This window comes from Carettochelys insculpta, chromosome 3 (genome assembly GCF_033958435.1).
Source record: "Carettochelys insculpta isolate YL-2023 chromosome 3, ASM3395843v1, whole genome shotgun sequence".
NCBI classification, from domain to species: Eukaryota; Metazoa; Chordata; order Testudines; family Carettochelyidae; genus Carettochelys; species Carettochelys insculpta.
In genome coordinates, this window is record NC_134139.1 from 153,353,100 (window position 1) to 153,641,457 (window position 288,358).

Consider the following 288,358-nt stretch of genomic DNA (forward strand, 5'->3'; position numbering starts at 1 on the left):
GCCCTGGATAGAAACCTGGGCCAAATATGCTGCTGAGGAAGCTTGTTCTCTGGTAGGATGAGCTCTGATCAAGCACAGGGGTCCTCTGCCAGCTTACAGCATTCCTTAATGCAGGCCACTATCCAGGAGGATATCTGCTGAGAAGAGACCAGGAGGCCCTTCATCCTGTCTGACACCACCACACACAACTGCTGACACTTCCTAAAAGGTTCAGTCCAGGTCCTGATGTATCCAGGGAGTTCATGGCAGGGGGAGGTGTCCTCCACTCAAAGGAGCTCATGTAGCTCCCACTAATAGGGGCAGCTTGGCTATGGTGCCGCTGACTGGAGGTCTTTGTCCTGGTCCCAGGTATACCCCTGCTGCAGCTCCTTCGTTTTAGCCTAGACCTGCTCCATGGTCCAGATGGAGTGTCCTTGGGCTTCAAGGGCTGTTGCGACCTGGCTGTAGCTTGGGGCATTCCTCCTTTTGGCAGCTGGGTCAAGCAGCATGGTTTCTTCAGCCCAGAGGCTGAACAGGTCCCAGACTTCAGGGTCCGTCCAGGACGGGGCACACCTTCTCCTGGCCAAGGGTGTGTCCTGGGGCTCTTCTCCCTGATCTCTGTAGGGGTGGGGACATCTCTGGTGGAGCAGAAGGCCATCACTTGCCTGTGCCAGCCACAGGGGGTGGCTGTCAGTAGGCTGCAGGCACATGTGCTGGCTGGGCTGCTCGCACACTTCCTATTTCCTGGTATGGGGTTTCAGGGCTCCTGTACCTTTAAGGCTGGTTGGAGGAGCAGAGCACAGAGCTCTGCTTGCAGTAGACAGAGCATATCCTGGCACCAGGTGGCCAGCACTATGGAAGACTCCTCTGTCAACAGAAGCCCCCCCACTTCTCCCCACCAGAGCGTCTACACTATTTTTTTGTCAACAGAATGGTTATGCCTTGAACGGGAGTGACAGAACTCTGCCAAGGACAGTTTCTCGACAGAATGCATTTGTAGCGTGGACACTTCTTGTATTTCATCAGCAAACCCCCCAGTTTTGTTGATAAAACTCTGTAGTGTAGACACAAGCTAAGTGTTTAGAATGGAAATAGAAAAAGGATTCGGGGGTAGGATACAGCAAGACACAGGGGTCTTGTTAACCCTACAGAGTTTGTTTGTTTGAACCATTTAAAGACACACTCGGGGAGGGCAGCATGTCCAGCAGAGTCAACACTCATGGAGGAAGTCGATTTTGAGGGAGGAATTAGAAGGAGATAGGGTGGGGACACAGTACACTGGGTAGGTCAGACTGAAAGATGACTGTAAAGTTCAGATGCAGCTAGAAGTGAAGGAGGAAGAGCAATGTGGTGAGCAATAAGAAATGAATAGGGAGATAGGCAGGAGGTAAACTCTAGGGCTTCAGAGGCAGGGACCGGAATTTTAAATATGATACAGAGAGTAAGGGCAGAGCAGTGAAAATATATCTGGCTGGAGTCACTGTTTTTCCCGTGTAGATGATGCGACAGTGCCAATACACTGCCTTCCACTTTACCTAAGGTCATGTATTCACTGCAAAATTAATTCAAGTTATAATTCAACTATTGTTGTCTGATCCGACTCCCAACCACCTGCAAAATCTAAAGCTTGTTTGTGATGGTGCTTTAAAGTCAACCTAGAGTGCTCCTAAGGAGTATAAAATGAAGCATGGGTGCTGCTGATGTTTGAAATACTGTGTGGACGCCTCAGATGTTCAGTTGAGCATTAATGTCTACACAGCTCAAGTGTCCAGGATGCACCTAGACTCCAAATTTAGTGTGCTGCTGAGCAACCATTCCAGCTCCTTGTAGAATAAGGGCCATTCCAGGAAAGTTACTGGACCAGGAGACTGGTTCTTTGTCTATTTCTGGATATGGTAGTATCCAGAAATAGCCGCCCGCCTCTAAGAAACACGTCCATTGTCTCTGAACAGTTTTGGAGATAATGGGCACACTATTCCAGCATCCTTGTGCACCTCATCGCAGGAGTACAGGGATACCTTGAACCAGCACTTTATTTCAGCATGTGGTGCCATTTAGCTAATGTCACATACCGAAATAGCCTATTTCAAGGTTAGGATGCTGTGTAGACATATCCTAACAGTCCTCTAATGTCATCCCAAAATTCCCTCTGCAGCCTTTCTTGCATCTACCTACCTGCTCCCTTGTTCCAAACTGAAAGTTATCCCCAGCATCAACAGCCTGCTGTAGCATGGGGACCCCATCTTGGCAGACAACTCTCTCTGTATCTGTAATATTCACACAGCACTGCTTCAGCACTTTTTCAGATCAGAGGACATCAGGGACACCGAACTCCCAGTGTGTGTCTAGCTGGCCTGAGGTTAACACCGGAGTTCTTATAAAGATGTGGTATGAGTCCTGCAAGCTGTATGATTTAGGTCCAGGACCAGAAATCAACAGATGTGTGATTCTATCATCAATTAGGTAGCCGCGGTTGGATTCAGCAGACTAGAGCTTAATGAAGATAAAACTCCTGAAGAACCTATACTGCCAGGCAAAGGACCAGTCTTCTGGTCCAGTAACTTTCCTAGAATGGCCCTGATTCTAAAATGAGCAAACTGGAATGGTTGCTCAGCAGCACCCTAAATTTGGAGCCCAGATACATCCTGGACATTTTAAGGTCCCTGAGCCATGGACATGGGTAACCAAGGAGTTGGAGGAAAAACTGGAGCTGAGGCAGCATTACCTTCACCAGTTTTAACTGGGATGGAAATATTTCACACTTCTGGATACAGCTGGACTCATCCTGATTATGAAGGAGATGGAGGAACAAACTGTGGCAGACACAGCAGAGAAACCAGCATCATCTAAGCCTCATAAGAGAAACGAAACACCACTGTTGTTATGGTTAGGCATACATGAAAACACAAAGGGGTATCATTGCTTATTGATGAACAAGCTGCATTACTGTAGTGGGAGATGTTTTTGCTGGGAGGTGAGCTTTTATTACCACTTGTAGGTTCACATGAGGGTGGAAGAACCATTTCACCCCTACCACTCCTCTCTTGCCACCAAGATATCCAGAAATGGATTCCATGCAGAAGGAAAGTTTTACACATTCAAACAGTGATTGACAGTGGCCCACAGTGCTGCAGGTGAGCAATGCAGGGAACAATGTATTAATACAAACTGAACAAATGCAGAGCTGGACGGGACAAGCTTAGGTGTGCCAGGTACATAGTGCTATGCTTACTGGCACTAACATTTTATGACTTTCAGGAGCAATTTTTTTTTAAATGACACTGACCTAAAATATAAATCCACTACATGGCTTAAGGCAATAATATGTTCAGGGTACATGTAAAACCTTTCAGGAGTAGCTACCAAAATCTGCAAAAATTGTCTCAACTCTCACACCTCATCTATATGCCACCTGTGTGATCTCCTTAACAAAGCACCCTGTCACTTTCTGAGGACGAGAAACCATGCTGAACAGCCCTCCAATGTGTCACCTTCTCTGTATCTGCCACCTGTTCCCAAACTGAGAATTCCACTAATGACATTAGGTATGGGTACTAAGAAAGATCCATGCCTTTCTGCAGCACGGGCACGAACACAAAATCAGAAGTGATGTGTGACAGTGAGTTGCTGGGCTAATACCAATTCCACTTATGAGGCCAGAAATTAAAAAACAACTGTTCCCACAATATCCCATCATAGAGTATCTCACACTAGTGCAGTGATAAGAACCAACTACCACACTAGGTCCCTGCACCGATCCAAGTTTCTATTGGCAGATGAGGATATCCACCAATAGATACTGGTATCTGCTGAATGGCAAGGCAGCAAAAGGAGAAGAATGTGGGTCTACTCTATGGCAGCACCTCCTCTTAGTCATGTGGCTATAGTACCCCAAGCCCTGTCCTCCGGAAAAGCTGTACAACTCCAGACAAGAAACACATTTGTGTGGAAGGGATGGGAGTGACACAGATGCACAGCTGGGGGAAGACGCTGGCTTGGGGCACTGGCCCCACATTCTTTTCCTTTCACCGCTGTGGATTCAGTGGATACCGATTTAAATCATCACAGAATCACAGGGCTGGAAGGGACCTCAGCGGGTCATCTAGTCCAGCCCACTGCTTCAAGCAGTATCAACCCCCACTAAGTTATCCTAGCCAGGACCTTGTCAAGCAGGGACTTAAAAACGAGGCGGTATGGAGAATCCATCACCTCCCTAGGCAATGCATTCCAATGCTTCACCACCCTCCTGGTGAAGTAGTTTTTCCTAATATCTAACCTACACCTCTCCCTCTTCAACTCCAGACCATTACTCCTTGTTCTGCCATCTGACACCACTGAGAACAGTTTCTCACCCTCCTCTTTAGCGCTCCCCTTCAGGAAGTTGAAGGCTGCTATTAAATCACCTCTAAGTCTTCTCTTCTGAAAACTAAACAAGCCCAAATCCCTCAGCCTATCCTCATAGGTCTTGTGCTGTAGCCCCTTCATTATTTCTGTTACCCTCCACTGAACCTTCTCCAGCAAGTCCACATGCTTTTTATACTGGGGGGGCCCAAAACTGGGCACAATATTCAAGATGTGGCCTCACCAGTGCTGAATAGAGGGGAACAACTACTTCTCTGGATCTGCTCAAAATGCTCCTCCTAATGCACCCTAGTATGCCGTTAGCCTTCTTGGCTACAAGAAAAGACTATTTACTCATACCCAGCCTTTCATCCACCATAACCCCTAGATCCTTTTCCATCATACTGCTGCTGAGCCAGTTGGTCCCCAGCCTATAACAATGCTTCGGATTCTTGTGGCTCAGGTGCAGAACACTACATTTCTCTTTGTTGAACCACACCAGATTTCTTTCGGCCCAGTCCTCCAATTTATCCAGGTCACTCTGGATTCTCTCTCTACCTTCTAGTATCTACCTCTCCCCCTAGTTTTGCGTCATCCGCAAACTTGCTGAGGGTGCATTCCAGTCCCTCATCCAGGTCATTAATAAAGACGTTGAATAACACCAGCCCCAGAACCGAGCCTTGCGGCACTCCATATGAAACTGACCAGCATCCACATATTGAGCCATTGACCACTACCCTTTGGGCCCAACCATCAAGCCAGCTTTCTATCTATGTTATAGTCCAGGGATCCAATCCATATTTCCTTTACTTATGGACAAGAATGTTGTGGGAGACTGTATCAAAAGCTTTGCTGAAGTCAAGGTACATAACATCCACTGACTTCCCCATGTCCACAGAGCTTACCACCTCATCATAGAAGCTCATCAGATTGGTCAGGCAGGACTTACCCCTGATGAATCCATGTTGGCTATGTTTGATCACTTTCTCCTCTTCCAAGTGCTCCAAAATGGATTCCTTGAGGATTCCCTTCATTATTTTCCCAGGGATTGAGGTAAGGCTGACTGGTCTATAGTTCCCTGGATTGTCCTTCTTTCCTTTTTTAAAGATGGGCACTATGTTTGCCTTTTTCCAGTCATCTGGTATCTCCCCCATCTCCAAGAGTCTTCAAAGATAATGGCCAAAGGTCCAGCAATGACCTCTGCCAATTCATTCAGTACCCCTGGGTGCATTAAATCCAGACCCATGGATTTGTGTATATCTAGTTTTTCTAGATAGCTCAGAACTTGTTCCTTCCCCACAGATGGCTGCCCTTCACCTTCCCATACTGCATTGTCTAGGACCATCATGTGGAAGCTGAGTTTGTCCATGAAGACTGGGGCAAAAAAAGCATTGAGTACTTCTGCTTTTCCTACATCATCTGCCACTAGGTTACCTCCCTCATCCAGTAACGGCCCAACACCTTCTCTGATAACCTGTTTATTGATAGCATGCCTGTAGAAACACTTCTTGTTACTCTTCACATCCCTTGCCAGCTGCAGTTCTAATTGTGCTTTTGCTTTCCTGATTACTCCCCGGCATTCTCCAGCTGTATGTTTATACTCCTCCTTAGCCAATGGTCCACACTTCCATTTCTTGTATGCATACTTTTTGAGCTTAAGCTGACTAAGGATTTCCCCCTTAAGCCAAGCTGGTTGTCTGCCATGTTTGCATTTCCTACTACGCAGCAGGATGGTTTGTTCCTGTGCCTTCAGTAAGACTTCTTTAAAATACTGCCCGTTCTCTTGAACTCTTTTCCCCTTCATCTTCATTTACCAAGGGATCCTCCTCATCCATTCTCTCAGGGATGAGAAGTCTGCTCTTCTGAAGTCAAGGGTCTCTATGTTACTGCTCACCTTTCTTCCTTTTGTCCAGATCCTGAAATCTACGATCTCAATGTCACTGCAGCCCAGGTTTCCTCCTACTTCTATTTCTTCTACTAGTTCCTCCCTGTTTGTGAGCAGCAGGTCAAGTTGCGCATGGCCCCGGTCGGTTCCTTCAGCACTTGTGCCAAGAAGTTATCCCCAACGTTCTCCAAATACTTCCTGGATTGTCTGTGTGCTGATGTACTCGTCTCCCAACAAATGTCCAGATGATTGAAGTCTTCCCTGAGAACCAGGGCCTGTGATCTGGAAGCTTCACTTAGCTGCATGAAAAAAGCCTCATTTATCTCATCTCCCTGATCTGGTGGTCTATTGCAGACACCAACTACAACATCACCTCTGCTCCTTCCGCCTCTAAGCCTAACCCAAAGACACTCAACTGGATTTTCTCCTTCCTCATACTGGAGCTCTGAGCAACCATACTGCTCCCTCACATACAACGCAACTCCTCCTTTTCTCCGTCTGTCCTTCCTAAACAGTTTATACCCTTCCATGACCATACTCCAGTTATGCAAATTGTCTCACCAAGTCTCCATTATTCCAACCACCTCATACTTCTTTGACTGTGCCAGGGTCTCTTATTCTTCCTGTTTTTTCCCTAGGCTTCTGGCATTAGTGTACCAGCATCTTAGAGAAGGGTCCAATTGGCCCACTTTCTCCTCTTCACCCATGAAACCCACTTGATTGTTCCCTCCTCCTTCCCCACTTACCTCAGGGCTTGTGTCACCTTCCCCGATGAACCTGCAGAGAGAAATCTGTCGCCACACAGAGCTCTGAACTGCACTCCAGTGCTGCAGCCTGACATCCTCATCCACTTGGGTTCCAAAAGCTCAGTTTGATTACAGAATTTGTCACTCAGGGACATTTATGTGGCATACAGGAACACGATATTGAAGATGGCTAGTCTTGAAGGTGTGGCAGAGGCAGAGAAAGGCAGAGTACATCACAAATCCAAAGAGAAACAGCAAAACTTTCCTTGTATATTTCATTCCTAACATCAGAATCCCTGACTCTGTATTACATTATGCACTTTAGGAACTAATCCCTGCACAACGTTCTGGTCATGTGATGTTTGTGTATAACCTGATCTCTACATTTCAGGTTAATTTTGTCCATTGTTCCTAGTACCTGGAACCTAGTTCCTGATTCTTAGCAAGACAGACTCCAGCTTAATGCTTATGCCCCAATTTACAATTCACTCAAAAGTATATCCACTAAGAAATGAGATCCCACTTTAGGCCCTAGGTAGTCTGCCAGTAGGGCTACAGAAATTCAAGTATGGTTTGAGTTACCCTTCACAGAACTAGGATAGGTCCATCAATAGCTAGATAGCTCAGATGAAATAACTCAAGTTAAGACCATCTGAGACAAATTCCTATTTTAGCTCCTCTCACACTGTTTATTCAGGTGGTTACAAAGAACATAAAGAGGGCTGCACAGGTTGAACTCCTCTAGTCCAGCAACCTTGGGACATGACCAGTGCCACATATGAGAGTTTACCAAATCACAGACACAGGACACAGAGTCAGGACTTGTGTCTGTAAACAAATTTGATAGGACCACAGGAAACTTGGCTACACCCATGTTAAGTGGTTGTCTGGTTAACTAAAATCATGCTGGATTATGGATGTTGTTGGATGAGAAATTTCCAGATTAGACAAATTCAGTCTAGCGCTGTATCCAGTCATCTGACAGTGACCAATGCCAGATGCTTCAGAGGGAGCACAGCAGAGCAATTATTGCACGATTCATCCTGATATCTAGCAGATCTAACAGTAAAGAGGGTTAGGGACACTCAACCCATGGGATTACATATCTGACCATTTTAGCTAGGAGCCATTGATAGATCTAGCCTCTATGAATTTATCTAATTCCTTTCTGAACCCACATATGCTTCTGGCCTTCACCGTATCCCCTGGGAATCAGTTCCACAGGTTGACTATGCATAGTGTGAAAATCTAATTTATTTTGTTTCAATTTAATGTCTCTGTGTGAGGCCTAGTTTTTGTATAAGGTAAGGGGTAAACAACACTTCCTTATTCACTTTCTCCTTATCGTTCCTGATTTTACAGACCTCTGTCATATCCCTCCTGAGTTCTTTCTTTCCAAAGTTGGACAGTTCCATTTTGTTAAATCTCTTCCCATGTGTAAGCTGTTCCATTCCCTTAAAAACCTCTAGAGATGGAGAATACATTTCCCTTGGTACCTCATTCCAGTTCTTCATCCTCTTCCTAGTCAAATAAATGCACATTTGGCATGCAATTGCTAATTGACTGATTGCACTAGTCTAGAGGCACTAGCATCCCACCTGAGAGAAGTCTGTTTCCTAACTCCCCAAACACATACGCTAAACACATCTTACTTCCACAGGCCTTTGCAAGGGCCTTGGTCTTCTACCTTGCACACACACCACAAATAGAATTTTAACAATCACTTGTTATTAGTTTTCCAAAGATATATTACATGACACATCAGATATAGTTTATCAATGAATTAGTTAGTCCATGAAGCTAGTTGAAGCTCATCAGATACCAGTGAGTCTGTTGCCTTCTTGCATTGGGATGCTGTTAGGATCACAATTCATAGTGAAAATGCTACAGAATAGTGCAAAGCAGCTTCCACGTACCTTGTCAGTAAAAATAACCATACAATAATTATTTTGCAAAAATCTTGCAACATATTAAAATTATGAAAAATAAGACAAAGTAGGTAAAAGAGTAGAAAAAGTTGTATTACTAGACAGTCTGCTGGAGAACAAAATGTGTAAATTTCTGCTATTCGGCAGTAACAAAGAACAAACAGCAAAAGCTGTTAAGTGTCAACTGAAAAAAGTACTAACGGATTAGAACACAATTCCACTCAATAGTTTTATGCAAAATAGATCTGTCAAACAAACCTGATTTCATTGTTTGGTAACACTGCAGGTTTGATTCATAAAAATAACTGGTAGATGTAATCCATTTAAGACTTCTGTGAGGCATTTGAATTTGTTCTGCACAATATTCCGCTTAAAACATTAGCACTATGCAGTATCAAATTATACATTAAGGCTACGTCTACACTAGCACACTACGTTGAAGTAGCCTATTTCAAATTAAGAACATCGAAATAGGGCTTTGACACGTATCGTCTACACATCCTCCAGGGCTGGTTCAACGTCAAAGTAGCGACGGGGAATGTTGAAAGGAGCCGCCCCAGAAGGAAGTGCGGCGCGTCCACACACACACACACACGCACGCACACAAGCACTCCCCATTGGAATAAGGGGCCAGGAAAGCTCGTGGACGGGGTCACAAACTGGAGTAGCCCTTCTGGGGAAACAGCAAGCTGCTCCTTTAAAAGGAACCCTCCCAGACACACACGGCCTGCACAGCACGAGGTCTGCACAGTGCTAGCCACACTCTCGCAGACCAACGCACAATAGCTATGGACTCCCAACAGCAGCAGCTGGAAGCCCTCCAGGGAGTCACCCAGGGAGCAAGCACCCTGCTAGGTGCTGCACAGGAGGCCACCCAGCAGCTCCTGGCAGAGGAGCTCTCCCAGGGGGCAGAGGGGGATGCCCCTAACTACCGGGCTCCCTGCTTCCTCCCCCACTGGGTGCTTGGCCACCCCTGGAGCTACCCCACCAGCTGCGAGTGGTGGGAGCAGCTGGTCATGGGGGAGTGGGACGACGACCAGGGGGTGCGGAACTTCCGCATGTGCTGTCAGACCTTCCTAGAGCTCTGCCAGTGGCTCACCCCCGCACTGAGGCACCAGGACACACGGATGCAGCGTGTCCTCCCCGTTGAGAGGAGGGAAGCTGGACACTCCAGACAGCTACCGCTCTGTGGGAGACCAGTTCGGAGTGGGAAAGGCCACGGTCGGGGCCATCGCCATGGAGGTAAGGAGGCCTGGGCATGCATCCACGGGGGCAGGGAGGGAGATGGGGGCCTGGGTGTGGGGCTGGGGAGGGAGAGGCTGGGTGGGGGGGGTACCTGGGGAGGGGAGGGGCCTGGGGCACCCTGCACACCCTCACAGGCATGCAGCAGGGGAAGATACATCAGCCGCAGGGACTACCACTCTGTGGTCCTGCAGACCATGGTGAACAGCCAGGGCAGCTTCCAGGATGTCTACATGGGCTGGCTCGGCTGCACACACGACACCCATGTCTTCCAGAACTCAGGCCTGTGTCACTGGCTGGAGGCAGGAACCTACAACCCCCAGAGAGCTGGGGGCCTTGAGTACTGGCAGGTATGCCCAAGATGCCTCCACCAGCTGGTCTTCAGCCCCAGTGGGCTCTGGTCCTGGGGGGCTGGCAGGCAGTGCAGCAGGCGGCGAGGCTTGGGGGGAAGCATGGGGAGCAGCAGGCTGCAGGATCGACCCAGCTATGTCCCGGAATATGCCCATGAATTCCTGCCACGCCACCCAGCGCCAGGTGGACTCCTCCCGGTCAAACTGGAGTCTCTCCTCAGCCACCTCCGTCTGCTGCTGGAAAGCCTCCAGGAGCTGGGGGTCCACAGGGGCCATCCCCGGGGTCCGGCGGTGGCATGACCATCCCGCTAACCGTGGCGGTGTCCCTGGGCGCTGGCGGTGGCTGACCTCCAGCGGGCTCTCAGGACCACAGAGGGTGCCTAGCTGCCTGGGGCCTCAGATGGTGGAACTACAGAGATGGAGGGGAAGGCTGTTACTACTGTGCCGTGGCCCATTCCCCCATCCACCTGCCCCCGGGGTTAGAGCACAGTGCTGTCCATTGGTGCTGATTGGCACTGATGGCCATGCCGCCATCCTGGGACCATGCTGTGGCTGGGCAGTTGCAGGTCGGGGTCCGCTGGGGATGTGTGAGGCTCCTGGTCGTGCCTGGTGCCCCCATCCTGTGGCCCAGGGGTGCGTACCCTGTGGGGTACGTACCTGACCATCCATTGCTGCGGTTAGGGGAACCCCAGTGGGTGGACGCCCGGCTGGTGCTCTGGGAAGGGAGGTCTATGAGGACCCCCACTCCTCACTGCTGGACCCCTTCTCTGCCATCCCAAGAGGGGTCTCCTCAGGTGGGCCACGGGGCTGGCCTCCAGGCCGGACTCCACCTCCAAGGCCTAATAGGGCTCATCAGCCATGGTGTCAAGGGAAGGCAGTGTCCCAGGGGCTCAGGATGGCCCCGAGTTCCCTGTAATAGGGTAAAGTGACAGGGGCAGCCCCAGACTGGCTGGCCGAGTCCTGGGCCTGGGCGTAACCCTGCTGCAACTCCTTCCCCTTGCTCCGGACGCCATCCAGAGTGCGGGCAGGGTGACCCTTGGCGGCCAGACCCTTGGCCAGTCGGATGAACACTTCCACGTTCCGCCACTTGCTCCCCATCACGTGGAGCACCTCCTCCTCACCCCAGAGCCCCAGCAGGTCTCAGCGCTTGGCCTCTGACCAGGAGGGGCCCTGCCTCTTTTTGGCCCCCTATTTAGCTGCCGGGGTGCCTGGGTCCCCTCGGGGGGAGCCCTGGGGGCACTCTGGGGGCTGGCTGGATGCCATAGTGCTGGGTAGTTCGGTCGGGGTCTATAGATGGTGTGCAGGGCTAGCACGTGTGTGTGCTGCTGCCTGCACACACACAGCTTCCTGCCACAGGAAATCTGGGTCTGTGGTGCTTTAAGGGCTGCTGTGCGCAGGAACCACAGAGCCTGGACAGAGTGTCTCAACCCCTCCGCTGATTGCCGCCATGGAGGACCCCGCTATTTCGAAGTAGCGGGACACAGCTTGTCTACACACACCCTGCTTCAATGCTGAACATCGAAGTAGGGCACTAGTTCCATCTTCAGATAGGAATAACGATTTTGACGTCTCACCGCCTAACGTCGATTTCAATATCAAAATAGCGCACGGCACATGTAGATGCAACGCATATTTCGACGTTGTGCCGGCTACTTCGAAGTAGCCAGCTAGTGTGGACACACCCTAAATGAATTAAGAACCGGTTACCTGACAGATCTCAAAAAGTACTTTGTCAAGGAGGCCTAGCAGATTGTGAGCATTTCTAGTGGGGCTCCCTAAGAACTGGAACTAAGTCTTTTGCTAGTTAACATTTTCACAATGATCTGCAAAGTAAATATAAAATTGCTGATAAAATTTGCAGATAACATTCTGTCAGTGCATCAAATAATGAGGATAGGGCAGTAGTCTACAAGGATCTGAATTTAATGGTAAGCGCTGCCTACTCAAACAAAATGGCTGAGTCTACACTGCAAAAGTAAGTTCGAAGTTGCTTACTTTGAAGTAAGCAACTTCGAAGCAGAGCATCCATGTGCACACGCACACACCTACCCACCCTACTTCAAAGTAGGGCACTACTCCATTTCCTGGAATGGAGTAAGGACTTTGAAGTTAAGCACCCTACTTCAAAGTTAATTTTGAAGTGAAAATGTGCGTACAGACTCTGCTGGCTACTTTGATGTAGTGCCTAACTTCGAAGTTAAATTCCTAGTATGGACACACCCAACGAGTTTTAATACTGCTAAATGTAAAATCATACACCTAGGAACAAAGTATGCAGGTCATACATGCAGATTAGGATGCTAGATGCTTGAAAGGAACTGTGAAAGGGAGTTAGGATTCTGAACGGACAGGCAACAGAACATGAGTTCATGGTACAATTCTGTGGCAAATAGGACTAACATGATCCTTAGATACGAACAAGGGAGTAGGAAGCAGAGCAGCTAGGAGGTCCACATTTTAAGAAGGATGAAGAATTGGAGGCGGTGCTGAAATGATTATTCAAGGGCTGAGGAAAAAATGCCTTCCAGTGAGTTCAGAGGTGACCTGATTATAGTAACAAAGTAGGAACGTTAATAGGGAGAAGATACAATAAAAGCTCGATTATCCAGCTGACCGGGTCAGGGAGGCGCATGCTGCACCTTCCCAAGGGTTGAGGCAGGGCTGCCACACTGCAAACTCTGCCAACGCAGCCAGTTTCACTCAGCTGGCCAATGGCCTCCACACCACAACAGCTGGTCCCAGCAGGGCAGCTGCCCCAAGTGCCAGTCAACAAAACGCGCCAGTTACCTAAATTCCAGATAACACTGCTTTTACTGTATTTGGTATTAACAGGCTGTTTAATTTAGAAGACAAAGGCATTACAAGAATAAAACGGCTGATGCTGATGCCACAGGAATTCTTATCAAAATAAGGCAAAAGTTTAACAGTGAGGGTGATTAGCCACTGGAACAAACTACCAAGATTTGTCAATTCTTGATGTCATCAGATCAAAAACAGTCATCTCCCTGCAAGACACACTTTAGGCAAGCAAGTACGTTTTACTGAAACCCAAGTTACTTGGCTCAGTAGCAGAGAAACTGGGTGAAAATTAACAACCTGTGACATAAAGTAGGTCAGACTAGATTATCGAACAGTCCCTTCTGGCTTTTAAATTTATGAATCTGTAAAAATAAACCTATTTTTTCCCCCAAACAGGACTAAACCAGTATTTTGGAGGTCACTTTTTTTTGGCCAATAAAAATACACATACATAATTATATAAGCTACAGGATGTAACATGGTAGGAGATACATGTACACACACCTATATGTGATTTGTGAAACATACTGATCTTTCAGCACGTCAGATACTATAAACCTTAAAAATTAGTCCACTTAACAGTTGTGGTTTTAAATACTGTTTACTGGAATTAGTGCACTTGGTTACTTTACAGCAATGCTGTTGTATGTTTGAACTTAATTTGCGATTGGCAAATTGGCTCAGACTAAATTACATAAAGATGGTTGAGCAAAAATTAATACAGCACTATACACAGTACAGAAAAACCACAGTAAATCACAATCTGTAGAGGCAAAGAGATGGTTGGTTGGTGCCACCGCTGTAAGTGGTAGAGTGCTGACAGTGTTCATTCCTGAACTATCATTCCAACATTCCTTTTTACAGGGTGAGAGGCAAGAACACTTTTTTGGAGGGAAAAGGTTTTCCCCATGATTAATTTCACTATGTTCTATTTTTCATATTTTAATTTTACCTAATTACTTACAGAATTTCGTTGCTCAGGTTACATGATTTATTAACTAAAGAGAAGTCTCAGCTAGTTATTACTTCTGATAGCTGTGACAACCAGCAGTTATGAATTAAAATCATTTTTCAGTAGATCCTTGTTTAATTCACTACCAAAAGCATCTACAAGTACCACTCATGCATTACAAAAACCACCTGTAATAACAGTACCTCTTATTAATCACATAGCCCAGCATTTCCCACAGTGTGGTCCACATCCCAGTACCAGTCCTTGGAAAAAAAATACTGGCCCTTAGAAAAATCTACACATTATTGCTATGTACTATTCTTATTGTTAATAAACAGTGAAAATGTATTCTTTTTTTAAATATACATTTATACATTTTTGGGCCAAAAAAGGTACTAAAAAACCAGGTCTCAACTATATAAAGTTTGGGAAACCCTAACATAGCCTAATAATGTCAGGCATTCTTTAGCGATCATCTAGCCTTGCTAACCACATACACCTGTGCTCACTTTTCATTAGTTCGCATGGGGCTTTCCCCCCACATATTTGATTTCCAAAGAATTGGGAGGCACCAGCAATAAATGAAGTACAGCTGAATATTCAGTCATGAAATTCCTGCATACAGATCACTCATAGGTTAAGAGCCAATGCTTTGGGACTAAATACTCAAACACACTCTTTGCTACTATTGTAACTATTCCAGAATAAATGATATGCTACTCCGGGGAGAATTATGTGCATTTGTGGATGCCCAGAATTCCTGTCTTGCATAATTTTGTATTTTCCTAAATAAAACCATGTCTTCTCGTAAGTGCTGTACATGTTGCTCTGGTGGGCCAAAGGTGGAATTGCAGCACTTAAGCAACATGTTTTTTATGTTTGAAAACAAAATTCTATGCCCAGGGCTTTAGAATTTCCCCTCAAATAAAAGTTCATCGCAGCCCCCACATGCAGAGCCATGTTAGGATAGAATAGGGCACAAAGGGCGGCTGGGGAGTCACAGATAAGGATTCAGAATGACAAGTGAGGGAGACAGTTTCATGGGCTCTGGAACTAGTAGGCTGACAACACTGAGCCTGGGGACAGGGGCTGAAGCAGAACAGAGGCAAAGATGTGCTTGGTTGAATAAGAGGCTGGTGTCTGCCAGGGTCTGCATAAGGGAGGTATCCCAACTTTGTAACAATGCCCAGCCCCCCAAAAACTCTTCTTCCATATCTACAGGTTCACTGTTATGCTCCTTTCCTCTCTCTTAGCTCCTGTTACCCTTTACTCACCAAACCTTTGCACCGCTTCTGAAGGAAATACAGTTCTGAATTGTAACTTAAAAGCGCCCTATTAATACGCTTGATGAATCTATCAAAAAAAAATCCAAATTTTTGTCCTTGTTACAGACTTATCTGCCCACAGATATTTTGAAGTAGATTGCCAAAATAACTGGACACTGACATAATTATATAATGTTATTTTGACAAAGCAGGCAGACTTTTCAAACACTGGGTGCAGATTTTTTACTCTTTTGGCACAGAATTCCCCCCCCCCCAACTACATGCAAATGAATTTAATATACAAGAAAGAGGACTAAAATGGTAAATATTAACTGACAATATTTATTTGCAGAAAACATCACTCAGGATATTCCTTAAACGCATGTCGCAAAAAAGCAGCTCCATTGAAGAATTAAAGGAACAATTAAGTGAAGTTTCTCTATCTATAGTAAATACTTTATAAACACACAAACATATTACTGGTAATATAGATACATTTGTACATTAAAAATCTATACAACGTCCTTTTCTCTCCCAGTCTCCATAACGAGTAGGTTCAGGGCCTCTGGGTCCACCCTTTTCCTTTGTGGTAGGATTGATGTCATCTGGAAATTCTAAAACAATATGAAAACTTAAAAGTCTAGACAGCCATCTGACTTGGATGGTTTAAATCAGTGGTAAGCAACCTGTGGCCCTCCCCCTCCCCCTCCCCCTGCCTCTCACACAGTAGGGGCCCCACACCTACCTACTCCTCCCTCCCCCGTCCAGCACTTCTGCAGTGCCATGAAGTGGTTGATTTATGCCCCATTCCCACTCCTCCACCTTCCTCTCAGAGTTTGAACACCAGGAATCAGCTTATTTGCAGTGTTCAAACTCTGGGAGGGTGAGGGAGAAGCAAGGATGGGGCACAAATCCTTCAATTCACAGCACTCCAGAAGTGCTGTCAGGGAAGAGGAGCAGCAGCAGGGACAGGACACGCTTAGAAGAGGAGGCAGTGAAAAGCCTGTGCAGGGATTTGATACTGAGAAGTGTAAATGTTTCTTTTTAAATTATTTTAAATTGATGAGAGTTCTATCAATATATGAATAATTAAAGCACTTCTACTTGTTTTGAAATATTCAGCACCCTGTGTATTAATTTAATTGTATTCTTGGGGTTACTAATTTCAATCTCATGGCCCTCTGAGACAAAGGAGGGCCACTCATGTGGCCCACTCACTAGCCCTGGTTGGGGAAGGCAACAAATCCTGCATCTTGGAAGGGAGTAGACTAGATTAGCCTTGTGGTCCCTTCCATCCCTATAGTTCTGTAATTTTATGATTAAACCACCAATAAAGTTGGCAGATACAGTGCAATGATAAAGATTCACAGTATTACATCTTTGCATCCACTTACAACAAAAAGACAGACTTTGATTTACAATATACACATACATAAGGGTGTCACATTATCAATTTTCAGGGAGCTTCAGGTTAAAAATATTGGCCAGAATTAGCCAACAGATATTTACAATTAGGAACTGAATACCATAATTTAGGCACCTTAATAAATGTGACCTGACATTCAAAAATACTGAACATCCACAACTGCCACTGAATTCAAAATGAGAATTTACTTAATTGAATAGGAACTGCATGTGCTTGGCACCTTTGAAACTCAGTGTGCTTTTCACTTTTGCTTCAGTCCCTAATTTTGAGTCCCTAAATGAAGTTTTGTCCATGATTCATTCTGTCTATATTTCTTTTGTTTTTTGGGCATGGGAATAGGAAGCCATCTCAGTTTACATAAAAATAACTAAGCTGTCATAGAAGTAATAATTTCTAGCAGAAATTGTAAGCTGATTGCTTTCACTTTTATGAGGAAAACACCAGGTATTTATGACAACACACAGAAGCACAAATCCCTAAAGCAGACAAGCTAAAAAATTAGAAATAAAATTTAATTCAAATATATGTAAATATGGCTCACCATGTTGCCTTGTTCAGCATCTATATGGATTTTTAAACATCAAAATTTACGTACGATTCTGGCTTGGGTAGCAGAAGCACAAATACTTCATCTCTATTGAAGAGGAAGCTACAAAACTTATCAAGACATTTAAAGCAGCAGAAGAATATTGCTGCTCCTTAGTGATAGTTACACAATAGCAGCGAATAGTGAATGATTATTTTAAGTCCTCATTTGCTATCTGGTCAGCAGTCCCTACAGAACTGTTGGCCTTCTGATGATGACTGCAGTAAGCCCAGGCACAGTCTTTTTCTGACTTGGTCCTAAATACAGAACCCCAAGCATGAACACAATAAAAAGTATGAATCTGTTAAATTACTATCAATGGTGGTACTTACTACTTCTGGGTGTAAAAGAATTCAAGACAGAATCAGAATTAAGCATGTCTCTCTATTTGTTTAATCTCCACATCTGCATACATTCTGGTGGTAATGACAGACCAATACTGTTCAGAGCCTAAGGCATTCTTCTTATTTTAAATAATTTACATAGCCTATAATGTGTATGGTGTTTACAGACATAAAAAAAAGCTGTTTACTAGCCCATTTAAAAATAAATTAGGTAGTGCAATTATAAAACAAATTCTAAAAAACAACAAAAGACAAACTGATCATGGCATAATGGGTGGATGTTGCTACGGATGACATATGGTGTGTGAGTTTAAATTAACTACTTTGGCTAAGAGGTATGGCTCCTGGAAATGCCTGTGTACTTGCACAGTTTGTACTTAATTTTTTCTCATGATTTACAATGGCACTCAAGGCCCCAATCCTGCAAATTTCCACATGGAATGTCACTGAAGTGCAAGAGGCTTTACAGGACCAATGCCTAAAGTAGCAGTTCGTATATTAAAAGCGGATGATACCCTGATGCTATTTATTATTGCTACACACAACTTAGTCCCAGAATTTAAGACCAGGAGGCATCACCAGATTTCTTTTTCCCACCTCACTATAAAACAGCTATGAACATACACAGCATGTTTTAGAGTTTTCCTACATAAGGGCTGCTCCCAAGAATTGCTGAGCATCCATAGCTAGCATAAAATTTGAAGGCACTCAACATCTCTATGGATTGGGCTCTTACTACTATTCGCCGCCCCTTTTTCTCCCCCCCGAAACCCATGACTTACTTTCCAGTGGTTCTCTCTCTTTATTAGATTCCTCTGGGTCATCAAGACGACCTACAGGTAATTTTGATTTCTTGGGGAATTTTTGTACAGGTTCAGAGTTTCCTTCCACATTAGAACTAGCTGTCCTCAAAGAGCTGCACAGTGGAGCTGGCCCTATTAAACAAATACATTTAATAAAATTACATGTTAATGTGCAACAGCTTATGCTGAATAACTACAAGAAACAGACACTCAGACAACTCCACCTACTAGCGAATGAATGCTTCAGTCACAGAAAAGATATAAAAACAACAAGAAGTCCTGTGGCCCCTTATAGATTAACAGATACTTTGGAGCATAAGCTTTTGTAAGCAAAGATTCACTTGTCGGATTTATTTACTATTCAATATGCAGAGTCCGAAACCATCACTGCATAGTCTAAATTTTAGACCCGAGAGGGAAATACTGACCCCTCTCCATATTGGTTTGCAAACCAGTTAAGGTTCTAAAACAATTGAAGAATCCTGTCTTAGTTCAGATGAATACTACACTAGTGCATATGAATGTGTACATTTTTCTCCCTCCAAGAGTGGGCTTCAACTTCCTCTCACAGTCCTGTTGAGGATATCTAGGGGGTTAGACTACTCCCTGCAGCCAGTAGGAGTCCGAGTCCAGAGCTGAGTGGCATATACTGAGACACTGCAGAGTCCCGTGCTACAGTACCAAAGCAGTTCCATCCAAAACCTCCACTGAGGAAACGGACAACAGACTGGAGATCTGAATTCAGTCTCAATGACGGAACCAAAACGAACATGCACAAGTAAAAGAAAAGCTCTGTTTTAATTTGCCAGCCCCACCAACGGTAAACACGCAATTGTCGGAGAACATCTGGCACTAGCCCCACTTCACAACCACAGCCAAGGCACGGGTGAAAACCCGATGTTCGCCAAAGCCCAGCGCTAGAAGCAAAGACTTCAACCCACGCGCAGGAAGCACCATGTGGGCCGCCAGACGGAGCTGTCACTTAGAACACTCCTACAGCGCGTTATGGTTTGGCAACCCTTAGGGAGCCCTCACAAAGGCAGCACGTGGGTGGGAAGGTTTGTCTGCCGGGCAACGCCTCCCGCCGGGATCGCAGCCCGCGCTGCGCAAGAGGACAAATCCTTGGAACTCCTCGCGGCCCCACTTCCCGCTACTACGCCCGCTGGCGCCATCCACACTATTGCACGCCACAGCACACGCCCCGCGTGACGGGCACCTGCAAGAAAGGCCGCGAGCCCGGGGCTGCGGGGAGAGGGGTCGCCTCACGCACACCACTGCCACTGTAGGGGCCGGGGTCAGACCACTCACGGGCCGCCGTCTGCTCTCGGCGCAGACCAGCCCCGCCGGAGCCGCCCGTGCTCGGCTCGCAGCAGCAGGCGCAGCTGGAGGGACCCCGGCACCAAGCCCGCGCCACAGAGCTAGGGCCCGGCCACGCTCCTCCCTCAGCGTCCCGATATGCCCAAACCGAACCGGCACCGCTTACTCGCCGCCCTGACCAGCAGCCGCAGCGCCATTCTACCGAGCTCGCGGCACGGGGGCGGGCAGTCGGGCATGCGCCTGCGCGACAGACAGCCGCCTTCCCCCTATCCGGGCGGAGAGGGAAGCCGCGCTGGGCGGGACAGCTGTGTAGCCGCCGCTGCCCGGCAGCCGCGTGTCCGGGACTCCAGCTGGGCCCGGCTATGCCCCGCCCCGCAGGTGGGAGCGCGCAGCACGCGGCTCAGACAAACAGGGGGGCGGGGCCCTTTCCGCGGTCGCGTGACGCACGCGGCCGGCCGAGGGCAGGAGGAAGATCCCGCAGCGGAAGGGACACGGGCTGCAGCTTCTCCAGTGCTTCAGGTACCCCAGTGACAGCAGCTTCCGGCACACTGGCAAAGATCCCCCCGCCGCCCCCATTAAGTGCCTTCTCTGAGAATGTTGGGAAAACACGTTGTGAGCCGTAAGGCAGGTTTGTCGCCTGGGGCCGGGCGGGAGTAGTAGGGGTAGCCCCCCTCGTACAGAAGCACTGGTACAGGCTGCTTCCCTCCCGCAAAGGCGCTGTCCAGTCTTCACCGAATCGGCGTTACTCTTTCACCAGCCCTGAAACTGGAACGGCTGCTGTGGATCAGGGGAAATGGAATGACTATAATAAAGCATAATTAACTCAGGGTGAGAAAGTGTCTGCACAACATGACCAGCGTTTTTGTGCTGGTACTTGCAATTCCAGCCTTGGAATTGGCTGGAGGAGGGCGGCGGCGGGGAACTGGTTGAGTACCGGGCTCCTGTTTTTCCTTCTTCTTTTAATTGCTTCAGTTTTCTAAGGAAACAATATTAGTTAACTAAACTTTTGTAGGTACACAAGAACAAAGATTTTTGGGCAAGAAAAGGAAAAAAATCACGTAGGAAGTATTACCAAACTCTAACAATTCTTGTTAATACACTCATTTTTGCAGCCCATAATGACAGTACTGCAGGATAAATTACGGAACAATTTCTTTCATCTAAAAATTGGGGTAGGCACGAAAAGCCAGATTGGTGTAATCTGTGAACAGATAATTTACTCCTTGAGTTTGAGTTGTGGCTATAACACTAAAACCAGGAATTTAATGCAGTTCTGGGATGTGTAAGGTAGTCATCTCAGAGTCCTGTGAAATCTGCAAATCTGCAACCATTTGATATTTTCAGAAGCCACCGCAGAATCCAAGAATTTTAGTATAGAATTTGCCAATTGCTATGGCTAAATTTTCCTGTCTCCAAACAAGCTCCCTATAATTGTCTAGGAGGTTGTGTTGCAAAAGATGCAGATCCCTTAATTTTGGGGTTTTAGTTGATTTTTCCTGAGAATTTATCAGTATTTAACTAGAAAACTGGTGAAAATTGGTGGAAAAACATTTTCATGGGTAATATTGTGATTTTGGGGAGAAGTATTCAGTAGATTAATGCTTTGATTAATAGAATTCAGTGTGGTTTGCTATAAAATTAAAAACATGCTACCTCTGCTTTTAAGAAAACATATTTTAATCCCCAAAGTAAAACTTTTAATTTGAATAGTTTACTGTTGTGGACTTATTACTTTTAGCTTTTACTTACATTTTTGTACCACTCTATTTGTAGTGCATACTCAAACTTTATCCCTGTTTGTTTTTTAAAAACTTTTGAATACTTCATTATGTTCCAAATCACATGCTGAAACAGTTGCATTTTCTTAAAATTTTAGCATCAGGTCTTTAAGCCATTATTTGCTATCAGCGTGACGTGTATGTGGTGGGTGCGATATTCAGATATGCATGGACTTTGGAGTTGCGTGTATAGATGCCTGTTTGTTTGTGGTGTGCGTCCTTTAGACCAGGGGTCAGCAACCCTTGGAACATGCACTAAGAGTGGCATGTGTGCTGATTTTCATATGTATGCAAGGCGGGAGGCTCAGTCACACCCCTCCTTCCCCATACAGCTGGAAGTTTGCTCAAAGCCATGTTATCCGAATGGCTATTTTAAATTCCGTTATTGAATGTCCAGGGACATTAAAGTTTTCCCTTACAGGTTTGTGTTTGTTCCCATTCCTGATGTCAGCTTTATGTCGATTCATCCTTTGCAAAGAGACTGTTGCAAAGAGACTGGAAAAAATAACCCAAATTACACGTACTACATGATGGGGTCAAATTTAGCTACGACAGATCAGGAAAGGGATCTTGGAGTTATAGTGGATAGTTCTCTGAAGACATCCACGCAGTGTGCAGCGGCAGTTAGTAAGGCAAATAGGATGTTAGGAATTATTAAAAAAGGGATCGATAATAAGACAAAAGATATCATACTTCCCCTATATAAAACTATGGTACGCCCACATCTCGAGTACTGCGTGCAGATGTGGTCTCCTCACCTCAAAAAAGATATATTGGCATTAGAAAAGGTTCAGAAAAGGGCGACTAAGATGATTAGGGGCTTGGAAAGGGTCCCATATGGGGAGAGGCTAGAGAGACTGGGACTTTTCAGTTTGGAAAAAAGGCGATTGAGGGGCGATATGATAGAGGTATATAAAATCATGAATGGTGTGGAGAAAGTGAATATAGAAAAATTATTTACCTTTTCCCATAATACAAGAACTAGGGGACACCAAATGAAATTGATGGGTAGTAGGTTCAAAACTAATAAAAGGAAATTTTTCTTCACACAGCGCAGTCAACCTGTGGAACTCCTTGCCCGAGGAGGCTGTGAAGGCCAGGACTCTATTAGGGTTTAAAAAAGAGCTTGATAAATTTTTGCAGGTCAGGTCCATAAATGGCTATTAGCCAGGGATAAAGTATGGTGCCCTAGCCTTCATAACAAGGGCAGGAGATGGATGGCAGGAGATAAATCACTTGTCTTCTGTTCTCCTTCTCTGGGGCACCTGGCATTGGCCACCGTTGGCAGATGGGATGCTGGGCTTGATGGACCTTTGGTCTGACCCAGTATGGCCATTCTTATGTTCTTATGTTCATTTTTCCAATATACACAGGAGAAGGTCACTGCAGGCACATGATGGTATATGTCACATTAGTGGCTGTGCAGGTGTATGAGCCTCTGATGTTGTGGCTGATATGATTATGTCCTGGGATGGTGGTGTTTGTATAGGACAGTTTTGTCAGTGGGGTTTGTTGCAGGGATAGGTTCCTGGCTAGCATTTCTGTGGTATGGTGTGTGGCTGCTAGTGAGTATTTTCTTGAGGTTGAATGGCTGTAAGAGAAGACTGGCCTGTCACCCAAGGCCTGTGAGAGTGAGGGATCATGCTCTAGTACAGGTTGCAGATAGTCAGTGATGCACTGGAGGGATTTAAACTGGGGACTGTAGGTACTAACAAACACTGTTCTGTTATTTTCCTTGTTGGGCCTATCATGAAGTAGGTGACTTCTGGGTACTCATCTGGCTCTGTGAATATGTCTTTACTTCCCCGTGTGGTTAACTAAGTTTTAAGAATGCTTGATGAAGATCTTGTAGGTTTTAGTCCCTGTCCGTGAGATTGGAGCATATATGGTTGTATCTTAGGGCCTGGCTGCAGACACAGGATTGTATGATGCATCTTGGATGGAAGTAAAAAAGCAGCCAAGTAGCACTTTAAAGACTAACAAAATAATTTATTAGGTAAGCTTTTGACGAAAGCTACCTAATAAATTATTTTGTTAGTCTTTAAAGTGCTACTTGACTGCTTTTTTGTTTTGATAGCATATAGACGAGCATGGCTCCCTCTCTGTTACTATGCAACTTGGATGGAAGTGTGAGGATAAGAATAGCAGTCAGTGGGTTTCTAATAGAGTGGTGTTTATGTGACAATCATCGATTTTTACCATAGTGTACAGAAATGGCTTTGGTATGGTGTGTGACTGCTGCTGAGTATTTTCTTGAGGTTGGGTGGGTGTCTGTAGGAGAGGACTGACCTGTCACCCAAGGCCTGTGGGAGTGAGGGATTATATTCCATTATAGGTTGTAGGTTGTAAGAATGCAGATCTTGTTTTTGTTTCTGTTAGTGGGATTGGAGCAGATATGGTTGTATCTAGGTCCCTGAACTAGTATTGTAGTTTACTGATGACCAAAATATTTGGTGTCTTGCTGACAAAAGTACCTCTAAACACAATTTAAACATTTGTTAGAACATAAAATAAATTTTTAGAGTAATGTGAATGTAAAATACTATTTACAACTCATAAACAGCCATTTTCACAGTTGAATGTAATAATTGTTGCATTCTTCTGCCAGCATAAGGGTTTCCCTTATGCAGTTCAATAATACAACATTCTTTGAAGTGATTAAATGGCTGCATTGCTGTCTGGTATAAAGGTGATCTTTTGAAGCTTATAAACAACAGAAGAAAATTATTTTACAAAAGTTACAAGAACAAACCCTATCAAAATGCAATTGTAATTATTAATTATAAACCATTATTGACATATCTGTGTGAAAACACAATATATATATATATATATACAGCCTCCCAATATTTTGGTAATTAGCAGAAGATTTCAGTTTCTTTAATTTTCTAGTAGAGTCATTTGTTCATTTTATTAACACCAGATGCAATAACACAATATTAAAAATAAACATGCATTACTTATACAACCAATTAATGTTTTCAAAAAATTCTCTTTGTTACAATTAGTGAATGCACATATCACCTCCTTTCCACATTTAGTGCATTACTGGTTTAAACAGGTAAAAGGGTAGGGTGGAGGAATTGAACTCAATGCTATTCAGCACCAATAAAAAGTCAACAGATCTTTAACAATCCTGTATATCAAAAACATTTTATCTGCTTCACTAAACAGGTAAAGTTTATAATTTTCTTCCATTTCAAGATACCTTGATTTATATTTACAATACTTTGTAATCCATAAAAGATTTTAAGAATATTTAAAAATTATCTAAATTCATAAAAGTATTGCAGAAATTTATTACATTTACTTATTTTACGCACATACAAGGAAGTCCATGTAAAAGGTTCATTTGAAGAAGTGAATTGACAGGACAACAGCAATTGTTTAATTTGCAAAACCCCAAATTATTAGAAGGCAGATGTCATTTACACATTCAAAAATCCCTAGTTGCCGCTTATTTCTGAACATTAAAGTTCCAGTAATATAAGTGAATATGTAAACCAACATGTTTTTGAGATCATCAGTAGAAAATATATGTCCACAGGTATAACATGTTTAATAATGATGATTTTGTAGAAAATTGTTAGGATGTAGTGATATCTTAACACACGACTCAGTTTGCTCATGAAAATAAGATCTTTACCAGGATTTCACATATAGCTGTCTTAAAAGTATGATAGTTTAGCAGCTTATTATTTTTTTTCCAGTTAGACTTGTACAACACTAAACTATAACAATCAGATGCATAATACTTCATACGAATTTTTAAATTCCAATTTATTTTGGCATCCAAAAGCCCCTATTAAAATGTAGTCAGATAGCTTTGACTTTTGTAGTCTAAGAACCAATATTAAACCAACCAAATGTACATACAACAATTTCATCTTCACTCAGTTAGGTACCCAAAAATTAAGAAAAAGTAATAGAAAAGTAAAAAGAATCAAATAAAAAAATATTGCACAGCCACATTACCTAGAAAGTAAAGTTGATGTTAAAAAAGCTCTAAACATGGATGATATAAATTATCTTCCATATAAAAGTATAAATATCTCTTAAAATACAGCTGCAGCTATACTTCAATACCACGCATTATTTGATTTATCTGTTAATGAGGTAATAGTGAAGTCTCTTACAATGCTTTTTTTTCTACTGGAAATATTTTAGGGCAGCAACCAAAAAAAACTTTTCTAAAAATATTTCTGAATCAAGAACAGCAATGTGTGCAGCTCTCCCTATGAGAGAATCGGCTGTATTGGGCAATGCATTAATAACATTGTAACGAACCAAATTACATTCCTTGTTTTGAAGAACTGGCAGAAGCAGGTTCTGGATCATTTCTGCATAAATTGGTCCTGTAAAAACAAACCAAAAAACTTGTATTACATGCACCACCCAGAGCGAGCAAATGTTGTGTGTCCCTGAATATGAAAATATGGACACATTCTAGAAAAGAGAGAGCTATTTTATATTGTCTCCCAACTAAGAGAGCATTCAAAGCCTAATTTCCATAGACATTTTTAAAAAAAGATAATCTTATAACCATAAAAAAAGATAATCAGTTATAACCCACTGTTCACATTTCACAGCAAAATTGTGTTTAGCAGTACTAATTTTTGACCAATCCAAAGTCAAAAATCTATTTACTTTACACCAAAGTCTATTTACTTTTCAGATGGATAATGCTATAGTATAAATGTGCCATAAGAGCTCATCATGAAGTATAATAGTAAATGATCCTTCCTAAGAGGGGAAAATAACTTTCTTTTCAATACTAGTATGGAATTGGGCATCTGCTAAATAAAATCTACCTTAAAAAATTAGACACTGGGCTGCTCCCAAAGTCAACAGCAGGGTTTCTGGTCAAGGTTCTACAATATCACTGGTTAAGTTTGAAATAAAAAGTGTGAGAAATCTTACACAGAAAATTGAATTATATGAAAATAACTTTATCTTGACATTTATTATAAAGCCATCTGTGGTCTAAAACACACAGAGACTTCACAGGCTACTCATTTATTACCTGATTGTTTATCTTTCAAAGCTGTTTTACACATCTCTATGCGAGCAGAATGATAGGGAACATAACGATCCTGCAGGGATCCAACTAACACTATGTTTTTGAAGAAATGAAGACCTGTAAGAAGGGGGAGGAAAATGGTAAATATTGGTCTTTTCTGCACTTACTGGTAGATCAGTGCTCTGGAGATCGACCTCCAGGAAGTCGATCTAGCAGATCTAGTAGGGATGCACTAAATTGACCACTGCTAGCATTCACATCAGTCCTAGTTCTCCTGTTGACACCCCACAGTATGGATGCTGTGGTAAGTCAAACTAAGTTATGTGTACTCCAGCTACACTATACATTTAGCTGGAGTTGCGTAACTTAGTGTGACTTTACCCCCTAGTGTAGACCTTTCTGTAAACAATATGAATCATTTGAAATCTGCTACAAGATTAAATAAACATTTTCAAACAGAAACCTGACATTGATTTATCAGTAGAGCTTATAAAAATAGAAAGGAGATTAACTTCATTTGAGTAGAGTTAAAATTATATGCAATCAAGTTGTCTATGTCTACACTACAGAGATCTTTCGAAAGAAGCCCTTCCAGAAGAGCTCTTCCAAAAGAACTTCTTTCAAAAGAGCACGTCCACACACAAAAAAGCGAATCAAAAGAGTGATCTGTTCTTTCGAAAGAGAGCATCCACACAGCCCCTGTTTTTTTTGAAAGAATGGGCCAGGGATCGAAAAATCAGGCTCTATGAAGGCTGCTCTTTGGAAAACAACAAAAAAAAAAAGGGGGGGCTGTGGAGCATCTATACACGTTTTCTTTCGAAAGAACCTTTTGGAAGGGAGCTCTCTTCCTGAAATGAGAAAGGAAGAGCACTTTTGAAAGGAGCGCCGCATTGTTTTGACTTACTTTGGAAATAATTCTTTTTGTACGTAAATGCTCCATGGGATCTATTGAAAGAATCCCCTTGTTTCAAAAAATCTTTTGAAAGAACTTGCTAGTGTAGACGCAGCCATTATGTTTCAACCTTCCAAGAACAGTGAATTTTTTTTCAAACAGCCATAACTTATAGTCCAAGTACCTTTCAAAAAACTGAAATAAGTGACTTGAAAGGAAACAACTACAGCAAGGGTTGAGTTTTGAAAGACTATGCTCTTCCCACTCATGATAACAGGAGATATTTGAGGCCCACAGACTGAAAAGGACACATTGTAGCTTTTGGCTTCTGAAAAGAGGCCTCCACACTGGACTTCCAAAAAAGTTCTCAAATTTTTCTGCACTTTCTGATGGAATTCAGAGATCTGCAGCCATATGGCTCTATGAGCCTTCATCCCTAAGGGAGAAGATCCCTCCCCGATCACTCAGATGAAAAGACTTTAATATCTAGACAAGTTCACACTATCATGAACAGTCTTCCATATAGTTGTGACAATCACCAGTTTCAATGGCGTACATCTAGGACAACAGGTGTTTTTTTTTTTTTCCCCCGAAGCTGCCCTGCAAGGCAGTTGGGTTTGCTTCAAACCTAATGCCAGTGCTCAACTCAAGAACTCACCCTAGATTTTTGCTTTGAAGATTTTCCTTTCAAATACTCTGTGCTAGATTCTGCGAGATTTACTAGACTATCTCTAGATGCGCTGAGGAGGGATTATTTATTTCACCAAGTTGGGTAATATGGGCATGGGGTTGCCTGTTATCCCAGTTTGGGCTTGATCTCTGAGGATCCTAAAGGCAAACCAGAAGATTGGCTGCTAAAACTCTAGTGGTGTACTGGGACTAAGGCAGGTTCCCTGCACACCCTGACTCCATGCTGTCCCAGAAGCACCCCCTCCTGCCAGAGCCTTACAGCAGGGTACGTGTGTATGTAGGGGGTCTCAATGACTGCAGCTCCCATTAGCCAGGAACTGCAGCCGATAGGAACTATGGGGATGGTGGCAGTGCACAGAGCCACTTTGTCCCCACTGAGGGGCCACACGGATGTGCTGTTTGCATCTGGGAGTGGTGCAGGGCCAGGCCAGGCATGGAGCGTGACTTAGTCCTGTTGTGGTGTTGGCTCAGACTTGGAGCTAGCTGAGTAAGTGCCCATGGCCAGAGCCCATACTGCAACCCCCTTCTGCATCCTGTCTCAGCTCAGGGGCCCCTCCTAAAGCCCACACTACACACCCCTTCTGCATCCCAATTGTATGCACCAGCTCTGAGCCCTCTCTTGCACCCAAACTCCCTCCTAGAGCCTGAATCCCTACTGCAGCCCTATTGCAGAGCCTGCAGCCTCTCCTGCATCCAACCCCTGAACCCTGGACACCGAAAGTCCCTCCCAGAGCCTGCACCCCTCACCCCTTCCTGCACCCAACCCCCTGCCCTAGTCGTGTACATCCTGTGAATCCATACTCCCTCCCAGAACCCTCAGCCCCTCATGTACCCTAACCACCTGCCCCAGGCTCAGCCTGAGTCCCCTCCCACACTCCAACTCCCTGCCCCAGTGCAAGTGAGTGAGGGTGGGGAAGCACTAGCAACAGAAGGAGCGTGGGATACAGTGAGCGTGGATGGGGCCTCCAGGAAGGGGCAGGGCAAAGGTGTTTGGATTGGTGTGATTAGACAATTTGGAACCTTATTTCAGTGATGATTAAAATAGGTTTAAAGCAGTCCTCTTCTGTATGGAGATAATATGAAACTACTGAACTTCCTTTATTACCTCACAGGGATCAAGGAAACCAATATTCTCTTTAATGGAGGGATATAAACTTTTCCTTGGTCAGGAGCCACACAACAGTGAGAAGCAGAACAAAAACCCACACCTCACTCACCTGGCTCCTAGCAAGGGAAAAAAAAAATCACTGACCTAGCTGCCAATGCTCCAGCCTGAGGGTTGGGATGGAGGGTAGTGAGGCTCGGAGCGGCCAGTGCTCATGCTACAGCCCTAGAGTGTAGGGAGGGCAAGGCTTGCCATGGGCTGGAGCCAAGTAAAGCCAGGGGGCTGGATCTGGCTCAGTCTGTACGTTTCCCATCTGTGCTTAAAGAAGAACAAAGTGCCATGGCACCAAACAAGTGTCTGTTGAGTAAAATGCACTGCAGCTTAAAGCTGGACACAAAATACCTTAAATCAAATGCACCAGAAGCACGCACAGACATGCCCAAGGAATATATCTGAACCCAAAAGAGCAGAGGTATCCCAGAGAAACATCCCAAAGTGCTCAAAAAGGGGGTGGAGTGGGGAAATATGCAGAGGCAGAAAAATCCTAAAACTATAAAACTTGCTACAGAGTATGAGATCTTGGATGCAGCAGTTCAAGATAGGTTCCAAGCAGGAAAGGCTTTGCTTAAAGCCTGGAAATCCCAGCATGCCCCAGAACTGACAATAACTCCACAGCTGTGGCCACACTTGGCCAAAACTTCAAAATGGCCATGCTAATGACCAAACTGAAGAATACTAATGAGGCCCCAAATTGAATATTCAGCACCTCATTAGCATCTGCACGCTTCCGGCCGTGGCGCTTCAAAAGCACTGCTTTTGCGCGGCTACACGGGGGTCCTTTTTGAAAGGACCCCGCACGTTTTGAAATCCCCTTATTCATCTCAGGTGACAGGAACTCCTCGCCATGCGCTGGATCCATGGTGAAGAATTCCTCTCAGCTGAGATGAATAAGGGGATTTTGAAATGTGCGGGGTCCTTTCAAAAAGGACCCCTGTGTAGCTGTGCCGAGCTGTGCATATTTGAAAGCAGCGCTTTCGAAGTGCTGCGGCTGGAAGTGTGCAGATGCTAACGAGGTGCTGAATATTCAATTCGGCACCACATTAGTATTCTTCAATTTGGCCATTAGTATGGCCATTTTGAAGTTTTGGCCAAGTATGGCCACAGCCCTCAAGTGGGAAAAGAACAAAGGGAGGAGGAAACCCCCTCCCCCAACAAAATAATGAAACAGGAAAAAAGTGTTTATTTACATCCAAAGGATGAAAGCATGCTCAGTGCACTCTCAGGATGAATTTGACTGAGAAGGAACTGCAGGAGGTTCACCTGTGCAGCTGTTCCTTGGTATGGAACACAAGGGACTTGTCTACACTTGCCCCCACCTTCAAAGGGGGCATGGTAATCAGTGTGATGGGAGATTACTAATGAAGTGCTGCAGTGAATATGCAGCATATCATTAAGAAAATTCTCCACGACGACAACTTTGAAGTGTCAAACTTTGAAGTGCCAGCTTGCGTGTAGCCGAGGGCACTTTGAAGTGCCTCCACTACTTCCAAGTGCCTTTACTCCTCAAAATTTCACACCTACATGCATGCCAGCACTTGAAGTTTGAGGCTTCATAGTTGCCCTGGGGGAGAATTAGCCTGATGAAATGCTGCATATTCACCACAGCATTTCATTAGTAGTCTCCCATCACCCTGATTAACATGCCCCCTTCGAAGATGGCGGCAAGTGTAGACCCAGCCAAGGACAGATAAAACACATATCAGAACTAAATGGGCATTCCTACCATAAATCTCCAGTCAAAGGCACGTGCACACGTGAACTGGACAGAGTACTAGAGGGACGTTACCCAAAGAATGAGAGCGGTGACTGAAGAGGTGTAGCCCCTGCAGGGGTCTGCCTTAATAACCTTCATCAAAAATAAAGTTAGTTAAAGATTTCAGCATTTTTAATGAGATGGATGAGCCTGAGACCCATCAGCCAATAGTGCTGAACCCCGCTTACAAAATTTCATGCCCGGTGAGGGGGCCTACTCCCACTTTGCTCACCCCTGTATCAGAGAAGTGAAAATCCTGCATAGATCGTATCTTTAGAGCAACATTAAGCACTTCTATAAGCAGAGAAGAAGAAATGGTTCCTGCACTGATTCCCAGGAAGGACAGCTGCCAGGAACAGAACCTTCCCTCTCAGACCCAGGACAAAGGTGCTGGGGATGGTGGAGAGGAACCCCTCCCTGCCAGCCCTAGAACAGAGTTGTTATCTGGGCTGCAGCTTCCTTCCTGAAATGTGGGTAGTAAAGGAGTCTCTGTCTTAAGCATTTCTGGAGGTCCCCAAAACTTAACCTTCTCTCTTTAGCTCCCTTTTAATTGAGAGGAAGGGCAGCTGCCAGTCGGGTCAGAGCCTCATTTGACATTCCTATTCAGACTCTCCAAATAACATGTCCTAGGTCTTCTATCAGAAATAAAAAAGAATACCTGATATTTCTAATGCAAATGACAATCAGAAAATAATGCTGTGAAATCATACTTCCCAAAGAAGCAGCAAAGAGCACAAATGTTTGTTTTAAATAAATTCACATATCTGAAGGTCATTATGATTATCTTGGCTGACCACCTGCACATCACGGGCTGCATAATCTTGCCCAATAATTGCCGAATCCAGCCCGTAATTTCCTTTCAAGCTATAATAGGTCATTTAGAAAGACATCCACTCTAGATTTAAAAACTTCAAGTAAGGGGAATTCTCTGCACTCCTAAGCAAGTTTTTCCAATGGTTTGCTCCTTACAGTTCATCTTTAAATGCTAATACATTGTGCCTTAGCAGCAGCATAGTTATTTTGTGATAGTCACTTTCTCAATGAAAAAATAGCTGAATTTACTAAAAAAACATAGATCTGATCAAATTTCTACCTCAGCCACTACTTTTCTTTTTGTTTCTTGCTCTTGCACACCCATTTCCTGAGCATCCCTCTTCTTGGAAAAAACGGTAACTGTCCTTCACAACTATTGTTTTTTAGGATGTGTTGCTTATGTCCATTCCACGTTAGGTGTGTGTGCTCACCACAAGCACCAGTGCCACAAGTTTTTCCCTCAGTAGTATCCACAGGGGACCAGTTTTGTTGCCCTCTGGAGTGGCATGCCTATGTTCAAGTATAAGGAGTGCTGGTGGACCTTCACCCTCTCAGACCTTTCTTGCCATAATGCCAACAGAGGGGCAGGAGGGCAAGTCATGGAATGGACACCAGCTCCACATCTTGAAGAACGAGTTATGGAGGTCGGTAACTGTTTTTGTCTTGTAATGCTTGCTCATATCTGTTCCATGTTTCGTGACTCACAAGCCTTATCTCCAGAGGCAAATAGGATATATTGATTGCAAAGTCAGTGTCTTTGCTGGGTGATGGGTCATAAAGGTGTCTATCACATTGGAACACCGTACATGTCCTGGATATGGACTTGTACCAGGAAGACCAGTGACAACACTTGAATTCTGGTACAATGGGATGGGGAAAAGTTGGAGGTACAAACTGCACTATGTACATATGCAGGTGGCAATCCAAGATCAAAGACTAAGGTGACACTGGAAGGCCTTTCATCCTCACAGCAGGCATGACAAAGAGTTGAGTTGATCTGCAACAGGGCTTAGAATGCTCAAAGTAGAAAGCTATAGCAGGAGCAGCAACCTCTAGCACGTGTGCCAAGAGTTGCATGCAAGCCGATTTTCATCAGCATGCGAGGTGGGAACTCAGACCTTCCCCTCCTCCCCCATGCAGTCGGGAGCTTGCTCAGAGCCATTGTCACCTGTGAATTAACAAAAGACCAGCTAATGCTAACAACCACCTAAATGGTAAAGCTCTGTATCTTAATTCATTTATTAATGAAGCCATTGTAAGTAGGACCATTAGGCTGTGTCTACACTAGCTCCCTACTTCGAAGGGAGCGTGGTAAGTAAGGTGTCGGGACATTATTAATGAAGTGCCGTGGTGCATATGCAGCAGTATATTAAGCTAATTCTCTCCTGCGGCAACTTCAAAGTGTTAAACTTCGAAGTGCCGGCTTGCGTACAGCTGCAGCTAACCTGCTGGTACTTTGAAGTGCCCCGGCAACTTCAAAGTCCCTTTACTCTTCAAAATTTTGAGGAATAAAGGGACTTTGAAGTTGCGCAGGCACTTTGAAGTACCAGCGGGTTAGCCTTGGCTACACATGAGCCGGCACTTTGAAGTTTAACACTTTGAAGTTGCCATGGAGGAGAATTAGCTTAATAAAGTGCTGCATATGCAGGGCAGGACTTCATTAATAATCTCCCGACACCTTACTTACCACACTCCCTTTGAAGTAGGGAGCTCATGTAGACAAGCCCTTAGGACTTTAAAAAGTATCAGTGTCACTAGGACACAGAGGTCAAAAGGTCAAATTTCGGCACTCTGCCTCGGAAAGGTTGCTGACCCCTGGTCTAGGGTATGCAGATTCCTCTCCTTGTTGACCATGTGAGGCTTTGAACAGAACATCATGAGGAAGATGTCCTGGTTAACATGGAATTGTGATACCACATTTGGCAGGAAAGCAGGAGGTAAATGCAAGTGATTATCCTTGTTAATGTATTGTGGATGGGGGCTCTGATGTAATGGCTCTAATCTTGGAGAAGTGATAGCAACAGGAAAAAGTAACCTTCCACAGTAAGTGCAGAGGAGAAGAGGAGGCTACAGATACCTTGACAGGACATTGTGAGCACCGGCAAAAACATGTCTAGCCATCTGGAAGTTCTTCAGTGCGAATGGAACCTCGTGGTGCTGGGAACCCCCTGCCAATACCTGGAGTCTAGAAGGGCTAGTAGGTCTCTAGGAAGGCTCGACAGCGCAGCTGGTGATGCAGGTGTCTGGCTGAACTCCACAGAAGGTTCGCTGCCACAGACAAGCTAAGTTTCTCTCTGGATTTCTCCTTGTATGGGATATTGGGGAGTGACCAATGTGCCTCCTCTGCTTCTTAGCAGGCAATGGAGACAAGGACTGATGCTAGGAGATCAGTGCTGGTGGCAAACTTCACACTGATGCTGCTGTGCTCAAAGCACAGAGTCTGATCAGTCCAGATGGTGCCAGAGCCAGTGCTGTACAGATACCACTGAAGGAAAAGCTTCTGGCGCTGGTGCGTGTGCAAGCACACACATCTAACCTGCAGTGGACGTGAGCAAGCACTCAAAGATGAAGTTATCTTCAGGGAGGGAAACAGTTGGGCAGGACATCCTCCTTCCTATGTGGTTTCTTTCATTTGCTCCCTACCAAGTCCCTGGGGACAACTGCCAGGGGAAATTATGACATCACATGTGATTACCTTCACGGAGAAGCACCTCCAATTCTCTCTCTACAGCAGTGGACACCGAACAATAGATAGGAGTCTCTGACAAGTGATCCTGACTGGTTTGGCCAGGTGGTTATCAAGTGCCGGCACTTCAGATTCTCCACCGCCCCAACCCCTGCACTACCATGCTGCTCCTGCCCTCTGCCTTGGAGCTGCCCTTCCTCCTCAGAGCCCCCTGCTTGCTGTGCAGGGTGGTGGGAAGCACAGAAGAGGGTCTCTTGTATCACTTCTCAACCCTTCCCATACCCTACCTCCACAGAGAGGAGGACACAACAGGGCTCAAGATGGAGAGAGCTTGTTGGCAGCTGCTCCTATATCTGAACACATTCAGCAAACTTAAAAAGGCATTGAGAATCTGTCGCTCACACGCTGTGTATCTCTGTCATTCACAAAAACACACACTTTTGCACTCATTTCCCAACCCAACCCAAGCTTGTGGTGTTACTTCGTTGAAAGTGTGTTATCTTAGGTTTTTGACTCATCTATAATTTGTATTTCTCCCTTATGCTTAAATTTAATTCTTTGGAGTAGTGAGTTCAAAAATGCCTAACCTGTCACGGCTGGAGTAATTATGTCTGGTACCTTTAATATATATCGATATATGTCTATGTATCTAGATATATAGAGATATATGTTTTTAGTTTCTGCTGGTAGTGCTCACCTGCACATTACCTCAGTCCTGCTGCATATAACAAAATTTCATTGTAATTTTTTCCATCCATGTGCAGAACACTGACTGGGAGTCTCCTAGAATTGAGGTCAATCTTCTGGAGCCTCCTACAGCCAAATAGGGAGACTGGCCTCTACCAGTCTGGCAGTGCAGTGGGATTAAGGCAAACTCCCCCTGCCCAGTTTCTGCACTACTCCTGGAAGCTGCTGGCACACCCCTGAAGCACCTAGGGAGGTGGGACAGTGGATCGCCACATGCTGCCCTTGCTGCAGACACCACTCCTGCTGCTCGCATTGGCTGGGAACGGGGAACCATGGCTACTAGGAGGTATGGGGGCGGTGCCTGTGTATGGGATGGGTGCAGTGTGCAGAGCCACCTGGCCCTGATCGCCAGGAGTTGCTGCTGGACATGCTGGCCACCTTTGGAATGGCACAAGGCCAGGACAAGCCTTCCTTAGTCCCTCTGCACCACCATATGGTGGCCACCTTAGGTAAGCAATGCCCAGGCAGAACCTGCATCCTGAACCCACCCCCACGTTTTGATCCCCTGCCCCAGCCCGGAGCTCCTCCTGCACACAAACTCCCTCCCAAAGCTTGCACCTTGAACTCCTTCCTCATCCCAACCCCTGGCCCCAGGCTCAGCCAGGAGCCCCTCCCATACTCTGAACTCCTGAGTCCAAGACCAGAGCTTGCAGCGCCCTGAACTCCGACCCCCAGCCTAATGAAAGTTAGTGAGGACTGGGCGAAGAGTAAGCAGGGCGGGGCCTCGGAGAAGGAGGTGGGGCAAGGGTATTTGGGATTGAGGTAGGTCCTGGATTCCACTTAAAAATTCAGAAAGTAATCTTGTGCTTAAAAAGGTTGGAGACCTGCTTTACAAAGTACTACCCTCACCACAAGCTCCTCACTTCAGTGCATGCCTGCCTGGCATACACATTCAACATTGTCTACCTGATATCCCATTGTACCTGTGAACCTCTATTCATATTCTGTATCAGAATGCTTAACGGTGACTGGACTCAACTATTAACATCCCGGACATCATCTAAACTTATTCTTAATGATTAATTTAATGCATATCACAAATAAATGGAGTGGGGGAAAAGTACATGTATGATAAAATAGGGATAACTAGCAGGCTAGTGAAAGTTTTTAATTAAAATATTGAGATACAAGTTCTAAGTTTCTATTATGTCAGTCACCTCCCTGACAAAGTAACTACGTAATCAGTGACACTTAAAAATATTACAACAGAAGTTTAGTGTTTTAAACTATATGTACATTATCAAATAGCTATAGAAATGAAGAGACTTAACCCCCGCTTTTGGTCCTACACAACTGTATAATGCACTCAGTCTTGCTCTCTCTGAAATCACTGACTTGATTGATGCAAGATCAGGCCCAAATAGCAGGTTGGCTAGTTTGTTCATTAATTAGAAAATTCCACAATGATCTACCTATCATACTACAAGCACAGTGTCTGGTTATACGTAGTATAGACAAATAATGGACTATAGAGCTGACAGAATGGTAAAACATGCAATAATTTCTAAGAAAAAAATATTTTCTATTTTTTCTTTGTATTGGCATCCAGCATTCAACTGTCTACAAGATTAACAATATGAAGAAAGCTTACCTGCTTTTTTACTAAGTTTGTACAAGAAGGTTTGTCGTGGATCTGAATGATCTCGACATGTCAACTGCAATAAAGAACCCGATTTTTTCCACTTCTGCATAAACCAGAGGCCTGTATGGTTACATACAGCATAAGTAACTACATTCAGCAGTAAAATAAGAATCACTAAATGGCAATTAGATGTGTAAAATCAAAGTCCATATATTACGTTCCCTGATATTTTATTTTTGTTTGCATTATCAAGCCCACAATCCTTCTATAGTTCTCTCAGCCATCATTTACTATATATGTATTTAATAAAAAATGAATACCGTCCGTAGCTGAAACAAAGTTAATATCGTTTGGGCTAGGGAAAAAATTCTTTCACCCCCTCACCTCCCCTCCAAAAAATAAAACAAGGCTTGTCTTTAAATATTAACCATGAGATAACATACATACTCTCAAAATTTTTAAATAATATTTCTAATGTTTTGATGCTGACATATATAACCTATCCAAAATATAAAAGAGATTCAGATGTCACATCTCACGACAACAAATAACTGTTTAAAAACACAGAGGTCAAGATTCATGGAAGACAGATAGAAAAGAAAGGGAAGGCATTGTGTGGCCTGGGGAAAGGAATGAAAAAGAAATCTCATTACTACACCTTCCTGGGTGTTGGTCAGCACCTCTTTTGCCCAGTTTATGAGTAAAGCCATCTGGTTAAAAATGACTTTTTAGAAATTCTTACAAGCCCCCATTATTGCTATGAAATGGAAGACAAAAAAACTACAGGCTGAACCTCTCTAATCCAGAACTCTCTTGTTCAGCAACATCTGTAATCCAGCATTACTTTAGTTAGCCAGATGATCACTTAACATGATGTGGCCAAGTCTCCCGTGGCCACAAAGTTTGTTTACAGCCACCAGTCTTGGCTCTCAGTATTTTGTGCTGTTATTTAGCTGTAATTTACCCCTAAACGTCTTCGAAGAGCCCAGTAAACAGTGGAAGCATTGGTAATGTGCTAGACAATATTGACCTCTATTGTCTGGCAAACTCTGTCTTTCGGCACCAGACAGGTCCTGAGGGTGCTGAATGAGAGAGGTTCAACCTGTACCGTGCATTCTGAAGTGGTAAATATATAGCTAATACCCCAAGTTTTAATACTAGACATAGTCAGGGTTAAAATGCTGTAGGACATAATTATTTGAATTTTCTGGAATATCAACTCAAAGTTTTATAACCCATTAAACATACAAGAAACAAGGAGAGTTATTGTAGGAAAACAGTTATTTGGAGAAGTGCTGAACCACAAGTGATCCAACTCTTCAGAGAGTAAAAACATTTTCTGTGTGATACCTAGAAAACTCTAAGCTTATTACTAAGATGACTAAAGCCAACCACTCACTGCTGACTATGAAAATACTCAAATATTCACATCTCTGATAATCTGAAATAATGAACATTCAAAAAGCAAATAGGTCGTTCATGCTTAGTATGTAATTTTCTTTCCCTCACACAACATGCATTGAGAGCTATATGCTATAATTGCCATGTTTCAAAAGCCCACTGAATTTCCCTGATACCTTCACAATCCCCACAAATTAGATTTAAGCAAAATAATTCAGGACAACTTTAATCTTCTTTTCGATTCAGGAAACTGACACACAGAGATAAAATATTTTCCTTATTTATTTGGTCTCTAGGGTGTTCAAAACACAAGAATGGCAATAGTGGGTGAGATCAATTGAACATGTAGCCTAGTATCCTGTCTTCTGACTGTGGCCAATACCAGACACCTGAAAGGGAATGAGCAGAACAGGGAGATCATCAAGAGATTCATCCCTTTGTCCAGTCCCAGCATCTGACAGTCAGAGGCTTAGGGACACAGAGAGCATGGGGTTGCATACCTGAGCCTCTTCAATAACAGCTATTGATGGATCAAGTCTCTATGGATTCTTTTTTGAACCCTGTTATATTTTTGACCTTCACAACATGCCAAGGCAACAATTTCCACAAATTTTGTGGGGTGTTGTGTGAAGTGCTTCCTTTCGTTTTATAGTTGCTGCCTGTTCGTTTCATAGGGTGACCTCTCCATCGGTCCTTATGTTATGTACAAGGGTAAACAACACTTCCTCATTGATTTTCTACCCCATGCTTGATTTTATTGCTTTTGTCACATCCCCTCTTATTCATTTCTTTTCTAAGATGAACAGACCTAATCTTTTTAGTCTTTTCTCATATGAAAACTGGTCATAGGCTTAATCATTTTTTGCTGCCTTTCTCTGGGTCTTTTCCATTTCTAATTTACGGTTTTTGAGGCAGGAACCAAACTTACAAGTAGTTTGTTGAGTGCATTTCATATTCAATATTTGAACATGTTGGTTAATTTTTATGACAATGAGGATCACAGGTTGTTTTTGTACGGTGAATGGATGCATCTACCTGTTTACAGTATTTGTTTTTGTTGAAGATTTGTTGAAATATATCATAGCTATCTATTTATCAAATTAATCTTAGAAAGTTATAACTTGAAAAATACTTCAACATAAAAATGGTTCAAACAGATGGGTGTGCTCTTACAATTGTGGTCTTTTTTTCCAATAATGTTTTAAATTTGCTTCCTTCTCCCTTTGTTCTTAAAAGGAGAGTGTGAGAATGTCTGATTTTTCCTAATCCAAAAGAATATACAAAACTGTAGGCCCTGGAAGTGCGTTCTATTAACATTTCAAAGGCAAGAAATGCCTACTCATTTTCTCTTGAAAAAATTTATCCTGAATTCATACCACTGAAAATAACATTGAAACTTTTACCTGTATTAACAAGAGCACTGCTGTTGTAGAGAGTACCGAGATGTGGTCCAGAGAGAGATAGGAAGGTGTGAAGTTTGTTGAGGTAATATTTAAACCGAGGTCTTGTAAGCACTGAACGGATTATTAAATTGCCCAATGAATGTCCAATAAAACTATTTAAAAAGAAAAGCAGCATAAAGTGACAGTTTATGGAAGTACTTTTTATTTAATTTTTCCTGAGTGAAATTTTATGCCTTTATAAATGTTTTAAGGAGTAAACAAATAAATAAATGGAAAATCCATTATTCTGTCCCCACAGACATTATAACATCAAGTTAAAAAACAAAACAAAAACAAAATTACTAAAAGAGTCAATATTTTCAAACTGCCCAAGTTGGTTAGAGAGAAGTCTTCTGTAAGCACCTTAGAATTTATCATATGAAAAACCTATTTCAGTTACAACATCCACCATTTTTTTAAGTTTATTGTTATAGACATTTTCAGCACAGCAAGGAGTAAACCATGCCATGACAATTGTTTACTGTTGGTTGATTTGGCTTACTATGCAAATTGAGGGACATGTGCAACTGCCTCTTGACAACTCAATGACTATTAACTCTTTCTGCCAACTTATCTTTTCCTGTTTAAAAAAAGCCTGTCAATTCAATGCAAAATACTACATTAACACAGCACTAAGGTTATTTGGTAGCATGTCATCCTTTTTCAAAACAAAGTTGAACAAATTTCTGAAAACCAAGCAATGCATAGTTAGGGATATCCATGTAACCTTAACTTGGTCCCCTATCAGCAACGTCCCAATATGGCCTGTTAATATATATACTTTTACTCTGCTAATCCTAGATTTGCCAAAATATATAAGCTCTTAAATTCCTTTTAAAAGGATTAAAATTAACAGTACTGAAAAAGAAATGGGAAAAATAAAGTTGTCTGTGTCATCCTTCCTCTACCTTCTTGAAGCAATGCCTTAATATGCACATACTCACCCTAGCCCTGGGTGCTATGAGGTTCAGCTGGCATATACTCACACACTTAGCCAATTCTCCAGAGAGAACAAATAATACAATTTAAGAACTGCCTCACAGCCTTTTATAATTCCCTTACATTTACTGACAAGGTACCGTCTCACCCTATGCTGTCTTTTAACCATTGCTGAAACACTAGAATACTTTCATTTTCCACATCAACGCTGATGACATCTGATGTAATAAAAGCCCTATGACCTGATGACTTGCATAATTCTGAATTTAAATGATGCATACTGCATCCTGAAGGCACACAACAAGCTCATTCCTTTTCTTGCAAAACAGGAGAGGGTACAAAACACAGAGCGCATATCATCATCACAGCTGGGTCACAGGCTTCAAAGTAATCTGCATGTGGCATCAGATCACAAGCACATCTTTACTAATTACTGCCTCCAGCATTTTGATTGCACCTCGAGTGTATGCAAAAATTTCCTATGGACTACTGTCAGCTCCAAAGGATCAAAGAGAAGATGACATGGACTGCCCTTTGCCCCCCCGCCCCCCGCCCTTTTTAGGTCCTTTAGTAGTGTTAGTATCCTCTAGGTGGAGTGAATGGGTAGTAAAAGAAGGTGAAGAACCTGTGTGTTTCAACCGTGTGTTGGCAGAGGAGAGGTTTGTGCATTAACAGGTATATTGGGGCTTTGCTGAGAAAAAACAGAGTTAAGAGTGCACAGGCAACCTTAACTGTACTCTTCCTGGTTTTCAGAAGTTTTGAGTTTTTCTCAATTCAGATTACCAAACAAACTTAACTCTGCATTAACATGTTTGTTTTGTTTTTGCCTTTTAATCCATAGTTATAGTAAGTGCTACAGATTTCAACCAAGATCATGGCCCACTTGTGCCAGATACTGATCTAGAGAGTCACAGGCCATGTTTACACTAACCAAAAACTTCGAAATGGCCATGCAAATGGTGAGCTGCGTCAATTTCGAAGTGCTGCGGCTGCCCACATGCTAATGAGGCGCTGAATATGTATTTCAGCGCTTCATTAGTAAACTTCGAAATGGCCATGCAAATGGCCATTTCGAAGTTTTTGGCTAGTGTAGACATAGCCACAGAAATGTAAAGTTGGAAGGGACCTTGAGAAGACATAAATCATAGACTCGCATAGAATCATGGGGCTGGACGGGTCCTCAAGAGGTCATCGAGTCCAGCCTCTTAGCACTGTGGCAAGACTAAGTAAACCCAGATCATACCAGACAGGTATTTGTCCAATCTGTTTTTTTTAAAACTTCCCGTGATGGGGATTTCATGACCTTCAATGAAAACATATTCCAGAGCTTAAATATAGTTTGGAAGATTTCCTAAGGTCCATGGAATTCACAAAGTGGGGAAAGCATAGGACTGGGCTTACCAATAATTGGTAGGGTACAGAACTCCTCCGGCCCCAGGGCCAGGGCGGCAAGGGTACAGATGTGTTGCTCCAAAAGCAGAAAAAATTAAATTCCTTGTTAATGTCTAACCTAAATCTTGCCTGCTGCAAATTAATACCCTTACTTCTTATCTTTCCTTAAGTGGACATGGAGAATGGTTGATCACCATTCTCTTTAGAATAGTCCTTAATTTATCTGTAGACCTTGGTCCTCTCTCAGCCTTCTTTTCTCATGACTAAAAATACCCATTTTTTAAAAAAACCTTTCCTCATAAGCCAAGATTTTGATTTTTATTACTTTCCCATGGGATCTCTCCTCTTTGTCTACATCTTTTCTGAAGTGTGGAGCCCAGACTTGGATACGGACTTCAGCTAAGGCCTCACTAGTGCCAAGTTGAGTAGGACAGCTACCTCCCATGTATTACATATGTCACTCTTCTTACTGCACCCCAGAATGATACTATCCTTTTTTGACACTGCATCACTTTGTTAACCCAGTCAATTTCTGATCCACTGTGATCCTCAGTTCCTGCAGAAATTCTTCTACCTCAGCAAAAAAGCATTAAAGTTACATGGTTGAAAAGAGCCGGGGAGGGACATCACAAACTCCATGCCTTCCGCGAGGCCTGTACCAATCTTACTGCCTCAGTCACGGACTATTAGAGTATATTAACTAACCTGGAGCTACACCTTTCCATTAATTCACTATTCTGTTTTACATATCTCTAAACAGTTCACTGTAGACATCCAACATTTCAAAATCAATTGGTTTAATATTGCCTTGCTCTATTTGTCTGTGTTTAGAGAAAAAAAGCACATACATTAGTTGATTACTAAACTGTCTTCATTCAATATGCTTTTGTTCCTCATGAGTAGTGTTAATAACATATACAACCTTCCATTTTATTGATCACCATTCAAACTCCATCCCAGATTGGTAATAAAGTTTGCTGCCAAGCTATTGTTTTTGGCAACTTGTGTGTGAATGAAATCAAATCAAAGGGTGGTTAATTAATAGAGTAAATGGCCTAGGGTGGTTGTAGAATCTCCATCATTGTAGATAGTTAATAACAGGGACGGTACAGATGGTGCTTGGTGCTGCTGTGGGGGAAGAGAACCAGACTTGATGACCTCTTGAGGTCTCTTCCAGTTTTAGTGTTCTATGAGTCTGTGAAATGTCAGCCCAAACACGGACAATGTACGTCTATATTAAAAAAATACAACAACTGGCATCCTTGAAAGCAGTGGCAGGAGATAAGTGAAGAATTAAATGACAATGGACAATAAGTTAGCCTCTCACACTTCAGGTATATTCCATCAGTTTGAGAAGCTATACTGGTATTTTAATCTGGTAGTACAGTGTGGCCATACTAAAGTTGTACTACTATGGTTCATGATGCATCAGATCTCTATAGGAACAAGCAACAGCCTTCAGAGATGCCTATCCAGCTTTCTTCACAAGGATGAAATTATACAAGACTAAAGTTAAGAACAGTAAATTTGTCTAACTTGAGCATAGGAGTGCTGGGAGTCCTTATGTAAGTCAGTGCCAAGCATACTGCACTACAGAAGCATTATTTCTGGTAAGGTTTTGTAATGTAGATTTTGACCTACTAATACTACATCATTCAACACAGCATTGCCTTCCAAAAGGTACCCTTTTAAAATATTGTGTCAGTGGATAGCACTTCACTGTTCCTGCCCTCAAGACATTTGATGTCAGATATATTAACTGAACAATAATGGAATTGTAAAAATGTAGGGCTGGAAAGGACTTTTAGCAATTATGAAACTAAAGTCTGCTATTCTCTCTCATATAATTGATTGTGCAAATCTCTCTTTGTAGGTATTGCAAGCCATGCCTTGTGCTTCTGGAAACAATTCTAAAATAATTTACTAAGTGCATAAGGATTGGGCAGTAAGTTCAGTTCTAAAGGGCCTGTTACTGTAAGTGTCCGGAGCTGTTATTTCTTTTATCTAAACCATCTCAAACTCCAAGGCTGTTTCTGCATTATATGGCCTGAAATATGCTAATAAGGCACGGATGCAAATTCCCCATGCCTCATTAGCATAGGGTCGCATGATTTGGAGTCTGGAAGACACTCTTCTGGACTCCAAAACAACATGTAGAAGTGCGGCCCTTGCGGGGGGGGGGGGGGGGTCTTCTGGAAGGAAGTCCTCCTTCCGAAGGCCCCATCTTCCCCAAAATTTTGGTGAAGAAGGGGCCTCCGGAAGGAGGACTTCCTTCTGGAAGACCACCCCCCCGGGCCCGCGCTTCTACACGTTGTTTTGGAGTACGGAAGAGCGTCTTCTGGACTCCAAATTATGTGACCTTATGCTAATGAGGCACGGGGGACTTGCATCCGTGCCTTATTAGCATATTTCGGGCCGTTTATTAGCACGCCACTTTCTCTGCAAGTGTGTAGAAACAGCATGTGTAGAAACGACCCAAGAGAAGTGAGGAAGAATGAAGGTTAGGTGTCAATTTGCACTAGCACTGTATTCAGAGAACTCTAATTACTGGGTTAATATATATTTTTCCTTTCTTTCCCATTCAGTTGTTTCCAGAAACATTCATAGCCAGACATTAACAGGAAGAAGCACGCTAGAGAATGAAAATTGAATAATTAACTAAACACAAATTGAAGCAGAGCTATCTTGAAATGAGCATGTAGTTGGAGTCTATCTGTTCAGGTACTCAAATAGTTCTAAAGTACAAAATAGTCCTGGTTAAATAAGTGAATTAAATACTGAAAGACAGCTAACTTCAGAGGCAGGTACATGACAAGTCATGGAGTTGTTTGCTAGCTTGGTAGATAAGCAACTTAAGGTATTTCTGGTGTTGGAACTCTTATCTGCTCACAATAGACCTGGATACCAAGTTTTAATCACTTGCACTCTTTCTGAACAGATTTTCCTAAAAGAATGAACAGGTACATAAGCATCTGAAAGGTTTTGGGTGCTTCTAAACAGTTACTCAAGGTTCTTCTGATGCATGGTGTTATACAGTACAGTCTGCCCAAGGGTGCTATAGGTTTTGTGAAAACAAATGAAAAAATAGTTTGACACAGAAGAAACTGACATCTGATCCAGAAAGTGGATGGAGACAGATCACTTCCTGTTTGTGAAATGCAGAAGATGCGAAAGAGGAATGGCATGTTCATGGACTGCAAATGGGCTGTCTACTGAGAGATCAAAACTGCTAACTTCTAGAGGATGAAGGCATCCTAGAGAACCTGGAAATGAAATTTTTTGGCTGTAAGCAAGACATTCCTGATGTACAATACCTGAAGGAAGTCGTCTTCACCTAATGGCAGAATTAAACCCCTCTAGAAATTGGGCTGCTCTGGTTTCCTTCAGTCTCCTCAAAAGTCGTATTGCTGAGCGGAAAGGATCTTTGAAAAGGCCAGAGGAGCAGCATTTCCCAAAGCATGGAGTGAGGACTGATTGAGCTGTTTTCTCTCAGGTTTCATTAAAAAATATTAGTGCGCTGTTACTATTGTGAAGTACTTGAAAACGTGCCCCAAATGTAACCAAGGAAGCAATGTCTTACTGAGTTTTTGGAGAGCCAAAAACAATAGTTCAGAGGTCTGCATGATGAGCTTAAAATAAAGAGCATGACTTCTTTCAAGTGCAAACCATGACACTTTAAATATAGACCTGGCAACTGGTGCCTCCAGGAGTATTGTGTGTTAAGAAGGATTCGTGGCGTGGCATGGCATGCATCTAGGTCAGTAGTCACCAACCAATCGATTGCTATTGACTGCTCAATCCTAGAGCCTCAGCCAGTTGATCATGAGCTCTGGGCCATTAAAGTACAGCAGCACAGCAGTGCTGAGACAGACTGTGTCTGCTGTGGCCCCATGCTGCTCCCAGAAGTGGGTGGCTGCTGGCTTGTCTGTATGCTCCCCTTGCAGGAAGGAAGACAGTGTGTCTCTGCAAGCTGCCTTCTCCCACAGCTCCCAGTGCTAGGGAGGCAGAATGTTTGCAGAGAGATGCTTTCCTGCTCCGCCAAGGAGAACACAGAGATGAGCCTACAGCCAGCCGCTTCTGGGAGGGACACGGGGGTATGGCAGGCAGGCAGCCTGTCTGAGCCCTGCTGTGCTGCCAGCTAAAGTAACTACTTCCTAGCAGGGGGCTGCACTTTGCACTCCCTTCTGCATCCTTGTCCCAGCCCTGATTCACCTTCCCAGTGCCAGCACCCCACACCTCTCATACTGCACCTCAATTATCAGCCCCAGCCTGAAGCCCCCATAATCCATCCTGCTCCCCTGCCCTATCTCTGCCCTCCACCCCAGAGCCAAACCTGTACTCCTTTCTCCTCTCCTTTCTGCACCCATATACTCTGCCTCACATGGAGTCTCCTCCTGCACCCAAACAACCTCCCAGAACTTGCGTCCCTCACACCTCTCCTGAACTCAAAACCCTCGGCCCTGAGTCTGCACCCTCTTCCCCCATCTCAGTGAAAGTGGGTGAGGGTAGGTACAACAAAGACAGCTACCTGTTCTGTAACTGGTGTTCTTTGAGATGTGTTGCTCATGTCCCTTCCAAGTCCATACCCAGTTTCCAGAAGCTTTTTTGCCCTAACCAGTAGCCATAGAGTTGGTGCGGTGCCCCCTGGAGTGGCACCTGCATGGCAACCAATACATACACCGCCCAACCCGCCCCCTCACTCAGTTCCTTCTTGTCGGCTGTTCTGACAGTGGGGAAGGTGGGAGGGTTTTGGAATGGACATGAGCAACACGTCTCGAAGAACACCAGTTACAGAACAGGTAACTGTCTTTTCTTCTTCAAGCTGGATTGAGGGTTGTGCCCAACAGGTAGTGGTCAGTGGCTCAATATCTGGATGGTGACTGGTTTCAAGCGGAGTGCTGCAAGGCTTGGTCCTGGGGTCAGTGCTGTTCGACATCTTTATTAATGACCTGGATGAGGGACTGGATTGCACCCTCAGCCAGTTTGCAGATGACACAAAACTAGGCGGAGAGGTAGATACATTGGAGGGTAGAGAGAGAATCCAGAGTGACCTGGATAAATTGGAGGACTGGGCCAAAAGAAATCTGATGCAGTTCAATAAGGAGAAGTGTAGAGTCCTGCACCTGGAGCGGAAGAATCCCAAGCATTGTTACAGGCTAGGAACCGACTGGCTCAGCAGCAGTACAATGGAAAGGGACCTAGGGGTTATGATGGATGAAAGGCTGGATATGAGTAAACAGTGTGCTCTTGTAGCCAAGAAGGCTAACAGCATACCAGGGTGCATTAGGAGAAGCACTGCGAGCAGATCTAGAGAAGTGGTTGTTCCCCTCTGTTCGGCACTGGTGAGGCCACATCTGGAATATTGTGTCCAGTTTTGGGCCCCCTAGTATAAAAAGGATGTGGATTTGCTGGAGCAGGTTCAGCAGAGGGTAACAAAAATGATTTAAGAGGCTGGCGCACAAGACCTATGAGGATAGGCTGAGGGATTTGGGTTTGTTTAACTTACAGAAGAGAAGACTTAGGGGTGATTTAATAGCAGACTTCAACTTCCTGAAGGGGAGCTCTAAAGAGGAGGGTGAGAAACTGTTCTCAGTGGTGTCAGATGGCAGAACAAGGAGTAATGGTCTGAAGTTGAAGAGGGAGAGGTGTACGTTAGATATTAGGAAAAACTACTTCACCAGGAGGGTGGTGAACCATTGGAATGCATTACCTAGAGACATGGTGGATTCTCCATCCCTTGAGGTTTTTAAGTCCCGGCTGGACAAGGTCCTGGATGTGATGACTTAGTGGGAGTTGATCCTGTTTGAATCCTCCTGAGGTCCCTTCCAGCCCCATGATTCTGTGATTGCTGATGTGCATTCCAATTTGGGTGAATGCAAGCCAATGTCTAGGAGGTGGGGTCGTAGCCCCGGAAAGAGGGCAGGACAGCCCTGTCCATCGCAGTGTCTTCTCATGCGTGCTGCGTCAACATGTAATGGGCTATAAACATGTGTATGGAGGACCAGGGGCCGCCCTGCAGATGTCCTGGATAGGAACCTAGGCCAAATATGCTGCTGAGGAAGCTTGTGCTCTGGTAGAGTGAGCTCTGATCGCTGGAGGGGAGGACCCCCATCCACTTACAGCATTCCTTAATGCAGGCCATTGGGAGGCCCTTCACCCTGTCTGCCACCATCACAAATTGCTGCTGGGACTTCCTAAAGGGTTTGGCCCTGTCCATATCGAAGGCCAGCACCCTTCAAACCTTTAAACTATGTAAACTCTGCTCCCTAGGGGAGGCATGAGGTTTCAGGTAAAAGACCAGTAGGGAAATGTCCTGGTTAATATGAAAGGGGGAGATCAATTTCAGCAGGAACTCTGGATGGGATCTCAACCTGACCTTGCTCTTATTTAATACTGTGTAGAGCAGGTCCACCATCAGAGCCCCTAGTTCTGACGCTCTCCTGGCCAAAGTAATCGCCACCAAGAATGCTGTTTTGTAACTAAGAAATAGGAGGGAACAGGAAGGAAGGGGTTCAATAGGGGCCCTCCCATGAGTCTTGACAAGACCAGACTGAGGTCCCACACCCGTAGAGGGGGTCACACCTGTGGTCTGACCTTTTCCATGCCCTTCATAAACCTTTTTACCACAGGGTCTGAGAAGACCGAAGACAGACCTGGCTCAGGGTGAAAAGACAAGATAGCCACTAAGTGCACCTTGAGAGAAGACAGCAATAACAACAAGTAGTTCAGAATAACGGGTATGAGAGTCTATACCAGGGATAATCACTTTTGAGCTGCCCAGATAGAAAATCTCTTCCATTTGGCTACATATGTTGTCCTTGTCGAGGGCTTCCTGCTGTTCAACAGCATGTCTCCCACAGGTTCTGAGCACAAGAGCTCCGCTGCTTTCAGCCATGGGGCTTCCAAGCTGTGAGGTGTAGCACTTGAAGGTTGGGATGCGGCAGTCTCCCCTCCTCCTGCATCACCAGGTCCTGGCATAATGGGAGTGCCACTGGGTTGCAGACAGACAGCTCCAGGAAGGTTAAGTACCAGTGCTGCCGAGCCAGCGCTAGGGCCACAAGGATAACTGATGCCCAGTCTGACCGAATTTTGAGTAGGGTCCAGTGGATGAGTGGAACTGGAGGGAAGACGTAAAGCAGAGGGCCTCACCAATGAATGCTGAACGCATCTGCCCAGGAGCCCAGGCTCTGAGTCTGGTACAAGTAGAATGTCTGGCACTTCGCACTGAGATGGGAGGCGAGTAAGTCTACTTGGGGTGCCCCCACTTCTGGATAATTAAATACAGCATGTCCGGGTGTAACAACCACTTGTGATCCATAAATGACCTGCTGAGATAGTTCACTATGGAGTTGTGGACCCCCAGTAGGTAACCCATGTCTTTCCCTGTGATTTGCCGCATCGACAACAAGGGAGTCAGGGAGAGGGTGGGTGAATAGGTGTTCATTGCCCTGTGCAGGAACAAAGTGCTGACGCTCGTTCCTTCTGGCTGTGGGTAGGGCGGAGGCCGGGGTCTGCCTCACTGTCTTTGCCGTACAGGCAATTGTTTTAATAACGGGCAGCGCTACCCTTGTGGGCCCCAATGCCGAAAGGATATCTGTCACTGGGTCTGTTTCATCCCTGACTTCCTCTGTTTGTATGCCCAGGCCCTGGGCTACCCTGTGTAGCAACTGCTGATTCACTCTACCATCCTCCATGACTGGGGACATAGAGGACCCAGCCAAGGCCTCGTCTGGGGAGGACGAGGATGATGCACCCATCCCTTTCAGGCCTACCGGCAAGAGCAATAAGCCTGATTCCCCTGTTTGAGTTCCCTGGCGCTGGGGGGCTGCGGTGCCATACTTGGCACCTGGGGTAGAGTGCCCAAGAATAAGGCAGACTGTCTTAGGGGCACATCGGGGTAACTTGACAACTGGGACAGCATCAAGCCCGCCACTGCCATAGGTCCTGGTGCCTGCATGGACAGTGCTCAGAGTTGGATTGGTGCCATCTGTCAAAGTGCTGATGTCAGTGCCAAGCTTACCAAAGGCCCTCCAATGCAGTCAGCCTGTGACTATTCCAGCAGAGGTGCTCCCAGTGATGCCAAAGGCATTGCCCGTGGCACCCAGGGAGTGCTGGGTGCCTAGGTGGGAGTCCCACAGCCTGCCCCTGTGTATCATGGCTGCCCATGGGGTCCAAAAAGGCCACGTGGGTGTGCCTTGGGAGGATGCCTGCCAATCCTCTTCCGCAGGGTGACAACTCAGGTGCCTGCGCCTGCTGAGGTGTGACGTCCTCATGCTCCTGCTCTGAGCTGAGCTAGAGTAATATGAGTTGGACTCTGAAACTGATTCTGACAAAAATGACCAGGGCGGTGCCATGGGACCTGGGGCTTACATAGACTCCTGTTGACCTTGTGCTGTGTGGTAGGGCATGCTAAACAGGGTCATCGTAGGTGGTCTGCCTTGTGGAAGTTGGTCCGGTACCAGGAACGAATACAGTGCCATAAAGAATGGCTCGTGCCTGGTGCTCTGTGCTGGTGCTTGTGTCTGGGGTGGTCCCTCTGGTGGAGATAAGGACTCCCAGTGTGGCATTGGCCCCAGCACCATGATCTGTAACAGGCCCTGCACTGCACTGAATGCTTCCGGGGGTTGAGGGCAACCTTGAAGAGAGCAGACTCCTGTCTCACACCGGCATTGATGCCCGCATTTCATGACCCAATTCATGATGCGACTAGCAGACGCCTTGGAAGGTTCTCGGTGTTTTACCCTCTCTGGGGACTAGTCCCGTTCATACCTCCTTTTCTTGAAAGGCACCGGGGACTGACTTCTGTGTCGCGTTGTAATGCTAGGTGCCAACATCTGGTCCCAACATCTGGAGCTTTGTGACGGCACCAAAGCACTCTGCACTGAAGATGCACCGCTCTGAGCTCCCACAGGGGAAATGTCCAGGTGCAAGGCTGCTTGGATTAGTAGGACTTTTAAAAGTTGCATTCTGTCCTTCAGAGTCCTAGGCTTGATGGCCTTACACATGGAGCAACGTTCATGAAGGTGTGCCTCACCGAGGCAACTTAAACAAGTCCTGTGCAGGTCACTCCTGGGCATTCGTTTGCCACATTTTGAACAGGCCTTGAAACCTAGATAGCCAGGCATGCCCTGGTGCTGAAGTGCTGAGAGGGGTTAAAGTCCCACCCAAGCTCTCTGACAACTAAGGGATAACTATTTATAGATGTTAAAGACTTTCTAAACTATTTATAACTATTTACACTAACAAATACTAACTAATTTACAGGTAATGGCTACCAGCCCATCGAGAGAAGACAGACCTCCAGCAACCACAGCGAGGCAAGAAGGAACTGAGCGGGGGGGAAGGGCAGGCAATGCATATATTGGTCGCCATGCAGGCACCACTCTAGGGGGTACCGCAGTGACCCCATGGCTACTGGCTAGGGCAAAAAAACTTCCGGCAACTGGGCATATGCCAGCACGCATCCAACTTGGAATGAACATGAGCAATCTCTAAAAGAAGAAGTGAAGGAGAGAGGGGGAAATGGAGTGAGTGGAGCTTTGAGGACGGGCAACTCCTTAGGAAAGGGGCAAGGTAGATCCCAGGTTGCCCAGAAATTTAAAAGGTGATCTTGGGTATAAAAGCATTGGAGACAATTGATTTAGGAAATAAGAACCTCATGACAAATTTCTTTCTTGATGTTCTCAGGTTACTGAAGGCAACAATTCAAGTGGGCCCAGAATATGTTACAGTTAGTCCATGATGCCCATAAAGCAACAGCATGCAGTCCTGCCTAAATCTCCATCATAAGACATTAGACTACTTTAAATAGTTCCAGGACTGCGGAGCCCGTCACACTTATTCCCACAGTGTGAATCCAAAAGTCAATATAATACATTCTGACAACTTCATTCTGAGAGAGAAATTCTTCTTTTAAGATGTTGCAGACTATTAAACTTTTAAACAGTCAGTAGCCTGAAGCCATAATTTTATTTATAGCTTTACTATTGTGTATTAAAACATCTTTTGTTTTCATTTTCCGGCCCATGTTATCATCTAACTGTCTTACCTTCATTTTGACATATTCTCCCCAACACCTTGTTTGTATCTCAATAACAAGTATTTGCATGACAATTTAGGGCAACTAACTATATACTTTCTAGTATTCATTAAGTATGTTATAGAAATAAAATAATATATAGTTATTACCTGATTTTTGAAATTGTTAGGTTGTAAATTTGAATATATTGTATTATTTCATCTAAAAGGCGATCAGTCATAGAATCAAAATCAGCAAAGGTATCGTTCTGTAGAAAAATAAACAATAACATATGTTCAAAATGCTGTCTGCATTCAGTATAAATTTTTATTCATCAAATATATAACTTAACCCAACCATAAAAACATGCATATTATTTTTGATATCAGAATACAACATTGCACAATGCCATGGGGTGAGTTTTTTGAAAGCCAGGAATAAACTGCTATTTGTACATCATTTTATGAAAAGTACTTTTCACTAAAAACATCAAGAGAAATATAAACAGTACAGTTGGTCTAACAGCTATCACATATGCACATTTTTCATCAGGTGGTCAGAGTAAAAACAAACCACATATCCCAGATTAAACTGTGCTGTATATGAAATAACATGAGGCAATTTACTGAATGCAACATTAGAATTTACTGTATGCACCTTTCTCTTTACAAAGCATGAAACGATGGAACTTATTTCAGTCTAGGGCTTCTTTTCTACTCTTATTAATAACAATAAGTTAGAGTGGCTGCTGACTGAGATAAAATTGTTTCACCTTACATTCATTAATGACTCGCTATCTGAAGTACATCTAGAATATGTAATTGGATAAAAAATCATGTAAAAATGTCAGCTATTCTTTTTTCAAGTTAATGTAATTTGCAAATTTTTCTAAAAACCAAAGATATTTAAGATTGTTAATTGCTACTGATTAATCATCAAAATGCCAATACTGCAATGCAATAACCAAAATTTTAAAAAACAAAACACCCTGACTGTTTGTGGCTCTTTGTGGTTCTTAAATTCTGTTCCATGAAACATTAGCTTTTCTTGGATGGAGAAAAATTAAAGTCTAATCTTAACTGGTAGTTCTGACGAGAAGAGGGGATTCCAGATTATATTGCTGCGCCTATCAATGCTCTGTAGAATTGTTATTAATTAATATAATATGTATTAATTACAATATAAGTTTATTAGAAAATTAAACCTCAGATTCTGCAAAGGTACTTATATGGACCATTTTGACCACTGAGTCACCAAGATTACATATATAGATACTTCTGCAGGATCAGGGTTTAACTTTATAATGATATACTAATAATGGTAACTAAATAAACATTTTTTTTTAAAAAATCATACAATTTAATTTGTTGTTGGAAAATCCTATTATTGTCTACAAATACCTGGTTCCTCTCAGACATAAGAAAATCTATTCGTCCTCCAGGTAGTCCAAGCTCAATGTAAGTCTTCACTAATCTTAAATCTGCACTATTACCTTAAATCAAAACAAAAAGGTTAAAATGCTATTATGTTGCTATTTGAAAGATAAACATACATTCTTTTAGAAAAAAGACAGATAATGGATAGGCAGACAATCACAGCATTCACACTACCCAGCAAAGTAAGGAAAACTTTATATTTTGCCATTTCAAAATTAAAACTATTTAAAGCTTTTGATACTATAGCAGCAAAACCAACCATAATGCTACAATTACAATCTACAGAAAGGACACAAATCTCTCAGCCATTTTGGAAAACCTAAGACTTACACAGATAAGTTTTGGTGACAATGTACACAATGTTTTTCATTCACTGGATGTTAAGACAGAAAGAACAACAGTATACTAACTAATTTTTATGAAGTTCAGTGAAATGAACTGAGACCCGGGGAGCATCAGAGAATCTGAGAGATGGGTGTAGGAGTAAAGGACTGGTGAAAAGTAGCACTACAGAAAAATTAGTAAAGTAGAAAGGGGGAAAAAGATTATAGAAAAGGACTCTTTGGTAACTGCTGTTGTTCAAGATGTGACATAGATGTCCATTCCACCCTTGGTGTCTGCGTGCCCACTCACTGGAAACGTTTAACTTCAGTATTACCCTTTGGGTGAGAAGAGCCTCTGCCGCTGTGTGCCAGTGCATCCATGTAAAAAGGTCAGAGCTGTCCACAACCCTGCCACTTTCTTTTTGCTTGGCACAGTTCCATTAGCAAGGTCATAGCACATTAATATACAAGAGACTACCCAAGAAGAAATTCTCTGATCGGAGCTTGATTGTCCTTGTATTCTGTCTTCATATTCTGTCTGTTTGGAGGGCTTACAGAAATGCCTGGTTCCTCTGACATACAGAGTATGCAAGCATCTCTCTACCTTGCTCAAATATGGCTGCAGATGGAATACAGGTAAATAAACTGATGTGGAAAGAGGACACCAATTTTTGGACACATCTTAGATAAGGATGCAGGTAAACCATGTCCTTGAAGAAGTTCCCAAAAGGAAGCCCAGACATTAAGGCATAAAGCTGTTTTATTCTTTTGGCCAACATGATGGGAATCAAAAATGCCACTTTCATTGGTAGATGAAGCAAAGACCAAGTAGCCAAAGACTTAGAGGAAACCTGTAAGTCTTGCCAACACTAAATATACATTTCTGGGAAAATGGGATCTTGCAGTTGATGATACAATTTGAACAGTCCTTTAAAAAACCTCATGGACATGTCATCAGAATGAACAAACAAACAAAACCACCAGCTGTCCATTTTATGATAGAAAGTTGATGTAGCTGCCAGAGGTACCTTGATAGGCAACTAACGGCTTAACCTTGGTGGTTTCTGGTAATAAGTAATTTAGTATGTGTTAAATGGAAAAGTGGGAAGGTGATACTTTGTAATGGAGAGACCTGTTGGAAAGACATACCCATTTAGAAAGGTAAGTAATCCTAGTAAAAGGCTTTCTACTATTTAGCAGGCTCTCTTGAACTTTTCAGTAAAGCTGTTCTCAAATATCTAGTTATACAGCATATATACAATTAATGGAGAGCCTGCAGTCTTGTCTGAGTACATGACCATGATTTTGAGAGTGATGGTGCAACTGACAACACTGGCTTATAAGAAGTTAATGGAGCGCCAAGGTGGCTGCAGAGAAAGTGGCTAGTAAGAGAGGAGCTGCGAGGAACAGCCAATCAGTGCTTGGCAGTCCCATTTTAAAAGAGCTGCACGGCAGGGCTGGTTCATTTAGTTGGTGTCTGGAGCTGGAGGGGAGAGGACTAGCTACCTTGCAGGAGGAAGAACTCCAGCACACTGGACCACACAGTACTGGCCAGGATGGGGAGTGAGGAAAGCAGGAAGAGAGAGAGAGAGAGAGTGCACACACAAGCTCCTGACAAACTGCCAAGACTGACATGCGGAGGCCCTGAGATAAGAGCAGAGATGGTGCTGTGGTTGTGGGGAAGTGACCCAGGGAAATAGACTGGGAGGCTGGAAGGGACACAGCAGCCTTTTACAGGACTTTTGGGCTGGGGCCCAGAGTAGTTGGGTGTGCCTGGGTCCTGCCCTCATACCCACTTGTCACTGAGAATGTGACTGTACACTTGGACTGTGGTACATTCCCCCAGAAGGGGGCAAATACACAGGGTTGCACAGCTGGAGGGCTGTGTCTTAAGTAGTGATCTTGGAGATGAATGGGAGTAAAGCAGCTATGTGCAAGCTAGGCTAGAGAGTGGGCCTCCTGAGTAGTCCTACTTCATCTCAGTGGGCCATGAGACTGTCATAATAATAGGGTAGGATAGTTTGCTAACTGCACTTGTGTACTTAGAATTTACATGATGTGCTGATTGAACCTTTAGCAGCATCTTGTTTGAATGCAAAGGAAATGTAGGCTCTCAGTCAATACTATGTGCAATCATCATGCACCTCACTTCACATGCTCTTGCTTCATGTGCATACCACTTTAGAAATACCAGTAGGGAAAAACTTACACAGACACAAACCAGTGGCATCTGGCAATCCTTTGCACAGGCGATGGTCAATAAAATGTCTCATGAGCCACACACACAACCCCAATGAGCCACAGGTCTTGTGATCAACAGTAATGTGTGAAATTGCCTCCAAGGAAACAGTCTTCCCTAGAGAGGATGAGCACGAACCCATCTGAAACAGGGCACAATGTAGGCTTGCAAAGGAGATGTAGAAGTGCAAGGAACCCCAAAGGGGTTTAAAATAGCCTATGACAAAGAGCTGGACCCTAGTGACCTCCTCGCCACATTCCCAGTAGCTCCCACTCTGGAGTCATGATGGAATGTGTAGAAGGAAAACACAGGTGGGGACCAGTGGGTCCTATTCTGAGACTGTGAGATATAAGAAGCCACATCCAAGTCAGATGAAGAGGATTCCCCTTCCTCCAACCATGGCGGAAGAGCTTCAGTCAGAGAACTTGGTGATCGGTGGAGAGTCACAATCATTGCTAGCTTCCCCTTAGAAAGGTATTGATGATCTGTCTGTGAAATAAGTAAATGACAGAGTAATGCGCACTGTGCCACTGGTACTGGTGCTGGATGCTTCAATATTCTTAAAGGATGTGACTCCTGAGCAACCAGTGATACCAGTACTGAAAGGTAAAGTAAATTCCTTGCTGTTGCAAAGGCCTCCGGGGTAATTGGTACGGAGATTGTATCTGGCTGGTGTGATGCTGCTGAAATTGACATTTTTAGCACTGGATTTGACAGCATCTTCTCCAGAACCATAGCCAGCTGTGATGAATTAGATACTGATTTGGGGAAGGAGTACTTAGATTTCAGTTGCACTCTACTTTACTGCCAGTCACCCCTCTTTCCTTGCTTGGAGACTACAGATCTTCCCCTGATCAGATATTCTTTATACTTCTTCCCAGGCATAAGAGAAAGAGTGCCAGGACTCTAACAGGGTGGAGGCATACGTTTAAGTGAAGCTAAGCACTAGGCACTGAGTCAGACCAAGGGAGCTCTAAGGATGATCTGAGGGCTACACTCCTGTCACTAGTCTCCAGACTTAAGTGAGCCTGTTTTGCAACTGCATCATGTTATTTGTTCATTTTCAATGTGTGATCCTCCCAGATCCTTTTATGCAGTACTGCAGCCTAGCCCATTATTCCACATCTAATATTTGTTTCACTTTTGCTTCTTAAGCATAGTGCTCTGTACTCATCTTCCTTGAATTTCACCTTGCTGTTTTCAGACTTCTTCAATTTATCATGTATTGATAAATGCTTCTGAATTTCCAGTGTTCGAAAACACTTGCAACAAATACTTCCTAGCTTGCAGACGACACCTGATTTTACAAGGACACTCTTCAATCTATTAATGAAAATGCTGAGGAGAACCATCTCCATGATAGATTTGTGCAGGACTGCACTAGTGACATCCCTCCAGTTTGACAGCAAACCATTTATAAGCTCTCTTTAAATAACATTTTTCAACCAATTATTGGCTATTGGAATATAAGACTAACATCCCTGGAGTGCTAAAAGTGCAACATGAAGATCCAATAAAAATGGTTTAATGGGCCCTCCTGAAGATCTGCAGCTCTGCTCTAGTGCCAAATTACACATCTGGGAAGAGAGTGCTCTTTTTTGGTATCAGAGTTCACCGTATAATAAAATTATTATAGGATTACAAGAAAAGGTACTCTGATGCCCCAAGTAAATGATCAAATGGATTATGTAAGTCAGTTCCAGATGGGAAGGAAGTTGGCTAAAAATCTCCAAAACAAGTTTTTCTAATAATTTCTTAAACCAAGAGACGAGGAGGGTTTTATATGAGGTACAACAGGAAAGAAGGGCATGGTTTTGGGAACATTTTATTATGGATTGGTTAATTGCTCTATAATCCTTGGCATTACATGAAGTTAGAAAATCTGAATGGGGGGAAGAGCGTTTCCCAGCCTAGTGCACATACAAACTTAGATATTGTATAAACTATGAACGTATCCTTGACAGAGACATGGCTAGAAGTTACTTGGATATTTGTTTTTAAACATGGAAATCTTGACAGCTGAACAGGAAGGATGATTACAGAATATGGCAACTGCTATATCTGATCAGAACAGTGCTCTAAATACTATCTTCTTTATTTACGTTGCCAGTACCAGATCCATCACAGGAGGGCACAAAAAACCCATAGTGGGTAACTATGGAATAACCTATCCACAGGTGAAGTTTTTCCCTAACTCGCCCCAGGTAGTAGTCAGCTTATGTCCTGAAGCATGTGAACATGTTAAGTCTAAATAGTTATTGCTCTCTAATGATGCATGTTCTCGTTACCAGAATAAGTGTCTAATCATTTTTGAATCCTACTAAGCTCATGGCCTCAAAGATTATCTTGTATCAATAACTTTCAATGATAAATAGCTGGATAAATACACTTTACTTCTCTGTGACAATGTACCTAAACAGTTTGAAACAACAACAAAAACCAACAACAACAAAAACCAAAAACTCTGTAACTGTTGTTCTGAGATGTGTTGCTCATGTCCATTCCATGTTAGGTGTGCACTGCCTGTGCACCATTAACAGAGAGTAACACTGCCAGTCCTACTTCCTCTCAGTTCTGTCTTGCTGGCTAACCCCAATTTAGGGGCAGGAGGGTGGCTTGCAAAATTGGACATGATCAACTCATCGTGAAAAGAGATGGCTATAGAAAGGTTGGTGATCATTTTCCTTCTACAAGTGCTTACTCATATCCATTGCACACTAGGTGACTCACAAGCCAACCAAGGAGGTGGGGTTGGAGTTCATGGATAGGTGCTATACTCTCCCACACCTAGCATCATCTTGAACCTACTGCATGATGGGTTACTGGGAGAAGACACCATTAACAGTTTGAGTTTAATCTTCCTGTTCTTTGTCTCAGACCTGAGGGTCAGACAAATGTTGCACTTCTGGGGGAGATGGGACTACAACTGCCACACTTACAGGGGCTACTGCTTGCAGGTCCAGCCTCTCACCAAGAGAGGCAGCATTTGAAACTTGGTGAGCTGGGCATGCCCTGATAGGAAAAAAAAGGTTCTGAAAGGGAAAAACAAAAGGAGGAAAATAATCCTCTCAGTAATTAATGCTGTGACTTTTACTAATTCATTCTAACAAATAACAATAGGTAAAATAGCTGAGGCACTCTCAAGGTAGTTGTGTCCATCTCAGACCAACATGGCAGAAGAGGAACTGGGGGTGATTTGCCTGCGCACTGCTACTCAGGGTATCTGTCATCAGAGATCTGCCAGTCAGGAGCATTCTGTCGACATCTCTATACACCTCCTTCCACAAGGAACAAGGGATGTCTCAACAGAGAGGTATTTTCCAACATTTGGCCCCATGAGGATGGGCCAAATGTCAGAAAAGCCTTTTCCCAGCAGAACTCTCAGCAAAAGATATGGAAATGCATTGTATAATTTGGATATCCTTTGCCGACAGTTCTCTGCTATCTAGACATAGCCCCAGTGTCTGTGACAAGAAGGTACAGAGTACACATGCAGGCTAAACATGCACATCTAATGGAAAAATCTCTAATGAAACATCCAAGAGGTCTATATACACTTGAACTGGAGCTCTCTGGGATACTGCTCGAAGAACATCACGTTCTTAATTCACTTTGATGAATCTATTTTTTTAACATGGTTTAACTCAGAGTTCCAAGAAAATAAAAATAAAAATAAAGAAATAAAAAAAACCCAAAGCTTGATCTATATTCAGTAACAACCACCACAGCCTACCATCTAGACCATGAACACAGACTACAAGATGTATTCCGTCTTCTGAACCTTCATCCTCTTCTGTGCTGAAATAAGGTACCGATGAAGCCAATCTGAGAACATCACTATACATAAATCCAGGGAGTTTAAGTTGTTTTAATTCCTCTTTAGCCTGGAGGAAACTGGAACAAAACAATACTTATAATAATTGTTATATACCTTATCAAAATCCAACAAATGTAGGGTCTACAAGAAGGTAATTTTCTGCTGTTCTTTACTTAAATATTTCACTTATTGATTTAATATAAAACATAAAAACATTTATCCCAGATTAGGTACCCATGACAAATTACTTAAAAAATGTAATCCAACATAATACAAACAGTGCCAAGCTAACAAAACAAGCTAGTACCAACATCCAAGTTTTCCACCTCAGCTCTCATGAAATCCTACTTTCCCCAGAGTCTCCATCCACAAATACAAGCTCTCCATCCTGCACACACATTTGCAAACTGGGCTAGTTTGAGGCATTTCATAAGGGTTCACATGATTCTGAAGTTATTCCTGCCAATTTCAAAAAGAGCATTAATCTTTAAAAGATGTATTAATATAAACACAACTAGGTTTAATTCTTTCTTAAAGCCTGACCTGAAGCCGACCAAAATCAAAGTAAAAACATATTATTATTAACTTTACTGGAATTTGGATTAAGCAGGCTCTTAGGCCTACTCTGCACTACATGCCCTGCTCCTCTGTTGAGCTAAGATGCACAATTTCAGCTATGCAAATAGTGTAGGTGAAGTCAACGTACTCAGATCTACTTACCATGGGGCATCTCCCATGCAGGAAGGTTAGCAGCTGATGCTCTCCTGTTGATTCCACCTACTCTTATCATCCTCATGGAGTACTGGAGTTGACAGGAGAGCACTCAGATATCAATTTATTGCCTCTAAGCAGATGCAATAAATTGATTGCCCATGAATCGACTGCTGCAGTGTTGACCCACCGTGCAGTGGAGACAAGCCCTTAAACCTGTTTGCACAAAAGGAGTTAGGTGTTGTGATGTGCAGCATCACAGCAACAGTTACATACTTTTGCAGAGGCAGGTGTTATTAAACCAAGGGAGTCTCACCTTGACTTGGAGCATCTCCACACAAATGGCGCAGTGCACCACTGTAAGTGCTGTAGTGTAGATGCCGATGAAGTCTAGGCTGTATAGAGAGAGCTATTTATGCTAGTGATTCGCACCTGGGAACTGTCTTCGGAGTTAGACATCTACAATTCTTTTAGCAAGAATAGAGTGGGGTCATGGGGCAGACACATTCCCTCAACTTTTAGCCCGGTGGTTAGGGTATGCACCAGGGATATGAGAGATACCTGATTCTATTCGCCCTGCTATCTTAAGGATGAAAGACATTTGAATAGAATCTGCCATTTTGCTAATGCGTGCTCAAACATATTCTCATGCGGCGCTCACTTCATCTCTTTTGTTGAAACTATTGCACAGAGAAAATAGTGAATGACTATCATTCAAGCACACCGATAGTATCTTGGATGACTGTTCTAACTACCAAACTACAAAGTCATTCTCAGGTTTGTGCCCATGCAAGAGAGAGAGCCAAGGTGGGTGAAGTAGTATCTTTTATTGGACCAGACTCTTATGGTAAAAGAGAAAAAATCAGAAATCCTCTGCGCTGGAAAACATACTCAGAGGTCACAGCTAATACAAGATGAAAATACAAGTGGTTAACACACATGTCATGGGACCATACAAGATGAAGTGGCTAGTTACACTTCTCCAGTAATGGCTGGAAAGGAGACACTGGGTGAGGAATTTTTGTGGATTATAGATTATAATAAGATGTAAATCTGGTGTCACCATTCAATCCATGATCTTTGAAAGAGAAAGAGCAAGAGTAAGAGCACACAAGCACAAGAATGGCTCCATAGCTTGGAGGTTAGTGCACCTGTCCAAGATGTAGGAGACACAGGAACCAACTCTTCCTCATGGGGTATCATAACCACTTTGCTAAAAGTTACAAGGGAATTACTGATCCTTCTATAACCTTTGCTATTTTGTTTCGGGGCGGGGGGGAACAATTCACCACACAGCTTCTGAGGACACTCATTGGATTGGCTCCTGACTCTTGACTTAAGAGGCCAAGCATGGTTTGAGAACAGCTCTGGTTATTAGGGAAGAAACAGATAAGCAGGTGCCTATAAGGAAGGAGCAGAGCACCTACTCAGAAGCAGAAACAGAGAGTTACCGAGGAAATTTCTATTATAATTATTTAGGTGCTGAATTATTTTAGGCACCTACAGAGTTAGGTGGTAGGTGAATGGGGATTTTGTACTTTCTAGTTAACTTAAATCTGATATTTGAGTGCAGGGAAAAGAGGGATAGGGAATGGTGGGAAAGCCTAAACCCTTTCGTGCATCCAGGCCTCAATGTCTAGCTCAGATGAGCATGGGAGACAATGCTTGGAACTGCCTACCAACAGCCACTTTGCTCAAACTGAGAAGCTGTCACTGATGTGCTCCAAAAGGACCCATATTCCACCTTCATTAGTAGAGTCAGAGTGTCAGGAAATGAGTGGATCCTAAAATCAGTTTACTATAGAAACCAAGCCTGTTCTAAGTGCCCTTGTCTATGCCTATTTATATTTGATTACTGTACATATAGTACTTCATATAGTGCCAGAGTTTATGAATTATTGTACCTCTATAGCTCTAGAAATGTACATGGTGAGAGTATTTTAATGCTCCCACTCTTTACCAGCAGTGTAAACACATCATAGCTTTTGCAGGCCAAATACATTGCACCCACCAGTCTTCCGGCATTCCTCCCTCCCCTACCCCCGAAGTCCCCACAAGCAAGTTGTATGCCACCTTCCCATGCCCATCCATTTCAGGAACTCTGCTTGTACCAACACCTGCTCCCTCATTCCAAGGGCTCTGTATGTGGCCCCCATACTACTGACTCCTATTCTCTCTGCCTCCCACTTCCCACACTCGCAGGGTCTCTGTGTTCCTCTTCATTCCCCCATCCCATCCATCTCCAACTCCCCCCACAACCTCTGTGGCACCTGCTCCCCTTTACCGTGTCTTGTCCTCCCTTCATCTCCATCTCTCCTTTCAAGCTCCTGCTTTCCTTTCCCCAGTGCTACCCTCCCAGTCTGGGTCTTTGTTTCCATACCCACCCAATCCTCCATTTTAGGCCTTTGCTTTCCTCATCACCACTATTGTCCTGTCCCCAGTCAATCTTGCAAAAATTCCTGCTTTGTCCCTTAGCCACTCTCTCATATTCAGGGTCTCTGGGTTATTTTCCCCCTTCATCTCCAGGTCTCTCCTGCCAACTCTCCCATTTTTCTCCATTCCCAATTCTACCGCCACTGTCCCAGGTCTCAGACTTTGTCATGTCCCTGTTTTTCCTTCCACCATTCTCTATCCCCTGGTCCCGCCTGCTTCCCCCACTGGATCCCCATTTCTCCTATAACCTGTCCCCACTTTCCCCCTATAAGCCGTCTCTGTAAAGCTCTTTTTGTGTTACAATCCAAGTGCAAGGGAGTGAGAGGAAAGCCTGGCAATGCAGGGGTTAAACAGAGCCTGTTTGCTCAATTAGCCCCACCCCATTTCACCTGCCCAGGAGGCAGGATAAAAGGAAGGAAGCTAGCCCAATTCAGGGCTGACCAGCCAAGAGGAAGGAGCTAGCTCTGATGCTCACAGGGTGTGAGCCAGAGCTGCCCCTGGGTCAGCCTCCAGAGGACACAGCCTCCAAACTCTCCCCCAGGCTAAAAGGGGGAGATTCCCAGAGAATCTTCCCCCTAAGGAGGGGAAAACTAGACTCTTGGGGCCATGTCCCAAACTAACACTACAGCCTCCACTGAGTAGGTTGAAGTCCAACACCTTGGGCCCTGAGGTGCCACAGGGACGTAGGGCACCCTGCCATTAGTGGGACCCACCTACAACAGGATATGAACAATGTCCTCCAACGGCAAGTTAAGCTGCAATCTCCGACGTGTCTAGGTACTAAAGGGGTCTGAGCAGAGATTCTTCTTTGCCTGTAGCAGCAGAGCAGCCTGCAGACTCTGATTTTAACCCTGAATCTGCTATCTCTGGTGTTCCAATTAGCTGCAAAAATTAATACGATTGTGCCTATGAATGCTTGGAACAGTACTTGTAATTTTGAAATCAGTGGGATGTGTTCCAAAGTTACTGTGTTATAGACAAAAAGATGACTGAAAATTGCCACTGAGCTGAGCATTGCATCTCACTTTCCTTGGCCAACTGTGCCGAGCAGTAAGCTTTGTTGTCTTAGACAATTTTTTTTTCTCACAAAGTGCCTTTTCCTTTATATGCTATGCTAAGTTTTCATTTTATATAACAACATTTTTCTTTTCTCTAAGCACCTGAAATATTTCTACTCCATAAAAAGTGTTTTTACTATAAACTTATTCAATAGATAAATCTCGGATTTCCAATATTGCTTGAACTTGTTAAACAACATGAGATGAGTAGTTGTGATATCAAGAATTCTGTGTTAACAAACTTTCTAACAAGCCTCTAAAGCCTTAAAAAATTATCTGTCTGCAGCAGAAAATAAATATATGATTCAGCAACCTGAAAGAAATCTTGATCAAAGATCATGTTTCTTTTGCATCTGAATAACATTTTACATTTTTTAACATTTAAAGAGATTTTGTTTAAAAAATAATCACTTACGCTAGCATTTGAGGTTTGGGGGAGCTTTCATACCACGAAAGAGAAGAAGCAGAACTGCAGAATGTGCTGTCTGGCTGTTTTGTAATTGCACCAGTTTTGCTTTTCGAAGAACATATAACACTGCAAGGAGAGTCGCTCAGCACAGAGGGAAAAGATAAACAACCAGGAGTACAGATAGGAGCAATATTTATTCCATCCTTTAGGTGCTCACTGTTGATCCTTTCAGATCTCAAAGCTTTATCTTCTATTAAAACTTGATCCTGCTCAAAGGCAGCATTTGTATCTCCATCTAAAATATTACCATCATCTGTTTCCTCATAATACCCATTTTCAACCATTTCTTGATCCTGTTCCTCCTCTTCTTCCTCATCCTCCTGTTGTGAAGAACCAACAGTTTGTTTTTCAAATGTTTCCTTTTGAGGGCTTACAGGATTGCTGTTGTCAGTAGGGCAAATTTCAGAAATATCTGTACTACTTCTGGAGCCAAAGTAGTTTTCTACAAGACCTTGTTTCACCATATCAGTACTGCTGGTTGATGAGAGATTATTCACATCTACGTGAGTCTCACTTTCAACAGTTGGCAATTCTTCAATTGTCTGTTTTAATTCTAAAGGCTTATTAAGTTTTCCATCATTTGTTTTCTCTATATTACATTCAGCATTACTAGATACTGAACCTGAAACAATACATGGTTCTCCCAAATAAATAACTTCTGAATGTAATTCAGTTGCTCCTTCTGTAGTGTTCTGATGCCTAACAAGGCTTTGAGAGTCTTTAAAAACTGTGTCAAAGTTGGCATGTGAGCTGTAACCTTTCATCTCAGTAGCTACGTCTTCATCTGAAGCAACAACATGTAAAGGATCTTTTATGTTGGAAAGTGAGGAATTTAAAGATACAGTTTCATTGTTTGAATGCCCTGAAAATACAACACACTGTTGCTGTGACATGATATTTGATTTTTTACTGTCACCACATGTTGGCAAATCAACTGTTAACAGATCTAATACAGTTTTGCTGTCACTTAATTGGCATTCAGGCACAAGAGATGTCTTTGAATTTTCATCAGGTGAAAGCTCATCATCATCTGATGGCAGAGAGTTTATGGATGTCAGGGATGATCGTATTTCACTCAGTGCACTTGTACTCTCTGTACAATAGCTTTCTATTGCAGTTTTTATGTGATCTGGTTTTAATAAAAGCTGAGGAAATAGTCTCTCACTGTTGTGAGCACTTTGCCCTTGAATGGTTTCAAAAACCACATCAGGGTTGGAGTGTGTTGCAAAAGAGCTTGGTTCACTTTCCACACCTGAATCTGAAAACCTAGAAGAGGCATACATTACACTAACATCTGGTAACTTAATTGTGTCTCCACATACAACAACACGAGTTTCTTTTGTAGAAAAAGTAGAGTGATTGCTTTTTAATCTTGTCAAGGCATCCCCAGTATGTTGGAAGTTTGTTTCTTGCACATATTCCTTTTCAAGCACCAGTACCTGTTCCCCCAAGTTAGCTTTACTTCCAGACTCTGCAGTCTGAAAGTTGGGCACCTGCAAATTCTCTCCAGGCACTCCATCTTGCATAAACTCTGCCCATGACCCTACACGAACAGTCACCTTCTCCCCTTCATAAGGATTCTTGTTACTTGGTTTGACCTCAATTGTCCTCACTCCTGACGAAGCTGGCTGAGAGCCATGGCAACCTTCAACTGTGCTTGTAGGTGTCAAGATGCTACCCACTTGTGTAACTCCAGTACCTGCCTGGGAGATATCAAGTCTGCCAAAAATGGCTGAATTTGCACAATCTGAGATCACAGGGCTACCTTGGCTTTGCTGAACAAGGTCAGGTTGGGCAGATTTTTGTTCAGTTCTAGATGGCAAATTTCTAAGTTCTTTTTGACTGATTTGCCTGGTGCAAGTCCTTGTTTCACAAGGAGAGCCATCTATTGCAGGATCCAGTCCTTTCTGATGAGACGAAAGCCTGCCTTCATCACATTTAGAGACATCCTCTGGTGCTATACTTTTCAAACATTTGTATCCTACCAAGACTACAGAGTCTTTAGAGTTCTGTTTTACAATTTTTTTGGGGTTTTCAGTTTTCACTGTTTTCATTAGTTTAGTAACCTTAACTTTGGACTTATTTGCATCTTCATTTTTCCCTTTCAAAGACTTTGATAGCTGTTTTTCACTTTCTGAATGCCAGATGTTGGAGGCAGCTGTAGGTCTAATTTTCAAGTCTGGGCTAGAAAAACTGGCCATAAAACCTTCTTCAGCATCAAATTTATCCAGCTTATTGAACTCTGACTTCTGAAGATGTTCTGCTGCCAACCAGGGTACATCCAAGTCTTTTACCAAAAAGAAAAAAGAAAAGGCGAGAAAAGTATAGGTGAGGACAAGACTATGCAAGTTACTAAAGTGATACAACTTTCTTTATTAAATATAAAAATGTTGCAGACATTCAAAATACAAACGATAAGAACACTTGAAAGGAACATTTCTCTATAGCTAGAAAATATACACAAAAATAAACCTAATTATTCTACAGTTTTACTCATTCTTCAGTGGAAAAACATACAAACTTGTATTTACCTTCAGTAATGGAATCTAAATACCTATCTTCAAAGATAATAGGTAATGAGTTCAGATCTCCATCTAGTTCACTGCATTCGATAGGAAGAGGTGGAAGAGAACTGCAGAAGGAAGTGTTTTTGATAGCTGTACACATCTGTAGATGACTCTGAGCACTGAAAAATATTGCTTTGCATTAAAAGAATTATAGAAAAGGATGGTAACTCTACAATGTAAACTGATATTGTTAATACTTGACAAGAATACACTAAACCTAAATTCTGATGAAATTAGTTATACAAGCGCATGCATGGCATTTTTGTAATATGAATACATTAAAAATAGCAGTTGTGACATATTCTGTGCACTTCAGCAGCTACTTCTGTGTCTTTAGCAGCAAGTTTTGGAAAAGCAGTAAGAAAAGACTCAATATATTCTATTTCAAATGACTTACTGTAGTTCTTGATATGCAAGAGCAGCTTGCCTTGGGTGCTCCAGACAAAAGAATGCTTCAGAAAATCTTCGTACCTGAAAGATTCCAACAATTAAAACTAACAAAAGAAGCAACTCTCTTTAGAGGGACAAAGCAATTTTAAAAAATCAATAATGATGATGTGCCACAATGTCAGTGTCTTGAATGAATAAATAGGAACCTTGTCACGAAATGTTCAGGCACCAAATTTTATAAAACAACAGTGCCAAACAATACTGTCTTAATTTTTGCTTTTTTAGAATTAGCAGTTATAGGATTAGGACAGATAGTCATTTTGAATGGGAAGCATGGTCTTGAAAACATAGGGGCGATACAACATACCCCCATTGCCTATCTGGATACACAGCAAGGACATGAACAAAAAAAAATTACAATAACAAAACTGAATAAAAGACACATAAGCAAGTTCAAAAATATATGATGGGGATCCTCAAGAGTGGAAGCACAACAAATGCTATTCAGTACATGAGAATGCAGCAGGCCAAAAGCGTACAAGGGTGTGTAAACTGACCCTCTGCCCCAGACTTCCAAGTGAAAAATAAACAGTCCATTTATCTAATTAAAACTTATTTTATATTTTAGACTGCCTTTATCTTTGCTCCTGCAACATACAGTGCCAAAACTATGGTGCCAGCAATGATTACTCATTAAGATTTAGTTGTTAAACTATATAAATAAAATAAAGCAAGTACAATATTTAATTATTTTACAGCACAAAGGAGCTTATAGTTAGCTATTGTCAAGATACAAGAATGAAACATAAGCTATTAATTCAAAGATAGAAAAATGGGTGCCATGAAATATACAATAGTCTATTACATGTAAAAATTACAATAGTGAAATGTTAATATTCCACACAAGTACACAATAGTTAGAAAATAAAAAATTAAAGTACTTATTGCAAAATTTCATCTGTCACATTGCACATATCATGTATTAAGATACGCCCATTTAGCCTAACCAGTAATTTCAAGTATTACACAAATTTAACATGGGTAAATTGACATTGTTATGAGAACTTTTACTTCTGCATTGCCTCACCCCTGTGTTCAAACATGAAATTTTAATACTGCATTACAATAGATTCTAACTAGTTTGGCTGGTTTAAAGGAGATTGACAGAAAGGTGTTGTGGTGTAGAACTGGCGTATCAATTCAAAACCTACTGAGGGCTGTACAAATGAAAATTGACAGCTTTCAGGTCCACCTTTCTATTGGAAAGTTGTGATTATTTATTATTATATATTAAGGTTTAGGTATACTTTATAATACTTTTTCAGGTCTTGTTTCAATATAATACAATAATTTTAATTGAGAATTTAATATTTCATAAAATTATAAAACAAAAAATTCGTATTAACCGTTCATAAAATTTGATATGTAAAACTGTTATTTGCTCATATATTATAATTTTCAATTTAAATATAAATTTAAGGTATTTCTAAATTACTTTTATATGATACATAACTTGTTGAAATAAAAACAAGTATAAATAGTGGTTAATCAAATAGAATCAGCTTCTGCGTAAATTTGAAATACTTTGTATGTTTGAGATTTTGCACAAACAATTATATGTGTGATTGCAAAAATGGACATATATTTATTGATATAAAATTAATATAATACATGTAGTGATTTTATTTGGGAATAAATAAAAATACTAAATCACATTTTTTTTTACTATTCAGCATTGAGAAGTAAATACAACAATAGCATAAAAATAAAATATAATGGTGTGAAAATTACAAATTAAAACGTACTGTACAAACACACAAAAACACACGCTGCGCATCATACCCAAACATCAACCCAGCTCAACAAGTCCACCACTCCACTTCACACGCAGGTATCCCCCACACCTACCCCACCCTCAAACCATGCATCTGGGAGGAGGCAAAGTCTGGTTGTCTGTGTTAACACACATGATTTGCTCAGCCATGGGGTGGACTCAGCACTCCATGGTTTGTCCTTATCCTGATCAATGAATGAAGGCACTGGCAACAAGATGGGTGGTGGAGTAGAGGGGGACACATGGCAGGAGTCTGAAGGGGGACATGAGGGAGAGATGGTGATGAAGGACTAAGCACTGGCTGGGGACATGGCTGCGGGGAGGGTGATGGATGAGAACGAAGGGCTGAGTACTGACTGTGGGCAGAGCACTGGGGGCTGCAGGGAAATGGCTGGTGGCAGTGGGTGGGGACAAAGGGCTGGGCACAGGCTGATGGAACTGGAGGGGAGCTGTGGGGGGACATGGTTGGTGGGCAGAGCGATGGGTGAGGACAAAGGGCTGGGCACTGGCTAGGAAAAGTGGAGGGTATCTATGGGGGGACATGGATAGAGGAGGTGGGCTGTGGGGATGGGTGAGGATGAAGGACTGGGTGCTGGCCAGACAGGTGGTAGATGAGCACCCAGATGAGCCTGAGATGCCTCTCCTGGCAGGGCTCCCTGCGAGTCGGCCCTGATACCTGGCTGGAAACGAGGTCTTGGTAGACGGACAGAATCGGCAAGCAGTGGCAGGTGCATGGCACTCGTGGGCTGGAGGCTGGGCTCAATGCCGGTCCAGAATGCCCCTGCCTGGCCCACTCAGGTACCCCAATCACTGCCCAGGCACAGGAGGCTGCGCTGCTATCCCCAGCCACAGGGCTTGCCCCATCTGGCTGCCCAAGAAGCCACAGATGGCCTGGGTACACAGTGCTCTTCACTGTGCTGAAGTGCCAGAATGCCCCATGCCCACTCCCTGCTGGGGCTCTGGCTCTGCCCTGTGTGGTGATGGGCCAGGAATGGTAGGTCATGGTCCCTTCTGTGCTGCCTTCCCAGTGCTGGGCACTGTTGTGCCGAACAGCTGGTATCTGCTGTGAAGCATTGTGCTGTGTTACTGCTGCATGTAGGTCATCCGACCAGGTCACAGTGCAACACTGTGCAGCCTCTACCCACCACTTGCCAGGCAGGCCGCAAAAAAGCTCTGATCAGGCTGCATGTTTGACATAGAACAGCAGAGTTTCAAGCAACTCTGTAGGCTACTATCTTCAGCAGAACATCTGTTTTATTTACTGGAGATATACCTATTTCATAGAGCTGGAAGGAATGTTGGGAGGTCATTAAGTCCAATCCCCTGCCCTCACAGCAGGACTTATCCATATCCCTGACAGACTTTTTTTTTTTAAATCTATTTGCCTCAGATGCCTAAATGCCTCCCCCTGCCAGGACTGGGCTCACAAGCCTGGGTTTAGAAGGCCAATGCACAAACCACTAAGCTATCTGTCCTCCTGAAAAAGTTAACCTGCTTCAGAACCTTGAAAGGGCCCCTCAAGGATTGAGCTCACAACCCTGGGTTTACAAGGCCAATGCTCTAACCACGTAGATGCCCCTCTCCTCTTAAATAATAATTATAAGAAAGGTTAAATCACTTGGCCATCTAACTGTACTTGTACCTAGTCTGTTTAACACTGTGTTCTTAGTACTTACTCTTGCCCATCCTCTCCCATTCCCTCTTAGTACTGGACACACTCACGACCTATTCTTTTATAAATGATATTATTCAGATTATTCATAATTAAAGCACAATTGATTTTAGTCCTAATCCAGTGATTAGAAATGGAAATAGAGAACTGAGTGTTGTCATCTGGGTTACAGATACAGAGCTTATAGCTTTATCCCATTCTTGGGAGAAAGGTAATCAGCAGAAAGGCACAATAATAATAATACTGCTTGTTTCCATAGTGCAACAAAAATTAACTAATCATAATACCCTTCCTAATTATTTAGTGGCTAGGAAAGTTAGCATATAGATGATGTTTTCCTAACAATAGACATCTGATGTAGCAGCATGTGCTTTCTCATCTGATTGGAGAGCATTTCTTATTACTAAAATGTTTAAAACAAATACCTACCTCCCAAATAAATAATTTAATTAGAAGTGTACATTAAAACACCCATTTGGCAAATGAGGGAATTCACAATTATATAAAACAAAGATGCCTCATTCAAAACTGAAAGTTTACTTGCTAAGGTAGCAAAAAGGTAAGTGACTCAGAAAATACTCAGCAAATAGAAAATAGAATTTAAGGCAGTTGATGGTTGTGGTTGGACTACCTGCTGCCTTATGCTAACCAACTTAAAAAGCAGCGTTAGAAGGTCCTAACCCTCAAAAGGAATCCCGGATGACACTTGCAAACTTAAATTGATAACTCTGCTAGACACACACACAAACAAAAAATGGACTGAATAAATACCCTGGTTACATCTACATGGCAGGTTGCTGCTGGCAGGGTCATGCAAATGAGGCACATGACTATGCAAATGAGCACCATCTGCATTGTCAAGTGTCCTCATTTGCATAGTCACATGAGATCGCTGTCCTGGCAGAGACTTCTGTCATCACAAAATGAGCCATGTAGACAGGATTCTGTCGACAAAAACCCTCGTCAGCAGCCCCTTATTCCTCATTTTTTCCAGGTGGGTTTCATTCAACAGAACCCCGTCTAAACAACTTGTTTTGTAATGACAGAAGCCTCTGCTGGGACAGTGATCTCATGTGACTATGAAAATGATGCACACTGCTATGCAAATCAGCAGTCATTTGCATTTGTCAAGTGCCCCCATTTGTATGACACTGCCAGCAGTATCATGCTGTGTAGCTGTAGCCCTTGAATTCATGGCTTATTATAACAATTTTACCAACAATATCCTCCGACCCCTGTTTTGTCCCCCTGAAAATACAGATAAGTTACATGAACACTCCATGTTGAATGGTCTCTTACAATATCTACTATGGCTGAACAATCTATCACACCTTGTATTTAGCTGTGGCACTCACAATACATTTACCAGACTTGAAGAAAAGCTTTGTACAAATTGAATACATCATCTCTTTCACTAACAGAAATTGGTCCAATAAAAACACCATCACACCCACCTTATCTCTCTAACATTCTGGGACCAACAGAACAACAACTTAATAAACAACAGTTTATTAAGTGAATTTTAACACTTATGAAAGAAGTTGGATTAACAGTTCTAAATACTTGTTTGCATAAAATGGAATAGTTATAATCTGGACAGTTGTTGGCAAGTTTGACCAGCTACTGCGCACTTGGAGGGATCAATACCACGGATGCAATGGTAGTTCAGTTTCCATGTCTCATTGATGCATGACTTTTATGCAGAAACTACAGTAAAAGGAGTATCAACTAGTACCAACTATCCAAGAGCAAATGGATAGATTAACAACTCATCCCATCTATGACACCTATCAAACAGCAGATGACAATGATTTTCTATTATAACTAACATGGGATGACTACATAACAGACACTTAGCTATGAACAGCTTTGTATCCTGTTGCAGTCCTCTCTCATGAAGGCCCTCACGACTGTCATAGTCCTCCATTAAGAAATAAAAAAGAAGGATCTTTTTAAAAAAATTATATTATTTTGGACAACCTACTGTTGCCCAGAGATGTGCTGGCAGGCTATGTGAGATTCTTAGTTTCATTATATTACTCCATCTGTGAGCCGATGCCCAGGTGCCAGCTAAAGGTCCAGTGGGGCAAAGGGGATGATGCCACACCAGCAGCTACGCTAAGCAGCCAGGGCAGGCTGGGTTCTTTGGTTTGTGTTTAGTTCGGGTACAGCAGCAAGAGGAAAATTACACTTAGAGAGGCTTTAACAGTTACTTTTCATTTATACAAAGATAGAAACAATTTAACTAAGACAAATTATTAAAGTACAAGTTAGTACTCGCAGTTTTTAAAGGGGAAACAACACAATTTAACTTAAGAAAAGGTTTAGACAAACTAGCTAGCTTAAACTAACACAAGTAACGTGTACACAAGAAAGGCAAGTTGCAGGTGTGATTTTCACCCATGCCTCTTAGACCTGGTGGAACCAGAGTCTTTCCCTCAATTCCTATAGGAAAGAAGTGTAATACAGGTGTAATTCTTACCCCTGCCTCCTAGATCCAGTGTGACCCAGAATCTTTCTCTCAATCCCTCGGAAAGAAGTAGATACGAACCAGGCGTCCCCAGTCTCGGGAGTTAATTCCAGACCTGGCCAGCAGGTGTAGGTGATTGAAACTTAAAGGGGGGGTGGTCTGCCAAGCCCCTTTATACCCCTTTTGTCACATACGCTTCTTCCTGGTCTAAAGTGGCCAATTGGGAGGAATATGTTTTGGACCCCAGGTTTCCCAGGGAAGGTGCAAGGCTCAATTTGCACCTGTGAATAGTGGACAACTGGGCACCTTGGGAGGTGATGGGCGGGGTTCCCCATCCTTCCTAGGGAAGTGATCAAGGCGTGTCAATTACCGAGATCAGCCAGAAGGGTGGCCATTAGCTAGCCCATTCACTGTCTGGTTTTTGTGTATAGTAGAGAGGCTGGGCGAGACAGCACACCTGCGTTCCCAGGACATCAAAGGCTACCTGTCTCCCCTGCTTATTTCTCTCTCTGTCTCTCCCAGTGGTGGGGAGAGGAAGAAAAGGCCAAGTGGGGAGTTCATGTCTGGCTACATTCCACCCCCTTGACACGCCTTATTACGTCCCAGGAAGCAAGGTGGTGGTGATGCCAGCACCTCTTGCCCTCCTTGGAGGAAGCTAAAATCGCCCTATTAGCAGGGTCTGATTAGGTAATTTTGGATCAAAGGATTGATTAGGATCACTTGCCATGAGCTACTGTGCCTGTGCTGGAAAGAGGGTGAGGTTCCACAGGATATGCGTGACGCTAACATTGTAACGTTGTATAAGAACAAAGGAGACGGAAGCAACTGCAACAACTACCGTGGAATCTCACTCCTAAGCGTCACTGGTAAACTGTTCGCTCACGTCATCCTTGGCAGACTCCAGAAGATTGCTGAGAGGGTGTACCCTGAATCGCAGTGCGGATTCCGCACAGAGAGGTCTACCGTTGATATGGTCTTCTCTATAAGGCAGCTGCAGGAGAAGTGCAGGGAGCAGAGAAAGCCACTCTACATAGCCTTCATCGACTTGACCAAGGCTTTTGACTTGGTCAGCAGCGATGGTCTGTTCAAACTGCTCCACAAGATAGGCTGTCCTCCACGGTTACTGAAGATGATCCAGTCGTTCCATGAAAACATGAGAGGAACCATCCAATATGACAGCGCATTATCGGATGCTTTCAGAATCAGGAGCGGCGTCAAACAAGGATGCGTGCTTGCTCCGACATTGTTCAGGATCTTCGCACTGCTCCTGAAGCATGCCTTTGGATCTTCAACAGAGGGCATCTTGCTGCACACAAGATCCGATGGGAAACTGTTTAACCTTGCAAGGCTGAAAGCGAAGTCTAAGGTGCGAGAAGTCCTCATCAGAGACATGCTGTTCGCAGATGATGCTGCTGTAGCGTCTCACACAGGAGACCAGCTTCAAAAACTGCTGGATCGGTTCTCCAAAGCATGCAAGGACTTTGGGCTTACCATCAGCCTAAAGACGACGAACGTACTCGGTCAGGATGTTGCTGAATCCCCATCAATCAGCATTGACAACTATACGTTAGAGGTTGTCCACGAGTTCGTTTACCTAGGGTCCACCATCACTGACACCCTGTCGTTGGACACTGAGCTAAATAGGAGGATCGGAAAAGCGGCCACAACTCTGTCCAGACTCAGCAAGAGAGTGTGGAATAACAACAAGCTGTACACTCACACCAAAATGCAAGTCTACAGAGCCTGCATCCTCAGCACCCTCCTTTATGGCAGTGAGACTTGGACCCTGTATGCCCGCCAGGAAAAGAGGCTGAACGTCTTCCACTTGCGCTGCCTCAGGCGCATCCTTGGAATATCATGGAAGGACAGAGTGACCAACACCGCCGTCCTCGAGCAAGCTGGAATCCCAACCATGCACATCCTCTTCAGGCAGCGTCGACTCTGCTGGCTCAGCCACGTCCACAGGATGAACGATGGAAGGATTCCAAAAGACATCCTGTATGGTGAGCTAGCCTCTGGCAAAAGACCTCCCGGACGCCCCCAGTTGCGTTACAAAGATGTCTGCAAGAGAGACCTCAGAGAGGTAGATATCGAGCTGGACAACTGGGAAGATCTAGCAGACGACCGCAGCAGATGGAGGCAGGGGTTACACAATGGCCTTCAGAAGGGCAAGTTGAAGATCAGACAGCTAGCAGAGGAGAAGTGAGTGCACAGAAAGCACAATAAGGACTTGCCAGACACCCACTACATCTGCAAGAGAAGCAGCAAGCACTGTCACTCTCGTGTGGGCCTTTATAGTCACAACAGACGCTGTAAATGAAGTCCTCAATTGAAACTTTAAAGGGCGTGATCCATAGTCTATGCAGACTGAAGGATGCCTACTACTACTACTTGCCAATGCCATATGCCGGATTTGTGCAGAGGAGACAGCTGTGTACACAAAACGCCTAACAATACATAGAAGTATACAGCAAGCAATTACAATGAGTAAAATGGTTAATATAGTATTTACAATAGGGTGAAGGAATGGAGTTAATGAAAGTCCTAAGTGTTGGGCTAGCCAATCTAGCCATAAGATTTTCCCATCCTCAGTTACAGCATGTAGTACCTTAATAGCGCCCTTTATAGCGAGTACATCTTGTTTAATTTGTTCTGATTTATTTACATAAAAACAGCAAGACTGGTTAATTACTGCACATACTCCCCCTTGTTGGGCTAAAACTGCATCTAAGGCTATTCTGTTTTGTAGGGCATAACGGGCTACTGATTGTATTTGCTCATTAAGCAAGCCTAGGGCATCTGCAGTGTGGTTCAGAGCCTGCTCTATTTGCCCAGATACATTCACTAGTGCCTTTTCCAGCTCAGCTACTCCAAGCCAGGGCAGGAATGCACGGGTGAACTGGTGGAAACCTGTAGGGCGTTCTATAAGGGGGTTTGCAGTAAATCTTCTTGGCATTCGGTGCAAGAAACTACCAAGGTTAGCGACACCTGGAGCCATAATGTGGGGGTGTACAGTAAGTCCCGCAGGGGCAGCGTGTCCTAGTGAGCAGCGCCCTATCCAGTTTAGTGGCAGATACTTGTAGGCTTGTTGCCCACAGATGAAAAAACATTCCTGGCTTTTTCTTTAGGATAGGGGAATAGGGTCCCTTATACCAGCCTGTTCCAGCGGGTCCTTTCTTTGGAATATGGTGGGTAGCACAGTGGCTGTCATTAGCAGTTGTGCAATGCAAGGCAAACAGCAGGTCCTGTAGGACTTGGTCTGCAGCAAAAAGGTCTGCTCTGGCGCACTGGTTTGAGAGTAGGGTATTACTGGTTACCAGTGTGGGGTTGTATATTTGTCCAGTGGTGGGAATTATGAATAGGGAATGATTGTACTAGGCTTTTCCCTCAGGGTATTGACTGAAGTTTAGGGGAATAACAGTGACATCCCTCTGCAATAATGTGCCAGCGTGGGAGATGTTATATCCCCAGCACCTTAAGGGTTTTTGGGGGGGTTGTACTAGGATAGATATTCCAGATTTTTAATTTCTCATGAAAATTTACGATGTGGGTGCACTGCTGATCCCTTAACCACCCAAGGTGGGGTCCTGTGCCATTTTTATTCTCAAAGCAGATGAGGTACACTTCCCTGGAGGTTCCTGTTATATATTCCAAAGGTTGACCCCACAGTATAGGTCTCCATTGTCCATGCCACCCCCAAGTTCCCTTCCAAGAGTCATTTAAAAGGTTGTGATCGCTGGGGTTGCTGTCATCAAACCAGGCTGGTCCCCACTGGAAAAAGTTGCTTTTGTTCCACCAGTCATTTAAGTTTAAAGGAACAAATTCAACTCCAAGTCCTGTGGAGGAATTTAGCAGGGTGCACATCCAGCAGTTTGTAGCACCGGCAGCAGAGGCAATGGTCTGGATGGCGTTTTTGAGTGGGTGCTCAGGTGCAGCTGAGATCACGGTGATCAGGAGGAACATTGCAGCTAATTCGGGTGTCATGCCATTGTGTGCGTGGGATCGGCTCAGGCGGATAAGTGAAGAGCCCTTAAGGTGTATTTGCAAGTCCTGTGTGGGTTGTTATCTTGTTAACTCCTTTCCTGAAAGAAAGCACAAAGTCAGCAGGTCTTGGATACAATCCAAGCCTCAGAAATGGTTAGTGGCAGCTTGTGGGGGTTTGCAATAATCCAAACTCCCTTTCCTTTGTAAGACTGGAGTACACAAGTGTGTGTACCCAGGCTGGGGTGCTTAACTACCACAGTATCCCCAGGGGCATATTTGGAGCTTGCTAGTGGTGCTGCTGGAGTCAGAGAGGCTTTTCTTGTAGGGAAGAATCCCTTGCTAATTGGGCTACCTGTAGGGGTCTGCCAGGAAAGAGACAGTAGTCTTATCATTTACTGTTACTAGGATCCGGGGGTCATTGCTTTGATTCTCTCTCCCTGCCAGTCTGAGCTCATTTGTAGAGAGAGAGATTTGTTCCCCTGCTAGTTAACTTTCCTGGTTAATTTCAACTAGCGGCTGCAGCTCTTGTAATTGCTGCAGAAGCTGCGAGTAAGGGGTATCGGAGCTGGGGGGTGCACTAGGAGTAATCGCCTCCCTCCCTTGCTTAGCCGCTTTTAAGGCAGCCAGGAGCTTTAGCTTCCCGGTAGGCATTCCGTGCAGCAAATCTCAGAGGTATCCTAGATCTAAACACTGTTTCCACAGTTTAGTTCTTAATTCCTTTTCCTCTGGGGTTATCTCATGCCTAGGCTTAAAGCCTTTTTGCTGTCTTCTATCATTTCCCTTTAAATTTCTTATCTTAACTTTGGCCTGTGGTGCCTCAGTTTCCCCAAACTCTCGGAGGTCTCTTAGCAGAAATTCAAATAGCTCCTGATAGGAATAGTTATGCTCCTGAGCATGATTTCTGGTGGCTAACATTATTGCCCTATGAGGTCCAGGAGCCCCTTTAAGCACTGGTCTTAAATCCTCAGTTTTTACCCTTTGTTCCCATGGGCTCTCCTCCTCATCCCCATTCTCTGGACTAACTCGGCTGAGCAGAGCTGTTATGGACACAGTCTGCAGGTCTCCTTTAAGTTCATCCCCATTTGTCCACGGGGTGACAGTGGGTTCACCTCGATCAGTGCGGTGGATTCCCCTAGCCCATCTACAGGCAAAGGTCCAAATAGACTTCGGACCCTCCTGACTCCTGGGGGTAAGGAATACTCCTCCACCCAGATTTACCCGCCCACATTCCCGGGAGGACAGCTGTGTATGGCCTGCTCCTGTATCCCATATTCTGCCTAGCCATTCTATCACTCCTTCCCCAGGCTTTTTGGCAAACTCATCTTGGATCTTTCTCGATTCTGCAGGCTCATAGCTGCAGGTAGTGATTTGGGTGGGTCGTGGCTCTGCCTTTTTGCTAGACTCATCCTCTCCCTGCTCAGTGAGATCTTTTTGGTAGGTGATGGTGGGTCTCATGTGTATGGGGGGTTTTCCTAACTCAGGGGAGGAATAGGTGGAATATACCTCATCATCAGATGAATCCCAGATGTCCCCATCCCAATCCTCTGGATCTAGCCAGAGAGCAGCCTCTACTTTAGCTTGATTAATTGTTCTGGGCTTGCTCTCTAATTTTGCCCTCCGCTCCACTCCTTCCTTCTTTATTAACGGAGTGAGGCGCTGTTCTAATTGGTGCAAATTATTACTTAGCAGGCGCTGTCGGGTGTCTAGGTTCTGGCAGCGCTGCTCTAACTCATCTCTTTCCGTTTTTACTCTCCCTAATTCTGCTTTCAGATTAGCATGGCTGTTACATGCTGCTTATAGGGCACTTTTAAATAGCCAGATGCAAGCTCCTTTTCCCTTTTTCTGCTTTATTCTACAAGCAGTTCTCCAACTACAGAACTGTGACCAAAGTTCCTCAGGATTTTCCCATTCCCTTTCTAACATTTTTTTATCCCATTTTGGGTCAGCCCAACCTTCTTGGGCAAAGCTCTTTTCTACCTTGCTGAAATCAGTGACTGGCTTCATGCTGCTGTATTGGAACTGAGAGCACAAACCCTGCTCGCTGCGCCAATTCTGTGAGCCGATGCCCAGGTGCCAGCTAAAGGTCCGGTGGGGCAAAGGAGGTGATGACACACCAGCAGCTACGCTAAGCAGCCAGGGCAGGCTGGGTTCTTTGGTTTGTGTTTAGTTCGGGTACAGCAGCAAGAGGAAAATTACACTTAGAGAGGCTTTAACAGTTACTTTTTATTTATACAAAGATAGAAACAATTTAACTAAGACAAATTATTAAAGTAAAAGTTAGTACTCGCAGTTTTTAAAGGGGAAACAACACAATTTAACTTAAGAAAAGGTTTAGACAAACTAGCTAGCTTAAACTAACACAAGTAACGTGTACATAAGAAAGGCAAGTTGCAGGTGCGATTTTCACCCATGCCTCTTAGACCTGGTGGAACCAGAGTCTTTCCCTCAATTCCTATAGGAAAGAAGTGTAATACAGGTGTAATTCTTACCCCTGCCTCCTAGATCCAGTGTGACCCAGAATCTTTCTTTCAGTCCCTCGGGAAGAAGTAGATACGAACCAGGCGTCCCCAGTCTCGGGAGTTAATTCCAGACCTGGCCAGCAGGTGTAGGTGATTGAAACTTAAAGGGGGGGTGGTCTGCCAAGCCCCTTTATACGCCTTTTGTCAAGTACGCTTCTTCCTGGTCTCAAGCGGCCAATGGGAAGGAATATGTTTTGGACCCCAGGTTTCCCAGGGAAGGTGCAAGGCTCAATTTGCACCTGTGAATTGTGGACAATTGGGCACCTTTGGAGGTGATGGGCGGGGTTCCCTGTCCTTCCTGGGGAAGTGATCAAGGCGTGTCAATTACCGAGATCAGCCAGAAGGGTGGCCATTAGCTAGCCCATTCACTGTCTGGTTTTTGTGTATAGTAGAGAGGCTGGGCGAGACAGCACACCTGGGTTCCCAGGATATCAAAGGCTACCTGTCTCCCCTGCTTATTTCTCTCTGTCTCTCCCAGTGAGGGGGAGAGGAAGAAAAGGCCAAGTGGGGGATTCATGTCTGGCTACACCATCCTAACTTGAGGCTGTGCATCTGGGTTTTCACCTCTGGGAAGTATATTCCTGTAGCTACATTTGAAGTTTGATTTTCTGCCCCAAAAGTAACTTTGAGCAATGCTTACTCTCAAAAGTGATACCAAGATCAAAAGTAGCTTGAAAGCAGCCATTCCTGAAATTCAAGACAGAGAAACCAAACCAGGCCCATGTAATAACAAATGACTTTATTAATATACAATATAAGTTTCCTTTAAACACATAATATACAAAACAGATACAAAATAAATATAAAGATGAAAAAGCTACTGTAAAACCATACAGTGCCATCACAAATATGGAGGGAACCTCTACAGAAACTCTGCGGGACATTACAGTGGAGTGGAAGTTGGCAAGGGGATAGGGGGAAAAATGTTTTTGTTCATGTGTATAATGTAGCCAGTTAACAGGATTTTTAGCATACACTGATGAAGTTGACTGAAACTATATAACATAAATGCATCAGTATTTCATTTTCAAAGAGCTAGAAAGATCAAAAACTTTAAAATCTGAGTGTGTTTAAAAACAATATATCTTATACTACAGAAACAAATAGTCACCTCAAATATTTTGTCATGAATACGGATGGATATTGTTTACTGAATAGTAATAAGCAGAAAAGGTTCCTACCTACTTCTGCTATCTGGGATTCTACACTACAACTTTGTTTATAACCTTGAAAATTGAAGAGAGAAAGGAGAAAATATCTTTATCAGAGATTCTGATCATAGTTTTACTTACTCTTGAATGTATTTTACTCTCAATCAGCACCATCTCTGTTTTGCCTAAAATAAGTCCAATGCAGATGCTTTTTCACTCATCCCATGGGTTGTTCCTGAATTGTCTCTTTTCTCCAAAGATTCCCGGTAACAATCTTTTATCTTCAAGGAGTTATAAATGTTATCGTTCCCTGAGTTGCATGTGTCAATTTATGGCTGGCAAGGAATTCTTACACGTAACAGCATAGTACAATAAGTAGACCAGATAGGTCAGACTCCTAAAGAAAAATATATTATTCTGAACAAATGCTACATCTCTGGAGCCTGAAGCATATTTTCTAAGCTATGTTTGTTGCTCAGAAAAGCAACTGATCGCTTCTTTTCAATAAACCTGTCTTTTAATTAGTTTTAAAATCGCATTTCATCCATTAGTAACAATAACGGATCTAACTCACAATAAGTGCAGCACAACGTTCTAATCTTCTGATTTTAAGAAATATAGCAAGAAAAAGTAGAATTTGTACTTTCATAGAAGGCTTACCAGTTTACAGATGAAAAGGTCATCAATAAAACTTAAAAAGATATGAATTTGTTCTATGTAATGCTCAAATGTGAAGTCCAACACTTACCCTCAGTGTGTGATGTTCTTGTGCGAGTAATGCTGTGACTTCCTCCTGCAAAGTAATGATCTCTAGAAATTGTCCCCACAGAGCCATGAGAAGAGAGCAAAGCTGTGCAAGATTCATATTGATAAGTTCTGCCAGTTCATCAGGGTTTTCCATTTTCTGAATTCAGGAAAAACATTCTTACTAAATCTATAAATGCTTGTGTATAGATGATACCTGACCACATACATAAAATTACTGAAATAAACTCAGTTTCATGTGGTAAAATATTTACCCTTACAACAATATTATGAGAAAGGAGTCTTAAACTAAAGCATTTTTGTCCAAGCATAAAAAAATGATTTCATTTAAAGTTATAACACTAACAGAACACTTTTTGTGTGATCCTGGATATTGTCCTTTTAGAATTAGGCCACATCATCTTAAATTACAGTAAGAATTTGACTCATGTCAACTGTAATTTTGATCTTAATAGTCAATTATTATATACATTTTAACACTATTCTAAACTGACCTCAAAAATACACCACCATCCATTAAATTAGGGATATCAATTAATCATTTAATTCATGACATTAACTCAAAAATTGCAATTAAAATAAATTGTGATAGGCATTTTATTTACATGGTTAAACAACAAGCTATTTTGGATGATTTTTCTACACTTTCAAATAGACTGATTTCAGTTCAACAGAATACAGAGTGTATTCTGCTCACTTCATATTATTTTTAATACAAATATTTACACTGTAAAAATAATAAACAGAAAATAATATTTTTGAATTCACCTCATTCAAGTACTGTAGTACAATCTACCTGGAAAGTAACACTTATAAATGGTCAGGGGGAGGGCTGTTACATAAGTGCTTTCAAAAACAAAACAGTGCAAAACTTTAGAGACTTCAAGTCAACTCACTACCATGTTTTGTTCAGCCAATCATTAAGATAAACAAAAAAGCAGTCCAGTAGCACTTCAAAGACTAACAAAATAATTTATTAGGTGATGAGCTTTTGTGGGACAGACCCACTTCTCCAGATCATAGCCATACCAGAACAGACTCAATATTTAAGGCACAGAGAACCAAAAATAGTAATCAAGGTTGACAAATCAGAAAAATATTATCAAGGTGAGCAAATCAGAGAGCAGAGGGGCAGAAGGTGGGGGGAGTCAAGAATTAGATAAAGCCAAGTATGCATAAGAGCTGCTATAATGACCTAGAATATTCCCATCCCAGTTCAAACCACGTGTTAATATATCAAATTTGAATATAAGAGAGTTCAGCAGTCTCTCTTTCCAAACTCTTGTGAAAATTACTCTTCAGTAAAATGCAAACTTTCAGGTCATTAACAGAATGTGCCTGTGATTCTGTGAATAACCTGGTTAGGTCCAGTGATGTTATCTCCAGAATAGATATGTGGACAAAGTTGGTAATGGGCCTTGTTGCAAGGAAAAGTTCCAGGACTGGTGTTCCTGTGGTATAGACTGTGGTTGTTCGTGAGAATCCTCGTAAGTTTGGGAGGTTGTCTGTAGGACAGAACAGACCTGTCACCTAGGGCCTTCTGGAGTGTGGCATCCTGATTAAGGATAGGTTGTAGATCTTTAATAATGCATTGCTGTGGTTTGATTTGGGGGCTGTAGGTAATGACTAGTGGTGTTCTGTTACTGGCTTTTTTGGGCCTATCTTGGAGCAGCTGGTCTCTGAGTATTCGTCAGAGATACCATCAGTTGACCTAACCAGGTTATTCACAGAATCATGTGCACATTCTCATGTTCCTCAACTAATCTCATATATACCATCATGTGCCAACAATGCTCAGATGCTTTGTATATTGGACAGACTTCAAACTCTCTTAGACAAAGAATTAATGGGCATAAACAGACATAAAACACCGCTGATTCACAAACCTGACAGGCAGCACTTTAACGGAGTGGGCCATTCTGTTAATGACCTGAAAGTTTGTGTTTTATTCAAGACGAATTTTCACAAGAGTTTGGAAAGAGAGGCTGTCGAACTCTCTTTTATATTCAAATTCGACACATTAACACGTGGTTTGAACAGGGATTGGAATTTTCTAGGTCATTATAGGGGCTCTTATGCATCCTTGGCTTAATCTAATTCTTGACTCCTCCCCACCTTCTGCCCCTCTGCTCTCTGATTTGCTCACCTTGATAATATTTTTCTGATTTGTCAACCTTGATTATTATTTTTGGTTCTCTGTGCCTTAAACATAGAGTCTGTTCTGGTATGGCTATGATATGAAGAAGTCAGTCTGTCCCTCGAAAGCTCATCACCTAATAAGTTATTTTGTTAGTCTTTAAAGTGGTACTGGATTGCTTTTTGTTTTCATAGTATATAGACTAGCATGGCTATCTCTCTGTTACTATTTAAGATAAACAAGTTTATTTACATTTATTGGAGATAATGCAGTATACTTCTTATTTACAATGTCATCAGAAAGTGAGAACAGGCATTTACATGGGATTTTTGTAGCTGACATGGCAAGTTGCTTATGTGCTAGATACACTAAACATTTGTATGTTCCCTTCACGCTTTGGCAACCATTCCAAGGGACATGCTTCCATTCTAATGGTGCTCATTAAAAATTGTGCCATGTACTAGGCCTTGTGTACACTTACCAGAAGATTGGCACTGCAGGGATCAAACCCCCAGGCATTGGTTTAGCATGGCTAGTAAGGACCACAGATCATGCTCTCATTGACTCCGGTATTCCACTGACATGAGAAAGGTAGGGGAAGTCGACGGGAGAATTGCTCCCATTGACGCCTCTTCCCCCAACTCTCCCCACAGTAGAGAGGCTGAAATAACTGGATCCAAGGCACAACGACTCCAGTTACGCTGTTCACATAGCTGGATTTACATATTTTAGTTCATTATTGCCCCCTAGCATAGACCTGGCCTTAGTAAAATGACGACCTGAGTGGACCTGAAAGAAGTAGCTAAAATTGATTTATCAGCAGTTGATGACAATGGCTGTCTACACAGAAGGTTGAGGGGACCATTTCTCCCATTGACCTTCCTTAATCCTCACCGCTCGTGAGGAGTGTCAGGGTCGATTCTGACCCTGGAAAACACTGTTTTGCGCATGCGCAAAACAAACCCATGGAATATCGACTCTGAGTGAGTTGATATTCTGCAGTACTGTGGCTTTAGGCTGGGAGGCTGGAGTAAAAATAATAGGTTGTGGGGTAACAGACAGAAGACATCAGAACCTGGGGAGGAGGTACACTTAGAAGAAAAATGTGTTGAAAGCAAATCTTTTTTATTTTCTCAGATTATAGGCAGAGAAGGATTAGAAAAAGGGCATTTTAGAAGAGAGTAGAACATAATGAAGCTGATAGGGGTTGGTAGTGAAGAGTCCATCTGGAGGAGAAATAGTATTAATTAGGATTGACTCAATAATCTTTTGTATCCAAACATCCTTAGTAACCTGTCATAGTCCAAAAGTGGGATACAGCATCTCTTGAACTGAGCAACAAACAATCCAGAAAATAGTTATCAAAACCAGTAATGTTCTCTGTACTAATCTACAAATTTCAAATAGAAAAGACTTTGTTATTAGTTTATTTTATAATTATTATGAATAAAAGATAAAAAGTACCTTTACTTCTTCACACAGTTCTGTAAGACGTGCTTCCACATCTGTGTTCTCTGAAAAGATTAGGGTACATAAAATTATATTTTGCCAAATTCAGATCCATATTTTTTAACTTGTAAACCAAATCAACTTCCCTCAGAAAACCATTTAACAAAAAAATACTCAAAGAAAACATTATGCCATACAGGCTACGTCTACACTAGCCAAAAACTTCGAAATGGCCATTCAAATGGCCATTTTGAAGTTTACTAATGAAGAGCTGAAATACATATTCAGCACCTCATTAGCATGCGGGCAGCCACGGCACTTCAAAATTGACGCGGCTCACTGCCACACGGCTCGTCCAGATGGGGCTCCTTTTCGAAAGGAACCCGGCAACTTCGAAGTCCCCCTATTCCTATGAGTCGCGTCAATTTCGAAGTGCTGCGGCTGCCTGCATGCCAGTGAGGTGCTGAATATGTATTTCAGCGTTTCATTAGTAAACTTCGAAATGGCCATTTGCCTGGCCATTTAGAAGTTTTTGGCTAGTGTAGACACAGCCTTAAAGTCCCACTGAAGTGAGCAGGATTGCTCATCACATGCACAATAAACACGTGTAAGTGTTTTCTGTAACTGTCCTACAGTTATCAACAGTCATTTTTAGGACTTTATAAGCAGTTCATTTTTCTCAAGCAAAGGCAACTTTTGAAGAAAAATGTTTTAATATCAATAGAGAATTTCGGAATAATAAAAACATCAAAATTCTTTTAAGAAGTCACTATAGACTCTTTTGCATGTATATAGGTGCTTATATTTTGCAGTAGATCTAATATGCATATATTTTGCATACATATTTATATACTTGATAGAGTAAAAATAAATATTTTGCATAAAATTTTCTAAACATTTAAGTGACATATGACTAAGTCTAACTAGGAAAGGGGCTCACAAGCATTTACAATTTTTATTCTTTAAAACTATTCTTTTAAATACCTGACAAACCAAATACGTATCAATCAGAAGTATTTCCTCTATACATTTGGAATGGCAGTATTTTTCTTTTGAAAAAGTTTAGTGCAATCTGATCATGCACAGGACTGAAACTGGGGCACGACGAACTTACGTTGAAAGAAGGGGTGGCAACTGAATGCCAAGAACATTTACAAAATGAGTACATCTCTCTCACCTACACAAAAATAACCCACTTGTAAAAGAAGAATTCTCTCAGATGACGTATCTTGTCAAATAAATTGACTAGGCATTGAAAGTTACCACTCTTTTAATCTTAATTCAAATTATTCAGGGAATATACATTTGCCCAAAAATAATTACTCTTTATCATCTCCAGTTGTCAATATTATGAAATTACATATGATGACAGCTTGAGATTAGATCAAAATATTTGGTAATAATGAATTTAGAGTGGAAATTAACAGGACTGTTTGCAGAATAAGGCTTCGATCTTACAGTGATTTATGTATGAGCATCACATCATGAACACTCAATAGTCTCAATGATTTCTATTAACAGGACATAAATATTTCCTTAACTGTCCTTGATATCATAAGTATTTAAAAAAATGAAATACCAGATAACTCTTCCAGACAAATCTGTATACAAAACACGAATGTAGGGAACATTCTGCCATTTAGGGAACATTTATGCCAACCTGCATAAATAAGGATATAAAAACATACCCCTGGATTTTTTTTTTGGTGTTTTGTATGGTTAATTCAATTTTTTAAAAATTGCAATATCACAAAAATGAATCATTGCAAAACTTCCTGTTATAAAAATATATGATTATAGTTAATATTTACATATTTACAGAATGATGCCAGCATTTACTTTAATATTAATGGATTTCTTACAATGTTAGGGTTAAAATATATTTTTTTAACAATCATACTTGTTTTTAAAAAAAAAAAAAAGCTTGAAAGTAACATCTAATGAGCTAATACGTAACCAAAAGCCTATTTTATATTTTGAAAAAACAAACTTTCAATCTGTAGTAATGCAAGTTGTCAGAAACTAGTTAAAAACAGCAATTAACAATTACATACTCCTATAATCTACATAGCTGATAAAGATAATTATCCCTCCCACAACTTACATAAAAAATTGTTATCTGAGATACATTTTTAGTTTATGGGATCATGCAAATTCAGTTACTTGATAAAAAAAATATATACGGCTTATTCAACCACCATGACACTAAGGCCGTTTCTACACAGGCCACTTTCTTTGAAAGTGGCATGGTAATACACAGCCTGAAATATGCTAATGAGGTGCGGATGCAAATTCCCCACACCTCATTAGCATACAGTCACCTGATTTGGAGTCCAGATGACCGTTCTTCCAGACTCCAAAACGCCGTTTAGAAGCACAGCCCCCGGGGTTCTTTCGGAAGGAAGTCCTTCTTCTGGAGGCCCCTACTTCCCAAACATTTTCAGAAAGAAGGGGTGTCCAGAAGGACTTCCTTCCAGAAGCTCCCCCAGGGCCGCGCTTCTATACGGCATTTTGGAGTCCAGAAGAAGGGTCTTCTGGACTCCAAATCACGTGACCGTATGCTAATGGGGCGTGGGGAATTTGCATCTTCGCCTCATTAGCATATTTTGGGCCTTGTATTACCATGCTACTTTCGAAGAAAGTGGCCTGTGCAGTAACAGCCTAAAGGTTTATCATGCATGGCAGCTATAACTCAAAATCGATTTTTCATCTTAGTTATAAAACTTTGAGGAACAAGATGAAAGATGAAACTGCAATTTTGCCACTATAATTAACTGACCAGAACTAACTTTTAAAAAGTAACATATTCTGTATCAGTAATGTTCATCCAGCAATGTTTTTATATGATTTTGCTGGATTAGTAAAAAATTCCAGACAAAATACAGTTACACCTGGGTCTGCACTAGGCCTACTAAAAGTCTCTGCAATGCCATGCAAGAGACTCGTAACTGACTGATGGACCAGCCCCTCTCCACCCCCCTATATCTCTGAGCTGGAATGCAATATAATATTGTACTCCCCAGGTCAATTACTGAACAATGCTGACAATCTCAAAAGACAGAACTGTCCTAGAATGGGAAGGGACAGTTGCAATTTCAGCCTCGTGAACTGGTTGGTTTAGAAACAGAGAAACCAAGTCTGAGGACTTCAGCAGAAACATCAGAGTCCTCAAGAAGAAAATACATTAATCTTTACCATTTAGAAAGTTGTACCAATTAATGAAGCTAACCAGAATTCATGGTTTCTTCAGTTGTCTGGTTTCAAATCAGGTGAAGCCATTTAACTATGCAGTTATGTATGTTTTATTAAACAGAAAGAAATCAAACTGCAGACCTATACTGGTAACTCAGTCCACTGATACAGAGCTAGTTTTCACTGGAGTGCCATGTATTCAACCCTGATACAAGGTCCTTGTTTTTTTGTTTTTGTTTGTGTGTTTCTTCTGGTTTCTGCTTAAATCTGAAACAAAAATGCTCTGCACTAATAATAAAAATCTAAGGGATTATACCACCTGCTTTAAAAACATACCTAGATAGGCGTCTCTCTGGGTTCGTAGATATTTTCTTCTGAGAAGGCGTTCATAAAGGACCTGCATGCTGGCCTTGGCTAGTTATAAGGATTGCACACATATGACTAGTTACTACACTCCTTTTTTCAATCTGTGCTTATTTGCCTTAAAGTTAGTAAGAATGTTTATTGCTAGCCTAGCAATTAGTGCAATTAGATCAGAGCATTAAAGCATCTCATTTTAGTATGGTTTCTAGATTAGGTGTTACTCATGATGTACATCAAGGCTATTTTTGAAATTTTCCAATGACGTTTTTTGTTTTTCAAAAACAAATACTGATCAAATGTTCACAAATTATTTATAAAATCCAACATTATTTTGTGCATGCTGTTGCAAAGTCAATTTACATTTAAAAATAGAGATAAATATTTTAAATGAATAAAATGTACATCATGGAATTAAGTGAATAAAAGAATCAAAATTAAAGCAAGATAAACACATTTTATTTAAAATAAAGGATAACAATACTTATTATGAGATTTAAAAAGGATTTGGGACTTCCCCCCCCCAAAGCCAATTTGAATCTCATGTATAAATATATACTTCACCACATAAAAAAATCAAGATAAAGAGTAATAACAAATAAGAAAAATAAAACATGTATTACAGAATGTGAAAATCTAATGTACAGGGTTTGATTTTGTTTTTATATTTACAGAAGTAAAATTGTCTTGTTCTTAACTATCAGTATTGGTTATTTTCAAGATCAAAAAGTGAGTAATGTTAGCAATATTAGTATCTGTACAAACATCTTCAGTCATTTTAGTCATATAAACAGTCCAGATCAATGTATATGCAATATAAGAGAAATAAAAGAAATCACAGATAAGGAAAAAAAGGGTATTAGCATACTAAACTTTAAAGATTGAAAAAAATTTAAATGATAGAAATGACATTAATAAATGTATATTATATATATGAGTCTTAATTTTCAAAGTACTAAATATATTATTTTTGATTATTTATATTCAGACTTGGCGTATCTCAAGGCAAATTAAGATTCTGAAAGCAGGTATAAGCCCAATTCACTTAAAACTTTAATGGTCTGACTTCAATGGGCTTTAGTCTAAAGCTGTATTATTCAGATGCTGGTTTCTATTTTATTATTAATATATATATATTTATTTTATAAAATGTAGTAAGGGAATTGAAGGAAAAAGAAGTGATTAATTCAGAAATTCAATCTAGAGCGTTCAATTAAGTAACTTTAGAGTTCTAAGTATTTCTTTACAGTAAGAGTAAATCCAATAGATATCATCTGGCACATAAGGCATTTCCTTGCCAAAAGGTGAGTCATTCACATAAAAAGGGTGTTCTCTGCCACAGGAGGATTCAAGTAATTGGCACACATTACACTCAGCACTGCTCCAGTCCTTGATTAATTGAAAGCCTACTTTATAATGTAAATGGTACTTTAACGTGCATAAGTTTATTAGGAAAAATGGATACTCTCAAATACAGTACAGGTTGAACCTCTCTCGTCCAGCACTCTCAGGAACTGACCCATGCCGAAAAAGAGAATTTGCTGGACCACATGAGGTCAGTATTGTCTAGGGCAATACCAACCCTTCCACTGTTTGCTGGGTTCTTTCGTAACAGCACAAAACTCTGAAAGCCAGGACTGGTGGTTGTAAGCAAACTTTATGGGACTACGGGAAACTTAGCTACACCCCTTATAAGTGGTCGGCCAGATAACTAAAATCATGCCAGATTACAGATATTGCCGGATTAAAGAGTTCCAGATTAGCGAAGTTCAACCTGTAGAACCCGGAGTTATGAACACCTGGAAAATTGAGGCTGTTTGTAATTCTGAAATGAATCGATTTTCCAGGTGTTTTTAATTCTAGGTTTCACAGATTGAGCCTCTCTAACCTGGAACTCTTTCATCTTCCAACAAATTTAAGTTTATAACTGAACATTGACTTCATTAAGCTTTGAAAGTTTACTATACAGAAGAAAAATGCTTCCCCCCTCCCTGATTGTGTATTTCCACTTCCAAATGAGTTGTGTAGTTAACGCTGGTGCTCAAAACTGTAAGGTCCTCTTGTATTTATGGGATATTCCTCACATTAATAAATTGTTTTCTTTCATTTTTTGCCAACAGTTTTCATGTCTCAACATCTTGCATGGTAAATTCCTACTGATTATTATAATGTAAAAAGACAAAACTAATTAGCAGAAATAGAAATGGTGAACCCTATCCAATAACACTCTCATGGATACCACAATTCCAGGTCTGTCAAAAGGGAGGAGTGTGACAGAGGCAATTGCCCCATTGCCTGGTGAGTCTAAGGCTATGTCTACACTATGAGATAAATTCAAATTTATGAGAATCAATTTTATAATGACATTTTTTAAAATTCAATTTTGAGCGTCCTCACTTCCTACAGGCTCCCAAAAAATTCGACATATTGCTTCTACACTGAAATCACCAAACATCAAGTGTTGCAGCAGTGTATTGTGGGAACCTGTCCCACAGTTCCCTCAGCCCTGCATTCTGAGCCAGGAGACAGGTGCAGCAGCCCTGGTCAGTTTCCCACCTCTCACTAATACAGCAAACCCTCCATTTAATGGACTCATGGGAGGAAGGGCTGCCTGTTCTTCCCCCCACTCCCCACAGGTTCCCCTGGCTGAGACTCACCCTAACTTTGCCCCAAAAAACAACCACTCCAAACAACTCCCCCCCAAAAGGCCAAAACACTCCCCACCAAAAAAAAAAATCTCTCCAAAAAACAAACAAACAAAAAAACACCCTCTGCCACTCACTGGCTCCAGTGGAAGAGCTGCTGGAGCCCGTTGGCTGAGGACTGCTGGTCGCAGGTGGCCAAGGTTGTGTGGCTCGAACCACACAGCCACAGAGTGCCTGGCCCCATGCCACAGGAGTGCAGCAGCCCTGGTCAGTTTCCCAGCTCCCACTAGCATCTGGGAGCCAGGTGCAGCACACACAGCTTTGTGGGATACATAGGGGACACTTGTCGCAGCTAATAAATTTGATTTTAAGACGTGGCACTTCCACACTGGCCTTCAATTGAACTTCTGAATTAGAGCTTGATGCTATACCTGTCATGTAACAACAATATTGTAATCTTGATATTAGTGCTCCCAAAATCGAGCTAATGGTATTTACAGTGCAGAAAGTCATGTGGAAATATTGAGCTAGCTGCCTTAAATTCAAATTTATGTCATAGTGTAGACAAAGCCTAATTGAGAGGCCCGGGGCTCCCAGCCACCACCATGGCTACTGAGACAGCAGCGGTAGCCAGAGCCATAGCTCCCTTTGAATTGCTGCTGGATTGCCGCACTGGGTGCTCCATGAGGCTCTGGGTGCTGCGGGGTGGAAGCAGTCCCACAGTCAGGGCAGCACAGAGGGCTATCTGCTCTGGCCCTTCCCTTTACAGGGATCACAGAGCTACCACTTCCCCCTCCACCTTGCCTCAGAACCTGCAGTGACTGTCAGCACCACTGCAAAATTCCTGTCCCCCCCACTTTATTTTTAAAGCCCCCAAAATTTAATGTTCCACACAAACATGTTGGAGGTAGATTCTGGTGGCCCTTGAGAATACCATTATCCCTCTGCACATGTCATCTCTTTGCTTCCACAACTCAAAATATACATTAGCTTAGTACTAATCTTGCATGTTAGAGTATGTCTATATTTAAAATGCTACAGCACAGACATTTCCTACACTGATAGGAGGGGATCACCCATCTGCATAGGTAATCTCTCTCCCCAAGAGGGACCGAGCTCTGTCTACTCTGGGGCTAAGGTTAGTATTGCTAAGTCTCTCCAGAATATGGATTTTTCATAACCCCCAGGGACAATGCTATAGTAAACTCTTTATTGAAGAAGGTCTTGTAGATGGCCTACCATTAGCACTTCCTTTTTAAGCAATATTTGCATAGTTCCATTTGCTGAAAGTGGCTGATTCAAACTTTAGTCAGTCTCTTCAAAGTCAAAATTTATGAAGTCCCCTTGCATTCTTTCTTATGACAAAAATATGTTCTCTAACTACACAACTTTAAACATGATAAGAAAATGTCTGCTCTCAAAACTAAGCTTAATCTTATTGACTGTTCAGTACATAGATTTAATCAATAGTGCAATCAGTTTTGTCAAAGTTTCAGATTATTAATTTTATTATGTGACCTTAAAAGCATCAAGCCTTTAACAGCCAAGAACTTAACTTAAGAGATCATTTCTTGAGTTCTTATTTTCAATTATTCCCCATTATGGAGTTGGCAAATCCAAATTTCTAGAGTTGTTTTAGAATCAAACTTTAAACTAATTTATATATCCAATCACATTTCCTTACAGCATGCACACAGGTATAATACAATATTTAGACTGAGATGAGCTTTTGTTTCTAAACATTTTTCGCAGTAATGTATTGATTTTAAAAAAGTCACAAGAAACTAATTTAAGATAATGTAAAGCCAATATATTAATTTTATTAATTTGATGGCAATGTTTTTCATTATTTTATACCATGACTAAAAGACTCATTTCAACTCCTATAGTAAAATAGTCGATGCAGAACACGTACAATGTATAAGATTAATTATATTTCAATCTAGAAGAAGGGAGAGAAAACAGGCCATTTTAAGGAGCATAGCAAGAAGACAGAGAATAGTTTTACGATAGAAAATAAAAGTGATTTACTCTCTTATGTTCAACATACCCAGTTCTATTCGGTGAGAGGAGGGGAGCTCCTTTGCTACCATGCTGAAGTAGCTGTGTAATCCTTTAAATGCAAGCAGCAAAGCAGCACAAAGTGTGTAGTGGAGATTGTAGGCATGATTCAGGAAGGGTTCCGCAATCACAAAACTGCAACCCTAAAAAAGGATTACTACAGTAAACTCTTTCATATTTGGCATTCTATTATCCAGAACTCTCCAATAACTGGCATTTCAACCATACATAAATGTTAGTTACATTTTCCGTAAGCACAGTACAGGTAGAGTGAATACAAACAAATACAGTATAAGTTTACCATGTGCAATACTACTGTTGTTGGTAAATACTCTGTATATATTTTTGTTTGTTTCTTAATATCTCATCTTAATTTTTGTTAGTGTGATGCATTGATAGGTATATCTGTCTGTTATCCAGAATACTTGAATATCTGGCAACCTACCAGTTCCGTAGCTGCCAGATATGAAAGAGTTTACTGCATATACATTAATTAAATATAATAACATTGAACTAGCAGAATAACTTAACATCCTCCATCCCAAATTCATCTAAAATAAACTCATTCATGGGCCTGCAATTTCCACTGGAGTGCAGTCTCACAAATAAAGATAAACACACTAAATATTTTAAGTTTTCCATAAAAGGAAAAATGAAACATCACAGCCTTTTGGTAAAGTTCTTCCCTTCATGTCATGATATGTCCCTTCAATGAAGTGTGCCTTCACTGCCATTAATTCAAACAGAATTATTACCAAATAAAATAGAAAAAATGTATACAAAATGGTCAATATTCTTACATCTGCTGATAATTGTTTCGTGTAGTTATTGCCAAAGACCACACTTTCAAGAGTAGGAATCACGGTGTCCCTATTTTGTGCTGGTGTGTTCCTGTTTAACCAAGTACTCTTCACTGGACGAGGAAAGCTGCCAGAACCAGTTAAAAATAGAGAAAAACATCCACTTGATTATAAATACAAAAATGAGTTGAATAATTAACACAAAATAGCTGTACTTTTAATGGAAGGCAGAGGGAATCAAAGGCTGCACCTACACTAGCAAGTTATTTCGAAAGATTTTTTGAAAGAAGGGGGCTCTTTCGAAAAATCCAGCAGAACATCTACACACAAAAAGCATTCTTTTGAAAGTAAATTGAAAGAATGTGGCGCTCCTTTCGAAATCACTCTTCTTTTCCCATTTCAGGAAGAGCACCTCCTTTTCAAAGCTTCTTTCAAAAGAATATGTGCAGATGCTCCAGGGGGCCTTTTTTTCCAAAAGAAAACTTGTTCAAGGGCCTGCAATTTCCACTGGAGTCCAATCTCACACGGGGCCTGATTTTGTTATCCCTGGCCTGTTCCTTCGAAAGAGTGGGTACTGTGTTGACACTGTTTTGAAAGAGCAGATCACTCTTTTGAGCTGCATTTTTGCGTGTGGACACACTCTTCTGAAAGAAGTGTTTTCAGAAGAGATCTTCCAGAAGGGCTTCTTTTGAAAGATCTCTGTAGTGTAAACGTAGCCAAGATGTACAGGTAATTACTGGTTTTGAGTTGAGTTATAAAGTTAAATTGCTCCATTCACTCACTATTATAAGAGTCAAAGCTATGAGTTAAAAATTGCACATACAGCACAGCAGCAAATTCAGCTTTTGCTAGTACTGTATACAGGTGCCATGAAGGAATATTATACCTGTTCTCTGAAAACTTGTATATGCAAACAAAACAGATTTCAACAGCAAACATGAAATTCACGCATCACAGGTAATGGGTGCTGCAGCTTAAAGAATAAATTCAAATCCTGTAATATTGTTTTGCAACCTGACATTTACACATGCAATTTCAGCCTTGACTCTCATGAGGAAGAATTCAAGCAAACAATATTTGAAGATTTTGGAGGAATTAAAAAAACACTTTAAAGAAAAATCTGAGTTTAAGTAACAAAATGAATAATATTAATGTAATGCTGTTTCTTTTTCCACCCACCACACTCACTGTTGATGTGTTCTGTAAACATAAAAATTAGTGACCTCCTCCATCCCACACGCTTACCCGAGGAACAGTTCAAGGGGACTTGGGAAGGTGTTTGGAGACCGAGTCCAGTGACTCCTACAAATTTAGGACACTAATCGAAGTAGGACAAGTCAAAAGGAAGGCCAAATGTTAATGTAACTGTGACAATAGCAAGAACCACAACGAAAAAGGTCAGGGACTAGGTCCAGGGCAGCCATGATAGCAACTGCGAGTACACTAACAACCGCTGTTGCAGACACTGCCTTGTTTACCGGTCTTTAACCACAGTCAGCAGCTCATATTTTTGGCTTCTGCTTTTGAACCAAATATGCTTCTTCCAGTAATCCAGCACTAGTAAATGAGCCACCACTTTCTCCTACTAGCCTGCGGCATAAACTGCTGTATTGCAAGAGAAAGTACATAAATCAGCTGCTAAGATCAAAGACATTGACAGAATATATCTACTTAAAGAACTGCATAAAAATGAACATGAAGAGCGTTTCTCAGTCAGTCATAGACTGAGTATCATAGCTGACTTGTATTGTAAAAATAATGAAGCAGACATATTCAGTCTCGCAGTCAGAATGTATACTTTAAAAAGGAGATGTGGAAAAGGAGGATAATCATATTGTTAAGATGTTGTTCTCAGATTTTCATAGTCTGGATTCAGTTCCAGAGCTCAGATTCTCTGCGAGAGTTTGGGTTTCTCACTGAGGCTATACCTGCACTGCACACCCTGGGTTCCAGGTACCCGAGTATTTGTAGGTACCTGCCAGAATGAAAACCAAGCTACACCCACAGAGTGGCTTATAGTTACACAAGTTAGTGACGGTCTCTGGCCATGGAAAAGTAGCAGGGGATGAGTTCCGCAGCTCCCTGATAAAGGGAAAGGCAATGGGGAAACACTCTCATACTGTGGAAGAATACTGCATTGCTAAAAACAGTAGCACACATAGGAGACACGCTACTTGAGAATGTAGAGAGTCACACAGGGTACATACTCTAAGGGTTCTGGTGTGTGTTAACTAACATAAGCACTAACTCACTGTCTACATTGCTGTTTACAACCATTCTAGGACATGTGGCATATATATGCTGCACACTGCTCTCAGGAGTGTGCAGTACAGATGTACCCTTAACATTTCTTTCTTCACTTCTAATCTTTGTAATGGCAGGAAAGCAGTATTTTCTTTTGAAACAAACAAGACAAAGGATGAGAGATCATCTTTTAAAATGTGTTTGTACAGCACCAAGCACAGTAAAAACCTGCTCTCACTTTGGACATCTACGTACTAAAATATTACAAAAAATAAATAATCAAATAAAACAATGCAGTAGGTTCTCTTACTGCAAAAATGGTAAAAAATGATCACATGAGACCAATTTTTGTAGTGGAGTCACATTAATGCAGATGTAGAATACAAATATAGACTAAAGAGCATGACAGTGCTTATTTGTTTGGGGGAAGGAAGAGGAACAGATGATTGTTTTGTTAATTCAATATTATTAGTTTAATTTATCCATTTGCATAAATATCGATATTACTTTTTTTTAAAAAAAGGTTTGTTTGTGGGTTTTTCCGTAACAGCAGACATCTTAACTTAACAATTTTAATGGTCCCATTAGTTAAACCAGTGTTTCCCAAATGGTTTTCCATGGAACCCCGAGGTTCCGCAAAGTAAAAAGAACAGTTCAGTGAGAAAATTCCATTGCCATAGCTCAGGGTGCACAAAGTGGGGCGCACACCCCCCTCAGGGGGTGAAAAGGTTCAAAAGCAGTAGGCGCAGCATGATTGTCCTTCCCCAAACAGCTGCGTCACTTCCCAAAGCCTAGCTGCATTCAAAGCCAGCCATCTGCCCCTAAAATCAGGTATCTTCCTCCTTCCTCTCATCTGTTAAATAAGAAGTGGGGAAAGCGGGGGGAGTTTGGGAAAGAAAGAAGCAAGGAGGGAGAGAAAAATAAACCAAGTATCTCCTGGGTCAAGGGATGGAGGAGGGGTGTGCTGCTCTGTTTCTCTCCCTCTCCAACACAAAGCCAAACCCGGGGGTTGTTTTCTCTGGACACCTCTCATCTGTGAGGCTGCTACTCCCTTTTCTCAATCCTTTGCAAAGGAGCAAGTTGCTCACGCAGGCTGCCTACTCCTCTCCTGCAATTGGAGTTGGGGAAGAAAATGAGGGAGCAGCCAGATCCTCAAAACTTCCCAGCAGCCTGGCTTGCACCAAAGAAACTGGCTTCTTGCAAGGTCAGAAGCCAGAAACTGTACAGTAAACCCTCGATTTAACTGACCCCAATTTAATGTACTTAGAAAATGACACTATCTGCCAGCACCCCTCCCCCCTCGCATTAAATGCCAGTGACTTACCAAAGCTGCTGGAGCTGCCACTGCTGCAGCCACAACATGCTCATCCCACTAGGAGTGGGTCGTGTGTGCAGGCAGATGGCATGCACTGACATATTGCAGATTTGGATTTAACAGACTTTCCACATTAACGGACACCCCTTCCACCCTATTAGTCTGTTACATTGAGAGATTACTGTACTGCAAAGTAGCAAGTGTCTGGATCCATTCACATGCCTTCCCAGCACAGCCATGTTCCCTTTCTGCAGGCATGTGGAATAGCTTCCTTTTCTTTTATCATTAGGGTTTTTTTGACTCTCTCCAACTCCATTTGTTTTTGCAAAGCAGGAGCTGATTCTGAGCCTTGCAAACAGCAGGACCCACTCTCCTGCAATATTCTCAAGTCTGAAATGAGACACTGCAAGTGGCACATCTAGGAACCAGGTCTGCTTAGCTCAGTGGTTTGAGCATGGGCCTGCTAAACCCAGAGGTGTGAGCTCAGTCCTTGAGGAGGCCCATTTAGTGGTCTGAAGGCAAACAGATATTTAAAAAAGGGGAAGAATCTGTCAGGGATGGTGCTTGGTCCTGCCAAGACAGCAGGTGACTGCACTTGCTGACCTCCCAAGGTCCTTTCCAGCTCTATGAGATGGGTACCTCTGAATGTTATATAACTTCATTGGAGAGACTGAAACAATTTTTATAGTGGGGGTGCTCAGAGCAGTCTCCCAGGGAGACTGAAGCAATTTTTATAGTGGGGGTGCTCAGAGCTTTTGAACCAAACTGGAAACCCTGGCACACCTAGGTCCAGCACCTATAACCACTCCTGCGTTTTTACTTCTTTAACCTGGCTCTGAGCCAACTGTCCACAAGCAAAAGGCTGTATGTCCAATAGTGATCAAAACCTAGAACTTCAATTTGTCCAAAGTGCTGCACCAACACAGATTAATTACAAAGGGGAATATACAAAGTTAGGGCTTTGACTAGAATGCATTAACTCTAGGCTGGTATTGCTAGTTCTCCTGATTTTATTGCACGTCTTGTGTTATTTGGTGTTTTTCTTAAAGGCCCAGTTCCTGAAGTCAGGAGATTTCAACTTTTTTTCTTTCAAGTACGTTTCTAGAATTCACAGTTACAGAGGAAAAACCCTGAAAATGTGAACTGAGTGCATGCTAAAAGCTTGGAAGGCAGCAATTAAAAAAAAATCATTTTACTAGTCTCAGAGGGGTATCTGCAAAAACAGTGAGGAGTCCCATGGCGCCATAAAGCAAAGGTGCACATTACTTATGCTGCCTCCCCCACCTCTTCTGCCTCCACCACATAGCCTTGGCTGCCACCAAGGAAGTGCTGTGCATCACCACCTGGGGACCACCACTAGCTTCCAGATCAGTTGGGGTGCCCCTGCAGGGACAAAAAGTGGGGCCCATTGCAAAAGGTTTGCTCACCCCTGCAACACCTGACTCCTCTGAAGCTTCCTCCCCTGCCAGTGCAGAAACAGTAGAATTAAATTTAATTGGTTTAACGGCTAACAGAGTGACGGGAGGGATCCAGGCATGAAACCAACTGAATTTAGTCTGATTATTTTAGCAGCAGCAGAGCAGGGAGCTGCAGAAAGCCACACACTTGCTCCACTACCTCAGCAGCCACACCTCTGCCAGCAGAACACCCTCACACCACTCTTCCTTCTGTTGGGCACATGTGGGTGCCTGGTGTAGGCTCCCCAGCGAGCGCTACAGATGGGTTAGTCCCGGGGCCAGTTTGGGGCTGATGAAGGTTAATTCTGTGGATGGGGGACAGGTCTGGGGCTGAGAGGAGTTAAGCCTGAGGATAGGGGTGTGGATTTGCAGGATAGTGGGTTAAACTTGGGATAAGGGGGCAGATTTGGGGGCTGAGGGCAGTGGAGCATGGGAATGGGTTTCCACAAAATTCTTCTGAGTTTAAAAGGGTTCCGTGGCCAAATAAAATTGGGAAACACTGAGTTAGATGACTGAAATGTACTTTTTGTAAGGGCATGTGAATAAGAAAAAAAAACCCTCTTAAAATGCACATTTCAGTTCAACAGATACTCAGAAAAGCAGGCATGTCAAAATCACAGCCTACTAAGTGGCGCACAAACAAAAAACTGATAGTATTCAGAGCCACCAAAGAAAATGTAATTCTATTGGAAAGTCAGAATTATTTATTATTATAGATTATGTTTTAGGCATATTTTATAACAATTTTAGGTCTTGTTTGAATATAATACAATAATTTTGATTGAGAATTTAATACTAGATATGAATTTTGTTCTATAATTTTATTAATATTCATATAATTTGAGGAAAGACACACCTAGCAGTGAGGAAAGAGACAGAAAACACTGATGATAAAAAGACGATCGGAGAGAAACCCCAAATCAGAAAAGCCAAAATATCTCGAAGAAAGAAGGGACAGATGGTTTTGCAGTGCACAAGCAAATCCAAGCATCAGGACACCTTCTCTCTATGGCTACTTCTGCATTCTCTGTGCTGTCCACTTCATCATCTCTAAAAATGAGGCTAACCTGCCATACAGGAAAGTCCTGAGTTACCAACATGAATAAATGGACTGAATGATGCTTTGGCTATTTTACGTATTTACCTCTCACCTATGTGCAGGGTGGGTACACAGTGAAACCCCTCCCTAGTAGGGATTCCCCCTTTCCCCACCCCCATTCAGTGAGCCATAGAAGATTTCACAATTCAACATTTTTTTCCCACATAGAGGAAGCATGGAGAGGTACCCCTTGAGGCTTGCACTGCCCACCCTCCACGCAATAGCGCCCTAACACCTTGGGGCTTGCACTGCCCCCCTCCATGCACTAGGCCTCGAGGGCCCTTGAGGCTTTCACTGCACCCCACCCCCTGTACTCCCACCCATATAACTCTGCTTTGACCTCCTCTGCCCTCTGCTCCACCCCCTGCAACTACCACAGGCAGGCACCCCTCTCCACCTCAGCCCACATGGGTTACAAGGTGGGCTACTTAGAGCAGTCATACATCCTCCTCTGGCATGCATGAGCAGCAGGGGGCAGACAAGTGGGCAGTGCTGGGGCAAGAGAAGAGAGACCTGTCCCTCTCCTCCCCCCCAGAAGTGCCCCAGAGCCCCCAGGCTGCAGGGGGAGGGTTTGGCCCCAGGATGCTGCCAGGAAGAGAATGAAAGACAAAAGAAACAAAACCAGCACCACACACACTCCTCCTTTTCACCTTTTCAAGGGGCTGGGGGGCCATGGGCAGGGCTCAGTCAGGAGGAGAAAACAAACACACACAACTGCTTTTCATTGACTATCCCGCCCACTGTAAGCTCTGCTGCCTGCCTGGAGAAAACCTGCTGGGGGTGGGGGAGGGACAGGCTGTTCTTCCAGAGCTTGCATCAAAACCTGCTCTTTTCTGATCACAGCATGGAAAAAAAAAGCAGAGAAACCTGCACATCAAGGCCAAGTCAGGTGGGCAGGCGGTGAGGACCAGAAACGCACTTGACCCAAAAGACAGCAGCCTGAGGAAACCGCTGGCCAGTCCCATCGAGCCCCTGAGCTCTTAGAAAACACATGGCTTCCACAAGCCCCGAGGGAGAAAGAGCACTCATTTCTAAACCTCTCCCCATCCCAGGAGGCAGAGCAAGCCTCTGCTTGTTTTGCAGCTTGGCTGAACGGGTATTCTTCTTTACAGCTTCTTTCCTGGTGATTTTTCCTGTCCGAACTGCCTCGCCCCTCGGCTGCCTTTCTCCTTTTTTCCCCTTCTCTCCTTTTTCTGTTTGCAGCTCTAAGAGCACGGAGCAGAGCACATAATAAGCACCGACTAGGACTTGCTTTTCCCCTGTAGAACCAGATGACCAACCCTCTCCTTTTTCTACCAACTTCTCAAACGCAGCAGCTCGCTCTCAGGGGGTTAGCCTTTCCCATCTCCACAGTCTCAGGGCTCCTTCCCTCCAAAATCACAAGTGACAGCCAAGTCCCTGAGAGCTCCACAGCATCTCTGGCACAAACAGGCCAGCCAAACAAGGGGCTTACAGCCTCTGGCACCAGGAAGGAGGGGATGGGCCAGTGGCTGCAGGGGGTGGAATACGTGTTTATCCCATCCTCTGCCTCCTTGGGCTGCCCACCTCCAGCCCATGAATATTAAAACCCCAGGGAGTCTGCTTCTCCGTGCATGAGCGGCAGGGGATCTTTGGGCTGTCCGTGAGTGCCTGTGTGGGCCGTACTTAGATGTTTCATTACCAGCTAGTTGGGGGCTGCAAAAAAAAGCAATAGGGCCACATGCTGCCCCATAAAAGGGTGTTTGACATGTCTACAATAGAGCATACCAGTAAATGCAGGATCACTTCAAACCCTGCGAGAATGAAACTGTACAAGCCCACATGCTCCTGTATTCATTACCACATAATCTCTTCGGCTGCGTCTACACAAGATAAATTTGAATTTATTAATATTGATTTTGTAACTCTGGAATTTATAAATTCAGTTTTGACTATCCTCACCTCCCCACGTGCTCCTCACAAAGTCGACTTATTGCTGCCACACTCAATCAGCAAACATCGATTGTTGCAGTAGTGCATTGTGGGAACCTATCCCACAGTTCCTCATCCCCTAGCATTCTGGGTATGTTCACTGATCTCTGACATCATCTGCCCACATTGCATTTTCCACATTTCCCTCCCATGTTAAGCAAATGTCCATTTTCCCCCGTGGAAGGGAGGAAAATTAGGGCATTCACAGAGATGGCAACGTGAACAGAAATCTCTTATGTAACTGAATTCTCAACTAGCCATCCACTGACTGTCCCCCCACCCCTGACTGAACCCGATCCCTGAAAACAATACAGGGATCCTGAAAAGCTTGAAGAAAGAGATTATAGTAAAGTTTCTGAAAAACGAGAGTTGCAGAGAGAAGGGTATCTGGCTTTCCAGTGCACTATAAGGCTCCTGTGCACAAGATGTGTTCTCAACTGGCCATCTACTGACTGTCCCACCTGCCATGAATGTATCCGATTCCTGAACATAACACAGGGACAGACTGTATTCTCAACTGTCCCTCCACCCACTCTTCCCTGAGTGAAGGGGTGCAAAGTTAGAAGAAAGAAGATAGAAAAGTCTAGGAAAAAAGATTTTTGTCTTCCCCCTTCACTACACAGACATTGCCAACACGGGAGATGTCAGTGAAACCTCATACACTGAACTTATAACAGAAGCAGGAATCTCAACCGGCCCTCCACCCTGTGTTTTTGGGGATCAAAGCATGAAGAAAGAAACGAAATATTAGGAAAAAGATTTTATAACAAAAATATCAAAGCAGCAGGTGTCTGTAACGGGCAGCAAGCCCCCAAAAATATGTTTGGCGGGAAGGGTGCTGGGGTCTGCAGCTACAGAGCTGGTTGAAATGTTGAAGTAGTTCCCCCAAACATCTCAGCTGCTGGGGAAGACTTCTCCCCAGTGGCAGCAACCCCCTAAGTATCTTAGCCACTGGGGGAGCCTCCTCACAGCGACAGCAATCCCCCAATATCTTAGCGGCTCAGGGAGACTTCCACCTGGCAGCAGAAAGGCCCTGAAAATATTTTTGGTGTTGCGGGGGGGCAGTTGAAGTTGTGTCACCTGAATATCTTAGCCGATAGGAGAGTCTTCCCCCCCAGCAGCAGCAAGCCCCTGAAAATCTTTCCCACCCTTGGAGCCCTAACTCTGTGCAAGCCAGGACATGGTGCTGCTTGGCAGCATGGGCAGCACTGAACAGCAGGCACATGCTTTTATTAGGTCAGGGGCTACCCAAGTGATGTGGTTGAGTGCAGGACAGACCCTGACTGTGTGGTGCCTGTGGGAGAGGGAGGGAGGTTCACGCACAAATGTAAGCCACTGACAAGAAGTTTCTCAGCCTCTTATGCAAGCACGATCCCCACAACAGCCTTGCTGCCATGTGGGGCAGTGGGGCAGTGGGGCAGCAGCTGGCACCAGACAGCACAGAAAGAAATACCAAGCATAGAGACAGAACCAAGAACTCCGTCCTGGGGCTATTTATAATGGGTAGATGCGCTCACTGTGCTAATAGCAAAGAAAGAAAAACATTTCTCAGGCTCTCATATAAACATTAGCCCATAGCCACAGGCTTCCTGGTCCGGATTTGCAATTCACAGTCTTCCTGTTACCTCATTCCTGCACACGTGCAGAGCAGCGGCCAGAGTGGAGTACTGAGAAGCATTGTGGGTTACATACAGGACACCTCTAGAGGCTAATAAATTTGATTTTAAGATGCAATTCCACACTGGCCTTTAATCGAACTTCTAAATTCAGCTTGACACTATACCCATCAGGTACCGACAATATTGTGATATCAATATTTGTGCTCCCTCAGTTGGGCTAAGGGTATTTATAGTGAAGACAGTCACGTAGTAATATCAACCTAACTACCCTTAATTCAAATTTATCTCATAGTGTAAATGCAGCCTTCCTGAAAAAAAAAATAATAATGACACAGGGGACCAGGGAACGGGACGTGTTGTTACTTTGCCAAATTCTGTCTACGAACCAACATCCTTCACTCAGGACAAAATGAAGTATCACATGCATTCGAGTATGTTTGAGCTCACAGAAGGTTTAGCCCTTTTGTTTCTTGCATATCCTTTGTACAGAACAGTTAAGGTGATGTCATCAACATGTTTCAGAGATAACAAACTATTCAAATGATAAACGGCAGTTCACCTCTCAAATAGTTTTCAGGCTGTCTGCACACTCAGAAAGACATTACCATACTGTTTATACTGTATTTACATTATACAGCTTTTCCTTATATCTATGAAGGACAGGGATGCAATAAAAATATGAAAGCAGATTCTAGAGCACAAAATGTAAGTGATAGGAAAATGTACTGTCTCAACGAGCCACTGAGAATCAGCTAAATTCAACCCATGGACAAATAAAATAAATCAAAATCACCTCACCCTAACTGCAGATTGTATGAACACTAGCACAACTTGGCATTGCTCGCTTTCTATGTCTTTTCTTTTGGGTGTCTTCAATTACCGCAGTTACCTGTGTTTTACTATCTGCACCCCTTTTATTATAGTACTAACCAGAACCAAAAAATAAAATAAGCAAAAAAATCAACAAAGCAGATTCTTATCTAAAACATCATAAAGCACAATACTTCTTGCACATAAACATTAAGTACTATATCCATTCTCACCAAAACTCCAAAGTAAGTTACAATAAGAAGAACCCAATATATTAATTGCATTGTATTAAGGAGCTATTACCTTATCAATGGCTGGTGTAGAGCAACCAAAGAAGCATGGACTGTAACAGATATGACAGAGAGGTGGAAGTAATCAAACATAACATTGACGTAGTGATGAAGGCCTTTGTGTAAGTTAAAGTGCAACTTTAAAGTTCGGCTACTAATTAGTTGCAGTGTGCTCAGGTCATCTGGCCTTGAAGAAAAAAAGCGTAATTACTGAAACAATGTTTTAAGTCATTCAATAACAAAATCCCAAATACAAGAAACAACTACCCATTATTTAAACAACACAAGGCCATAGCGATATTGGTCTTCAATAATTTATTAAATAATATAGTACTGTTTTATATTATATCATGAATAACTATAATTAGATCTCTAAAAGAGAACTGCAGTATGAATAGGTAAACAAGAAATCTCTCCTAACTCACTAATTTAAGTCTGCAGGCTGTCTCAAGAGATTAACTGGATTTTTGCTCACACACATACATATATAATACATGAATAGCTGATTTAATATAAATATAACATTTCAGATTTTAAAAATATTTTGTGTAATAGAAATATTTTGTATTTCTGATGTTCTAATATTAATCTTTCCTTTGGAAAGAAAGAGTTAACAAGCACTTCATTTCTTTAATAAAATATGCATTACATTTAAACTTACGAATAATCTGTGTCTGTGAAGTGCAGATCTAAGGATAGCAGGAAATTCATTTCATTGAGGGATTCTTCAATCTGAAAAGGAGTTATAAAATATGACAATTATGTTCAGTATTTTGCAAACTATGCCAAGAATTCTGAAATATATGAATAGTTAAATATACTCGAATGGCAGATTACCTTCCGTTCATCCAAGAGCATTTTAATTTTGAAGATCATAACATCATTCACAGAAACTTCCTCATTTTTGTAAAGAATTTGAAATGTTTTACTACAGATTACATTGTCATGGACTGAAGCTGGAAAGGCAAGATCAGCACCTAAAAATCAAACAAACATCAACAAACATAGAAGTTTTAGCAGGATCCTCTGCACATAATGAAAACACTCTGTTGTTATATTTTGAAATCTATTATTTCAGATATGATACAATGAAGTGACCCAATAAAACCATGAAGGAAGGACAGGGAGCTACAGCAATCAGATTAGAGTTACTGAGCAAAAGTGTATCACAGTGCAGTCACGGTTTTTTAAAAAAAAATACTTTATATAGAAACATTTAAATGTATATACTGTAATATGCCAATTTATTTGTTGTCTCACTTGAGGGTTTTAAAAAGAGAGTAAGATCGTTACCTGGTCTGTAACTGGTGTTCTTTGAGATGTGTTGCTCACGTCCATTCCAATTTGGGTGCGTGCCAGTACATGCCCCGTTGCCGGAAGCTTTTTGACCTAGCCAGTAGCCCTAGGGTCGCCCATATAGGCACTGCCCGCCCCAGCTCAGTTCCTTCTTGCCAGCTACTCCGACAGAGGGGAAGGCAGGAGGCTTTTGGAATGGACATGAGCAACACATCTTGAAGAACACCAGCTACAGAACAGGTAACTGTCTTTTTTGATTCGAGTGATTGCTCATGTGCACTCCAATTTGGGTGAACACAAGCCAATGTCTAGGAGGTGGGCTCAGAGCCCTGCCCACCGCAGCCCTGCCCACCGTAGGGTCTTCCCGTGCGTAATGTGCTGAGAACATGTGAATGGAGGACCAAGTGGCCGCCCTACAGATGTCCTGGATAGGGACCCTGGCCAAGTATGCCACAGAGGATGCCTGTGCCCTGGTGGAGTGAGCGCTGATTGGGGGAGGGGGAACCCCTGCCAGTTTGTAGCACTCTCTGATACAGACCACTATCCAGGAGAAGATCGTCTGAGAGGAGACTGGGTGCCCCTTCATCCTGTCTGCTACTGCAACAAACAACTGTTGAGACTTCTTGAAGGGTTTGGTCCTGTCCACATAGAAGGCCAGCGTCCTCCGGACAACAGAAGTGTGTAAGCTCTGCCCTAGGGGAGGCATGAGGCTTTGGGTAGAACACTGGTAAGGTGATGTCTTGGTTAATGCGGAAAGGGGAGACCACCTTAGGCAGAAACGTTGGGTAGGGTCTCAGCCTGACCTTATGTTTGTGGAACACCGTATAAAGTGGGTCCACTGTCAGGGCCCTGAGCTCCGACACCCATCTGGCTGAGGTAATGGCCACCAGGAATGCTGCCTTGCAACTAAGGGCTAACATGGAACAGGTGGTGGGGGTTGAAATGGGGGAGCCATAAGCTTAGACAACACCAAATTAAGATCTCATGTTGGCAGGGGGGCCCGAACCTGCAGTTTGGTCCTTTCCATCCTTTTCATGAACCTTTTCACCACAGGGTCTGAGAAGACCGATGACATCCCAGGCCCCGGGTGAAACGCAAAAATAGCTGCCAACTGCACTTTCAGGGAGGATAGTGACAGCCCTGTCTGGCTTAAGGCCAGCAAGTCATCTAGGACACGAGGTATTGGGGCCTCCCCTGGGGATAATCCCCTTTGAGTGGCCCATATAGTAAACCTCTTCCATTTGGCTACATATATTACCCTCGTGGAGGGCTTCCTGCTGTTTAACAATACTTCCCTGACAGGTTCGGAGCAGGCCAGCTCAACTGGTCTCAGTCATGGAGCCTCCATGCTGTGAGATGTAGTGCCTGGAGATAGGGGTGTCGCAGTCTCTCCTCCTCCTGAGTCATCAGATCTGGGTGTAGCAGAAGCACCTCCAGGTCGTGAACAGACATCTCCAAAAGGGTCGATTACCAGTGCTGTAGAGCCCAAGCTGGGGCCACCAGGATAACTGATGCTCAGTCCGACCAAATTTTCAGCAGTGTTCGGTGGATGAGCAGTAGCAGTGGGAAAGTGTAAAGCAAGAGTCCCGACCAATGAATGCTGAAGGCATCTGCCCAAGAACCCAAGCTTTGGTTCTCGTAAGAGCAGACCGTCCTGCACTTTGCACTGAGATGGGTGGTGAAGAGGTCTACCTGGGGATGTACCCACCTCTGGAAAACTGAACTCAGTACTTCCGTGTGTAGTGACCACTTGTAGTCTATGAAGGACCTGCTGAGACGGTCCACGAGGGAGTTGTGAGCCCCAGGCAGGTAGAATGCCCTCAGGAGAATCTGGTGTTGGATGCACAAGTCCTAGAGCACGAGGGCCTCGAGACACAGGGGCGACAAGTGTGCACCCCCTTGTTTGTTTATATAGTACCTTGTCGTAGTATTGTCTGTGCTGACTGCAACACACTGCTCCTTCAGTTTGCTCTGAAACACCCCACATACCAGCCAAACCGCTCTGGGCTCCCACACATTTATGTGGAGCTGAGCGTCGGACTTGCTCCACAGGGCCTGAGTCTGGTGACCCCCCAAGTGTGCCCCTCCAGCCCAGGTCCGAGGCATCTGTGACCAGGGAGAGTGAGGGTTGTGAGGGATTGAAGGGCACTCCCATGCAGACCGACCAGGCCTCTAGCCACCAGAACAATGCCATCAACACTCTTGGGAGGACTGTCACTAACTTGTCTATGTTGTCCCTGACAGGTCTGTATACTGAGGCAAGCCACAGCTGGAAGGGGCGCATTCACAACCTGGCATGCTGGACTACGAACGTGCATGCTGCCGTGTGGCCCAACAGGAGGCATTCACTGGCCATTGTGATTGGGAACCTGATTAGACCTTGGATGCAAGACGCCATGGCTTGGACCCTGCTCTGGGGCAGGAAGGCCCTGGCTTGCTCTGCATCTAATCAGGCACCCACAAACTCCATGACCTGAGTTGGGGCTAGAACAGACTTTGCCGTGTTCACTAGGAGGCCTAGTGTGTCGAATTGTCTCTCTTATTAGCTGCACCTGTCACGCCACCTGTCGCTGTGACCAACCTCGGATCAGCCAGTTGTCCAGGTAGGGGAAGAGATGCATGCCCTGCCTGCGTAGGAAGGCCGCCGCTACTGACATACATTTGGTAAAGACTCTCGGGGCCGATGATAGGCCGGACGGAAGGACTGTGAACTAGTAATGGTCCTTCCCTAGCACAAACCGGAGGAACCTCCTGTGAGATGGATAGATTGCCATGTGGAAATGCATGTCCTGTAAGTCGAGAGCAGCAAACCAGTCCCCTTGTTCCAGCATTGGGATAATTATGCCCAGGGATATTATACAAAACTTTTATCTTTTTCACAAATTTGTTCAGGTTTCACAGGTCCAAGATTGGCTGTAATCCCCCTTTTGCTTTCAGAATTAGGAAATAAAGGGAATAAAACCCCTGCCCCGGAATTCTTGGGGAACTTCCTCTATACCCCCCTTTTGAAGGAGGGCCTCTACCTCCTGCCTGAGAACCGTCTCGTGAGGGGGTCCCTGAAGAGGGACAGGGAGGTGGGGTATGAAGGGGGGTAGAAAGATAGCATATTCCTTTTCTACCGTGAGGAAGACCCACTATTCCGACGTTATGCTGCACCATGCACAGCAGATTTGGGATAGGTGGGATGAAAATAAATCCTGAGCTGGAACTGTGGGAGTGGCCAGTGTGTCGCTCCCGACCGCCCCATCAAAACTGCTGTTTAGACCCCAGTGGGGTTTTTTGGTGGCTCTGATCCTGTATCTGGAAGTCCTGACATCTCCTACTATGGCGGCCCCTTCTCCTGTTCCCATCCCGTTGTTGTTGTGGGAACTGTCTGAACTGGGGTCTCGGGGTAAAGTGTCTCCTCTGGATCGCTGGTGTATATAGGCCCAGCAAGCATAGGGTAGTCCGTGAGTCCATCATGCTATGAAGCCTCTTATCAGTCTTTTCTGAAAATAGGGAGAGGCCCTCACAGGTGAGGTCCTGTATGGACTGCTGCACTTCCCGCGAGAGTCCGGAGACCTGAAGCCATGTCCCCCTTCTCATGGCTATACCCGAGGCCATGACCCTGGTGGCTGCATCTGCTGTACTAACGCAGACTGTAGTGCCACTCTAGATATGAGTCTCTGTTCCTCCACCAGGGCCATAAAGTCTGACTTGGTCTCTGGTGGGAGCAGCTCAGCGAAATGGTCCATGGTGCTGGCCGTATTATACGCATATCTGCTAACCATGGCTTGCTGGTTAGCAATTCTCAACTGGAGGCCACCTATAGAATAAACTTTTCTACCATACAGGTCTAAGAGTTTGGCCTCTTTGTTTTTAGGGGAGGGCCCCTGGGCTCTCTGCCTCTCCCTGTTGTTCAGAGCACCCACAACCAGGGAGTCAGGGGGCGGGTGGGTGAACAGATGTTCATTGCTCTGGGCTGGGACAAAATACCGGCTCTTGTTCTTTTTAGCCATGGGTAAGGCTGTGGCTGGGGTCTGCCACACTGTCTTTGCTGTGTTGGCAATTGTCTTCATAATGGGCAGTGCCACCCTGGTAGATCCAGATGTTGAGAGAATGTTTGTAACAGGGTCTATTTCATCCCTGACCTCTTCTGCCTGCACCCCCAGACTCTGGACTGCCCTTCTCAATAACTGCTGGTACGCTCCTCCATCCTCCATTACCAGGGATGCCAAGGATCCAGCCAATGCCTCATCTGGGGAGGACAAGGGCATCGTGCCCTCCAAGCCCATCGGTGCGAGGGGTTCAGGTACCCCCATTTGAGTTCCCGGCACCGTGGTTCGTGGTGCCGTGCTTGGTACCTGGGGTGAAGGGCCCCCTAGTAGCATATGGTAAGGTGCCGTAACGATGGGGCCACTCGGCACCTGGGACGGCACCGGTTCTGCCAGTGCCGGTGCCCGCTGCACCACAGGTCCTGGTACCTGCAGTGGCGGTGCCCACATTTGAGTCAGTGTCGACTGCACTGGTGCCCGTGTCAGCGGTAGCGTCAGTGCCAGTGCCGACGACTCTGCCTGCTCTCTCAGGGGCACTCCCAGTGAAGAAGTTGGTGCCGATCTCAGCACCTGGGGAGCGCCGGGCGCGCTAGCTGGGAATCCCACAGCACGCCCCTGTCCCTCATGGATCATCCACGGGGTCCAGAAAGGCCATTCTGGGGCACCTCAGGGGTCACTTGCCACTCCCCTCCGAGGGGCGTCGGGGCTGGTGTCAATGTCCACTGCGTTGGGATGATCTTGTACTCCCGCTCCCAAATGAGCTGGAGTAAAAAGAGTACGACTCCGACGCCAACGACCACAACAATGCCGAAGCTCCCGCGGTGCCTATCAGCTCCTGCGTACCCTGCACTGTCTGATGAGGGGAACCGAGGAAGGCGACCATTTGTGGTGGCCTCACCGGCGTTAGGAACTGTGCTGGGACCGCTATAAACTGTTCAGATGCCTGTATCTGGGGCGATGAAGGCTCTCGGTGTGGCATCTGCAGCGGCATCGTGATCTGCAGGAGGCCTTGCACTGGGCTAAAGGTCTTTGGCGTCGAGGGCAGTCTGGGACAGCACGGACTCCCGCCTTGCGCTGGAGTTGACACCCGCACTTCATGACCTCAGTCACGCTGTAATCTGGTGGACTTGCCGTCACCCGATGCTTGCCATCTCCTCCTCCTCTCCTGGGATCAACCTCAGTCATGCCTCCTCTTGCAAGGCACGGGGAACTGGCTCTTATGGCACCGAGTCCTGCTCTTGTCACCAGGAGCTTTCCAACAGCACCAACGGTGCCAAAGCTCTCTGCACAGACGATGAGGTGCTCTCAGCTCCCGCCGGGGAAATGTCCAGGTGCAGGGCTGTCTCCATTAGTAATACCTTCAGCCATTGAGCTCTGTCTTTCAAAGTGCCAGGCTTGAAGGCCTTGAAAATAGAGCAGCCTTCCCAGAGGTGGGCCTCACCAAGGCAGCTAAGGCAAGCCCTATGCGGGTCGCTTTTGGGCATTCTTTTGCCACATTTTGAGCTTGTTTTAAACCCTGGGGAGCCAGGCATCCCCTGGCACCGAGGCACAGAGGGGGGATAAATTCCCACCTCAGCTCACTAAGTGCTAAGTGGAACTATTTACAGATGAAAGACAACGATCTAAACTATTTACAGCTGTTCTCACTATCAACTAATTTAACAACACCACCTACCAGCGAACATTCAACAATAAGGGAGCTCCAGCAACCAACAGCATGGTGAGAAGGAACTAAGCAGGGGGCGGGTCAGGCGGTACATATATGAGCGGCCATACAGGTGCCACTCCAGGGTGCGCTGCCCTAGGGCTACCAGCTAGGGCAAAAAGCTTCCGGCAACTGGGCGTGCACCAGCACACACACAAATTGGAATACACATGAACAATCACTCAAAGAAGAAATTTCAGTTACATGATTGCTAAACCTATAATATATTATTTCTTCTTCATTCCCATATGAGACCAAATGATCCCATATTTTTTATTATTATTTTTGGAGATCAGACAAATGTACACTTACATTTTCCATCATATAAAAATATGCACTACTGATCAAAAATGTGATGGATTGAGGTACTAAACTTTTTTTGCCTAATTATATCTCACTACCTTATCTGGTATATTAATCATGGGAAACAAATTGCAATTTCCTGCATCTTCAAAGCAATAATACTTAGTACTTTTCATCTCTATATTGCATTACAAATTTTATGTAATTAGTCCTCAATTTGAATTTGGCACCAGGAAGCCCTTTGCTGTTGGGTCATGCTTCTATGAGAGGCTGAGAAACTTCTTTCTTTCTTTGCTATCAGTGCTGTGAGTGCGCAGCTACCCATTAAAAACACTACAACATGGAACTCATGGTTCTATCTCTAACTCTCCTACCTAAGCACTTTGGGTTTTTTTCCTGTGCTAGCACCAGCCCTTGCCCTGCCACAAGACATGGCAGTTAAGCTGTTGGGGGTGGGGGGGGCGTATAAGAGGGGCCAAGAAATGTCTTTTCTGTGGTTTACATTTGTGGAGCCCCCCCACCCCTAATCTCCCACAGGTGCCATGCAGTTGGGGTCTTTCCAGCACCCAACCATATCACATGGGTAGCCCCTGAGCCAATAAAAGGATGTTCAGCATGGACCAAGCTGCGAGGTAGCATCATGTCCTGACTCGCGTGCGGTGAGGGCACCAAGGGTGGGAAAGATTTTTGGGTGCTGTCTGTCACCCGAGGGAAGTCTCCCCCAGCAGCTAAGGTTTGCAGGGGCTTGCTGCTGCCAGGGGAACCATTTCAACTGGCCCTCATGCCACAGACCTCCTACCCCCTGCCCAAAAAAATTTTCAGAGATCATGTCACTTAGCCCGTCATCCTCCAACCACCCAACCCCCTGCTTTGGAATGAGCCCCCCTGGGGCTGCCAATTGTCTGGTGCCCTCCCACCTGAGCACCGCCATTTGTTGAAATTTGGCAAGCCCCATCCCCTGTGTTGTACAACTCTGTGTAGTGTAGTGGGAAGCCCAAAATCTTTTTCCTAAGCTTTTCTATCCTCTTTCTTCAAGCTTTGGCTCCCTTAACACAGAGAATGGGTGGAGGGCCACTTGAGAAGAGACAGACTGCTGGGTGATCCCAGAGCACAGAAGCTGGGTAATGCACTGGGAAGCCAAAATCCCTGCCTCACAATATCCCATTTTTCAAGACCTTCACAATCCTATTCCTTCTTCAAGCTTTGCATTGTTCTTGTATTATTTTCAGCGATTATGTGTAATCAAGGGAGGGGAGACAGTTGTTGGAGGGCCAGTTGAGAAGATGCAGATACCTGCTGCTTTTTTGAAAATCTTTGATAATTCAGTTGCAGCTACAGTTATAAAAACAATTCAGTTATAGAAGCAAGAGATTTCAGTTAATTTGGTGATCTTTGTTGATGCCCTACTTTTCCTTCCTTCCTCTTGGAAAAATGTCTGTTTGCTTTCCATGGGAGGGAAATGAGGGCAAAGCAATGTGGGAAGATGACATCACATACCCACAATCACTTGCGGGGCACTTTTTCCCATGCTGCACCACTAAAAATACCCAGAATGCTATGGGGATGAGGGAACTGTGGGATAGGTTCCCATAATCACAAGATTTTAGTTTTGCCTTTTGCAACCCATCTGAAACTAGAAGCGCACAGAAGTATCAGTTTCTTGGAGTGTTTGTATCTTCAAGTAAGATCAGAACTAAAGGTCGCCACCAAATGAAATTAATGGGTAGCAGGTTTAAAACTATCAAAAGGACATTTTTCTTCATTGAGTACATAGTAGGCCTCTGGTACTCCCTGTCAGAGGATATTGTGAAGACCAAGACTTTAACAGGGTTCAAAAAAGAATTAGATAAATTCACAGAAGTCAGTTCCATCAATGGCTATTAGCCAAGATGGGTAGGAATGGTGTCTCTAGCCTCTTTGTCAGACCCTGGAAATGTATGACAGGAGAGGGATTATTTGATGATTACCTGTTCTGTTCACTCTCTCTGGAGCATGTGGCATCGGCTACTGCTAGAAGACAGGATACTGGGCTAGATGGACCTTTGTTTTGAACCAGTATGGCCATTCTTCATAATCAGGTTAGATTTATGATTATTCTGAGCTCTATTCAACTGAAATTTAAGTCCTCTGTGTTCTGCCCTGCAAGATTTCTGCATGCCTTTTGGACTAAACAGGTATTCTGGCTGCACCCTATCTCTCTCAATAGAGAAATACAATTGACAATGATTTCACAATGACATTATCAGCTTTACACAGCTTCCCAAATCTTGCTTCTTTCACAAACTGCATATACTAGTATGGAGTGATAGTGAGAATACACTGAGCTTGCAAGAGCTTGGTGGTGAGAAGAAATACATTCTCTCAAGGTGGACCAGCAGACAGCAAAGAAGAAGTTTTAAGGTCCATGCATGGACCAACACAACACTACAGTACCATATGCACTCACTCCCTTGTGGCCCAAGGTTGCTTTCCAGTCCCAGTCTCTGTGGCTGTCCTACCTCAGTAGGGCCCCTTTAAAAACCCACAGTTGAAAAAGTAATTCAAAGTCCCCACAAGGGGTCTCATTTGGTCATTCAGTATGCAAGCCCAGTTCAGGCTGCCTCCCTCAGTGATCCACCAGACTCTTCCTGAACAAAATACAAACTCATTCAGTCTTCACCCATTGCAGCTGGGCATAGTCTTCTCCCTCTCTGAAGTTCTGTCCGCTTCATATTACTTCCTGTTTGGTGCTTATCTTTCTCCAGAGGCCTTTTCAGATGAGCCATTGCAGTCTCTGCACTGCTCCCTGGGCAAAACAAATCCTGGGCCTCCCTGCCTGAAGTGGTTTCTCCTTAACTTCCATCACTCAGTATGAGATTTCCAGCCTTTGGCAATTTCAGTTACTCTTTCAATCATGCTCCCATGCCAAAGTTTCCTAGCCAATGACAGCTGAGAGACTGTGCTGGGGGCAGAGGTAGTGCACAGAGCCACCCACCCAGGAGTGCATATAACAGAGATGCACATGGCCCAGGTAGCCAACAGCTTTGAGTGGCAGGCAGGGATGGCAGGCAGAGAGCTTGCCGAGGGTCCTGTTACGCTGTGAGATGTTAGCAGCCCAGAGCACCACGATGGCCAGATCCAGCCCATGGGCCATATTTTGAATGCCTTGGTCTACTACGTCGTCTTCGCACATCTTTGCACAATTAAAATAGTTCCTCTCCCCATTTCTCACCATCAATCAATCAATCAAACTCAAAGAGCAGTGACTATGCGACCTAGTACCTCTGAACAGTACTTAATAAGGTAGAGGAATAGGCAGCAACTCCTGGCAGCACCGGCGGACAAAAAAACAAAACAAAACAAAACAAAACTACTCCTAGGCATATTTTTTAAACAACTTAGACACTTCAGACTATTCTCTCAACAATCTTAGATACCCACAAGGCATTTAATTCCTCTGGGTTATGCATCTTCAGGGTAGGAGAGACTGTAAGGCTGGAGAATCACTGAACAAAATCAGTGAAGTAGAGAATTCGTTCATTCTTGCATCACAATAGCAAACAGCCCATCTCTAATCTGATTAATCTTCTCAACAAAACAACAAAGCAATCTCCCTATTACAGAAGGGACTCAGAATAGCCATTGAACTAGAAATGTCTGGATTTACTAGACTGGAATAGCAGGCACTTACAAATGTCAGAATAATTTCAAGGGACACAAATATGTCTCTTCTCTAGTTTTGTTCAACCCCTTATGTAAGAACTAGTCTTAGATTGTAATCTCTAAAATGGAAGAAACATGTATTTACATGTTTGTACATACACTACACAATTAGACTCAGGCTTGACTTGAGGTCCTTAGGAACTTTTGTAATATTATCTCAAAAAAAATATGAATCAAAAGAATGTTAAGGTGGCAAACATCAAGAAATATTGGGAAAATACCAGGATTATGGTTGTCTGTGCAAATTTAATTCATCCCCATTATACCATTATGGACTAGGTTTATCAGAATACTATTTTTATTTTATTTAAATTCTGTTGGATAATATCAGTTTATTTTTATTTTTTTAAATTTATCATTTTAAATTTTCACAGTGGCAGAAAAATTTGGTGGGACCAGACAATAAATAGTTAACAAAAGCACTTCAAATTTTAGACATTAAGATTCAAAAAATTAAAATTTCAAAAACATTAAAAAACAACATCTTATGTTAAATCAGACTCTGAGAAGTTTTCAAGTAGATTTTTTCAGAATTTGCCTAGCTGCAATTTTTGATTATTATTGATGGAAATAATGGATGTGGGTGGTGAAACTGACATACAGCCACATTTACCAGTAACAAACTAACCCCTCTATGCCTAATTATGACACAGTGCTTACTTACATTATTATTATTACTGACACATGACCCCTGCCCCATTTAGTGAATAGAGAGTTATTCAGCATTTCTTTTTACCCTTCTAATTAGAGTGACTACATTGCCTTATAGCAAATACGGTACACCGGACTCCAGAAATGGGGGCAGGGCTGCTGTCCCATGTCGGGGCTCCTTGGTGATGGCACTAGGAAGGCACCAGGGATGAAAGGGGTAAAGGATGGGGGGGCTCCAGAACCTCCTGGTGTGGGGGTGTTCCAAAGCTTCCAGACAGCAGGGGCCAGCGAACAAAGCAGGAGCTGCCTCCCTGAGGCGTGGGAGTCTAGGGAATGAGGCAGCTGTCCCATTGTGGAGTTCGCTGGCAGCAGGGGCTGCCACCATGGGGTGCCAGAGAATGGGGCAGTTGTCCCACAGAAGAGCTCCCCTGTAGCAGGAGCTGCTGCCACAAAGTGCAGACCTCCAGGGAACAGGGAAGCCATCCAGTGGAGGAGCTCCCTGGCAGGAGAGGTTGCCACCCAAAGAAACAGGGTGCCAGGGAACACGAGCCCCACAAATTACGTGACAATTTGCCTATTTTCTTAAAAAAGTCAGGATGCCTGTGGGACAGTTTAAACAAGGACTGTCCTGGTAAAAAGGGGATAGATGATCACCCTACTCCTAATTCAACATGCAACCCGAACCCTTCTTGGCTAGGAACATTAATCACACCTTGCACCAGATACAAAACTATTACATTTCCTTATGGGCATTTCTAAGAAGGGTTGGGTCACTATATCATAATATCAAAGTGCTTCTGAAACACTGAATCAATTCATCTTCACAGAACCCCACAAAAGTAGCTGGCATTCCACACCCCCCATCCCGTTTTACAGCTAGGAAACAGAAGCATAGAGAGATTAAAGCTAAAATTGTCACGCAGCTACTTATTTTGGGTGCCCATCTTGTGACACCTATAGGTAGATTTTTCAAATACTTAGCATTTTTACAGCACTTTAAATGTCCAATGTAGAGCACCCATTAACTCTGGCTGCAGCTGTGAGTGCTTCTGGAAAACAGGCCCCCCTATTCCAGGGTGGGTGCCCAGAAAAGAAGGAACACAAACAGTGGCTAACTGTAAAAACTGTGGTTGAAGTGACTTGCACTGCAGCACACAGAAACTCTGCCGCAGTAGAGATAGAATCCAGTTCACAGGGGCAGTACTGAGCTGTCTTACCCAAGAGATCATCCTCTCATCCTCAAATTCCCTGCCATGTTCACCACCTATCTTTCAACTTCTGCAACAAATAAAACAGGGACACTACAGTTCACAGCCTCCTTCACTACATTACTGTGATTCATCCGCACAGCAGGTCCCTTCTATGCACAAAGTGAGGCAGGGAGCCTGTAGGAAGAACTGTACGATCATGTAAATAAAAACTAACTGATGTGTAGAAGGCAGACAAATTAAGATTCCACAAGCAACCTTAATTATGGCATTCTCTAACTTTTCAGAGCACAACTGTAGGGTGCGAGAAGACATTGTAACGGTTGAGACTGCAGTCCGACCCCTCTGTGAATCCTCAGGAGAATCTAAACAGATCAGTCTGTGCAAGGTGAAAAGCTGCAAAATAACTGCCATGGGAACTAGTGCATACAAGGCTTGCTTGCCAAGACTTCAAGGCTACGCTGGCAGTAGGCCACAAGAGATAGTGATAAGAAATGCATAGGCAATTTTAGGCAATCTTATGTTAATGAGTTCAGCTTTATCAGCTAGTGTTAGGAGGCCTGTTACAGAGCCTCTCCCCAAGTGAAGCTCCGACGCGTCAGGTTTCCCCCCACTGGTGACTGTGGCGTTTCCGGGGCTCCCATCGCGGGTGTCACGCGCTTTCAATAAACCAAATATAGCACTCGCCTTTGGAATGCAGCCTCGTTTCTGGGGAACCCGAGCCTGCTTGGTTACAACAACCTTCCACCCTTAACATTCTTTTTATCTAGGCTTTATATATATTATGGATATAGTCTCCTAATATTAAAAAACACAAACAGCAAAACAGTAATTCCCTCATGTATCAGAGGGGTAGCCGTGTTAATCTGTATCCACAAAAACAAAAAGCCCGTGGCACCTCAATGTCTAACAGATTTTTTGGAGTGTAAGCTTTTGTGGGCAAAGACCCACTTCATCAGATGCATGGAATTCATGACAAACTCCAGCTTGAGTACTCAGCACTGTCCAAGCCTTTAGATATATACAGCAGAGACCTCTACCACTTAAGCTAAAAGAGTAACTGGTAGCACAAGGAGGTTGTGAGCATAAGTTCCTAAAAAGAGCTAAGAAATACACTTGGGTTTCATGGCTGTTTGCTGACAGTAGAAGAATGTAGACACTCAGAATGTAGACACTAACTCGGCTACCCCTCTGATGCTAGATGCTCAGAACTCCTGAATGCAATTCTGCATTTTGAAGGAGTTTTTGGCATATATAGATCCTTCTTCTGTTTCAACCTGTCTCTGTGTCCCTTTCTGTCCCATCCATCCTCTATCCCCTTGCTCCAGGTCTTACAACTCCTCAATGCTCTCAATTCCAATTATGCTGCTTCACCTGCCTGTTACTTGACACGACTAGGGGGAACACAATGAATATGTAATCTACACATCTGATTCTAGCACTGAACAGGAGGAAAATCAAGTACAGCAATGGAGTCAGAAGTAACAAAGAGTAGGAGAATAAGAAAAAAGGAAGTGCAAATACCAATGACACTAATAGCACTGGACATAGCATGACTGCAGCTAATTGGGTGAGGAATCTGGATAAAGCCAAGCAGAAGTAACTATGGTATTGGCACACCAAGGCAAGGACCCCAAGCTATAAAATGGACGAGTTAAAATGACTGGTGCAGGAAGTGGAACCAGATTATATAGGGATAACACAAACACAGTGGAATGGTAATCATGAGTGGAGCACAGGTGTTGAAGTTTATGTGTTGTTCAGCAAAGACAGAAATAAAGGAAAAGTGGTGAAGGAGCATGCATATTAATGATGAGTTAAACTGTGAATAAATTAGAGGTAATGGAATGGATAACACAGAATCTTGTGCAATTATGGGACACTTTAATTTGCCAGCTAGATATTGGAAGTCAAGAGCTACTACTAATGGTAGGGCCCAGATATTCCTTGATGTGACAGATTAATGATTTTTTTCATCAAATAGTCATGGTATCTGCGATATCTACCTTTGGGAAGAAGACAGTCAAGTCTGCTGATTGGTTTGAAGCCCACACTGAAGTGCTGACACCCCTGATTGAGAAGAAGAGACAGGCACTGGCTGCATACAGGTCCTCTCCCAGTGAGGTGAACCTGCAGGCGCTCCGGTCTGCTCGGAGTCAAGTGCAGCAGGTTGCTTGGCGATGTGCCAACGATTACTGGCTCCAACTCTGCTCCAAGATTCAGCAGGCCGCGGGCACTGGTAACACGCGAGGAATGTACGAAGGGATCAAGCAGGGCATTGGTCCATCACAAAGAAAGACTGCCCCACTTAAGTCGGCCACAGGCGAGGTCTCGAAGGACAGAACCAAGCAGATGGAACACTGGGTGGAACAGTACTCACAGCTGTACGCCAGAGAGACCGTATTTACAGAGAGAGCCCTGAATGCCATCGAGCCTCTGCCCACCATGACTGAACTCGATGCTGAGCCCACCTTGGAGGAACTCAGCGACGCACTAAAAGCACTCTCTTCTGGAAAAGCCCCAGGGAAAGATGGTATTCCCTCAGAAATCCTCAAATGCGCCAACGGTACCCTAGTCTCAGAGCTGCATGGAATACTTTACCAATGCTGGAGAGAAGGCAGAGTACCACAAGATATGAGGGATGCTAACATCGTTACTGTCTACAAGAAGAAGGGTGACAAAAGCGATTGTAACAACTATCGTGGCATCTCCCTTCTCAGTACCGTGGGGAAGCTATTTGCATGTGTTGTTCTGAAGAAGCTCAATGTTCTTGTGGAGAGAGTCTACCCTGAGTCTCAGTGTGGGTTCAGAGCTGAACGGTTCACCATAGACAAGGTTTTCTCTGTTAGGCAACTACAAGAAAAGTGCAAGGAGCAGAACAAACCTCTGTATATTGCCTTCATTGACCTGACCAAGGCATTTGACCTCATCAGGAGTAAAGGTCTGTTCGCGATTCTGGCTAAGATCGGCTGTCCCCCAACTCTGCTCAGCATTATTAGGGCCTTCCATGAAGACATGAAGGGGACCATCGTGTACGACGGATCCACATCTGAACCCTTTGAGATTCTTAGTGGAGTGAAGCAGGGGTGTGTGCCGGCTCCAACACTGTTCGGCATCTTCTTTGCAGTTTTGCTCAAATATGCCTTCCGAACTGCTACAGAGGGCATCTCTCTCTGCACGAGAACGGACGGCAACCTCTTCAAACTGTTGAGGCTTAGAGCGAAGACCAGGGTGCTTACGAAGCGTCTAAGGGAGTTCCTTTTTGCTGACGATGCAGCTATTGCTGCTCACACTCAGCAGGAACTACAGTCACTCATAACTCGCTTTGCGGATGCATGCATGGAATTTGGCCTCACAATCAGCTTAAAGAAGACCCAGGTGATGGGCCAAAACATGGGTAACGAGCCATCTATCAACGTGCTAGACTACGAACTGGAAGTCGTCCATGAGTTTGTGTAGGCTCAACGATCTCAGACAACTTGTCACTTGAAAGCGAGATCAACAAGCGCATTGGAAAAGCCGCCACAACGTTCTCCAGGCTGACGAAGAGAGTATGGGCTAACAATAAGCTCACTGTACACACCAAGGTGCAGGTCTACACAGCCTGTGTTTTGAGCACACTGCTGTACGCCAGTGAAACATGGACTGTGCGCACAAAACAAGAGCAGCGGCTCAACACATTCCACATGCGCTGCCTTAGGTGCATACTTGTATCTCATGGCAGGACAAGGTCCCCAGTAGCGCAATGCTTGAGAGGGCAGGCACCGCCTCCATGTTCACCCTTCTCAAACAGAGGCGTATGCACTGGCTGGGCCATGTCTCACGCATGACGGATGGCCGAATACTGAAGGACCTCCTCTTCGGCGAACTGGCGTCTGGAAAGAGGTCGAAACAGCGACCTAAATTGCGCTACAAGGACAGGTGCAAGTGTGACCTCAGTGCTCTCTCTATCAGTGTGAACACCTGGCATTCGCTCGCCTCAGACAGGCATGCCTGGAAACAGGGAGTGAAGGAAGCTCTTGTTATGTATGAAACTACCTTGGTGAAGGAAGCGGAAGACAGGAGAGCCCTCAGGAAGATCCGTGCCCATGATACCAGAGCGACATCTGCCTACTGCTGCTCACAGTGTGGAAGGGACTGCCACTCCCAGATTGGATTGCACAGCCACAAGACGCTGTTCGAATCAGTCCAACTGGGGCGCAAACCCATGATCCCTCGGGATCAAAGGACGCCTACTACTACTACTAGTCACGGAACCAACAAGAGGTGGTGCCACTTTAGATTAAGTACTGGTAAGTATCATGGACATCATAGAAAAACTAGCTGGAGAGGACAGTCCTGGGTCAAGTGATCAGAAGCCAAATTGTTTTAAACTAAACTGAAGGGTTACAAAAATAGGTCTCTAACTAGGGTCCCTGATGTCAAAAGGGCAAAACTTCATTTTTAAAGAGAACATAGGGAAATGGACTGGCCTGAAGAACTCGAAGATCTGAATCTGGAGGAGGCGTGGAATAGCTTTAACTCAAAATTGTAGAAGCTATCTGAAGCCTGCAGTGCAAGCTAGGAGAAAAAACTGTAGAAAACAACTGCAGACCAACCTGGATGAGCAAGTATTTTAAGCAGATTATTAAGAAAAAACTGAAAGCTTGCAAGGAATGGCAGATGGAAAGGATCAAGATAGAAAGCTAACTCTTGGTGGTAGAAAGTGCAGAGAAAGTGAGAACTGACAAAAGCCAGAGTTGGACCCTCACGAAGGAAACTAAAACCAACAGTAAAAAGTTCTATATCCATATAAATAAAGAGAAAAAGCAAAATAAGAAGGACTACAAGGCACTAAGGATGGGGTGAAGATTAAAGATAACCCAGAAGTGGCTCAATAACTAAGCAAATACTTTGTCAGTTTGCAAGAGGAGGTAATAAGGAACTTAGAGGGAGAGGCAGGGCAACTTGGATTGCCCTTAAGCTCAGAGAGTGAATTTGGGCATAAAAGGCTGGAAACCTGACCTAGAAGAAAATATAAAATCTCAGTAGTGACTCTGTGGGTTATGCGTGTAATCAACGGAACGTGAGCTCCCAGAATGATGCTGTGGCCAAATGAGCTTATGCAATCCTTGACTGCTAAAAAAGATCACATAGGACTATGGAGATTAGATAACCTTTGTCTTTGGCATTGTCGATGCTATTACTACTGTAACATTGTGTCCAAAATTCATGAAGGATGTTAGCAAATTGGAGATGGTTCAGATAAGAGCTATGAGAACAGCTCTAAAAGATTAGAGAACCTGTCTTAACGTGACCAATTCAAGGAGCTCAGTCTATTTAGTTCACCAAAGAGACTTTTATACTCTTGTCAAATCACCCATTAAGAACCTATTAGGGCAACAGGAATTTGATATGAGGGCTTTTCAATTTAGTAGAGAAAAGTATAATGTCACATGATGACTGGAAGTTGGAATTAAACAAATTCAGGTAGAAATAAGATGGAAATTTTTAACAGTGGGAGTGATTAATCACTGGAACGATTAACCAAGGATCGTGTGGATTCTCCATCACTGGAAAATTTTTAATCAAGATTAGATTTATTTTTATAAAAGGTAGGTATCAATTAAACCAAAGCTACTGAACTGAAAAACAATTTAAAAAGAGATAGAGAATAAGACAGAGTATAATAACACAGAGTATAAGAAGATAGAATATCTTATTACATCCGGATAAATCCATGGTACGGCCACATCTTGAGTACTACATACAGATCTGGTTGCCTTATCTCAAAAAAGGTACATTGGCATTGGAAAAGGTTCAGAAAAGGGCAATAAGCATAATTATGGCATTGGAACTGGCGCCATATGAAGGAAGATTAAAAAGACTGGGACTTTTCAGCTTAGAAAAGAAGACTGAAGTGGAATATAACAGAAGTGCACAGTAGTCCTGCAGAACTCCTTGCCAGAAGATGATGTAAAGACCAGGACTTTAACAGGGTTCAAAAAAGAACTAGATAAATTCATGGGGCTTAAGTCCATCAATGGCTATTAACCAAAATAGGTAGGAATGGTGTCCCTAGCTGGTCTTCATTAGGGGCTGGAAATAGATGACAGCAGAGGTATCACTTGATGATTACCTGTTCTATTCATTCTCTCTGGGGCATCTGGAATTGGTCACTGTCGGAAGACAGGATACTGGGCTAGATGGATCTTTGGTCTGACACAGCATGGCTGTTCTTACATAATCTTCAGGATGGTTTTATACAGGAGGTCAGACAGGATGACAACAATAACCCTCTCTCAGTTTAAAAATCTAAGAATACTGAACATTTTTAATTATAAACAGTATTAGTAGCTACACCTATGAATGTTGCCTCATATTCCCTAATGTGAAACCAATTCATAGTTGCTTATAACTTTGCCAAACTTTAATATTTTGGGCTGAAATTTTACATGCTGATTATTTGCCTCACGTGAACTATTTTGGGAAATTTGAGCAACAACCGTTCACCCATTTGCAAGAAAGAAGTTAAAGAATATACATTATTTTGCCAATCTTAATTTCAGGCAACATCTTCTGAGAAAATTCAGCACCTGCAAGCTGGGAAAAGAGATCTAAAATTTGGCCAGTTTCAACTGAGGCGGAGGAGCTTTTCTATGTGCATATGTCAGAAATCTGTCTTTTGCCATTTCTGTGAAAATCCACCAAGATTATAAGTATATGGAAAAAAAAATAGCACGAGCTTCAAAATAATCTTCCCTGAAGAGTCCAGAAGTGTAAGGTTCAACTGGACCTTCCCTGAAACTGGATCTGTAGGAGACAAGGCCAGGCTGTATCAGAGCACTGGAACTGAAAAAAGGAAGCCTGTCTCCTGTAAGCTCTCAGTGGTCCCCTGGCTTACACCCACACAAGCATGAAGGAGGACTGCTGCCTGTTTCAGCAGACAAGAGATGGGGAAAGAGATGGGGGAAAGAAGGGGTGAAAGGCATTAGATTGGCCCAGGGAGCCTCTGTCTGAGTGGGTGGAGAGACTGGGACTAAAAGTTCTTGGGGGAAGTGGGAGTGAGGCTGGGGAGAAGACTTGAATCAGGCAGGCAAAGAAGCTGTCCTGGCAGCACAGTGGCAGGGGAAAAAGGTTGAGACTTGCTGAGAAAGGAGATTGGGGCAACACAGATTGGACAAGGAGATGGAGAAGGAAGAGAGAGACACTGAGACTGGGTTCTGGGAGGAAGACTTTAACAAATAGTTATGTAGAGGGTATTGTTAAAAGTGGTATCAGCAGGGTCACTTTGGTTCAACTTTCCCACTTCAGAGCTATGTTACGCTCTTGACGCTCAAGATTTACCCCAGGGGCCATAAATTCCTTTACATCAAAACTATTTAATATATATAGCATTACATAATGACAATGATAACTATTCAAACAATTGACTCGACATTCTAATCACATAATTATGTCAGAACATTTGCCCTTTCAAGTGTGAGCTCTCAAAGTTACTTAGTTACTTTCGGTAGTCACGGTGTTTGAGGTCTCCCTGTAAGTCCACAATAAATGTAATCACTTTACTGGCAAAAAAGATGTCTTTCTACCTGGCAACCCAGATTTTGTGCTGAGTTTGAAACTCAATATGAAATCTGAAAGTCAAGCTGCTTTATTTGTTTCTTCTGTATCATTTCCAATAATAGAATGTGCGGCCAGCTTTAATGAATAGTTCTGTGAAGATGAAGATGGCAGATAATTTACATAGGTCAACAAAAAGGAGACTCTATTCTCAGCTACTCGTACAGATTTTTTAAAAGTTGTGGAATGTGAAGCATTGCTGGCAGTTAGTGTATAATAATTTAAAGGAAGTCAGACTCTGTGTCCAAAAATTCTGGAAGTGTCCTCTTAATTAACGTAGTCAAACTAGACTACAATAATTATAAAAATTCTTGTACTTACCTGTCACACGTAACAAGCTAGCTTCTAATTTATGTGGAACTCTTGGAGTAATTTTCATAGATGCACGAATCTGGTAAAAACTGAAGAAAGAGACCAAAAAAAAATCAAACTATGAAATAAACAGTTTCTCTCATATATTTATCCATACACAAATCTAGGGACACAAAACACCTAAATATAAAATACAAATCCTCTTTTCATGACCTTCTTTTAAGTTTTATGCTTTTACAAGTGAGAGCTGGGAAGGAAGACAATTCCGAAGATTAAAATGTTAACTTACAATTGTAACTTTCTACTGCTATCCACACGATTATCTACATTAACTGTTAGAACAGGTGGAAAACTCAAATACGCTCTGAAGCCTAAGTAATAAAATGAATTTCCATCTTTATTTCATCTTCTGGGTCTCTCGTCCCTATTTTATTTGTGCTACTTTCCCATTCCAGTCCCTTACTGATATCAATTTGTTTTGGGGTCAAAAATCCTCCAGAAAACATATCTTCAATATTGCTTTTAATCTACTGAACTTCTGCTTATCCCATCACTGTGACACAGACATTTAAAATGTACTACATGATCTCTGTTCTCTTTACTCCCTATTTTCATCATCCTGGAAAGGCAAGACTGAAGGGTAACTTTTACATTTAGACAGGTTCTAATCTCTTTAGGATAAGGAGACTGTGTCTATCTCTGTTTGTGCAGCTCATAACTTGGGAACTGCCACACTGCATTCACCCCAGTACTCTGTCTGGGCTAGTACCACAACTCTAGGACCAGGTGCTTCTCAGGAAGGTGTAAGAAACTCTACAGAGGACAAGTAAGATGCAATATACTGCGGCAGACCACAGGCTGCACGCAGCAAGAGCCTGATGGAGGGCAAGTATGTTGGGAGCCGCATAAAAACTTTTTGTGCTCCCCACCTATGCTCGTAGAGTGTGCACACCTGCAGCCCAGGCCAATGGCTGGGGCTCATTACGAGTCAGCCTGCAACTGGGGCTAATCAGGCACTTGCTGCCAGTAAGGCCTCCTGGCTCAGCATAAAAGGCTCCCCTCGAGGCAGAAGGGAGAAGGATTTGAGAGATGCACACGAAAGAGAGACCAGAGGTTCAGAAAATCAAGTTAGTGCAGTAAGGTACAGGAGCAATCTGCCAAAGGGAAGTGGTGGGGAGCAGTGGCCCAGGAAAAAGGCCGTTTGTTTGGGATGGGGGTAAAGACCCATCAGCTGCCTCTCACTTAGGGTCACCGGGCTGATGCCCAGGGTCTGGGCTCTTGGGACCAGCCTGTGACGAGAATGGCTCAGTAAGTGGAGACCCTGGCCTCTGGAAAGACCCAAGCCAGCAAAAGGGCCACCATGGGTCTCTGAGCCACACCAGAATCCACCAGGAAGTGCAGGACCCTGAGGGGGGCTGTCAAGGGACTTGTCACAATACCCATAGCAGAAGCATCTTTGTAAAATCTCAGAGAAAGAAAATCTGGTCCCTTCTAATTTTAAAAAAAACTCTCATCTAATGTAATTGAAAATTTCTGGTCACACATCACTGTCAAATCCATTTTTTAATCCCATTAAGATCAGTCTCATTAATATTTTATGGAACTGAGTTCCACCAGTTAATCATTCATTATATAAATAATTTACATGTATCATTTTTAATTTAGCTTTCTTCAATGTCACAGATGGTCCCCTCCCCACTTTCTTATATTACGATAAAGTATAGTTAGAAGTGAATAGTTTATCATTTATAGTCCATTTCATTATTGTATACATCAGTCATGCTTCTCTTATTCGTCTCTTCTCTAAATGAAGCTATAACAATCATGCCAATCTCCTGTGACTTACTTTAGTCACCTATCCTCCTCTATTTCTGCTACATCTCTTTTGAAATACCATGGCCAAAACTCAACACAACAGGGCTCCAGTTGCTGATCAAGCCTTCAGGTATTACCATAAGTAACATAAAAAAGAACTACGTCACTAAAATCAATTTTAAATTTGAACTGTTATGCAAAACTAAGTTTAAAAAAAACCCTTTTGCTTGGCCAAAATTGTGTGACAAAAAGAGTGAGATGTTCAAAGACATGATTAATTACTGATTGTTGATAATGTGCTCCCTATTTGTACAAGAGATAAAAGGGAAATCATCCCTGCCCTGAAGAGTTTGCACAATCTAGTGAATATATTACATCTTTGGTACTTTTCCTCCCTGGGAAGAGAGGTGGAAGGCTTTAAGCAGGCAGCCAGGCGGGCTAAAATCCCCTTCTCAGAGTGGCAAGCGGGGATGGTAGGGAGAAAGGTTTTAGACCCACTAGCTGCCCACTGCTGCAGGCAGCTAGAAGTGCTAAAACCACTTGCCCCCTCCCCCAGGCTTAGGTCCCTGTGGTCTCGGCTCAGCCCCAACCTGTACATGGGGCTCCCAGCCCCTGGCGCACTACAGCCCTGCACAAGGCTCAGGCTATGGCCCCTGGCATGGCACACAGGGCTCAGAGTCCAGGGTCCAGCCTCCTGCCCACAACCGCCATGGACCCTTCTCTAACCTCCGTGACCCCAGCTCCAACCCGCATATGCCCCAGCTCAACTCCATCCTACCGCTCCCCGCTGCAGCCCTAACCCACCCCAGGCTTAACCACACTATCCCTGGCCCTCCCCAACTTACCTGAAAATCCATGCAACCCTCACATGTCCCAGGGGACTACTGTAGCGTAAGAGGTTTTTAATGCATAAAACATTTTCGTTCTAAACCCAATATAGAAATCCTGTAGCTGTTCAGCTAAGGGCAAAATATGTAAACATTCAATTAAAATATCCTCCCCTGATTTTTTGAAGTCCACACACACACATACACACACAATTTACCAGAACTGTGAATCAGTACACTGGTTTACTGATTGGCAGATATGGTACTGGGAATATTAAGGATCTAGCTGCAAACAAAGAGCTATAATGAGAAGTTAGTCCAGTTACTGAGATAAATGCATAGCCTATAAACTCTGTGGCTATGTCTATACTAGCCAAAAACTTTGAAATGGCCATGCAAATGGCCATTTCGAAGTTTACTAATGAAGTGCTGAAATACATATTCAGCGCCTCGTTAGCATCCGGGTGACTGCGGCACTTCGAAATTGACGCGGCTCGTCCAGACGGGGCTCCTTTTTGAAAGGACCCCAGCTACTTCAAAGTCCCCTTATTCCCATCTGCTCATAGAAATAAGGGGACTTTGAAGTAGCCAGGGCCCTTTCGAAAAGGAGCCCCCTCTGGACGAGCTGCACGGCGGCAAGCCGCGTCAATTTCGAAGTGCCGCGGTCGCCTGCATGTTAATGAGGCGCTGAATATGTATTTCAGCGCGTCATTAGTAAACTTTGAAATGGCCATTTGCATGGCCATTTCGAAGTTTTTGGCTAGTGTAGACACAGCCTAAAAGAAATGTTACATTATTTACCACACTCAAGACAACTACTTCCACCTCACTTACAAAGAACTTTGATGTCTTTCTCTCTCACACATATACCCTCTCTTTGCTCCAGCCAAGCTTCGCTCTTGATGCTACACTTTGCTTCTTTCCCTCATTTCTGTTTTTCCTGACTCTATGCCTTCACTGTGTAAGCTTGGTTCAGCTTCTCAATTAATTTATGCCAAGCTCTCTTAATGTCTACTTTCAAAAGAATTGCTAGCAACTGCTCATTCCATGAAACATTTCAAATATGAGGTGCTGTTTAAATATTGTTACACTTTCTTGTGCTTTGAGATAACAATATTGAAAGGCAAGTACTACTTATTGGAGCCACGAACAGAGCTGCTAACAGGGAGTTAGCCTGGGAAGCATCCGAGAAGAGCTAAGGTGAGCAAGGCATTAGGGAATTTGTGCTGTGAGCTGGTGAGGTGAGTATCCATGTGCCTGACTGTCTCTGACCATTTTGCTGAACTACTGCTAGTTGAAGCAACTGTTTGATCATGTGTTTGTCAGTCTGAATAGTGTGATTATTTGAAAAGTGTAAGTTGGGAGTGCTTTGTTCCAGGTGGTCCTTGAGTGATTGACTGGTTTGCAGTTCAGGCTGCAGTTGATTGGCTTGCAGTTGAGGCTTCGAGCCTGGTTACGTGCTTCAGCCTTACAATACCAGCAGCCAGAGCGAGCAGAGGGAGTTGGACTGGAGTTCGCCTTGCGGGAGCCTCAGCAAGGTTGTGGGTTCTTTGCATGTGGATTTCAGTGCTCTTTAGAGTATCACTCTTAAGCCAGAATTTTTTTGTCTCAAGACATAAATTCCCATAGGAGTCCCTGAAGTCAGAGAACAAGAAATGTGCCTAACGTACATACTTTATTGCCAAGCGCAGAGCTCATGCACAGTCCATGGCTGTAACACAAATTCAGTTTCCTTCCAGTTCAATGAGATGTGTATTTCCATATATTATTATTATTATTATTTATTATTATTATTATAATTACTACAGCTTGTCTCTCAGAGCCACCGAATTACTATCCACGCTCCCACATACAATCCCATCCAAAACTCAAGCTACAGGGCAGCTAGCTCCCCCTGAAGTTTACACTGATGTGGCTACTTGCTGTTTTTAGTGCACTAGCTCAATCAGAACTAGCATAGTCTGACTCAAGCAGTCTTTATACCCTTCTGGATTAGTATATACATACACTAAGTCAGGGGTTTGCAACTTGCAGCTCCAGAAACACATGCAGCTCTTTAAGGACGTCTTTGTTGTGCCCAGTGCTATAATTGCAAAGTTTTGTTTTTTTTTAAAAAAACAACACCTCCTGATTATTTTTGATAAACCATGAACATCTAAAAGCCTAACAATGAACAACTCATATCTAAATAGCAAACTATATGTGATCTCGAAATGTTGGATAATTCCCCCTTTAATATGTACAGTGCATTGAGGGACATGATACTGTATCTATATGTTCATCAAATTGCTAATAAAGTCTTGATTATGAAAAGGAAAAGGAAGCTTGTTGTATTCCTGCCGTGAAGGGCAACACACATTTTAATAAACACAACTGAAATTGAATATGAAGTAAAATTGGCATCATTAAAGTGGGGTTCCAATGGCTTTGAAACAGTGGAAAATAGGAGATAAAAAAGAGAATTTCAAACTGAATGGACCCAATCCTTCGCCTTTATATTGAGTTTGGCTGGGCTCTCTTTGTGTCTCATTTGCAATGAGAAATTTGCAACAACAAAAATATGCAACCTCGAGAGGCAGTTTCTCAAAAAACACTACTTCTGCTGAACAGTACCCAGCTGGCGATGCCAAAAAAGAAAAAAAAATGCAGAGGAACTGCTACTCAAAGCAAAGCAAAGTAAGAACCTGTTCACTAAATGGGTGAAATCACGAAGTAGCTTAACAGTGGCTACTTTTGTGGCAACTCAAGAGATGGTGAAATGAGGAAAGCCGTTCATGGATGGCAAATATATAAAAGAGTGCTTTAACAAAGTACCAAAGCATGGACAGTGATTTCAAAAACAAAAACAGAACTATTCAGAAAATTAGAGATTTGCTGTTGTCTGCAAAGACAGTAAGGAAGAAAACTCTAAAAATGGCCACAGATATCACCAGCTAGCAAATTAAGGACCTTAAGAAAGCCCCAGGCTTCTCTCTTCTTTATGATGAGTCCAATGTTGATGACATTGTGCAAATTGCTCTTCTTGGAAGGTATGTGAATTCTGAAGGACCCCAAGAGGATCTTATTAACTTGCTGCAGCTTTCCAAACAAGGGCAGAAGGTATTTTTCCAGCTGTCAACTGCCTAAAAATGAAAGAAATAAACTCCAGCAACACCATCGCAGTAACAACTGATGGGGCACTGATGTGCAAACGTTTCCATGTGAGAGCACAGATGTGATGACCCTGGTAATACAGATCACGAACAAAATAATGGCAAAGGGCTTGAAACACCGGCTATTGTGCACACTACTTGAGCTCAACTGTCAATATACTGACCTCCAGTACAAGGTACAGTGGCTTTCCAAGGAAAACATGATTGCAAGTTTTGCAGCGTGTCTGGAAGAAGTGAAGGTGCTCATGTTGTGAATATGCAGAGCTGACAGATCCTATGTGACTGCAGAAATTTAAATAAATTAACAGAAAGCTACAAGGGAAGGGAAACACAGCTCTCCTGCTTTCAGAAGAAGGGCTATCATTTGAGAGAAAACTAACTTGTTTGCGAGAGACATTGAGAAAGGTTCGCTAGTTCATTTCCCATCACTGAAGGAATTCAAATACGCAACAGTATGACCTTAATACTGCAAACCTAAAAAATATGATACTGAAAACACAAGAGGCCTCTGCAGGGCTATTTTAGAAATTTAGAAAGGAAAAGGCAAGTTTATCATCCGAGTTGAGACCACTTGTAGGTGATACCTCTGCACTCAACCTTTCACCATTTACAGGAGTGGACCAAGCAGAACTGGAACTGTCTGACACTGGTTGATTTGCAGGACAAGGACATATGGACTTTTAAATTTAGAGGCTAGATAACTGAACTTGAAGAACTAGAAAGGCAGACATCTACCATGGCATTTCAACCCCGATGGACCGTAATGTTTCATCTTAAAAAACAATACCAAATTGCGTCTCAAGTTTCAAATTCTTTATCAGATGCCTTAGTAACATGAAGACACATACATCTGGTATCTTGTCCATCTTTGGATCTACTTATATATGCAAGCAAGTGTTTTCTAATTATTATTATGGCCAATTTTCATCTTGAGAGACGGTGGATAGCAGCAGCGGTGAGGCTCTATGGGCAGCGTTTGAGTCTGAAGCTTCTCTCGTGGGTTATCCGTCCAATATTGGATTTGCGCGGTTGATTGCAATAACCACATCTCAGTCTATTTCTGAAGTCTTGAGTCTGAGAGTTTCCTTCTACGACAAAGTTCTTTTGTGTGGCTTGCACATATACTATCGAAGGATGATGTGCCCTGTCATAGCAATTGTCTCCAGGTGTTTCAATCTGATGATGTAGACTCCCGGGATTTTGGATCAATGTTGAATTTTTTCATGGCATTTTTGCATGTATCCTTGAATGTTAGCTTTGGTCTTCCTCTTGTTCTTAATGCACATGACAGTTCACCGAAGAGGATTTCTTTGGGAAGATGTTAGTCACCCATTTTTCTCACATGATGAAGCCATCATAGTCTTCTGCTGTTGAGGATTGCTATGAGGCTGGGTACGCCAGATCTTGACAGGACATCTGCATTTGAAACTATCTTGCCAGTTGAAATTCATAATTCTACAGAGGCAGCAAAGATGGAAGCTGTTCAATTTTTTTCTCCTGGTTCGAGTAGGTTCGATACCTCAGAACCATATAGCAGGATAATCAGTACACATGCCTGATAAATTAGTAACTTTGTCTTCACTGTCATCTTGGGATTGTTCCATGCTTGTTTCATAAGTCTGCCAAAAACAGCAACTGCCTTCCCGATTCTGATGTTCAGTGCTTTGTCCATGGATAGGTTTGTGTGACAGCAGATCCAAGGCAACAGTACTGTTGAACCACACCTAATGGGCTGTTATCCAGAATGACATTGGGTGGCTGAAGTGTACGTTGAGTGAATACAACAGTTTTCTTCATGCTTATGTCAAGGGAAAACAGCTTGCAGGTTCTGGATACAGAATCCATCAGTGACTGTAAAATGTCTTCATTATGAGCTACGAGAGATGTATCCTCTGTGAAGAGGAGTTCAAATGAAGACTTTCTTGACCTTAGTTTTGGCCTTGAGTCTTGCCAGGTTGTACAGAGAGCCATCTAATCTTGTGTAGAGAAATACATCACAGTGTGAGTTTTGAAATGTTCAATTTAGTAGAACTGAGAAGAATATGCTGAAGAGGGTAGGGCAAGCACACCTTTGACTCCAGTGTTCATTGCAAACAGTTCTGATGTAGATTCATCATATTGCACTGTTGCTTTCATGTTTTCCTGAAAGGATGTCACAAGCTTGAGTAAGGTCGGTGGGTAGCCAATCTTGGTTAATACTCTGTATAGTCCTGATCTAATAACTGTATCGAATGCCTTTGTTAAGTCCACAAATGCTATGAATAACGGCTTTCCTTTTTCTCTGCATTTTTCCTATAGTTATCAAAATGAGACAATCATGTCCATTACTGACCTGCCAGCCCTGAAGCCACACCGTGTTTCTGGATAGACTCAATCTGCGAATTTTTGCAGGCATTTGAGAATGACATGGGCAAATACTTTGCCTGTGATGCTCAGTAATGAGATGCCTCTGTAGTTGCTGCAGTCACCCTTGTCACCTTTGTTTTTATAGAGAGTGATGATGTTTGTATCCTTGATGTCATGAGGGACATCTGCTCTCTAACATTTTAGGAGTAAATCATAGGGGAAGGGGAAGAGCACAGCCTTGTTTGCCTTCAGGACTTCAGCTGGAATTCTGTAATTTCTTGGTGCTTTTCCACTGGAGAGAGCATCAAGAGCTTGAGAAAGTTCCTCCTCCGTAGCCTCTGCATGTAGCTCGGACATTTCTGGAAGAGCTGGGATGAAATTGTCAAGCTCAGGTTGCATCGTACACTCATGGGAATAAAGACTTGAGTAGAGTTCCACCCTTCTGGACATCTGCAGCTTTTTGTCTGTGAGCACCTGTCCATTTAAATGCTTCAGTGGGGCAACTTTGGTAATGTTTGATCCGAGTGCTGTCTTCAATCCATCATATGTGGTTTTCAGGTCACTCAAATCAGATGCCTTTTGAATATTAGAACATAGATCTGCCCAATATTTGTTCACACACCACCTGGATTCTCTCAGAGGAACAGATCTTGCACGTCGAAGTTGATCTCTTGTGCTTTGAGATGGGTTCTGTATGTTATTTAGATATAATTTTCTTCACAAAAAGGCCTAAGAATGTCAGCATTTTTATTGATCCAGTCTTCGTTAGAGAATTTATATGTTCCAAAGGCAGATTTGGCACATTTGTATATTGCATCTCTCAGCATGGACTATGTTTCATCAATGGTTTGCTGGTCAGGTTTGTGTTCCATTTTGTGAGTGAGATGATCTGCAAAGACAGAGCATTTCAGCATATCTCTGGTATTGAGGATATTGATTTTTGGCTTATTGCATTCCTTTGTCATATAGAGTTTCTTTGGAATGATTTTCACTCTGATGATGATCAAGGAGTGATCAGTGTCACAATCTGTGCTGTTGATACGTGTGTGTAATTTTGACGGTGTTGAGATGTTTCCTGCATACCAGTACAAGGTCAAGTTGATGCCAGTGACTGGATCTGGGGTGGTGCCATGAAACCCTGTGACACTCTTTCAACTTAAAGAATGTATTAGCGATGCAGAGCTGATACTGAGAACTGAATTCAAGAAGCCTTTGACCATTTTCGTTCATTTTCCCAACATTGTGATGACCGAGGCAGATAGGCCAGGACTGATGGTCACGTCCAACTCTTGCATTGAAGTCACCAAGGATGTACATTTGTTCGCCAGTTGGAAAGGAGCCAATAACTTTCTGAAGATTATAATAAAAGGAGCCCTTGTCTTCAACACATGAAAGCACTGATGATAGCGACATATCCTGACTTGGTGCAGAGCTTCAGGGATATTATGGCTACGTCTACACGTGCACGCTACATCGAAATAACTTATTTCGATGTAGTGACATCGAAATAGGCTATTTCGATGAATAACGTCTACACGTCCTCCAGGGCTGGCAACGTCGATGTTCAACTTCAACGCTGGGCAGCACCACATCGAAATAGGAGCTGCGAGGGAATGTCTACACACCAAAGTAGTACACATCGAAATAAGGGTGCCAGGAACAGCTGCAGACAGGGTCACAGGGCGGACTCAACAGCAAGCCGCTCCCTTAAAGGGCCCCTCCCAGACACACTTGCACTAAACAACACAAGATCCACAGAGCCGACAACTGGTTGCAGACCCTGTGCATGCAGCATGGATCCCCAGCTGCCGCAGCAGCAGCCAGAAGCCCTGGCCTAAGGGCTGCTGCACACGGTGACCACAGAGCCCCACAGGGGCTGGAGAGAGAGTGTCTCTCAACCCCTCAGCTAATGGCCGCCATGGTGGACCCCCCTATTTTGATGTTGCGGGACGCGGATCGTCTACATGTGCCCTACTTCGACGTTCAACTTCGAAGTAGGGCGCTATTCCCATCCCCTCATGGGGTTAGCGACTTCGATGTCTCGCCGCCTAACGTCGATTTCAACTTCGAAATAGCGCCCAACACGTGTAGCCGTGACGGGCGCTATTTCGAAGCTGGCGCCGCTACTTCAAAGTAGCGTGCACGTGTAGACGCGGCCAATGTGTTCTGATTCAGCTGTGGGCGTATTGATGGATTTCAAGCAGATTGTTCCAAACAGCAAATCCAACTCTGCAGAGGCAGTGTTCCTTTGCACTTAAAGCCCTTGCAGAAGAAAGGGTAGTTGGTTTCTTTCACTGACCTAGCATGTGCCAGCCTGGTTTCCTGGAGAGCAGCGATGTCAATGTTCTGTTTGTGTAGCTGTTTACTGTTTTGCATATTGAGTCAGTGTTTGTAAGGTCATGGGCAGATTCACGTCCTGGATACGTGGTCTGCACATTCCAGCTACCGAGCTGGAGGCAAGTTGATTTAACATTTCGTTTTTTGGTGAGTATGTCATTTACATCTAATTTTCGATGTCTGGGCTATCCCCATGCGCCCAGGGAAGGCAGATGTGGCGGGTCAGCACCTTGGGCTGCCCAGCTTGAAGAGGGCAGTAGCTGACCAGTGGGGCATGATGACTCCTCCCACTAATGAACATGACTGTGGCATCTGCCTCCTCTTTTCTAGTTGAGGAGGGTTTATAACACATAACTGCCACTTTCCATGTTGTTTCCATGCTATCAGCAAGGATGGAATGTTCTCTCCATCTGGCACACTCTTTACATGCTGCATTGCCTGGGTTAGTGTTTGGAGCAAGTGCATTGCCCAAGCGGCGCTGTCCCCGTCTAGGTCACTCACTTGACTCCAAAAGGAAGGCAGAACATTTGGAACTGAAGTGACTGCCAGGAGATGCCAGAAAGAAGGTTTGATGAATCCTCCCTGCTAACTGCCTTAGGGTCTCCACTCTGGATTTTCTGTCTGGGTTTACTCCCAAAGCCTTTGGATCTCCTGAACCTACCCACAAGGCAGTGGGGAATTTTCTCACAGTTGTCTTCCCTGGGGTGACGTAAGGAATCACGCTCCCTTGGATGCCGATGACCAAATCATGGTTCATATGCCATTTGGATTAACCAAAATAACCAGGGACCCAAGTATTCCAGACCCTTGTCTCATGAAGAATGAAGGTAGGGGGGAAGCCGCTCAGTTCACCCACCTGATGTCATGCTACATTAGTGCTTTTTATAAAATTCATATTAGAAAACAAACTGAGAAGCAATTGAACAATGAAAGTCTACAGTCCTGCTTGAAAATGAAAATGACAGCCTACTCTCCAAACACTGAATGACTCTCCAAAGAAATTCAGCAGCAGAAATCAGAGTGAAATAGTGGTAAGCTGTAAACTAGCAGTATTCATAGCATGCTAAAAATAATTAAATATCCCATTTCATTTATATGAATTCGCATTAATAGCGTATTTGTTTGAAAAGACATAATTGTTGTCTCTATATACTTCCGTATTTGACAGGCAGAAGCATTTGACAACTAGTGTCCTCCAGAGAAAGAGGTTTGGAAGTAAAAGTCAGGAAGATAGTGGTACAAACACACACATGTACTGTGTGAGGAAACAGAATATGTAAAAAGTTTGTGAACGTCCTGCAGTAAACATGTACCACATTACTAATCACTGTGTTCACTGCTCTTAAAATAGGTTATAAAAAGTATGCCTGATGTTATTTATTAAGGACAGTCTCATATTCACACAATGCAGTTCTTGAATTGTTGAGCTTTTTTACCAAATTAAAGAAGAAAAAATGGGCTTTTCTTGCTGTTTTGGTTGCTGACTCTGGTACTAAGTATTCTGGGAGGGAGAGGGAGAAGCTACATGAAGAAGTTTGGGCATGATCTGATTTCTGGGGGCGGGGATGATTACCTACAGTAAACTCACTGCATCTACTGAGTTTAAATATTAAAGTGAAAGTAGAAGTATGACTTGATTACTAACTGCAAGTACCTACACAGGGAACAAATATTTGACAATAGGTTCTACAGTCTAAGAGAGAGGTATAACACAACCTAACTGCTGAAAGTTGAAGCTAGACAAAAATTTAAATCTTATTACCAGTCTGAATTTAAATGAGTATGTAAACCATGTTAAGTCATCACAAAAAATTTAGTAACAATAAATATAAAAGCTGAACTATTTGTATCTCATCTAAAAAGTATAACATATATGCCTAGCAGTCATTCTCAAATGATAACTGTCATGAACAAAGCAGGGAAGGGGTAACCTCTTCTTGAGGTAATGCGAGCCCAGGTGAGCCAAAGGGAATGGAGTGACTTTTTTTGCACTGAGAACTACTACAGTTTAAGGGGTCTTTTGTTTGCTGGGGAGGCAGAGGAAAGAAGGCTGTCTCCAAGACAACTGAAATGAATCCCATAAATATCCTGGCGGTCTCAAAATCAGCCACAGAGATGTAAGTAAAAGGGAAATGTGTAGTTAGATGTGATCAGGTTATGGTTATTTTGAATTTGTTTGAACTGGCTATCTCTGTTTTCTAGTGTTTTCTAGTTGCCTTGTTTTCCTGCTCTGCAGGTTGTTTGATTTTTTTTTTTTGACTTGATGTTTTCCCCCTGTAACTGTTAAGGTGAATCTCAGGGAAATATTTTCTCTGAGTGCAACTCCAGGATTTATTTTCTCTTGCTTTGTGAATAAATTACTGTTTTTAAGCAATTAACCTGATACCTGTATCCTGACAAGGGTTTGTAAATGTGTATGTCTTGGGCTAAAAGGCCAGCTACTAAACTACAGTTTTCTGTTCTAAGCTTTCTCCGGAGGGAGGGTTAAGAGCTTGGGGATACCCCCACAGGAAGATATTCCCAGGTGTGCCTTCCTGGGATAAGGTTTTTTTTTGTTTTATCTGGGTGATGGCATCATACCCTCCAGGGTCCTGAGGATCTGTGACCTTGAGAAGTTTTTAAGTAAAGCCTGTACATAGGCAAAGTATTTTAAGCTATTGCAGGCCCCCATTTTCTGCACTTGGAGTGCCAGAGTGAAGACAGAGCCCTGACACCAATTGTGAGCAGGACTAAAACTCACAGTGAATTAGTACAATTGGGGTTCAAATGACTATCACTTTGAGCTATTCCAAGTCTATGATGTCAGCTAGGGAGAGGTTGTGGAAATCTAATTCAATACAGTGCACACCCATTTCATTTTCTTTGAAATCTGTGAATCAACTCATATATTTGATTTCAAAACTTTGGCTTGCAAAATATCCATGAATGCATCACTGCATTACAGTGTACAGAGCAACAGTGCAAAATAAAATTAGAGGGTCTTTTCAATTATCTGTTACTCTATGGGAGTTTCCAGTCAAAAAACTTCTATCCCACTTTAATAGCAACAGGCTCAACCACCTTCTTATATATTTAGAGTGGAGGTGTAATGATGTGGTGTTCCTCTATAATATAGTCATAGAAACAAGTATCTTTCCTCTGTTTTAGCCACCATCACAGGATAATGTCTGTTTTGTTTGAGGACTTCTTTCTGGTATTGGTATTTGGAAACTAGGTCAGGAACCATATTTATCTTGGCTGGTATGGAGCTACGAGGAAAAATAATTGTTGATTTTCCTTTGATTTACCAGGAATCTTTTTACTAGATGAGATTCTGGTGGAATGGAACACAGGAACAATGCCCTTGTATTTGAAAGCATTCCTTCCCTTCAGTTCATGGTACTGTGAGTAGGAAACTAGTATATTCTCATGGGGTAGAGGAAAAGGAGAACTATGCAATTATGAAGCATAAAACAACAGGGAAGAAACTGTTCTGCTAAGAGAGACAAAAGCCTCTCCAAACAAGCCTAAGTTGGAAATAATTATTTATTAAATCTGGCAGAAAATAAAAATCTATAGTAAAATAAATGTGTTTAAATCCTTGAGGAATACCTTGAATGAGAAAACAAGTCAACTTTTGGCTGGATTTCTATAGCTACTGAAAACAGCCCAAAAAAGCTCCTCAGTTACTAGAAGCAAAAAAGAACTAAGAGCTGATGTAAGTTGGTTCCACTAATGCAGCAAGGTTGAAATTAGAGCTAAACAGAGAAAAGATACGAATCCACATCCTGGAGCTCCCAGGTGACTGCCCTTAGTCATAAAGCTACAAACTCACTCTCACTTTTTCTTTGTTTGGCCCAATGAATCTTCAACTATTTATATAAAATGGAACAGCTCCACAGAAGAGAGTAACCATCTCCAGAACAGCAGATAACCTGGCTGATCCACTGTGAAGATCAAAACTGGATTTTTCACATCCCACAGAACAGCCCCAACCACTGAGGTCATGGAATAAAGTGGTAGGGGCAGATGTACTGACAGATGGAAATTCATAGGATGTCTACACTACAGTGAAACACTCAAACCAAAGAATCTCAGACCCCATGTCAACTGATGCAGGCTCGTAGGAAGACTGTACTTGTAATGTAGGTGTTCACCCTGGAGCCTCTTCCCTTGTGACATCTCAGAGCCAAGGCTCCAGCTCAAGCCGAAATATCTACACTGCAGTTATTAGCCCCACCACTCAAGCCCCACGAACGCAAGTCAGATGACTCAGGGGGCACACAGTCATGTCACTAGAGCCGCATCTACACATGCCGGCTACTTCGAAGTAGCCGCGCCAACTTCAAAATAGCGCCCGCCACGTCTACACGGGGCGAATGCTATTTCGAAGTTGACGTTGACGTAAGGCGGCGAGACATCGAAGTCACTATCCCCATCAGGGGATGGGAATAGCACCCTACTTCGATGTTGAACGTCGAAGTAGGGCACGTGTACCTGATCCGCGTCCCGCAACATCGAAAGAGCGGGGTCCGCCATGGCGGCCATCAGCTGAGGGGTTGAGAAATGCTCTCTCCAGCCCCTGAGCTCTATGGTTGCCACGTGCAGCGGCCCCTTAAAGCTCCACGCCCCCTGAATTCCTATGCAGGAAGCTGAGAGCGTGTGCAGGCAGCAGCAGTAACACGCGGCTAGCCTGCATGCCTCCCTCCAGCCCCAAGACACCCCCCCGCTGCGATGGCCGCCCACCAGCCCCCCAAGCGCCCCCAGGGCACCCCCCCCAAGGGGACCCAGGGCTCCCAGCCTGGCAAAAGGCAGCGGGGCCCCTCCTGGACGGAGGCCGAGATCCGGGACCTGCTGGGGCTCTGGAGTGAGGAGGAGGTGCTCCAGGTAATGGGGAGCAAGAGGCGGAACGCGGATGCGTTCGCTTGGCTGGCCGAGGGCCTGGCCGCCCGGGGTCACCCTGCCCGCACTCCTGACCACGTCAGGAGTAAGGTTAAGGAGCTGCGGCAAGGTTAGGCCCGGGCCCGGGATGCAGCCAGCCAATCTGGGGCCCCCCCCGCCACTTGCCCCTTCTATAGGGAGCTCAGGGAAATCCTGGGCCCCCGGTACACCTCCTCCCCGCCGGCCACTCTTGACACCTCGGCCAACGAGCCCTAGCAGGCCCCAGAGATGGAGTCTGCCCCGGAGGCAAGCCCCGCAACCCAGGGGCCCCTCCAGGAGCCCACCCCTGGGACACCGGAGGAGGGGGAATCCTCCTCCAGCAACGGGGGGCTCCACATAATCCTGCCATCCCGGAGCTCCAGCAGGGCATCTGTCCAGAGGGTGTCCCCCGACCGTGGGAGCGGACCATCAGGTATGTACCCCCCCGGTGCACACCCCCGGGGTTGAGGGGCGGGGACAACAGACATGACCAGGGCCCTCCACATGCCCAGATGACCATGGCCCCAAGGACAGCAGTGGCATGTCCCTCAGAAGAGTGCATCAGCCCCTGCCCCCCAGCATGACAGTGCCATGCCCCAGCCCTGGGGATGGGGGGAGTGGAACCTAGGGTCGCCCGGGGGGCGGGGCCGATCAGCAGCAGCAGCATCTCCCGGGGACGGGGATGGGAAACCAGGAGCAGAGGGGTGGGGGGACAAGGGCCACGGCTCGGGGGACACACTAACGGCTGTCTCCACTCTTCTCCCCCCCGTGTTCCGCAGCTGCACCATCGGAGGGCCCGGAGAGCGCCGGCGAGGTGTCAGTGGTCCCGGAGAGCCCACTGGGGCTATCGCTGCAGGCCAGCCCCTCGGTGGAGCACCAACCAGTCCCAGGGCGGGGCCAACGGCGGAGCCAATACCAGCAGAGGACAGCAACGGACCCCCCAGCTGCTCGCGACCCTCCGGCGGCAGCTGGAGGTGTCGGAGCAGAGCCTGCGGGTGGACGAGAGGCGGCTGGAATTGCAGGAGCGGGCGCTGGCCTGGTGCCAGGAGGCATGGGGGGCCTTTATGCGCACTTTTGAGCGCATAGCGGACTACCTGGCTCCCCATGCTGCGCTGCCCACCGCTCTGCCTGCCCTGCCCGCCGCTACACCTGCTGCTCCAACCGCCATCCCGGTGCCGTCCGCCGAGGGGGACCTGGGGCCTGCTGACGCCCGCCGGCCACACCTGCCGGTTCACCCGGCCCCCAGCCAGCCAGCCTCGGCCACGGCTGAGGCCGAGGCGAGGGTCGCGCCCGCCAACCCCGGGCGCTGGACTGTAGGGGGTGTGGGGCGCTGGACGTGGCCCCCCCCCTTTGTACATATCCCCCATCATATAATGTTTGTGTATATAGTTTGTGTTAGACCCCTCTTCTTTTATGGTACTTGCCCCCCCACGTAAATAGTTTCCCCCTTTTGTTCTTACACTGTGCATAAACATATATATATAGATATATATATATGTTAGTATTTTCATATAAGAGAATGCACTGTTTTGTTTTGGTTTCAAAAACAACAGGTCTATTTTTATTTGCAAGAAAAGTGGAGGCGGGTGTGCTCTTGGGTGCTCTGTGGTGTGGGCATGGGAGCAGGGAGTGTTGTGGAGGATGGGGGGGTGCAGTGGGTGGCCTGCCAGTGTTCACCCTGCAGCCTGGTCGAAATGGGCCCGCAGGGCCTCCTGGACCCGGATCCCCTCAGGGTCCACCTGGTGACTGGGGGCAGTGGGTGGCTGCATGTCAGCCCTGCCAGCCTCCACAGCCCAGCCCTGAAAGAATGCCTCCCCCTTGCTCTCGACCAGGTTGTGGAGCGCACTGCACGCGCCCACAATCTGGGGGATGTTGGTGGGGTCTGCATCCAGGTGGGTGAGGAGACACCTCCAGCACCCTTTGAGGTGGCCAAAAGTGCGCTCAACCACCTGGCGTGCATGGTTCAGGTGCGTGTTGAAGCGCTCCTGGCTGGCTGAGAGATGGCCCATGTAAGGGTGCATGAGCCAGGGCCGTACAGGGTATGCCGCGTCTGCGATGACGCAGAGGGGCATGGTGGTGTCCCCCACAGGGATCTCCCACTGGGGGATGTAGGTCCCCGCCTCCAGACGGCAGCACAGGCCCAAATTCCTGAACACCCAGGCGTCGTGGGTGCTGACAGGCCAGCCCACATAAATGTCCAGGAAGCGGCCCCGGCTGTTCACCAAGGCCTGGAGGACCACCGAATAGAAGCCCTTTCTGTTCAGGAAGCATCCTCCGCTGTGCTCTGGGGCACGGATGGGGATATGGGTCCCATCCAGAGCCCCGAAGCAATTTGGGAAGCCCAGGGTGGCAAACCCCGCGATGGGGGCATCCGGGTCCCCAAGCCTCAATAGCCTGTGGAGGAGCAGGGCGTTGATGGCGCGGACGACCTGCAGGGGAAGGACATGGGAGAGCACCAGTGAGGGGTGTGCAGGGTGTGTGTGGCCCTCCCCCCCCAGGCCTGCCCCTCCCCCCCAGGGCTCCCTCCACCCCCAGGGCTCCCCCCTCCCTCCGTGGGTCCTCTTACCTCCATGAGGACAGCCCCAACAGCGGCCTTGCCCATGCCAAACTGCTGCCCCATGGATCAGTAGCTGTCTGGAGTGGCCAGCTTCCAGACAGCGATGCCGACCCGTTTCTCCACAGTGAGGGCATGCCGCATGAAGGTGTCCTGGTGCCTCAGTGCCAGGGGAGAGCCACTGGCAGAGCTCCAGGAATGTCTGCCAGCTCATACGAAAGTTGTGGAGCCAGCAGTCGTTGTCTCACTCGCCGAGCACCAGCCACTCCCACCAGTCGGTGCTCGTGGGGTAGCTCCACAGCCGGGGGCGTGTGCAGCGGGCGGGGGCGGAGGACAGCAGGGTCTGAGGCTGCTTCCTCATCCCCTGGGGGCAGGTCCTCTTTTGTGACTAAAAGGTGATCAGCTGCCTCCTGCATAGCATTGAACAGGGCGAGCACTGCTCCTGCAGGGGTGGCTGTGTGGACCTCTGGCTGCTGCTGTTGCTGCTGCTGGGGGTCCATACTGCTTCGCCGAGGTGTGCGTGCCTATGGCTCTGCAGACCGTGTGCTGTGCAGGCTGAGTGTGTCTGGGAGGGGCCCTTTAAGGGAGCGGCTAGCTGTTGCTCCAGAAGTGCTAGTCCGCCCTGTGACCCGGTCTGCAGCTGTTCCTGGCACCCTTATTTCGATGTGTGCCACTTTGGCGTGTAGACGCTCCCCTGCAGCGCCTACTTCGATGTGGTGCTGCCCAACGTCGACGTTGAACGCCGACGGCACCAGCCCTGGAGGACGTGTAGATGCTATTCATCAAAATAGCTTATTTCGATGTCGCTACATCGAAATAAGCTATTTCAATGTAGCATATACATGTAGACGTAGCTTAGTTCTTTTATTGCCATGCAGAAATATCCACAGATGGTATAATGGTCTAGAAAGCGCTTTTCTCAGCAAAAATAATTGGATCAAATTCAGGAACTTCTAGCTGCTGCTGGCACAGAATAAGAAATCCTGAAAAGACAGTTTATTATTTGAACACGGCTTGAAGCAAAAAATAAGAAACTAATCTCTACACTCTTATTAGTTTTACGTTTTTCCGAAGATTAATTTTTAAATCAAAATTTAGCTCTTGTACAATCTGACACAGTCCTTTTAATACTAAGGCAAAGGTATTTTATTGCTGTTGTCCCTTCTACTGTCCTTCTCTCACTAGAGTTCTGAGTATTTCAATATAAATTTTTGTTTTGCAATCTTGAGAGAATGTTTGCATCCTGAGAGGGATCCAATATCTCTAAAAGGATCAGAAATGACACATGCATAATACTGATTACAGTTTTAGAGCTTGCAAAGTAGATGGAATTTTTGGAAAGCTCTAGATTTTTCACTGGCTGTAACAATTTAAAATCTGTGTGATCTGGGGAAGCTGGACTTTTTTGTATCCTGTTTATTTCTGAAAGTGTGTTTAAAAATAAACAATGCCATCAGTAAAATTCAACAATAAAAGGTATTATGAAACTGCAACATGATTTACAGACAAGCAGAACCAGAGCTCCTCTTTATTCATAGTGCATCTCAGTCCTCATGAAGGCTTTTGAGGTTTAAATCAGTTCTACCAAATCATGAACGCACACTAACTCTTTTCAGCAGTTAGGGCAACTGCACGTCAGTTACTAGGATAAGCTCAGCCACTAACTGGTGGACCAACAAAATGCTGCCAACTTTAGACGTATACCTCCATTTGGCAGTCCTAATTAAAAATGTCAGTATGAGATCAGACACACCAAATCTTGATAATCTAAGGCTCTCTGCTGTAGCTATTGGAATATATGCATATGGCTCCTTTTCATCTCGAGAGACGGTGGTTAGCAATGATGGTGAAGATCTATGGGCAGTGTTTAAGTCTGCAGCTTCTCTCTTAGCTTATCTGTCCTATATTGGATTTGCACAGTCGATTGCAATTACCACATCTCAGTCTATTTCTGAAGTCTTGAGTCAGAGTTTTTCCTTCTATGACAAAGTTCTTTTGTGTGGCTTGCACATATACTCTCAAAGGATGATGTGCCTTGTCGTAGCAATCATCATCAGGTATTTCAGTCTGATGATGTAGATTCCCAGGATTTTGGATCAATGAATTTTTTCATGGCGTTTTTGCATGTATCCTTGAATCTTAGCATTGGTCTTCTTCTTTTTCTCAACATACATGACAGTTCACCAAAGAAGATTTCTTTGGGAAAACATTTGTAACGCATTCTTCTCACATCACCAAGCCATCATAGTCTTCTGCCGTTCAGGATTGCTATGAGGCTGGGTATGCCAGATCTTGACAGGACATCTGCATTTGAAACTTTATCTTGCCAGTTGATATTCACAATTCTGCAGAGGCAGCAAAGATGGAAGCTGTTCAATTTTTTTCTCCTGGTTCAAGTAGGCGGTCCATGCCTCAGAACCATACAGCAGGAGACTCAATACACATGCCTGGTAAATTAGTATCTCTGTTTTCACTGTCAGCTTAGGATTGTTCCATGCTCTTTTTGTAAGTCAGCCAAAAATAGTATATGCCTTCCCGATTCTGATGTCCAGTTCTTTGTCCATGGATAGGTTTGTGGTGACAGTAGATCCAAGGCAACAGAATTGTTGAACCACACCTAATGGACTGTTATCCAGAATGACATTGGGTCGCTGAAGAGTATCTTGAGCGAATACAACAGTTTTCTTCATGCTTACATCAAGGGAAAACAACTTGCAGGTTCTGGATAGAGAAACCACCACTGACCATAGTGTATCTTCATTATGAGCAACAAGAGCTGCATCATCTGCGAAGAGGAGTTTTCCTGACGAGGACTTTCTTGACCTTTAGTTTTGGCCTTGAGTCTTTCCAAGTTGCAGAGAGAGCCATCTAACTTGTGTGGAGAAACACATCACTGCATGAGTTCAAGTTTATCTAAGATGAAACCACAGAAATCCACTCCGCTGAATAAGAGCAGGATAGCCAGATGAGAAAAAAGGAAAAAGACTAGACCTCTTCCTAACACCAGCTAAACTGACAAGACAGACTGTGTTAATTCTACAGACTAATGAGGAAAGTGGCATTTTGATCCATATCAGACACACTAGGGAAATGTGCCAGTGCCTTACGTGAAAATTTCCTTTCTAGGAGGAATAGTAGGCATCCTTCAGTCTGCATAGACTATGGATCGCACCCTTTAAAGTTTCAATTGAGGACTTCATTTACAGCGTCTATTGTGACTATAAAGACCCACACGAGAGTGACAGTCCTTGCTGCATCTCTTGCAGATGTAGTGGGTGTTTGGCAAGTCCTTATTGTGCTTTCTGTGCGCTCGCTTCTCCTCTGCTAGCTGTCTGATCTTCAACTCACCCTTCTGAAGGCCCTTGTGTAACCCCTGCCTCCATCTGCTGCGGTCGTCTGCTAGTTCTTCCCAGTTGTCCAGCTCGATGTCTACCTCTCTGAGGTCTCTCTTGCAGACATCTTTGTAGCGCAACTGGGGGTGTCCGGGAGGCCTTTTGCCAGAGGCTAGCTCACCATACAGGATGTCTTTTGGAATCCTTCCATCATTCATCCTGTGGACGTGGCCAAGCCAGCAGAGCTGACGCTGCCTTAGGAGGGTGTGCATGGTTGGGATTCTAGCTTGCTCGAGGAAGGCAGTGTTGGTCACTCTGTCCTTCCATGATATTCCAAGGATGCGCCTGAGGCAGCGCAAGTGGAAGACGTTCAGCCTCTTTTCCTGGCGGGCATACAGGGTCCAAGTCTCGCCGCCATAAAGGAGGGTGCTGAGGATGCAGGCTCTGTAGACTTGCATTTTGGTGTGAGTGTACAGCTTGTTGTTATTCCACACTCTCTTGCTGAGTCTGGACAGAGTTGTGGCCGCTTTTCCGATCCTCCTATTTAGCTCAGTGTCCAACGACAGGGTGTCAGTGATGGTGGACCCGAGGTAAACGAACTCATGGACGACCTCTAACATATAGTTGTCAATGCTGATTAATGGGGATTCAGCAACATCCTGACCGAGTACATTCGTCTTCTTTAGGCTGATGGTAAGCCCAAAGTCCTTGCATGCTTTGAAGAACTGATCCAGCAGTTTTTGAAGCTGGTCTTCTGTGTGAGACACTACAGCAGCAGCATCTGCGAACAGCATGTCTCTGATGAGGACTTCTCACACCTTAGACTTAGCTTTCAGCCTTGCAAGGTTAAACAGTTTCCCATCGGATCTTGTGTGCAGCAAGATGCCCTCTGCTGAAGATCCAAAGGCATGCTTCAGGAGGAGTGCGAAGAAGATCCCGAACAATGTCGGAGTAAGCACGCATCCTTGTTTGACGCCGCTCCTGATTCTGAAAGCATCCGATAATGCGCTGTCATATTGGATGGTTCCTCTCATGTCTTCGTGGAATGACTGGATCATCTTCAGTAACCGTGGAGGACAGCCTATCTTATGGAGCAGTTTGAACAGACCATCCCTGCTGACCAAGTCAAAAGCCTTGGTCAAGTCGATGAAGGCTATGTAGAGTGGCTTTCTCTGCTCCCTGCACTTCTCCTGCAGCTGCCTTAGAGAGAAGACCATGTCAACGGTAGACCTCTCTGTGCGGAATCCGCACTGCGATTCAGGGTACACCCTCTCAGCAATCTTCTGGAGTCTGCCAAGGATGACGTGAGCGAACAGTTTACCAGTGACGCTTAGCAGGGAGATTCCACGGTAGTTGTTGTAGTCGCTTCTGTCTCCTTTGTTCTTATACAATGTTACAATGTTAGCATCGCGCATATCCTGTGGAACCTCAACCTCTTTCCAGCACAGGCACAGTAGCTCATGTAGGGGTTCCAGGAGTGTGTCCACGGCACATTTGATTACCTCTGGTGGTATACCATCCTGGCCAGGGGCCTTTCCTGCTGCAATGCTGTCGATGGCTCTCTTCAGTTCATCCACAGTCGGTTCTTGATCCAGTTCGTCCATTACTGGTAGGAGCTCGACGGCATCGAGGGCTGCGTCAACCACAACGTTCTCGCGTGAGTACAGCTCGGAGTAGTGCTCAACCCAGCGCTCATCTGTTTGGCTTTGTCAGCGATGACTTCACCAGATTTGGATTTCAGAGGTGCCATCTTGTTCTGGGTGGGTCCTAATGCCTTCTTCATACCCTCGTACATTCCTCTGCAACTTTGGAGGCAGACTACAACTGCCAAAAAAGTGTGTCTCCATCTCTCAGAAATCAAAATTTAGGACACTTCCATAGACACAGAAGTCTCTATTCACTCTATGTTAGTAAGGAATACTATGCGTCAAAACTAAATACAACCTCCTGCAGAACAAGGCATTCAGTTGATAGCTAATTTTGACTAGCTATACATGTATGTTCCCTGCATCATCAGAAAAGAGTCTCCTAAGCATGAACTGGATGTGTGGTCCTCATTACTCTAAAGAAAGGACATTTTCAGGAAAGGTACAGCTACTTGCTCATATTTTTCTTCATCATTAGGTCCGAAGATCCATGATATCCACTCAGGCTGAGCAGCGATATAGTGAATACATTTATGTGAAAGACAATAATCCATTTAATAAGTTACTGGAATGCGACAAGCATAAAGTACCTATCTATAAAAGATAATGTCAGATGATCACTAGATAGCCAAGTAGTAGAATCTGAAGACAGTATCAACTGTTGAACAGGTGGCTGCTTTGAGCGTTTACTTGCATGAAGTACGTGATGTTTATGTCCTGAGGCAGGGTGAGGCCAGGGGAGGAAAGATGACTAAAAACAGGTTAGATTTGGAGCTGACAATCAGAGTGGGAGCAGCTGAGGAGTAGGCTGTCCTAAATCAATTAGGGTCAGCTGATCCCACTCAGGGCTTCCTTTATAAACCCTTTCCCATGCAGGGCAGGAAGCATGTGAGAGGTGATCAAGGAGAGTTTAGGAGGTGAGTGAGGAGAGGAAAGGAGACTCGAAGGAACAACAGAGGCAGTAGAGGAGGAGAAGAGCCTCAGTAACCCAGAGCTGGGCTGGCCCCAGTCCAGGGGACCCTGACGCTCAAGGGAGACTGGGGAGAACTGGTCAGCTGGTGGAGCCAACCAAGCAAGGAGACTTGCTGCCAGGGCTGCCACTACCTGAAGGAGGCACCAGGGGAATTGTCTGGGGAAGTGACCCAGGGAGAAGAGCTACAAGGGCAAGGGCGAAGGAAGTCAGCCCTCACCCTAGCAGCCATCCAGACTCCCTGGCCGGAACCCGGAATGACTGGGTCCAGGTTACCCCCAGACCACCCCTCTGCCCCACCAAGGCTACGTCTACACGTGAATGCTACATCGAAATAGCTTATTTCGATGAATAACGTCTACACGTCCTCCAGGGCTGGCAACGTTGACGTTCAACGTCGATGTTGGGCAGCACCACATTGAAATAGGTGCTGCGAGGGAACATCTACACGCCAAAGTAGCACACATCGAAATAAGGGTGCCAGGAACAGCTGCAGACAGGGTCACAGGGCGGACTAGCACTTCTGGAGCAACAGCTAGCCGCTCCCTTAAAGGGCCCCTCCCAGACACACGCAGCCTGCACAGCACGCGGTCTGCAGAGCCATAGGCACGCACACCTCGAGCGACGCAGGCATGGACCCCCAGCAGCAGCAGCAGCAGCAGCCGCCAGAGGTCCACCCAGCTGCCCCTGTAGGAGCAGTGCTCACCCTGCTCCATGCTATGCAGGAGGCAGCTGAGCACATCCTTGCCACAGAGGAGGAGCTGCCCGCGGCGGAGGAGGACGCAACCCCCAAACCTGCAGCACCCCCCCCCCACCTCATATGCCGCCGACTGTGGAGCTACCCCACCAGCACCGACTGGTGGGAGCGGCTGGTGCTTGGTGAGTGGGACGACGACCACTGGCTCCAGAACTTTCGCATGAGCCGGCAGACATTTCTGGAGCTATGCCAGTGGCTCACCGCCCCACTGAGGCACCAGGACACCTTCATGCAGCGTGCCCTCACTGTGGAGAAACGGGTCAGCATCGCTGTCTGGAAGCTGGCCACTCCAGACAGCTACCGATCCGTGGGGCAGCAGTTTGGTGTCAGCAAAGCCACCGTCGGGGCTGTCCTCATGGAGGTAAGAGGACCCACAGGGGGAGGGGGAGGCAGCCCTGGCAGGGGAGGGGGGCCCTGGCAGGGGAGGGGAGGGGAGGGGGGCCCTGGCAGGGGAGGGCCACACACACCCTGCACACCCCTCACTGGTGCTCTCCAATGTGCTTCCCCTGCAGGTCGTCCGCGCCATCAACGCCCTGCTCCTCCACAGGCTAGTGAGGCTTGGGGACCCGGATGCCGCCATCGTGGGCTTTGCCACCCTGGGCTTCCCCAATTGCTTCGGGGCTCTGGATGGGACTCACATTCCCATCTGTGCCCCAGAACACAGTGGAGGACGCTACTTAAACAGGAAGAGCTACCACTCAGTGGTCCTCCAGGCCTTGGTGGACAGCCGGGGCCATTTCCTGGACATTTATGTGGGCTGGCCTGGCAGCACCCACGACGCCCGGGTATTCCAGAGCTCGGGCCTGTGCCGTCAACTGGAGGCAGGGACCTACATCCCCCAGCGGGAGATCCCTGTGGGGGACACCATCATGCCCCTCTGCATCATCGCAGATGCGGCATACCCCCTCCGGCCCTGGCTCATGCACCCTTACACGGGCCACCTGTCAGCCAGCCAGGAGCACTTCAACCTGCGCCTGAACCATGCACGCCAGGTGGTGGAGCGCACATTTGGCCGCCTCAAAGGGCGCTGGAGGTGTCTCCTCACCCGCCTGGATGCAGGCCCCATCAACATCCCCCAGACTGTGGGCGCATGCAGTGCACTCCACAACCTGGTCGAGAGCAAGGGGGAGGCATTCTTTCAGGGCTGGGCTGTGGAGGCCGGCAGGGCCGATGTGCAGCCACCCGCTGCCCCCAGTCGCCAGGTGGACCCCGAAGGGACCCGGGTCCAGGAGGCCCTGCGGGCCCAGTTCGATGAGGCCGTGGGGTGAACGCTGGCAGGCCCCCCACTCCACCTCCCCATCCTCCACAGCACTCCCTGTCCCTACGCCCACACCACAGAGCACCCAAGAGCACACCCCCCCACCTTTCTTGTAAATAAAAGCAGACATTTGTTCATCAAATCAAATATCTGTAGAACTCTTATTATTATTATCAAGACTGACTATTTACAGGCAAAATCAAAATTATATATATGTATTATAAATAAGATAAGATGAAAGGGGAAGACAAGGAAGGGGAGAACTATGTACATGGGGGGGCAAGGATCAGCATAACAACAGGGGTCTAATATAAAAACTATTTACAAAAGAACATTAAACTGAGGGAATATATACAAAGGGGTGGGGGGGCCCACGTCCTAGGCCCCACACCCCCTAATGTCCAGCGCTGGGGGTGGGCAGCCGCAACCCACGCCTTGGCCTCAACCCTGGCCGGGGCTGGCTGGGGGCTGGGCGGACCGGTAGATACGGCCGGAGGGTGTCAGCTGGCCCCAGGTCCCCCTCGGTGGAAGGGCCCTTGGTGGCGGGTGGCGGTGCGACGGCGGACAGCGCAGCGGGTGGCGCAGTGGGTGGAGCAGGCAGGGTGGGCGCAGCGGCGGCCGGCGTGGCATGGGGGGCCAGGTAGTCGGCGATACGGTCGAATGTCTGCATAAAGGCCCCCCATGCCTCCTGGTGCCAGGCCAGCGCCCGCTCCTGGAGCTGGAGGCAGCGCTCCTCCACCCGCAGCCGCTGCTCGGCGACCTCCAGCTGCCGACGATGGATGGCCAGCAGCTGGGGGTCCGTCGCCATTGGGTGGTGGTGCTAGGTCCGCCGTCGTCCCCGCCGTGGGGCTGGTCGGTCCTCCACCGAGGGGCTGGCCTGGAGTGATGGCCCCGGTGGGCTGTCCGGGACCACTGACACCTTGCCGGTGCTCTCCGGTCCTTCCAATGGTGCAGCTGCGGAACACAGGGGGGAAGAAGAGTGGAGACAGCCGTTAGTGTGGGCCCCGAGCCATGGCCCTTGTCCCCCACCCCTCTGCTGCTGGTTCCCCATCCCCGTCCCCAGGAGATGCTGCTGCTGCTGCTGATGGGTGTCCCACCCCCTCCCCGCCGGGGACCCTAGAGGTTCCACTCCCCCCAGCCCCAGGGATGGGGCATGGCACTGTTGTGCTGGCGGGCAGGGGCTGATGCACTCTTCTGAGGGACATGCCACTGCTGTCCTTGGGGCCATGGTCATCTGGGCATGTGGGGGGCCCTGGTCATATCTATTACTCCTGCCCCTCAACCCCGGGGGTGTGCACCGGGGGGGTACATACCTGATGGTCCACTCCCACGGTTGGGGGACACCCGGTGGGCGGACGCCCTACTGGAGCTCCGGGATGGGATGGCGATCCGCAGGCCAGCGTCGCTGGAGGAGGACTCCCCCTCCTCCTCCTCCTCCTCCGGTGCCCCGGGGTTGGGCTCCTGGGGGGGCCCCCAGGGTGCGGGGCTTGCCTCCAGGGCAGACTCCACCTCCGGGGCCTGCTGGGGCTCGTCGGCTGAGGTATCAAGAGTGGCCGGAGGGGAGGAGGTGTGCCGGGGGCCCAGCATGGCCCTGAGCTCCCTGTAAAAGGGGCAAGTGAGGGGGGCAGCCCCAGATCGGCCAGCCACAACCCTGACGCAGCTCCTTCACTTTACTGCGTACATGATCCAGAGTGCGGGCAGGGTGACCCCAGGTGGCCAGGCCCTCGGCCAGCCGAGCGAACGCATCCGCGTTCCGCCTCTTGCTCCCCATTACCTGGAGCACCTCCTCCTCACTCCAGAGCCCCAGGAGGTCCTGAAGCTCGGCCTCCATCCAGGAGGGGCCCCGCTGCCGCTTCCCCGCCTGGCTGCTGGGCTGAGAGCTCTGGCTCCCCTTGGGGGTGGGGTCCCCTGGGGGCGCTTGGGGGGCTGGGGGCGGCCATCGCGGCAGGTGGGGGTGTGTGGGCGCAGAGGAGCATGCAGGCCGGCCTCGTGGCTGTGCTGCCGCCTGCACGCTCTCTCAGCTTCCTGAACAGGAAGGCAGGGGGCGGGGAGCTTTAAAGGCCGCTGCACGCGGCGACCATCAAGCTCAGGGGCTGGGCAGAGCGTCTCTCATCTCCTCAGCTGACGGCCGCCATGGCGGACCCCACTATTTCGATGTTGCGGGATGCGCAACGACTACACGTTCCCTACTTCGACGTTGAACGTCGAAGTAGGGCGCTATTCCCATCCCCTCATGGGGTTAGCGACTTCGACTTCTTGCCGCCTAACGTCGATGTCAACTTCGAAATAGCGCCCAACACGTGTAGCCGTGACGGGCGCTATTTCAAAGTTGGCGCCGCTACTTCGAAGTAGCCGGCACGTGTAGACGCGGCCCAAGAGTAACAGGGCTCCTATGGTGGGGGCCAATGGACTGAACAGAGGGCCTGGGGCCCAGGAACAAGACTGACCCTGTCATAGTTCATTAAATTTTCCAAGTCCTGAAAGAATAACCTCTAATTTTGGAATTTGCTCTTACATTTTTGACTTCTTTGCCTTTGAGATTACAATTTCCTTTCTGTCTGGAAATGGCATATTTTCAAGACTTCTTTCACTTCCACATCAAAGGAAAAAGCACAAAGAAAACATTCTATGTAGTGAATATATAGTTTAGAAACTCTGTTAAAGTATTCAACAGTTTCTCTTTGAGTTGCACTGAACCTAGGCAGAAGGATGGAAGGACAAGGTTCCTCTATTTTGTCGGCCAGGAGCTAGTCTTCAGTATGAAGGCAGTATTGGTTCTGTGAATCACTTTATCTTTATGGCAAGGGAAGTACTGAGGTTCCAGAGAAAGAGCTCCTAACATAGACCAATCACCTACAGTTGCAAGAAGACAAAGAAAGGCTTAGAAAGTAACAAGACACTTTTATAAGCAGTTTAAAAGGAGGATCTGGAATGGCACTAGAAATTTAAGAGCCCATAAAAGGGACCCTGTGTACTTCAGGAGGATGACAAACACATGAGAACTTCAGAGAGGTCTGGATTGTTACAGAACATGCACAGATCTCTGTGAAGGTACTCCATCTGCAATGAGGTACAGGAGACAGTTTCTAGTTTTTCCTGTCCTCTGAGCCTTCTCTCCCGATGTTGTACTTTGAATGGATCACATTGGGGGTGACTCTCAACCACCAACTTATATGGTTGCTCAACTCACACGGTTGCCTCCTTGTAGCCACTTGGACAGGTGATGGGTGCACCCTGTTTCTTGATTTTGACCTTCAATCTGATCAGAGGTAGAAAGTCTATTTAAGCATATCTGACTGCTCTCAATTCCAAAAGGTTTATGTGGAGATGCTGCTCTTGTGGATACTGTTTGTCTTGAAGTTTGTGAGATCCCAGGCATCATGCACCACAAAAAAACATGTACAAAGATGTCCCAGCACCTGAAGGCAATTTCTTACTATAATCTGCCCTGAATCCTTGAGATTTGGTTCACCAGTGTGAGAAATCTGCTGGATGGTAGCAATGCTGTGCCTGTCAATGCCTTCATGGAAGTCCCTATGAAATCCAGACACTGTAGTGGGATCAAAATAGACTTCCTGAGGTTGATTTGAAGACCCAGGCTGCGAAACAGAGAACTCATGATTTTTACTCATTCCAAACCTCTCAACAGGATCTGCCCTTTATTAGTCAATCATCTAGGTATGACAAAATTACGCCCAAACAACAGGTGGGCAGCAATTATTGCCAGAATCTTTGAGCACATCTTTTCAAAAGAAAACACTTTGCATTGGCAGCGTGTGTTTGTTGACTTGGAGACTAAGAAACATCCTTTCTGATGGGTGAATAGCAAAATGAAAGTATGCATCTTGTATGTTGAGACTTGGATCCAATGTTCTAACTGTAATGATGAAATTATTGCTTCAAGGGCCTTTATTCTCAATATTTGCTATTTTATGTTTACATGTCTGCTTAGCAGTCCGAGTTCTAAAATTGATCTCCACTCCCCCTTAATTAAAGGAATCAGAAAACATTTTGAGTAAAGTCCCCATCTTCTGTGTTGTTCCTAAACTTAATAATTAATAGTGAGGTCACTTCTTGTTCTACTAAACAGACTGAGAGAGGAGTGCCTAAAGAAGAACAGAGAGAGCCCTGAAATGTATAGTAAAACCAGAGGCTATTGATCCCAAAATCCATGTGTCCAATGTCATACACACACATGCACACTAGATAAGTGGAAAGTGGTGGAAATAGCAACCAAAATGAAGAGTATGGGAGGGAAGCAGAATGTTACAGCTGTAAAGTCCCATGGACTGGATGGCTGGAGACACCCAAACAAGTCTCCAAAACTGTTGCCTAAGGACATGGATGGCTAGGAAATGTAAATGTAGCCCATTGTTGAAATATCCTCACCTGAGGTGATTAATATGTCCCTGGCCATGGGCTGTGGTGTCTGTGTGCTTCTCCCCGCATCTTAACCAAAAGCCTTAGAAACTGGGCATTTAAACATCTATGTTGTTTAATTCATGACTTTATTCCCTATCAAACCCATAGAAGTGCTTTGTAAAAAAATTTATTGTAAAAATCCCCTTTAAAAACACTACAAAGGGCTGTGTAATATGAAGTAAACAAAACTAACAGTTGAAAATAACATTGGTGTTAATATTCATAAGGGATAGTTAATATGTATAAGTTGAAGTTTGAAATCTTAACAATCAATTGGTTAGTTTTCGATACCTTATGAATATGTAACACAGAACTTTCTTTGGTTGCTGTGGCAACCAAAGTGCAACAAGGTTTTCAACCAGGTCCTCACTGGCTCTATAAAGTTAGAAGCCAGAGGCCACTGAACTTCACTTGCTTGCTTGCTGGCTTGCTTCACTTGCACTTGGACAGTCGCATGGGAGCAGCCGAAGAGAGCTGATCACTAGAGAGCTAAGAAATCACTAGAAGAAAGAAGGTGACAAGCGTCGTGTCAATCATCATACCCCAGCCGCCGTGGGACGTCGAAGACACAAAGAGGACGACTACAGGAACTCGGACTAAGTGCCCATAGTCATCGAGGGACGCAGAAGAGCTCCTGCTTGCCACCATCTTTGAAGGCTCTGGTGTCTTTACCCGGAGGGTTTGTCTCGGCAGGTGAAGCCGCCTCACGAGCGGGAGCCCTGTGACAGGGACAAAGTGCAGCAGCGGTCCTGCCCTTCCCCTCATTGACCATTGCCGGTGGCAGGTGACAGGAATTAAAGGCCGTTTTTCTACAGGAGGTTTTTTGTTAACCACGTTGGTGCTTTCTCCACCTGTTCCTTGTTTTCTCCTCCTTCTGTCAGGCCTTGCGCGGCGCTGTAAAAACGCGCCAGTGCTGGCCATCACTTCCTAGCTCCTGTAAGAAGTGATTGCAGGCCCAGCGCCTGGAGACAGATCTGGGAAAGAGGTAAACCAAAGTGTATTTGTCATGAGTGGTCTAATGTGTTTATTTTATGCTTGCTGCTGTATATTTGCGTGTTGTTGGATGTGTTAAATATATAGTATTGTTAGATTTAAAATAACAGCAGCATATTAAAAGTAATAGGCTGGGACTGCCCCAGGCCTTACTAATGCGGCTCAGATTTTGTAACCCCCTAAACACTCTAGTTCAAGTGTAAAGCACAGGGGGCTATATTTAAAACCAGCCGGAGAGCTAATACATACAACATATTAGAATAAGGAATTATATTTTATCTAACCCTTAAAGGGACAGAGCTTATATATTGTTTAAACTTTAACCTATAAAGGGTAGACCCAAAATCTAAGGATCAACCGTAAGAGGTGGTCCCTAATTTGGGGTGATTAAGGGAGTACCATAAAAAAGTAGCTCTAATTGGGAATTGTCCAAGGAGGCAACCCAAAAACTAGAAGTCACCCAAAGAGGGACTCCAAATTAAGGTATAGTTGGATCCATCGTAGGAGGTGAGCTCTCCACTATACCTCGGGAGCTGTCCTAACGAGGCAGCCCCATAAGATCTGCTCTCCCCTATATCGAGAGGGAGGTTAAGCAACTGGAGCAACCGTAGGAGGGAACTCTGGGAATTGGGTCAAGAGCCAAAGAGCTCTCCCCTACCTGTTGTGTGGGAATAACACCCCACAGTGGGCTATATATTATATTATCATAAAGCTCTGTATTCTAACAACTTTCCCTTTTCAGCACACAAAGAAGACAACAATGAAAATCCTGGGATGTGCAGTAAGTAAAAGGGTTTAGTTAAAGGTGCTGCTTGTCACAGCGTTTAGAGTTCGAAGGCTCTAGTTTTAAAATAAAAACCCCTGTGCTAAGGCTGGTAGTGTAAGGGAAATATTTAGTCTGTAGCTAAGATCACTCAGTCGCCCTGTTTTTTGTTTGCCTTGTGCAACTTCAAATAAACTAGTCTTTGTTTCACCTTTAAGAAAAAGCCTAACTCCTTCTTTCAGGAAAAACACCAAACCACAGATCCACATCACAACCCTGTATAACCCTATTGGATTGGCCATCGTAGACACCGGCCTGGGTTGCGGGGTAAAACCCAGAAGGATATTCCATCAGGAGATTTAGGTTATTTGCACTTTTGTGCACTGTGCCTCAGTTTCCCTTGTCGCATGGAATCTCCTTGGAAAGCCCTTGTTTGCGCGATACCCATGAGATTTTTTTTTCTTGAGTTGCTTGGCCAGGGGTTGAGAGAGTGCATAGCAAGTTGAATGCGGATGTGACATGCTTTTTATGCCACATGAAATCTATAAAATCTCCTCCTATTTACAGGAATATAGATTCAAAGGGATCTCAGTATGACTCAAGTCTTTCATGTAAACCAACACCCACAGAGTACCCAAAGAACTTGTAACTATCAAAGGGGAGATATTCAAACAGTACTTACAACGTATCACAGAAGTCCCAATATCTGCAGCCAACACTTTCGTCTCGTGACCACAGAAAAAGATACAGACTGTGCTGCAGTATCTGCCACATCTAAGAAGGCCTGAAGCAGTGTTTTTAATAGAAGTTGTCCCTTCTGAACAGTGGTTTTTAAACTGATCATATTATTTCTCTTGCAGATGCTTAGTAAAGAAATTCAATCTGTTGTAATTTACAAAGTCATATTTGGCCATGGGAACCTCCTGGTTTACTATTCTGAAATCAAATGTGGCTGAAGGATTTGAAGATCCCCCTCCCCCCACAAAAATAGAGCTTACAGTCTTTGCCATATCGGATGGACTTTCAGCTGCATTGCCTGCCCCTCTCATTAACAGCCTCTGCCACTAAAGAGTTCAGAGCTGGGTGAGAGAACAGAAACACCAATTGCCCAGAAAGAATATAATACTTTTTATCTACTCTCTTGCAGGTAGACAATATGACACCTGGAGCTTCCCAGACTATTTTAATGGACTCCAGAAGAGTTTCATTTACTGAAATAGCAACTCTCATCTATAGTGGAGCCTGTCGTGGAACTCCTGAACATCCTCTAAGGAAATCTGAAGTGTTTCAGCAACTCACTTCATCATTTCCTGAAATTGTCTGAAGTTATCTACTACAAAAGGTGGTAGAGGCATGACACATCAGGTAAAGAGGAGGACATATCTCCTTGTGTGCCCATGCATCTTCTTCCTCATCAATCTCTTCCTCTGGCAAGGGTGGTGACAAAAGAGGTTGAAGATAACACCTTCGTTTCCACCAATATGCGTGAAGATATTGTCACAAACTGCTGCAGACAGAACACCCATAGGTTTCAGCAAGGCCACTGAAGAAGGTGAAAAGGCACAGGTAGAGGAATCTGTCTGTGTTCTAGCCAGGAGGGTGTCTTTTTGAGGTGTAATCTCTAGTAAAACATCAGTTTCAGAGGAAGTATTCAGTGTTCTAGGACAGAGAGGGGAACCCTGCACCAAGACCTGAGAATCTGAAAAGTCCTCTTCCACATTTCCTGGAGATCAGCTGTTCAATTTGCAAAGTAGATTAGGGCAAGCCTGGTTTCCTATGCGGTACAGAGATGGTCTTATGCTGACAACTCCCCATCACTCATTCATATGGTAGATTCTGGCTCTGAAGAGACTATCAAGTCCATAGGGTACCAAAGCTCTTGTAGATTCAACTGTAACAAAGACTTCCCCAGGACAGAGCCTATGGAGGATGGTTTTAGTACTGACGTAGCCAGCACCAAGAACGTGGCCTCTGAGTGTATCGGCTGAGTCCCTTAGTATCATATGAGGTCTAGAGGTTTTTGGACCACTTCACTTCCTTGAAATTGGTACCAAGTGCTGTTCTGAGATAATCATCCTTCTAACAGTCAGGAGCCAAACACCTCAAGTCAGTAATAAATCTGCCTTAGACTGTTTTCTTCTTTGCTTTTGCAGCCCCTGCACCACTCAAAGCCTAAAATGAACTCCCACTGGGACCTGAGGTCCCTGCAGCTCTTGTGTGTTGATGACCAAGATCCTCTTGGAGATTTACATGTCCACCCTACTGCTTAATGGAAGATGTAGCTGAGGACTTCCGTACCAGAGAAGTATCCAGTGCCACAGTATTACCTAAGTCTCTAACCGTTTCTAATGACTGAGATACTGTGAGGCATTAGAAGAACCAAGACATATGTATGGGCGTTGTTCGGGGTAGGGTGGGGAGAGAACAAGTGTCTTCTGCCCCTGAAACTGAAGCTGGATCTAAGGCTTGTTCCATCATTGGACGTTTAAACTTGATCTCCTTTTCTTTTAAAAGTCTAAGCTTGAAGGATATACAGATCTTAAATTTAGTAGTAACATGGTTATCACTAACAGTGGAGGCACTGGGAATGCCTGTCACCGACTAGAATTGCCTCACAGCAGGAGATATACATCTTGAAAACCAAGGACCCTGGCATTCCTTTGGGGAAAAAAAAAACAATAACAAAAGAGACAACTCCAAGAAGGGGATGTTCTAAACTACTAATTATATCTAAGAATAAAAGGACGCTTAAAGGGTTGGAGGAGGAGGGGGAGGACAAAGAAACACTAAAAGTTAGGTAATCATAAACTATCTAAATCCTAAAAGGAGACCTGACACATATTGCAGTCTCCATCTCAGTTCAAAGGCAGTGGGCAAGTAACAGAGAGCAGTTCACCTGCATGGCTCCATATAGCCTTGACATGGGGCACTAGGATATGTGGGTCACATGCATGGACCAAATGAGCATCATTACCAAAATTCTCTGATGAAAGGCACAGGGCACACACCTGAAGTGGAACACCAACAGGGACATTACGCCAAGAAAAAGATATTTTGTAATGCTTCCTGCATGAACATTTTACTATGATAAATAAAAAAGCTGTATTTTATATACACACATACGACTTTTCAAAAGCATTCATGAAACTTCAACACATACAATAATTGTGGGGAGATGGATTCCTGTTTCAGCACCTCTTTGCCAGTCAGCACTGTGGCATCTTCCCCCAGGCCTGAGGAACCAGCCTGGATGTCCTAGTCACCATGAGGTCAGCACGTCCCCTTTCTCCCTACTGACTGAACAGGAAGCAGAAGCAGTGTCTGCACTAGAGCTGAGATCAGTGCAAACTAATCATTAATCCCTACCCTAGGGAAACTCTCCACTGCCCCATCACTCTCCTACTTTTCCTCAGATAGCACTGGCCCACTAACTTCCAACCGTCACCTTCAACCTGAACAGGTGAGCAGAAGCAGGATACCTATTTCCACCTTCCTGCTGTTGGAAAAAATTGCAGCAATTCAGGGTCTGGAGATGGAAAGGATCAGATATCTGTGCATATCCTGTGAAACTGGAATATTTACCCATGACAATGTAATGATACACAGTAGAGCCTCGATTTACGAGAGGGTTGTGTTCTCACGTACCCTCACATAACCTGAATTTTGCGTAAGTTGGGGGGGCACGTTTCCTCCCCAACGGAACGCACGTTCTGCAGCTGAGAAAGCAGCAGGAGCACCTGAAGCTCCTTTTGAAAGGTAAATCCTGGGATTGTGGGGGGGCAATTGGGGAGGGTTAAACCTAGCAGTGGGTTGCAGCTGTGGGAGAAGGGGTTTGGGGGTTAAGCCTGCAGTGTGCTAGGGCTGTAGGGGGGTGGGGGGTGGAGATGAGCCAGAGCTGCATGTGGGGTGGGCAGTTGAACTGGGGAGGGGCGTATGAGCCAAAGCCAGATGTGGGGATGATGAGCTGGAGCCATGCTCGAGTGGTGAGCTGGGCTATGGGGGGACTGAACCAGGGTGGGGTGATGGAACCAGGGCTGCATGTGGGTGGTCTGAACCAGGGAGGAAGGGGTTGAACCAGAGCTGCATGAAGTGGGATTTGAACCAGGGCAGAGGGGTGGACGGGGGGGTTGAGCTGGAGCCACACTTGGGTGGTGAGCTGGCGGGGGTTTGAATCAGGGCCAGGAGGGTTGAACTGGAGCCGTGCAGGGGCGGGAGATGAACCAGGGTGTGGGATTGAGCCAGAGCCATACATGAGGTTGGAAGATCAGCCGGTGCCATGCTCAGGTGGTGAGTCAGTGGGAGGTTTGAACTGGGGCCGGGGTGGTGAGCTAGAGCCACATGTGAGGGGTGGTGAGCTGGAACCAGAGCCGGGTGCAGAGGTGGTGGGTGAGCCGGCACTGTGTACAGGTGGTGAGTGGGGCTGGGGTGGGGGCAAAGGTGCAGCCACACAGGGCCAACAGGGTTGAACCAGGGCCAGTGGGAGCAGGATTTTGAGTTGCGCTTAACTCGCATTAATGCGACTTAAGCGCAACTCAAAATCATGCATTTTGAGGGTTTACTGTATTTAAACTAATATGTGACTTTCTCTGAGTCTGATGCATAAAGAATGGAGTAGAAGAGTCTATGCAGGTGCTAGTAGAAGAAATGGACAAGAAGGCAAGAGAGATATCTGCATTGAGGGCCCAGGCACAATGTAATGAGATGAAAGACTACAAGAACAGGAGAACCAGTGGGGGGACTCACACAGGATGTGGCATTGCCACACTAAGCTAGGAAGATGATTTTGGCAGCAGCATTTTAAATGGACACAAAAAGACAAGGTTGCATTAGTTAAAACCAGGGAAATTACAGTAATCAAAATGTGGAGAGGAGGGCGTGAACAAGAGTATAAATCAGCATTCACAATCTGTAGCACTTTCAAACCTGCTCCAATCATGTTAACTATTTGACATTAGCTGAAGTTCTATGCCTAAGATTTTTGAACCTTCATGTAAACAAGGAAGTAATTGCCCTTCCCAGATATTTTTCTAAGCAGCACTTAATTTCCTAGTCTCCATACAGAATTAGCAATGAAACATGAATCATCACTATAGCAAAGATAAGCATCTCTGTTGAGCTTGATTCACAATGTCAGTAAATCCACATACTACAAAAGAATAAATATGCTGGCATATTAAGCATTAAGATTTTTCTGTAACCATCATCCACTACAATACAATTTCCTCTTAATTTTGAAAAAAAAAAAAGTACCACCTACCCTCTTTGAAACAAATCCACATTGTAGAATTTGTGGAGCTCCACGGAGAATTCTACCATAGCCTGAACTTCACTCATTTTCATATAGCTGCACAAGTCAGAATTGTTGTCAGCACCTTAGTTACTAGAAACAAAACAGAGAAAACAATTTTTTTTTAATTGGAGCTGGAAGCAAAAAGACACCTTTTGCAGAACTGGTATATGACAGGGGTTGTTTATAAATTTCTACAGTGTCTCTCCACACTTTGGCTATGTCTACACTAGTGAGTTTTGTAGACAACTCTGGGGTTTTGTAGACAAAATTTGTGGAGCATCCACAAACAAAATGTGTTTTGTTGACAGCAACTGTTGACAGAAAAGTGGTATAGATGCTCCTGGTCCCTGTTGTCAACATCAGAAGATCGATCTGCCTTTATGTGTAGATGCGATCTATCGACAGAAGTTTTGTCGGAACATCTCAACATTGCCTCTGAGTTTGGGTAAATTAGGGGCAAGCAGATGCTGAATGCCAGCAGTTCCTACTATCACTCCTTGATTCAACTCCACCTTTCCATTGCAAAATATACCTGAATAGTGCAGCTGAGCCAGCAAGTGGAATGGCAGCAGGCTGGGCAGTAGTAATTTAAATACAGGTGTTGGCCAGTAGCAAATTACTACCTCCAAACCAACAAGAGGGAAGACATTTTGCTTCACCAAAGCACAATATGTTCCATATACTGTTCCTATGTCCTGTGCATGAAATTCAGAGCTTCTAGCAAAACCACTACCTAGCCTTTTTTTAAAAATGATTTTATATTTGTTCACATATATAGTCTTCACATCCATTATTCAGCCACAAAAACAAAATTAACATTATTAGGACCCTGTTTAATCCTAACCAGACAGGACGCCATTTTGACATTCCCTTGCTTAATACATTTTTATGATGATTATCAGTTTTAAAAACAGTCTGAATCACTATGTTCCACTTCAGTTTAAATCATGTCAGTGCAAGCAAGAACAGCGTCTTGAACCTCAACATTCTTCTTACAGTAGTTTAAAAAGCTACAAACCAGTTACAAATTGTGTAGGGTTGAGTTTCTTCTCCAACAACGTCTGTTTATATCTATGATTTCTGTTTGTGACATATTATGTAGCACCAAAAAAAACTGAAGTAAAAAGAAAACAGAACCCTACAAGTGCTTTTTAGCACACAGGCAAAACTTGATACCATTGAAATCAACACCTAAATTTGCATTGACTTCAACAGCAACAAAATTTTGTGTCTCACTTAAAATTGAGCAAGCAGCAGTATTATGAAACCATTCAGAGAAGGCTAGTCTATATCGGGTCTTACAGAAAGTTATTAGTACCCAGAAAGAGGTATTTCTTTAGCTCCACACTCACCTCCTGCCTAAGAAACAGCAGACTTCTTCATGGAAAACTAGCTGCACATGAGCAACAGCAATCAAGAGACAAAGTGGGTGAGGTAATATATCATTTACTGGACCAACTACTGCGGGTGAGGCAGACAAGTGTTCAAGCCATACAGAGCTCTTCTTCAAGCTTGTGTTGTTCAAACACTTACTGCTACCACCAACGGAAACTGATACAATAAAAAAATTATTACCTCACCTATTGTGTGCCTCTAATATTCTAAACTAAAGTTACACTGCATATACTTTTTTTTTCCTTTTTGACTCTGCTGTTGCCTGATTGAATACTTCTAGTTCCAAATCAGGTGTGTGGTTGACTAGTCAGTTCACAGCTATGGAATTTGAAACTCTGAAGTTCCATCGTACCGTGCCTCATTCTGTTAATACATGCAAAATCTGAAGATCATTTAAAAATCCAGTAAAATTAAGCATTGAGAATGGAAATCCTTACATTAGACTGCAATTCAGATATCACTTACAATCTTTCTATTTTGTGCTCAGGGACAAAATTCTGTTTCATTTCCACCTTTAATTCTCACTGGCTGCAAAAGGGGTCAATGAATATTGGAAGAGGAAAATCTTTGTTCTTACCTCTACTAGTATGCAATCCATTTCAATAGATCAAATAATCAGTCGTCCAATTCTCCATTATATCTATCACAAACATAATGGCCACACTAAAAAAAAAAAAAAAAGACAAAAACAAATGGTACTTTTTAACATGAGCGCACACACACACAGCTAAACATCAATTATTTTTTCTATCTTTTCCTCATGTTTGTTAATCTATTACCTTTAAAATGTTAGTGAAGAATAATTCTAGCTCCAACATACTCATGAACAATCCAGGCTTCTAAATGAATGGAAGTACTGTCAAAGATTTTGATCTTCCTAATCTGCTTTGGATTTCAGGCATACAAGAACAGGATTCATACGTATTTCAATATACTGAATTCTTTCTTTTTCTTAAGGATGGTTCATATAGACAGCGGTTTTCCCATCTGTCTCTCTCACAACTACAGGGTAGTAATGCCGACATTTTCTTCTGTAGAGTTGCACAGTTGTAAAATTTGAACTGTTGCAGCCTTAACTTCCACAGGGGCAAAAAATTATCAATAAAAGTACAGAAGAATATACATGCAATATCTTAAAATGGGAATTATTCTTGGTGGGTCAATCTTAACACAGTGCCTTTAAAACCCAAGGATTCTATCAAAAATTCCTTATGTGAAAACTGCTCCCATTAATCTCAATAGCAAAACTCTCACTGACATCAATAGGGCCAGAATATCCCTTCCTCTGCTTACACATTTTATTATACATATTTTCCCACGCTCATCTTTAGAAAAGGGATAGGATACCTGAACTTAAAAAAAAACCCTCAAGTTGAGTAGTTGACATGTATAATGCTAAAATCATAGGCTGTCTACACTACAACAATCTTTTGAAACAGTTTCTGGAAGAGATCTTCCAGAAAATCCTCTTTTAAAAGATTGCATCCACACACAAAAGCAGATTGATCTTTTGAAAGAGCACGACTACACAGCCCAGCCACTCTTTCGAAAGAAGGGGCCAGGAAACACCACAGACAGGTTTGCATGGTCAGCAAGCCCTTCTGGGAGCACTGGCCACACGATCCCTTAAAGGGCCCCTTCCAAACACCCCATTCCTGCACACGCTACTGAGGCCTGCCGAGATGATCACAGCAAAGATGAGCCTGTGCCTGGTCCAGAGACCAGAGAGACATAGACCCACAGCAGCCTTAGAGCCACCTACATGTCCTGGCTGGGCTGCTAACCATCCTCCTAGTGGCTGACCTCCACCTGTTTTGGTGGCCAAGCCCCATCCTTGGGTCCCTCAAGCCACCACAGATGTGGCCGCACGCTCCTCCCCCCGCGCCAGCTGGCATGTCTGGAGCTACCCTACCAGATCCGACTGGTGGGACCTGCTGGTCCTGGGTGATTGGGATGACATATGCTGGCTGCAGAACTTTTGCATGAAGAAAAACACCTTCATGGAGCTCTGCAGCTGGCTCGCCCCCATCCTCTGAAGCCAGGACACCAGGACATAGCCCACCCTGACCCTGGAGAAGTACATGGCCATCACCTTCTGAAAGCTTGCCAGTCCAGGCAGCTACCACTCCATAGGGCAGCAGTTTGGGGTCGACAAGATGACCACTGGGGCTGTCCTCCTCAAGGTCAGGGACACGCCACTTGCTGGCCTGCCACAGGGGAGGGGCTGCTGGGCAAGGGGGACTTTCAGGGGCTGAGGGTGTGAGGGGGCAGGGTGTAGCAGGTAGGGAGGTCTGGCCCTGGGGGACCATAATGCCCCAACCTTACACAGGCCCCCTACCAGAATTGTGGCCTCGTGGGGGAGGGAGAGGGCAAAAGGGGGCCAAGGCACTCCATTACACACTCACGAGAGTGCTCACTTTCCATCCCCTGCATCTCACGACAGCAATCAACCAGATGCTGCTCCAGAGGCTCGTGTGCATCTGGGACCTGGATAGGGCCATCATAGGTTTCACCAATCTCGGCTTCTTCCACTGGTTTGGTGTGATCAGTAGCACCCACATTGCCATCCAAAACCCAGACCACAGTGCTGGCCAATACGTGAACTGCAAAGGCACTTTGCAGTGGACCATAGGGGCCAGTTCATGAACAGCTATATGTGCTGGTCGGGCCAGGCCCACATTACACAGGCCTTCAGCAATTCCAGCCTCTGCTGTAGGCTTGAGGTAGGGACCTATATTCCCCCAGCGGGAGCTCGTGCTTGGGGATGTCACCATGCCCCTGTGCATGGTAGGCAACCCAGCCTACCCCAGTAGCTCTGGCTCACGCCACCATATACAGGTCACCCTAACCCCTCCCAGGAGCTGTACAACAGCTGTCGCACCCAGGCACATTACCCTGCTGAGTGTGCATTTGGGTACTTGAAAGCAAAGTTCAGGTGCCTGCTCACACGACTGTAGGTCACTGAGTTGCTGGTCCTGCCCCCTGCCGAGCCCAACACTGCTGCACCCCCCCATGCCCCTACCTCTCCATGATCCCAGCCCCAGCTCAGCCCCAAGGAAGAACCCGCATGCAACGTGGGAGGGGCTCCCACAGCCACTATGGCTTGCAGCCCTCCAACCCCTGAGATGACTGAGCCCCCCCTTCCCCTGTCCCAGGCCTGCCCTCCAAGTTCAGGTGCCCCCACCCAGTCCCCCAGTACGTAGTTCTGAGAGTATTTATCTGTTTGAGAAAGCTCAACATTGTTTATATACTCCAAAACTGTTTTCTTGTGCCATAACCAAAATCTCAGACTCACTGACATCAACTTTAAGTAAACAGGTCTAAAAAAGAGCTATGGGGTGCAGAACTGCAAAGTACATTTATTACAACAATGGAAGTTTGTTTGTTTTTTCTTTGTCATTCTAGTAAATCTACCCCTTGGAGAGGCAGTAGGCTAATGGAAGAATTCTTCCGTTGACCTAGCAGTCTCTACACTGAGGCATAGATCAACTTAGACACATGTACCTAGGCAAGATGGACATTTGCTCTGACCCAGCATGGCTGTTCTTATTTCTTAGGGGTGACGGTGAATTTCCCACACCTTTAAGCAATAAACTAGGCTAAGTATTAGCTGTAAGGCAGGCCTTAGAGATTACCTTGCCTATCTACCCATACAGCTAAAACTCTCAGAGAAAAGGATGGCACAACCTGGACTTGTCACATCTTTTCAGAATGGTTCATTTTTTCAGCTTGTCAGTTGACCATTGTTAACCCTCTCTTTGCACCCTTCAGGTGGCAAGCTCCTTCCCTACAACATCAAATACAAGGTACTAATCTTTTCTTTCAAGGCCCTTCTGAGGCAATTCCCACCCTATCTAGCATCTCTTATTTACGAGCAAGATGTCGATTCCTACCTCAGAAAGCCTAGTATGCCACACTGTAACCCACATGCTAAATTTTTAAACAAGCACCTTTGAGTTTTTTTCCTCATGTGGATCCTCACACAGGGAAGGAACTCCCTGTAAACATGTGTAAAGCTTCCTTATTATCCCCCTTATAACACTTGTTTTCTGTGATACCCATGCAAAACTTGACAAAAGTTAAGCTGCAGAAATGCTGACCAATACCTTCTCAGGCTGTGGCCACATTTGGCCAAACCTTCAAAAAGGACATGCAAATGGCCAAATCGAAAAATACTAATGAGGCACTAAATTGACTATTCAATGCCTCATTAGCATTCGCACGCTTCTGGCCGCAGCGCTTTGAAAGCGCCGCTTTCAAATGCGTGTGGTTTGGCATACCTACATGGGAGTCCTTTTTGAAAGGACCCCACACATTTTGAAATCTCCTTATTCCTCTCAGCTGAGGGGAAAAAGGGGATTTCGAAATGTGTGAGGTCCTTACGAAAAGAATCCCCGTGTAGCCGCACCAAACCGCACACATTCGAAAGTGTGCTTTCAAAGCGCTGCAGCCAGAAGCGTGAGAATGCTAATGAGGCGATGAATATTCAATCCAGCACCTCATTAATATTCTTCGATTTGGCCATTAGGGTGGCCATTTCGAAGGTTTGGCCAAGTGTAGCCACAGCCTCACTGTTTCCTTATATTCCCCATCCATCATGTTCTTGTCTTATATTTAGATTGTAAGACCTTTGGTGTGGGTGAGTCTTTTTGTTCTGTATTTTTACAGCATCTAGCATATCTAACAAAAGTCTCTCTCTGTACGGCTCTGGTGCAAATAGATATGTGCTATTTTACTCAATGCTGACCACCATCTTATCAATATATCAACAATGTGAATGGGGCTCAGAAAAAGAACAAAAACAATCATGCGGTTGAAGTGATTGAGTTTTGTCGGGATTCATCAACACAACACAGAAAAATTTGAACTCTGAAGATTCAAGAAGAATGTAGACATTTATATGGATAATGAAAACATCCACAGTTACACACGTATAGTAAACCCTTTCATAAACAGCACTCTATTATCCAGAACTCTCAAATCTGCTCATGGGAATAAGGGGACTTCAAAGAAGGCGGGGTCCTTTCGAAAAGGAGCCCCTTCGGGACGAGCCGCGTGGCGAGGAGGCGCGTCAATTTCGAAGTGCCACGGCCGCCCGCATGCTAATGAAGCGCTGAATATGCATTTCAGTGCTTCATTAGTAAACTTAAAAATGGCCATTTGCGTGGCCATTTCGAAGTTTGGGGCTAGTGTAGATGTAGCCCTTCAGTGTTATGCTTTGCTAACCATATCTCTCTATTATCCAGAATATTTGAATACCTAGCAGCTTCCGAGTCCTGAGTCTGCCAGATATGAAACAGTTTACTGTATAACCTCTCATACTTCATGGCATAAATCAACCACTGCTCAATATTATTAAGGGACATTTCTTTACATATTATTTTATAATCATCCATTTTGGGGTCTTGTGCATGTCTCTAAAGCTACTAATGTAGGATACTGAGGAGGATACTGGATTAGATGGGCCACTGGCCTGATTTCAGTACCTAAGCCTCTAGGCTGCTTGGTGATTGGTCTATATACCCACTGCAGGGGGCTTCTAGTTTAATCTCACAGAACAAAACAACCATTAATATTTTGTATTGCTCTTCCATTCTGAGTAAGATTGGTCTTCTCATCTATTTCTAGTGGATAATGTAGTACTTCCATGCTCATTTTTTAAAGTAATCTTACATAAAAAAGCAGAAACACCTCAATTAGCAAATGAACATTATTTGGTTTTCTCTCTAGAAAGAAAAGCACATGTTTGCAAACCAAGATTTATAATTAAAACAGGCAGAAATTAGGTTTCTACTGATGGAAACTATTTGGCCACAAACCAATGCAGCGAAATCTTAACCTCCCATGGAAATCAGCAGAAATTGAGGGTATTCAGCATTTTGCCAGCTCAGGCAGGCCTCTCCCAGGATTGTGAGGAGACTGGGAGTATGGAAAATGAAACTACTGCAGTCACTATCTTTCCCCTTTTTTCAAAGAAGAGTGAAAGTGATCAAAGTACTTTGGCAGTTGATTCATTTGTCCGCTTTTAATCTGCAAAATACCAATTATGAAAATTAAATATAAGTATCTGAAGATAGGAAAAACGTGAACTCCTTAGAAAATCCACAACAGGAATTCCCAACCTATGGGTTGGGACCCAAACATAGGTCATGATTAGATTTGTTATGGGCAGCCAGCAGCTGGGAGTTGCATGTGGCTCTTAAAGGAGACATTTGCAGCTCCTGAATGCTGCCACATCCAGGAGCTCTCTTTATCAATAGAGAAGCAATTATGTATTACACAGACAGCTTCTCCTCCTTTGATATTTGTAGTTATCCCAGTCAAACCACTTAATAGACTCTTGTAGTAAGTGATTTTCACCCCTCCCTTCCCACCTTTTGTCCCCCTTCTGTTTTACATAGCTGATTTGTCAGTTTTCAATTTTTGTTTGTATCTTACCCCAGCCCAAGTGTGACCCCCCCAGGTCCCTGAATGTGACTCCCCCCAGTGTCCCATCCCCTGAATGTGACTCCCCCTAGTCCCTCCAGTCTCTGAGTGTGGGATTTAAGCTGGGGGAGTGGAAGCGAGCAGTTTGGGGATGAAGATCTTTCCCCTACCACAACTCAGATCAACTATAATAAAATAATAACCATAACAACAATAATGTTATTATTTTATCATTAATGTATTTTCCATTTTTCTATGAAATAATTACTATGAATATATAAACATGAGGGGGAACAATTTTATATTCTTGCCTAAGCTGCAAAATTAGCTAGTTATGGCACTGATCCCACCCCCGACCTCCACCCCGTTTTAGAATTGCCTTGGGGCACCAAGTCTGCCTAAATTGTCCAAGTGGGTCCCCGTCTTGAAAAGGCTGGGAACCACTGATCTAGAAAGTAAGTTAAGTGGATAATTTTATTAGATTTTCAACTTTAATGAATAAGCTGCAGGTGACTATCAGAGCAGTTAGGGTAAAACTAAAGAATGGTGCGACAAAAGCCAACTAGCCGAATATTCTCCAATACTTCGTAATAGCGTAAACATGTCAAAGACTGTACAGATCTTGTATTGGAGCTAAAATGTGTGGCTTACGTTTGCATCAAACCTACTGCATAAATACAACATAACATTAAAATTGCTCAGCTCTAAAAAACTAACATATCTTCACAGTGACCTTATTCTGAGTGTGTTCCTGTCCCTCAGAAAACAACTGATTCATTCTCTTTGTTGAAGATGCAGAGGAAAAACTGTACAAGGCTCAGAAATTCATATATTCATACTTTCAAAGAACAGAAGGGACTACTGTGACCAGTCTGATCTCCTGTATAACACAGAACTTCCCTGAAACAAATCATACAACATATATTTTAAGAAAATATCAATTATTGACTTCAAAATTGCCAATCATAAGAGAATCCACCGCAATTCTTGATAAATTGTTCCAACAGTTAGTTGGCTTCACTGTTCTAGACACTGAATTGTGCTATACTTTTCTCAGTTAGATTGAAGAAGCCTTATTAACTATTTGTTCTCATATAGGTTTTCATGGATAGTAATCAAGTCACCCTTTATCTCTCTTTTTAAAACTAAATACATTGAGCTAAACCAACACTCTCAGTCTGTAGGAATATTTTCAAAATAAAGTATACTAGAAACTGATTTTAAAAAGTGCAAGGTATCAAAAATGATGCACTAGTTTTACAGAGACTAAAAAAAGCCTTCATCATTTCAGTCTTCCCACTTCACTGTTTTTTCTAAACTTGATTTTGAATTTTTATGACAACTTTGTGACAGCTTGGATATTAGGGGGAGCTGATATCTAACCTGCATTCACACATTACAACTGCAGTTAACTATAATTATAAAATTTTAACAAGCACTCTAGTCTTTAATGATTACATTTAAACATATTTAAAATAGAGAGAAAGAGAATGTACACATACATATATAAAGATCTTTCATACTCAAAGTCACAGGTTCAGTCAGGAGATATTGGTTAGTTATGTGTACTTAAAGTCAAATTTATTTTATTAATATGTTTTCACTATGTTTTACGAACGATAACCCTGCAGGGATATAACAACTCTAAGAACTAGTTTACATTCTAGTCCTCTTGTCACAGCTTTTGGCTAAGTTCAAATGACAGATTTTTTTCTTAACTGATTATAAAATAGTCAGAAATAGTCTAGGGCAAATTTGCAGGGCATGACAATTAAAGACCCAAACTCTCAACCATGCCATCTTTTAACTAATTAATTAGATAAAATAGGATAGAAGCATTAAAAAAACACTATTGAGGAATCCCAAAGTGGTCTTTATATTAGGTATTTAACTATGGACATCAGGGCTCCCAACCCACAGAAATTTCATTTATGAACAAAATAGGAAAAATTTACAAACAAATTTTTAAGGACATAATTTTTGTACTACGTTAAGACCACATAAATGGCCAAAAGTGAAAAGTAATCATTGCCATTCATACATCACAAGAACAGTATGCTATTTTACTCACTTTCATTTAGTCAGTCATGTTGCCAATGTGCTGATGCTAACTCGGTGGGATAATGTAGATGATTCACGTTACATCACCTCAACAACTGAGCTAAATAAACAACTAAAACATCCAATTTCCGCTGCTCCACAGTAAAATGGCTGAAGCAGAAGAAATGTAAGTACTATAGAATAATTGCTATTTTTTGAAATTTTATTTCACTTTTACAAAATTTATGGACACCTATATTTTTTATGGACTTTAGGGACATACCCAATTTCAGCTAAGTTTTTTACAGACTGTACGTAAATTTACTGATGGTTGGCAACCCTGATGGGCACATATCATATACACATTCTCTCAACATTTTTGGAAAATATCAGATGATTTTTAACATAAAGTAAAATTCTGATTCATGTGGGGGTTGCGAGAAACACAACCCCCACATACTCAAATTTAATGTGAGTCAGAGAAGGGGGACCCCTTCCTCCTCCTCCGAGCCCCTGCGAGCCTAGAGCCAGGCGCAGCAGTGCCTGGTCACTTTCCAGGCTCCTGCTCTGCCTCTGTGAGCCAGGTACAGCAGTGCCCTGTCAGTTTCCCAGCTCCCGAAGGCTTGTGGGAGACAGGAAGATGACCAGGTATGGCTGCACCTAGTTCCCAGCTCCCATGGGCCAGAGAGCCTTTGTGCTCTGCCTCCGTCGTCTCCCTCCCTCATCCTCCAAGCCCCCAGGAGCCAGATGCAGCACTACCTGGTCAGTTTCCCGGACACTGCACCTAACTCCCGGCTTAACAGGGGCTTGGAGGAGGAGGGAGGTGGGGGGAAGACCCTCAGCCAGGGGGAGGAGGAAGCCAGGCGCATCAGCACCTGGCTCATTTCCCAGCTCCCTGCTGCTTGCGGAAGCCAGGAAACTGACCAGGCATAGCTGCGCCTGGCTCCTGGCTCCCTGGGGCTGAGGGGCTTCCCCCCTCTTCCCAGCAGCAGCATCCCCCTGGCTTCCCCCAACTGGGGGAAGCCAGGGGAACCTGCAGGGCTGCTCCTTTCAGCGCTCCACCGCTGGCTCCAGTGCTTGAAGCCATCAGCAGAGCACTGAAAGGGGAAGTGCAGCTGCTCTTTCAATGCTCCACCACCATCTCCAAGTGCTGGAGCTGGCGGCAAAGCACTGAAAGGAGCAGCCCAGAGGCTTCCCCCTGGCTCCCCAGTGCCCCTCAGGCTCCAGCCATGCCCTCAGGCTCCAGCTGCCCACTTCCCCTAGCTTCCCAGGGACAAGTGGGTGGCTGGAGCCCGGGATTTTGATATTCACGATAATACGATTAATGTGTATGTCGAAATCACGTAAAGCAGGAGTTTACTGTACAGCAAAGTCAGTCAATGATTCTGCACCAACTTTGATAATGCCTCTTGCAGGCTAAACATGAACAAATTACAAAGCTTAGTGAGACCCAGAATTGCTAATGGAACAGTACACTTTTTCATGCTGTAAACAGTCAAGAGTTATGCACATTGTATTGTAAAGCTGCTGTCTGTCATTTACAAACTTGTTTGTATCTGACTGATATGAAAAACTGTGAATGGAAAAAGTCATTGTTAAGATCATACTATTTAACAAGCGCGACCTAAGCTCTTGGAGTATACCTTAGATTCATACTTGCACAGGGGGAGTATTCTTAGTATGCAAAACAAAGGCTACGTCTACACTAGCCAAAAACTTCAAAAGGGCCATTCAAATGGCCATTTTGAAGTTTACTAAGGAAGCGCTGAAATACATATTCAGCACCTCATTAGCATGCAGGCGGTGGCGGCACTTTGAAATTGACGCAGCTCGTCCAGACGCTGCTCCTTTTCGAAAGGACCCGGCCTACTTCGAAGTCCCCTTATTCCTATGAGCAGATGGGAATAAGGAGACTTTGAAGTAGGTGGGGTCCTTTCGAAAAGGAGCTCTGTCTGGACGAGCTGCGTGGCGGCGAGCCACATCAACTTTGAAGTGCCGCTGCCGCCTGCATGCTAATGAGGCACTGAATATGTATTTCAGCGCTTCATTAGTAAACTTCAAAATGGCCATTTGAATGGCCATTTTGAAGTTTTTGGCTAGCGTAGACACGGCCAAAGGGTTTAAACTTCTGCTACTAGTTTCATAAATCAGATACTGCACAAAATAAAGAAGAGAGTTTTTTGCAGTTTTCCTTAACCCAAACATATCCAATGGGAAAAAAATCAGTTTTAGCTGAAACACAGATTACATATACTATGTGATTCACTTCATAAGTACATAAACAACAAGCAGTCCGGCAGCACCTAGAGACTAACAAATTTATTAGGTCATGAGATTAATGGGTAAAACCCACTTTACAAATGTGAAGCTACAGACTAACACAGCTTCCCCTCTAAGATTTCATAAGTACAGTTACTCTTCAAACATAAAAAGGCATAAATTGTCCACAATGAAGCTCTTACAATCCTGAAGTACAACAAAAGTGAACAATAATGTTTCCTGACTAATTATTTAAGTACTCTTTATTATTTGCCAAGAAACTGGTATATTTTTACCAACTTAGGTCCCAGTCCTGCAGCCAGTTCTCTGGGATAGACGCTTGTGCTTGTTCAGAATCACACAGGAGCAAGAATGTAGAAATGTTACAGCTGGCACAGAACTTTATTTAATTTTTTACCAGACAATCTAGATGTTTTAAAAACATGTCAAATTGATTCTTAGCTGTGTGTATATTAATTTAAGACTTTTAAAACTGACAGAACTCTGAATTCAACTGCTCTGTCTTTTGCAAGTTTTCACCATTTTGATGGAAAGAACTTTAACACAATATTCTTTGCACACACATTTAGGCGTCTGGTTTTAAACGCTAGGAGAAAAAGGGAACAATCTCACGCTTACATTTCATTACCTACATATCAGCCTTTTATTATATGCATTAGCTACGCATCAGCCTGTTTACATATCTGACCTTTATTTTGTATGAGTTGAAGTATTTCCATAGCATCTTCATTTTTTTTATTAATTTGATTAAATCAGATTTCTGCTGAAGCTGTAACAACAACATAATATGTTGTTTATCAATCCAAGTTTTGGAAATTCTGCTTGTTTGACGTCTGTTTGTTTTTAAGACTGGGGCCTTGAATTCAATTTTGGTGCAACATATTCTACATTTGGCTTGAAATCCTAAGCTTTCAATGTTAATTTAAAAATATATATAGTAGTATATATCATGTGAGGAAGCCTCCAGGAATATGCCCATCCAAAACTGGCAACCTTAGCAGAAATACAATCTTAATGTAAGTTCTACCAAATGTCATTTGGACCACCTTTTTCAGACTGGTGACCAAAAATGGGATGATTGTCATTGAAGAATTTTTCACATTTCACTATTTGATTTCGACTAGGGCATGGCAACCTTCGCCACATGGACCATCAGAGTAATCCACTGGCAGCCCACAAGACATTCTGCTGACATTCACCATCCACAGACATGGTCATCCACTACCCCTTGCAGGTCCCAGTGGCTGTGGTTTATTTCCTAGAGCTCCCATGGCCAGGAACAGGAAACTGCAGCCATTGGGAACTGATGGGAACCGTGCCTGAGGACAGCAAAAATGAACAAAACATCTCTTGGCTCTCCAGCAAATCACCCTGATGGGCCACATGCTGATGGTTGCCGACCCTTGTTTTAGACTGTTAAATCCTATTTCTTTTCCAGAAATCCTTGCATGGGATGTATAAACACCCATGCATCATGAGCACAGGATGATAACACCTCATATACGCTCATCCTGAGATGGCTGAATAAATGGCAAAGAGCCACACTTTCCTCTGCATTCCCAGATGGATGTTTTTCTTTTCATCTGCAAAACCAACAGCATTTTCCTTTGAATGGATGCTTATCACTATTATCAAAACAGACTAAAAATCTTACATAAATGTTATAGTGACTCCTTTATTTTTTCATTTTTTTTTTACATGCAGCATCTAGAAGTGTATGACAATTTAAATCTGCCTGCAAAATTATTTCTAGAACAAGGTGCTATACTAAAGGTAAAATTATCCTAAAGAAATGTAGCAAACTTATCAAGTTCAACTTTATCCATAAAGTAAACAAAAGGGCAATTAACTGATCTTTGCAATTTGAGTATCTAAAGTAGACAGACGGCTCCAAAACAAAGCCAATATTGAAGAGCTGATAGAAGACCTCACAAAGAAACTTAAAATTATCATGTACATGTTTCAGAAACAGGGGCCTTAAAAACATAACAAACTTAAGGATCAGCACTAACAACTTCAATAGGCACATGAATCTAAAACAAGCAGTTTTCTGTGCTTTTTGAGAGGAGCATGAATCCTTTTTATCACTATAACTACTGGCAACATTTAAATTTTACTTTAAAATACAGCTTAAAACTCCCAAATCCAGCACTCTCTCATTCAGCAACATCTGTTGTCTGGCAGGGAGGAGGCGGGGCCAGCCAGACCAGGCCAGGAGCCCAGGGCAGGGCAGCCACAGTTGATCTGGTCCTATGGAGAGGCTAGTAGCAGCCAGGGAGCACGAGCCAGAAGCAGCAGCAGGGAGCAATAGCCCGGGCTGGTAAGCTGCCTGGGCTGCGCAGTAAGCCATGGCCCCAGAAAGCTGTGGCTGGAGAGGGGTGGGTGGGGCTGGGAGGTGGTGGGTGGGAAGCCTGTGTGAAGGGAGAGGAGGTTGGAAAGCTGTGGGCAGGGAGCCCAGGAACAGGGGCTGAGGTCAGCAGGGGGGCAAAATTGACCACGCCTTGTCTGGCAAAATCCCTGGTCTAGGACCGCTCACGTCCTGAGAGTGCCAGACGAGGCAGGTTGAACCTGCAGTTATATATTAATTTGATTGTTTTCCCTACTTTTTACTTGTCATGTTGAGTAAGAAAATCACGTACTGATGTTTTGTAAACACCAGATTACAACTTAAATTTATGTCAGTTAGAATGCAAAACAACCAATTATGAAGAATAAAAAAATAAGTGGAACTGCTATACAGACCCAGTTTATACAAAGCCCTGCTTACCTTTCAGGTATTCAGAGTTTAGTCATCAATGCCATCCTCGTAACTCGGTTTCACCCATTCTTTTCCTGATCCTATTTGTTAACCTCAGGCCCTTCTATAAATCACCACTGACTCCAAACAGCCTTCTTTTCATGCAGATTTCCAAACAGTTCAAGAACTGTTACTGTTTCCCCAAAAGGAACAAGAAGAAATTTTATGTAGTCTGATATTACATCAATTTTTTTTTAAATGTTTCCACCTTAACTTGCCTTGGTAGCCTTATGTAGTGCAACAAGAACATCCAGTAAGGATGATAGTGTGATCTAACAGAGTAAGCACAGACTTAGGCATGAGGAAGATCTCAAATTCTCGTGTAAGCTCAGCCACTCTCAGTGTAGCTTAGTTCTTGACCCTACAAATTTACGATCCATTTTCATTAATTTCACAGTCATAGGATTTTAAAATGGAAAATATTAATCGCAGACATGTAGGCTACGTCTACACTAGCCGGCTACTTCGAAGTAGCCGGCACAACGTCGAAATAGCACCCGGCGCGTCTACACGCGCCGGGTGCTATTTCAACATTGGAATCGACGTTAAGCGGCAAGACGTCAAAATCGCTATTCCTATCAGAAGATGGGAATAGCGCCCTACTTCAACGTTGAACGTCGAAGTAGGGTGTGTGTAGGCGATCCGCGCCCTGCTACTTCTTAATAGCGGAGTCCTCCATGGCGGCAATCAGCTGAGGGGTTGAGACGCTCTGTCCAGCCCCTGTGGGGCTCTATGGTCTCTGCACTCAGCAGCTCTTAAAGCCGCAGGGACCCAGAAACCCCATAGCAGGAAGCTAGCAGCGTGCACACAGCAGCCCTGCCACATGGTGTCCCTGCACTGCCAGAGGGACATCATGGCAGCCAACCAGCCTCACGAGCGCCCCCAGAGCTCCCCCTCCGGGCCATCCCAGGGCTCCCAGGCCTTCAGCCAGCAGGGTAGGAAGCGGGGCCCCTCCTGGACAGACCCTGAGCTCCGAGACCTGCTGGGGCTCTGGAGGGAGGAGGAGGTGCTGCATGTCATGGGGAGCAAGCAGCGGAATGCAGAAGCGTTCGCCCAGCTGGCCGAGGGCCTGGCTGCCCAGGGTCACCCTGCCCGCACTCCTGACCATGTCAGGAGCAAGGTCAAGGAGTTGCGGCAGGGTTACGCCCGGGCCCAGGACTTGGCCAGCTGGTCTGGGGCTGTCCCCGCCGCTTGCCCCTATTACCAGGAGCTCAAGGCTATCCTGGGCCTCTGGGGCACCTGCTCCCCTCACCCACCCTTGACACCATGGCTGAGGAGCCCCAGCCGGCCTCGGAGACAGGGTCAGGACCGGAGGCCAGCCCTGCCCCCCACGCCTACAGCCGGGACCCTCCACCCCAGCCACAGAGTGGTCCAGTGAGGAGGGGGAGCTGGTGCTGGATGTGCCGTCCCGCATCTCCAGCCGGGCGTCTGCCTCATGGGCATCTCCGGAGCCTGGCAGTGCACCATCAGGTACGTACCCCACAGGGCACAGACCCCCTGAGCATGGGGCGGGGGCACCACTTGACTGGGGGCCTCCCACATCCCCACAACACCCCAGCCTGACATGGCCCGGGCAATCCACAGCACAGGGACGGTGCCACAGCCACCAGTGCCCAGCAGCACCTCCACCCATGGACAGTGCTGTGACCCATCCCCAGTGGGAAGGGAGAGGGGAGGACCACTGGAGGGGGCCACCCACAGGATCACTGCACGCACCAATGGGGGATGGATGGGGTGGGGACACAGGCCCTTGGGGGGATGGGGGGTGGGCCACGGGTCAAGGCTGGGTACTCACGGCCTCCTTTCCCCCTTTACCCCTATTTCTGCAGCCGCACCATCCGTCATCCCCGACAGCGCTCCCAAACCACTGGAGCACCAGCTGTCAGGGACACCACCTGCCCCAGTCCGGGTACACTCCCAGGGACGACACCGCCACACCACCACCACCTACGACCCGGAGGTGGCTGCCGCCCTCCGGCTCCAGGCAGACCTCATGGAGCAGAGGCTCCAATTCGAGGAGCGGGAGGCCGCCTGGCACCGGGAGGCCTGGCGCAAGTTCATGGACACTTTTAACCGGGTGGCCGATACCCTTGAGGAGCTGGTGGCCCATCTGCCTCCCCCCAGCGTCCTCCGTCCTGCCCTTCCCACTGCCCCACCTGCTGATGTCCCACCTGCTGATGTCCTGCCCGCTGTCATCCCGCCTGCTGCCCCACCCACCAGCTCCTCAGAGCAGGAGCCACCCAGGGCTGTGGACCCGCCTCGGCCATACCTCCCCGTGTTCCCGGCCCCCAGCCAGCCTCACCGGGGACCCCGGCTTGAGAGGGGGACCAGCCACCCGGATGCGGCGGGGGTCACGCCCTTCCACCCCCGCCCCAGAATGATGGACCGATGGGTGGCCTGCCTACATCTCCCCCCTGTAAATAGTTGTCCCCACCCTTGTATATAGTTATTTATAGTTGACCCCCCATTATAGTTTGTAGAGATGTCACCACTTGTACATAGTTATTTTCATTAATCTGTTTTTTTTCTAATATTATTATTTATTTGCCAAAAAGAGGTGACATTTTTGTTTTTCTTGTAAATAATGACAGTTTTATCTTCCCAAAACCTGTGTCCCGTGTGCTTTTGGTGAGGGTGAGGTGTGGGTGCTGGGGCGGGGTGCAGGGATGGCCGGGGGGGGGGGGGGTCGCTCACTGGGCCCCCTGGTCAAAGTACTCCCTTAGGGCCTCCCGGACCCGGACCCCGTCCTGGTGGGCGTGGCAGCTTGGGGCGGCAGCTGGCTGGGGGTAAGCTGTTGCGGCCTCCTGGGCTCAGCCCTGCATGAAGGCCTCCCCCTTGCTTTCCAGCAGGTTGTGGAGTGTGCAGCAGGCCCCCACAACCTGGGGGATGGTTGGGAGGCCCAGATCTAGGAGTGCCAGGAGGCAACGCCAGCGGCCTTTCAGGCGCCCGAAGGCTCGCTCGACCACTTGTCGGGCATGGTTGAGGCGGGCCTTGTAGCACTCCTGGCTGTCAGAGAGGTGGCCTGCATAGGTCCACATAAGCCAGGGCTGGAGGGGGTATGCCACATCCACCACAAGGCAGAGGGGTACGGTGGTGGTATCCCCCAGAGGGGGATGTAGGTCCCCGCTTGCAGTCAGCAGCATAGTCCCGGATTCTGGAAAATGCAGGCGTCGTGGGTAGAGCCGGGCCAGCCCACGTAGATGTCCTGGAAGTGGCCACGGCTGTCGACCATGGCCTGCAGGACCACAGAGTGGTAGCCCTTCCTGTTGACATAGTGGCCACCACTGTGATCTGGGGCACAGATGGGGATGTGGGTCCCATCAAGGGCTCCGAAGCAGTTGGAGAATCCCATGGCGGCGAATCCCTCGACGGCCGCGTCGTCCAGGTCCCCAACACGGACGACCCTCTTCAGCAGCAGGGCATTGAGTGCACGCACCACCTGTGTGGAGGGAACACAGGTGCCTGTGAGGGTTTGCAGAGTGTGACCCCCACACCCAGGCCCCCCTCCTGAGGCCCCCCTCACCCAGGCCCCCCTTCCCAGCAGGGAGTTCAACCCCAGGCCTCCTTACCTCCATGAGGACAGCCCCGACTGTGGCCTTTCCCACTCCAAACTGCTGTCCCACGGAGCGGTAGCTGTCTGGAACGGCCAGCTTCCAGACAGCTATTGCGACCCTCTTCTCGACGGGGAGGGCGCGCCGCATGCGGGTATCCTGGTGCCTGAGTGCTGGGGTGAGCCACTAGCAGAGCTCCATGAAGGTCTGCCGGCTCATGCGGAAGTTCCACAGCCACTGGTCATCATTCCATTCCCCCATAACCAGGTGCTCCCACCACTCGGTGCTGGAGGGGTAGCTCCAGAATCGGCGGGGCACCCGGCGGGGGAGGGCGAGGGCGAGGAGGGCCCGATGGTTGGGGGCGTCTCCTGGTCCTCCTGGGGAGGGTTCCCATTCCAGAAGCTGCTGGGCGGCTGCCCAGGCAGCATCTAGAAGGGTGCCTGCTCCACGGGAGGCAGCTTGTAGGGCTTCAAGCTGCTGCTGGAGGTCCATGTCTGCGGGCTCGAGGTCTGCGAGGCTTGTCTCACCAATGCAGCGCTGCTCATGCAGTGCAGGCCAAGTGTGTCTGGGAGGGACCCTTTAAGGGAGCGGCTTGCAGCTGCCCCGGAAGGGCTAATGTGCTCTGTGACCTGGTTCATGGGGTTTCCTGGCCCCTTATTTCGAAATAGGGGGCTTGTGTGTGTGGACGCTCCGCGTTTCCCTCCAGGGAGGCTCTTTTCAATGTTCCCCAGCGCTACTTCGACGTTGAACATTGACATTTGCCAGCCCTGGAGGATGTGTAGATAATAATCGTCGAAGTAGCCTATTTCGAAGTTCTTACTTCGAAATAGGCTACTTCGACGTTGAGTCCTAGTGTAGACATAGCCGTAAATTGGAAATGTCATTGTGTTATAGTTGTAGCGGTTCTGACCCAAAGGAAGTTGGGGTCACAAATTTATTGTATGAGGGTTGCAGTATTGCTACCCCTTCTTCTACACAACTACTGGGAGCAGCACTGCCTTCGGAGCTGGGCAGCTAGAGAACAGTGGCTGCTAGCCAGGAATCTAGCTTTGAAGGCAGACCTACTACCAGCAGTTGCACAGAAATAACAATAACACAATGTATTACACCACTCCTACTTCTGTGGTGCTGCCCACAGATCTGGGCCCTTAGCCAGCAGCCACTACTCTCTAGCCACCCAGCTCTGACAGCAGCTTTACAGAAGTAAGGGAGACGTGTATGACATTACCACCCCTACTTCTGCACTGTTGCTGTTAGGATGCTACCTTCAGAGCTAGAAACAAAGTAAACATTATCACAACCACCACTCTCCAGCTGCCCAGCTCTGAAGTCAGCACAGAAATAAGGGTGATAATAATGTGACCCTTCTAATGTACTATGAGCCCTCTGCAACTCCCTCAGGACCACCAATTAGAGTAACACTGGTCTTTCCTGTGAAATCTGTATAGTATTGGGTAAAAGCATGCAAAAAGCCAAATTTCACTGCAGGGTACCAGATTTCATCATCTGTGACACATTTTACAGGGCTGTGAATTTGGTAGAGCCCTACTTATTTTCACAGCCTGTGACTGTATGTATCACAGATGTTGTGCATTTTAGAGTTTGCCCATAGACTTCGGAAAGGTTTCAAAACATGGATAATTTATCTAAAACTAAGTGTGCCATATTCAAGTAAGTAGATACACTTAGGCAAGCCATATAGCTATAGTAGATTAAAAGGGCCATATTCACAGGCACCATGACCCACTGAACTAAAGGTATGAGAACAAAGTAGAGAAATATTAAAATGCTGTATTTTAGTTGAGACATATTGTTTAGGAGCCATTTTTAGCAATGCAGTGTACAATATAGTTAGGTGTGGCAGAATTCAATTTTTATATTTGTATGGTCAGTGAATAATGTCAAGGTTTATTTACGCATTTGCTTTTATTTTTATTTTCACAGTTGCAGGAAGCTCAGGGGTGGGGGAGTCAGACAATTTTATAACGATAATGGACATAGAGATTCAAAAAGTTAAAGCAAAATTAATAGGCTTAAATCAGACTAAGATAAATAACTCTCGGGCAGCATTTCTATTATGTTGCTCATCTGAATATTTTGATCATCATCAATGGAAATGTTGTCATTTTGTGTCTATGGTACGTAGGAAAAGTACAAAATTCAAGCATTAAAGACTGCTTAAGTTTAGTTAGGGGGAGACAGAGAAAGAGAACAGAAGGCCCCAGTCAGGACATAAAAGAAGGCTGTGAGAATAATAAGTACTATTATTTGTGGTAGGGGAAGGATGTATGGGTCTAAAAGTAATTAATAAAATAAACAGCTACAAAACAATGAAATAAGTAACAAGACAATGAAAAACTGTTATAAGCAAAGCCCCAATCTTTCCACTGCTCTGCTGGTAAAGCCGGGGGCTGAGGATGGATAGAGGGAGAAATAGGAAGCGAAAGGCCTTGGGAACATGGGTGCTGACTCTTGTGAGTGCACTGAGGCTAGAACACCATTAGGGCAAAAATACTGAGTGCAAAGCACTCCAGTGACAAAATATCCTCACCCACTTGCACTGGGTAATTCATGAGTGGGCTTCTCATTTACTGTTTTCATGATTTGTTTTATCTAACAGTGTTTTGATCAATTCCATTTTTAACCAATTACATTTCCTTTCAGTTATTTCTCTTGAGACCCCCTCTCTGGTATGTCTGTAGATTTTATTTCCCTTCTCTAACTGTGTCAGCTTACAGACCCCAGTCTATTTTTTAATGTTTCCCTTGACCTCTAATCTTTCCTAGAGGTTGCACCTCCCTGGTCCAGCATGCTGGAGATATCAGTGGTCCCAAATAAGGATTTTGCGCTGGAATAGGAGAGGTTAATGCCCCCTGGGTCCGTGGCTGCCCCCTGCTGGCCACAGCTCCCCCACTCTCTGGCCACAGCGCAGCACCATAACTGTCCCCAGCCCCAGCATTCTGTTTCTACCCCCGGCAGGGCTGTCAGGGATGTTGGTACTCCATCCCCAATTTCTGGTCCAGGACTATCCCTTTTCTTGCAGGTTAAGGGATGTTGCCAGAACACAGAGGGCTGGTTTTAGGAGGTGCAACCTGTACTTTCCTTTTTCACCACTTCCAAGTCCCCAGCCTCCTGTTCTTCTATCATATTGCCTCTTAACCCACCTCTAAGTAATCTACCAGTACAGCATCTAGATGCATCTCCTTCCTCTCTAATAGCTTTTATCAGCTGCTCCTTTGGGATGGATGCCAAACCCTGTACCCAGGTCAAGGTGTCCTTCCACTGCCTGTCTCTCCCCCACAAGGAAAACCATTCTATGCTGTTACATCACAGCTGCAGCAGGTGCCAGTGGCAGCATTACTACACAGGCTCTGTGGCTTAAATAGTGAGGTCTCACCTACCACATATGGGAAAAAATAGAGATCTTTGGGTATTTTTAGGCCAAAAGGGACTACTGGATCATCTTATCTGACATTCTGTACACCACAGCCAAAGAACCTGTACTGAGTCTAGTAATGCAGGGATGGGCAATAAGCAGCCCATGGACAGACACAGTTCGCCAGGGTTAGCTCCTGGTGGGCCACCAGCAATTATTTACCTGCATATCCTCAGGTACAGCTGCTTGCAGCTCCCACTGATCACCATTCCTGGCCACAGGGAGCTGTAAGAAATGGTGTTGCCATCCACACTGATTTCCGCAGCCGTCATTAGCCAGAAATGGCAATCTGCATGAATCTGTACCTGAAGAGGCACAGGTAAATACAGTGCCAGCAGCCCACCAGGGCTAACCCTGGCAAACTCAGTCCAGCCTGAAGGCCACATATTGTCCACCCCTGCCATAATGGGACATATTTAGGAAATTAAAAGACTGGTAAAACAAAAGCCGATCAGTGCAAATAGGCTGATTTTCACAAACAAGGTGGCTCCACCAAAATCACAGAAAGGAAGGTTCCCACACTATTGATGTATATTCTCTATTGTGTTGTTTCTAATAAATATATACCAAAAGATGCTATCATATTAAACAAAATGTTATGAGGTAAATATGCTGCTGGAGGTACTGTAATTGCATCCCTTCTAATGATTCCTGAGACAGGAGAAAAACCCAAGATAAATCACTCAAAAGTAAAATGCAAATCTTGCAAAAGGAGAAAAATTCTGAATGTATTTCAAATAGAAATACTAATGAATTCTCTGCACCCCTTTTCTGACAATATTATAACAAAACTTTTGTGTTTTGAGATGTCTTCCACTTCAAAGCTTCTAAGGCTACGTCTACACTAGCCTCTTCATTTCGAATGGGGCATGCTAATACTCAAGGTTGGAAAATGCTAATGAGGTGCTGCCATGAATATAGCATAATGACGGCCACAGCAAACTGAAAGTGCTGCTTTCGAATCGCAAGCCACCCTTGTAGAGGGGGTCCTTCCAAAAGGACCCTCCAGTCTGCAAAAGCCCCTTATTCCTATTCGGTTTTAGGAATGAGGGGCTTTCAAAGACTGGAGGGTCCTTTCGGAAGGACCCCATCTACATGGGCGATGCACAATTCAAAAAAGGCACTTTTGAATTGCCGTGGTCACCATTATGCTAATGAGGCGCTGCATATTCATGGCAGCGCCTCATTAGCATCTTCCAAGTTCACTCATTATTATGCCCCTTTAGAAAAGAAGGGGCTAGTGTAGACGTAGCCTAAGAGTGATGAAAAAAGGAAAGTAAACACAAACTATAAAACAGTACTGTCAAATGAAGATTAAATTGACAGATGTGGTTTTATTTCCCCCTCCCAAATTGGGTTTGTATTTGCTATATTTCAATCCATGTTCTACCTAAGAATTGCAGTCACATATTTTCATTCCATTCCCAGTATTTCCCCGTGTTTGCCATAGGAACTGTGCTGTCACAGTTTTCTATTTTCTGTTTAAAATAAACACAGATTGATCCCCTGACATCTCACTGACCCCAAAGACTGGAAAAAAAACTCTTTTCCTCCCTTCCTGCTTCCTTGCTGCAGGCCCTGTTGCTTTTATTGTTGGATGCTTCGCACATTGTTCTGTGAGAAGGAATTATTAAGAAAGACATTTCTACGAGTATTAATTAAATTTCATATACTATAACAAATACCTGCTGCTGCAGTTCGAAATGAGAGTGCGTACAACTATTTTTAACGACTACTTTTATATTTTGAAATTAAAACAAAAAAGTCTGCAGTTTTCTATGCAAGTTTACAGAATCATAGAATAATAGAATTCTAGTGCTGGAAGGGACTCAGGAGGATCTCTGGAGGTCATCAAGTCCAGCCCCCTTCCCAAAACACGTAAAATATTTAAAAGTTAAGGTGACCATCCGTCCTGTATTAGGCAGGATGGTCCTGTATTTGGGACACCACAAAGGCGTCCCTATTTATATTTTAAAAGGGACCAATTGTCCCATATTTGGGCCCTCCCCCGCTGACCTTTTCTGCCAGCAGCTGCGGAGGATTGGCCCGGGGGCATCCAGAGTTCATAAATAATCTGGGACGTACTACTCCTTCTTAAATATTTGAAGCTGAGTTTTTAACTCCAAAGGCAGTTTAAGTGCTTCTAATGCAATTCTGCATTTAATGATGCTTCAAATAACCGAAATGGATTCACAGCCTGGCCAGGGATTCAGACAGACCTGCTAAGAAACAGCCCTATATCAAGACCCAAACCCTCCCACTCCTGCTATCAGCACAGATAGGGCTAAGATAAACACTGTTTGGTTATTGTAGGGTCATCTGCTCAGTAGGGTAAATATTGTCCAATATTCCCAAGCCTCATTTTCAAAATTAATGAAGGCCAGGAGACTCAACAGTCTATAGGTCTCCAATTCCCACCAATTTCACTGGGTGTGGAGCATCTAAAACACAGGAGCTGAACACCTAATACCTTGGAGGAAACTGGCCTTCAGTAATTTTGAAAAGAGGACTTGGGCACTTTGGAAAATGTGACGCAGTGAAGTGACTAGTCCACGGAACTCTTGGCTTCTCCTCTTGGCTGAGCAACATTTCACTGAAAATGTGGTTCCATCAAAATCGAGATCTTTCCATCCATCGCCAAATGGTCACATCAATTCAATTTTATAAGAAAGGTGCAGTCACCTGAGCAGCTTCCTGCGGAATCACCATTGTCACCCTGTCACATTTTTTTTTTTGCCGTTCAAATGGCATTTCCCTTTGCTCTTTGGATGTGGAAAAAATGTTGGTTTAGCCATTTCACTTGAGGGAGTTTTAGATTTTTTTTCCCATCTACCTTTTTTCAACTTTTCCAATGGAAGAGGGGAGGGAGGTTAAAGTGGGAACAGGAAACACTGTTTCACTTTTCTAGAAAGAAGAAAAACTCTCATCCATTGAAAGGTCAGAATGTCCATTCTGAATCCTCTGCTCATCTCATCTCATCAGGCCTGAGACCCATCCCCCGATAATTTCCTTGCTTGCCAATGAGAGCAACTTTCCCTCCTTTTTATAACTTCTCACAACTTTTCTTAGTGGCGATAAGAGGGAAGGGCATATAACCGTCAGAGCCCCAAACCCAAATGGAAACAGACATTTCTGATTTCCCCAAACAAATTATTTTAAAGCCAAAATAAATCCAGGAATTTGTCCCTTTGTATCAAACAGACATTGGGACATGTCCCTTTTCTGGATGTCCCACGGGAAGCCGGGGATTTTCAGTGGGAAAATCTTGCAGTGGGATTTTTGCAGGGTCTCACTTGGCTTTGCCACTGGCCTCTTGGATGACTTTGGACACTAGATTGTCAGAGGTATATCTGCAGCTAACCCCCATGTACCTTTCAGGTTCTGCGCCTATGTGCTTCGTCCTGCTCTGTGTCTGTGCAGCGCCTAGAACAATGGGAGCCTGATCTTAGTTGGCACTACTATAATACAGCTCATTCTTTTCCTCCACAGGGCTGGGCCGGCTGCCGAGTCCCTGCTGCTACCCAGGGCTGCTGGGGTGGGCCAGTGGCTGCCACTTCCCGGGGCTCCCGGGAAGGGCTGGCGGCTGACACCTCCTTCCCGGCTCCCCAGGGCTTGACGGAGCTGGGAGGAGCTGCTCCTCCCCACCATATCTCCCTGTTCCATATTTGGGACAAGGAGATATGGTTACCCAATTAAAAGTGAAAATATGTTCTATGCCAAATGGCGTATTCTGTATACAAATTCAGCAAATCACCAAGCAGGTGCTCAATGACATTTCTGTTCAGCAAACCGTACTTAAGTCCCATTTAAGTAGAACTTTCACACATGCTTAACTGTTTTGCTGAATCAGAGCCATGTAGCTTGACTCTGGAATCCCTCTTGTAGGTAGCCCTTACACACAGGCAACCAGACAGTAGTCAATGAGAATGTTCATTTAAGTATTTTCAGGTTCAAACCAGTTTTTTTTTTTTTTTTTGCTGTGGAAGTAGGGAGAATTTCCCAAATGCACAGTCACTTTCTAGGAATAGCAACATTTTCTACACAAAACACAAAATATGCATAACCCCTTTCTTGCTCTTACTACACAGGTGAGTGTGGGGAACATCCAGCTGGTGGGATGGACGGAGTTTATCAAGATTGCCTGCCTGTGAGCCATCAGACACTGTTTACCTTCGACCCATAGAGTTCACAAATAATATCTGCAAAGACGAAACTGTGGCTCTTCAACACAAATGTTAAGAATGTGCTCTTGTATGGATGCAAGACCTGACGTCCTAAAAAGTCTTCAAATCACAAGCTACAGATACTCATAAACAGACGACTGAGGTACATCCTTTGCATCAAATGGCAAGACTTGGTCATAAATGAAGAGCTTTGGAATAGAGCAGGACAAGAAACGAGTTCAAATCAAGAGAAGAAAGTGGGGATGGCTAGGCCACACTCTCAGAAAACCATCATTCAGCATAGTCCGTCAAGCTCAGACATGGAACCCACAAGCAAAACACAAAAGAGGAAGACCTCAGACAACATGGAGAAGATCTACTGAGACTGAACCACAACAACTGGGGTACTCCTAGGATCAGCTAAAAGTTTTGTCCCGAGACACAGGGAAGTTGAGAAGACCCTGTGCACATTGCCATTCCCAGCCAATGGCATGTGAGAGTAGGGGTGCAGACGAAGTCCCCACTTTCCACAGCTCACATTAGCCAGGAACTGAGAATCACTAACCCTGATGAACTGCATCTGGACAGGTTATAAGGAAAAAAAGTCAAATGAAAAGATTGTTGTTGTATTTATATCTACTGAATATGTAGCACTGGTTAATGTGGAATTCATCAATTTTTTAATAAAAACTTATATTGTCTAAAAGAAAAATCAAAGCGAAATCAAACATATTTGCACTGAAAGTAAATGCTAACTTTAGACATATGAGATCTGATGCAAACAACTTAGAATTTACATATATCACGCGTAACAGAGGACTAGCAAAACTGTCAAGAGCAGGGGTCTGCAACCAGACCAGCGAGAAGGGCCATTTTTTTAAATTCAGTTACAAAATCAATACTTCAAGAGCTGCAAAACATGTGAATATGAAACAGTCCTTAACAAATTACATCAAACCATACTTTTTATCACCCCTATTTTAAGAACAGTGCACACATATGGATTTAGACCAGTTAGAAAGTTAAGTTACCACCATCTCCAGGCTTAACCTGCCTCAGCCCCTAAATCCACCCCTTATCCCCAGGCTTAACCCCTCTCAGCCCCAAACCTGTCCCTCCCATCTCCAGGTTTAACCCCACTTAGCCCCAAACTGCCCCTCCATCCTCAGAATTAACTTGCCTCAGCACGCAAAGCTCCTCTGTAGCCGCTGCCCCTGCTGCTCCCTGCCACCACCGCCTCCACCTCCTTCTCAGCAGAGCGGCACAGCTCTGGCAGAGCAGGTTCAGCCGCCCTCCCCCACCAGCTCTCCTCTAGGCTTAGCGCTTCCCCCACGTGCAGCATGGGCAGCTCCCTGCCCTGCTAGCTTCCTCTTCCAGGGCTCCCCGCCCTGCCAGGGCTTTCTTCTCCAGGGTTCCCTGCTGCAGCTGACTGCTCAGCAACTCCAGAGGCTGCTGCCACTTAAACAAACAAACAAAAAAAAAACCAAACAAACTAAATTCAGTTGGTTTAATGACAGGCAACTGAATTTAGTTTCTTTGCGTAAGCACCAGCAGAGCTCAGAGCCACAAGAGAAGTCAGCAGCAGCACTCAGAATTGTGGCTCCTTAAAGAGCCTCATGCAGTTCCAGAGCCACAAGTTGCCAACTCCGGTCAAGAGCATTTACCTACTCATCTACAAAAGCCACTGATCATCTCTCATTATCAAGACAATGAAAGCTTTAAAGAATTTTTATCCCCGTAAAATAAATAACTAGATTTCCAACATCTTTGTTGATTGAGTAAGTAGAATTTACTATGACTGCATTACAGACGTTTCAGATTTTTGACTTTAAAAAGCCCAAAAGAATTCAGACACAAGGAACACTAAAGACAAATAAGCTGGGTTGTCTGAGATCACAAAAAGCAAAGACCAGTTATTTTGGCTTACACAAGAGAAGAAAGAATGAGGGACATTAGTCTATATGAATAAAACATTTTACAAATGTTAGTAATAAAATCTTTAGTTCTAATTTCTTCCACTGCAATTAATTTTAATGTTAATCATAAAAGGTCCATTTTCTGGTTTAAAAACCTATTCAACCATTATGTTAGATTAATCCTGGCATGTTCCCAATCACACCTGACTACTCTTCATGCCAAAAATTTTAAACAATAACAGCATAAATGTATTTGTCACCTGAGCTAGATGTAAGGACATCATATTCAATTAAGTAAAGACAGCATCTTATTCTCCCTATGGAAAAATAATAACTTTCATTCACTACATTCTGTAACTAAATTTAAAGTACTACATTTCATACAAATATCTTAAAAAATTTCTAACTCATGCTCTGTTATTTTAGTCAGTTACAAGCTGATACTGAGGGCTTGTCAATATTGTATGCTAACTGAAGTAGCAGCACTAATGTCCCTGTTCTGGTGAAGATGTGATGAGTCAAATGGAGGGCACTCTCCCTTTGACTTCAGTACTGCACCTCCCCAAAAGATGGAAGGTTTGTTGGTGGAAGAGCTTCCCCACTTGATAAACATGGTGTAGACAGCATTAGGTTGATTTAACGTACATCATGGGGTGTGGTGGGTTGATTATTTTTCATCCACCCCAGGCAAGGTAATTTAAATCACAAGTGTAGAACAGACCTGAGGGAAGCTCGAATGAGACCAAATATGCTGTGAAAGAACCCTAGAAATACCGAGGGAAATCAGAAAAAGTAAGGATGAAAACAAACTCCAGCTTAGGCACCCTGTCTGGTGCAAAGGCAGTATATTTTAATCTACTTTGACTTCCCTGTTGTGGATGTGTACAAGGTGAAAGGATAGTCACTGGGATGTACACAGAGAGATGATGGGCTTATGCCTCATTCATATAAGGTTTTTTCAAAGATGCATCACTGATGTCTCACATCTTGTTTGCCTCTTATAGAGCATCCTTTCAGGTTGAACAGGATCAGGGAATTTTTACAGGACCTATATATGGAAGTTAAAGTACTCATTGCACTCTTTCATAAACCAATAATTGTTTCAATGCCACAACAGCAATGATGTGCCAAAATAATTGATCCTTACTGATTCAGGTTGTGTGAACATCCTCCAATTTACAAAAAGAGCCAGGCACCATTTTCAGTTGTTTCTCATGCTCAGAATTTTAACAGATTTCTATATTATCAATCAGGGTGCTGAAACGGGGATGGGGAGACATGGCAGCATCCCGTGGATTTAAGTGGTTTCCATCACATATAGGGTTTACAATTTTGTTCAATGGCTTTCAAGAGTGTCATAAAAATATTACAGTGCCACTGTTATTAATGCAATTAATGTTGTCTACAATATTAAGAAGAGCCTCAATAACAATTTCACCTCTTGACAGCTCAAGAAATGAAAAACTGAGTAGGATTTGCATTTTGGTCCCCTCAGTAGCAAACTTAAAACAAAGCAAAAAGAAAAGAAAAAATAAAATCAACCCAGTATTGTGCCTTGTCCACTGATAAGCTTAGACTTCCTCCTAAACTGACATGTTTACCCTCCAACACTAGCAGCAAACACAGAACAGAATAGCTAGGTGGACCTTAAACAAAACAACACTTCTTTAAAACATGTGGCTTTAAAATTGCCATTTTCCTACATATAACAATACCAGTACATATTATCATAACTAGATTTTTTAAAGTTATTTATTTGTTATATATGCTGTGCTATTTCTCTCCCAAATCGTAAAAATCTAGTAATCATTTCTGTATGGCAACAAATTTGCAGTCATATTCACTTTCAGTGTCCCATGTGCTAGCATGAATATTTGTTTAAAAAAACTTTTCAGAGTTCAGAAAAATGTTTAGATTGATCTTGATTTCATAAAATATTTCAAACAACCTAAATACGAAACAAAATTTAACATCAAAGAGCTATATTAAGGCAGTCTCCCTAAGCAAATCTTATTTAATATGACTATTCCCAGTCCTACAACAGCCCTGAATGATTACTCAAATTCATTATAATTGTGATAGTTTGATTTTTTTCTCTCTTTAATACACACACAGCTAATGGAAGCTTACATATTTGCTGAGTGAAAAAGAGATCACTCATAATAAGAGTAAAGTCCAATTCACTGTAATACACATGTAATTACACAAGTTACATTTTTTAAAAACAGACCTGAAATATGCTTTCCTTTCTGCAGCAGGAATGGTAGTAACACTTCCTTTCTCCCCTACACAGAAGCACACTGCCCTACGTGAAGTTTCTGCAATTGATGGTGTCCAAATGCATTTGGCAAGTCCTTTCAGTGCAACCCCTAAGTAGCTCTGTGTACCAGGAAATAGCTATAAAATATTCCCAGCAGACATCCAACAACTTCTAGATTACACGAAGAAACAATATCCTATTAGCCATTATGAGAATTCTCCAACAATGGGGCAGTATTAGAAAGAACCCGAAGAAAGGCAACAAAAGCCCAGGGCTGCCTGCTTCGGCAGGGGACGCTGCCACTCACCCCCTTGGTGACTTGCTCACTTTACCAAGACAACGAAGGGGGAACTACTCTGACATATTCCCAGCACTTTCTCTCACCCGGGTTAAACAGAATGAAAATAAAACCCCGCCGAGGCAGAGCTGCTCCCCAGGCGAAGTGCAAAGCGCTAGAATTAACCCTTAGCCAACGGGGTAATAAAAGGGCCGAGAACGGGAGCGCGGCGACTTGCAGCACGGCCGGGGGGCGCAGGGGTTGCAAAGGGCGCCCATCCGGGGCCCCGCACGTCCCAGAGGCGGGGGCAGAGAGGGACGTGCAGGAGCGCGGCTCCCTGGTTCCTAGGCTCCCGGGCTACTGCCCCGGCGCCAGGCGGGCTTGGACGGATCGGCGCAGGCCAGAAGGCAACACCCAAGCCCCTGCTGTCAGTGCCCGGGCTTCCCGCCCCACGCCCAGGCCAGAGCCAGGAGGACGCGCGCGCACCGCGCCGCCCAGGAGCGTTGGTTTGAGCGCCAACCCCCTCCCTCCAGCCTGCCTCGGCTGCGGCCAGGCGTCCGGCCCCGCTCCGCCCGCCCCGGGGTCTGCCTCACGGGCGGCCCCTTCCCGCACCAACCTGAGCCCCAGGGGGGCCGCGGCTCGCCCCGCTCTGCCCTCTCCCAGCAGAGTCCAGGCCGCGGCAGCGCCGGGATGGCGTAGCGCACACATCCGACGCCTGCTGCTGCGGGAGCGGCCTGTGTCGTCGGCGCCCGCTCCGCTGGGAGGGCGGGGGGTTGCCGGCCGCGGCCGCCGGCGGGCACACGCCGCTCCCGCCCCCAGGAGCCGCGCGGCTGCAGGAGCCCGGGCGGGATGGGGGCGCACAGGCCGGCGGCGGCGATAGCCCCGCTACCGCCGCATCCTCCGCCCGTTTGGGTCTAGCCGCGGCCGCCTACAGGCTTGGCGGCGCCGCCGGACCCCGGCGCTGCCCCCGGCTCCTGCGCTCTGCTCTGAGCCGCCTCCTGCTCCCCCTGCGGCTGCCGCTCGGGCTCGGGCTCCCCCTGCTGCTGCTGCGGTTGTGGCTGCGGCTGCTGCTTACGAGGGAGGGTCGGGCGGGAGCCTGCTCCGTGCCAGCGGGTGCAGCTGGCCCGACCCGAGCCACACGCGACTGGCCGCGGCAGGAAGGTGCCCCTGGCAGCCCCAGCGGCGGCGCTGGAGGAGGGGGGCCGAGAAGCGAGGGCACAGGACTCACCCCTATTTCTGGCTCGGAGGCAGCGTGGGGGCTCTCCCCCGCGCTGGGTCGCAGCTCCGCGGCACGGCTTGGGGCTGGGTGACAGCAGCGGGCGGGGTAGAGCACACCAGGCCCCCTACTGGCCGCTCCTGGGCGCCCCCGTCGCTCACACATGCTGCGCTCCAAACATGCCACTGGGCTCCGGGGGGCAGACGCCAGGATCGCACGGGGAAAAGCCCGTTTCAAATAACCAGGCGAAGATCTGCCTTAGGGGCCGTACGCACAGAAAGGTCCAAGGAGGGAAAAACACCCCAAAAGAAAAAAATCCAAAATCTGAAGGGGTGGTGGACCAGACTCCTGCCGGGCAGTGCCTTCAGAGAGGCAGCATTAAAGATGATTATTACCCTTCCCTAAGCACACTCTCCAGCCAGCACTCTCCCTATCGGAGAGCGCTGTGGCAGGTACTGAAGGAAAATGAGAGCACATCTGCAAAAAGACACCGAGAATAACAACACTGTAGTACCAGGAGACTAAAAGGGTGAAGATGCTTTCCAAATTCACAAGATCCTTTCAGTAACCCCCCGCCCCCCAAAATAAAGAAGTTAGCTAGTGAAAATAAGAAATTCTCACCAAGGGCCCAGAAAACAAAATCACTTACACCAACCCTTCCACTTATCTTCAGTCCCCAATTTCTTAGTGGTATGACAGCCTCCCCTGCCTTCGAAACAAGTCTGTCGAAGCACACTGGAATTTCTGTCTGGAGTCCAAATTCAACATGTAGCCGCTTTGTAGATGTTTGTGTTGGGATTTTTTTTATAAAACTGGCATGGTTGGCAGACCTACCTTTAGTCTTATAAACCTTGTAGCTTTCTAGCTGCCTGACAACCAACTCACTGCAATGTCAAATATGATCAGAAGTCCATTTAGATATCACTGTTTTGGTAATACAGTTTTCCAGTGAACTGTTGTCAAGAAAAATAAGAAGATTAGTCTGGTGTGGTTGTCTAGTCCAAATTGGAACCCAAGAACATCTTAGCATCAGTCATATGGAGGAAGGCCTCACCATGGTTGGCACAGAAAGAACAATAAGATTATAGATCGCTAATGATGGCATTCCAGAACCATCCTTGGAAAGAAACATCCAATGAGTCACCAGTTTAGCCTTGTAAAATCTGTTCAAATATACATCAGACATTGCATCCAGAGACTTATTCATCTGCAGGCTGAAGTCACAGTTACATTCAAGACGAACTTCTCAGTAAGAAATTTACAGGACATAAGTAACTCAAGAGAAGATTACATCTTCTTTATCAGGGCTACATTAATGTACCAGTGGCTTGTTATAATCAAACTTTCAAAAATGCCGATACAAACATTCAAATCTTACATGAGGTTACAATACTAGTTTCTTCATTTGAGTGGCAGAGATTCATTTCTCACCAAGGAGATCTAATTTGCCATCCCTGGTCCAGAGAATACTTATCAGGATTGGCTATTTTTGTGACAGCTATCTTGTTCTTTGTAATCTCATGTTTCATTTAAACATTAGTCTCTAGACTTTATAGCTCAGAGAAAACACAAAAGTTGTCTGGTCCATAAACCAGAAGGACGATGGGAAGGAAAAGAATCTTTGGACACATCTGAACTCAAGATGGAGTAAATTCCAGAATCCAAAAGGGTATTGAGAATTCCAATGAACTAGCCCAACTCCTACAATAACAATGATCTGGTCTTCTTTGGTGATAAGTGTGAAGCATCTGTGACCAGGTTGCTTTTTCCCACATGCTTCTCTACAGATTCAGACAGACTTTTCTTTCCAATTATGAGTGCCAGAACTTTTCTCCTAAACAAAACAAAACAAAAACAAAACTTTTCTCCTAAACAAAACAAAAACTGAGATTTATGTATGTATCAAAATTAGGCCATTTGTATCTAATGCTAATTCAGGTTTCTGGCATTTCTATTGGGACAGAAAACCAGTCAGGATTGGAACCATGGGTCTGGTTACTCGTTTAATTAATATAATCCATGTGCCTCAGCAACGCAGTTGTCCAGGGTAAATTTCTCAAAAATGTGGTCAGAGATCCTTCTAGCCATATACCAAGCAGCTGTCATGGACAGGATGAGTTTTTGGGAAAGATAAATTGCCATCAAGAGAGGGAGAAGTGGGACAGATCGCTTACACTATAGTTCCAAAACAGGATGCAAGAGCACATTACACCTTCCTGACCAGGGTTCCTGTGCAGATCAAAGCCCTTGTGTATTTCTCAACAGATGTTAACTCAGAATCAGCTGTTTTGGATAGCTTCTATAATGTGGCAGGAATGCTAATACCTGTCTTTGTGTTGTGTTACTCCCGGCATGTAATGGCAATCAGAAATTGCTTCCATCTTATCTAAGCCCAACAGCAATTCTCAAAGGCCTGATCTTCACACTCCTCAAGGGGCTGGAATTGTCTGGACAAAATACAGGTTTGGAAAAAAGAGGTGTGTGAGTCAAGAAAGAATAAAAATGTTGAATGTTGAATCAGCTGTCAAAAGCAGCAGAGAGGTCATGGACAATGAGGATAAAATACAAGTTCCAATAATTAATGAGAAATTAGAGACCTTGGTGTAAACAGTTTCAGTTGAAATAACTGATATATTATTTTGATCACAAGTGTGCAGCATTTCAAAAGACAAAAGGAGTCAAATGAGTCAAGTACAAGAGAAGACATTTGTTAAAAATTGTATCAAATACTATATAAAAAGTCCACAGAATGAATACCATAGAAAAAGAAGTGTAAAAACCAAACCTAAACTAAAAGGCCCTTCAGTTTTCAGACTGGAGAGAGGTAATTAGTGGGGTCCCCCAAGGATCCATACTGGGACCAATCCTATTCAACATATTATAAATGATCTGTAGAAAAGGGTAAACAGCAAGGTGGCAAAATTTACTGATGATACTAAACAGCTCAAGATGGATAAGAACAAAGCAGACTGCAAAGAGCTTCAAAAGGATCCCACAAAACTAGGTGATTGGGTAACAAAATGGCAAATGAATTTTAATGTTGATAAGTGCAAAGAAATGCACATTGAAAATACAATCCCAACTATACATACAAAATGATGTGGACTAATTTAGCTATAATTAAAAAGAGAGATCTTGGGGTTATTGTGAATAGTTCTCTGAAAACATCCACTTAATGTGCTGCAGTAGTCAAAAAAGCAAACAGAATGTTAGGAATCTTTAAAAGGGGAAAGAGAATATGACAAAGAATATCTTATTGCCTCTAATATAAATCCATGGTACACCCCACATCTTGACTACTGCATACAGATACGGTTGCCTCGTCTCAAAAAAGATATATTAAAATTGGAAAAGGTTCAGAAAAGGGCAACAAAATGATTAGGGGTTTGGAACAGGTGCCATATGAAGAGAAATTAAAAAGACGGGGACTTTTCTGCTTAGAAAAGAGGAGACTAATGGGGGATATGATAGAGTTCCATAAACTCATGACAGGTACGGTGAAAGTGAAAAAGGAAAATTGCACTTGGGGTCACCTATAAGACTAATTTTAAGTCTTCCTTAAAATTAAGGAGCAGTTTTTCCTATGTTAACATTCTAAGGTAAAATCCTCATTTATAAGAGATGTTTTTTTCTGATAGCTCAAGGAAATAAGAGTACTGTGACAATTTACTTGTTCCCATAACATAAGAACTAGGGGTCACCAAATAAAATTAATAGGTGGAAGATTTAAAACAAAGGAAAGTTTTTCTTCACACAGTGCACAGTCAATGTGTGGAACTCCTTGCCAGAGGATGCTGTGAAGACCAGGACTTTATCAGGGTTCAAAAAAGAATGAGATAAATTCATGGAGGTTAGGTCCATCAATACTTATTAGCTAGGATGTGTAGGAATGGGGTTTCTAACCTCTTTTTGTCAGAGGCTGGAAATGGATGGCAGGAGAAGGATCTTCGTTCTGTTCGCTAACTCTGGGGCAACTGGCATTGGCCACTGTCAGAAGACAGGATACTGGGCTAGGTGGACGTTTGAACTGAGCTACTATGGCTCGTCTTATGCCCTGGGCCTGTAATTGCTACCATTTACAGTGTTAAAAATGTAATTTATAGGTAGTTGAAATAATACAAAAATAAAACTAGAGAGATAATAAAAAATAAAACATCACAAAGTATTATAGCTATTCAGAAAGCAAAGACGTGTCAGATTTCAACAACCTGATACATCTGAAAATCTGAATCCAGTAATAGCTAATAATCATATTTACATCTGATATACATATTTACATCTAGGCTCTTTGGTCCTAATAGAGAAACTCTAACAGCAGGAATTAATTCAGTCTTCTAGGTGACAGCAGGAGGACAATGAAGAGCAAGCTTCTGTGGGCAGCAACAGAAGCAGAACTAGATCATTCACAGGGTAAAAGATATACTCCACCTCTCCCATGTAGTTACTGGAAGTAGCTTTCTGCACATATCACTTGCTGGCTGTATTGCTCCCAACTGACTCCAGGCTTCAACTGCCATGGAACCTTCTCAAGACTCCATGACGTCAATGCACTCTCTACTCTTTTTCAGTGCTTTGGTCAGTCTATTTTTAAGTTATCTGTTGGGAGGATATTTCATAGCTTTATAGATCTCACATCTAGAAATTATTTTCTAATATTCATTGTTTTCCTTTATGCATTTTCACACCACTGTTCAACATTCCTTCTAGCACCATTTCTCCTCTTGCAATGTTTATGTGCTTGAGGTATCTCTAGATAGTTATATTCCCACCCCAAATCTCTGGTCATCCTTTAGGCAAGCAATGCATATTTATGACTGTTAATCTTTGCTCATAAACAAATATCTCCAGTTTCTCAATGTTTTGATCTTCTCTGAATTCCTTCAGATTTTTCAACATCTTTGTGGTATTGGTGTGAAACAGAAAAAAAAAATTATTCCAGGTGCAGTCTTACCAGTATCATAATTTGCATGTCAAAACATCTGGGCCTTTTCTGGGCCATATCAGCTTGTATGTGATTTGTTATCCATTATCACTGCTACATAGGGATCATTTCTGCTTTCCATTGAAAATTTCTGCATTTAATTATTTTTCTGTAGCTATATTAGCTGTATTAGTTTGCATTTATCCAGGCTGAATCTCATTTTGTTATTTCCTGCTTCTAATCTCTTTATGACCTTCTGTATTCTTTGTCTGCCCTCACTTGTGTTACCAGTTTGGTACCATTTATAAACTGAATTAATATACTGTTTACCTCTACTTCCAGAATATTAATAAAATTGTTATTAAGGCCAGACCTAAAATCAACACCTATAATATTCAATTAGATGCTTCCCCTTAGCTCTGTTTCCATTTATCAGTGTCCATGGTGTACAGTCCCTTTCCCAGACTCCAGTCCCTTTACTGGTGTAAGGTTATTTGCATATTTGTGTAACAGGCAGTCTGCCCCTTTAAGATCTGAGGTGAGTCCCAGGTGAGTCCCTGGTGAGTCCCTGGTAAGAAGCAGAACCCTTTTAAGAACGGGTGTTTGGACCTGGTAGTTTTCATAGAAGATTATGAAGCTAAGCTGAGAAGGGTGTAGAAGACTTCGTCATGTGATTTGCTGCTAGAGTGTATGAAAAAGTGGGATCAGCTCATCCAAAGAACAGCTTGAAATAGGAGGGATCTGTAAGGAGACAAGCCTGAGTGATGGAGAGTTGAGCAAGGCAAAGTGTTTGCAGTTGTAATCTGATTTGGTTGTGGAAGTGGCTTCATTTTACGTTACTCCTGAATATGTGTGTTTAAAAGTTGTGTGCTCTGACACAAGAAGCTGAAATCAACTTGGGTTTGGCACTGGCTCCTTCTTGGATGGTAAGGATAGCTGACCAGCTTACATCTTGTACCAAACATAGACTTTTACATATTTATAAGCCCCAAACGTATTATGGAAATGGAGTAGCCTCTTTAAAGTTCTGGGCTATGTCTACACTAGCACACTACGTCGAAGTAGCCTATTTCGAGTTAAGAACATCGAAATAGGCTACTTTGACGTGTATCAGCTACACATCCTTCAGGGCTCGTGCCATTGACATTCAACGTTGAAGTAGCAATGGAGAACGTCAAAAGGAGCCGCCCCAGAAGGCAATGCGGAGCATTCACGCACATAAGCACTCTCCGTTGAAATAAGGGGCCAGCAAAGCCCCAAGCCACTCCCTTAAAGGGCCCCTCCCAGACACACTCGGCCTGCACAGCACAAGATCCACAGAGCTGACAACCGATTGCAGACCCTGTGCACGCAGCATGGACCCCCAGCTGCAGCAGCAGCTAGAATCCCTGGGCTAAGGGCTTCTGCACGCAGCGACCACAGAGCCCCGCAGGGGCTGGTCAGAGCGTCTCTCAACCCCTCAGCTGATGGCCACTATGGAGGACCGCGTTATTTCGACGTAGGGGGACGCGGATCATCTACACATGCCCTACTTCGATGTTGAACATAGAAGTAGGGCGGTATTCCCATCTGAAGATGGGAATAGCGATTTCGACATCTCACTGCCTAACGTGGATTTCAACATCGAAATAGCTCACAGCACGTGTAGCTGCGACGTGTACTATTTCGACGTTGTGCCAGCTACTTCGAAGTAGCCAGCTAGTGTAGGCGCACCCCTGAGGTCTCAAACTCTTAACCAGCAGGCCATCTGTGGTCTGGGCAGTTCCATAATCTGGACCGTGCATTGTTGCTGGCACATGAGTCCCTGCAACCATTGGGTAGGGATGGGGAGGTAGCCTTACCTCAAGTCCTGCCCCTTCTCTGCCCATGCCCCGCCTCTTCCTGTCCCTGCTCTGCCCTAACACACACTTTGCACCCCTTCCCTTCAGCCCCCTCCTCACAGGAATGTGGCCTACTGGGAATTATTGGGGGGCTTGCAGCAGGGGGCAGCCCCCCCACCAATCACTGTAGCAGCAGAAGCTACAGGCAAGCAGAGTAATGCAGCAGCCTCTGCTCTGCCAACACTTCCAGGCCAGCCTGGTCACTCCATTTCATCATGGTGGTGCAAAGTGAAGTTCCCCAGTGCATGCTGGCTTGGAAGTTGGCAGTGGAGTGCAACAGGCTGCTGTGTAGCTTCACTTCCCCATGGCTCCCACCATGACAGTGAGCATGTGGGGTAGGCATCCTTCTGCTGGCTCCAGCCCACCCAGGGCCCTGCAGGTACCCAGAATGTGGGGGCCATCCCATCCATAGGACAGTTGAGGTGGCCACTGTTGAGCTCTCCCAAAGTGAGGGGCCTTGGTGGGCCAGTCCAAACCATCCTATGGACAGGACAACTCTGAACACACTTCCCCCAGGGCCAATAGTATATTTTGGCAGTGATGCAGAGCTAGAAGCTGCTCTGGTCCCACTGCGCTGCTGGTTGCAGCACAGGGGGACCCTGGTGGGGGAGTTAAATTGCCCAGGGTCAGCAGGCAGGGCCAGGGGATGCACTAGTTGGGGGGAAGCATGAAAGCCATTAGGTGGGGCCAGGAGATATGTGGGGGAAATGCATAGAGATCCCCTGTCCCATAGCCCTGCCAGAGAGGGGGACCTGCTGGCCCATGGGGAGGATTTGAGGACTGGTACTAGTTCTCAGGTGAATTGTGTTTGAGACCCCTCCTATAGATAAAATTGCACTTGGAGTCACTTATAAGACTAATTTTAAGTCTTCCTTAACATTAAGGAACAATTTTTCCTATGTTAACATTCTAGGGTAAAATCCTAGTTTATTAGAGAACTTTTTTCTGATAGCTCAAGGAAATAGAGTACTTTGACAATAACAAACTTTAAAATGTCTCTTCTTTGGAAATTGTGACAGGGTATTTTCTGTAATATCCTTGAAGGACCTATTATATTCTGTTTATGTATATTATTGTGGTCTGGGATTGTATGGAGTCTCTCTGGGAGGAAGATTTGACAGATGTATGACCTAGGAGTTCAGACAACTATATTGAAAATGTGCCAGACTAGTATGGGCTTTTGGGACAATGAGTGATGGGTTTCCTGGGGAGTCCTTAAAGAGAGATGAATGTAAATTCACCAATTCCCATTATTGATAAATCCAGCCCCATCTTTTGAAGAGGGTGACTGCTGATCACCAGTGACGGGAGTCCAAGATCAAGGGCCCAAGCTTCATCAAGAGATGATTGCTCTGCCCATCCTTGATTCTGGCTCTAAGACAGATATGAGCATTTAACCATGGGAATAAAAAACAGTTGTGGGGTTTGAAGGATTCAAACCCACTCAGCTGTGTCTACACAATCCCCCTTTTTTGGAAGGGGTTTGTAAATCCAGCAGTTCAAAAATGCTAATGAGCTCCATGTAGGAATATTCAGTGTCTCATTTGCATAATGACAGCCACCCAGAGAGTCGAAAGTGCTGCTTTTGAACTGCAAACTAGCCATGTAGATGGGGTTCCTTCAAAAGGAAACCTTCTTTTTGAAAGCACCCTTCTTCCCAAAGCCTTAGAAGAAGGGTGCTTTTGAAAATGGGGTTCCTTTTGAAGGAAACCCATCTACATGGCTAGTTTGAAATTCGAAAGCACCACTTTCGATTCACTGGGTGGCCATCATTATGCAAATGAGGTACTGAATATTCATATTGACACCTCATTAGCATGTTTGAACTGTTGGATTTACAAACCCCTTCCAAAAGGAGGGGTAGTGTAGACACAGCCCTAGAGTCCTAGACAGGAGCTGGAAGTGACCTCTGGTAAAATTTTCAGTTTGTGTGTAGGTCCTCTTTTTAAAAAAATGCATTTCTCTGTACTGCTTCTTCCTTAATACTAAGTGTACTTTAGAAGGAGCTGTGTGGTATCTTATATCCGCAAGCAATACATTAATCATAGCCCTTGGAGAGAAAGCAAAGCAAAGCTGCTGGCCTTTTGGGTTTGTTTACAGAGGATATCACAGTTTAGATCAGGGAATTGTACAGCCTTAAAACCCAGGAGCCATGACAGCTGGGAGTGGAAGCCTATAAGTGGGTGTCCATGTGGGGCCCTGAAAATGGAACACATAGGGGTAAACTGACAAAAGTGTGACATCTCATTAAACATATCTGTGACCTTTACATTATTTACCTAGTGACATTATGTTATACAAATACAAATTAAATGGGTTTCAACATTGATTCATGCAAAACATTTTTCAAGGACACTAACAGTAATCAAATGAAAGGACAAAAGCTTTCCAGCTGACAATATTTTTTCATTCAACATAAAATTTCATTGGCAAAGCTGAAGTATCAAACACAGAGAAGACGTAAACAGACTCTGAGCCACTGACTTCAATGGGTTTGAACTGGATCTTTAGAATGAGATTAAATTTTTCAAAAATCGAATAGTATTCTGTATCCTCCCTAAGTTTACATCTCTTACCCTGAGGAATCAACTTGCTGAATATGTACAAGTAAATTTATTAGTTTGTGTTAAAAGAAGCTCTGCCTCCACCTAGAGGGACAGAGCAGCCCTGGGGTTGCTTGTGGCTGACTCCATGCTGACATTGGGTTCAGCTTTCAGACCCCCATGGGTGACATCCCATCTATTCCCTTCCAGCATGCAGTGTAAGAACACCCCAGGCTCCTGGCTAGGAGACCCAGCTCAGCGTTCTGGTGTGGGGCTCAGAGCTGCACAGAAGGGTTGTGATGACCTGGGAAATGCAGGCTGGCTTGGTGTCCCAGTGGCTCAGTTATTAAACAGACTTTTTCATTTCCTCTCACACCTCCTTGTCCTCCCCACCCCACTGACCTGTGTCCTGCAGCCTGCAGGCTTGTCAGCCTTGGCATTCCAGCACTGACCATGTCTTGTGGCCAGGTTCCTTGACTCCCACATCAGAATCACACACCCGGCATTGTTGGAAAACTACCTCTGGATCCATGTTAGCATTGGAGTCACAACCTCACTGCTGTGCCTCAAACCTCCCTTCCCAGTACAGGTCAAGCTCAGAGCCTGACCAGGGCTGGGTTAGCCAGTGGCTGTAGAATGGGACTGAGGGGCACCTGCAGAGCTATGGGGGGCTCCCCAGGCTGGAATAGCTGGGAGCTGCAGGTCAGGGTTGTGGGGCATTGGCAGAGTTGTGTGGGGAGCCCTGGGGCATTGAACCAGATGTAGAGGGTGGCACCAGGATACCCGGAGGATTGTAGGGCTTCACTGGCGCACTCTGGCAGAGCTGGATGGGGTAAGCTCTCATAGGTGCTAGCACCATCCTTGGGTCTAGCTGGCAATTCAAATTCCTCCCTCTGAGAAGAAATGTATTGACTGCTATGTTCTGCAAGAGCTTGGTCATCAGTGGGAGTACGGGGACACTCCCTTTATACAACCGTGGACATGCCCAATCCAACTCACATGACTGTTATCACCAGGAGCTCCGAGGGTGATGTTGTGGTGAACAGGGCTAACATGATCCTTAGATGCAGGAGCAGAAGAGTGAGCAGGGCTGGGTGGTGACACAGCATCCGTGAGACTGAGCTTGGACACTTCAGCCTGCTCCAGGGGCCACATTTTAAAAAGATGTTGAAAAATTGGAGGTGGGGCAGCACAGGGGCCAGTATTTTGACAGTTGGTGAAAAACACCTTCTCACTAGCTATTGGAAGCAGCCTGATGTGTTTAGCTTCTGCGAAAGATGCTGAGTGACGATGTCATCTAAGTGTCTCTGTGCCTTCCTGGAGAGAAAGTGTCGGGTGTGAAAGGGCTGGTTAATGGCACAGAGAAAGGCAGAATAAGACCCAGTAGCTGGCTGGTGGCTGGAACCAGAAACCCTCATATGCAAAATAAGGCACAAATGTTTCACAGGGAGGTTGATTCACCTTTAGAACAAACTAGCAAAGCAAGTGTTGGAGTCTCCATTTCCAGATGTCTTCTAATGAAGACTAGATGCCTTTCTGGTGTGTGCTTGGATGAAAACTTAGCTACTGATATACAGGAAAACTGGGATATGCAGAGGTCAAATTCAATGCTTTAATGGTCCTGTCAGGCCTTATCATCTACTAATTAATGACAAACTGAGCGTGACATAGGGAGCAGGCTATGGGGTTTCCTGTGCAGCCAACTTGCTCCACAGACTCAATTGTCATGAAGTGGGATGATCCAGGGGAAGCCGCTCAAACATACCAAGGAGCTGACCAGGGTCAGGACACCAGCTGGTGGTAAGGGGTTAGTGCAGCAGTGACATCACAAAGGCCTGTTGCAGGACCTCAACCTTTTGGAGGATTGGGGTGGCAAGTTGGTGACCTCACAGAGCAACCCTGAAAACAACCAGGCAGGACAGAGGCACAAGGCAGGAGGAATCTCAGAGACTCCTGTGGTTTTGCAGCAGCAAGGCTCCTTCTCACAGTCTCTCCTTGGGGCTTGAGAGTGAGTTCAAATTAATCTATGTGAGCCTGAGGAGGCGCCTTGTTGGAGTTTTCTCCTTCCCTACCACTGATTCTGTGTAACTGGTTTAGAAGGTAAGCGCCTCCGAGGGGGTTGGTGGCTGTTCTGTTTGGTCCCCCGGGTACCCACAGAATTGTAGGCATAGAATCTAGGTTAAAGACTTTGTCCTGTTGAATCACTGGGGCTGTTGATTCATTCTTTCAAGTTTCCCTCTTCCTCCTTCCCTCCTTCCACCAAAGATGATGGTTATGGTGGGGTGTGGGTGTGCGTGTGTGGGTGTGTGTGTCGGGGGGTAGCTCCCATAGGAGGAAGTCCTCACAAAGAGGTAGGGCTGGAGCTGCTCTGAGAATGATCCTCTCTAGTGGTGATCTGTGCCATTCTTCGGGATATTTGCTGAGACCCCCCACCACCTCTCAGATTCTCCCCGCTGATTGGCCGTATAGGGGACTATTGACATAGAAGACTTGGGTCCTTTTTGTTCCCTTTTAAGACAATACAAATAAGTCCCAAGCAGTCATGGATTTGGTAGATTGCACTGCTTTCCTGCAATTATTGCCTCTGCACAGTTCCTGGTTCTCTCTACTGTGCCAGTTCTTCTCAAGCTCTTGCTGAATAATGACTATGAGCAATTGAAAGTGTGTAGCTCATTTGATAGCGCTGTGTTGTGATCAGTCAATGAGTCCCAAGAGGCTGACTTGGGGCAGGACACCAGGCATGCAAGGGAGGGGAGGGGTGGGTGTGGCAGTGACATTACAAAGGCCTGGTACAGGACCTCACCTTAAAGGTGGACTGAAGTTGGTGACCTCACCAAGAGACGCTGACATCAGCCGGGCAGGACAGAGGTTCAGGGTAGGGGTAACTTCAGAGACTGCCCCACCTTCTGCTGTTGTGGGAGGCCATCCCAAAGAGATAGGGCTGGAAATGAGACTGAGACTGAGCCCCTCTGGTGGTGACCTGGTAATCCCTAGGATGTCTGGTCAGACCTTTCATAGGCAGATTGGCTGAGTATGGGACTAGTGGCAGGAACAGAAGATTTCCCAGTTTCCCAGCTGTGACCCATGGCTGTCACTTCCTTTGCAGGCTCTGCACAAGGGCTTTTCTGACCTCAGGCCATGCTGGGAAACCTGTTGGCAGAGTCCCCAGACACAGGCAGACTCCAATACATCGTGCAGGTGAGAGGATGGTCAGGAGGAGCAGGGCCCAGTTTTACCTTAGAATGGGTGTGGGGAACCACAGAGGAGAGACTGCAAATTTGTTTTCCAGTCAGCGTTCCTACCCTGCATCCCAGGAGGTCATCCTTGGTCAGGGCAGTCAGGGCAGTGCAATGATGGTCACTTCCTCCTCCAAGGACAAGGAAGGAGATGAAAATCCAAGTCAGGTCCCTGACTAGCTTTGGAAGTGGGAGCCTCAAACCCTGCACCCACTGCACAATCTTCCCCTGCCCTCAGACTCCTTCCTAGTGACCCAGCAGAGCCCGAAGGGAATCAGATCGTCTCTTCTACCAGTACGCAGTCACTCCCTACCTCTGACCAAGCACGTTTGAGCAGTGACAGGTAAGGATGCTGTCTTCATGCGGATGAGCTGTGTATGACTCAGGAGTTCAGAAAGGGCAGGACCAGCCCAGACACTGAACATTGTCCCCCATCTAGAGAGACAAAGACACATGGTGACAACCCCCATGAGGCAGGTGTTCACCCCTAAGCACAATGTGTCAGCCTCAGGAATGGCAGGGGTGTGGTGGTGGAGCCTTGATCGCTATTCTGGTGGGCCAGTGCCAGAAGAAGCTGAGGGACTAGCTGTAGCTCCCCTCCCCCAGTGTCTCTAGCAGAGGGACCTGGGGGAGAAAGTCTCCTGGCCCCGGGGAGATTGGGAGATGGGAGGAGAATGCTGAGGGGGCCCCCTCTCCTTCTCTTCCACCAGAAATCACTACTAGGGAACTTAGTGGCTTCCACTCCAATCCCCCATTTTATGGGGGGACCCAGACCCCTTCTACCTCCATTGAGGAGGTGGAGGGGGACAGACATGATATGCACAAAGCCATTCACATGAACCGGGGGAGGGGGGGATGCAGACCCTTTCTTTTGTGGGGACTTTGGACTGTTCATTGTGTTGCACTCTGTGAATCTGGAACTCAGTTGATGAACCAGACAGAGAGTCAAAGCGTCAGATTCCCATCACTCAGTCTGGTTGATCCCATGCCACCCCTTAACACCACAGGAGCTGATACACAGGAGGCAGCCCACAGGATCCTGTGTCTTCTACACCAGACAGGGGAGGAGCCAGGCCCAGGAACAGCCAACATGGGCAATGTATGTTCTGTCAGAGGGAAACCTGGAGACTCTGCAGGCTTTGTTGCAGAAGAACCTGTTGAAATCTCATGACCAGTGTGGCAGGGTCAGGACGGAGGGCCCCCTCAGAGGGAGCCCAAACAAGCAGAAGGGCCTGCCGAGCACCACCAGGGCAATCACCGGCAGCTGGGCAGGAGATGGCTCAGCCTAGCTGGGGCCAGCTAACTCCAATGCAGGCCTAATAAGAGGCCTTTAAAATCCCTTCACAGGGGGAAGGGTGAGGAGAGCATGAGAGGTGAGTGGAGAGAGGCAAGTGGAGGGAGGTGAAGAGACCAGAGTAGTGAGAGAGAGCAGGTTGGAAAGGAGCAGAGGAAAGGGGCAGGAAAACCAGAAACCGCAGAGGGAAAGTGAGGAGCTGCAGCAGATTGAAAGGGGGACTTGTTACAGCTGCAGCCCGGAGAAGGTACCGGGGGAATTGTCTGGGGAAGTGGCCCAGGGTGAAGAGCTGCTGAACGAAGGGCTAAGGGAGTCAGCCCTTCCCAGTAGCAGTCGCATAGGGTCCCTCAGCCAGAACCTGGCATGAGTGAGTGGGTCCAGGGGACTGAATAGAGGCCAGAGGTCCAGGAATAGGACTGACGTTGACACACATGGGCTATGTCTACACTAGCACACTATGTCGAAGTAGCCTATTTTGAAGTAAGAACATCGAAATAGGCTACTTTGACATGTATCTTCTACACATCCTTCAGGGATCAATCAATGTCCGTCTACACATCCTTCAGGGATCAATCAATGTCCATCAATGTCCATCTACACATCCTTCGGGGATCAATCAACACATCCATCAATGTCGAAGTAGCAACGGAGAATGTCAAAAGGAGCCACCCCAGAAGGAAATGCAGAGCGTCCACACATGCAAGCACTCTCCATTGAAATAAGGGGCCAGCAAAGCCTGCGGACGGGTTCACAGGCTGGACTAGCCCTTCTGGGGCAAGAGCAAGCTGCTCCCTTAAAGGGCCCCTCCCAGACACACTCAGACTTCACAGCACAAGGTCCACAGAGCTGACAACCAGTTGTAGACCCTGTGCACACGGCATGGACCCCCAGCTGCAGCAGAAGCAGCAGCAGCAGCCAGAAGCCCTGGGCTAAGGGCTGCTGCATGCGGTGACCATAGAGCCCCGCAGGGGCTGGACAGAACATCTCTCAAACCCTCAGCTGATGGCCACCATGGAGGACCCCACTATTTTGAAGTAGCAGGACGCGGATTGTCTACACATGCCCTACTTTGAATGCTGAACGTCGAAGTAGGGTGCTATTCCCATCTTCGGATAGGAATAGCCATTTTGACATCTCGCCTCCTAACGTCGATTTCAATGTTGAAATAGTGCACGGCGCGTGTAGACACAACGCATGCTATTCTGATGTTGTGCCAGCTACTTCAAAGTAGCTGGCTAGTGTAGACGCACCCATGGTGTCAGGAGTGGGAAGTAAGTGCTGTGAGGTTTCACAGAGACTCCAAAGTCAACTATCTGGGCCTCTCTTAAAGGAGAAGTACCCATGAGGATGTGATAGAGGCACTCCTGTGGGCCATGGAGATGAACCAGCTGCTGGTGAATCAGACTGCACAGGACCACGCTACCCTGCAGGAAGTCGTGGAGCAAGTGAAGGCCCTGGGTCTCCAGATGTCAAATCAGGACAGGGCCTGGTCAGTATGTGCTAGCTGTTACTTACAGAAGATGACTGGGGATGATGACGTGGAGCCCTACCTGTTTGCCTTTGAGAGAACCACTGTACAGGAGACCTGGCCCCAGGCACAGTGCGCCAGTATTTTAGCTCCATTTTTGAGCGGGGAAGCCCAGAAGGCATATTTCGATATGGCAGAAGAAGAAGCTTCCGACTGCCTCCAGCTAAAGGCAGAAATCCTAGCATGGGCAGGTGTCAAGGCAGCTGTGAGGGCCCAAAGGTTCCACAAGTGGAAATACTGGGAGGACAAACCCCCCTGAACCTAGCTGTTTGACCTAATCCACCTGGCCTGGAAGTGGTTGCAGCCAGAGGTCCACAGTGCAGAGAAGGTCGTTGAGGTAGTAATCCTAGACAGACATCTCAGAGGACTGTCACCTGACCTATGGGAGTGGGTTGGGCAGAATGACCCTGCTACCTTTGATGGGCTGGTGGCCCTTGTGGAGAGATGCTTGATGGCCAAGGAACTGTTTTGACCCTCCAAGGAAAGGGTATGGCGGAGCAAGAAGCCCAGCCTCATTCCCAGGACCTATGTTCCTGAAGCCCCAGAACAGGCATGGGTGGAGAAAAAGGGGGCAGGGGAACAGCTTGAGGGTATGAGGAAACTTTGGAGGAAGGTAGGGAGGGCCAGAGGGCCAGGCCCAGCAGCCCAAAGAAAAGGTGGATGCCCCACACAAGGTATAGGTGTTACTCCTGTGAGGAACTGGGGCACATAGCCACACAATGCCCTAATCAGGAAGAGCCCATGCAGTGTGGCGTGGGGTACCTGCAAGATGCCTGCGCCCTGATTCACCTTGCCAGTGTTTCAACAGCCTCCCATCAGTACACCTGCCTGGTGAAGAAGAATGGGATAGAAACAACCACATTGGGAGATTCTGGGAGTGCAGTCACTTTGGCATCGGGGGATGTTAGTGGGACAAGACCAACTGACCTGGGCCAAGTGCACAGGCATTGCTTGTGTTCACGAGGATGTTAATATTACCTGGCCATCCTGGTAAAAATAGAGGTCCAAGGTAGTGTCACCAATGTAACTGCAGGGGTGGTTCCCAGACTCCCCTATCCTGTGGCCATAGGATGGGACTTCCCTGGGTGCGTGATGGGGCCGAAGTGGGTAGATTGGTCCCAATCTTTTGCAGATTTTCCCAGGACCTGTTCTCGGTGCCAGGAAAGGCCCGAAAGATGAGGTGGGAAAGAAGGGCCGTCAAGAGGCTGGGAACTAGGATATTGGGCCACAATCTGAAACACGTGCTGTTGGGGGGCAAGCCCATTCGACAACCAGGGAAGTAGGTGAGCCAGAGGTGGGGCCTAGTTCATTGGAGAGGGGGACAAAGTGGGATCCCTGCCCTTGAACATGGGGGCCTCTCCTGGGAAATGTTTGGTCAGGATCAGGACAATGACTTGGTGTTCCAAAAGGTCCATAAGGAAGTGGCTGAGGTTAATGGGACCCCTGTGGAGGGAAGAAGCAAAGGCACGGGTCCTTATTATGTAATTAAGGGGGACTTGTTATACAGAGTAGCCCGGATACAGGACGAAGAGGTAGAACAACTCTTGGTACCTCAGACGCACTGGAGGATGGTCATGGAGCTGGCCCACAGCCACTTGTTTGGGGGACATCTGGGTGTGGACAAGACCCTAGATCACATTTTGCAGAGATTCTTTTGGCCAGGCATCTATATGGAAGTCCGGAAACATTGTCCTTCCTGTCCTGAATGTTAGTTACATGGGCCCTGACCGCACCTGAGGGCCCTGTTGGTGCCCCCACCGGTCATCAAAGTCCCCTTTGAGAGGGTTGCCATGGACATAGTTGGGCCACTAGACAAGTCTGCATGGGGTCACCAGAGCATCCTAGTTGTTGTGGACTATGCCACCAGGTAACTTGGAGGCTATGCTACTGTGCAATACCCTGTCCAAAACAATAGCGAAGGAGCTGATCCAGATTTTCTAGAGGGTGGGGAGACCCCAGGAAATCTTAACTGATCAGGGGACCCACTTCCTGTCCAAGCTCATGAAGGATTTATGTACCCTGCTCCATATACACACCTTGAGGATGCCAATCTATCACCCCCAGACTGATGGCCTCTTCGAGCAATTTAATAGAACTCTGAAAAATATGATAAGGAAAGTTGAGAGCCAGGATGGCAAGGAGTGGGATATGCTGCTGCCATTTCTCATGTTTGCTGTAAGGGAGGTCCCTCAAGCTTCTACTGGGTTTTCCCCATTTGAGCTCTTTTACGGGCGTAACCTTCAGCAAATTCTGGATGGTGCCAAAGAGGCCTGGGAGGATTAGCCCATCCTGGGAAGGAACATCATTGACCATGGTCTCCAGATAAGACCAGATTGTGAGAGCCACCCCAATAGTGCGGGAGCATTTAGAGAAGGCACAGAAAGCCCAGCAAGCCCACAACAATGGTCAAGCAGCACCTTGGAAATTCCAGGTGGGAGACTGGTTGATGGTATTAGTGCCAATGGCTGAGAGTAAACTCCTCACCAGGTGGCAGGGGCCATACAAGGTGATACAAGGTGTTGGCAAGGTGGACTACAAGGTTCACCAGCCTGACCAGTGGAAGCCAGAGTAGATATATCATGTCAACTTGCTAAAACCATGGTGGGATGGAGAAGTGCAGCTGGTTGTTCTTTGGGCACCAGCCCCAGAGGGGGACCCCCCAGAAGCAGGTGGGAATATTTCCCGAGTTGACCCCAGACCAATGCATGGAAGTAGCTGACATGATAGAGAGGAACCATGATGCGTTTTCAGCTAAACCCGGACGAACAACAGAGGTGCACCATGACATCGTCATTGATCCAGGAATTAAAGTGAATGTCAAGCCCTACCAGATACCCGAGGTGAAGAGAGGGGAGATCCAAATGGAGGTTAAGAAAATGCTGGAGCTTGGAGTTATCGAAGAGTCATACAGCCAGAGGGCTAGTCCTATCATACTGGCACTCAAGGCCGATGGAAGCATATGATTCTGCAGTGACTTCCAAATGCTGAATGAGTTGTCCAAGTTTGATGCCTATCCCATGCCATGTGCAGATGAACTGATTGACCGACTGGGAAAGGCCGAATTTCTGCCCACCCTTGATTTGACCAAGGGCTACTGGCAGATCCCTCTGACCCCGGGGGCCAAAGAGAAGATGGCCTTCTTGACCCCGATGGACTCTTCCAGTATACCATCCTTCCCTTTGGCCTGTATGGCGTGCCCGCAACATTCCAAAGGCTTATGGACAAGCAACTATGTCCACACGCCAAGTACACAGCTGCCTACTTAGATGTCGTTGTCCACAGTCTGGATTGGGGGACACACCTTGAGAAGGTAGAAGCTGTGCTGGAGACCCTGAGGAAAGTTGGCCTTACGGCAAATCCCACTGAGAGTGTGATCGTGCTAGCTGAGGCCACATACCTTGGATATGTTGTAGGAAGGGGCATGGTAAGGCCTCAACTTAATAAAGTAGAGGCAATACAAAATTGGCCTCATCCATCCAGAAAGAAGCAGGTCAGAGCCTTCTTAGGACTGGCTGGGTAGTACTGCTGGTTCATTCACCACTTTGCTTCCAGGGCATACCCGTTGAGTGACCTGACCAAAGCCTGTGGCCCTGACATTATAATATGGACCCTGGCAGCCGAGGAAGCTTTTATAGACCTGAGAACTGTCCTCTGCAGTGACCCCATCCTCATTGTCCCTGGTTTTAAGAAGGAATTTATCCTACAAACTGATGCCTCAGAAGTCAGGCAAAGGGCAGTATTGTCACAGATGGTTGGGGAGAAGGAGCATCCAGTTCTATACCTTAGCAGAAAGCTCCTGCCATGTGAACAAAGATATGCCATCATGGAGAGAGAATACCTCACAGTGAAATGGGCCATGGAGGGCCTATGTTATTACCTCGTGGGGTGGAAGTTCACCCTGGTCACTGATCATGCACCCCTACAATGGATGCACCGCAACAAAGACAAAAACGCAAGGGTCACTAGATGGTTCCAGTCCCTGCAGCCCTTCAATTTCAAGGTGCAACAGGGATCTGGAAGCCAAAATGGAAATGCAGATGGCTTGTTGAGAGTGCACCGTTGCCCAGTCCAAGTATCCCAACCCCAGGGTGCTGAGGAGGGGTGGAGGTGTGTGGGAAATGTGTGGCAGGGCCTGGGTGGAGAGTCCCCTCAGAGGGAGCCCAAACAAGCAGAAGGGCCTGCGGAGCACCACCTGGCGAATCACCGGCAGCTGGGTGGGAGATGGCTCAGCCTAGCTGGGGCCAGCTGACTCCAATGCGAGCCTAATAAGAGGCCTTTAAAATCCCTTCACAGTGGGAAGGGCGGGGAGAGTGTGAGAGGTGAGTGGAGAGAGGTGAGGAGACCACAGTAGTGACAGAGAGCAGGTTGGAAAGGAGCAGAAGAAAGGAACAGGACAACCAGAAACCACAGAGGGAGAGTGAGGAGCTTCAGTGGATTGAGAGGGGGACTTGTTACAGCTGCAGCCTGGAGAAGGTACCCGGGGGAATTGTCTGGGGAAGTGGCCCAGGGAGAAGAGCTGCTGAACCAAGGGCTAAGGGAGTCAGCCTTTCCCACTCGCAGTCACATAGGGTCCCTCGGCCAGAACCTGGCACAAGTGGGTGGGGGCAGGGTTCCCCCCGCAGACCTCCTCTCAGCCCAGCGAGGCAACTGGGCCCTTAAGTGGGTCCAGTGGACTGAATAGAGGCCACAGGCCCAGGAATAAGACTGACTTGTTCACACCAGGAACAGACTGACAACAATGGGCCAGAATGTGGAAATTTAAACCCAGTGAGAGGGTTTGTTGCCACCAACCATGAAGTCAAATCTGCTGGCCAAGTGACAAGGGTCATCAAAGGTTATAAATGGGACAAAAGCAGCCGATGCTGAAATCCACCATCCAGGGAAGGGAAGAGAAGCAAGACAGAGGCTGTACCACATGGACTGATAGAAGACTTGAAAAGACCAAGAGAGCTTCTCATGCTTTTCTCACTAGAACCTGAGCTTGGGCTGTTAGTCCCCCTTAGTCCATGATGCTGGATTGGGAAGATACAGGAAATACAACAAACTGAAGAACTCCCATTGGTGTTTGTAGCAGGGCCAGACCATTCTGATGGTGACTACCATGCAGCGCAGACCACTAGAGGGGAAAAAGGTCCCTGAGACTAAATGAGTGGGACCCTACCAAATTCACAGCTGTGTAAAATGGGTGAATTTTGCCCTGCACTTTGAAATCTTTCTCCATGCTGCAGGGACGCTGGGGTCCCCGCTGCTAGTCTGGCCAGAATGGGGAGGGACAGGAGTTGTCCTCCCACTGTATGACCACTCTTGGTGGAGAGATCAGAGCCACCTTGAGACGCAGTGCAAAAATTAGTGTGGAACCTACTCTAGCCCCAGTGGTGCCGACAGCCACTGTGGACCCAGAGACAACATGGGAGGGGGTCCTGGATCTGAAGTGGCAGAATCAAGAGTGAAAGGGGCAGGATCAAGGGCAGTCAGCCCGCATTGCCCTCCCCCACCACCATTCCTTTACAGCTGAGGGAGCACTTGAGCAGCACTACCACAGCATTTCAAAGGGGCCCAGAGGCAATTGCCCCCTTTCCTCCCATCCCTTCAGTGGGCCTGTCTAGCCCTACCCTAAAGGCAGCACAGAAGTGAAGGTGGCATTCTTGGGACCCCTCCCCACAACAACTTTGCAAACAATACTCCCCGCTCCCACACAATCCCATTTTGAATTATGACCCTCATGGTTAGAACACTGTGAAATGTTACATATCAACCCCTAAAGTTGTGAAAATGGCCAGTTAGTACAACCTCTGGTTCTGGAATAGCCCAGAATGAAGGGTGAATTTGGTAGGGCCCTATCTGTGGTTGATTCTGTGGAAGTTATGGGAAATGGTCTGCAAGAAACTTTTGGTCCTGTTGGACTTCAGGGTCATTGGGGAATCCTCAAGTGCAGTGTTTCAACCAGCTGGGACTCCCAACTCAAAAGAGAGCCACAAGATGAGTGTAGTCAGGTCATGAGTAGGGTCATTATCCATCCAAGTTTTCCCCGACATGACCTCTTCTTTGGTCCTCAGACCTTCCTCTGGGCAGATTTTGGAAATACTAAAACATCTTTTTGACTTTTCCTGGCCTTCCAAGCTGGGTGGCTGGAGAGCAGCAGCCACAGTCTGGGCACCCAGTTTGGATGGCAGCCCCAGTGCCAGCAGCAGCACAGCAGGAAGGGTGTCATGGTAAGGTATTTTCACCCTTCAGAATCAGCAGTGCAGTTGGGTGGCACTGCCTTTGGATCTTGGGGGGCAGCAGAGAAGTGGCTGCCGGCAAGTCACCCAATTCAGAAGTCAGTGCCAGCACTAGCCACAGCACAGAAGGGAGGCTGGAATGATATGCTCTTGCCTCCCTCCCTTCTGCACTGCTGCTGGTGGTGGGGCTGCTTCTGAGCCACAGAGAATTGACCACTGTTGAGGTGCCCAGCTCAGGGCAGCACCACCGCCAGCAGCAGCACAGGAGGAGGAGTGGTATGTTATGGTATTGCTACATCCCTCTCTGGCACTGCTGGCAGTGGCACTGACTTGCATGCTGGGTGTTCAGCTGTGTCCTTATTGGGTTTTAAGATGAATGAGCATTGTTGCAACCACTGTCCTAGGTTTGCACCAAATCCTTTGCCAAGTGGGCCAAGTGAAGTGTCTATTGAAAGCTCGTGATTTGCTGAATCTGTTTGTTAGTATCATTTTTATACGTGGAGTTATAAGTATTGGTTCTGTGTTTATATCTGAAAGTTTAGTTTCTGGCAGAGAATCAGTACTTGACAGAAAAAAGGCCTTATTGGATTCCAATCAACCTCTGAGTAATCTGGCTGTAAGGTGTAACCTAGTGGAGATGCAATGGTAGATTGCCTAAAAGGGCATGCACAGGTGACCTGCTCACATTACAGGCTCCATCTCAGATGTGCTTCCACACAGGGAGGAACAACGGAATTCGCCCAACATGGGGCAAGAGTATAAGGTCATCAGGTTCCTCCATCTTTATCTTCAATCCAGCTGACCACTTCAGGAGCATCTCTGCTATACACCGAGCTCAGAAGGATTACCGACCCATCCTAACAAAGGACATACTCCAGAGATCTGCTCCACCTTCACTGCAAGCTGCATCAAGAACTTTGTGATTGATGTGTGTAATTTGGTTGCTTTAACAATTTTACTTTCACCCTATTATTTCTTTCTTTATATTAATAAACCTTTGGATTCTAGATTCTAAAGGGTTGGCACAGAGTAGTAAGATCTGAGGTATATAGTGACCTGGGAATGTGTCTGGTCCTTTGGGACTGGAAGAACCTGTTGTATTTGAGATTGGTTTTCATAATCTCTGTTCTGTGTAAGGAGGGTATTGGCTGCAGCACAATGGAAGCTGGAGTGTCTGAGGGAATTGTTTGTGTGACTTCTTGCTGGCCAGTGTGGCAACAGAAGTGGTTTTTTTTTGTGAATGGTTTGGTGTGCCTTGTAGGGGGAGGACCTCCAGTCTTGGGCAGTAAGTAGCCCTGTTTTAAGCAATTTGCACTGATTTGTCCCTCTCTGCAGTGCCTGGAAAAAAGTCCAATATTACAGTGGTGTAGTCAGTCCACAGAACCAGGTCAAATGAACCTTGAATCAGGACCCTATGCTATTTTAAATTTGAATTTTGGGTTTGAGACTTTTGTTGGTTAAAGAGCAGCTGCAAAGTGCCTGTAATAGTATGAGGGCCTTAGTAAAAAAGCTCTGGAAGTTTTGTGCTATGAAAGTGGAAGTACCTTTGGAAACAGAGCTAATAATCAAAACTGAGATCTTTGTCAGTGGCCAGAGATGCTGTGGAAGAAATCAGAGAGAAGGAAACAGTGAAGAAAGTGGATTTTCTTCATGAAAAGAACTTGCAGAGCTTTTTTATCTTTTTTAGAAGAAAAGCAGAGAATGCTGAATTGGAGAGAGAAGCTGCTAAAAAGAAACAATAGATTAACAGTAAAATTGTTAAAGCAAGCAAATTACACACCCTAATCACAAAAATCTTGATGCAGGCTTGCAGAAGAGGTAGAATATAGGTTGCATCTCTCATCTTGCACCCTCAGGACCTGACTGGAGCTGAACAAGAGAACGTGCTAGACCACAGGAGGTCAATATTGTCTAGCACATTACCAACACTTCCACTGCTTAATGGGCTCTTAGAAGACATTTAGGGGTAAATTCCAACTAAACAACACAGACCACTGACAGCCAGGACTGGTGGCTGTAAACAAACTTTATGGGACCACGGAAAACTCGACCACAACCATGATAAGCGCTCATCCAGCTAACTAAAATCATGCTGGATTACAGATGTTGCTGGATGAGAGAATGTTGAATTAGACAGGTTCAACTTGTACTTCCTTTATTAGAATGGTTCAGCTATCCTTCTGGGCTCGATTCATAGCAGAGATGCTCCTGAAGTGATGAGCTGGACTGAAGATGATGGGGGAGATCTCAGGGTCCTTCTATACCCTTGGCTATGTGGAGGGAATTCCACTGTTCGTCCCTGGTTGGAAGCAAGTCTGAGACAGAGCCTGTCACATGAGCAGGTCACCTGTCTATGTCCTTTCAGGCAATCTGCCACTGCCTCACTGCTGGGTTACACCTTACAGACCATTCCTCAGATGTTAATTGGAATCTGATAAGACCCTTTCTCTATTAAATATTATTTCACTTCACTAGGAACACTTTCACAATCATAGAATTCTAGGGCTGGAAGATACCAGGACGTCACTGAATCCAACATCCTGCTCAAAGCAGGACCAGCCCTAAGTCAAGTTGTGACTTAAAGGTTTTTAAGTACAGAAATTCCACCACCCTTCTAGGTAACCCATTCCAATGCTTCACTACTCTCCCAGTGTAATAGCTTTTCCTAATATCCAACCTACAACTCACGCTCTGTAACTTGACACCTGTGTTCCTTGTTCTGTCATCAGTCACTACTGAGAACAGCTTGTCTCCATCCTCTGTAGAGGCCCCCTTCAGGAAGTTGGAGGGTGCTATCAAATCACACATCACTTTTCTCTTCTGCAAACCAAATAAACCCAAATGCTGCAGCCTCTCCTCATAGGTCGTGTGCTCCTGCACCCTAATCATTTTGGTTGCCCTCCACTGGACCGTCTCCAATACATCCACATCCTTTTCATACTGGGAGGCCCAGAACTAGAAACAATACTCCAAATGTGACCTCAACAGTACTGAATAAAGAGGACTATTAACTTTTTAGATCTGCTAAAAATGATCCTCCTAATGCACTCTGATATGCCATTAGCTACCTTGGCTAAAAGGACACACTTCTGACCGTATGCTGCTCCTCATCCACTGTAATCCTCAGGTCTTTTTCTGCTGCACTGCTACTTAGTCAGTCAGTCCCCAGGCATTAACAATGCTTGGGATTCTTCCATTCCAAGTGCAGAACTCTGCCATTGTCCTTGTTGAACCTCATCAGATTTTTCTTGGCTTAATCCTCCAGTTTGTGTGGATCACTCTGGACCCTATCTCTACCCTCGCAACATATCCATCTCACCCCAAAGCTTATCCACAAATTTGTTGAGGATGTAATCCATCTCCTCATCCAGATCATTAATAAAGATGTTGAACAGTTCTGGCCCTAGAACTGATCTTTGGGGCACTCCACTTGAAACTGACTATCAATCAGACATCAAGCTATTGATCACTACCCCTTGGGCCCAGCCATCTATCCAGCTTTCCATTTGCCTTATAGCTCATTTATCCAATGCAGACTTCCTTAACTTGCGGACCAGAATATTGTGAGACTAGCAAAAGCTTTGCTAAAGTCAAGGCATATCATTTCCATTGACTTCCCCATGCCCACTGAGTCAATTACCTCATCATAGAAGCTAATCAGATTGGTCAGGCATGACTTGCCCTTGACATATCCATGCTAACTATTCCTGATCACTTTCCCCTCTTCCAAATGCTTAAAAATAGATTCTTTGAGGACCTCCTCCATGATTATTCTGAGGACTGAGGTAAGGCTGACCGGTCTATACTTCCTTGGTCTATAGTTTCCTTCTTTCCTTTTTTAAAGATGATCATTGTATTTGCCTTTTTCAATCATCTGGGACCTCTCCCCATCTCCACGAATTTTCAGAGATAATGGCCAAAGTTTTTGCAATGGCTTTTGCCAACTCCCTCAGTACCCTTTGATACATTAAATCTGGACTCATGGATTTGTGTATGACTAGCATTTCTAAATAATTCTTAACTTGTTCTTTCATCACAGATGGCTGCTCAGTTCCTTCCTGCATTGCCTAGTGCAGTAGTCTGGGAGCTGACCTTGTTTGAAGACAGGGGCAAAAGTATTTCAGATTTTCCCACATCATAGCCACGTCTACACTAGCCAGCTATTTCGAAGTAGCCGTGCCAACTTCGAAATAGCGCCCGCTGCGTCTTCACATGCTGAGTGCTATTTCAAAGTTGAAATCGATGTAAGGCGGCGAGACGTCGAAGTCGCTATCCTCATCAGGAAATGGGAATAACGCCCTACTTTGACGTTGACAGTCGAAGTAGGGCACATGTAGATGATCCGTGTCCTGGAACATCGAAATGGCGGGGTCCTCCATGGTAGCCATCAGCTGAGGGGTTGAGAGACGCTCTCTCCAGCCCCTGAGCTCTATGGTCGCTGCATGCAGCAGCCCCTTAAAGGTCCCCGCCCCCTGAGTTCCTATGCAGGAAGCTGAGAGCACGTGCAGGCAGCAGCACAGCCACGTGCCCAGCCTACACGTCCTCACCAGCCCCAACCCAACACCCAGCACCCATGGCAGCCAGCCAGCCCCCCAAGCGCCCCCAGGGCACCCCTCCCAAGGGGACCCAGGGCTCCAGCCTGCCAGCCAGCGGGGGAAGAGGCAGTGGGGCCCCTCCTGGACAGAGGCCGAGATCTGGGACCTGTTGGGGCTCTGGGGTGAGGAGAAGGTGCTCCAGGTAATGGGGAGCAAGAGGTGGAATGCAGATGTGTTTGCTCGGCTGGCCGAGGGCCTGGCTGCCCAGGGTCACCCTGCCCGCACTCCTGACCACGTCAAGAGTAAGGTAAAGGAGCTGCGGCAGGGTTACACCCAGGCCCGGGACACGGCCAGCTGATCTGGGGCCGCCCCCGCCGCTTGCCCCTTTTACAGGGAGCTCAGGGGAATCCTGGGCCCCCGGTACACCTCCTCCCCCGCCGGCCACCCTTGACACCTTGGCCGATGAGCCCCAGAAGGCCCTGGAGACGGAGTCCGCCCTGGAGGCCAGCCCTGCACCCCAGGGGCCCCCCCAGGAGCCCACTCCTGGGACACTGGAGGAGGAGGAGGAGTCCTCCAGCGACAGGGGCTCCAAATCGACCTCCCCTCCCGCAGCTCCAGCAAGGCGTCCGCCCGATGGGTGTCCACCGACTGTGGGAGCGGACCGTCAGGTATGTACCCTCCCAGAGCACACCCCCGGGGTTAAGGGGCAGGGACAAGAGACATGACCAGGGCCCTCCACACACCCAGATGACCATGGCCCCGAGGACAGCAGTGGCATGTCCCTCAGAAGAGTCCATCAGCCCCTGACCCCCAGCAGGACAGCGCCATGCCCCATCCCTGGGGATGGGGGGAGTGGAACCTAGGGTCCCCTGTGGGGGGAGGGGGGGTTGGACACCCATCATCATCATCATCTCTGGGGGACGGGGATAGGGAACCAGCAGCAGAGGGGTGGGGGGACAAGGGCCACGGGTCAGGGCCCAGACTAACGGCTGTCTCCACTCTTCTTCCCCCCCTGTTCCGCAGCTGCACCATCGGAAGGCCCAGAGAGCACCAGCTCTCTGTGGTCCCGGACAGCCCACCGGGGCCATTGCAGCAGGCCAGCCCCTCAGTGGAGCATGGACCAGCCCCAGGACAAGCCCAACAATGTTGGAGCCATCCGCGGGCGTCCACGGACCCCCAGCTGCTCGCCACCCTCTGGCGTCAGCTGGAGGTGTCTGAGTGGCGCCCGCAGGTGGAGGAGCGGTAGCTCCATCTTCAGGAGCGAGTGCTGGCCTGGCGCCAGGAGGCTTGGGGGACCTTCATGCGCACCTTCCAGGACATCGCGCAGCACTTGGCCATGCCTGCTGCTCCACCCACCGCTCCGCCCGCCGCTCTGCCTGCCGTCCCTCCACCATCAGCCGTCCTGTGGCCTGCCACCAAGGGGGACCATGGGCCGCCGGACAACGCCCGACCCTATCTGCCAGTTCTCCCGGCCCCCATCCAGCCTCGACGGGGCCTCCGGCCCAGACATGGGTCACGCCCCCGCCACCAGGCGCAGGGTGATAGGGAGTGTGTGGCCAAGGACGTTGCCCCCCAAGGCCCCCCTCCTTTGGACATAGTCCCCCCATCCTTGTAAATAGTTTTTGTTCTACCCCTGTTTAGTACCTGCCCACCCATGTACATAGTTCCCCCCTTCTTCTTTTAATAATACACATTGCACAGTTTTGTTTAAAAAAAAATCTATTTATTGCACAGAAGTGTGGCGGTGTGTGTGCTCTCGGGTTCTCTGTGGTGTGGGCATGGGGGCAGGGAGTGTTGTGGAGGATGGGGGGGTGCAGTGGGTGGCTCACCCACAGCTGGCCCTGCCAGCGCTCACCCCGCAGCCTGGTCAAAATGGGCCCACAGGGCCTCCCGGACCCGGATCCCCTCGGGGTCCACCTGGCGACTGGGGGCAGCGGGTGGCTGGACGTTGGCCCTGCCAGCCTCCACAGCCCAGCCCCGGAAGAAGGCCTCTCCCTTGCTCTTGACCAGGTTGTGGAGTGCGCTGCACGCACCCACAACCTGGGGGATGTTGGTGAGCCTTGCATCCAGGCGGGTGAGGAGACATCTCCAGCACCCTTTGAGGCGGCCAAAAGTGCGCTTGACCACCTGGTGTGCATGGTTCAAGTGCATGTTGAACCACTCCTGGCTGGCTGTGACATGGCCCGTGTAGGGGTGCATGAGCCAGGGCCGGAGGGGGTACGCCGTGTCTGCGACGATGCAGAGAGGCATGGTGGTATGCCCCAGAGGGATCTCCTGCTGGTGGATGTAGGTCCCCGCCTCCAGCCGGCGGCACAGGCCCGAATTTCTGAACACCCGGGCATCGTGGGTGCTGCCAGGCCAGCCAACATAAATGTCCAAGAGGCGGCCCCAGCTGCCCACCAAGGCCTGGAGGACCACGGAATGGTATCCCCTCCTATTCAGGAAGTGTCCTCCGCTGTGCTCCAGGGCACAGATGGGGATATGGGTCCAATCTAGAGCCCCAAAGCAATTTGGGAAGCCCAGGCTGGCAAACCGCTCGATGGCAGCATCTGGGTCCCCAAGCCACACGAGCCTGTGGAGGAGCAGGGCATTGATTGCGCGAACGACCTGCAGGGGAAGGACATGAGAAAGCACCACTGAGGGGTGTGCAGGGTGTGTCTGGCCCTCCCCCCAGGGCTTCCAGCTTCCAGACAGCGATGCCGACCCGTTTCTGTACAGTGAGGGCACATCGCATGGAGGTGTCCTCGTGCTGTAAGGCAGGGGTGAGCCACTGGCAGAGCTCCAGGAATGTCTGCCGGCTCATTCAGAAGTTCAGGAGCCAGCAGCCGTTGTCCCACTTGCCGAGCACCAGCCGCTCCCACCAGTCCGTGCCCGTGGGGTATCTCCACAGCCGGCGGCATGTGCAGCGGGGGTGGCGGGGGGTGGTGCTGGGAGGCAGCAAGGTCTGGGGCTGCTTCCTCATCCCCTGGGGGCAGCTCATCTTCCTCAAATAAAAGATGGTCAGCTGCCTCCTGCATGGCACTGAGCAGGGCAGTCACTGGTCCTCCAGGGGCATGTGTGTGGGCCTCTGGCGGCGGCTGCTGCTGCTGCTGCTGCTGGGGGTCCATGGTGCTTCATGGGGTGTGCGTGCTTGTGGCTCTGCAGACCGTGTGCTGTGCAGGCTGAGTGTGTCTGGGAGGTGCCCTTTAAGGGAGCGGCTAGTTGTTGCCCCAGAAGTGCTAGTCCGCCCTGTGACCCTGTCTGCAGCTGTTCCTGGCACCCTTATTTCAATTTGGGCTGCTTTTGTGTGTAGACGCTCCCCTGCAGCATCTATTTCGATGTAGTGCTGCCCAACGTCAACGCTGAACGTCGACGGCACCAGCCCTGGAGGTTGTGTGGACGCTATTCATCAAAATAGCTTATTTCGATTTCACTACATTGAAATAAGCTATTTCGATATAGCATCCCAGTGTAGACATAGCTCATCTGTCACTAGGTTACCTCCCTCATTCAGTAAGGGCCCCACACCCTCCCTGGTCACCCTTTTATTGTTAACGTGCCTGTAGAAACCTTTCTTATTATCCTTCACATTCCTTGCTAGCTGCAATTCCAATTGTGCTTTCGCCTTCCTGATTACTCCCCTGCATTCTTGAGCAATATATTTATACTCTTCCTTAGTCATCTGTGCAAGTTGCCACTTTTTGTAAGTTTCTTTTTCGAGTTCAAGCTTGCCAAGGATTTCCCTGGTAAACCAAGCTGATTGCCACACCTCCAAATTTGGTCTCCCAGAAATTAAAAATTCAAATACAAGCACAGAGCCAATATTTATAACTTCACAAATAAAATGATAGAAACATAAACAGTATAAACAGTTAGAGCAAATCACCATCTTCACATAGACACCTCACCTGGCCCCCTTGGCATGAGATTTGGTTCAAACCTAGCACAGTGGTTGCAACAATATTTTGCCAATTCCCCTTAAAATCCCAAAACATCCTATCTGAGAGTGGCCACTACTCTCTGCCCGCCCTGCTCAGATGTCAGGGCTGCTACCTACAGCAGTGCAGAAGGATGTACAGCATGATACGGTATTGCAGTGCTTAGTTCTGCACCACAGTTGGTGCCAGCAGAGCCTTCCAAACAGATGACCAGAGAGCATGTGCCAGTGGCCAGGTGCCTACCTCAGAAGACAGTGCCAGTACCAGCTGCAGGGCAAAGGGAAGAGTGCTGCTGTATGGTATTGCCTCTGTTCCTGCTGTGTCACTGCTGGTAGTGACACTGCCTTCTAAGAGGAGTGACTGGGAAGTGACGACAACTGGTCAGCAACGAAGGGTCCTGTGGCACCTTATAGACTAACAGAAAAGTTTAGAGCGTGAGCTTTCGTGAGTTAACTCACTTCTTCAGATGCTGGTCCTGGAAATCTGCAAGGCCAGAGCAAGGCTGGGGATAACGAGGTTAGCTCAGGCAGGCAGGCTGAGTTGTATTGTCATCAGTAGATCTGGAGGTGTGAACTCCAAGAGAGGGGAAGCTGCTTTTGTATTTAGCCAGCCATTCACAGTCTTTGTTTAATCCTGAGCTGAGGGTATTGAATTTGCCGATGAATTGTAGCTCAGCAATTTCTCTTTGGAGTCTGGTCTTGAAATTTCTTTGCTGCAGGATAGCTACTTTTAAATCTGCTACTGTGTGTCATGGGAGATTGAAGTGCTCTCCTATGGGGTTTTTGTATATTGCCATTTCTGATGTCTGATTTGTGTGCGTTTATTCTTTTACGTAGAGACTGTCCAGTTTGTCCGATGTATATGGCAGAGGGGCATTGCTGGCACATGATGGCACAAATTACATTGGTAGATGTGCAGCTGAATGAACCCACGATGGTGTGGCTGTTCACATCTCCAGATCTACTGACAGTGCTGAATTCCAAACTGGGAGGCCACACAGCAGCAGCCTTTGGCCAGGCACCCAGCTCAACAGGCAGCACTGCCACCAGCAGCAGCACAGAACAAAGGGTGGCAGGTGATGGGATTGCTGTCCTTCCTTCTGTGCCACTGCTGGTGGCAGTTCTATCTTCAAAGCTGTACAACTAGAAAGGCAGCACCACCACGAACAGCAGTAGAGAGGGAAAGGTGACGTATAGTATGAAATCAACATACTACACATATTACAGTGAGAGATTGTGCCACACACTCTCTAAGAAACTGAGGAACCACCTAATCAGCATCCTGTACAACAAACAGGGCAACATCAAAAGAGAGCTCTCAAATCTGGAGACCCTCATAAATGAACAATCTTCCACACAAACCTCCACATGGCTGGACTTTATTAGAACAAGACAGGGATTTACAACACACGTTTCTCTTCTGCACACAAGAAAAAGGACTGTAAACTATCTAAACTCTTACTTTCCACATGGGGCTACAATAGTGGTACCCCATCTCACCCAGCAATATTGTCACTCTATCCGACTACACACTCAGCCTGGCAGAAGAATCTGCCCTTTCTCGAGGACTCTCTTTCTGCTTCACCACCCCCACAAACTTGATACAGTTCTGTGGTGATTTGAAAGCCTTCTTTCACCATTTACGACTCAAGCAATACCTCCAACATGACACCGAACAGTGCACTGACCTACAGGTACCCTCCCACCTATGGTACAAGAAAAAGAATTCCTCATGGACTCCCCCGATGGTTGAAATGACAAACTGGACCTATACATAGAATGCTTCTGCCAGCATGCACAGGCAGTAATTGTGGAAAAGCATCATCGCTTACCCCATAGCCTCAGCCATGCAGAACACAACGTCATCAACAGCCTCAGAAACAAGTCTGACATTGTCATCCAAGAGGCCGACAAGGGAGGTGCTGTTGTCGTCATGAATAGGACAGACTACCAAAAGGAGGCTGCCAGGCAAGTCTTCAATACCATATCCTACAGGCCTCTGTCCAAGGATCCCACTGAGGATTACACAAAGAAACTACAGCATCTGCTCAAGGTCTTCCCTATAAAAACACAGGAACAGATTTACACAGACACACCCCTTGAACCCAAAGAAGATTTATTTTACCTGCTACCCAAGATCCATAAACCTGAGAATCCTGGACACCCCATCATCTCAGGCATTGGCACCATCACCACAGGATTGTCTGGATATGTGGACTCTCTGCTTAGACCCTATGCTACCAGCACCCCCCATCTTTCTTCGAGATACCACCGACTTCCTCAGGAAACTACAATCCATTGGTGACCTTTCTGAAAACACCATCCTGGCCATCATGGATGTACAGGCCCTTTACACCAATATCCCACATGAAGATGGACTCCAAGCTGTTAGGAACATTATTCCTGATGAGACTGAGGCACAAATGGTGGCGGAGCTTTCTGACTTTGTCCTCACCCACAACAATTTCAGATTTGAGGACAAATTATACCTTCAAATCAGTGGCACTGCTATGGGCACCTGCATGGCCCCACAGTATGCCAACGTTTTCATGTCTGACCTGAAACAACGCTTTCTCAGTTCTCGTCCCCTAGCACCCCTCCTCTACCTGCACTACATTGATGACATCTTCATCTCTGGACCCATGGAAAGGAGGCTCTTGAAGAGTTCCACCGTGATTTCAACAGTTTCCACCCCACCATCAACCTTAGCCTGTACCAGTTCACACAAGAAATTCACTTCCTGGACACCACTGTGCACATAAGCGATGGTCACATAAGTACCACCCTATACCGAAAACCCAAGGATGACTATGCTTAGCTACATGCCTCTAGCTTCCATCCAGCGCATACTACACAATCCATTGTTTACATCCAGGCACTAACATCAGACAGAGACAAACATCTACAACACCTTTACCACACTTTCCTCAAACCACAGTATCCACCTAAGGAAGTGAGGAAACAGACTGATAGAGCCAGACGCGTACCCAGAAGCCACCTGCTACAAGACAGGCCTCACAAGGAAAACAAGAGAACACCACTGACCATCACATACAGCCCCCACCTGAGGCCTCTCCAGAGCATCATCAGTGATCTGCAACCCATCCTGAACAATGATCTTTCACTCTCAGGCCGCGTCTACACGTGCCGCCTACTTCGAAGTAGTGGCGCCAACTTCGAAATAGCGCCCATCACGGCTACACGTGTTGGGCGCTATTTCGAAGTTAACATCGACATTAGGCGGTGAGACGTCGAAGTCACTAACCCCATGAGGGGATGGGAATAGCGCCCTACTTTGATGTTCAACGTCGAAGTAGGGAATGTGTAGTTGTTGCGTGTCCCGCAACATCGAAATAGTGGGGTCCTACATGGCGGCCATCAGCTGAGGGGTTGAGAGACGCTCTCTCCAGCCCCTGAGCTCGATGGTGGCCATGTGCAGCGGCCCCTTAAAGCTCCCCGCCCCCTGCCTTCCTGTGCAGGAAGCTGAGAGAGTGTGCAGGCAGCAGAATTGCCATGCGGCTAGCCTGCACGCTCCTTCGCAGCCACAGACACCCACACCTGACGCGATGGCTGCCCCCCAGCCCCCCAAGCACCCCCAGGGGATCCCCCCAAAGGGGAGCCGGGGCTCCCAGCCCAGCAGCCAGGTGGGGAAGCGGCAGCGGGGCCCCTCCTGGACAGAGGCCGAGCTTCGGGACCTGCTGGGGCTCTGGAGCGAGGAGGAGGTGCTCCAGGTAATGGGGAGCAAGAGGTGGAGCGCGGATGCGTTTGCTCGGCTGGCCGAGGGCCTGGCCACCCGGGGTCACCCTGCCCGCACTCTGGATCATGTCTGGAGTAAAGTGAAGGAGCTGCAGCAGGGTTACACCCGGGCCCGGGATGCGGCTGGCCGATCTGGGGCCTCCCCCGTCACTTGCCCCTTTTACAGGGAGCTCAGGGACATCCTGGGCCCCCGGCACACCTCCTCCCCGCCGGCCACACTTGATACATCGGCCGACGAGCCCCAGCAGGCCCCAGAGGCGGAGTCCGTGCCTAATAAACCTCCTGTTGTACCTGCTGAGTGAGAGTCACTCCTGCCAGCGGACAGGGTGCAGTGCAGGGGGACCCCTGAACCCCATCACAGCAGCATCTCCTGGGGACGGGGATGGGGAACCTGCAGCAGAGGGGTGGGGGGACAAAGGCCACGGCTCGAGGCCCACACTAACGGCTGTCTCCACTCTTCTTCCCTCCCCCCGTGTTCCGCAGCTGCACCATCGGAAGGACCGGAGAGCGCCGGCAAGGTGTCAGTGGTCCCGAACAGCCCACCAGGGCCATCACTCCAGGTCAGCCCCTCAGCGGAGGACCGACGAGCCCCACGGAGGGGACGACGGCGGACCCAGCACCACCACCCGATGGCGACGGACCCCCAGCTGCTGGCCATCCACCATCGGCAGCTGGAGGTCGCCGAGCAGCAGCTGCGGGTGGAGGAGCGCCACCTCCAGCTGCAGGAGCGGGCACTGGCCTGGCGCCAGGAGGCATGGGGGACCTACATGCGGACCTTCGATCGTATCGCCGACTACCTGGCCCCCCATGCCACGCCGGCCGCCGCTGCGCCTGCCCTGCCTGCTCCACCCACTGCGCCACCCGCTGTGCTGTCCGCCGTCGCACCGCCACCCGCCACCGAGGGCCCTTCCGCCGAGGGGGACCTGGGGCCAGCTGACACCCGCCGGCCGTATCTACCGGTCCGCCCGGCCCCCAGCCAGCCCCAGCCAGGGTTGAGGCCGAGGCGTGGGTCGCGGCCGCCCACCCCCAGCGCTGGACATTAGGGGGTGTGGGGCCCAGGACATGGCCCTCCCTTTGTATATATTCCCCCCAGTTTTATGTTATTTTGTAAATAGTTTTTATATTAGACCCCTGTTGCTATGCTGATCCTTGCCCCCCCATGTACATAGTTCTCCCCTTCCTTGTCTTTCCCTTTCATCTTATCCTTATTTATAATACATATATATATATAAGTTTGATTTTGCCTGTAAATAGTTAGTCTTGATAATGATAATAAGAGTTCTACAGATATTTGATTTGATGAACAACTGTCTGCTTTTATTTACAAGAAAAGTGGGGGGGTGCTCTTGGGTGCTCTGTGGTGTGGGCGTAGGGGCAGGGAGTGTTGTGGGGGATGGGGGGGTCAGTGGGGGGCCTGCCAGTGTTCACCCCGCAGCCTCATCGAAGTGGGCCCGCAGGGCCTCCCGGACCCGGGTCCCTTCGGGGTCCACCTGGCGACTGGGGGCAGCGGGGGCTGCACATTGGCCCTGCCGGCCTCCACAGCCGAGCCCTGAAAGAATGCCTCCCCCTTGCTCTCCATGAGGTTGTGTAGGGTACCGCACGTGCCCACAATCTGGGGGATGTTGGTGGGGCCCGCATCAAGGCGGGTGAGGAGACACCTCCAGCGCCCTTTGAGGCGCCCAAATGCGCGCTCCACCACCTGGTGCGCGTGGTTCAGGCGCAGGTTGAAGCGCTCCTGGCTGGCTGACAGATGGCCCGTGTAAGGGTGCATGAGCCAGGGCCGTACAGGGTATGCCGCATCTGCGATGATGCAGAGGGGCATGATGGTGTCCCCCACAGGGATCTCCCGCTGGGGGATGTAGGTCCCCGCCTCCAGCCGGCGGCACAGGCCCGAGCTCCGGAATACCCAGGCATCGTGGGTGCTGCCAGGCCAGCCCACATAAATGTCCAGGAAATGGCCCCGGCTGTTCACCAAGGCCTGGAGGACCACTGAGTGGTAGCCCTTCCTGTTTAAGTAGCGTCCTCCACTGTGTTCTGGGGCACGGATGGGGATGTGAGTCCCATCCAGAGCCCCGAAGCAATTGGGGAAGCCCAGGGTGGCAAAGCCTGTGATGGCGGCATCCGGGTCCCCAAGCCTCACGAGCCTGTGGAGGAGCAGGGCGTTGATGGCGCGGATGACCTGCAGGGGAAGCACATGGGAGAGCACCAATGAGGGGTGTGCAGGGTGTGTGTGGCCCTCCCCTGCCAGGGCCCCCCTCCCTTCCCCTCCCCTCCCTTCCCCTGCCAGGGCTGCCTCCCCCTCCCCCTGTGGGTCCTCTTACCTCCATGAGGACAGCCCCGACGGTGGCCCTGCCGACGCCAAACTGCTGGCCCATGGATCGGTAGCTGTCTGGAGTGGCCAGCTTCCAGACAGCGATGCAACCCGTTTCTCGACGCTGAGGGCACGCCGCATAGCGGTGTCCTGGTGCCTCAGTGCGGGGGTGAGCCACTGGCATAGCTCCAGAAATGTCTGCCAGCTCATGCGAAAGTTCTGGAGCCAGCAGTCATCGTCCCACTCTCCGAGCACCAGCCGCTCCCACCAATCGGTGCTCATGGGGTAGCTCCACAGCCAGCGGCATGTGCGGCGGGAGGCGGGGGGGGGCGGGGTGCTGCAGGGTTGGGGGTTGCGTCCTCCTCCCCTGTGGGTAGCTCCTCCTCTCTGGCAAGGATGTGCTCAGCTGCCTCCTGCATGTCATGGAGCAGGGTGAGCACTGCTCCTACAGGGGCGGCTGTGTGGACCTCTGGCTGCTGCTGCTGCTGCTGTTGCTGCAGCTGCTGCTGGGGGTCCATGACTGTATCGCTCGAGGTGTGCGTGCCTATGGCTCTGCAGACCGCGTGCTGTGCAGGCTGCGTGTGTCTGGGAAGGGCCCTTTAAGGGAGCAGCTAGCTGTTGCCCCGGAAGTGCTAGTCCACCCTGTGACCTGTTCCTGGCACCCTTATTTCGATGTGTGCTAATTTGGCGTGTAGACGTTCCCTCGCAGCACCTATTTCGATGTGGTGCTGCCCAATGTCAACGTTGAATGTCGACGTTGCCAGCTCTGGAGGACGTGTAGACGTTATTCATCGAAATAGCCTATAGCTATTTTGATGTAGCATGCACGTGTAGACGTAGCCTCAGAGACCTTGGGAGGCAGGCCTGTCCTCGCCTATAGACAGCCTGCCAACCTTAAACAAATCCTCACCGGCCACTACAAATCACAAACCAGTGACTCTAGGGCTGGAACCAGACCCTGCAACAGTCCTCGCTGCCAACTCTGCTCACATATCTACACCAGTGACATCATCACAGGACCTAACATCAACTATACCATCAGGGGCTCCTTTACCCACACATCTACTAATATAATATATGCCATCATGTGCCAGCAATGTCCCATTGCAATTTACATTGGCCAAACTGGACAGTCTCTCCGTAAAAGAATAAATGGACATAAATCATACATCAGGAACGGTAATGTACAGAAGTCTGAGGGGGAACACTTCAATCTCCCTGGACACTCAGTGTCAATTTAAGGGTGACAGTCCTGAAACAAAAAAATTTTAAAAATCAAATGGAGAGAGAAATCTCTGAGCTGCAATTTATTTGCAAATTTGACTCCATTAACCATGGATTAAACAGAGACTGGGAGTGGCTCACAGCTTACAAAAACAGTTTCTCTGCTTTGGGTGCTAACAGCTCCCCGTTAGACTCTGACAAAGGCTCACATCCTCCTGTCTGATCTGACTTTTTTTTTCTTCTTTTGATAAGTACTGTTGATACTGGGCCATTTCCACCTTGCTGAATAGACCTTGTCAGCTCTGGCCCTCCTTCTTACTGGGACCCCACTTTTTAAATACTCCTCTGACCCCACCCCCACTCATGCATCTGATGAAGTGGGTCTTTGCCCACGAAAGCTTATGCTCCAAAATATCTGTTAGTCTATAAGGTGCCACAAGACTTCTTGTTGTTCTCATTGTATATTATTGCCTCCCTTCCTTCTGCGCCATTGCTCATAGTGACACTGGCTTCTAAGAGGGGTGACTGGGAAGTGGTGACAACTGGTCAGGCACTCAGCCTGGATGACAACTTTGCCACCAACAGCAGCGCAGAAGGAAGGGTGGTGTGGTCTGCTACTGCCATCCTTCCTTCTGTGCCACTGCTGGGGGCAGTGCTGCTTTCCACAGCAAGAGAGAGGGGGCTGCTGGCAGGACAGTCTGCTCAGAAGTCAATACTGCCACCAGCCGCAGCGCAGAAGGAAGGGTGGCGTGGTGTGTTATTGCCGCCTTTCCTTCTGCGCTGCTGTTGGTGGCGATGCTGCCTTCTGTGCTGGGTGGCCACGGAGCACCTGGTCTCTGGTGAGATGTGTAGCTCAGATGGCAAGGTTGCTTTCAGTAGTGGCATGGAAGGAAGGCTGGTGTGACATAGTATTGCCACCCTTCCTTCTGTGTCACTGCTGATGGCATCTCCACCTTCCAAGCTGAGCAACCAGAGAGAACAGGAGCCCAGCTATGAAATCAGTGCCACCACCAGCAGCAGTGCAGAAGGAAGCGTAGGAAGCTATGGGATTGTCACCCTTCTTTCTGCACAGCTGTTGGCAGGGGCAGTGCTTGCCAAGCTGGGTAGCTGTGAGCAGCTGCTGCTCCAGCCACCCAGCTCTGAAGACAAGGAAAAAACACGGACATGTTTTCATATTTAACAGAGTCCACTCAGAGATCAGAGGTCTGAAGAAGATACCAAGGCTGGGAAAACCCAAATGGATGATGACGCTATGAGTGACCCTCCAACATTCATCGTGCTATCCCCTTCTGAGGTGGGACCCCCCATGTGAGAAACACTGCACTAGGGGAGTTCTCTGCAACCCCAAGGTCCAACACGGCCAGTAGCTCTTGGCAGACCCTTTCCCAAAACTTCCATGGAAATAGTTGCAGATTCTCAGGAAAATTTTTCATATTTCAAATATCTGCCTAGATGGAGACTGGCAAACCAAAAGAAGGTCATGGCCAGGAAAACCCAGGTACATGATGTGCCTCTCAGACATTCACATCCCTTGCATTAAGTGGCCAGACACTTTTTGCATATACTTGTGTATAAAGGAACCTGTTACTCCTTTGTATCAGCCAACATTTATACAACCTTCTATTAACTCTGTAGTCTCTGCTGGCTGCTGCATCTTAACTTCTTGGAACAGCAGAAATGAAACTTAGCCTCCAATAGATGCTAAAAAAGGTTAATTCACCATTGTGGAGCTTGTACACTTCCTCACACACTTACAATATATGCAAAAGTGTGTACAGTTCCCGCAATATGAAGCATATGTGAGTTTAGATGTCATTTAGAAAAATCTTAGCCCTGGACACTCAGGATGTAATTTGTGGAAAAATGAAGGAAGTAAACAAAATATAAAATAAAAAAAAGCAATCCATAAAAAGTTTCCTTTATGAAAATCACTTCCAAAGGTCTATGAATTTGTCTAATACATTTATTTATTATTTTATGAACTGAAATAGCAGAACCCTCATCTTTGAGGTTCCTGTTGAACAAAATGGAAGACTAGAGAAGTGAGAAAGCAGTCAATTTCTAGTATCGTGTAAGCCGAGAGCTCACTTCAGTTTTCTCATACCACTACTGCTTTTTTTCTTTTTACAAAAATCAATTCTTCCTGAAAAAGCATTCACAACTGAGCAAAATATGTCTGTAGCATTGTAAAATGCATTTTTCCCTTGGTTTGTTCACGTGTTAAATGTTTCAGAGGTGTTATTGGGTCAGCCTTTTTCATCAAAAATAACAAGGAGTCCAGCGGCACCTGGAAAACTAACCAATTCATTTGTGCATAAGCTTTCATAGGGTGGAGCAAAGTGGGCTCCAGGCCTATGAAAGCTTATACCAAAATAAACTGGTTAGTCTTTAAGGTGTAAGGATTCCTAGTTGTTTTAGCAAGTGTGTTTCTTTCGGTGTTATATTCCAACCTGAGACTCATCAGCTATGCCTAGGCTGCAGGCTTCTGTAGAGAGACGTTTTGCTGACAAAAGAAAAAGCAGTCAAATAGCACTTTAAAGGCTAGCAAAACAGTTTATTAGGTGAGCTTGTGTGCCTCCAGACTGCAGCTCTGTGGGCAGAGATCTGCCAGTTGGGAGCATTCTGTCGATATCCCTGTACACCTTGTTCCATGAGGAAGAAGGGATGTCTTGACAGAGAGTTATTTTACCCTGACATTTGGCTTCATGTGGATGAGCCAAATGTTGGAAAAGCCTTTTCTGACAGAACTATTGGCAAAAGATATGCAAATCCATTGTGCAATTTGTGTATCTTTTGCTGACAGTTCTTGTCAAGTCTAGAGCAGTGGTTCCCAACCTTTTCCAGAAGGGTAACCATTTTGGCAATTCAGGAAGACTTGGTGACCCAGGGCAATTCAAAAACAGGTGGTAGGGCAGGGGGAGCAGTGCTGTAACTAGCTAATTTTGTGCCTGAGGCAAGCATATAAAATTGCGCCCCCCCACGCTTATATATTCATAGTAGTTATTTCATAGAAAAAGGGAAATACATAAGTAATAATAAAATAATTAAACTACTTTTATTATAGTTTATTATACTTGGTCTGAGTTGTGGGGGAAAGACCCTGAACCCCTAATCAACCCCCCACTCCCCTAGCTTAAACCCCACACTCAGAGGCTGCAGGGGCTGGGAAGAGTCACACTCAGGGGCTAAGGGAGTGGGGGGACTGTGGGGATCACATTCAGGGACGGGGGCTGGGGGTCATACTGAGGGGCTGGGGGTCACATTCAGAGCCTGGGGGAATCACACTTGAGTTGTGGGGGCTGGGATGATCACACTTGGGCTGGGTGACTCATAGTGGGGGCTGGGGGAATCACACTCAGGCTGTGGGGCTGGGGGATCACACTCAAGGGCTTTGGGGTCACACTCAGGGACTGAGGGAATCTCATAGATTGGGAGGGCTGGGAGGGTCACACACACAGGCTGGAGGGGGTGAGGGGGGTCACAGCCAGGTTGTGGGGAGTCACACTTGGGCTGGGCAGGTCATACTCGGGGCTGGGAGGTCACACTTGGGCTGGGGGGAGTCACTCAAGGGCAGGGGTAGTCACACTTGGATTGTGGGGTCACACTTGGGGGACTGGGGGTCATACTCAGGGGCTGTGGTGCTGGCTGAGTCACACTCAGGGGCTGGGGGGAGATACAAACAAAAAATGAAAACTGACAAATCAGCTACATAGAACAGAAGAGGGGCAAAAGGTGGGAAGGGAGGGGGGCAAAAATTACTGCAAGAGTCTATTAAGTGGCTTGCCTGGGATAGCTACAAATATTGAAGGTCTTTGTAATGCACAGTTGCTTCTCTATTGATAGAGACAGCTGCTGGATGTGGCAGCATGAAGGAGCTGCAAATGGCTCCTTTACAAGCCACATGCAGCTCAGAGCTACTAGTGACCCTTAAATCTAATGGCAACCCATGTTTGGGCCTCGACCCATAGGTTGAGAATCCTTGGTATAGAGTATGTCTATCATATAGTACATTAGCATGGTGAACCCTTTTTAGTATTTGTTTTGCTTTATTTATTATTGAAGAGGACATTCAATTGTTATATAAAAATCTGTAGAAGTCATCAAATTTATTGTACAATTCTTGTCTATTTGGTGTTATTTTAACTAATACAAGTATTTTCCTCTAGCCCTTTATATTTTAATGGCTAGACTAGTATGCATGTATACTTCTGCTTTGCTGAATGAATCCAAAGTGTTCAGTTATTTATCAGAGAAAATTACTGCCTTTAAGGACAGTGTTTTTGGAGTAGTGAGTAGCTGAGTTTTACTGTATAACAACCAGTTGGTTTTTTTTTGTGCAGTTACTTGCTGGTACTGAGTACCGGCATCTTGGCAGCCCAGGGATTGGCTGGGGGTGAGGGGTGGGGAGCTGGCTGGATACCACTCCTTTTTTCTTTACAAAAGGGCACTGATAACAACAATCTCTGTGAAGTTCTGCATAGCCATAGTGATCAGCTCAGTGTCAACAGGAAACTTCTAAGTAACCATAGACAGTGTTCCCTGCAAGCTGTGTGCTTGGGTAGGCACCCAGGGAAGATTCAGATTATGTCCAGCTGATTAGCAGAGTGCACACAGCAATCCCCAGCCAGCAGCATGTGTTTCTACTGGTGGTGCACATCCCAATATGCCTCAGTGTACATAGCAACATTTATTCCACACAGGAATGGAAAAAAAATAGAGGGAACATTGGTCACGGTTTGTTACAATACTCTAGAACTACTACTGCATCATGGGCATAGAAACCAACTATGGTAAGTTTATTAACATTTCTAAACTGCTACATGATATTTGAAAGAATATTTTAAACAAAATCTGCAACAAATTCTCCTTTGTCAGAATACTCATTCTTGGTCATGTAAATTAGTACCAGCAAAAAGAGGAAGTTCAAGTGTAAAAGGGAAATAAAATAAATGTGTTTTTAATCATATACATCACTGTGCACAAAATAGAGGTGCTTATGCAATATTGTACTTAAAGTGAAATTAAAAGAAATTACTGTGGTTGTAATCAATTTGAGCAGGTTCTTTAGCAATTTAGGTCCAATTTACATTATGAGCTCAGTTATAATGGGACTCTATTTTAGACCATGGCTGACCTAGGCCCAATTACAACATAATAACATTTTATATTGTAGAAGAGACCTTAACTATGTTTTGTAACAATAGCAAAGATACACCCCAAAATGGGACTGTGTGATAGTCTTACCCACTCTGTATATGTATCATAAAGGAGACTTTAGGCCTAGTCCACACTGGGTTCAATCTCAGTTTGCTGAACAACTTTTAAACAAGCTGTTAAAACATCAGGCTAATTTAGTTTAAACACGGTTAGGCAGCCCATATATACAGTTCTATACCGAATTTGGTGGCCCTAGCACATGCCATTTTGGGATTTTTTTAGCAAACAGACTCACAGAGAGATGGACACACAAACTCTCTCAAATATATAGAAGATCATGTTTTGAAACACTTTAAAGACAAAGATCTTGGGGTTTCCACTCCTTTCTTTGATTTCTGTAAATTAGACTACAGTATGAAATTAAATACCCAGGGTGACCGTGTCTTTCTAGCACTGGAAAAAGGTAAGGACTTAATGCAGAATCTATTCTTTCTGCTTCTTTGGCATTATTAGCCAAAGGGTATAGATTACTTACTTGCAGAATCCTTCACAAGAACTCGGAGTTGTTCTTCACTAGCTCCTCTTTCTCTCCAAGAAGTACCAGAGAGTACTGCTGTACATTTGACTTTTCCTATATCCTCTAATTGGTTTTCTCCCTTTTTTTTTTGAGAGTATTGCTATCACCCCTTCTGTGTTTATAAGAACTCTCCAGGTGGAAAAAAAAAAGTTTGTTTTTTTTTTCCTGCAGCACCATCTGTTTGCAGATTATTGCCAATTCTATTCTACAGCCTCAGCTGCAATCCCATTCTGGCATCTTTATGTCAGATTGATTGCCAAATTTCTAAATGAACAAAAAGAAACACCTCTTCCTCAAGGCTCTGACCCTTCTCTGAGGTGTCATCCGTGCTTGCACTATTCACACTCCCTCTGTCACTCACTCCATCTCCCCTCCCTCTTCACTTGCAGGGGCTTGGGGTACCAGAGGGGGATGAGGGCTCTGGCTGGGGGTGAGGGCTTTGGGATGCAGAAGGAATGAGTGGTCAGGCCTCCCTCCATGCAGCACTAATGCTGGGCAGCTTGCATTTGACAGCACAACACATGGCTGAGGTGGGTTCCCTATCTGCCTTGGCTCTGCACAGCTCCTAGAAGCAGCAGCCAGCTCCCCATGGCCCCTGTGAGGTGAGGGAGGAAAGCACCCTGCCGTTCTAGGCGAATGGGAGCTGTGGAGTCTGCTCTTGGGCCAGAAGCAGCGCATGGCTACCTCCTTTATCTCCCACCTAGGAGGCTGCAGGAGCTGGCAGATACTTCTGAGAGCCACATGGAACTGGGATAAGTAGGGGGCCACCCTTAGCCCTGGTCCCTCATTGCACACTAACTGGACTTCTAATGGCCTGGTCTGTGGTGCTGACCAGAGTCACCAGAGTAATTTTTGATCAGGTGTTCCAGTTGAAAACCAGATGCCTTGTAACCCCATGTCAGACAAAAGCACCAGAAGGAAGTAAATGGGCTCCCAAAGCCCTGGTTCCAACCGATGCAGCATGTTGTAGACCCCTCTGTGAACCATGGTGTAGAGAGTGTGCCAGGGCAGGACAGGGGGCTAGGGACAGAAAGACTGCTTTGGAGGTTTGGGTGCTGAAGAGATTCCAGGCCGGCCTCAGACAGAACTTAGCCTCTCAGGCCCCACAGCAACCTACGCTCAGGACAGAATGATGGTGGCTCGAAGTCACTTTAATCATAGAATCATGGGGCTGGAAGGGACCTCAGGAGGTCATCTAGTCCAGCCCCCTGCTTCAAGCAGGATCAACCCAACTAAGTCATCCTAGCCAGGACCTTGTCAAGCTGGGATTCAACAACCTGTAGGGATGGAGAATCCACCACCTCTCTAGGCAACACATTCCAGTGCTTCACCATCCTCCTGGTGAAGCAGATATTTCTAAAGTGAAGCAGTTTTTCCTACACCCTCCACTCTCACTTTCTCCTATTAGAGAGAGAGCACATAATCTCTCCCCCAGAGTCTCATAAGGAGGAATACAAATTACAGTAAACTGGTTATGTTTCAACCAGAAAAAGACGAAAGACAGTTAGTCTCAGGAAATGTTGCCTTGTAAAAGGCAGTTAAGATTAGGGTGACCATATCTCCCTGTGCCAAATACGGGACAGGGAGATGGGAGAGGGGAGGCTCCTTCTGGCTGCACCAAGCCGCAGGGAGCTGGTGCCCCCGCTTGTCAGCCGCGGAGAAGCGGCGGCCATGGGCGCTCCCAGCTCCAGAGCCCTGGGGAAGCGATGGCTGCCAGTGATCCCACCACCAGCCTCCGAGGTCCTAAATATGGGACAATTCGTCCCTTTTAAAAAATAAGTAGGGATGCCTTTTTGGCGTCCCAAATACAGGGCTGTCCTGCTCAGTTTGGGATGGTTGCTCACCCTAGTTAAGATCCATTGCAAGACACTTGCGGCTAGTTCCTAAGTTTGACTCTTACGTGACCAGTGCAGGGTGTTCTCAGTTGAGGTTCTCCTCCCTTTGCAATTCAGCCTTCTTGGCAGGCCATCAGCTCTAGAGTCTATGGACCTTCAGCACAAGCAAGAGACATTTATTTTGTTGCCCAGGCTGTCCTAGTTTTTGCTAAAAGAATCTCAAATTTGTGTTAAAATTCAATGCCTAGCTGCCTCAGTAACATGTTCTGTAAATAAAAACAGGTAAATAAAATAAACATTATCCCTGCTGTTTGCCATTCAGCACCAGTTATACTTGATTGTAGTTATTCTTCCCATTGAAGTTTAATATCAGTAATGGACAAATATTATAGTTTGTTTGGCTGTATGTTTCCCCTGTGTGGCAGGTTCCATAAGGAGGCCCTGCAGGCAACTCACTCTCTGCTCCCTCCTAGTTCTTCCAATAACTTGTTAGTAGCCCTGAGTACTTTAAAGAAGTGGTCCCCAAGCTTCTGAGGGTTGTGCCCCCCTTAGCCCTGTCTCTGAACACCTCTCCTCCCTGGAGCGAGGTCAAGAAAGGGGCCATGACATAGGGGGACGTGAACAGGGGTAAGGGGCTGAGAGTGGGGCCACAAGCAGGGGCTGGGAGCAGGATTGTGGGCAGAGCCATAGCTAGGGCTAAGAATGGGGCCGGGGCAGGAGTGGGGCTACAGCCTGGCTGCAGTAGGGCCAAGAACTGGAGGTGACTCAACTTCTGACACAGTACCCGCTCCCAGTCTGAAGCCCAAGTTGAGAACTCAGTTGTGGCCAAAAGAGGAGGCTGGGGTTGGTGGCAGGGTCAACAGTCACGAGGTGAGTGGTACTAAGGCTGGGGACAATTCCAGTGGAGCGCATGGGATTGCAGCTAGGAACAGTGTGGGGTTGGGTGACATTGCCTCTCCATCTCTCGAGGGGGATGTGCTTTGCAGTTTGGGAACCTCTGATGTAAAGCCCCATTTCTCCTTTTGGCATTCATTTTATTAAGTCTTTGCAAAACACAGTCTCCACTGGGCATTCAGGTCTAAAACTTCTTCCTTGTTAGGCCTTCCACTTTCACCTTTATTCAAGCGTTATAGTGTTAATCTCACCCCATCTCTCTCTGTTGTCAACAGGCGACTGGTAATAATGGGCTTTGGATGTTGTAAATAGTGGATTGACCTTTCTCTGTGGTTATTTGTGAAAAAGAGCTGACCCGGCTCAGATGCCTAACTCAATGAGAAGATTCACAGCAAAGAACCTCAACTGGAGATAGGCACTTCCCTTGAACCCATCATCAATGGACTTAATCCTCCAACCCAAATATCTAAAGCCCTTTCCTTTACATTTTATGCCTGCCTAGATTAGCAGGCTCCCCTCTCAGTTTGCCAACTTTTGACAATACCTTTCTTAGGCTTCAGTTATAGGCAACCTATGCGCCCAACTCAGGGTTTAGGATTTCCTTGTGTTGCAGGGCCCCTTTGTCAATTTCACCCCCAGGGTCTTAAAAACCAAATTGATATTTAAAAACTACAACTTAAAGGGACTACCCTTCTTCAAGACTAGTAGGCTGAAAATTTGATCTATGTGTTTGACATATATATTGCTATATTTGACAAAGAAATTATATCAGCCCTTCTGCTAAAGTATCTGACTGCCTTGTTCCTGTCGTCTTCATTAAAAAAGGTTGGTAGGACACTTACCACAGTTTATTATAGCTTTTAAGGTTGGTCAGATCTTTGGATTAATGACCCTATTAATCTCCTCTTAGGCATGTTAAATTAGTTCTGTGAAAATGACTACATTATTATTAGACAGACAAAGTGGTTGATCCCTTCTGTACAGCCTGAAAGCTTGTCTCTTTTACCAAGAGAAGTAGGTCCAATAAAAGATACTGCATCAGCAACCTAATATTTCCAGAAACCTGAGACCAACACAGCTGTATGCATTATAGTTATTTACATATAAGTATTTTCTGTTGAGATCATTAAATTATTTATATAACATTTGCTAAAATATACTTTTATTCCATACTTAACACTGTCATGACTTTTAAATCCACTATGTAGTTTAGAGAGCTTTTCTATTTGATCAAGGACTCCTCTTAAATGTTTCAGAGGGGCAGTCTTGTGAGTCTGTACCTTCAAAAACAACAGGCAGTCCTGTGGCACTGAAGAGACTAACACATTTATTAGGTCATGAACGGAAGTGGGTTTTAATTCATGAAAGCTCATGAACTAATACATTTTTTAGTCTGTAAGGTGCCACAGGATAGCTTGTTGTCATCTTATATGGTACAAGCTGTGGCCACCAAATTTGGGATACAGCTTCCTCTTATCTTAAGCTAAAGCTGGAGACTATGATCCCATATTATATATATTTCCCCACATATAGCAATATCTATGTCAAACACATAGGTCAAATTTCAGCCTACTAGTCTTGAAAAGGGTAGTCCCTTTAAACCTATTAAACCTGCAGACCATTACCTCTTCCTACTTCTCCATGTAGGAACCAATGATACAGCTAAGAGCAACTTTGAAGAGATCATGGTGGATTGTGTAACCCTAGGAAGGAAGATCAAAGAATATGGAGCACAAGTGGTGTTCTCATCTATCCTCCCTGTGGAAGGAAGGGATCCATGTAGGGATCGTCGAATCACAGAGGTAAATGCATGGTTGCGTAGGTGGTGTAGCAGGGAAGGATTTGGTTTCTTTGACCATGGAATTCTCTTTCATGAACAGGGATTGCTGGGAAGAGATGGGATCCACCTAATGAAGAGAGGAAAAAGCATCTTTGCAGGCAGGCTTGCAAACCTAGTGAGGAGGGCTTTAAACTAGGTTCATCAGGGGAAGGTGACACAAGCTCTGAGGTAAGTGGGGAAGGAGGAGGGAAAAATGAAGCAGGTTTCCTGGGTGAAGAGGAGAAAGTGGGCCAATCGGCCCCTTCTCTAAGATGCTTGTACACTAATGCCAGAAGCCTGGGGAACAAACAGGAAGAATTAGAGGCCCTGGCACAGTCACACAAGTATGAGGTGTTTGGAATAACGGAGACTTGGTGGGAAGATTTGCGTAACTGGAGCACAGTCATGGAAGGTTATAAATTGTTTAGGAAGGACAGACGGGGAGAAAAGGAGGAGGAGTTGTGCTCTGTGTGAGGGAGCAGTATGATTGCCCAGAGCTCCAGTATAAGGAGGGAGAAAATCCAGTTGAGTGTCTTTGGGTTAAGCTTAGAGGCAGAAGTAACAGAAGTGATGTTGTAGTTGGTGTCTGCTATAGACCGCCAGATCAGGGAGATGAGATAGATGAGGCTTTCTTCAGGCAGCTACATGAAGCTTCCAAATCACAGGCCCTGGTTCTCATGGGAAACTTTAATCATCCAGACATTTGTTGGGAGACCAATACATCAGCACACAGACAATCCAGGAAGTATTTGGAGACTGTTGGGGATAACTTCTTGGTACAAGTGCTGAAGGAACTGACCAGGGGCCATGCACAACTTGACTTGCTGCTCACAAACAGGGAAGAACTAGTAGGAGAAATAGAAGTGGGGGGAAACTTGGGCTACAGTGACCACGAGATCGTAGATTTCAGGATCTGGACAAAAGGAAGAAAGGTGAACAGTTAAATACAGACCCTTGATTTCAAAAGAGCAGACTTGGACTCCTTGAGAGAACTGATGAGCAGGATCCCTTGGGAAATGAAGATGAAGGGGAAAAGAGTTCAAGAGAACTGGCAGTATTTTAAAGAAGTCTTACTGAAGGCACAGGAACAAATCATCCTGCTACATAGTAAGAAATGCAAACGTGGTAGGCAACCAGCTTGGCTTAACAGGAAATCCTAAGTCAGCTTGAACTCAAAAAGGATGCATACAAGAAATGGAAACATGCACAGCTGACTAAGGAGAAGTATAAACATACGGCTGGAGAATGCCGGGGAGTAATCAGGAAAGCGAAAGCACAATTGGAACTGCAGCTGGCAAGGGATGTGAAGAGTAACAAGAAGTGTTTCTACAGGCATGCTAACAATAAATGGGTTATCAGAGAAGGTGTGGGGCCGTTACTGGATGAGGGAGGTAACCTAGTGACAGATGATGTAGGAAAACCTGAAGTACTCAATGCTTTTTTTGCCTCAGTCTTCACGGACAAAGTCAACTTCCACATTATGGTCCTAGACAATGCAGTATGGGAAGGTGGAGGGCAGTCACCTGTGTGGAAGGAATAAGTTCTGAGCTATCTAGAAAAAGTAGATGTACACAAGTCTATGGGTCTGGATTTAATGCACCCGAGGGTACTGAGGGAAATGGCAGAGGTCATTGCTAGACCTTTGGCCATTATCTTTGAAGACACTTGGAGATCAGGGGAGATATCAGATGACTGGAAAAAGGCAAACATAGAGCCCATCTTTAAAAAAGGAAAGAAGGAAAATCCAGGGAACTATAGACCGGTTAGCCTTACCTCAATCTCTGGGAAAATAATGGAGGGGATCCTCAAGGAATCCATTTTGGAGCACTTGGAAGAGGGGAAAGTGATCAAAAGTAGCCAACATGGATTCACTAGGGGCAAGTCCCTGCTGACCAATCTGATTAGCTTATATGATGAGGTAACAGGCTCTGTGGACATGGGGAAGTCAGGTCAGTGGATGTGATATACCTTGACTTCAGCAAAGCTTTTGATACAGTCTCCCACAACATTCTTGTCTATAAGTTAAGGAAATATAGATTGGATCCTTGGACTATAAGATGGATAGAAAGCTGGCTTGATGGTTGGGCTCAATGGGTAATGGTCAGTGGCTCAATATCTGGATGGTGGTCGGTTTCAAGTGGAGTGCTGCAAGGCTCGTTTCTGGGGCCAGTGTTGTTCAACATCTTTATTAATGACCTGGATGAGGGACTGGATTGCACCCTCAGCAAGTTTGTGGATGACACAAAACTAGGGGGAGAGGTAGATACATTGGAGGGTAGAGAGCGAATCCAGAGTAACCAGGATAAATTGGACAACTGGGCCAAAACAAATCTGATGTGGTTCAGTAAGGAGAAGTGTAGAGTCCTGCACTTGGGGTGGAAGAATCCCAAGCCTTGTTATAGGCTGGGGATCAACTGGCTCGGGAGCAGTATGATGGAAAGGGACTTAGGGGTTATGGTGGATGAAAGGCTGGATATGAGTAAACGGTGTCCCCTTGTAGCCAAGAAGGCTAATGGCATACTAGGGTGCATTAGGGAGAGCATTTCGAGCAGATCTAGAGATGCAGTTGTTCCCTTCTATTTGGCACTGGTGAGGCCACATGTGGAATATTGTGTCCTGTTTTGGGCCCCCAGTATAAAAAGGATGTGGATTTGCTGGAGCAGGTTCAGTGGAGGGCAACAAAAATGATTAAGGGTCTGGAGCACAAGACCTATAAGGATAGGCTGAGGGATTTAGGCTTGTTTAGTTTACAAAAGAGAAAACTTAGGGGTGATTTAAGAGCAGCCTTCAACTTCCTGAAAGGGAGCTCTAAAGAGGAGGGTGAGAAACTGTTCTCAGTGGTGTCAGATGGCAGAACAAGGAGTAATGGTCTGAAGTTGAAGAGGGAGAGGTGTAGGTTAGATATTAGGAAAAACTACTTCACCAGGAGGGTGGTGAAGCCTTGGAATGCATTGCCTAGAGAGGTGGTGGATTCTCCATCCCTTGAAGTTTTTAAAGTCCCAGCTTGACAACGTCCTGACTGGGATGATTAGTGGGGGTTGATCCTGCTTGAAGCAGTGGGCTGGACTAGATGACCTCCTGAGTCCCTTCCAGCCCTATGGTACTGTGATTCTGTAAAGCAACATAAGGGTTTGCTTGTGCCAGGAGAATGGGATGTGCCTGAAATGGGATTGCATCTCATAAAACCAAACAGAAAAGAGACAAAATCACCAAATCAAGTACATAACCGAGCAAATATTGAAAGAGACTGAACCAAGATCAGCCAGAAACATAGGATGAACATGCAAAAGGGTTACTTCTCAATAAACCTTACAGAAAAGAGATAAATTTGGAGTAATGTTCTGTTTTGGCACAACTAAGTCAAGGCTTAAGGTTTGAAAACTAGTGGAAAATGATGTTCAGAACTAAATTGACCATAGCGCTTTTTGTTAAAACACTGAGTTTATAGGGGGAAAAAAATACACGTGATGGAATTCCTATTTAAAAAAATGACTAAAAATATTAAGTGGACAAATTTTAGCAATCCCCTTTTTAAAACAAATCAGAAATAAAATCAATTTAATAAAATAATACTATTTTAGAAAAATATAATCATGTAAATAAATCGTATATATTTTCCTTGTATTTTTTTTTTAAATAGCCATACTTGAATTAAAAACCTGACCAACACTGAATAAATCTGGTAGTAATAAAAAGAGTGCTTAGCCATAAATTTCCCTCAAATTTTTTTTGGTTTTACTCTATTTTCTGTATTTTAAAAAGTGTTTTTATGTCCCCCATTGCAGTGAAGATCGGCACAGCACAGATCAAATTTAACAGAAAAGGCTCAGGGCTATGCAAAAAGTCAGGTACATGCTTACCCTTAACCTTTAAGTCTGTGCAGTCTCGTGTAAAATTAAACATATATTTGCAGGATCTGATCTGAATATGGGGGAGGGGGAGCAGCCCTAAAACTGACTCTTCAGCAAGTGCTGTCAAATTCACAAAGTAAATACAGACTTTTTTCCTCTAACCTCTTTCACTCGTAGAAATCATAGGCATTCTTTGTAATAATAGCAGATTAAAAAGAAGTTTCAGATGTAAGTTTAGCTTTCAAGTCAGTCTGCACTGATATTCACTAATCATTTTATAAAATGCATTCTGATTACCAAAGGAAGATTATCTAGCGTCTTCTCAGAAATATGTCTGCTTTCAATGTCTATGAAAAGAATGTCTGTACTATTAATAGAAGATCTTCCATGCTTCTGATGGAAGAAATATGCATAGGTTCTATGGAAATCCAACAAACTGCAAGGTATTTTCCATACAAACCAGAGTATTTAGACTATTTCTTAATAGTTACCACAGAAAACACATTATGAACCATTATTAACCACATCTGACCATTAAAATCAGAGATCAGTTCGCCTTGAAAATGTGGCCTAGAAACAAATGATCATCAATGGGACTGTGGTTGTAGCCACACTTGGCCAAAACTTTGAAATGGTCACGCTAATGGCCAAATCGAAGACTACTAATGAGGCGCTGAAATGAATATTCAGTGCCTCATTAGCATGCTGCCGGTCGCAGCACTTTGAAAGTGCCGCTTTCGATCACATGTGGCTTGGCTAAACAGGGCGGGGAGGGGGGGCGCTTTCGAAAGGACCCTGCACATTTCAAAATCCTCTTATTCCTATCACCTCAACTAAGCTGTGATGGAGTGGGGGGAGTGTATGTGTGAGTCAGGCTGGATGTGAGAGGCAAGCAGATCAGCTCCCAGTGGCTAAGGATGACCCTGGGGCTACAACTGGCAGGTAACACCTCTGCCCTGAACAAAAAGGAGGGAGGAGCTGAGCTGGGTTTGAATCGGGGGTGGCAGTTAGAGGCTAGGGGAAGAGGAGCTGGAAGGCAGCCAGCCTGAGGAGGGGGAAAGCTACACCCCAGAGGGGCACCCCTCGGGGTCTTCTCCCCAGGATGGGTTGCAAGGACTGTCTCTGACTGCTGTACTGTCGCTTCGGTGAGAAACTGGGCATCTGTTGCCTAATAAACCTCCTGTTGTACCTGCTGAGTGAGAGTCACTCCTGCCAGCAGACGGGGTGCAGTGCAGGGGGACCCCTGAACCCCATCACATAAGCCGAGCCGTGCACGATCGAAAGCGGCACTTTCGAAATGCTGCAGCTGGCAGCATGCTAATGAAGCACTGAATACTCATTTCAGCAGCTCATTAGTATTCTTCAGTTTGGCCACTAGCATGGCCATTTCGAAGTTTTGGCCAAGTGTGGCCACAGGCTGTAAGAACAAGAATCACACTTCAGAGGGGAGAAGTAGACTCTAAAGGACAGTAATTATATTAGAGTATCAGGGAGTGTCTGGAAACTAGTCACAAGCTAATAATGAGAATCCTTCAATAGTAGTAAAACTTGAGTCCATTGCTTATTTAAATAGCTGAACTTCTGGGGAATGCTTCAGGCTTTTCTTCTGCCATTTAGTACCGACTGGATACAGGGAGACCCTGTTATTACCCGTTTCATTAGCCTTATACCCCGAAAAATAAGAAGAAATATCCTACCTAATGTAGTTAGCTATTTCCATTCTGTAAAAATGGAGTTTTATTGTCTGTCAGGGAACAAAATTCAGCTGACTAAGAGAAATATGAGCACCGATTCTATTGTTCTAGGCTCTTATACCTTCTTCACTTTCTGTGAGCCTCTCAAACCATTACATAATATCCCAGGGTTTTGTAATTGCTGAACGTCATTTATTCTCATTGAATTTGACCTATATTAATTTCTCAGTATTCAATATTGTAAGCTATGTTTGACATTACACGTTGTACTGTGGATTTTCTCCCTTAAGTGTCTTGGGAATACATACATTATGATCTGGAAACCAAAAGTAATCATTTTATGAGCCTTACTCACTGTTTTATGAATTTGATCCTTTTGCTAATTAAATTACATTAAGACTTAAAAAAAGCCTAAACAAAATTGTCAGATTAACATCATGCCCACATTTCCTGCCATTTGTCTCTCAACTCACTTTTCATTAGATTGTTAAACTGCAGTTTACTTAAGCAGATCTCTTAATCAACTTGCTCACGTTTGGCAGCACTTTTTGCCATGCTGTCTGTCAGCTCCTTGCGCACTATCTGTATGTGTGCCAGGATGCAATCTATTATTCTACTTACACCTAATTGTGTCAGTTCTGTTACCAGTAATATTTCATTAGGTATATAATTTCTGCTATCTGAAGTGCCTTTTCTGACCACCAGTAGTATTGACTGAGAATCAAAGAGGATGATGAGAGCAGCTGGGCACACATCAATGAGCCAATTTAATGCCAGTCCTGCCAGGTCAATTGTCGAAAAATACAAATTAAGATAGACACAGACAACTTTCTTGATTCCAAGAGAAGGAGTTCATAATGCTTTCCCACTCTTGTGGTTTTTTACAGCTTTGGAGCCTTTGATATTCATTTGGCAGTAACATCTCCATTTATCACAAATGTATTGATTTACTATATTATGCATATTTAATCTTCCTTTTCGTCTCTTTATGTCACTATGCAATTCCATACTTACCTCAGGAGGTATAATTTTCCAGTTATAATACATTTTTTCCTAAGCTAAAGATTTAAACCTCACTGAATCTTTTGTTTCACCGACATCCTTTGTCCATGCTTTAACGCTACTTACTGTAGGCATTTTGAGCTTTTGCCCGACTCTTCAACCACTTAATTTCCAACATTCTGATTCACTGGCTACATGTTTCCATCTTCACTGCTTCTAATGTCTTTAGCCCAAAAGGTTAAGTTTAAAAGCTTCATTCCTAAAGTAATAGCATCTGACCCACACAAAAGAATTCTGACTGAAGGCACCACATACAAGTTGCAACATCTGAGCCTGGACTGAGTCAAATTTCAGATTTGTTTTCAAAGCCAAACTGAGAACCTGGCACGTATATTCAATTATTAGAGCTAACTGAGCTTGTTATCAGATATCACATATAAAAATGTGAAACTTTTAACTATATTTGCTTTTTTCCATACAGATACAATTCACAATATTTTTAAATTTTGTTCTCAATAAATATTATTCCCTTGGTTTTCTCAACTGAGAATTTAAAGCCCCAACCTTTCCCTTTCCACACGTTTCTTTTGTATTTCATTTACCCTTTTAGCAACTATTTCAGAGTTTTTGGGATTTTTCTGGCCCATAGGATACAGTTGTCAGCAAATAATGAGATGTCTGTTCCTGCACTCCTCTCTTTTGGAAGATCATTTAATGACATTGAATAAGGAGGACTGATGACACTTGCTCCTTATCTTCCATTGGCCTCTGCTCTTATCTTTTCCCTGCCTGATTGGATCACATGATCCACCAGACAAATTCCCACCTGGACAGGCGAGCTTATTGTGTCACTGGAGGGGCTTGACCCATTGCCCTGTAAAGAGTCCAGCTACCCCGAGACACTCCTTTGAAAATTCCATTGCATAGTAGTTTTTATACACTTAGGTACCAGTTGTTGAAATTGTTTGCTTGTGCGAAAATGGAATTGCAGTGCTAGTTAGGCAACCGATTGCTAATTTTAGGGATCCCATTCAAGCACATCTTGAAAATTTAAACTAACATTTCAATACAGTGATGATACCAAAGAGTTCAGTCCTGCACCTGTAAACGCTTATCCATATTCATAACTTTACACATGAGAGATTTCACTGACTCCAATGACATTCTTCATATGCATAAAGTTATTCATGATTGTTTATGTGATTGGAGGCTGATTTTGTTAGAGATTAGTTTATTTAATTTAGAGGAAATCCAAAAGATATATGCATTGATTTTGCATTTAAAACACTTCTTTTGCTTTTAAGAGTTTGGTGTTAAGAAATACACATATGATCTTTGGCAGGAACTGTCGTCTTTTTGTGTTGTGCAGCATCTATCATAATGGAGGGCTCCTTGACAGTAGAGTTCAACAAATAAACTAGTAATAAGAAGAGTAAAAATGATAAGCTACATGTAGGGGCTTGTTAGGAAAAACCCATGGATGTTTAATTTATGAGGGTGCCGCACACATAGTTAAGAAAAAGCAACATTTCAACTAAAAGAATCAATTTCTCCATGGGATTTATTACTTACAAAGTAGGGCTATTGTAATTTGTTGCTTGAAGAAAGCATTTCCATCTATTCTGTAATCATTGTTATTGTGGGGTGTATGAGGTGTCCAGGGAGGGGTAGCACCTCTGGTATGGGGACTTGTCGTGTCTCTTCGGGGCAGTTCATGCACCTTTGATCCCCACCTGGCACCCAGCTCTCACCTGTGGCTCCAAGAAACTGTAGCATGCAGTGGCCACACCCTGATAAACCGCTTCGACAGGTGGGCTAAACCAGGTGAGGGTAGCTGGCAGGCGGGACATTCGAGATGTTAAGATCACCAGGGCCATGTGGGGAGCGGAGTGCTGGACTGATCATCGACTCATCAGATCAGTCCTTATGCTGCACATCACACCACTGCACCGCAAGAAGCTCAAAGTTGTCAGACCCTCCTTCAGCATCGGGAAGCTGCAACATACTGGTCATCATGAGAAATTCGCAGCCTGCCTTGATGAAGTGTTGATGTCCAATGGACCTCTGACTGGAGACCTCACACAAAAGTGGGGGTCAAAACCCTGGTGACGGAGTCAGCCAAGTCAACACTAGGACTGGAAAAGAGTTCACCAAGACTGGTTTGATGAAAATGACAAAGCCATCATGAAGATCTTAGAGAAAAACAGAACACATTTCTGCTATGGCAAAACGATCAGTCCTCAATCTCCAAACGTGATCGTTTCAAACACCTTCAGAGCCAGGCGCAAACAGCACTTTGCAAAACTCAAGATGAGTGGTGGGAGAGTAAAGCGATGAACTCCAATACTACGCTGACACCAAGAACTCCAAGATGTTCTTCTGTGCTATCAAAGCTATATATGGACCTTCAAAGCCAAGTACTACACCTCTCCTGTCTGCAGATGGAATGACCCTTCTAAGGGAGAAGAACAGCATCAACAATAGGTGGAGAGAGCACTGCAGCAACCTTCTCAACAGACCCTCCATTGTTGACCCTGTGGCCCTAGACCAGATCCCTCAGAAACCCACAAGAGACTGTCTTGACCTTCCCCCTACAATGGATGAGGTCAAAAAGCCAATCAGCCAGACCAGCTCTGGCAAAGCCCCTGGGATGGATGGTATCCCTGCTGAAATTTTCAAAGCGGCAGTACCAGTGTCACTTGAAGTCTTTCACAACATCTTGATCAGCGTCTGGGAAGAAGACGACATGCCCAAAGACTTTAAGGATGCCACAATCATCTCGCTCTTCAAGAACAAGGGCAACAAAGCTGACATTGGAAATTACTGGGACATCTCCCTTCTCTGTACTGCTGGGAAGATCTTGGCTTGAGTCATCCTCAACTGTCTGATCACCAGCATCTCAGAAGAGTACCTACCAGAGGCACAGTGTGGTTTTCGCCCAGGCCGCAGCACCATTGACTTGATCTTTGCTGTTCATCAGGTCCAGGAAAAGTGCATAGCGCAGAACTTGGATCGGTGCACTGTCTTTATAGACCTGACCAAGGCATCTGACACCATCAACAGAGAAGCCCTGTGGATTATCCTGTCAAAACTTGGCTGCCCAAGAAGATTCGTTAACCTCATACGCCTCTTCCACAATGACATGACTGGCTTTATTCTTTCAAATGGTGAGTCCTCAGATCCATTTGAGATATCTAGTGGTGTGAAGCAAGGGTGCGTGCTGGCCCCAGTGTTATTCAATCTCTTTTTCACGTGTCCTCAGCCACACAGTTAGGGACCTGGACCATGGAGTCTACGTAAAATACAGACTTGATGGGTCACTTTTCGACCTTCGTCATCTGAATGCTAAAACCAAGATGCTTGAGAGGCTCATCCTTGAAGCCCTTTTTGCTGATGACTGTGCACTTATGGTACACAAGGAATCTGATCTCCAGCTCATCGTCAACAAGTTTGCTGATGCCACTCGCCTCTTTGGTTTGACCATCAGCCTAGAGAAGACTGAGGTACCGTTTCATCCTGCTCCAGGATCTGCTGTTCTCGCTTCAATCTTTATTGAAGGAGCAGAGTTAAAAACAGTAGAGAAGTTCAAGTACCTTGGCAGTGTGATAGCCAATGATGGCTCCCTTGACAAAGAAATCAATGCCAGAATCTTCCAGGCCAGCCGGGCACTAGGACGTCTCAGAGTGTGACTGTTGAATCAGCACAATATCCGACAGTCCACTAAACTGAAAGTGTACAAGGTTGTAGTCCTGACCAGTCTCCTGTGTTGCTGTGAAACCTGGACCTTGTACAGAAAATATATAAAACTGCTGGAGTGCTTCCACACATGCAGCCTGAGGTAAATACTGCACATTCGATGGCAGGACAGAGTTACAAACCTGGAAGTCCTGGACAGAGCAGGAACCACGAGCATTGAAGCCATGATTCTGAAAGCCCAGTTTCGCTGGACAGGGTACGTCATATGAATGGAGGAGTCGAGAATCCCTAAGCAACTCCTCCACGGTGAACTCTCCCAGGGCAAAAGGAATCAAGTTAGGCCTCACAAGAGGTATAAAGACTGTGTCAAGGCCAACATTGCTCATGCTGGTTTAAAACCAGATCAGCTAGAGCAGCATGCAAAAGACCAAACAGGGTGGCATGCTCTCATACGACATGCATATGACAACTTTGAAGAGCAGCAACGCGTATGTCTCATTGATGCTCGTGAGAGGAAGAAAGCAACAGCAGCAGCTGCACCAACAGCCAGGACAATTTCCTTGCCCCCACTGTGAACTCCCATGCCATTCAAAGCTTGGACTCCTCAGCCACATGCAAGTCCACAACCGATGAGCCTGTGCAAGCTCAAGATGTCATTGTTGGACATGATGGACTACCTATATATATGTTATTGTGGGACGCCTTGTGCAAACAGCAGAGTCCTACATTTCATCCGTAAGATATCAAGATTTGATCTCACCTTCAGGGGAGTGTTTGCTGCCAAGAAGTCTTGATACCTGTCATCTCAGTTTTTCAACCAAAAGTCATCAATGATTACTGTTGTCAAGGCAGATGTCAGAGAGAAAATTTTGAAATAGCCAGGCTCCAACCCAATGAGAACTCAAATAATTAGTATCAATTCCTTGACGCAAATCTGGAATGAGAGGGAACCAGTGCTCTAGGTGGAGCACCAGCCTCTGTACCTGCTGTGCAAGTCATTGCATGCTGGTCCAGAAGTAATGACAAATGATCTTCATAGACAGATGTAGAGAGACTGTTTTGTAGTCTTGCTGGAAGTAACAAAGGGATAGCTCATATTTTTAGGCCTACATCTAGTAGGAAAGAGCTTTTATTTTAGATAGCCAAAGATGGAAAAAGCTCTTCTGTTGCTATGATATCTTGGTGTCTAGAAGCTGCAATTAGTCCAGAAAGACTGAATATTAATAGAGCGAGATACACATCTCATAGAACGGGAAGGGACCGTGGGAGGTCATTGAGTCCAGTCCCCTTCCCTCTTGGTGGGAACAAACACCATCCCTGACAGATTTCTTTTTTAAATCTATTTGCTCCAGATCCCTAAATAGCCTCCTCAAGGACTGAGCTCAGAACCCTGGGTTTAGCAGACCAATGCACAAACCACTGAGCGAGCCCAAAACAGCACATCTACTTTAAAGTCAGAGGGCACATTATTTCAATAAAAACAAGTTCAGTGATTGTCTCAGTTCTTTGAATTTTTCTCTCCTATCAACATAGTACAAAACAACATGTATTTTAGTGGGAATGAGCCATAACCAGTTGTTATACATATTGGTATTTATCTTGCTCAAGTTTTCAGACATCCATGCAATAGCATGTAAGTGCTACAAGAACAAGAGGTTTCAGCATACAGTTGATTTTAAAGTCTTTTTTTGAGTGGTTTCTTGTATACTTTGAATATGAGGGGAATATTACTGATCTTTGTGAAATACAAATTATATATGGGAAATTGTTTACAATCAGCCACCTAAAGAACAGGCTGATAATGATGAATATATTAATAATTGTGGAAGTGTTCCACTTTGCTGTCAAGTATATAAATTAAATGGGGACTGGTTGGCTACAAAAACAAATAGTGTAATACAGAACATTCAAATTTGACCCTGATTGAGGGATGTTAACTGGTAAGCATGAGGTATTCTTACTGACTAACTGGTGCATTAGTCCTCGTCAGGTACAGTAAACTCTTTCTGGCAGCCCAGGGCCTCGGAGGTTGTTGGATATTCAAATATTCTGGATAATAGAGAGGTAAATGTAGCACTAAAGAAAAACAAGATTAGATATTAAGAAGCAAACGAATAAATATGCAGAGTACTTTATTTATCAATAACACTAGTATCGTACACTGTAAACTTGTACTGTATTTGCTGTATTTATTTGTATTTACTTTCACCATACTGTACTTACGGAAAATGTAACTAATACTTACTTATGGTTAAAATACCAGTTATTTGAGAGTTCCGGATGATAAAATGACAGTGAAGACAGAGTTTACTGTAACTCCAGTGATGGCCAGCCATAGAGCAGACCTGGCTGTGGCAGGGCCAGTGGCTCAGGTGGCAGGACTGTAGTTGCAATGGGACCCCATGGCTGTATTGGGACTGGTAGTCAGGAACTAGGCTAAAAAGGTTAAGTGGTTAAATATTATTGTTTAATTGGTTAATCATTTTAACATCCTTACCCTGATTAAAAGAGATCAAAAGACATTGCCAACTAATGGCTATTTGGTGGTGTGCATGAAATTAATTAATGGTCTCACTCCATATCCTAGTCAGTTTACAGGCATGTACATCAGAAGAATCGTCCTCATATTGGATGTAACTAATTCCTGTGAGGAGAATTTCAGAGAGGATACCAAAGGCACGTAGGATCCAATTCATCCATGGCGCAAGCCTGTTGCAACTAATGAATTCATATTAGAGGTGAATTGAGCCCACTGAGATTAACCTATATTTTTGCCCCTGAGGCTATCACCCCATGGGAGTACACTGGTGGGGACAGGCTTTGGAAGCTGCCTACACATGCTTTACTTAGGTTGTGTCTAGACTGTTGTTTAGCACAGTGCTGCTGCCAGCAGCTGTACGGTAATGACAGATCATGAAAATGCAAATGGAGAACCATATGCAAACTCAAGTGGCTAATTAGCATAGCCGCATGAGATTTTACTGTCAGCGGGGACATACCAGCAGTACAGAGGACATGTGGGTATGCCTCTGCCGGCCAAGCCCCTGTCTGTCACCAGTCCCTTATGCTAATTAGTTGTGCAAATTTGCAAATAGTTCTCCATTTGCAATTTTAAAACCTGTCATGATAGCACTGCCAGCAGCAGCACTGTGCTAAATGGCAGTCTAGCCACAGCCCTATTCTGTGGATAATAAAATAGATCTTAAATGGTTGGGGTTTCAGTCTGGTATTTTTGGAGGAACTACATTCATGTAAGACTAATTTTTTTTTAAGCTGCTTGTAATCACTACTGGCATAAACATCTAACTTTACTAACAATTTTCAAACACATTGTTCATCACAGGAACAATCATTTTTCCCCCAGTTCCTTTTCTTTTTCAGCATGTCATTTATTTGCATAGCATAAACAATTCCCAGACAAGGAAAAGGGCCTTAGTGGGAACACATAAATAAATAGCAAAGCAATAAGCCCTGTCTCAAAAAATTTACAATATCCCTGTCTTTGTGTTCTGCACCCACTGCATAATGCATACTCAGTAGTAACTCAAGTGATGTAAACCAGATATACATTTTATTGAAATTATAGAAAACATATTTACACAATGACCTGGACCATGGGCAGCGAGTGATGGCCCAGCTAGGGAAGTCAAGCCCTAGCCCCGCCTCTTCCACCTGAGGGCCCACCCCCTATGGAGCCAAGTGACCTTGACCCCAGCTCGATCCTTCCTGGCAACCTGAAATGCTGGGGCTGCAGTGCCATGGCCCCTGCCCTTCCTGGTGGCCAAGGAGCCGGGCTGCCAGAGCCCCTGTCCTTTCCAGCAGCCAGGGACTAGGCTGCCATGCACAGCCACAGCCACAGCCACAGCCCTCCAGTGCGGTCAGGGAGCTGCGCTGTTGCACTGCAGCCCCAGCTTGGCCACGTGGGCAGGGAATGCAAACAATTTTGGAAAGTCAATGCCTTCTCTTTTCTACATTACCCCCTCCCCATACCCTGGAGGAATGTGAAAGCCCTATAGATTCAGAAGAATCAAACAAAAATTAGATCATGTATACTGAACATTTAAAAATGTAAAACAGCACAACAAGGAAATCATGAGCATTTCTCAATCGATGCAGTTCTCCTCCCATTCTTATACACTCCCTTTTCAAATAGTAACAGAGAAGGAGCCGTGTTAGTCTATATACTATCAAAACAAAAAAGCAGTCAAGTAGCACTTTAAAAAGACTAACAAAATAATTTATTAGGTGAGCTTTCGTGGGACAGGCCCACTTCTTCAGACCATAGCCAGACCAGAACAGACTCAATATTTAAGGCACAGAGAACCAAAACAGTAGTGTTACATCACTGCAACCTTCCTTGAGTAAAGAAACTTAAATGAGGCTTCTTTAGGAGAAGACAAGCACCACTCTCATTTTAGACAGTGTTTGAGCAGTTCATTGATATTTGCTTATTTTTAAATATTAATGGAGATTTTCTCGCAAAGATGCATTTGAACACTGTTAGCCGGTGGCTGGGTAATGTGCGGTGAGGTACCAACTATGCCCTTGTTACCATCCGAGTCTCTAACTGCTAGAGCGCAGGGCTCCGTCACAGCGGGCAGTCTGAGCCAGACTGATGGATGCCCCAGGGTCCTAAACACCCGAGTCTTTTACTGCTAGAGCAGGGAGCTCCTAGCACTCTCACTTATGGCAGGCTGTGGTAACCAAACGGTTAAAGTTCTTTTTATTGTGCCAGCTGTGTTGGAGTGACAGAGAGTAACAGCAGTCAGGCTTAGATCTTAACTAGTTACAAGTTTATTAAGCTACACTTATAAGCATGCGGTTACAAAAGGCTATTGTCTACTTCTTATACACTAGCAGAGTACAGGTGTTAACAGGTTATATTACAATTCAATACCACAACGTCTTAATGCAACAGCATATATCTATAGAGCTCTAATTCTTTAACTGTGCGCACCAAAAGGAGACCTTAATATGGGTGCATCTTACCCTCCTTAATATGGGTATATCTTACCCTCCTTGTGTCTCTCGATACCAGCGTAGCCAAGCCAGGATCGGTCACTCAATTCCGCGGAAAGACGAATACGAGGTTGGGCGTCCCCAGTTGCGGACCTCGGGAGGCAATCACCTGACCCGACCAGCAGGTAGTTGGTGGGAATGCACTCAGAGTCAGAGTGCTGCTGTGCCCATCTTTATACCCCTTGGGTCACGTATCCTCTTTCTTATCTGTGTTGCCAGATCGTACTGGTCTGTCTTTTGTGATGCCAGTTTTTACAAGGGCAATTCTTACTTAATTTGCACTTGTAAGACAGGAGATAAGCAATTTTGGGAGTACAGGACATTCTTGTACAAGGGCGGAGATTTCTCTTCTGGGATGGCTGTGTGGGCGCATCAAATCCATCAATGCCAGCTGGGGTAATTTCCTGAGGTCCCCCCCGTTAACGGTTAGCCTGCTAGCCCTCTATCTGTGTTTTCTGTTTCTCAGGGTCACGATGAGCCAGCACATCTGGGCCCCTTTAGGAAGGCATCAAAGACTGTGCTGTTTAACTGCTGTTCAGTGCCCTGTGTGCTCTGAGGCACCTTAGAGGGGAGGCAAAAGCTGGTCTGTAGTGGGGAGATTTTGTCTGGGTACAAACACAATGCTAAATAAGCAAATGTTATAAATATGTGATATTTCAAATAACAGATTATTTTGACTTGAAATATTCTGATTATTTAGTCTAAAGCGTTGTTGCAGGCTAAGAAATCGTATAAATTTTCCATTCATACTGGCTAAGGAATTTGGGAAGTTTCTATAGTGCATTTTGTATTGTGAGAAACAAAGCCTTCTACCAGTATGGGCGTTGACTAAATAGCAGGACTGATAAATTTCTATTGCACATTTGAACAGGGTGGAGACAACCCATACAAGGAGTCAACAGTTCCTGTGAGCTGCAGAAGTGTAACCTGCAATGACTGCCTTAGTTCTGATATGCAAGAGTCCTATGAGGATAGCAGCTGGCCAGAGAAGTGCACCACTATGCATTTTGAGAATGAGATCTCTATTCCCTCTGATTATGGATGAACTCCAAGTATAGGGCCCTACATGAGTGTTGTTATTTGTTTGGAAAGGGCAGAAAGCAGCCTTTGATACTCTGAATGTTTAATACCCATTAATTATTCTCTCTCTCAAAAGTGTATCTATCTACCCTGATCCCTACACCCTCTAGGTTTGTAAGGGCAGGTTCTCCCGCATGAAACATGGCTTTGTACCAAATAGGTGGCTTTAGCTAATTACCTACTTTGTATGTTACTCTGCAAAACAGGAAATTCACGAGTCAATCCAATTAGCAGAAATTTCAGCCAATCCATACCAGAAAAATTTATTATGTAAATTTGACTATGATTCATGATACTCTTGGCCAATGCCACACGGAGGCACCAATCACCCTTTCCGATTTGGCAGCTGCTTTCAAAGTTAAGCAGAATGTGGGGAGGGTTTCATATTTGGTGGAACTATTAGTTCAGGCATCACAGCAAATAGCAGTTATACTTTTGCTTTCCAAAACAGATCTCTTTGAATACACTGCCATGAATAACTAGACATTTGAATCAATGCAAACTAAATGTAAAGTGGTGGATAAAACCCCACTATTCTGATATAGTAGCACTTTACAACCACTTTGATCCAGTTTAAATTACTACACAAAATGCAGGGCAATGGGGACTCATGCTCAGGGCAGTCTAACAGGAGTACTCCAAATCTGGAATTTTACTTTCTTCTTCCACGAGCAGAGTTTATACAGTAAACCCTCGAGTTACACGGAGGTTGCATTCCCGAACCCCGCCGTGTAAGTCAAATTTTAGTGCAAGTCAAGGGGAGATGGGCACCAGCTTGCTTGGTTCCTGGCTTCCCACCACTCAGGTGACCCGGGAAACTGACCAGCCGTGGGCTGGTCCATTTCCTGGGTTCCACAAGTGGCAGCGAGCTGGGAACCAGGCAGCAGCCTGGCTCCCAGCTCTCCTCTCCTTGCAGAGCCGGAAACTGACCAGGGCAACAGCCTGGCTCCCAGGCTGTTGGCAGCCTTGCTCCTAGCTCTTCTCCACTCGCTGGAGCCAGGAAACTAAGGCTGGCTACTGTTCTGCTCAGTTTTCTGGCTTTGCAAGCCGAGGAGAGCCAGGAGCCAAGCTGCCACCTGGTTTCCAGCTCCCTGCCACTCCGGGGACTGGGAAACTGCTCCTGTCAGGGGCAGCAGCCTGACTCCTGCTGCCCCTGACAGGAGCCGTTTCCTGTTCCTGTCAGGGGTGGCAGGTGCCAGTCTGGCTGCTGTCCCTGACAGGAGCAGTTTCCTGCTCCTGTCCAGGGCAGCAGTCACATTAACCTGAGACACGTGCAACTTGGTTGTGCATGTCTTGAGTGTTTATTGAATTGACTAACCATTGGGACACACTGCAAAGCCTTAAAGCGGTGGGGGAAGGGTTACTGAAAGGAAAGGGGCCAATTTTTGTAGGCTGGGACATGTAATAGCATCGTCATTCTGACTTTTAATTAGTTTGTAATGTGTCATTAAATACTGCTAATGAGATCAGAGCTGAAGGATAGCTGCATTGTATTATTCAAAAATAAACGTTTCCTCTTGAGGTTCTCATACATCCCACATTGTGTGTGAATGCTTGAAATAGGTTAAATTCTTGTATAGAAAAGTTTGTCAAGCTCTTTTAAAATTTTTAGGATAAAAGGTGCAATATATAGGTATCTTTCACTGCTGTTCAGTATCTAGCACAATCGAGGCCTGACTGGGGCCAGCTGCAAGATATTTTATTACTGAAGTAATGAGAGAATACAGGTATTCTTGTTTTTATCTAGTTTAAACTGGTGGTTGATTTAAACAGATTTCAGATTAACACTTCTATTTCCATTATACAGTCCAAAATGGCAAAGTAATTTTTGGTTGCGCATAGGTCTTGCCATGACAGAGTGAACCAGCAGTCCATCTAGTTCAGTATTTGGTCTGTGATGCAGACCAGATATTTCAGAGAAACATGCAAGAACCCCCACAGTCTTATTTATTAATTTGTTTATCTTGGTCACATACCATCTTACTCATCTTCTCTCCAGATTAAACCAACCCAGTCTCTTCATATGGAAGTTTTTCCCAGCTTCAAAATGTATTTGTCACCTATCTCTAATCACTTTCTATTTCTGCTTGATTTAAATGCAATCAGTACCCGTTATTTAGAAATATATCCCTAATTCACTGACAGTGTACATTTTCCATTAGGTTTCCTAAAGAGGCAAAAACCAAAAACAAATCAGAAATAGGTCAATAGTTATTTAAATGAAAAGACTGGCTTACCTATCTACCAAATTAATTGTAACACTTCCAAGCAAATTGGTAATTTACCAGTACAAAAATACACACTAAGCATGTCAGTAATAAATTCTCGTAGAACTGGGACAGCAGTGTCACTAAATCTAGCATCCAGACTCTCAGGAACAGTATTTATATGCAAGTGAGCCAATTTCTCGTTATTATGGATGAACTTAGCAAGTATTAACCCAAAAAACTTGAACAGGTCATTATTTTTGGAGCACACATATAGGCTGTGAATTTTCTCAACTTGGCGTACAGAAAATAATCTGCACCTGCTGACTTTTTGAGGTAAAAAATAAGGTAAAATTCACTACAGCAACAGCTCCTCAGCTATATGTTTTATTATATCAAGTATTGAATGGTTTTCTTTTTGCCCGAATGATTAGCCAGTATTCAGGATCTTGTGTGTTGTTTCCATTACTAAGACAAATTGATGAGGCAATCAGCTATCTCTATGGTGCAATCCTGTTTATTTACAAAGCACATACAAAGTTCCGCTGCCTCAAACACCCCAGGAATAAACAATATATGGCAGTTTCTTTGCGCATAGTTCCAAGTCTCTTTCTAGCCGGCATTCTGCCCAAAAAGCTCTGTTGGTAATTCTTTCACAAGGTCATGCTCTCCGTGCCTTTTTGGCTGTCTCTTTGGCTTGCCTGCTGCTTTCCCTTTCTGTTTCTTAGCTGCTTCCACTTACAGATGTATATACCTCTGTCAAACAACAAATAGCAAAATCACCCCCACAGTTTGATTTCTGACGGCATTTTCACATGGCTTCTATTGTTCTAGCTAACTTGTGCCAAAACAAGTTTAACTTCTTCTGACATTTATCGTGCGTGCAGCTGTCACACTTGTCACATCAGCTCCATGGAACAGTCATCTATAGGCTGAAATTGTCCAGGCCTTATCATTGCCAGAAGGTGAACTTATTTTTAAGAGTTTGAGCAAAACACTTCAGTCATTTTAAATTAGGGGAGACAGAGAGAGAGAAAGAGAGAGAGTTTAGGAGTGGGTAGGTGAGAAACATTTTTCTCAATATAAAATAGTTCTTATGCTGTTTCTTTGATTCATTTTAACACAGAATTAGCTGCAGTCAAAAGTTAAAATAGGGAAGGGAATAAGCCCTCACTGATGAAAATTGCATTTATGCTTGCGTCTGAAAATTGGTTAGGCTATTGTAGAACAGGAAGGGACCTAAAGAGGTGTTCACATCTGGTCCTTTGAACTGAAGGCAAGACTAAGTATTATCTAGAGCAGGATTTCCCAAACTTGATATAATTGGGACCCGTCTTTTTTCAGTACCTCTTTTTGCAGCCCAAAAATATAAACATATATGAAAAATGAATAAATTTTCACTGTTTATTATTTATTCGCAATAATAATAGTACATAGCGATAATTTATATACTGTAAGCCCTCATTTTATGTGGCTTCAAATTCTGTGAAACTCACATTTATACGAGTTTCACACAATGTGAAGCAGCTAGGCTGTTAGCACAGACCCACTTCTTCAGATCATGGCTATGATCTGGGTCTGTCCCATGAAAGCTCACCACCTAATAAATTATTTTGTTAGTCTTTAAAGTGCTACTGGACTGCTTTTTTGTTTTGATAATATATAGACTAGCACGGCTATCTCTCTGTTACTATGACCCCTAGATTTCTTCCCACAGTATTCTATTGTAAGCAGCCATTTCCCATGCTGTTTGTATGCAAATGATTGTTCCTTCTTATATGGAGTGCTTTGCATTTGCAGATGCAGATGTGCCCAAATGCAGGCCCGCCAGCATGGGGGCAAAGAGGGCAGTTGCCCTGGGGACTGGCATTTCAAAGGGGCCCAGAGCTCTGGCTGCAACCACTGCTACTTTGGCAGTGATGATGAACAGAGCTTCAACCCTCTTTGAAGTGTCATGACAGTGCTGCTCTACACAGCTCTGGGGCGGCGGTGGGAGATAGTGCTGCAGTCCTGGCAGCACTAAGGGCTGACTGGCCAAGGTCCTCCCCTTCTGCCCTTGGTCCTGCTCCTTCCAGGCCCGCTGAGCCTGGCCCCCTCCCTTCTTGCCTCAGGGCCTGCAGTGGCTGTCAGTCCCGTTGCCTATATGTTACTGATCTTTGAAAATCACTGTCACTTGTGATTTTTAAATCAACAATGGTTTTTAACAGATTACTTACTATTCTGGATGAAAGCTGTCCGCGCTGTGTACAGATGTGCGTGAATAATTTATCTGTCTACTAAAATGTGCTGAACTTTAACACATTGAATGAGGCAGGATTCCATGGGGCACAAGGACCTTTATGATTTTGCTTAAGTACGACTGTTTGTGTGGTTGATGGCATGGAAATTGCACACATGCTCCTCTTTTGACGTACATTATGCTCCCCTGCTTCAGTTCTCAGTCCCCCTGTCATGGCTGATGCCTTTTAGGGAACAGCTTCTCAATGGTTCATGTTCATGTTTCATGGATTTGGAGGTGAATAGTCTTCTGCATCTCTTCCTTGGCCGCTTGAGCACATGAAATAACACAAAATAGCATTCTCCAGCAGATATGTACCCTTTAGCTCTGACTTTTAATTGCTAATTAGATGGGTGAGAGCCTCACCCTGGCCTTTGCCACTTTATGCTGGGTGTAATATTGTGAGGGGTTCTGGGTACTAAGAGAACCAATCCTGGGTAAATTGCATAAAACCGGGCTACTTACAGCTCAGGCTAGAGTCTCCTTCTCACTGAGGCAAATCAAACCACCCACAAATATACCACTGCCAACCTGAAGCTATACAACAAAACCCACAGATTCTCCAGCTGCTCCTCATGCCCAGACCAGCAACCCTCCTACTCAGTTGAGAGCCTATTTCACCAAATCCACGCAGATTCTTCCAGGCCCCAAAGAGTCTGGCCACACTCCCAGGTCAATATATATTTAGATCTTACCCAAAACAGCACGCTGTGCCACACCTTTAGAATCTAAAATCTAAAGGTTTATTAACAAAGAAACAAAGAATAGGGTGAGAGAGAAAAATTGTTAAAGTGGTACATTACATACATCGGTTGAAGCTACTCATGCAGGATACATCTGATGGTATATGCTGCTTTCTTGAGAGTCTCTGAAAATATACTCTTCTGATGGATGGGCCCCAGTACACATAGGCTTAGTTCATGAGAACAAACATGGTCACTGCCAGGGCCATCTCATAGCTTGCCATGTGGAGGAAAAAATTCCTTTCGTCTTCTTTTAGCACTGGAGTGTCACCTGACCAGGTGGCTTCCTGTGGCACTCTGCCATTGGCTGCACCCCAGATGACAAGTCCTAAATTCCTGAGATGTGTATTTGATGTCTGAGCCTTTGTCCACCATACTGGCTGGGAGGACACTACACTTCCCACTGTGAATCTCAGCACTAAAATATTTCTAATGCAGGCACAAAGCCATTATCTATAACTTTACATACAAACATGGCACAGATATACAAGTAGCGTGAACAGATTCAGGGCATTGCCAGCTTTCATTAGACACCTCACTTGGTCCACTTGGCACAAGATTTGGTACAACCCGAGCATAGTGGTCACAGAAATGGCTTTATATTTAATTTTAAAATCCAGTAATGTCACACTGGGTAAAAAAGGTAGAGTGGTATAAAAAGTGACCTCAAATCCCTTGTATTCAGTCAGAGGAGAACTTTTCCTTGGCACAAAGGAGGATCCATGATCCATATTGTGAAAGTAAGACAATTGGCTGGTTATTTTAGGTATATGTACACAAATGCAAGAAGCCTGGGAAGCATGCAGAAAGAATTGGAAATCCTGGAATGATCAAGGAACTATGATGTGATTGGAATAACGGAGACTTGGTGGGATGTCTCACATTATTGGAGTACTGTTGTGGAAGGGTATAAACTGTTCAGGAATGACAGGCAGGGGAGAAAAAGTGAAGTTACGTTGTATGTAAGGGGGCAATATGCATGCTCAGAGTTCCAGTATAAAATGGAAAAAAAGCACATTGGGAGTCTCCGGGTTCAGTGTAGAGGTGAGAGCACCAAGGGTGATGCTGTGGTTGTGTCTGCCATAAATGACCATCGGGTGGACAAGGTAAATGAGGCTTTCTTCAAACAACTGAAAGGCTTCCAGATCACAGGCCCTGGTTCTCATAGGGGACTTTGACATCTGCTGGGAGACTGATACAACAGTATGCTGACAGTCCAGGAAGTTTTTGGAAAATGTTGGTGACAACCTCCTGGTGCAAGTGCTGAAGGAACCAACTAGGGTCCAGTCTCAGCTTGACCTGCTGCTCACAAGCAGGGAGGAATTGGTAGTGGAAGTAGACATGGGTGGCAATCTGGGCAGCAGTGATCATGAGATAGTTGAGTTGAGGATCCTGACAGAAAGGAGAGCAGCAAAATACAGACCCTGAATTCAGAAAAGAAGAGGACTGCACCATACTGATGTGCAGTTTAAAAAGCAAATATGGTAGCTGACCAGCTTGGCTTAACAGAGAAAACTTTGGTGAGCTTAAATGCAAAAAGGAAGCTTACAAGAGGTGGAAACTTGGACAGATGACTAGGGAAGAGTATAAAACATGGGTACATGCAGCGGTGTAATCAGAAAGGCCAAAGCACAATGGAAGTTACAGCTAACAAGAGATGTGAAAGGGAATAAGAAAGGTTCCTATAGGCACATTAGCAATAGAAGGTTGGTCAGGGAAGGCATAGGACCCTTACTGAATGAGGGAAGTAACCTAACCTGATGTGCAAAAAGCTGAAATACTCAATGCTTTTTTTTGGCCTTTGGCTTGACAGACAAGGCTGGGTCCCAGAGTGCTGCAGTAGGCAATACGGAATGGCAAGGAGGTGGACAGCCCTCAGTGTGGAAAGAACAGTTTAAGAATGCTGGAGAAAAGCTGGACATACACAAATCCAACAGGCAGGATCAAATGTATCCAAGGGTGCTGAGGGAGGTGGCTGATGTGATTGCAGAACCACTGACCACCAATTGGAGGACATCCTGGATGACTGGAAAAAGGCAGATGTAGTGACCATCTTTAAAAAAGGGAAAAAGGAGAAGCTTGTTGGGGGGGGGGGGAACTAGTCAGTCTTACCTTAGTCCCTAGAAAAATCATTGAGGGAATCCTCAAGGAATCCATTTTGAAACACTTGGGGGAGAGGAAAGAGATCAGCAATAGTCAACATAGATTCACCAAGGGCAGTCATGCCTGACCAACCTGACTGCCTTCTGTGGCACAGTAACTGGCTCTGTGGGAAGCAGTGGATGTAAAATACCTTGGACAGGGAAGGCACTGGACGTAAAATACCTTGAGTTTAGCAAAATTTTTGATATTGCCCACTCTCTCTCCTCCAGTATCCTTGTCAGCCAGGTAAAGAAGTGTGACTTTTATAAATGGACTATAAGGTGGATATAAAGCTGGCTAGATCGTTGGGCTCAAGGGGTAGCGATGAATGGCTCTATGTCTGGTTGCTGGCTGGAATAAAACAGAATACTCCAAGGGCTGGTTCTAGCCCCAGTTTTCTTCAATATCTTTATTAATGACCTGGATGAGGGGATGGATTGCATCCTCAGCAAATGTGCGGATAACACTAAATTATGATAGAGGTTGATACGCTAGGATAGGGATTGGGTCCAGGGACACCTAGACAAATCAGAGGTTCAAACCAAAAGAAATCTGATGAGATTCAACAAGGACAAGTGCCAAGTCCTCCACTTAGGATGGAGGAATCCCAAGCCCTACTACAGGCTGGGAACCAATTGGCTAAGCAGCAATTCTGCAGAAAAGGACCTGGGGATTACAGTGGACAAGATGCTGGATATGAGCCAACAGTGTACCCTGGTAGCCAATAGGGTTAACAGTATACTGGGGTGCTTTAGTAAGAGCATCGCCAGCAGCTCTAGGGAAGTTATTATTCCTCTTTATTTGGCCCTGGAGAGACAGCAGCTGGAGTGTTGCATCCAGTTCTGGTCCTCTAATTACAGAGAGAGTCCAGCGAAGAGTGACAAAAATGATTAGGGGGCTGGAGCACATGACTTATGTGGAGAGGATGAGAGAGTTGGGCTTATTTAGCCTACAGAGGATTGTGGTGGGATGCAATAGCAGCCTTCAACTACCTGAAGGGGGGTTCCAAAGTGGATTGAGGGAGGCTGTTCTCTGTGGGATCAGATGAAAGATTGAGGAGCAATGGTCTCAAGTTGCAGTGGGGGAGGTTTAGGTTGGATGTTAGGAACCACTATTTCACTAGTAGAGTAGTGAAGCTCTGGAATGGGTTATCCAGGGAGGTTGTAGAATCTCTTTCCCTAGTGGTCTTTAAGTGCTGGCTTGACAAAACCCTGGCTGGGATGATTTAGTTGGGGTTGGTCCTGCTTTCAGCAGGTGGGTGGGATTGGACTGGATGACCTCCTGAGGTGTCTTCCAACTCTATGAGTCTATACGCACAGCGGAAGACAGCTGTCAGGCTCCCTTCCAAGAATCTGCCAGTAAACCCCTTTAATGGATTATGGATGGGAGAGTTAGGGATGGATCCACTGGACACAGAAATGCCGAGATTCTGGGCAATACTGTCACCTGGAAGGCAGGTCTAGGAAGGAGGATGTCACAACTTGCAGAGGCTCAAAGGGCTAAATTATTCTGAGCCCTTCTAGCCCTTGGAGCAGTCCAGGATTGGAAGGAGGCAAAGGTGGCCTAAAACCCTTATAGTCCATTTATTCTCTGGGCTTGGAGTTCTGTGGCATTCCTGTTATAGGCAAAGCACAGACTCTCAGCCTGTATTTGCTATCTCATTCCCATAATTCAATAATTAAACTATAAATCATGGCATGGAAGTTTCTCAGGAGATTATTGCAAAGGTGAGGCAGATAAACTTCAGCAGAGGTGTGCTGGGCAGCAATGATAAATTGGGGTGCAGTCATCAGGTTGTGCTGCTTATATTCTCTTTTGGAAAGTTTTCAAACTGGTTTGTCAGGAATGAAAACAAAGTGTAAAAAACATATGTGCTCCTGCCTCCCAATATCTTAGTTTGCACAGTAGTAGTAGTAGGTTGTAGGCATCCTTCAGTCTGCATAGACTATGGATTGTGCCCTTTAAAGTTTCAATTGAGGACTTCATTTACAGAGTCTATTGTGACTATGAAGACCCACATGAGAGTGACAGTCCTTGCTGCATCTCTTGCAGATGTAGTGGGTGTCTGGCAAGTCCTTATTGTGCTTGCTTCTCCTCTGCTAGCTGTCTGATCTTCATCTTGCCCTTCTGAAGGCCCTTGTGTAACCCCTGCCTCCATCTGCTGCGGTCGTCCGCTAGTTCTTCCCAGTTGTCCAGCTCGATGTCTACCTCTCTGAGGTCTCTCTTGCAGACATCTTTGTAACGCAACTGGGGGCGTCCGGGAGGTCTTTTGCCAGAGGCTAGCTCAGCATACAGGATGTCTTTTGGAATCCTTCCATCATTCATCCCGTGGACGTGGCCAAGCCAGTGGAGCTGACGCTGCCTGAGGAGGGTGTGCATGGCTGGGATTCCAGCTTGCTCGAGGATGGCGGTGTTGGTCACTCTGTCCTTCCACCATATTCCAAGGATGCGCCTGAGGCAGCGCAAGTGGAAGACGTTCAGCCTCTTTTCCTGGCGGTCATACAGGGTCCAAGTCTCGCTGCCATAAAGGAGGGTGCTGAAGATGCAGGGTCTGTAGACTTGCATTTTGGTGTGAGTGTACAGCTTGTTGTTATTCCACACTCTCTTGCTGAGTCTGGACAGAGTTGTGGCCGCTTTTCCGATCCTCCTATTTAGCTCAGTGTCCAATGACAGGGTGTCAGTGATGGTGGACCCGAGGTAAACGAACTCATGGACGACCTCTAACCTATAGTTGTCAATGCTGATTGATGGGGATTCAGCAACATCCTGACCGAGTATGTTTGTCTTCTTTAGGCTGATGGTAAGCCCATCAGTTTGCACAGTAGGTTTAGAATATGGACCACAAATGTGGAAAGTATCCGTTGAGTGCTAATGTTTAAGTAAATAATTGTTTGTGTATGCTCTTACATTCCTCTGTATTCCTCTTACATCACCTGCAGGCAGAATTCAGTTCTAAAAATGTACCTGGGGAGAAAAAAATCACATAAGAAAGAATGGTATGAATTGTGCAAAATAAAATAAAATAAAAATAGGTGAAATTTTGACCCTACCAACCTGGACTATTCTTTAAAGTTATTAGGAATAGATGTACAAAAAATAATATCTGACAAAAGTTAAAGTGGAGAAGAATGATTTTTAAAATTAAATCTACAGCACTAGCTACAACAAGCTTTCAGGCACAACTTTTTAAAGGAATCAATGGCATGTATTGACACCACTATAGGACCTATCTCAGTGATTTCCAGAGACTTAAGTTACACTTAGATAAAGAGCTCAGTAGAAAACATGTTAACTATATAATACAGTGTTAAACACCATATTGTACGTAGGATAGACTGAACCAGTCCCATGTGATGCTTGGGTTTAACCAAGACCCAATTCTATAATTCTTTAAACATGACTGTTTTTGTCTACAAGCGGCTGACACACAATAGCTCCTGCCGCAAAAAGCTTACAATCTAAACAGTCCAGGCAGATAAAAGAAACAAAGGAAGAGGGGCAAACAGATACAGGAAGGGTGTGGTTTCAAGAAATGGTTCTTACCCACTAAAGCTCATTACCTAATAAATAAATGTTTTAGTCTTTAAGGTGCCAGAGAACTGCTTGTTTTTTTATGGGAAGGTAAAGTGATTTTGCCCAGGCAACAGTGATTTTGTCTATGACATGTCAGCAGCAGAGAACATGTTTTCTAAAACAACACATTGTTTCATTGTACACACAGCCACTGAAGGGGGAAGAGCCACACAGCTTGCTTGGGTTAAACTATGGATCACACAAAAAACCCATTATGAGTGGAATTGACCGACACCCTCTGTAATAAACTCTAAAGAGTTGAGAAGGCCTGCATAGACCATTAAAACTAAACGGTCTTGTCACCCAATTTACCCTTCCAGGGGAGAGAAGGTTTATCCCAAACCAGAATAGGGACACTGACACACTCTCTGCCAGTGTTGTGACTATTGTAATGAACTTGCTGGCTCAATACCAGGCATTGTGTAAAATCCACTATGCAAAAATCTAGCCACTGGAAGATCTATATCTCTCAGAGTACAGGAAGAGGAAATAAGGTCTGAAGTTGCAGGGAATTAGGCTCAGAAAGGAAGCGAAGATTGCGTGAGAACAACTGCAAGGCCAGAAGTAGCAGTCAGAGAGCTGATTGAAGAAGGAAGTATGGATAGCAGGTGGCCTAATAGCTGCGACTAGGGGTTCTGAGAGCTAGGCTCAGACATACCCTGCTGCTGGTAGAGGATGAGCCGTAGCCACAGCAGGAAGTCACAGGGCAATGGCCTGCAGGCAAGAGGACTGTGCTGAGGAGTTATTTTGGGACCCTGTCACTGTTTATTCCCCTTTAGAGGGGAGAACCCCAAAAAGCAGTGTTGGGAATTGTTAGGTACGTCTGCTTTCTGATGTAACCTGCTAAAATAAATGTGAAAGTTAAGCAAATCAAAGAGAGAGTTCAGCTAACTGAAGGAAATATTTGGCATAAACTTTACATGGATGATAAACTTTACAGGGTGGGGACAGTCATTTAGTTTTATGCCAGCATCACTGGGCCCTGGTCTGTCACTGGGACTCCAAGACACTACCACAATACAAATTGTTAATTAATACACAGCTGCTCCACATAAAATACTTAGTGAAAGTCATCTTGTCTATAAATTTGAGTTGAGCTGTAGCAAATTAAATTTATTGTGGAAATAGGAGCATAAGCAAAGCTACATTTGGGAAGGAGTGTCTGAGTACTGAACGTATTGTTGGAAAGGAAATGAATGGCAGGAAATTAAATAGGTAGACAGAATGAAGCAGAAAATTAATTGTCACGCTGACTGGTACCAAGAACACAGAGCTCCTGGCTAAGGAATAACAAAAACACTCCCCCATTCCATAAACCTTTTTATTCTTATTTTTTTCAGCGGATAGATTTTCATTCTAACATTAGGCCATGGCTCAAAGGGTGAAACAAGTCAGAGAATTTAATACAGAGCTATACTGGCTCATTACAAAGCATTTTCAATCTTCCAGTATAAGTGATACAGGAGCCAGAGTTCCATTAACTTTCAAGTTCAGTAGGACTTAACTAGCTAAGTCACCTAATCAATTTTGAGAAATTTCTCTTATATTTTCTTTTTTCAAAATATCAAATAACTGTTATATGTATGGGAATTTACAATCTATATTCTTGTACTCAGCCTCTTATGGTAAGGATGATTTGAAAACCCTCCAGCTGATCATTCTGTCTGAGTCAACACTGGATGCAGCTTCATGAAACAGTGAACTTTTCAAGCCAGACAGGTACATAGAACAAAAATCTCCATCTTGCAAGGACGAAGCAATTTCTACAAGGAGTTTTAATTCCATGAGTCACAGCCCAAGTAAATCTCTCTTTGCCGAATACTCATCAAGCTGTTTTGGGCTCACACACTTGGCCTGTGTGCTTCTAAGTTTTCCTTGGGCTGAATGGTCTCCAGAGCTGTCTTTTACCTTGGCCTCTCTGATGCACTTTGTAGCTGTAGGATTTTTTCCTGTCCTGATTTCTGGGAAGGTGTACCCCAAATGTTTTTCCGTCCATGGGTGGGATAAATTTTGTTATGTGCCCCATGACATGAATGGATGTGCACCACCAACAGAAACACATGATGACCACTGTGGGTGGCTATGGCCACTCTGCTACTCAGCTGTGTGGCACCTGAATCTCTCCTGGGTAACAGCCCAAGCACTCAGCTAACAGGAAGTACAGGTTAGGCCACATGATTCTACTTGGTTCACAATGGCCTTGCCTTTATCTAGAGGAAGAATTGGCCAAATATCTGGAAGACTGATCTGCTGAAAAAGTTATTACATGGAAAAAGCCAAAAATCCATCAAATAATTTGACAAATCTTCTCCCTGTATCCAGATAGCACTTGAATACCACTCTACATTTGTAAACACCAACTCGTTTGCCATCTGATACTTACAACTGAGCAGTCACATCTACACCAGGGTTGCCAACCATCAGTAAATGCATAGACAGTGCTTAAAAAAGAGCTAACATTGGACCTGTCCATAAAATCTATAAAAACTTGTAAACATCAGTTAAAAAAGACAAAAAACACAGAGATTTACAATGGAGCTGACGAGTCCCTCCCTCATGGTCCTGGAATGACTTCACACGGTGGGACAGGTCCATGGGGGTCTAGAAGTCTCCTGCTGGGGGGGGGGTGGTCCCTCTGACCTGGCTTGGAACTCCTCTTCGGTCCTACTAGGTCAGCACGGTAGTAACTTTTGGTGGGCATGTGTACAGCACATATGCCTGCCCAGCTACTCATGGCTGGGATGGGGTAGAGCGGACTGGGCCCCTGCTGGTAAGTCACAGTGGGGCGGTCATTTAAATATAAGAAATAAACTGTCCGCTCATATGCTGGAAGGATTATTGACTGACAAAAATGGATATGGAAAAATTATTAAAGCAACGATTGAATAGTGTGGCTGCTGCAATGTAGGATCACAAACTGGAGAGCTTGGAGGATGCTGATGTGGCTGTTAAGGTTAAACTGGCATAACAACATTGCTGTTGTGACGAAAGAATAAGAATACTGAATATTATTCACTTTTGTCCTTTTGAGCAACGTTTATACCACGTGTCCATAAAGAAGTTTGGTTGTCCATATTTTTTTCTTACATTGTCCATAAACATAATTTTCAGCAGTTGGCAACCTACAGAAAATGGCTTTTGGAAAATAAACTTTATCTTTGTAATAATCAGGACTGCTATAAGCAGTGATTAATAGAACTGAACTCTATCGCAGAGGGGTATCTTGCTCTTTTTTTCGCAAATCACTAGGGTTTGGAGTCCCTATTAGCAATAGCAGTGCATGGTGTATGATGCAGTACAATTTAAAGCTTAATAAAACACTTAGAAAATTCACATGGTAAGGTTTAAACATGCTCACCTGGTTGGAAGGCCAAGTTCTCCCTACTCACAAGACAGGTAAATTATTACTCATAGGCTCGTTTAAGGCCCAGGCACTATTCCTGTCCTTTCTTTGTTTACTTTATCTGGACAGTCTTGATACAGAAACCCTGGCGTGAATAGGTTTACGTGGAGAAGCTGCCGCAAGAACACACCATATTACATTATAAAATACAATCTCTTTTATGAAAGCTTGTCATTTTCTGAAGTTGATAGTCATTATGAGATATATTTACAAATTATGGTTATGAACTTGTGTATCTAAAAAAACCGTAAACATTTCAGTTTTACCTCTTAGAAGAGCAGCCAGTCAAGGAAGGCTGTTGTGAGGGGGAAGAGAGGAGGCACACTCTTTCGCTATCCTCTGCTGCACCAGGAACTGCACAGACTGAAGGGCACCATTTCAGAAGGGCTGGGGGGAAGGAGCTGTGCTTACAGGGATGCTGCTTGTTATTCTTCCCCTTCTATCAGGGAGCAAGGGGAAAATACACAACTTGTGTGAATTACTACCTTGCCCCCTCACTGGACAGGAGTGAGAGGCACATGCACAAGCTGTGTATTTTTCCCTATCTCCCTGATATTGAGGAGAATGGGAAGAAGAGCAAGCCCCATCTCTGTGTGCATGGCTGCTGTCCATCTTGCTCTCCGAAAATGGATCCCTTGCACAGACCCAATTTCTCTCAGGGCTCAGAATGTATTTTATTCCACCCACACCCATAAGAAGCAACAGCACAGTTCTAAACCTGTATCTTTCAGACCATCTTTATTAGGGCTCTGGTAAGAAAAGCCACCTCTCTCACTAGGGAACTCTGAAGGTAGTGGTAGCCCTATCCTCCCTTCCCCCCGGCATTGTCCTTCCTAGCTTTTATCAGGAGAGTAAGCTGAGGGCTGATTAGTTCCTTACCTCCCCAGCCTCTCTTTTAATTAGATAATTATTCAATCAGCCACCAATGGGGGACTAATTGAGGCTACCGCTCTCAGACTGCTGACAAACCTGTCAGAGCTCAGTATTCTGTCACAGGTACCTCTCAAGCCAGTTGTTTACATAAATTGTAAGTAATTATCCATGCTCCGGCCTAGGAAAGGGCAATGGTGGACATGAGCATTAGAAGAAAGTCACTGCAACAACTCCAAATTGGAAAGTACACCCTGGCTTGGAAGCATCAAATCAGGAGGGAATTTTACCACTTTGAATAATCGAAAGTCAACATGGAGTTGGGGGAGAAGAAGGGATCAAAAAACCTTCTTAAAAATAAGCTTGGACTTGAGGATTTTTATCCAGAACAGTCTCAAGGTGGGAGGTTGTCTTTGAATGCAGGATCTCTCCTACAGCTCAGAGGTACACTGAGAAACTGTCCAAACTGTACAATAGGTTCATTGTGTAGTAGAAAAGTGATTTTATCCAATAGGGAAGCATAAAACCTGAGGCTGTGTCTTTATGCTTATTGTCTAGGTAACTTGTATATGTGTACTTTTCCCTTTTCTTTGTTTGAATCTGCGTGTTTTCTATCAATTGCACTTTTTGTTTATTTTTTATCCCACACAGTTCTCGGGGGGGGGGGGGGGAGGGGGGGAAACTGTGTGTTTATGAGCCACAGTGAGCTGATAACTGGGAGCTGGCTCCATGCCTTCAGGGCTGATGAACCACTAGGTAACAGTTGGAGTTAGTGGTAATTAATGTGAGGAAGATGTATTTGGGGAGGCTTAGGACTGGAACGGCTATGTTTTACTCTGCAAAGAGTAACTGCAGGGACAAGAGCCAGAATGAAACTTTATGCTTGCAGGTTGTCTACCAGTATCAGGGATCTGAACCATAGCTGCACTGTACAAAGGCCCCCAAAAGATTATCAGACAGGTGGTGAGTGAACCCCACACTGGCACTGATGGCCCCTAACACATCAGAATGGCATCAGCAGCACTATCTGTGTGAGAATTCCCCTCAATGTGCAAATCCCTACATTGCTGCACACAGACTTGTAAGCAGCACAATTCCTAGCAAAGACATTATTCAGCAGTTCTTTCCAAAGATTGCCGTGTATGCATGCTACAAGCTGCAGGATAACAGGCTGTAATATTCTTACATGAATAAGTTACTGCAATGTTCATTCTTCAGTGCTTGAATTGCAAATGAGAAAGACAAAATGGGTGAGGTAATACCTTTCGTGGGATCAGCTTTCCGTTGGTGGAGGGGGTTAAGCTTTTGAGCCTCAGAGTTTTCAGTGTGGGTTGGTTTTGCTTCTCATTTGAGAAATATTTTATTTGGAGTCCCAAATACTAAACAAATCCCGTTTCTACAGCTAGCAAGGAACAGCCCATCAAATGTGAAGGAGCAGTAACTGATGGATGATTAGTACAATAAAGCTACAGCAGCACAGGAGTGTTAACTCTATCTGGGGAGGTAGAATAACAGAGATACCATAAATTATGCACAATACATGCTGGTGGTAAAAGAAGCTTTAACACACTGACCCTATTAGATAAGCAAGATTACAAAATAACAGCACCTTCAGATCAAGTTGTTTGTGTGCTTGCACCTCCTTAAGCTGCGTGTCCCTGATCCAGGAACACCCCTAGTTTGGAGCCTGTCAGGGAGAGGACGAAGAGTCTATGTGTGCTGTTGCTCCCCCCTCAGCTGGGGGAAGGGCAGTGCAGAGAAGCATTTGTCTGGGGTTTTCCCCCACTGCTCCCATAGCAGCAGGGAGTGGTACCTGGGATTGGTGGGGGGTGCAAAGTCACATGTACCCCTACATGTGGGCTGTCAGGTAAGTGCTCCACCACAATACTCTTCTCTCCAAGACCCTGCACCTCTACTCCACTGTGCCCAGCGTGCTCCTGCACCTTCCCACTTAGACCTCACCTCCCAGCACACTCCTATACCCTCCCTCCCAGATCCCTCCAGTGTGCTCCTGCACCCTCCCTCCCCTTGATCTGCCACTCCCACCACTATAGAAAGTCAGCCTGGTAAAGATGGGTGTGTACTTGGAATGTGCTGAAGTGAGGACATACAGTGTAGTCCCATAATGTTTTTCCCGCAAACTCCTTTTATGTGCTGTCAATCTATAATTTCAATTCTTTTCATGTCATTGATAAAAATAACTGCTTATAACAGATGGACGACATCTACAATTGCATAACTGGATCCATGCCATTTTGTCATAAACATTTCAGGGTTTAATAATTGGATTGCAGTACTATTAACAAGGCACTCAGATACAAATGGGAAGAGCACCAGATACGAACCTGAATAAACAGAAAAGGTAACATGGGCCTTAGTATGTACTTTGTGTTCATCTGTCCATCTTTTCATGCATCTCCATTCACTATAAAAACACTAGTGAACTGTTCATAATTCTAAAATTAGGATTGTAGTACTAACTGTATAGTAGGTCTTTTGCTCAAATACTGCAGGCTGCATAGTTACCTGAGAGCTCAACAGGTCAGAATTATAGTGGTTTCATTTTCAGACGCAAAACATTACATATGTCCAGAGACCACGAGTAAGTGTCTTTAGAAATGCCTGAAAGGCAAACTTAATTGAACAGATTGCAAGTTGTACTAGAGCTAGAAAAGGCATTAAATGTGGCTTTCTGAGAGTTGTAGAACAGAGGTAAATATGTAGGTAACATAAAATTGTTTAATATGTAATTTAGCTTATTCAGGGAAGACTTGCATTATTTTAATATTTTTGTTATTGCCTATGGAAACATATAAGTGTAAAGAATGTGCCAGCAGGAGCTCAATATTGCCGAAGAATCTGGGGATTGTGTCCTTTAGAGATCATTTGCATGAAAATGCAACGGTGTGCATATGTAATGCCTTGTAAACAAAGCCTGATAAGTAGAAGGTGAAGCAATGACATTGCATCTATGGCAAATGGCAAACAACATGTTGTAAAGTCACAATTTATGCTATCACCCAGGGTGTGTCTACACGGGCACATATCTTCGAAATAGCCATGCTAATGGCCATTTCGAAGATTACTAATGAGGCGCTGAATTGAATATTCAGTGCCTCATTAGCATTAGGACGCTTCCAGCTGCAGTGCTTCGAAAGCACCACTTTTGAAAGCACGTGGCTTGGTGCAGCTACATGGGGGTCCTTTTCAAAAGGACCCCACACCTTTCGAAATCCCCTTATTCCAATCACTGATCAGAATAGGGGGATTTTAAAAGGGGCGGGGTCCTTTCGAAAAGAAGCCCGTGTAGCCACGCCAAGCCATGCGCTTTCGAAAGCGGCACTTTCGAAGCGCTGCGGCTGGAAGCATCCTAATGCTAATGAGACACTGAATATTCAATTCAGCACCTCATTAGCAATCTTCGAAATATTGCTGTTTCGAAGATTTGTGCCCGTGAAGACACAGCCCCAGTGTAAGAATTGTGGAGTCTCAACAATGCTTGAAGTTGTTGTGGGGGTACAGGGCAGTCATCATCACTGGGTAAGATATGTATTGCACAGGGCTTCTCCCATCTGAGCATTGTGAGGTGGTGGGGTAGTGGTTGAATTAGCTGGGTGGGAGCTTTTTGGACAGATAACTGTAAAACTAGTTTGACTAGTCTCCTCTCCTCTCCTCTCCTGTCAGAGATAGATCCAGATCTGAAACCACTGATAACTGGAATCGCAGGGTTTTGCCTACTGCCGCTGGAGGAGAGCAGAGAGGTGGCTGGCAGGAGCAAGTGTAACACCAGACCAGCACAAAAGTGGCGTTGCCTCAGGCTCAATGAGGGAATGCATCAGGACGATGTGTCAGGGCCGGCATGGACTAAACAGAGTTGTAAGTGGGGTGTTTGAAGTGGGATACAGAGAAACTTTGGGTGTGTAAATGGGCCCCTTACAGTGTTGGACTGGTGAGCCTGAGAGGCAAAGGACACTGCTCAATCTATTTGAGCTGGGACAGTTACTTGAGGGTTGGTTATGAACTCTGGGTGTGGTATTTTCCCCAGCTCATGTCATGTGACTTCTCTGTCTCTTTCATTAAAAGTTTCTTTTCTGCACTCAGACTCTGTGCTTGCCAGCCGGGAAGCATTGCCTCTCTGAGACGCCCAGGTATATGTGAATTTCACAGGCTGATGGGTAGGGGCTCAAGCCAGTTCTACATGAGAAGGGTGAAAGTCAGTGTGTGGGTGTGTGTAAGTATTTTGTATTACAAAATAAGAGACATTATAGATGCATGTGCTATTCAGTAAAATATAGTGTATGTTATGGGTAACACTTCCCTCATTTCTTTCTTAAGAAAAATGAAAGCTACAATGTACGCCATTTATGTTATTCAGAGTTGCATAAAAAAAGTGTCAAAACAGCTAAAGGAAGCTGGGAGATAGATTCAAAAGGCTCTAAACATTGTTTTATTTTTAAAATGCAGCCTATGTTATTCTACAGTGTATATGCATGACACGAATAATAATTTATAGGGATTTTAAATTAATTTGAAGATTTCTTTAGAGTACTGGCTTCAGGTTTCATTCGTATTGTTATTTCATGGTCAGGGCATCGACACTCATCTGACCAACCCTCCTCCTTCACCCAGGTTTGGGACTGGCATGGAACTTGTAGAGGACGGTTCATATAGGAGAGGCAGACCCCACAGAGAATGGATAGATGATATAGTAGATTGATGCAGAGCTAGTCTACAGGAAATAAGCCACTCTGCACTGGGCAGGGAAAGATGGAAAGGAATACAGAGAGAGGTATCAGACACCAATGGGCACTGAGCCCATGGTTATTGCTGATGATGATTTCTTTAGAATATAGCTCAGTTAATTTGAAATGCCTACAAATGGGGTTTTCCATGAGTTGTGTTTATATTTAAAATATGGGTAATCAATTTTAATATTTACAGTATCTCAATATTAAATACAAATGTAAATAAATATGGGATGATCCTGCTACATACTGGGACAATAGCAAAAAAAAAAAAATCCCTATCCACACTAATATCCGGGATCAGTCCTGTAGTCATTAAACACATTCTGTCAAGTTAGATGTTACTCTGCTTTATGAAGTGAAACTGCTCTTCATTTTACTTCTGGCTAAATCATGAGTAATATTCAGGCAATTTAAGTACTGGCCCAATCTTATCTGCACAACTTATTGTGCGACCGTAGGAAAACAATAACAACTGCTTCTCTTGATTTCTGCAGAAATTTGTTATTCACAGACATTCACCTACCAATTATGTGATCAAATTTCAGTTTATTTGCAAATGCTTCACTTTGACTATTCACTCCGGCTGGGTCTACACGTGCCCCTTCCTTTCGAAAGGGGCATGTTAATGAGCAGGTTCAAAAGATGCTAATGAGGCACTGCAATGAATATGCAGCGCGTCATTAGCATAATGGCGGCCGCGGCTATTCGAAAGTGCGGCTTTTCAAATCGCCACCCGTGGAGACGGGACCTTCTGAAAGGACCCCCCCCCGGTTTTTGAAAGACCATCTTCCTATCTGGTGATTGGAAGGAGGGCTTTCGAAAACTGGGGGGGGGGGTTTCCTTTCGGAAGGTCCCATCTCCACGGGCGGCACGCAATTTGAAAAGCTGCACTTTCGAATGGCCGTGGCCGCCATTATGCTAATGAGGTGCTGCATATTCATTGCAGCGCCTCATTAGCATCTTTCAAATTCGCTCATTAACATGCCCCTTTCGAAAGGAAGGGGCACATGTAGACACAGGGTCTTTGTCTTTCAAAATGTGTGATTGTTTGCCCAAGTCATGTGCTATTCTTTCTGTTTTCCAAACAGCTAATCAAAACTATTGAGTCAGAGAAAAAGGCATGAGAAATAACCAAGAACAAATTTTGTTAGTCTTTAAAGTGCTACATTTCGGCTGCTTAGTTTTGTTGGAGTACAGACTAACATAGCTACCTCTCTGTTACTATAAGAACAAATAGGGTGCCTCTACACCTGCATTCCTCTTTCGAAAGAGGCATGCAAATGAGGCAAATTGAAAATGCAAATGAAGTGTAAATTTGCATATTTGGTGCCTCATTTGCATATTCTCATTTTGAAAGAGCTTCTTTTGAAAGAAGAAAGCCAGTGCAGATGCTGCTCTTTTGAAAGTAAACCCCATCTTCGAAAGAATTCTTCTTCCCATTAGAATCATAGAATCATAGAAGAGCAGGACTGGAAGGGACCTTGAGAGGCCATCGAGTCCAGCCCTGTGCCCTCATGGCAGGACCAAGCACTTTCTAGACCAAATAAAGGGAAGAAGGATTCTTTCGAAGATGGGGTTTCCTTTCAAAACAGCAGCGTCTACACTGGCTTTCTTCTTTTGAAAGAATATCTTTTGAAATTAGAATATGAAAATGAGGCACCCAATATGCAAATTTATACCTCATTTTCATTTTTGATATACCTCATTTGCATGCCTATTGGGAAAGAAGAATGCAAGTGTAGATGCACCCATCGTGATTTCTCTTGTTCCCCAAACATTTGTGAGTACAACAATCTATTTGCATGAATAATCAGATAACCAGTACATGGTACTGCACAAGGAGGAACTGAGCAGGCAATCAGAATTCCAATGAATGTTTGGGACCACAATTTTTGCAGCATTTGATCTACTATAGTTTTAAAGTATATTTTCAATATTCAGAGAGCATCTAGTTCACTTGCTCATTAATCAATGGACACGTAAAATATGTAGTTTTCTTGCGGAAGCCAACACATTGCTGCTTAACTTTGACAACAAATAATGGCCAACAGAATTCACAATTATCCAGTTTTGGACCAGCAAATCCATTTTCATGCTATCCTGGCTTAATGACTTGTTTTCTGATAGAAATTAGGTTCGTTGGATAGAAGGATAATGTTTATGCATCTTAAACTTACCACCAGTATGTTTTAAAATTCCCTCATTACACAAATGGAAGTCTTTAAAAGACAGTGGGTCATACATGGTCTGCCCAGTATTTGTAGCAAGTTGGTCTTTAGAACAGAAGTTTGTCAGTTCAAGTCCCATAGGAGGTACTGCATTTATATATTATTGGCAAACTAGTACTATGATGGTACCACCTAATATGATTCAATGGCACCTACATCTACCAGCACCTATGACTGCTTTAATATCATCTTTCAATTACGTGTATAGAATAAATTGCAAATTGAAAAGGTGAAATCCTGGCCCTTTTGAGCTGAGTGGATGTTTTGTCTTGGACTTCAGTAGGGCCAAGTTTTGACTCAAAGGATAATTGAAATCAATTTAAGGAAAACTTGAATCAGTCCCAGAGACTTTATAAGCCAGATTGTCTGTCTACTGCAGTGGTGCTGTGTATCCCCTTCCAAATAATGAATCCTACTGCACAGCCCTATCTGAGATAGAGTCATAATATACCCAGGAAAACAGAAAAAAAAGTCAGTGAGGGATAACTCAATACAACTTAATGCATAAGACCTGGATAATGTTGCTTTGAAGCACAATTTAAGCACTCCCTTCCACCCTGTATTGCCCTCAGCTTCCTCACATGGCCTCAAACCCCAGGCCCAGGCCTGTCTGACCTCTTGCCACAGCATGCTCCTGATCATGGCACCCTGGGCATTCCCATGATGTCCATCCATAAGTCCAGCACTGCATCCACTTGCCCTGCCTGAGCCTGCTTGGGAGAGTCTGCACATATGGGCTACGTCTACACGTGAATCCAACATCGAAATAGCTTATTTCGATGTAGCATTTCGATGAGTAACGTCTACACGTCCTCCAGGGCTGGCAACGTCGATGTTCAACTTCGACGTTGCGCAGCACCACATCGAAATAGGCGCTGCGAGGGAACGTCTACACGCCAAAGTAGCACACATCGAAATAAGGGTGCCAGGCACAGCTGCAGACAGGGTCACAGGGCGGACTCAACAGCAAGCCGCTCCCTTAAAGGGCCCCTCCCAGACACAGTTGCACTAAACAACACAAGATCCACAGAGCCGACAGCTGGTTGCAGACCCTGTGCCTGCAGCATGGATCCCCAGCTGCTGCAGCAGCAGCCAGAAGCCCTGGGCTAAGGGCTGCTGCCCACGGTGACCATAGAGCCCCGCAGGGGCTGGAGAGAGAGCATCTCTCAACCCCTCAGCTGATGGCTGCCATGGTGGACCCCGCTATTTCGAAGTTGCGGGACGCGCAACGACTACACGGTCCCTACTTCGACGTTGAACGTCGAAGTAGGGCGCTATTCCTATCCCCTCATGGGGTTAGCGACTTCAACGTCTCGCCGCCTAACATCGAAGTTAACTTCAAAATAGCGCCCGGCGCGTGTAGCCGTGACGGGCACTATTTCGAAGTTAGTGCCGCTACTTCGAAGTAGCGTGCACGTGTAGACACGACTATGGGCACCATTCTACTCCCTTATCCACTACTAAAGGGTTTTTTTCCCATAGCCCCCTGATGAGAGCTTGGGTACCCCTAGGGGTACACTTACCCCAGTTTGAAACCCAGTGTTCCCTTGCACCAGAGCAGAGGGATGGAGCAGTCAGGGAGATGGTAGCTGAATTTTAATTTTCTGTCCCAGTGTTGGCTCTATTCTAGACTAAGGAAGCCTGGGGTGGCCCTAAATTGTGCTTCCTGATAACAGTCTCTAAGACCTCCTGCCCCATGAAATGGTTCTTTCCCTAGGAGGTGTTGGGAGGAAGGTGTAGAAGCTAGTTATCCTGGCCTTGTGCTCATGTGGGGCATATCCTTAGCGAGACTTATGTCTGGATTTTCTGTTTGGCTTGAGTAGAGCAAATGGACAGTTAAGGCCAAAGATTCTGGTGCTCTAATAGATATGATCAGACAGATTGTTGAATAAAATAAGTCCTCTATAAAGGACTTATTCATCCTGTTTTCTTGACCTCATTTTCAAATCATGTCTTACTTTTTGGAGGGTCTGAACTTAAATTATTGAAGTGAGAAGATACAAAAGTAGTACTAATTCAAGACCTCAACTAAATCTATAAAGACATTTGCTTCTCTTTGAACAGTCATCTGAAAGGATAGCTTAGTGGCTGTCTTTTACAACACTCCTGATTTACATACCTATCCCCCATTTATAACCACTAAGCCAGAATATGACGCAATAGAGAGCTGCAGTATCTTACAATGTAGTCTCTGGAAATAAGCCTCATAGAAAAATATTACCCATTTATAGTATAACATTAAAAGACTAATTTCACACGTAGGACATGTGAGTATACCTCTGTGAACACCAGTGATGAATTTGGTCTGGAGTCTGAGACGAAGGTGTATGTTATTGTACAATCATTCCAAACTGAAGACAATTAGAAGAGTGACTCAAGTTTTCTCACCTCTAAAACATACAAGTTTGTGATTTTTGACCAAATGCGCAGTTACGGTGCCATAACGGCAATGCTGCAATTGCAGAGTTGTAAGTAGACACTCCAGACTGCATGGTTGCTGTGCAATTTTAACTTGCTTCCAGACAAATCCTGCTCTACTCTTCTCCAAAGGCACAAGAGGAATGAAGAGCAGTGAGATGCTTTCTAGCTCCATTGAAGGCAGTGCGAGCCGCAGAGCAGGATGTAGAAGGGCTGCAGAGGGGAAATGCACTCTGTGGTGACTCCATCTGTTTTCATGAGCTTACCTTCTCCTTTGCGTTTATGCTCCTCAAGCAAGCGGTCTGTCCACATTCCCACAATTTCCTCTGTAATTCACTGTCACGCTCTTCATGCTTCTGAAATAACTTTCATTCATGTCAGCAGGGCATGTCTTCTTCTAATCAAGTTTAATGTCCTTTAGTCCATTCTTACACTACTTGATTTATCCTATGTAAGATAATGCCAGACATACCCTTTTCCTCTGAGAGTTTCTAGGAGCTGTAGTCGACTGTGTCTTTCTTACCTCAGCATTTTCTCCTTCAGCATGTCTTTTAGAAGATTTGCTTTCACTCACCCACCCCACCCCATCTGTCAGTCACATAAGGTTCCTTCTTTGGTTCCCTTCTCTTTTCGTTCCTTCAGTTTCTTCATTCAGTGCCGTGATTTTAACTGTAGATAAGGGCCACTAAAACTTTCTAATGCTTTTGATTTGTTCTTCCATTTTCAGTATTATAAGTTCTGTTTTATATGCAAGCATCATGTTCATTTCGTGATTTTTTTTCTCAGAGAAGAAATATTTGGATTTTTTTAAATGGTTTGGGTGAAGTTTTGTAAGATTAGCTAAATGGAAAGACGAAGGGAGAAGAGACATTGAAAAGGGGGAGAAGAGAGAAACAGTGCAGGGAGAGAAGAAAGGAGGGCAGCACTGAAGACAGCTGGAGTGTGGCTGAAGTTAAAGAGACTCTGATGGAGGGTTGGGAATAAAGACCAAAGCAGCATCTGGGTGAGACAGTCTGGAGTGATCACTGTGGAAAGCAGCCTGATGAAGCCATTAGCATCTGACAGTTTCTACTGAGACTGCACTTCATGTTTGTTCTTGCTGGACTGAATTTCTCAGGCCTCGATGGCTTGCTCCTCTTTTGGATTTCTTTCTTCCCAAAACCCCATTATCTGGGGGAGGGCAGGCCTTATGCTGGTGTCCCAGTGTCTCGGGGCAGGGGTGAGCCAGTGGCTGAGCTCCCCAAAGGTCTGCCTGCTCATGCGGAAGTTTTGCACCCACCTGATGTCATCCCAGTCCCCCATCACGAGCCGCTCCCAGCTGTCCATACTGTTGGGGTGGCTCCAGAGGTGGCAGAGCACTCGGGGTGTGGGCTGGGCTCCAGGCTTGAGGAATTCCAGAGCCTTGGTGGTGGGAGTCACCCTCCAGGAGGAGGTGGAGAGCGGTGGTGAGCACCGTGACCAGCTGGCCAAGCACAGAGTCGAGTATGAGGAGCTGCTTCTGGATGTCCATGGGGACTGGCTTCCAGGCACCTTCAGGATCTGTGGGGTTTGTGATGGCTCCACAGGGCTCAGCATGTGCAGGGTAAGGGTGACTGGGAGGTGCTCTTTAAGGGAGCGGCTGGCTGCGGGGCCCAGAAGGGCTTGTCTGCCATGTGTCCTGGTCTGCATTGTTTCCTGGCCCATTCTTTCAAAAGGGCACCTGTAGCTGTGTGGAGGCTCCCTTTCGGAAGAGTGGGCCAGTCTTTTGAAGGGGCAGATCACAAGTTCAATCCACTTTTTCTGTGTAGATGTGTATTTTTGAAAGATGATCTGTTGAAGGGTGCCTTTCGAAATATTGCCTTTCAAAAGTGTGTTGTAGTGAAGATGTAGCCAATGGCTATGTTTACGCAACAGAGATCTTCTGAAGGAAGCCCTTCTGGACGATCTCTTCTGAAAGAACTTTTTTACAAAGTGTGTCTTGTTAGGTATCATTTGAAAACTCTGATCATTATTGTCTTGGTAAAATATGTAGTGGCACTATTGTACGTGAAGTTGCAAGATTCTACTGTATGACAGTCATGAGGCATGTTCCATGTTTAAAACAGCAAGTGAAAAATTGTTCCTTGGAGACAAAAAGCAAGTGGATGCCTCAGCTAAGCATCAACAAAATCAAATGGACTATCGCTGGTGAAGCAGCCATTCTTTGGTGGGAAAAAGAGTGTGAAGACAAAACCTACATTCTAAGCAAATAAACAGTGGGAAGTTCCCTTCCCCACAGATTTTGTCTCCTGAACCGCAGCTGGAGATGATTCTTTTAATAAAAGAGAGAACTGTAAAAAAGGGGAACAGAGATTCCAAAATACTGCTTTTCTTCTGTCTGCTCAAAGGCATCTGCAATGCTTGAAGGACAATGAAAATAATACTGGAACACGAGAAGTTCTAATTGAAAGGATTCTAGCCAGCATGACTGCTGAAGCTTATGGTAAAAGCTTGTGCTTTGCTTTGAATTTACCTAGCTTGTTAAGTATTAGTGCATTTTACCTTTTATTTCTCTGAAATGAACACTGACCCATGTGCCTCATTACTTATAATACATTAAAATATATCTTCCTGTAGTTAATAAACTCCTTTTATTGTTTCATTTATGTAAGTGTGTGTTTGGATGGAAGCATTTGAGGATTCCATTTGCGATAACAAGATTTGTCCAATATTCTGTTATTAAAGTAACATACGTTCTGTGAGCCTGTATTGTCCAGGAGGATTCTGGGCAGTACAAGATGTACATTTCTGGAGAAGAGTCTGTGACTAGGAGTTTGATGATGTTATCTGACAGTAGAATTCAAGAATCACTGACCATAGCACTCTTACAGTATAGCTAGACTTGACTTACAGTTCCAAGGCTCCATGTGAGTAGACCAGGAGTGATTGCTCTCACAGAAAACCAGCATAAAAGGCACCCTAGTTCAATGAAACTCCTTTTGACTTTCGAACATCGATAGTGCTGTGACTAGAGATGAGTGGAGAGAGGTGAGTTGTGTCCCATTTTCTGTTCATACACCATTTATCTCCAGCTGGCTGGGATTCAGGTGACAGCAAGTATGCCTGCCAACAGGTAAATTTCTCACTCACACCCTTCCTCCTGGCAAAGTATGGCTGCTTAATCCAGTGGTAGTTCACTTGAGTATGTTGATACTTGACTGAGGTGCTCACCACCGCCCCTGCACGTGGCTGCAGCTCACCACCCCTGCGCATGGTTCCGGCTTGACCCCCCGCAGGGCCATGTGGTCCCAGCTCATCTCCAACCCCTTGGCCCCCTGCAGCTCTAACCCACCCCACGCTTAACCCCCCTGCCTCCCTCCCATGGCCCCAGCCCACCACCAGACTTAACCCTCCCCAACCCCAGGACTTACCTTTCAAAAGGAGCTCCAGGTGTTCCTGCTGCTTCCCTGGGTCCAGAACATGCAATCCGCTGGGGAACACACCCCTGACTTACACGAAATTCGAGTTATGCGGGGGTACGTGGGCACTCAACCCTCTCATAACGCAACGGATTGCTGTACTGGGGACAGGGGACTCTCTTCTGAAGTGGGTGGAGGCATCCGTCTGAAGAGCTGACACAATGTACAAAATTGTGGCAAAGTTGTTGAGATTTATTTGTCATTGCTAGCCCCCATTGCTCATCCAAATGGACATATGATACTGTTAGGTATGACTCAAGGAGGTCAGTGGTGAATACAGGGTCCTGGAAGTGAGACTGGAGGGTCTGGGGGCACAAGTTGTGTTCTCCAACCTTCCAGTTAGTAATAAGATGTCAGACTGATGTCACCAGAAACTGAAATACTCATTTATTGACTAAACAAATGCAGAAGACGCAGTGGTTTTGTTCTACAGACAAGTAGACTTTCTTAAAATAGACAGGTTCCCAGTTAAATTCAAGGCAGGTATGCCATCTTTATCCCCCTAGACATTGTCTGCCTTGATACTTTAGCGCATTCTGCTCCTTGATGTACTATCCTCCAATAGCTTCCATAAATCTCCCTTCTCTTGGGTCTTCTTCTACTTCTTTGGATGCTTTTTCAGTGTCCCTTCTGGTAAGTCTCTTTTTCTCCTCTTCCCCTTGGTTGGAGTCCTTTGGTGTGCCTTTCTTGGCACTCACTTCGTTTTACACTCAGTCCTTGGGTGACCTCATCCGCCACAAAGACACTCATCTCTAAGCTGCTGGCACTCAAATATATGTTCTATACAACATCATGCCCTTCAGTTTCACATCTTGTGCTATTTCTCAAACACATCAGCATGGAT

The 288,358-nt window shown here is 45.1% G+C and overlaps 2 protein-coding genes across 7 annotated transcripts; both read right to left on the minus strand.

Annotated features, from left to right (window-relative positions):
- Positions 1-15,801: 15,801 nt before the first annotated feature.
- On the minus strand, positions 15,802-20,315 carry SDHAF4 (succinate dehydrogenase complex assembly factor 4). Its single transcript, XM_074991085.1, has 3 exons — positions 20,130-20,315; positions 18,626-18,778; positions 15,802-16,101 (listed from the first exon to the last, which is right to left on the minus strand). The coding sequence occupies exons 1-3, from the start codon at positions 20,197-20,199 to the stop codon at positions 15,992-15,994; spliced, it is 333 nt and encodes a 110-aa protein (XP_074847186.1). The 5' UTR covers positions 20,200-20,315; the 3' UTR covers positions 15,802-15,991.
- A 4,096-nt stretch (positions 20,316-24,411) lies between these two features.
- FAM135A (family with sequence similarity 135 member A) lies at positions 24,412-195,511 on the minus strand. 6 transcript variants are annotated; one of them, XM_074991080.1, is made up of 22 exons: positions 195,491-195,511; positions 165,694-165,779; positions 163,689-163,811; positions 126,370-126,449; positions 106,385-106,524; positions 106,209-106,279; positions 105,561-105,734; positions 94,764-94,890; positions 93,953-94,106; positions 89,234-89,311; positions 85,721-85,770; positions 82,103-82,258; positions 67,732-67,805; positions 67,299-67,453; positions 64,714-67,054; positions 60,013-60,173; positions 53,682-53,773; positions 52,452-52,549; positions 39,894-40,045; positions 37,099-37,209; positions 26,765-26,878; positions 24,412-26,096 (listed from the first exon to the last, which is right to left on the minus strand). In XM_074991080.1, exons 3-22 carry the CDS (start codon positions 163,769-163,771, stop codon positions 25,891-25,893), a joined length of 4,617 nt encoding a protein of 1,538 aa, XP_074847181.1. In that variant the 5' UTR covers positions 163,772-163,811; positions 165,694-165,779; positions 195,491-195,511; the 3' UTR covers positions 24,412-25,890. The 6 variants fall into 6 exon arrangements, with proteins under 6 accessions (XP_074847181.1, XP_074847179.1, XP_074847180.1 ...); XM_074991078.1 differs by lacking the exon at positions 195,491-195,511 and adding an exon at positions 194,879-195,235; XM_074991079.1 differs by lacking the exon at positions 195,491-195,511 and adding an exon at positions 193,956-194,000.
- Between the last annotated feature and the right edge of the window lie 92,847 nt (positions 195,512-288,358).

Coding starts and splice junctions, on each gene's coding strand:
- SDHAF4 (XM_074991085.1), bottom strand. CDS start 20,199: ATGCCCGACTGCCCGCCCCCGTGCCGCGAGCTCGGTAGAATGGCGCTG. Junction 18,779..20,129: donor GCTGCTGGTCAGGGCGGCGA/GTAAGCGGTGCC, acceptor TTTGTTTAATAG/GGCCAGCTCCACTGTGCAGC. Junction 16,102..18,625: donor AGAGAGAGAACCACTGGAAA/GTAAGTCATGGG, acceptor ATATTGTTTTAG/AATTTCCAGATGACATCAAT.
- FAM135A (XM_074991080.1), bottom strand. CDS start 163,771: ATGAAAATGAGTGAAGTTCAGGCTATGGTAGAATTCTCCGTGGAGCTC. Junction 94,107..94,763: donor CGAAACAATTATCAGCAGAT/GTAAGAATATTG, acceptor ATCCTTTTTTAG/GGTTGCAGTTTTGTGATTGC. Junction 37,210..39,893: donor CAGTGCTCTTGTTAATACAG/GTAAAAGTTTCA, acceptor GTAACCATACAG/GCCTCTGGTTTATGCAGAAG.